The following is a 288,358-nucleotide window of genomic DNA, read 5'->3' as shown; positions in this document are numbered from 1 at the left end:
GTCCCCTCTGCGAATAAATAAAAAGTTCCTTATTTAAAAAGAGGGATACACAGACAGAGAGATGGTGCTTATATTACCCTGAGCCAGTTAGAAAAGTCTGCATCTCTGATCCATCGAATGGCCGATCCCAGAGAGAGCAGCTGTGAGAGAAGCAACAGACAGCTTTCAGAGACGGTGCTAGCCACAAAAAAAGGGTGTGTCTAGACTACAGGGTTTTGTCGATAAAAGTGGACTTTTGTCGACAAAACTATACCTGCGTCTACACTGCCACTGAGTTCTGTCGACAGAATGTTGACAGAACTCAGCAGTTTTGTCAACGGCTGTAAACCTCATTCTACGAGGAATGACACCTTTTGTTGACAGAGTTCTGTTATTGCATCTACACTGTCTTTTGCGTCTACACTCGGATGTAGTCTAGACACTCTTTGTTAACAGAAGCTTTGTTGACAGTATCTGTCAACAAAACTTCTGTCGACAAAAGCCTGTAGTCTAGATGTAGCCAAAGGGAGGATGGGCTTGGACTGCTGGAGATGAGGGGGAAGGGAGGCTTTTCCTTTCTGCTGAGGTGCCATGGAGGCAGGAGGCGAGCTGTGATGCTTCACAAACCTCAGCCAGGCATTCCTGGGAATTTTCCTCCCTCACGCTCCTCAGGCAGGGGTGGATGAGAGTGCCACAGGGCCCAGGGCAGTGCTGCGAGGCCCCGGGCAGCGAAATTTCGCAGGGCTCCTTCTTTGATACAGTGCATGCGCAGGGCCTCGGGAAGCGCGGGGCCCGGGGTAGCCACCCCACTCGCCCTGCCCTATATCTGCCGCTGTCCTCAGGGGAAGGATCAGAGGCACCTACAAACCGGATCACAGCACTCCAGGTGGGAAATGACATCAGTGTCAACGTCGGCCATAGCACACAGTATGAGCTATTTGAACTTAGGGAGGAAGGTCTGATTTGCTAGTAGGGAAGGAGAGGGATAAGCAAGAGGATCCGTTTCAGGTGGTAACTCTCAGCTCCTTGGTTCAGCTGGGAAAGTCCAAACCTGCTTCACCTGAAGACAAACGCACACAGGGCAGGACTGGGAAAAGAAAAGCCCCGAGGAGGAAAATGCAGCTTCTGTCTGATGGCTGCAGTCAGTTGCTGGAAGATCACGGGCACCACACATGGTACACAAGCCAGTTACCGAGCTGCAAAAATGTGCTGCAAAAATGTGCCAGGGAGTGGCTAACTATCATCAATATTTTTCTCTGGCCAGGCTGTGCTGGGGAAGTTCCTGCTGTGACCTGGCTGCTTGGTATGGCTGGTAGCTCCCTGAACAGGCTACAGCAGATTCTTGCTAGATTTGTCCTAGTGACTCAGCCAGTCCTTTATAGGACAGACTCAGAAAGGGAGGGAGAGAGGAATCAGGTGGAAGAAGGTGGAGGAATGGAAGACATTTCAGGTTCCCGGGTTTGGAGCTGCCCAGGCAGGGGCAGATGACGATTTTGCGGGGCCCCCCTTTCTGATGTAAGGGGACTGTTGGCATCTTACTAAGACTTCTCGGCGCGGGTTTTTGCCTGGCTAGCCCTGGTACCAAAAGAAGGGGGAAGTCAATGAGAAATCAGGTCCCTAAGACTGACAGTGCCCAGGAACAACAGAAAAAGGCCAAAGCTCCAGGTCAGGATGGGCAGGCTAATGAGAGAGTGAGACGTCTGGGAGTCCTGCCCTTGGATGAATTGGATTTATATGGGTCAGGCCGAATGGGGCTGAGCTAAGGAGAGAGCAGGGCCCTGAGCTGAGTTGGGGAGGATGCAGAAAGGCTGTTCACAGTAGTGATGGATGGCAGAACAAGGCGCAATGGTCTCAAGTTACAGTGGGGGAGGTCTAGGTTGGATATTAGGAAAAACTATTTCCCTAGGAGGGTGGTGAAGCACTGGAATGGATTACCTAGGAAGGTGGTGGAATCTCCATCCCTAGAGGTTTTTAAATCTCGGCTTGACAAAGCCCTGGCTGGATTGATTTAGTTGGGATTGGTCCTGCTTTGGGCAGGGGGCTGGACTTGATGACCTCCTGAGGTCTCTTCCAGCTCTATGATTCTATGAAGAGAGCCATGCCTGTCAGGCTATGTATAGACTGCAGGCTTCTATCAGAAGAAGCTTTTCTGGAAAAGATCTTCCAGAATTTTTTTTTCCGAAATAGAGCGTCTGCACAGCAAAAGGGCAAAGAAAAAGCGATGTACTTTTTCAAAAGAGAGCATCCACATTGATTGGACGCTATCTCACATTTAAGTTGTGATTCCTGTGGCCACCAGGGCACCTGTGCTTTTTCCTGGAGGCCTCTTCTTTCGAAAAAATTCCCTCTTTCACGTCCACACATGCCTTTTTCCAAAAAAGTTTTTTCGGAAGAAGGCTTCTTCCTCGTAGAAAGAGGTTTACTGCTGTTGGAAAAACCCTTCAATTCTTTCAACTTTCTGTCGAAAGAATGCAATAGCAGTGTGGACATAAATGTAGTTTTTCCTGAAAAACTCTGCAGTGTAGACATGCCCTCCAAGACACAGCCCAGCAGCAGATCCATGCTGGAATGACTGTTGCAGCCACAGATCCTGAGACACAGCGCAGAGAGCATTCCTCGTGGAATGAGGAGTAATGGTAGTTTGAATTAGGATCTTTAATTCGAACTACCTACACCATGCCGCGTGTAGCCACGGGCACGGAGTTCAGGCTAAGGGGGATTTTAAAATGGCGGTGCCCGGGAACATGCAAATGAATATTTAAATCCCGGGCTTCATTTGCAACTCCGCTTGCCCTCATTACCCTGATGGAACTAACAAGCTAGTGTAGACATACCCATAGTAATCCTGGTGGTGCTGCAGGCATCATGGCCGAGGGTCCCTGGAGCTGCACTTTGAGATGGAGTGTGATGTTGTGTAGAGGGATGAATGTGTCTTCAAGCTACCTTGATGCTCCTCTGACCTTGGGGCTTAGGCAGCCTTTGGCAGGACTCAGGACAGCCAAAGAGCTGCTTTGTGTTGCATCAACAAAAAAATTCTTACAGGAGTCACTTTGCCAACTGAATAGTAATAGAGATGTAGCTGTGTTAGTCTAGTCTAGCTGAAACAAAAACAGGACTATGTAGCACTTTAAAGACTAACAAGATGGTTTATTAGGTGATGAGCTTCTCGTGGGCCAGACCCACTTCCTCAGATCCAATTGTGGAAGAAAATAGGCAAGACTATATATACCAAAGGGATACAATCAAAAAAAGTGAACACATATAAAAAGGACAAATCAAATTTCAGAACAGAGGGAGGATGAGGGGGGGAGGAAATGTCTGTGAGCTAATGATATTAGAGGTGATAATTGGGGAAGCTATCTTTGTAATGGGTAAGATAATTAGAGTCTTTGTTAAGATCCCGGTGTAGTGTCAAATTTAAGCATGAGTGACAGTTCAGAGGTTTCTCTTTCAAGTCTGGTGTTAAAATGCCTTTGAAGCAATATGCAGGTAATCAAGTTGTTGAGACAATGCCCTTTCTGGTTGAAATGGCAAGAAACTGTTTTTTCTTTGTGATACTGTCTGACATCCATTTTGTGCATTGATTCTTTGGCGAAGCGTCTGAGACGTTTGTCCAATGTACGTAGCAGACGGACACTGTTGGCACATGATGACATAAATTATATTTCTGGATGAGCAGGAATATGTGTTCTTGATCTTATAACTGAATTGGTTAGGTCCAATAATGGTGTCAGCAGAGTAAATATGTAGACAAAGCTGGCAACGGGGTTTGTTGCAAGGAAAAGTTCCAGGGTTGGTATTAGTGTGGTATGTCCTGTGATTGTTGGTAAGAATCATCCTGAGGTTAGGTGGTTGTCTGTAGGAGACTATGGGTCTGTCTCCCAGAGCCTCTCGGAGTGCAGTATCCTGTTCTAGTATAGGTTGTAGTTTACTGATAATGTGTTGGACGGGTTTAAGTTGGGGGCTATAGGTGATGACAAGTGGTGTTCTATTGTTGGTTTTCTTGGGTCTGTCTTGAAGTAGATGGTTTCTGGGTATTCGTCTGGCTCTTTCAATTTGTTTTTTATTTCTCCAGGTGGGTAATTGAGGTTTGTAAATGCTTGGTAGAGATCCTGAAGTTTCTGGTCTCTGTCAGTGGGATTAGAGCAGATGCAGTTGTATCGAAGGGCTTGACTATAGACGATGGATTGTATGGTGTGTTCTGGATGGGAGCTGGAGGCATGAAGGTAACTGTATGAGTCAGTGGGTTTTCTGTAGAGAGTGGTGTCTAATTTACCATTGGTGATTTGTACTGTGGTATCCAGGAAATGGATCTCTCGTGTAGAATGGTCCAGGCTGAGCTTGATGGTGGAATATAGGTTGTTAAAATCTCTGTGGAATGTCTCCAGTGTTTCTTGGCCGTGGGTCCAGATCATAAAGATGTCATCGATGTAGCGTAAATAGAGAAGGGGTAAAAGGGGACGGGATCTGAGGAAACATTGTTCTAAGTCAGCCATAAAGATGTTAGTGTACTGTGGGGCCATGCAGGGACCCATGGCTGTGCCACTGATCTGGAAGTATAAGTTGTCCTCAAATTGGAAATAATTGTGGGTGAGAACAAAGTTACAAAGGTCTGCTGCCAGATTGGCAGTGGTGTCCTCTGGAATAGTGTTTCTAATTGCTTGTAATACATCTTCATGAGGGATGTTGGTGTATAGAGCTTCTACATCCATGGTAGCAAGGATGGTGTTATCAGGGAGGTTATCGATGTTTTGTAGTTTTCTCAGGAAGTCAGTAGTATCTCAGAGATAGCTGGGAGTGTTGGTTGCATAGGGTTTGAGAAGAAAGCCTACATAGCTGGATAATCCAGTAGTGAGCGTGCCGATACCTGAGATGATGGGACGTCCGGGGTGTCCCGGTTTATGGATTTTGGGAAGCAGATAGAACAATCCTGGTCAGGGTTCAGAAGGTGTTTCTGTGTGGATTTGGTCCCGAGTAGATGTAGGGAGGTCTTTAAGGAGACAGTGTAGTTTCAGAGATGCAATCAGAAGATGAATCAGAGATGCAATCACTTCTGTTATCATTATACTGCATAGCCACCAGCTCTGCTGGCTGAGTCAGTCTTCCAGCTGCTGCCTGGATGATCTTACTCTGAACAAGGCAAATAAGAATCTAGAGAAGGCTGCATTTTATACCGTAGGCCTGTAGGAACTTTGTAAAGCAATTAAAAAAGTGGTGCCTAGTTCATGGTATTACATCAGTTATACATGGCTGTGGTTTTGCTGGCCTCGTTGGAATCACAATGGGGTGTATTGTACTGGACTTTGAGAGATCAGTGAAGTAATTCCTCATTAAAATATTTGTTCCACCATTGTCCACCCACAAAGTTTCTAATCAAGCAACTGGCCCCTCACATTGTACCAAATGCGTAGGCATAGAAGAACATAGATTTGCCTGATGCTCTGGTCAGAGGGAAGCCACGTCCGGACCATGTCCCAACATATCAGAGTCAGTTTTCGAAAGCTCTCACCTCTTTTCCTCCTCATTACTCCCAATCTGTCATCTTGTTAAGAAGCATAGCAAGAAGTCTTGAGGGAAAGGGAGAGACCGTTTTTACTCATTGTTTTCCTTCTCCATGTTGTAATACACTAACGAGTAGAATTAGCAAGCACCTGAAAATATTAATCTATATAATTGCTGAAAGAAATGTAGATAGTTATAGGTTACCCACCTAGATGGTAAATAGATGCACCAAGTTCAGTGTGAAGGTGCAATTTAAAACCCTTAGAACTTATTGATTGACAACTATCAACCCAGAAAAATGCACCTTTCCTTCAAAAATAAGAGAAATACTAATGGGAAAGATGACTAAAACTGACAATTTAAATCCAAGCTTCCACCTGGTGATTTCAGTTATGGTTTGAATCATTGATGTAAATTGCCTTGATTTCAACTTTTTCTTCCTGGGTGTCAGCTTCTCACGTTTTCATGCCATATCATATGAATTGTTTTATCAGCCTAGGGCCCTACAATTTTCCAATTAATGTTCTGCCAGCATTGATCAATGCTTTCATATCATCACGGCAGCAATGACTCAGACGAAGGGTCACAAGTCTGAGCCTGACAAAGTCAGAATTGACCAATGTACATTGCCAAAAAGCCTCAGTAATATGTGAGCAGCCCCCCCCCCTCAGCTCCTCCTCCCTGTTTCCCATAGCGCTGCAAACCCATCAATAGCCCCCATGACCATAGACTCATAGACTTTAAGGTCAGAAGGGACCATTATGATCATCTAGTCTGACCCCTTGCACAATGCAGGCCACAGAATCTCACCCACCCCTCCTAGAATAATCCTCTCACCTATATCTCAGATATTGAAGCCTTCAAATAGTTTGAAGATCCCAAGATGCAGAGAATCCTCCAGCTGTGATCTGTACCCCATGCTACAGAGGAAGGCAAAAAACCTCCAGGGCCTCTGCTAATCTACCCTGGAGGAAAATTCCTTCCCAACCCCAAATATGGCGATCAGCTAAATCCTGAGCATGTGGGCAAGACTCACCAGCCAGACACCCAGAAAGTTCTCTATAGTAACTCCTATCATCCCTCCATTGACCTATTTCCCACTGATAATGAATGGTCAATTAGTTACCAAGATCACATTATCTCATCAAACCATCCTCTTCATAAACCCATCTAGCTTAATCTTGAAGCCAGATAGATCTTTTGCCCCCTCCAGTGCCTCCCCTCCCTCTCCACACCTCCAACACACTGCGATGAGTTGTTTCATGGCATGCAGGAGGCTCAGGGGGAGGAGTGAGGGCATGGCAGGCTCAGGGAAAGGGGCAGGGTGGAGGCAACAGATTGCCAATAGGGCAGCGGGGAGCCTAGGGCCCTTTAAATCACCACCAGAGCTGTGCAGCATACTCCAAGCAGCTCTGAGGGCTGGGGGAGGGACGCCATGGTCCAACCAGCTCTGAGGGCTGGGGGAAGGGCGCCATGGTCCAACCACCTCTGAGGGCTGGGGGAAGGGCGCCATGGTCCAACCAGCTCTGAGGGCTGGGGGAAGGGCGCCATGGTCCAACCAGCTCTGAGGGCTGGGGGAGGGGCGCCATGGTCCAACCAGCTCTGAGGGCTGGGGGAAGGGCGCCATGGTCCAACCAGCTCTGAGGGCTGGGGGAAGGGCGCCATGGTCCAACCAGCTCTGAGGGCTGGGGGAGGGGCGCCATGGTCCAACCAGCTCTGAGGGCTGGGGGAGGGGCGCCATGGTCCAACCAGCTCTGAGGGCTGGGGGAGGGGCGCCATGGTCCAACCAGCTCTGAGGGCTGGGGGAGGGGCGCCATGGTCCAACCAGTTCTGAGGGCTGGGGGAAGGGCGCCATGGTCCAACCAGCTCTGAGGGCTGGGGGAGGGGCGCCATGGTCCAAGTAGCTCTGAGGGCTGGGGGAGGGGCGCCATGGTCCAAGTAGCTCTGAGGGCTGGGGGAGGGGCGCCATGGTCCAAGTAGCTCTGAGGGCTGGGGGAGGGGCACCATGGTCCAAGTAGCTCTGAGGGCTGGGGGAGGGGCGCCATGGTCCAAGTAGCTCTGAGGGCTGGCTTCCCCCAGTCTCCCCTTCAGCCTGAGGCCCTGCCCCTTCTGGGGCTCAAGGATGTGCTTAGCTCCCCTGAGGGGCAGGGCTGGGGGTTGAGCTCTGAGTACCCCCCTGCAAACTGGAAAGCTGGTGCCCATAGCGTCAGCCCCAGAGTCAGCGCCTGTGCAAGGAGCCTCATAGTAACTTTGGAAGAGCCACACGCAGCTCTGGAGCCACAAGTTGGCCACCCCCGAGTCAGACGCTCATCTAGATCAGAGAAATGATCCCAGCCCTGGACACAAATCTCTGATGCCCCCACCCAAATCTGCTCTCCCCCACTGTGAGAGGTGCACACTAGGGAAAATAGCCCAGATAATTTCACCTGCATCAAACATCACCAGATCCGGTAGGTCACAAACTCCTATGTCACTGGCTAGATGCTGCAGAGTGAACAAAACATGATGAAAGGGAGGGAGGCCACCTCTCCACCAAATCAGCCTGGCTCAGCAATCCCCATGTCGCCCTGTCCTCCTCGCTCCCAGCCAGACTTCTCCAACTTTGTGATCCAGGACTTTCCTAGAATCCACAGGCTGGCAGTCCTAGCAGTGCAGCGCACTTCTTTCTTTTCCCTCAGCGGGGTAAGGCACATGCACTGTCAGTTCCAAACCTGCACATGCTAAGCACCCTACATTCTGTGGTGTCTCTACTCTACACATTCCAGCCTGGCTTCACAGGGCTCTAATGGGCCATTCCCAATGGCCAGAGGTACGTCTGTTTCACAGAGGATTGTGATAGTTCAGAATTTGGCTTCATTCTGATTTGGGTTGAAAAATCAAAAATTGCCAAGTTCTCTGGCGTGGAGCCTGGTGCCGGGGCAAGCGGCCTGGTGAGCCTCAGAGCCACACTCCTTGGATGCTCATCTTTTGAAACCTGTTTCTGTTCTGTGGCAACTGCATTGAAATCAAACTGTGACCCCAAAGCGTTTTAAGTTCAATGAACTGGCACATTCCCACAACAAATGTTTTGCTGGAATATTTCTGACCCGCTCCACAGTATAGGCTTAGAACATTAACACCTTCCGCTGGACTCTGTGGTTAGTGGGGAGAACATGTAGCAAGCCAAGCATTCAAATTCCTGTACACACATTAGCTAATAATTGAGTCTCACTAGATGGCACCAGGTACCAGCATGTGAAATCCTAGCTTGTAATTACATCCTGTGGCACTTAGAGGCTAACAACTATATATATATATATATCTATCTTTCCTGGGCAGATTAGCTTGCAATTAGGTTGGAAGGATTTGATTTGTGTTGGTAAATGTTGGCAAATGTCAATTTCACTGCACACACACAAACCAAGAGGAAAAATTCATCTATAATAATCAAAATTTACAAATGGGCAAAGTCAGAGAAATAGTACTTGAAACCTAAATTAGAGTTTGTTTTAAGGCTATTTACTTGGTATATTTTGACTTCTCGTGTAAACAATTTGAGTTTTAAGAGTTGTAAATGATTTAATTTTGGAAGCTCGTCTACTATCATTAAATAATTATGTCATGACCCCCTCTCTTTGTCTCAACTCCCTCATCATTTCCCAAAGAAGAAAAAAATAGCAAAAATGCTTAAAAATATACATGGATACTATCAGTCTAAACATAACAAATATCAGTCAAATTCTACCAACTCTACTTTTAGCTGCCGAGGCATGGTACAGCTGTGGGCTGCAGGCAGACAGCATTGCATTGACCAGAGCTGAGGCAAGGGGATCTAAGCATGGCTCTAGCCTGGCATATTCCTTTCTCTGTCCTCCCAGCCATTGTTACACTGGAATACCAGGGACAGGCTGGGGCTGAACCTGAGGCAGTGACATGGGCTGAAAACAGTGGGATCTGCTCCGAGAGTCTCAGAGTGAGAAATTCATCAATCTAAGGAAATTGCATTGTGCCACCCAAGACTTTCACAGCACCTGGATCCGACTGCGTGGGAAGCTGTCTATGGCAGGAAGCTTGTTCAGTAGCAGCAGCAGCAGGTCCAGCATTGGTTCCACTTTATAACTGACTCTGATGCTGGAAGAACTGGGGTTTGAGAACTCTGCGCCAATAAACCGCTCCTGGGTACCTCATAGCTGGTGCTAAAGGTGCCCAGAGATCTCAGCTCAGTGCTGCCTTAGTTCGTTTCTCCCCTTATTGCTCTCCAGCCACCGGATCACTTGTGGATTCAGAGCCCGTGCCTGCATGTAACCTATCGTGTGCACTAGGTGGCACTAAATGCTGGAATTTCGTGCGTCCTCACGGCACAGCGTTTGAACAGTGAGTGCCAATGAAAGCCAGGACATACCCAGCCATCAGCATAGACGGCCTCGGTACAGCAAAAAGTCCTTTACTGGTTGAAACCCTGGGAAGGGCGAGGCAGCTCTGGGCCAGCATTCACCCTCATCCTTAGTCCTCTATCTCCTCTGGCCTTCTGGCCTCCTTCCTGCCCCTGAGAGTTCCCGCCCCACATCACACATCCCGCCGGAGGCTCTGGGGATGGCTGGGTGCTTTGGAACTGCCTGTTCTGTGCCTGGTACCCCGCGTCAGCAGCCAGCGCTGTGCTCTGCCCTGCCCATGGCAAAGGCGGTGCCTGTCTTGCACTGCTTGCAGTCGAAAGCCCCTGTAACTCAGGCCAGTCCGAGGCTGTCGTGGCAACAGCAGCTGGACAGGGCCTGTTCCAGCAGCCAGGATCAACATTTCCTCTGTGGCTCTGACCATTTTTCCTTTTCCCAGGCTAAGTTCCTGCTTCAGTGTCAAGCCGAGGGGGTCCCCGGGAGCAGCACTGACACCGCCAGCGCAGGAAATCATTTCCCACAACTACGGCTGGTGAATGACAGGACGACCTGGGATCTGGTTCTTTCTGCTCTGGGTCTGGGGGAGGGGCAGCTTGTGGGTGACTGGGGAAGATGCCCAGGCCGTGGGGAGGGGGTATTAGGTACATAGAGACTCACACACAGCGAAGGCACGGCAAAGCCTTGCATTCTCATTCCTCAGAGCAACATGTCCCAAAGCCCACCGGGATGTAGAAATGGGGCTTTCTCCCCAGCTTTCACTGCCTGGGAAGGTGTGGATGGGGCAAGCACTATCTTGCGGGGGCTGGGTGTTTTCTCCTCATTCTGTCCCTGATGCTGTACAATAAGCTTTAACTAGACTGTCCTGCTCTGTTAAAAATAGACTTGTTCCTGCAGCCGTTATGGTTTTCCCTCACTACTTGGCCAACCTTGTGGTTTCCTCCGTTGCTCCACTAACAACGTATGGCTCTGGGCTCAGCAGGTGTTCTCTTGGTTTGAATGTTTGCGCAATTGCCGGCATTTGTCTGGTGCAGAGGCTCTGGCTGGGGTTCCTAGACAGTAAAATGCATAAGGTAGCCTGTTTCTTCCTGCCTAAACATTAACAGCATGTAGGGCTTGGAGGGTTGTGGGGCCAGGGCTTGGACTGTGCTTGTCACAAAACTTGTGTTGCTCAAGAGATTTGCATAGTCTGTTTAAGGAGCAATCAATCTTTGCAAGAAAGTCTTCAAAAGGGCACCAGATGCCCTCGTTGGGAAAGAAGGAAGGTGATTACCAAAGGGGCTCCCAGCTTTCAAATGCTGTTCTGCTCTTTCCTCTTAAGACAAGAGCTCACAAAGGAGCCAAGAGCCAGGCAAAGCAAAGGAGAGGAACATGTAGTGATGACTCTGGTACCTGTGGCTTTGTGTGAGTCCAATTAAACCAGGTGACTCAGCCCAACTCTTACTAGACAGAGGCTGAAAGACAGAAGAGACTCTGGAATGGGGTAGAAACTGCCCCAGAGGGACTGTCTGGACAAGAGCATGTTTCAGACTGCTGTTGAGTAATGTCAGAGCTCATTGCAGCATGGCAGGGTTGTTATTTTTTTCTTGACCAACAATGATGTGGACAGACTGGTGACCCCGATTGTGAAACGGACAAGGGAAGGGCCAAATGTTAGCTGGTCCCCAAGCACCTCCACCTCCCGCCCACTCCACCCATGGGAGTGTTTAAATCCCAGTGGGCTCAGCTCAGGGCATTCAGACTCAGCTCTACAGAACCACCATGAAGTCCCTGAATGTCCTTCTCTTTGTTGGGCTCCTCCTATGCTGGACAGAACTGTCGGCTGCGTCTGGGAAGAGGCGAGGTTAGTACAGAACAGTTCTACCCCGGGGCAGGAGGCAGTAGGCTCTGATCTTATTGGAGGGCCGAGAGCAGGGGCTTAACAGGGTTCTAGAATTCAATGTTTCCAGGAGCTGACCCGTGTCTGCCTGGACTCATTTCTCACCAGGTTTCGGTTTTTGGGTGAAGAAGGGGAGAAATTATTTTCTTTACATAAGAAGTTCTCCCAGATAGCGTCCTTATCTAACAAAACTAAGGTACCATGCTGAGAGACACTATGTAAAAACCTAATATAGATATGTACCGTGACAGTCATGCTCACCATTGTTTCTGAGCAGGTAATCAACAGGCTTGGCAGAATTCAATTTCTATTTTTGTATAATTTTGATCGACAACACTATTTATTTTAAGTATTCTTTTCAATTTTTACCTATTTACATTTTCACAGAAAATTACCTGGCAAGTAACCAATAATTATTTAGTGACAGTAGACACTGACACATATTAGGTAACATTACACAACGAATGCAAGACAAATTGTCAATTGCACATTTCAGAATAGAGAAAGAAAATGCAGTATCCTTAAATCAAGAGCTAAGCACCCTCCAGCTCTCTTTTATCTTACCTTGTCCATCAGTAAATTGGGATTATTCTTGACGAAAATATTTCAGTTGGTTTGAGTGCACAGTGAAATCAACATCAACACACATTTACTGATAAAATACAAATCCTCCAAGCCTGGTAATAAATACACATAAACACAAACTCTCTACATCCAGACCGAGATCCTAGAATTTGGGTATCTTTTGGGTTTCAATGGGAAACCCCATGTCAAACAAGTAAGTCCTGGATTTCATCCAGAGGCCACAGGGATTGTTGCTGTGCATCAGCTTTTTTGGGAAGGGGTTCTACTGCCATGAGTTACCCACTGAAAATTCTCTCTCCCACTGTTATCAGTCTCAGCTTTATTGATTAATTGAAGGATTAATTGAAGTTTACACATGAACATTTGGTGATGGAAGGAGAGAGAGAGTGAGCCTAGTCCACGGAGAGCCTTGTAGATTAAGACCAGGACCTCAGAGTAGGGTTGGTGCCTAGTGGATAGTTAATGCAGTCAACTTTAGCTGTAGAGTGAGGAGCACTTATATTCCTTTCTCATTTCTGCTCTATCACAAAGAATGTGGCTCACAGCACCACTGCCTGTTGAAGATTGGAAGCAGCATTATCCAGAGTTTGGTGGTGTCGCGCTGTGTCCTGACATGTAGCTGTTGTATGAGTGTTGAATTCTGACCCTCATGAGGCAGTGAATGGCATTGCCTCTAGCCTGCCGGGTGACATGCCGTGTGGATTTTAATCAACAATCCCCGCAGCCAAGACCCAGTTGCTCATACGATGGCTTTTTTCTGTTACAGTGAAGCCTGGGATCTGCCCACCAGATTACGTAAGATGCGTTCGGGCAGAACCTAATGAGTGCGGCATGGACTATCACTGCAGAGAAAGACAAAAGTGCTGCTATTCCCGTTGTGCCAGGCGGTGCATAAACCCAATACAAGGTAGGAGACACAGATCATGAAAACACTCATACAGCAGGAATCTCTCCCTGGTCCTGATGAACCAGGGGTTGTCTGCGGGATTTAGAGGCATCTTGGGCTGCCACCTTTGTGGAGTTAAACGGAGAGAAAAATGCCTGGGGAGCTCAGAGTAGGAATTCCATCAGGTGACAGCTGGTCACCCCATCCAGAGGCCCTGATGAGAGCCAAACACCGAGTAAGAGGGGTTCACTGTGTTGGGCACTTTATGACCAGGAATTGGAAACTGCTGGCTGCATCTGGAAAGAAACCAGGTTAGTACAGAGAGCGGCTGCCTCCCATCCTACCCTGGGGCAGAGGGCAGCAGGCCCTGATCCCACTGCAGGGCAGCAGCAGCGGACAATGTCGTATTTGGTATTTTGCAGGGCAACACTGTTTTATTTGCAGCCCTTGTGCCCAAAGGAGTGGGGCCAGATTTGAACCCTTTGATGGCTAGGCCCAACATTCTGGGTTCTCAGCTGCTTTTTAGATCAAAGAAAGGAGCAGCCCCATTTGTCTTTGCTGTGAGCCTTGAGCCTGCTCGGTCCACAGGGACAAACAGGAAAATAGCCTGTTCTGTGGCATTTAGTCAAAAGTGATTGTGAAATGGACAAGGGAAGGGCCAAATGTTAGCTGGTCCCCAAGCACCTCCACCTCCCGCCCACTCCACCTATGGGAGTGTTTAAATCCCAGTGGGCTCAGCTCAGGGCATTCAGACTCAGCTCTACAGAACCACCAGGAAGTCCCTGAATGTCCTTCTCTTTGTGGGGTCCTCCTATGCTGGACAGAACTGTCGGCTGCGTCTGGGAAGAGGCGAGGTTAGTACAGAACAGTTCTACCCTGGGGCAGGAGGCAGTAGGCTCTGATCTTATTGGAGGGCCGAGAGCAGGGGCTTAACAGGGTTCTAGAATTCAATGTTTCCAGGAGCTGACCCGTGTCTGCCTGGACTCATTTCTCACCAGGTTTCGGTTTTTGGGTGAAGAAAGGGAGAAATTATTTTCTTTACATAAGGGCTACGTCTACACTGGCCCCTTTTCCGGAAGGGGCATGTAAATTTCAGCAGTCGTCGTAGGGAAATCCGCGGGGGATTTAAATATCCCCCGCGGCATTTAAATAAAAATGTCCGCCGCTTTTTTCCGGCTTTTAAAAAAGCCGGAAAAGAGCGTCTAGACTGGCCCCGATCCTCCGGAAAAAGTGCCCTTTTCCGGAGGCTCTTATTCTTACTTTGAAGTAAGAATAAGACCCTCCGGAAAAGGGCACTTTTTCCGGAGGATCGGGGCCAGTCTAGACGCTCTTTTCCGGCTTTTTTAAAAGCCGGAAAAAAGCGGCGGACATTTTTATTTAAATGCCGCGGGGGATATTTAAATCCCCCGCGGATTTCCCTACGACGACTGCTGAAATTTACATGCCCCTTCCGGAAAAGGGGCCAGTGTAGACGTAGCCAAGAAGTTCTCCCAGATAGCGTCCTTATCTAACAAAACTAAGGTACCATGCTGAGAGACACTATGTAAAAACCTAATATAGATATGTACCGTGACAGTCATGCTCACCATTGTTTCTGAGCAGGTAATCAACAGGCTTGGCAGAATTCAATTTCTATTTTTGTATAATTTTGATCGACAACACTATTTATTTTAAGTATTCTTTTCAATTTTTACCTATTTACATTTTCACAGAAAATTACCTGGCAAGTAACCAATAATTATTTAGTGATAGTAGACACTGACACACATTAGGTAACATTATACAACGAATGCAAGACAAATTGTCAATTGCACATTTCAGAATGGAGAAAGAAAATGCAGTATCCTTAAATCAAGAGCTAAGCACCCTCCAGCTCTCTTTTATCTTACCTTGTCCATCAGTAAATTGGGATTATTCTTGACGAAAATATTTCAGTTGGTTTGAGTGCACAGTGAAATCAACATCAACACACATTTACTGATAAAATACAAATCCTCCAAGCCTGGTAATAAATACACATATGCCCAAACTCTCTACATCCAGACCGAGATCCTAGAATTTGGGTATCTTTTGGGTTTCAATGGGAAACCCCATGTCAAACAAGTAAGTCCTGGATTTCATCCAGAGGCCACAGGGATTGTTGCTGTGCATCAGCTTTTTTGGGAAGGGGTTCTACTGCCATGAGTTACCCACTGAAAATTCTCTCTCCCACTGTTATCAGTCTCAGCTTTATTGATTAATTGAAGGATTAATTGAAGTTTACACATGAACATTTGGTGATGGAAGGAGAGAGAGAGTGAGCCTAGTCCACGGAGAGCCTTGTAGATTAAGACCAGGACCTCAGAGTAGGGTTGGTGCCTAGTGGATAGTTAATGCAGTCAACTTTAGCTGTAGAGTGAGGAGCACTTATATTCCTTTCTCATTTCTGCTCCATCACAAAGAATGTGGCTCACAGCACCACTGCCTGTTGAAGATTGGAAGCAGCATTATCCAGAGTTTGGTGGTGTCGCGCTGTGTCCTGACATGTAGCTGTTGTATGAGTGTTGAATTCTGACCCTCATGAGGCAGTGAATGGCATTGCCTCTAGCCTGCCGGGTGACATGCCGTGTGGATTTTAATCAACAATCCCCGCAGCCAAGACCCAGTTGCTCATACGATGGCTTTTTTCTGTTACAGTGAAGCCTGGGATCTGCCCGCCAGATTACGTAAGATGCGTTCGGGCAGAACCTAATGAGTGCGGCATGGACTATCACTGCAGAGAAAGACAAAAGTGCTGCTATTCCCGTTGTGCCAGGCGGTGCGTAAACCCAATACAAGGTAGGAGACACAGATCATGAAAACACTCATACAGCAGGAATCTCTCCCTGGTCCTGATGAACCGGGGGTTGTCTGCGGGATTTAGAGGCATCTTGGGCTGCCACCTTTGTGGAGTTAAACGGAGAGAAAAATGCCTGGGGAGCTCAGAGTAGGAATTCCACCAGGTGACAGCTGGTCACCCCATCCAGAGGCCCTGGTGAGAGCCAAACACCGAGTAAGAGGGGTTCACTGTGTTGGGCACTTTATGACCAGGAATTGGAAACTGCTGGCTGCATCTGGAAAGAAACCAGGTTAGTACAGAGAGCGGCTGCCTCCCATCCTACCCTGGGGCAGAGGGCAGCAGGCCCTGATCCCACTGCAGGGCAGAGAGCAAGGGCTCAGCAGGGGTCCCTGCACTGTGTGACCCCCGCAGGGCAGCAGCAGCGGACAATGTCCTATTTGGTATTTTGCAGGGCAACACTGTTTTATTTGCAGCCTTTGTGCCCAAAGGAGTGTGGCCAGATTTTAACCCTTTGATGGCTGGGCCCAACATTCTGGGTTCTCAGCTGCTTTTTAGATCAAAGAAAGGAGCAGCCCCATTTGTCTTTGCTGTGAGCCTTGAGCCTGCTCGGTCCACAGGGACAAACAGGAAAACGGCCTGTTCTGTGGCATTTAGTCAAAAGCGATAGTGGTGGTGGATGGTGTCTTACTCGCTCCCCTGAGTAGCAAGAGGTCAGAATTCAATGTGTACATGGCCTGACCCATCCATGCCTGGGCTCATTTCTTCCTCAAATTTGGATTTCTGTTGGCTTGTGTGAGCACAGTAAAATCGATGTTTCCTGAAATTGACCAATATAATATTAATCCTCCAGCCCTGCCAATAAACACATAGGAATGCAAACAGAAGTTCTACATACACACTAAAATGCTAGGGTCTGGGGTGAGAGGTTACCTTTTGTTTTTCAATGGGATCAGGAAGCCACACGTCAAATAAATTAGTCCTGGGTTTTGTGATGAGACCGCAGGGCTTGTGGCTGTGCTTTAGCTCTGCTGCTTGCAGCTGGCTACTGAACAGTGTCTTATTCTGATTAGTCCCATCTTTAGTGCTGAAAATCATCCCTGATGATTGATAGCAGCTTGTGTGTTAACGTTTGGTCATGGAGGAGAAGACGATAACAGAGAGCCCAGTCCATGCAGAACTTTGAACACCAAGGCCAGGTCCTCGGAGTAGGTCTTGGAGGAGGAGATGGTAGAATCATAGAATACTAGGACTGGAAGGGACCTCGAGAGTTCATCGAGTCCAGTCCCCATACTGTCTAGACTATCCCTGATAGACATTTATCTAACCTACTCTTAAATATCTCCCGAGATGGGAAACTCCACAACCTCCCTGGGCAATTTATTCCACTGTTTGACTACCCTGACAGTTAGGAACTTTTCCTAATGTCCAACCTAAACCTCCTTTGCTGCAGTTTAAGCCCATTGCTTCTTGTTGTATTCTGGGGGCCAAGATGAACAAGTTTTCTCCCTGCTCCTTATGACACCCTTTTGGATACCTGAAAACAGCTATCATGTCCCCCTCCAATATTCTCTTTTCTAAACTAAACAAACCCAGTTCTTTCAGCCTTCCTTCATAGGTCATGTTCTCTAGACCTTTAATAATTCCTGTTGCCCTTCTCTGGACCCTCTCCAATTTCTCCAAATCCTTCTTGAAATGCGGTGCCCAGAACGGGACACAATACTCCAACTGAGGCCTAACTAGCGCAGAGTAGAGTGGAAGAATGACTTCTCGTGTCTTGCTCACACCACAGCTGTTAATGCATCCCAGAATCACGTTAGCTTTTTTTGCAACAGCATCACACTGCTGATTCATATTCAGCTTGTGATCCACTATTACCCCTAGATCCCTTTCTGCCGTACTCCTTCCTAGACAGTCGCTTCCCATTCTGTATGTGTGAATAGTAGAAGGAGCGCTCAGGTTTTAATGCTCATTTCTCATCCATCAGAAAGATTCTGGGTCACAATGGCAGATCACTGTTGCAGACTGGAAGCAGCAGGAAGAGTGCAGCAGCATAGCCCTGTGTGTCAACCAGTTGGTGCCATTCAATTGAAGAATTGTCACCCTCACAGGGCAGAGAGTGACGGGGCCTCTAGGCTGGCGGGTGACACACCGGGTGGAGTTCAACCACTAATCCCCCCACGCTACAGCAAGTTGTTCACACTGTGACATTTCTCTATAACAGTGAAACCTGGGATGTGCCCACCGGATGACACGGTATGCGTTCTACAAGGACAGGATGAGTGTAAGAGGGACTTTGAGTGCAGAGGAGAACAGAAGTGCTGTTATAACGCTTGTGCCATGCGCTGTATAGACGTAGTACCAGGTACGTACCACAGCTAATGCAGCGCATACAATCTCCTGCAGAAGGAAATCTCTCCCCACTGCCAATGAGCCAGGATTGTCTGCAGAATTCAGAGACATCTTAGGCAGAAACCGTTGGGAATTCAGAGGACAGAAAAATGCCTGGGGAGCTGAGAGGAGGAATTCCACCAGGTGACAGCTGGTCCCCCCATCCAGGGACCTTGGTGAGAGTTGGGGTTGGTCCTGCTTTGGGCAGAGGGCTAGGCTTGATGGCCTCCTGGGGTCTCTTCCGGCTTCTATGATTCTATGAGAGCCAGACACTGAGTGAGAAGGGCTGGCTGGGTTGGGCACTATTATGAGCAGGAGTTGGAAGCTCCTTCTGGAGAAGCAGAGAGAGGGTACAGCTGGTCCGACCCAGCTCCTGAGGTGACAGTTGCACTCCAGTAACAGAGACACAGCTGTGTCCTTATGAGGGTGAAAGTTCATGGGTTGCACAGAGTTAAATAACATCCCCAGGTACCTGGGGACTGGGGTTAAATGTGTGTGACAGGGGCTCACTCCAGCCCTGCCTGGACCCGTTTCCCCCATGACCTCATCTCCAGGCAGCAAGTCTCCAGTCACAGGAGAGCTCAGCACTCGGGGTCCTACAGGGCGTGGCTCCCTGTCGACCATGGACAGCTCTATGAGAACAACAAGGGAACATGACGCGACTGAGCCTGTGCAATGCCGAGAAGGGGCCTAGCGCGGAGGGAACATTGCTTGAAATGCTTCAGCAGCATGCGAACGTCAGGCTGGTGCAGAAAGGGCCACAGGATGGAGGCGGCTGTCCCAGGCTGCAGCTCCACAGTGTAAAACTCCCCTTGCAGCATGGCAGGGTTTGGAGGGGGAGAGCAGGAGAACCAAGAACAGTCGGGGCAGACCCGAGAACCTGACTGTGACATGGAGAAGGCCAGGGCAGAACGCTGACAGGCCCCCAAGCACCACCACCTCCCTCCCAGCTCCACCCCTGGGAGTGCTTAAATCCCAGCTAGCTCTGCCTGGGGCAGTGATACCCAACTCTCCAGCAGCACCGTGCAGGTAGTGGGAGTCCTTCTCCATATGGGCTCCTCATGCTTCGGACGGAGCTGCCAGCTGTATCTCAGCAGAAGTGAGATTAGTACAGAGACCGTCTGCCTCCCATCCTACCCTGAGGCAGAGGGCAGCAGGCCCTGATCCCACTGCAGGGCAGAGAGCAGGGGCTCAGCAGGGGTCCCTGCACTGTGTGACCCCTGCAGGGCAGCAGCTAAAGGTGTCCCATTTGGAAACTTCCCTTATTTGCCGCCTTTGTGCCCAAAGGTCAGGTCTGACCTGTGAATCAGGATTTAAGACAGATTTTAACCCTTTGAATGCTGCACCGAATGCTCTGGGTTCACAGTTGGGTTTTAGACCCTGGAAAGAAGCAGCCCCATCCCCATTTGTCTTTGCTGAGACTCCTGAGCCCTGCTCACTCCACAGGGACAGAGAGGAAAACCTCCTGTTCTGTTGCATTTAGTCTAAACTGATGGTGGTGGATGGTGTCTAATGAACTCCCTAGAGCAGCAAGAGGCTGGAATTCAATGTGTCCATGGCCTGACATATCCCTGCCTGGGCTCATTGCTTCCCTAAGTTCGGATTTCCAGTAAGGAAGGGGATTTTTTTTTTTGGTGGTGATAACAGTTTGTGAATTAACATTTGGTCATGGAGGAGGAGACAGTAACTGAGGGTGCCCAGTTCATACAGAGCTTTGAAGATCAAGGCCAGAACCTTGGAGTAGGTCTTGGAGGAGGAGGTGTAGGAGGAGCGCTCAGGTTTTGATGCTCATTTATCGTCCATTGCAAAGGACGGGGGTTACAATGGCCCATCACTGTTGCAGACTGGAAGCACCATAGCCCTGTGTGCCATTCAGTTTGAGAATTCTGACCCTGATAGGGCAGTGAGCGACAGGGCCTCCAGGGTGCCGGGTGACACACCGGGTGGAGTTCAACCACTAATCCCCCCACGCTATGGCAGGTTGTTTACACTGTGACATCTTTCTGTGACAGTGAAACCTGGAAGCTGCCCACCAAATGATGTAATATGCATTCAGTCAGAACCTGATCAGTGTGCTAGGGATTCTGACTGCATAGGAAAACAGAAGTGCTGTTTTTATGCTTGTTCCATGCAATGTAAGGATGCAATAGGAGGTATGTAACACAGGTAGTGCAGCGCACACTGTCTCCTGCAGAAGGACTCTCCCCACTCCTGATGAGCCAGAGGAGACTCATCTTCCCCATGCAGGATTCAGAGCCATCTTGAGCAGGCACCTTTTGGTGAGGTCAGCAGGCAGAAAAATGCCTGGGGAGCTCAGAATGGGAATTCCACCAGGTGACAGCTGGTCACCCCATCCAGAGGCCTTGGTGAGAGCCAGGCACTGAGTGAGAGGGGCTGGCTGGTTTGAGTGGGCAGATGAGCAGCAGTTGGAAGCTCTTCCCGGAGCAAAAGAGGGTACAGCTGGACAGACCCAGTCCCTGAGAATACAGTTTCAACCTCCTAAGGATGCAGCTGTGTCTCTGTCACTCATGGCTGCTGTAGAATTAAATAACTCCCCTAGGTACCTGGAGGCTGAGGTTAAAGGTGTGCGTGGGGGCTCACTCCAGTTATTCCTGGCTTTCTCCACTCCCCTCATCTCCAATTGGCAGGTCTTCAGTCACTGAACTGCTCAGCACTCAGAGGCCCTGTTCTGGGCTTCCAGTGGGTTCAGCATACCCCAGAATGGGATGGGGGAGGTGAGGATGAGGGGAGGGGGTAGTTCTGTGCCATTTTTTGTTCCTCCTGGATTCTACACAGAGGATTGGATCCAGCATGTGCAAGAGAGGCCTATAAGGAGCCGTGTCAGCAGCACAGGGCAGGCAGGAATGGCATTCAATTTGCCTGCCCTGTATCCAGCCATGCCTAGGCCAGCAGCTGCAAAGAAGGCTGCATAAAACCACTCTGGTATTTGGCCCTGTATCAGAGGAGCAATTACCCGCTATGTAGATCACTGGCCGTGTGCACCTGTGCACTCACACACCTGGCACAGACGAGCCGAGAACAAAAACCTGGGTGTTTTACCAGGGACTTGCCAAGTAAGGAGGAGTATTACTGAGCACAGGCCAGTGCTGCCCCAGGGAGGGAATCACAGCTCTGAGCACAGACACAGAGCACTGCATGAGAGAGGGGGCTGGAGGGCCCTGCCAGGGGGGCAACGGGAAACCTCCTTGCCTGTGAATTCTGAGGGAGTGGGATCCTGAGGACGCATGCAGCAGGCTCTGCGTGTGGGCCGGGCTCTTTCTGTAGGAGCTCAGCTCTCCAGTACATACGGAATGAGGCAGAGCTGTCCAGACCGCAGGGGCACAGAGCCCAGGCTGTCCTCAGCCACGTACATTGCACAGGCTGTCAGGATACGGGCAGCTGCTGGATGCACCAAGCATGGGCCAGGCCCTGCACAAGACACAGTCCTATAGTGCTGAGAGCTTAGGAGAGCCTGAGACCCCAGCCAGGCCTGGAGCTGGGCCCTGCTGGCTTGCTGCCAAGCTGGGCCCAGGGCAGCTGAGTTTGTACCGAGCTCAATTTTCTCATGATGTCTCTTATGTTTTCATATTTCCAGTGTAACTCCCTGCTGCATGGACAGGCCAAGGGCACCACGAGACCAGTGCTGACTCTAATACCTGAGTCTTGGGCTATCCAGATCCCTGCAGGCTGTATCCCGAGGTTCCCATCCAGCCTCCCACATGGTTACAAATAAACTCATTTATGCCTCAGTTTATGGCTTTACTTGTGGTTCTCTGTTGAACAATCTACTAATAATGAATGAGGGAAGGGCAAGAGCCAAGGGTTGGGGGCCGGGAGGTACATGAGGAAGTGAACATGGTTGATTATTTCAGCTGTGGAGCCAATTTTTGTAGCAATGAGGCCAAACGTTCTTGTTCCTGCCAAAGAAACATTTTCTGATCGTAACTCAAAGGGCATTTGTTAAGGGGTGTGAGACAGGAGTTTTGTTTGGATCTAAACGGTCCTGATCAAAATATCTTGTAGTACCAGTGATACACAGGGCCCTATCAAAAATCAAGGAGCCACCAAAAACAAAGCCTATTAACTAAGAGCAGTATCATTTGGGATCTATCTCCAGAAATTCACTTAAATTAAGACAGATGTGTACACACACTCTCTCTCTCTCTCTCTCAGCTGGTAGATACAAAGCAGTTCTAGGAGGCATCCGGCCATATCTATCCTTACAGAAGAAGCAGGTTTGCTTCCTGGTGTCCACAGAAAAGTAAAACCACTGAGCTGCTTGCCTGTGCTGTGAAAGGGGAGCGCTTCCCGGGACTTTCCCCACATTTCTGGCACTTTCCGAAGTTCCTGAGGTTAGACACCGAGCTGAGCATAGTCTGCAAAAGTCCAAGTCCTGTTGTGCTCAAGGGCCTCTCACATCTCCATGGAAAGAGCTGCAGAGCTCAGCAAAGCTCAGGGGAGCTGGAGCCCTGCAGAAGCCACAGTCACATATTGGCTTCCCTTCCGATTTCCTGTGTCAGCTGCAGCATCCTTCAACCCTCCCACTGTAAGAAAAGGCTGAAAATCCTCCTGAGATTGACCCCTCAGCCCGTCACAAACACACAGACACATTCACTGCCCTACACCGCAGCCCCTGCTGGGTCCAAGAAAGAACCAAACTCCCCTCCCCACGATTTAATGAAATGTGGGACATGGCCCCAAGGTTCACATGACCCTGAAGTCACACACACACGGTGAGGAGCAGAACCAACTTCTGCTGCCAGCCATTGGAGTTTTTACCCAGGACATCATAGCTGCTCCCCTAAAAGGGCAGGATTGAGGAGGGTAATCTAGAGCATGCTGACTTCGCCCCCGCTGCCTCCTGTCTGTCCATCCCCTCTGTGAGCAAAATAAAAAGTTCCTTATTTAAAAAGAGAAAGAGAGATGGACAGACAGACAGTGCTCATGTTACTCAGGAACAAGAACCCTAGTTAGAAACGCTGCATCTCTGAGCTGCCAGATGAACAGCCTGTCCCACAGAAAGCAGCTTTGAGAGAGGGAGCGGATGGCTTGTTGAGCTCTGTGGGGATTATTCAGAGACGGTGTTAGCCACAAAAGGAACCTGTGGAGAGCGAGAGACCCAATCAGAACTCCTGGGTACTATTTCAGCTCTAGGAAGGTGTGGGGTCTAGTGAGTTACAGCAGGGGCAGATACATCTCATTTCTCTGTAAGAACATCAGAATGGCCATACGAGGCCTATCCCAGTGTCCTATCTTCTCACAGTTGCCAATGCCAGGTGCTTCAGAGGGAATGAACACAACCAGCAATCACTGAGTAATTCATCCCACCACCCCTTCTCAGCTTTTGGCAAAAAGAGGTGAGGCATATGCAGAACATAGTGTCGGATCCCTGCCCACTGTGGCTCATCACCATTGAGGGACCTATTCTCCATGAATTTATCTAGTTCTTTTTTAAACCCTGTTATAGTCTTTGCCTTCACAGCATCCTCTGGCAAAGAGTTCCACAGGTTTCTTTTGTTTGTTTTAAATCTACTGCCTATTATTTTCATTGAGTGACTCCTCATTCTTGTGTTATTTGAAGGAGAAAATAACACTTCCTTATTCAAAATTTCCTTCCCATTTAGGATTTTATAGATCTCTCTCATGAGGTTTCTGTTATGACCAGCCTGCTTAGTATGGCTTGTAGCTTGCTAAACTGGTTGCAGAAGACTGCTGCAAGGTCAGATTTGTCCTAGTGACTCAGTCAGACTTTTATGAGACAGAAGGCAAAAAGGGAGAGACAGAGCAGAATCGGGATGAACATGGTGGAATTACAGATGTCAGGCCAGCAGCAGGGCTGACAACCACTGCAGGCCCAGGCCCAAAGTGTGAGGGGCCCCAGCTCCGCGGCCCTGGAAGGCACATCGCTTCCAGTGGAAGGGGCAGGGCTGAGGGCAGTCAGCCTTCAGCACCACCTGGAGCATGGCGCTGCCTCCCTCCACCGCTGCCACCAGCACTCAAAGCCATGTAGAGTGGCGGAGCATCGCTCCTGGGGCAATTCAAAGGGGCCCAGGTCTCCAGCTGCCAGCGGCTGGGAGCTCCTGGCAATATTGAAATGCCAGGTCTTTGTGCAATTGTTCCTTTTGCCCCCTCCCCGTTTCCCCCGTTGGTGAGCCTGTAGGCCTGGGTAGAAGCAATGGAAGACACCTTAGATTCACAGTTCCAGAGCTGCTCAGGATACAGCCTGGGAAATGGGGAGGCATTGGCCTCTTCTTCCTCAGCTAGTGTGGTGAGGACACTTTTCAGACACAGGAGAGAGAAGGCAGTTCAGACCCTGGGTCTCAGCCTAAGGATGAAATGTTGGATGATGTGCAGAGGTTGATGCTGCCCGGAGGGCTTCCCCGCTCCCATCCGAACAAACTGCCAAGTGCTCCTCTGAAAATAAATGCTCAGAAATTAGGGCATATTTGTCCCATGAAAAGTTCCCAGTGAAAACAATTCTGCAGTAGCCTAGATGCGGCCACCTCCTGTCATCTTGAGAGAAGTCTGCTCTGCTCTTCTAACAATTAGGTAACCTCCCCAGATGCCTTAGAAGGGCACTCACACTTCGCACATACCAGTTCTTTAATACCGCTCTGAAATTTGTTTCCTAGCATGTTTATAGGTCAGTGACACCCCGTTGCCTTTCACCTGGTTCATACAACAAGAGATTTCTGCCAAGGGCAGAGCTTAACCCAACAGCCCTGGCTACTCAGAAAAGCAGCAGTGCAAATTGAAGACTGTGAGAAATAAAATGTCACATTGACACAGACATCATGGCTGGGGGTCCCTGGGGCTGCAGCTTCCGACAAGTGAGCCCAGGGACAAATGTATTTTGAAGTCACCATGCTGCATGTCTGCCTGGGGGGGGTGGGGAGACAGACACATAGCCTCTGGCACAGAGCTTGGAAAAGCACACAGGTTGCTCTGTGTTGGGTCAACCAGAATTTGCTCTGCCAACCACAGATCAGCTGGAGTGCAGTGTTCTGGTCCCAGAGGCTGGCAGAGGAGATGGCCAGGTTTGGCTACACCTGCTGAATACCACCTATGGATCTCAGCTGCCCCATAAGACCATGCTGCTGCACTCTGCCTCAACAGCTCAAAGTAGCTGGAAGAAGGGAAGGCTTTGGTGCCCAGTCCTTGAGCTATAGGAGTTGGTTAAGCCAATGACTAATGCCCCACAATAAATCCATTCATTGTCATATAGCAGTGTCATCTTTGTTTGCCAATTAAGGCTCAGCTTGATTAAGATGGTCACAAAGGGAGCACATCAAGGAGGCACTAAGTAAGTTGTAATCAACAAACCACATAAGTGCTCAGACTCAGCTAGGGAATCATAGTGTTACCATTATAGTGCGTCCCCATCATGATTGAGTCAGTTTTCCAGCTGCTACAAGGCAACATACATTAAACTATGAACAAAGTGAATCAGAGTCTAAGAAGGCTGCCTTTTACACCCCCTCCTTGCCTGCAGGAACTTTGTAAAGTAATTAGAAGAATAGTGTCTGGTTCATGGCATTACACCAGTTTTACACTGCTAATGGTTTTGCTCCCCTCATTGGAATTAGACCAGGGTAACATAGCAGTTGTGTTGGATTTTGAGATATTAGTGAAGTAATTCATCATTAAAATACTTGTTCTACCCCTGTCCTCCTGCACTAGTTTCTGACCAAGCAGTGGGAGGCCCTCATATTGCACCAACAGGCAGGTGTAGAAGAACATAGCTTTTCTTGATGCCCTTGGTCAGAGGAAAGCCATGTCTGAACCATGTCTCATATAAAAGTCGGTTTCTGAAAGCTCTCATGACTTTTCCTTCTTATTCCTACCTATCTGTCATCTTGCTGAAAGGCAGATTCTACCCTTCCAGAAGAGCATGATGGGGAGTCTTTAGTGTAAAATGAATGAGCACCTGAATCTATATAATTGCTGAAATAACTTCAGATGGTTATAGGTTACTTTCCCAGGGATCAAATAGATGTACCAAATGTACAATTTACATGTCAATCAGTATGTGCTAATGGTTATATTAACCCAGGAAAATGCACCTTTCCTTAGAAAATAACAGCACACATGGAAAGTACAACACACAAATGGAAAAAGATTATTAACATTAATATTTTAAATCAAAGCTTCCACTTGGTGATTAAAATCATTATTTAAATCACTGATATAAATTGCCTTGATTTAAACCAATCCAGCCTGGGGTGGGAGGGCTGTCATGTTTTCACATACACGTTTTCTGAATCCTACAATTTTCCAATTAATAGTCTTCCAACATTTTTAATGCTTTCCTATTGCCATAGTTACAATGATTTCAGATGCTCAGACAGATCAGAGAAATAATCCCAGCCCTGGACACAAATCTCTGATGCCACTGTCCAAATCTGCTCTCTCCTACTGTGTGAAGTGCACTGTCATGACCATGAGGGTTAGCCAGCAGCCTGGGGACTAAGGGCTTGCCTATGTCCCTTACCTAACCAGATAGAGGACAGCCAATAGAAATGTAGATAGGAATTTCAACCGGGGACAAAGGAATTTTTGGTTTTTCCCTCCTTTGTCCCAGTTTGAAATTCCTATCTACATTTCTATTGGCTGCCCTCTATCTGGTTAGGTAAGGGACACTGTTAACCCCTTAGTCCCCAGGCTTCTGGCTAACCCTCATGGTCATGACATGCACACTAGGGAAAATAGCCTAGATAATTTCACCTGCATCAAACATCACCAGATCCGGTAGGTCACAAACTCCTATGTCACTGGCTAGATGCTGCAGAGTGAACAAAACATGATGAAAGGGAGGGAGGCCACCTCTCCACCAAATCAGCCTGGCTCAGCAATCCCCATGTCACCCTGTCCTCCTCGCTCCCAGCTAGACTTCTCCAACTTTGTGATCCAGGACTTTCCTAGAATCCACAGGCTGGCAGTCCTAGCAGTGCAGCGCACTTCTTTCTTTTCCCTCAGTGGGGTAAGGCACATGCACTGTCAGTTCCAAACCTGCACATGCTAAGCACCCTACATTCTGTGGTGTCTCTACTCTACACATTCCAGCCTGGCTTCACAGGGCTCTAATGGGCCATTCCCAATGGCCAGAGGTACGTCTGTTTCACAGAGGATTGTGATAGTTCAGAATTTGGCTTCATTCTGATTTGGGTTGAAAAATCAAAAATTGCCAAGTTCTCGGCGTGGAGCTTGGTGCCAGGGCAAGTATCCTGGTGAGCCTCAGAGCCACACTCCTTGGATGCTCATCTTTTGAAACCTGCTTTTGTTCCATTGCAACTACACTGAAATCAAACCGTCCCCACGAAGTGTTTCAGGTTCAGTAAATTGGCACATTCTAACTTCCTAACTGTCAGGGTGGTTAACCACGGGCATAAATTGCTTAGTGATGTTGTGGAATCTCCATCACTGCACATCTTTAAGACAAAGTTAGACAAGCACACACCCGGTCAGGGATGGTCTAGATGGTGCTTGGTCCTGCCATGAGTGCAGCGGACTGGACTTGATGACATCTCAAGGTTTCTGCCAGTTCTGTGATTCTATGATTTCCACAATAAATGTTTTGCTGAAGCTTTTCCAACCAGCTCCCCAGTATCAACTTCGGACCTTAAAACCTTCAATATGTCATGCAGTGGTCTCCAACCTTTTTACACCCAAGATCACTTTTTAAGTCTCAGAACAGGCGAAGATCTACCACCCCACCCCTTCCTTGAAGCCCCGCCCCTTCTTTGAAGCCCCATCCTCTCTATTCTCCTGTCTATCACTTGCTATCCCAAGCCCTTATACACTCTGTTAAACAGTTTATTTTTAAATTATGCAATATATAAAATTGAAATCACATGTTTATAGTTATGAAATAAATGGTCTGTTTTTAATTCATGCTATTTAAATGTCAAATGAAGCATTTACAATTATACATTTTGTTCTCTGCTATTTTGTAAATCTAAAATCAAGTATCAATAATTATATATTTTTTCTTCCAATAACAAAGTCTCAGTGTGACACCTGTGACTGAACAGTATCTGCCAGTGTCTTGAAGTCTGGGCTGTAGTCTGAGATTGCTAGTTGTACACAGTCCATCAGATGGGCATCTGTGATCCTGCGCTCAGCCTGGGAAGCTTGCTCCAGCATAGCTGGAGCTAGACGCAGCCTCCCTGGGCTGAGCACAGGGCAGCTGGGCTGGAGGGAAGAGAAGTGGCTGCCCGGCCAGCTGGCCATGGCGCTCAGCCAGGGTGCACCAAGCTCCACGTGGGAAGGCGCAGAGGAGAAGCCACCGATCAGCTGGAGCGCGGGGCAGCCTCTTTCAGCTGAAAGCCACAGTCAGCTGGCTGGGGTGTTTCAGCCCTCCCAACCTCCCAGCTCCCACTATTCCTCGCAGCTACTCACCTGTGTTGTTGCTCGGTGAGTAACTGCTGCTCAAATGAGGAAATCTAATGTAAATGTACTGCACAGGCGCGCAGTTCAGAGAGGGCTCAAGAGCTTCTCTTAGGGCCCCTGAGATCTACCGGTAGATCGCGATCTACTGGTTGGTGACAACGGATGTAGTGCATGGGTTCCCAAACTGGGGGGCATGAAGAAATTCCGGGGGGCGCGAGGCGACCCAGCCACACACACCCCAAGTTTTGCTGCTATTTTTTGGGAGGGGGAGGGCGTAAGGGTTTCTCAAAAATCAAAAAGGGGGGGATGATGCTGAAAAGTTTGGGAGTCACAAGACTGTAGTGCCATGGTTGCCAACAGGATACCTGCGGGGGCATTTATGTGTGCCTGCGCCGGCGTTTTAAAGCTACTCACATTCACCCCTGCTTAGAGCAGGGTCGGCAGCCTGGGGCCCGCGAGGGAGCCCAACGTGGCGCTTTGGAGGCTTGATGCCCGCCCCCACCACAGCAGGCAGCCCGCGCAGGCGCTTCAGTAGCCGGAGCGGGGCCCTTTGTGGTGCAGGAGCTGCGAGCCAGACAATGGCAGCTGCGGGAACCTACCAATCCCCAAGCACATGGCCAGGCAGGTCCTGTGGGAGAAACAGGAGAGCAGCGCGTCTTGCTGGTAAGTGTCCAGCCCCCCAGCTACTCCCACTCCAATATCTTCATCCACAGAACTCTCCTTCCAGACCCTGCACCCCAATCCTCTGCCCTGAGGGCCAATCCAAACCCCTGGCCTGATCCCCCCCCCAGGAAAATGTCTGGTATTTTCAGTTTCTCAGCTGAAAAGCCACTTGGGACATTCTTCCCCTGCCATGTGGAAGGATGTGTGAAATTTAAAGGTGCCATGATTTTTTTGATTTTTTTGCTCAACATTTGGACATCCACCCCCCTTTTTATTAATGCAGAATTTTGTTTAAAAATGAATTACACTATAATAAAAATAAAAATTATCCAATTAAATTAAGTTTCTATCAAATGTACCCAATTCACATTTAATATGAAAATAACCTTCAATTTCATATTTGATGCATTTTTTTCTATTTTTTCTCCAATGGGGGGGCCCACAAAATTGACATTCTTCCCCCTGCCATGGTGGGGATGGGGAGTGTGAGATTTAAAGGTGCCATGGGATTTTTTTTTAGGGGGAGGAGGGTGCTTTTTTTGCTCAACATTTGGACATCCCCCCTCCTTTTTATTAATGCAGAAGTTTTTTTAAAAAGGAATTACACTATAATTAAAATAAAAATTATCCAACTAAATTAAGTTTCTATCAGATTTACCCAATTCACATTTAATATGAAAATAGCCTTCAATTTCACATTTGACGCCTTTTTTTGTTGGCGCCCACCACACTCTTCTGAAAACATGAATGTGCTATTGGCCACAAAAAGGTTGGGGACCACTGCTGTAGTAGATATATGTTGCCAGCCAAGTACACAGTCTTGTACATGCTTTAGCTAAGAAATTCACACTAGATGGCACCACACTCCAGAATGTGTGACACTTGTTTGTAATTCAGCTTGTATTGCTAAATGCTGGCAAATGCCAACATTTCACTGTACACACACAAACCATTGGAAAAAAGTCTATCTATATATTTTAGAAATGTGCATCTGTCTGTCCATTGGTGAGTCTGTTTGTTCAAGAACTCCTCCTAAACCACGGGTGGGCAAGATGTGGTCCACATTGTTTCCAGCACTGAGATCAGTTCAGAGATGATATGGAACTAGAGTGTCTGGGAAACTTATTGGCTGCGTCTAGACTAGCATGATTTTCTGCAAATGCTTTTAACAGAAAAGTTTTTCCGTTAAAAGCATTTGCGGAAAAGAGTGTCTAGATTGGCACGAACGCTTTTGCGCAAAAGCACTTCTTTTGCGCAAGAAAGCCCCGATCACCATTTTCACCATCGGGGCTTTTTTGCGCAAAACAGTTTTTAGCTGTCTACACTGGCCCTCTTGCGCAAATACATTTACGCAAGAGGGCTTTTTCCCAAACGGGAGCAGCATAGTATTTGCGGAAGAACACTGACAATATTACATGAGATCGTCAGTGTTCTTGCGCAAATTCAAGCGGCCAGTGTAGACAGCTGGCAAGTTTTTCCGCAAAAGCAATTGCTTTTGCGGAAAAACTTGCCAGTCTAGAAGCAGCCATTGTGTATTCCTATAGCAGAATTTATCATAGCTAAACCATCCAAGACAGGTGGCTATCCTGCCTTTTTAAAAAAGCCCTCCAATGAAGGTGCTTTTGTGGTGTCCCGCCCCCGCCCCCCCCCCCCCCCCCCCCCCCGATAGTCTGTTCCATAGTTCTACTGTTCTTACAGTTAGGAAATTTTCCCTGAGTTTTAATTGAAATTTGTTTTTCACCACTGGATCCTTTCCAGGTTTTCTACATCCTTTCTATGGATTGGTGACCAAAGCTGGACATCATACTCAAGCTAAATGAAGCGGCACTATCACTTCCGGTGCCTTGCATGCTATGCTTCTGTTAATGCAAACCCAAACTGCAGTTTCTTTTTTTTTTCTTTTCAACAGCATCAGCTTGTTGACTCACACTGAGATTGTGATCCACCAAAACTCCCAGATCTTTCTCAGCAGTGCTGCTGCCAACTCGGTTGTCCCCCATTCTGTGTCTGTGTCTGTATTTTTCTTCCCTAAAATTGTAGCACCTTATATTGTCTTTGTTCAGTCTCATTTTGCTGTCCGTTGCTCAGTTTTCTAATTTATATGAAGTCATCTGAATTTTAACTTTATCCTCCAAAGTATTTGCAACTTTTTCTGGCTTTCATTGGGGGTGTTAATTCACATCAGATCCAGAACAGAGTCCTGTGGAACCCCACTTGACACCCCTGTCCAATCTGACATCTGACTCTTTCTGATTGTTTAACCACTTACGTACCCATTTAATGGCAGTTCCGCCACATCAGCCAACTTATCAGAACGCCTTCTGGGACTGTAATAGAGATGTAGCTGTGTTAGTCTGGTCTTGTTGAAACAAAAGACAGAACTATGTAGCACGTTAAAGACTAACAAGATGGTTTATTAGGTGATGAGCTTTCGTGGGCCAGACCCACTTCCTCAGATTAATTGTGGAAGAGAATTGGCATGACCATATTTACCAAAGGGGTACAATCAAAAAAAAGTGAACACATATAAAATTGACAAATCAGATTTTAGAACAGAGGTGAGGTGAAGGGGGGAGGTTAGTGTCTATGGGTATGTCTACACTACCCCGCTAGTTCGAACTAGCGGGGTAATGTATGCATACCGAACTTGCTAATGAAGCCCGGGATTTGAATTTCCCGGGCTTCATTAGCATAAAGCCGGCGCCGCCATTTTTAAAAGCCGGCTAGTGCAAACCCCGTGCCGCGCGGCTACACGCGGCACGGGCTAGATAGTTCGAACTAGCTAGCTATTCCAAACTATCTGTACACCTCGTTCGAACTAGCGGGGTAGTGTAGACATACCCTATGAGATTAGGGGTGACAATTGGGGAAGTTATCTTTGTAATAGGTATCTTTGTAATGGGTATTTGTAATAGCTATCTTTTGTTTCATCTGGGACTGTCTCTACCAATATTCCACCTGTCCCTTTGTCTCTCAGGGGGTTTCCCTGCAGACTCAGACTCTGCTCAGGAACACACTGAAGCCCTGTGATAGTGTCAGACTCTGGTCCCCTAAGTAACGTCAACCCAAGCCATACAGGAATATAGAAGTGGGGCTTTCGCCTCCTGCTCTCACTGCCTGAGACGGTGTGGATGGCAGGAAGCAGAATCTTTATCTGGGCCTATGTGTTGTGTCCTCATTCTGTCCTTGACACCACACAATGAGAGGTTTACCGGAGCTTCTAACTCAGTTATAAACACATTGGTTCCTGCAGATGCTCTTGTTCTTTCTCACTCCTTGGCCAACCTTGTGGCTTCCTTAATTGCTTCACTAGCAATGTGTGACAATGGGGTTTCTCCTTGCTTGACGTCTGCACAACTGCTGGTGTTTGCAGGCGGGGAGGATCTGGCAACCACTCCTGGACAGTAGACTGTATAAGGTAGCTTGTTTCTTTCTGCCAAAACATAAACAGCATTTGGAGCTTGGGGAGTTCTGGCGCCAGGGATTGGATTGTGCTTGTCACAAATCTTTTATTGCTCAAGAGATTTGTGTAGTCTTTTAAAGAGGAAAAAACCTGCCAGAAAGTCTTTGAAAGGGCACCAGATGCCCTTGTTGCGAAAGATGGAGGGTGAGTTACCAGTGGGCCTCTCAGCTTCCTGGTTCACTTCTGCCTTCTCTTCTCCAAAAGAGCCAAGAGCAGGGTCGGATTAATGTTTTCTGGGCCTTTGTGCCAAATATATTTGTGGGTCCCCATGTAGTTGTTACTGGCCCCTCCCGAGTGTGAGCCTGATGTGGTAGTGCTTTAGCCTACCTGGTACTGAATCTCAGCCATTTTTCATTTTGATAACCTACCTCTGCATGACGGTATGTATTGCCAGACACAGTTTCCTCAGCCCCGAATTTTCCTCATTGAGTCATATACCCAGGAGGGTTTACCAGTGTCCATAGTGAGCAGAAATTCCATAGTGATCAGGGGACACGCCCCACAGATTGATCTCTATAGCCATGTCTCCAGGAGCACCCTATTTCACCAGTCACTGTGTGGTCCTGGTCTCAGCTCAATAAAGTTCCACGGCCAGCAGCTACCTGAACAATTCTGACAAATCCCTCCTCCAGCACCCCTCCTGCCATTTAAACAAGCCATTTACAAACACCATTTCCCCAAAGCGAGTGCTTAGCCCTGGGACTCTGTAGTTGTACATCTCTCTCCCTCTGCTCCCATCTACAGCTAGTCTATTACCTGGTCACCTCCATCTCTCCCAATGCTTGTTTCCCTTCTACCTTGGACATGCTCCCCAGCCAGCTTGGACTGTTCTCCCTCTGTAAGTCTGACTTGCTTCCTCTTTTCTCACTCCCCTTGACATTCCTTTCCTATTGGTGACCCTCTTCCTTGAAGTTAACTCCAGTGTTTTTATCTGCTCCTACCTTAATGGTCCCAGTCACCCGCAGCTTCTCTGGCTACAGCCATGGAGCCAAGCTCCAGAGGCCAGCCTTAGACTCTGCAGTTTGGTGCTTCCCTCCTCTAGGCCATGGCTTAAAGTACCTGAGATGCCCATCACTTGCAGCAGGGGCCCCCAATTCCCACACACTCCCAGCTAACACATCGTTGTGCAAAAAGTGCAGCCTGAATGATTTTGGAAGCTGGGGAGCCGGGAGGTTCCCATTCCTGAGCATCAGGTCTGCATTAAATTCATACCATCCCCCTCCGCTGTGGGACTCGGACCCTCTGAAGACAGTGGAGTTACCCATTGTAACCAGTTATGCCCAAAGCCTATTGCAGTGAGAGTCTTTCATTGTCTTTAATTGCCTATGCACAGAGCAGTGAAAAACCCCTTTCTAGACTCTAGGGGCAGCTAAAAAATCATCTGCTTTTGCGGAAAAACTTGCCGGCTGTCTACACTGGCCGCTTGAATTTCCGCAAAAGCACTGACGATCTCATGTAAGATTGTCAGTGCTTTTGTGGAAATACTATGCTGCTCCCATTTGGGCAAAAGTCTTTTTCCGAAAAACTTCTGCGCAAAAGGGCCAGTGTAGACAGCAGAGATTTGTTTTCCACAAAAAAGCCCCGATCGCGAAAATGGCGATCGGGGCTTTTTTGCGGAAAAGCGCGTCTAGATTGGCCACGGACACTTTTCCGCAAAAAGTGCTTTTGCGGAAAAGTGTCCTGCCAATCTAGACGCACTTTTTCGAAAATGCTTTTAACAGAAAACTTTTCCATTAAAAGAATTTTCAGAAAATCATGCCAGTGTAGACGTAGCCTAGGAGCAAAGGGCATTCTATTCTGCACTGGTTTATTATTGTAACAGGAGGGTCTCATATTACCTAGTGAATCATCAACATTTCCTGCAGCACTTCAGTTCTTCTGAGAGGGCTCCCACCCAATTACTAAATGTAAAACTGCTAAGCTTACAAGGGTTGAAACTATCGTGTATCAAGGTTACGAAAGGAAGGCACTTCTGAATTCAGTAGGAATGTTGGATATGTGCAGAGCACAGGATTGGTTCCTCCATAGTTACAGAAGTGCAATAATGTGGAACAATTTTCAGTTTGTGTGGTTGCAGGATATCTGGAGCCATATTGTAAGACTGTCCCATGTAATGGGGAAAAGCTGCGGTGTCTTTGTTGTTCTTTTGTTCCACTCTTCGTTTCTCTGGGGAGTTTGCCAATGCAATATTACTGTCTTATTTTTAAAAGAAGAAAATAAAAAAATGGTAATGGCTGTTGAAAATAATAACTCCAGTCCTAGTTAGCACTGGGAACATGTCAATATTGCTCAATTTTAGCCTACTTTTTCTATAACAAATCGCGCTGGATCAGTAATTAATTTGGGAGAAATGATGTAACAGCTGCCCAAAGTGAACTTTAGGACTCCTGAATTTTGAGGCTGTTTGATTCTGGATGGCAGGTGCTAGATTTCCTTTCTGAGGGTATGTCTAGACTGCAGAGTTTTTCCCGGGATACCAGAGGTCTCCCAGAAAAACTACGCTGCATCCAGGGAATGCGTTTACTCTTCCACTTTATTTTGTGTGGAAGAGCAAACACGCTCTTTCGGGGAGCCCTGTATATCTCGTTCTACGAGGAATAAGGGCTCCTCCAAAAGAGGAGACTTTTCCACCATTTGGCCAAATGGTGGAAAAGCCTCTTCTGGAAAAGCAATCGGAAAAAGCTACGCAAATTGCGGAACTTTAAAAAATAAAAAAAAGGCTATAGTGTAGACCTAGCCTGAGTATTAGATATATTGGGAAAAGAAAAGCCAATTTCTGCTTCAATGGATTCCAGTGCTGCTCCCACAGTGCAGCGAGAGAGGAGGAAGTGAGTGGGACCACTTCTGAATTTGGGCCCGGTGCCACAGAACCATTGGCGCCATGGTAAACCCGCTACTACTGGCAGGCAGGCAAAGCAAAGGAGAAGAACATGGAGCTCATGTCTCTGATCCCTGCAGCTCAGTTTCAGTTCGATGAAAGCAGACAGCTAAGCCCAACACTTATCAGACAGCACACACAAAAATAAAGACAGTAAAGACTCTAGAAGGAAAACGCCCCAGACGGAGGGACTGTCTGAACCATAGGAGCAGAGGATGATCAGGACAGAGCTGTGGAGAGGGTGATATCATTTAGTTTCCCTCGTCAGAGCAGGTCACATCTTCCAGGATCAAGGAGAAAAAAAGGCCCCAGTGCTGGGCTTGTCAATCCCTGGGTCCCAGCACGTGGTAGCAGTGACTAGGATAGCAAAGGTGCATGCGGGAGTGCGGGAGGAGTGGCCCAAAGCCACCTGCTGTACTGAGTGAGCTGCCAGCTGCTCCCAAAAAAAGGACTGTCCATAAGCTGAGGCAGCCATTGCTCATCAGAGGTGCCCAATCAAAACATCAGCTGCATTAGAGAGGCATCTTTGTTCCCTGCTTGTGGATGGTCCATCTCAGAGGTTAATAATCAGAGTGTGTTGGTAAAGGAGAAAATTAAGCAAGTTCAAGTGCTAAGTTCAAACCTTCTAGACTGCGCGGGATTCCTGCTTCTAAATGATTTTCCCAGGGTCATGTCCTTTGGTAGGTGGAAATACCCTGCTCTAATGCTCTGGTATCCTCACTGGCAGCCTTGAAAGACCCTGCTTAGCCATTCCACCACTCCACATAAGTACTGCTCACACCAGTTCTTTAGCTCCACTCTGTTGCTCTCCTCTGACATGTTTCTAAGTTACCATGACACCCCGCCACCATTCACCTGTTTCAAACAATTCAGCCGAGCAGAGAGCTCAACCCAGTAGCACCCCTGAGAACACAGTGAGACATAATATAGCTCTCTGGGCTTGCCAGTTCACAGGAGTCAGAGCTGGCAGCTCCCATTCTTTGAGTGGTAGGATCTGGTTCGGCTAATTACTCACCTACCCCCGTGGAAACCATTTCATTCCTATCTATTGTTTATGGCATTTTAAGCCAAGGCCCATTGCACAGGCCTCTGGGTGCAAACACAAATCAGGAGCAAATTGCTCCAAACCAACAATGTCAGAAAATCTGCCGAGCACTTTTTGGGCCCGTGGCCCCATTCCAAAGGCCTCCGAAACACGACCCCCAACCCATCACATGCTGACGGAGAGCCTTCCACATGGCCTGCCTGGCTCTCCTGATGGGCCTGCACTGATCAACAGCAACCTCAGCCAGCGAGAATACGACAAGGGAAGCAAGTTCCAGCAACACTGGTACTCCCAGAGCTGCTCCAACCCCAGACTTTCCCCAGCTCCTGGGGCTGCTGCAAGGCTGGCCCTGCCGCTGCTTGGCATTGCCTCCTGAGCTGGGGGAGCTCACCATGGAGAGCTCCTGGCACAAAGGGGCACTAGGAAGACACAGACTGGCGGCTGGCTCTCTGCCAGCCATTAAATACTCAGCTTTAGTAACACCCCGGGGAAATACCAGGCTGATGGGTCGGCAACACCTGATGGGGAAACTGCTGTTTGCAATGCTATAGGATCATGCTACTGTCGGGCTGGGACAGAAAAGGCCAAAGGGTGGAGGCTGCTGTTCCATGAGGTCATTAGAACAGCTATACTGGGTCAGACGATGGTCCATCTAGTCCAGTATCCTGTCTGCCAACAGTGGCCAATGCCAGATGCCCTAGAGGGAGCAAACAGAACAAGCAATCATCAAGTCATCCCTCTCCTGTCATCTATTTCCAGCCTCTAGCAAACAGAGGCTAGGGACACCATTCCTACCCATTGTGGCTAATAGTCATTGATGAACCTAACCTCCATGAATTTATCTAGTTCTTTTTAGAACCCCGTTAAAATCCTAGCCTTCACAATATCCTCTGGCAAGGAGTTCCACAGGTTGACTGTGCGCTTCATGAAGAAAAACTTCCTTTTGTTTGTTTTAAACCTGCTACCGATTAATTTTATTTGGTGACCTCTAGTTCTTATGTTATAGGAACCAATAAATAAACTTTCTGTATTCCGTTTATCCATACTAGTCATGATTTTATAGATGTCTATTGTATCCCTCCTTAGTCTCCTTTTTTCTAAGCTGAAAAGACCCAGTTCATAATGTAAATGCTCTCCGTGCAACATGGCAGGTCTCTGGGGAGGAGGGACCTATTTTTTTCTTCCCCAAGAACATTTGGCTGAGACACGTGAACCTGCCTATGAAATGGAGAAGGGAAGGGCAGAATGTTGGCAGGCCCCCAAGCACCACCACCTCCCTCCCAGCCCCACACCAGGGAGCATTTAAATCCCAGCTGGCTCCGCTTGGGGCATTGAGACCCAGCTCTCCAGCAGCACCATGCAGTCGGTGGGCGTCCTTCTCTTTGTGAGGCTCCTCACATTCCAGACGGAGCTGCCAGCTGCATGTGGGCAGAAACCAGGTGAGTACAGAGAGCAGCTGCCTCCTGTCCTACCCTGGGGCAGAGGGCAGAGAGCAGGGACTCAGCAGGGGTCCTATACTGTGACACCTCTGCAGGGCAGCAGTGGACAATGTCCTATTTGGTATTTTGCAGGGCAACATTTTGCCTTATTTGCAGCCTTTGTGCCCAAAGGAGTGAGGCCTGATCTGCCAACACTGAGGCTATGTCTAGATTGGCATGATTTTCTGGAAATGCTTTTAACGGAAAAGTTTTCCATTAAAAGCATTTTTGGAACAGAGCATCTAGATTGGCACGGACGCTTTTCCACAAAAGCACTTTTTGCGGAAAAGCGTCCATGGCCAATCTAGACGCGCTTTTCCCCAAAAGAGCCCCGATCGCCATTTTCACGATCAGGGCTTTTTTGTGGAAAACAAATCTCAGCTGTCTACACTGGCCCTTTTGCACAAAAGTTTTGCGCAAAAGGGACTTTTGCCCAAACGGGAGCAGCATAGTATTTCCGCAAAAAGCACTGATTTCTTACAGTAGGAAGTCAGTGCTTTTGCGGAAATTCAAGCGGCCAGTGTAGACAACTGGCAAGTTTTTCCGGAAAAGCAGCAGATTTTCCGGAAAAACTGGCCAGTCTAGACACAGCTCCTGAGTTCACAGTTAATTTTTAGATCCAGGATAGAAGCAGCCCCATTGTCTTTGCTGTGACCCTGCAGGGACTGATAGGAAAACTTCTTGTTCTGTAGCATTTAGTGAAAACCACTGGTGGTGGATGGTGTCTTACAAACTCCCCCTGGTAGCAAGAGGCTGAAATTCAACATCATGTCTATGGCCTGATCCATCCCTGCCTGGGCTCATTTCTCTCCCAATCTCATTTTCCAATGAGGAAAGGCAGAAATTATTTTCTTAACTAAACAAGTTTGCCCCGAAATCTCCCCCCCCCCCCATCTGTCCCTGTATCTCACAGTGCTAAGGTACCACAGTGAGAGGCACTACATAAAAGACTAAGACAGCGACCCATTGTGATAATTATCCTGGGTGCTCCTCGCTCTCGTCCCTCAGCACATCATAAGAGGCTTTGCAAAAGCTGATTTTAATGTTTGTATCATTTGGATGGATGATGGATGTTTATTTTTAAGTGTTGTTTTCAATTAGTATCTAGTTGGATCTTCATAGTTGTGGAACATCAGAGGACAGGCGAGGCCAGCCAATAATTACTTAGTAGGAGCAGACATTGAGACTGAAAAAGATAAAGGTTTATAACCATTAAAACATGAGTTACTGGCATGACAGGCAAGCTGGATTAACTCTTCGGAGAGCCCGAGAGTACTAGAGTTTGTGGGGCCACCTAGGCTCCAATATGGGTCCAAAAATGAGGGGTTCAGAGTATGAGAGAGGGTTGTGGGTTGAAGCAGAGGGTGGGGGTGGGGGATATGGGCTCCCATGGGGGTGTGGACTCTGGGGTGAGGCTGGGGATGAGACATGTGGGATGCAGGAAGGAGCTCCATGCTGGGGCCAAGAAGTTTGGAGTGTCGGGGGAGGGGAGGACACAGGGCAGAGGGTGGGACTGGGGAGTGGGGTCTGGGAGAGAGTTAGGGTGCAAGACAGGGCTCAGGGCACCTGGCAGGAGTTAGGCTGTGGAAGGGGGCTCAGGACTGGAGCACGGGTTTGGGGCATGGGTCACTTACTTGGGGCAGCTCCCCTTTGTTGCCGCAGACCCCAGGGAGGGAGAAGAGGGGCAGCAGGTTCCGTGCACCACCCTGAGTCACCCACAGGCCCATTGGGAGCTGTAGGGGTGGAGTCTGCAGGCAAGGAAAATGCGTGGATGGAGCTTCTTGGCATGTTGAGCTCCAGCTGCATATGGGGAAGAGAGGGGTGATGGCAGCGTGCAGAGCTGCATAGGCTCTCTATCTCACCAGGCAGGGCCAGAAAGGAAAGTCTTTAGTAGCTGCAGCCCAGAGCCCAGGCTAAGGGGGCCCCACACAAAGATCTACTCGTTTGGAGGCCCAGAGATCTTCTTGTGGGGCCCCTTTAACTCTGGACGCCCCAAAACCCCTTTTTAAATCCAGTCCTGATCACACGTGTAATTATCCTTACATTAAACTCGAATTCACTCTCATTTTTCTTATTTTGCCCATCTGCGAATTTCAATGATTACTGATGAAAATATTTTGTTGGCTTGTGTGTGATCAGTGTGTACGCTCATGTTTCCCTCTCTTTTCTGCCCCATCTCAAAGGAGCAGAATCTGCTAGAATCTGGAAGCAGCAGCATCCCTTGCTTGGCAGTACAGCCCTGTGTCCCGTCTAATAGCCATTGTTGTGAACTGTGATCCTCATAGGGCAGATCCACATTGCCTCTAGCTTACCTGGTGGATTTTCATCAACAATCCCTTCAGCCGGTTGCAGGTTGTTCCTACTGAGGCTATTTTCTGTTACAGTGAAACTTGGGACCTGCCCTCCAGATTACAACAAATGTAGAGTGCCAGAAATGGACGAGTGTGACTTTGATTTTGATTGTGGGGACTACGAAAAGTGCTGTTTTTGCAACTGTGCCATGCGCTGCATGAAACCAGCAGAAGGTACGTGAGGACGCTCGGGGCCACACTTCAAGGCTACGTCTACACTGGCCCCTTCTCCGGAAGAGGCATGCTAATTTCTAACTTTGGAATAGGGAAATCCGCGGGGGATTTAAATATCCCCCGCGGGATTTAAATAAACATAGGCCGTCGCTTTTTTTCCGGCTTGGGGAAAAGCCGGAAAAGAGCGTCCAGACTGGCACGATCCTCCGGAATAAAGCCCTTTTCCGGAGGATCTCTTATTCCTACTTCAGGTAATAAGAGATCCTCCGGAAAAGGGCTTTATTCCGGAGGATCGCACCAGTCTGGACGCTCTTTTCCGGCTTTTCCCCAAGCCGGAAAAAAAGCGGCGGCCATGTTTATTTAAATCCCCCGCGGATTTCCCTATTCCAAAGTTAGAAATTAGCATGCCCCTTCCGGAGAAGGGGCCAGTCTAGACGTAGCCCAACTGTCCTTCGGGGGGCTGTGTGAAGGATTCAGAGGGATCTTGAGCATGAGACTTTGGAAGTTCAATGGACAGAAAATTCCCTGGAGAGCTCAGAGTAGCAATTCCACCAGGAGACAGATGGCCACCCCAGGCCAAGGCCTCGGGGAGAGGCAGACACTGTGTGAGAAGAGCTGGCTGGGTTGGGCGGGGTTATGAGCAGCAGATGGTACAGTTAGATAGGCCCAGCCTCTCTGATGAGAGTTTCAGTTTCATCAGGATGCAACTGTGTCTCTGTCACGGGAACATGAGTTGATGGTTGGCACAGAATGTAATAACTCTCCCAGGTACCTAGAGGCTGGGGTTAATCTGTGGCGGGGAGGGGGTCTCACACAAATCCTGCCTGGATCCATCTTTCTCCAGTCCCCACATCTCCGGGAATTAGGTCTCCACTCACAGGACCACTCAGCACTTAGGTCCCCTATTCTGGGCTTCATCTGCACTCAGCACAGACCAGAGGATGAAGGGGATGGAGGAAGGAAGGGGTCTGTGTCACCTTTGCTTTCACAATCCAGGAAGCACAGAGGATTGGAATCAATATAGGCAAGAGAGGCCTGTAAGGAGCCATCTGTCTGCAGCACAGGGTAGGCAGGAATGGCATTCAATTCACCTGTCCCACATCCAGGCACACCTAGGCCAGCAGCTGCAAAGAGGGCTGCATGAAACCACTTCACTGTCCTTGTGTCTGAAGAGCTACATAAGAACATAACACTGACCATACTGTGTTAGAACAAAGGTCCATCTAGCCCAGTATCCTGTCTGCCGACAGTGGCCAATGCCAGATGCCATAGAGGGAGTGAACAGAACAGGTAACCTTCTAGTGAGTCCTCTCCTGTCATCCCTTTCCAGCCTCTGACAAACAGAGGCTAGAGACACCATTCCTACCCATCGTGGCTAATAGCCATTGAGGGACCTAAACACCATGAATTTATCTAGCTCTTTTTTGAAACTTGTTAGAGTCCTGGTCTTCACAACCTCCTCTGGCAAGGAGTTCCACAGGTTGACTATGTGCTGCGTGAAGAAAAACTTCCTTTTGTTTGTTTTAAACCTGCTACCTATTAATTTCATTTGGTGATCCCTCGTTCTTATGTTATGGGAACAAGCAAATAACTTTTCTTCATTCACTTTTTCCACACCAGTTATGATTTTATAGACCTCTATCATATCCCCCCTTAGCCTCCTCTTTTCTAAGCTGAAAAGTCCCAGTGTTTTTAATCTCTCTTCATATTGCCCAATGGGCTTGTGGTCCCTATATGCCCACATATCCAAAATATTCAGTGAAGGCCAGAAAAAAGAGAATTTTTTTTTCCAGAGACTTGCCAAGAAATAAGGAGCGTTACTGAGCACACAACATTACTATGGCAAATATGGCAGGCTCTCATGTGCAGCCAGCCAGCAGGGCAGTGGGTATGTGATGGAGAGCTAGATAAGGTCAGGTAGGAGGCACCACATATTGGTGCTCAGGAAAACATGAAGGCTTTTTATATACCATTAATTTATTCTGTTGCAGAGGCTCCAGGGATTTGTCCAGACATCACTGAAATTTGTCCCATGATTGATCCTCCTAATGTCTGCAAAAAGGACAACACGTGTCCAGAAAACCAGAAGTGCTGTGACACCGGCTGTGGGAAAGATTGTGTTTGGCCTAAGAACAGTACCTATCTCTCCTGATATCTCCGGCACGGGTACATAGCTCTGTGGTGAGATCACACCCTTCTCCAGATGAGCCAGGGAGAGCCTTCCCCAGGGAGGGAATCACAGCTCTGAGCACAGACACAGAGCACTGCACTGACCAAAGCGCAGGCCCAGGTCAGAACATGCTGCTTTAGCTGTGAGGAACGCGGGTCCTTGGCTTCCCCGGCACGCCTCATGCTAGAACGCTCTGGGGACAAGCTGCTGCTAAACCTGGACCTGATTAGATTGCAAATCCAATCGCCTCTCAGTCCCCTTAGACGCCCCCATGTGCTCCGACGCGATATAGGGGCCAAGTGGGAGAAGACAGCAGAGCTGGGAGAGGAGAGACAAGGAGGAGGAGGCGGCATGAGAGGGGGCTGGAGGTCCCTGCCAAGAGGGCAACGGGGAACCTCTGTGCCTGTGAATTCTGAGGGAGTGGGATCTTGAGGACGCATGCAGCAGGCTCTGCGTGTGGGCTGGGCTCTTTCTGTAGGAGCTCAGCTCTCCAGCACATACGGAATGAAGCAGGGCTGGCCAGATCACAGGGGCACAGCGCCCAGGCTGTCCTCAGCCACGTACATTGCACAGGCTGTCAGGATACGGCTTCTTCAATGGGATGCACTGAGAATGGGCCTGGCCCTGCACAAGACACAGTCCTGTATTGCTGAGAGCTTAGGAGAGCCTGTGACCCCAGCCAGGCCTGGAGCTGGGCCCTGCTGGCTTGCTGCCAAGCCTGGCAGCTGAGTTTGTACAGAGCACGATTTTCTCATGATGGCTCAAATAACTTTTTATATTTCCAGTGTAACTCCCTGCTGCAAGGACAGGCCGAGGGCACCGCTAGACCCGTGCTGATCCCGATCCCTGTGTCCTGGGCTGTTCAGATCCCCGCAGGCTGTATTCCAAGGCTCCCATCCAGCCTCACACATGGTTACAAATAAACTCATTTATGCCTCAGCTTTGCCATTGTAGAGTCCTGAGTCTCATTGTCTCACCTGCAGGTCTCTGTTGAACAATCTACTAATAATGAATGAGGAAAGGGCACGAGTCAGGGCTGGGGGCCGGGAGGTACATGAGGAAACAAACATGGTTGATTATTTCAGCTCCAGAGCCAGTTTTTGTAGAAATGGGGCCAAATGTTCTTGTTATTGCCAGAGAAACATTTCCTGACACTATCTTTATGCAGATTTCATCAGGGTGTGAGGCAGGGAGCTTTGCCTGGGTTCTAAATGGTCCTGCACATAATATCTTGTAGTAGCAGTGATACATATAGGGCCCCATCCAAAATGGAGGCACCGCTTCACATAAAGCCTGTGAAACTAAGAGCAGTATCATTTGGATATATCCCCAGAAATGAATTCAAAATAAGACACACACAAGCTGGCACCTACGAATCAGTTCCAGGAGACATCCTGCCATCTCTATCCCAGGGAACTTTACAGAAGAAGCAGGTTTATTTCCTGGAGTGCACAGAAGGGTAAACCCTGTAGGCTGCTTGTAGGTGCTGTGAAGGGCGAGTATTCCTGGGACTTTCTCCACATTTTCACAACTTTCCGAGCTTCCTGAGGGTAGACACTGAGCTGAGCATAGTCTGCAAAGGTCCAAGTCCTGTTGTGCTCAGGGGCCTCTCACGTTTCCATGGTGAGAACTGCAGAGCTCAGCAAAGCTCAGGGGAGCTGGAGCCCTGCAGAAGCCACAGTCACATATTGGCTTCTCTTCCGATTTCCTTTGTCAGCAGCAGCATCCTTCAACCCCCGATAAGAAAGGGCTGAAAATCCTCCTGAAATTGACCCCTCAGCCCATCCCAGACAGACCTGTTGCACAGACACATTCACTGCCCAACAAGGCAGCCCCTGCTGGGTCCAAGACACTTAATGAAATGTGGGGCACAGCCCCAAAGCTCCGATGACACAAATAACTATGAAGTCTCACACACACACACACACACACACACACACACGGTCAGGAGCAGAACCAACATCTGCTGCCAGCCACTGGAGTTTTCACTCAGGACACCATAACTGCTCCCCTGAAAAGGCAGGATTAAGGCGGGAACTCCAGACCACGCTGACTTCACCCCATACGCTCTGCATCTGCACATCCCCTCTGCGAATAAATAAAAAGTTCCTTATTTAAAAAGAGAGAGACGGTGCTTATGTTACCCTGAGCCACTTAGAAAACGCTCCATCTCTGACCTATCAGATGGCCAGCCTGTCCCAGAGAGAGCAGCTGTGAGAGAAGGAGCAGATGGCATTCAGAGATGCTGCTAGCCACAAAGGGCGCATGGGCTTGGCCTGCTGGAGATGAGGGGGAAGGGAGGCTTTTCCTTTCTGCTGAGGTGCCATGGAGGCAGGAGGCGAGCTGTGATGCTTCACAAACCTCAGCCAGGCATTCCTGGGAATTTTCCTCCCTCACGCTCTTCAGGGGAAGAATCAGAGGCACCTACAAACCGGATCACAGTACCCCAGGCGTGAAATGACATCAGTGTCAACGTCGGCCATAGCACACAGTATGAGCTATTTGAACTTAGGGCGGAAGGTCTGATTTGCTAGTAGGGAAGGAGAGGGATAAGCAAGAGGATCCATTTCAGGTGGTGACTCTCAGCTCCTTGGTTCAGCTGGGAAAGTCCAAACCTGCTTCACCTGAAGACAAACGCACACAGGGCAGGACTGGGAAAAGAAAAGCCCCGAGGAGGAAAATGCAGCTTCTGTCTGATGGCTGCAGTCAGTTGCTGGAAGACCACGGGCACCGTACATGATATGTGAGCCAATTAATGCCGCCCATGCGCTGACCCCACTGCAAAAATGTGTGGGGTCAATGCACGGGAGTGGTTAACTATCATCAATATTTTCCTCTGGCCAGGCTGTGCTGGGGAAATTTCTGCTGTGACCTGGCTGCTTGGTATGGCTGGTAGCTCCCTGAACAGGCTACAGCAGATTCTTGCTAGATTTGTCCGAGTGACTCAGCCAGGTCTTTATAGGACAGATGCTGAAAGGGAGAGACAGAGAAGAATCAGGAGGAACAAGGTGGAGTTGCAGGTGTCAGGCCAGGGAGGGAGGAATGGAAAACTCATAGGTTTACAGCTCAGGAGTTGGTGTAGGCATTTGGCTTCTGCCCCACAGCTAGTGTGCTGGGGGCACCTTTCAGAGAAGGAAGGCAGTGCAGGCCCTGAGTCTCAGCCTGAGGGCAACATTTGATGTGTGGAGGCTGATGCTGCAGGCCCATATGCAGGAATTTCTGTGAGGGGTGCAAGCTGTGGGAGGGGCTGGTGGCTGCCACAGCCCAGTCCCAGGCTCCATGGCCCAGCCCTGCCCCCGGCCTCATTCCTGGGTGAGAAATGGGGGAATCAGCTTCAGCCTTCCCCAGCCAGCCAGAGCATGGGGGAGGGAGTCTGGGGCAGCCCGCCTTGCTGCTTCCCCCCGGCTGGCCAGAGAACAGGGGAGGGAGGCTGGGGCAATGTGCTACCTCTGCCTTCCCTAGATTGGCCGGAAGCGGACCCATGGTGGACCATGAAGGACCATGTGTAGGTAGGGGGTGTATTCACACCCTTTGCACTCCTGTCCCATACTGGCCTGTGCTGCCTGGAGCCCTCCCCCATCCCATCCCCTATGCCCTGGCATATACATTACCAAGTGCTCCCAGGGACATTATTTCAAATTTTGGTTTGCAGGGAGAGGAGACTGGAACCATGGTTCCAGGAGCTACTCAGGCACTTGAAAACTCTGGTAGACAGCTAAGCAGTTAGCTGACAGGAGCCCTGTATCTATTTCCTATATATAAAAAAAGTCAAATACATATTAGCCCCACTGCGCTCTAATAACAGCATGTTCTGACATCTCATGGCAAGTCACTTAAGGAACACTGCTACGTTTAGAATTTTCATATATAGGCCACGTTTCCACTTGCAGGAAGCTCGACGTTGTGGCGGTTGATCTTCTGCCATTCAATTTAGCAGGTCTAGAAAAGACCCACTAAATCAAATACTGAGGGTGCCCCCATTAGTGCCAGTACTCCTACTCCTCGGGAAGAGTAAGATGATGGGAGTCTTTCTTCTGTTGACCTCCAACTGTGAGAATGGCGCCAAAGCTCGACTTAAAGTACATCAGCTCCAGCTACGTTTTGTACGTAGCTGGAATTGCATACCTGAAGCTGACCTTCCCCTGAATCATGGACCTGGCCATATTCTTATTTTGTTACTAACTCTGCACAATAAGGCTATGTCTAGACTGCAGAGTTCTATCAGAAAAAGATATGCAAATTGCGGGGTTTAGTGGGTTACAGCAGGTGCAGGTACATCTGGCTTAACTTCAATGTAAGAACATTAGATTGGTCATACTGGGTCAGACCAAAGGTCCATCTAGCCCAGTGTCCTATCTTTTCACAGTCGCCAACATCAAGTGCTTCAGAGGAAATGAACACAACCAGCAATCATTGAGTGATTCATCCCACCACCCATTCTCAGCTTTTGGCAAACTGAGGTGAGGCACATGAAGAACATGATGTTGGATCCATGCCCACCCTGGCTAATAGCCACTGAAGGACCTATTCTCTATGAACTTACTTAGTTCTTTTTTGAACTTCCTTATAGTTTTGGCCTTCACAACATCCTCTGGCAAAGAGTTCCACAAGTTGACTTTGAAAAATACTTCCTTATGTTTGTTTTAAATCTACCACCTATTAATTTCATTGAGTGACTCCTCAATCTTGTATTATTTGAAGGAGTAAACAACACTTCCTTATTCAAGTTTTCCACACCATTCTTGATTTTATAGACCTGTGTCTTTCTCCCGCTTCATCCTCTCTTTTCCCAATTGAAAAGTCCCAGTCTTTGTAATCTTTCCTCATATGGATGTGTTCAGTACTTCTAGTAATTTCTGTTGTTATTCTCTATACCTTTTGCAAATCCAATATATCTTTTTATGAGATGGGTTGACCAAATCCGCATGCAATTTTCAATATTTGGGCATATCATGGATTTATATAGAGGCAATACGATATTTTCTGTCTTCTCTATCTCTGTCCTAACATATCCCAATATTCTGTTAGCATTTTTGATTGCCACTAGACATCGAGCAGATATTGCCAGACAACTATCCACAATAATTCCAAGATCTCTTTATTGATGAGCTCAGCTAATTTAGACCCCATTATTTTCAGGCCTATATGCGGGGGGAGGGGTGCGAAGGGTGCAAAAGCCCCCCCATGGTTCCCCAAGAAAGCATGCTCCAGCTGGCCAGAGGAAAGCAGGAGCAACCTCCTCCCTCCCCCATGCTCTGGCTGGGGCTGATTTTGCTGCTTACTTGAGGGAACATGGTGGGTGTATTCACAGCCTTGCGGTCCACATTTACAAAGAAACCACCTCCCCAGAAATTCCTGCATATGGGCCTGATTTTGTATGTATATTTGGGATTATATTTTGCCATGGGCATCAACATTGAATTTCATCTGCCATTGTGTTAACCAGTCACCCAGTATTGTGAAATCCCTTTGTAACTCTTTGCAGTCAGGCTTGCATTTAACTATCTTGAATACATTTTGTATCATCTGCAAATTTTGCCACTTCACTGTTTACCTTTTTTTCAAGCTCATGTATGCAGGAGTGGCCCGAGGCGGGCTGCGGCAGCTGGCACCCCAGGCGGAACGTGGCGTCCCGTTGAAAGCGGCGCCCTAGGCGACAGCCGAGTCGGCCTAGAGTCACGGGCTGCCTCTGCATTTGTCCCAATATGGATACCTGGGGACACCACTATTTCCTTTTCTCCATTCTCACCATTGATTCCCATCCTTTGTTTCCCATCTTTTAACGGGAGTGCCTGACAAAACTTTTGGAATCATCTAATGATCCTTAGATTACCTTACAAACAAGCCTTCATCACCCTGCCTTTGTTTATAAACAAACTCCCTGCCCCAAAGTGTGTGTTGCTCCCAGCTTAGGAATTAATCACATATCACACTCAGTCAGTGTTGCAGTTGAGAGCTCTGTCTGGGGCTAGAGTAAGTAGAGCCCTAAATCTAGGGGAGGTCTGGATCTCCCTGCCCCTTCTAAATGGCACCGCGGAGTGCTCCTTCAAATGAAATGACCAAAAAGCATGGCAACTTTGTCCCATGAAAGGTGCCCAATTGTTTATTTTTCACTAGCCCAGATGTGGCCACAGCCTCTTATCTTGGGATGAGTCTGCTGTGCTGTTCTAACAATGAGGCAGCCTCCCCACATGCCTTGGAAGGCCCTGCTCAGCCGTTCTGTCATGTACGCACACGCCGCTCGCACCAGTTCTTTAACTCTGCTCTAAAGCTTCTTTCCTGACATGTTTACGGGTCCCACAAACACCTTGTCGCTTTTCACCTGCTTCGATCCATTAGAGATTTCCGTCAAGGGCAGAGCTCAACCCAACAGCCCCTGCTATTCAGAAAAGCAGCCACACAAATTAAAGTCCGTGAGAAATAAAATGTCACTTTGTCCTTGGGGGTACTACGAGTGTCACCGCTGGGAGCCCTGGGGGCTGCATCATCCAATGGGGTATGTAGAGGGATGAATGTGTCTTTAAGACACCTTGCTGCTCCTCTGACCGTGGGGCTTTGGGCAGAATGCAGAAGAGGTAAAGAGCGGCTTCTGAAAGAAGATATGCAAATTAGGTGTGAATTTGCATATCTTCTTCCGATCCCTTTCTCGGAAGAGTTTAAAAAAAAAAGCAGTCTAGATGGGGGTTTTCACATGAAACCCCCTTTTTTGAAAGAACCCTTATTCCTCAGAAACTGAGGTTTACAGGGGTTTATTTTTTCAAAAAAGGGGGTTTTCACACGAAAAACCCCATCTAGACTGCTTTTTTTCTGAAAAAAAAACTCTTGAGATTGGAAGATGATATGCAAATTCCCCCCTAATTTGCATATCTTCTTTCTGAAGCCGCGGGTAGTCTAGATGTAGCCCAGGAGTCCCTCTGCCAACCAAAGATCAGCTGGAGTGCAGTGTTCGACTCCCGCCTTCTTCTGCTCCTCTTCACTGACTCTGTGGAAGTAATGCCACCCAACCTGGGACCTCTGGAGCTTAGTGCATGAGCCTACCACTTGATCTAAAGCCAGCTGGCTCTCAGCTAAGGCTGTAGTGCAAACTCATTCTCTCTCTCTGTATGTGGTTTACATGCCACTCCATGCGACAGTGAGCCACACCCAGCAGGTGGGTGGGTTACACAGAAGCTGGCAGAGTGGGTGGCTAGGAGCTGGAACGAGGGCCAAGAGTTTGGCTCTCCGTCCTCGAGCGATGGGACTTGCTCAAGCTAACGACAGAGACGTCCCACGGTAAATCCATTCATCATCACATGCCAATGTCATCTCTGTGTTCCAGCAAAGGCTCAGCTTGATTAGAATGGTCCAGGGACAGACATCAGGGGAGCATTGAGTAAAGAGTCATCAACCAACTACGTAAGTGCTCAGACTCAGAGACGCAATCACTTCTGTTGCCATTACGTTGCATCCCCATCAGCTGGGCTGGTTGAGTCAGTTTTCCAGCTGCTACCCTGACAACTTTGCTACATTCATTAAAATCGGAGTAAGGTGTGACCGGGGTTCCAAGGAACCAGCTGAAGTCACTCAGTTAGGGTGAACTCCAAAGAACAGGGCAGCCACTCCCCAAAGCTGGTGGTTATTCCAACACTGGGATTTACCAAGACAGCACAAAACAGCCTCTGTGATACCTTACTGGTCATTGTCACAGGGTGAGCACTCACCCCCACGGCACCTCCAGTTAGTCACTCTGGAAATTAGTTCTTCAGCCCTGGAGTGCCCTGTCCTGTCCATAGCACCCTTTGCTCCTAGTGCTGTCCTAAGTCAATGCACCTGCAATTTAGGGTCCTCCCTTCCCAGGGAATCCCCAATCCTCCTATACCTGCCCTGCCTCAGTGACTCACTGCCAGCCATCATCTAGCCCCTTCCCTCAGGGGCAAACTGCAGTCTGAAATGGCCACTCATCTCTGGCAGGGGGTGTGGACTTGCTGCCTTCTTCGTCTTTGGCTATCTCCCTGCAGACCCAATATACTCAGGCCCTGCAGCCTGGAAGCAAGGTCAGGGCAGAGCTCCCCCCGCTGTAACTGCCTTTCCCTAGCACTGCTCTGTCTCAGGAAGCCTTCAGCTTCCTTGGCAACCAGGTCTCCAGGTAGAGCAAGAGTGTGTGTTATCCCTCCAGGAGCCCTTATTTATACAGACCCAGTTTGGCCCTAATTGGCTGGTTCTACCTCAGCTGTGGGCTCCGCTCTCTCAGCCCTATCCCGGGCTGGGTTTTAACCCTTAAAGGGCCAGTGTGGGGCAGACACCCCGTCACAGTCATCCAGAAGCTGACCACACAGTTCTCTTCAAGCAGCTCAGCCTTAGGTTTCTACCCAAGTCAAATAAAGTTCTACCAGTCCCAAAGGATCAGACACATTGCCTCCCAGGTCAATGAATATTTCAGATTTTATCCCAAATACATGCTCGCAGCCAATTCTTATTAACTAAACTTTATTAAAAGATTGGTTAAAAGCTCAGTATACAAACAGACATGAGTACAGTTCTAAGAGCAGATTCATAGTAGAGCTGTTGAGCTTTGTAGTTGCAAAGAGCTCTTTTAGAATTTAGTCCATAGGTTATAGTCTAATGTCCAACATCATATTCTGGGTGTACCCTGCACAAAACCTTAAGCAGATGAGAGACAGCAGGATCAGGACTCCATGGTGTTCCTATGCCATTTCCTGACAGCCCCTTGACTATACAGTCCTGGGTGAACAATAAGCTTTTGATGTGATCTTCCGCTTCCCAAACATCATGGTAATTAACATAAGGCAATTTAACCATTAAACAATGAGCAGTCCTTACCGTTTTACTCATAAAAGCTCATGATATAATATATTTGTTAATCTCTAAGGCATCACAGGACTGCTAGTTGTTTTTAAAGCTACAGACTAACATGGCTACCCCTTAGACTTTTTATCTATAAAGTCTGTGATAAACTATTTAAAAGAGACATATGGAGGATTAAATAATTTCTCCCAAGATTTGCTTAAATGTTAATATTCCCTTTGATCTCTTAAATATCTATAGTAATAGAGACAGGCCCGTACGCAGGGGCGGTGTGAAGGGTGTAAAAGCCCCCCCTTGGTTCCCCAAGTAAGCATGCTCCAGCTGGCCAGGGGGAAGGCTGGGGTGATATCCCCACTTACTTGGGGAGACCATAGGGGGTGCATTCATGCCCTTGTGGTCCACATTTACAAAAAAACCCACCACACCCCCCGTAGAAATTCCTGTGTACAGGCCTGAGAGAGGATCTGTCTGTTTACATGGCTAACATCTAAAAAAATATATAAATAAACATGCACAATTAGGTTTGTATTTCAAAGTTCTGGCCTATCTAGCATTGAATGGCCTTAAACACCATTTATATAATTTTCTAACATGTCTCCACAAGCAGGCTCCGGATTAGGTAGCCTGCAGCATGCTGAACCCTCTCTCGCGATGTGTCATACTTGGCATAAGATTTGTCGCAATTGTATAAAAGTGGTAGCAACAATGGATTTTCTGGTCATATTCTAATCAGATCATATCACACAATGCAAAGTACACCCCATGCCTGTAAGGATTTAGTAGCGCAATTAAAAAAGTGGTCCTGATTCTTCATGACATCACAGCTGTTTTACACAGTTTTTTCTCACCTCGTTGGAATCACACCATGGTAACAGCAGACAATCAGGCCTAGTATGTTGTGTTGGACCTTGAGAGATCAGGGAAGTAATTCATCATTAAAACATTTGTTCTATCACCGTCCACCTGCACAGAATTCTGGCCAAGCACGAGGTCCCTTGCATTGCACCAACAGGCAGGTGTAGAAGAACATAGCTTTTATTGATGCCCTTGGTCAGAGGGAAGCCAGCATATCAAAGTCAGTTTCTGAAGACTCTCATGGCTTTTCCTTCTCATTTCTCCCTATCATCCTGATGGCAAGCAGGTTGCTCAGGAGGGCACAGCGGGAAGTCTTTAGGGTGAGGGAGAGAGAGTGTTAGCATGGTCCTTTCTCACAATCTTTATTTGTAGGTTAGCTAATTGGCAAAAGTCTGCAAAGCAGAACATCCATGGCTCTCTCTGACATTGATGCCTGTTTAGCAGCTGAGTTGGCATCTTCTGCACAGGAACACGGGGATGCCAGAACTGCCATGCCACAGGAGGGCCCTAGCCCATCCATCCAGTGTCCTTTCTCTGAGAAGCCGTAGGCAACATCTATATTGGATAATAATGGAATAATGTGACCACTTTGCCAATCTACCTCTGTACTTACCTGCCCCCATCACCATGGAATTTGAAGCTGCTACGGCATGGAGGTGGAGGTGTGATTTCACAACTCACACAGGCATACTGACACTAGCTCTCAGCAAGTTACTGCTGCATCAGTGGTGGTATAGCTGGCGTCGCACAGGCTGGGTGGGGTGAGCAGTGGCATAGACTTACTGTGCCAACCACGTACCCATGGGTTTGTACTCAGCATAGCTAGCTGGTTTCATCACTTTCCACTGCCTGTGCTAGCATCACTATGCTATTATTTTCACCTTACTAGTGCGATGAGCGCTAATGAGGATACATATATGCAGGCAGGGGGTCTCAGATGCCTTTAGCACCTGTTGGAGACAGACCTTTGATGTATTTGCCCTCGCAGCTCCCCACCGAAGCAGAGAGACTCGGGGCCAGATTTTCAGAGGTATTTTTGCAGGGACAGATAGCAGCCTACGGGTATGTTCAAAAGCACCTATGCACCCACTGCTGTCTTCTGAAGAAAATGCCAGCTCGGCAAAGGGGATCCTAAATATTTGGTTTCAATGGAGTTTGATGCCATGTGGCGTGAAGAATCCTGTTAATCTGCATCTTCAGCCAGCTACGTGCCTTTGAAAATGTGACCTCCTGCAACTTGCCCAAGGTCCGACAGAAAGGAGACAGACCAGGATCCAGGTCTTCCAAGTCTTGAGCCTATACTCTGGTCTAGGGGAAGCTTTTGTCAGATGTTACATCTAGGCACTTAATACAGCTCCTCTCAGGGCAATGCTGAACTCTAAAGTCTCAGAGGGAATGGCTGTCCCCCATCTGTATTTTGAATGGTTTGTGAATCAATGGTACAAGAGGAGAATGTGGCCTATGCTGGCCGGATAGACCGAGCCTGTCAGCACTTTTCTGGGTTACACTGATTGCTTTAAACTCCTTGGATACACATGCCTTTGGGAGCAGAGGGGAGCTGGGGTGTGGGCAGGTAGAGGCCATTGTCCTAAGCTGCTGATGAGTCATGTGAGGAACTCCCTATTTCTGCCAGGGGCAAAACCTCCCAGCAGAGGAGGTTCTTTCCTAAGAAGGGGTGAGGCAGACACGTGTGTCGGCTCATGAAATGGAAGGGGAGGAAGGTCAGGATGTTGAAAGGAACCCAGATGCCTCCTCTCCAACCCCGCCCACGTGAGAGCTTAAATCCCAGTCTGGCTCAGCTATGGGCATTCAGACCTGGCACCCAACAGCACCATGAAGTCAGCTGGTATCTTCCTCCTTGTAGGGACCCTCACCCTCTGGATGGCACAGCCGTCTTGGACTGGCATGACCTTACCTGTGCAACAGATCCTCCAAGGTAAGTGCTGTGAGCAGCTGCTGGCAGCTCTACCCATGGGAGGGCAGAGAGCGGGGGGCTCTTTGGGCTGTAGGGAGGGATCCCCACCCCAGACAGCACTAAGAGGGCTGGCTGCTCTCTTTACTGACCCTCAACCTTGACATTCTGGGATCACAGCTGCTCCTGAATCAGAGAAAGGAAATGTCCTTGTGCCCTGATATGAGCCCAAGGCCATCTCACTAGCAGGGTTTTATACTGTCCACGTACTGATCCTGAGAATGCAGAGACCTTGGAGTGGGGGTTGATGCAAATCCCCCAGTAGGTGCCAACGCTGCAGCTCCTCTTTGTGAATATTTAATCAGATCAGTTCAGTCTGAGCCTGCTTGGTCATGGGGGAGGTTTGTTGGGGACAGGTTCACAGCCAGGCACCCCAATGCATTTCCGAGTAGACAGGGCCAAATCCCCACTTGATGTAAAATGACTGTAGTTCTACCGAAGTCAACAGAGCGACACTGCTCTGGGCCTCTGGCCCTGCCTCTATTGAACAGCCCAGCAAATGGACAGGACTTGCTGGCTCTAAGTAGTTACAACTAGAGTAGCACAGGTTGTTATTATGGGAGCCAGCAGCAAAGCCCCCTCCAGGTTGGGCATTAAATGGATGATTAAACAGCATGGCTGGGAAGCAGGGGTCTGGGATGACAGTGTCCACAGGATTTACCTAGAGACTGGCCTGGCTCCTTTCCCTCCAGATGATGAGGCTTCAGCCACTCATCCCTCAGTCCCCTCGGCCAGGCCCCCCTTGCAGTGTTGTGCTTCTTCAGTCCGTGCTGACATGGCAGCATTTCACACCTGCCTTGCAGTGGCAGAGCTGCGAATGACACACAGAGGCTGGCAGAGGGGATTAGGTGCAGGAGAATTCTGTGGAGGCCTTTCAACCCACAGCAGAATTTGACAGTATCCAGCCTACTTCTACCGCAGTCTGCGCTCTGCCTGGTAGCAAGCACCTTGCGCTGTTGCTCAGCATACTGGGTGGTGTTTAGACCATGCACTTCTTTCTTGCAGTGGAACCTGGAACCTGCCCGGTTGTTGTTCTTAGGTGCAAGATGCACAATCCCCCCAACCGCTGCACATCAGACAGCCAGTGTGCTGGGACAGACAAGTGCTGTGACACCGGCTGTGGGCTGGACTGTATTCCAACTCAGGAAGGTACCTGCTATATTGTTTATAGCCCGGGTGGGGATGGTGGCTCTGCAGGGAGCTTTTGCCCTGTCTCTGCTGAGCCAAGGACAGTATTTCAGCCTTTAGCAAGAACCAAACTTTGTGCTGAATGCTTAGTTTTTCTCCTTGTAACACAGGGTTTGTTTGATAGTTACAGTGAAAGCTGGGACCTGTCCTTGGATCAAGAATAAGTGTCAGATGATAAATCCTCCTAATACATGTAAAAAAGACGACGACTGCCCCAGCATCATGAAGTGTTGCATGTCCAGCTGCGGGAAGCAGTGCATGAATCCCAACCCAAGTTCCTCATCGGGTCAGTATTTCTAATGCTTCTACCATGTTTTGCAGTAAGATCATCCCCTATTCCAGCCCATTGAGCATGGCGGGGGAGAAGGGCTTGTCCAAGCAGGCCTCTCAGGCATCCCTCACTTCAAGGTATGCTAGCCCTTGGTAGTCCTTCATTCCACACACGTGGCATTCCTGGACTTTCATTGTCCAAAGTGATGTGGATCTGAAATGAAGAATAGCACTGGGGTTATAAAGAGAATCACTGGCTCTAAAGGGATGAAGCGCATGGAACTGTAGCTTTCCTGAAGGGACCAGTTGTTGTGGACTTTGAGTGACCTCTGAAGTAATTAATCGTCAGAACATTTGTTCTACCACAGCCAGGAGGGGTCTGAGGTGGGCTGCGGCAGCTGGCGCCCCAGGTGGAACATGCGAATGGTGCCCCCATTGGAGTGACATCATCATCGGGTGCCCCGGGTGCCCCGTGACGTCATCATCGGGCACCCTGTTGAAGGCAGCGCCCTAGGCAACAGCCGAGTTGGCCTATAGTCACGGGCTGCACCTGACCACAACCCACCTTCATGGGATTCTAAATCAAGTCACTTGTCCCTCTTATTGCCCAAATTGGTAGGTGTAGAAGGACCTCTATTTTCTTGATGGCCATTTTCTTATCTGTCGGTCTGTTTCTTAAAAGTCTCACAACTCTTCCTTCTGTGTTTTCCTGTCTGTGCACTATCAAAAAAACCCAAAACCTAGCTGTAGGCACTCTGCTAATTAGCTGGGTGGCATATGAATTTTTCCTGAGTGGCTGAGCAGGTACATAGAAACATTGGAGGTGTTATGTCGTCCCGTGCTCGCAGTTTTTGTTTGTATGTTAGTCACTTGGGAACAGGCGAGAATTTATAAAATAGAAAATGTTTCAAGATTCCCTCTTGTTTCCTGTTCAAAGGATGTAGGAATTACCACGTCAAATAAAATCATGCGTCCATCTATCCAGTATCTTCTCTTTGAGTTCTAAGTGACTTGCTCAAGGTTAGCCAGGGAGAGTGAGATTGAATTTAAACCTAGGTCTCCCAAATCTGTATCCTAGCCACTGGTCCATCTTTTCTCATTAAAGGAAGCCAGTTTCTCACCACGTCTTGGGTAAGATTCTTGCAAGATATTTATCACAGTTTATCTTGGGGTGACGTTGAACTCAAAGGTCCCGGTGTAAATTGTTGTTCATCGGGGTGCTTCATTAGCAAAAAAAAAAACAAAAAGAAGCTGAATGCAGGTGAAACTGAACGAGTGAGCTTTATTCAACCTGAACTTCTCTGTCCATATGGCTGTGTTGATTACAGCCCAACTCCTCACATTCCCAGTTTCCCTGTGTCACCTCAAAGACTTTCTCCCCAGGGAACATGGGCTCTGACTTCAGTTCCCCTGATTATGATACATCTTCCCTATTTTACAAGCAATTTAATATAAACATTAAAAACAAAGAATTGACACCTTGACCACCTTCAGCCAGAGGTTACTAGTGTGTAGCCAAGTTAGTCTTGTCTTCACCATAGACTCAGGTGGCTATGTAATCCTTGAGATTGTTTGGACTCCTCATCTGAGAGTGACACATCTCTGTCTCCCTGTCACCTATCTCTAAGTCTAGAAAAATATCTCCCCATAAAGATTCCTCCCTCTATGTGGACTTGGCCTCTGGATGGTTCATTCTCTGATGAGCTCTGTATCCTTGTAGGCCCTCCTTGTGTACAGTCTCTGAGCTGTTTTCTTATCTGATTCCACTTGATGGCTAATCTGTAGGACTGTTGGGGAGCAGATGTGGTGGTCAGATTCCTATCTGCATGCAATTTACTTCCATTTTGCCAAGGCAAATTGAGGTTTGTTTTCAGTGAGTACAGTGGCCAGAATGCCATGTCTCACAAGGCGAGCCTTTCAGTTTGACAATCACCAACTTGCTTCATGTATCAGGCAGGGCATTGACTTCCCAGCAATTTGAGCCATAGTCCACCACTGTCAAGCGCTGCTTTTCTTTGAAGGTTAGTAAGTGTGTTCCCATCTCGTCCCTCAGGCTAGGGCTAGACTGTGTCTTATATCAGAAAAAGCTACGCAAATGCACTCCGCATTTTGTGTAGCTTTTTCTGATTCTTTTGTCAGAAGAGGCTTTTCCAACATTTGGCCCATCTAGACTGGGCCAAATGTCAGAAAAAACCCTCTTTCAGAAGCCCCCTTCTTCCTCATGAAAGAGCATGTTTGCGCTTCCACAAAAAAAAAGCAGACGTACAAACACATTCCCTGGACACAGCGGGGGTTTTTTGGGATACCTCTGGTATCCCGAACCCCCCCTCCTCCCCCCCGCGCAGTGTAGACATAGCCACAGGAAGCTCATGTGGTAAGAGAATCTCTTTCCCCCGCTGTTTATGGCAGCTGCCACGCCATTCTATCAAGGAGCAGAGTTGTATATTCATCCTGGCCAATAAACACTCTAAGGGTACATCTATACTGCACTGTTATTGTGGAATAACTAGTGTTATTCTGAAATAACAGTGCGAGCGTCTACACAGCAATTCCATTATTTCGAAATAATACGAAATAGCGGATGGCTTATTCCGACTTCCATAAACCTCATTCCATGAGGAATAACTTCTCTTTCAAAATAGCTAATTCAAAATAGCGGCAGTGTGGACGCTCCACTGCTGCTATTTCGAAATAGCTCCTCACCAGGGCCATTCTAAGTAATTTCTCCCCAGTGCCTCCTGGGGCTCTAAATCAAGGTAGCGCGTCCACATTAGAGAAGTCTGCCTCGGACTAATTTTGAGGCTTCCCTGTAGTGTGGACGTGCTATTTCAAAATGAGCTATTTCGGAATATATCTTTCAGAATAGCTTATTCCGAAATAAGTGTGCAGTATAGACATACCCTCAGACAGCTGTCTATGCCCAGGTATGAAGCACATCTTTTTTGAACGACATCCTTACATACCTGGGTAAGGACGACAGCTACCTGCCCACAAATCATGATTCTAGCCTGCACACTCAGCTCACCTTTTTATATTAACAGTATGGTTCTCCTCCTCCCAGTACTTGGCTTTTCTCCACTACAGTCGCTCTGCTGAGTCCTTTTCCATAGCCTCCTGGATTTCCATCAGCTTTGCTGTTGTAACTGAGAGAAGGTGCATCCTGTTAGTGGTTTCAGTGTCCTGACCCCCTCTCACATCTGACGCTGATCTCAGGGAGTCAGCTAGCTCCAGTAATCATCTCGGACAATACCTGATTTCTACCTGGTAGAGCAGATGGGGCAGCAACATGTGCTCACATCTCTCTGGAGCACTAAGAAGGGGACTTGTAGAATTGTCTCTAAAGGCACTAGTGGCCAGAGGGACACTGATAGAATCACTCCATTCCACATACCACAGCCAGGAACTCTTTTCTTCTTGGGTATACCTGAGTTTGCTCTCAACCAGGGATCTGCCAGTATAGAACTTTGTCTACACTAAGTCCCGCCATCGATATAATCTATGTGACTTCAGCATTGCAAATAGCGTAGTTGAAGTCAACGTATTTACCACAGCGTATGGTAAGGTTGGCAGGGGCTGCTCGCCCATTGATGCCAGCTACTCTTCTCATTCTGGGGGAAGTACGGGCGTTGATGGGAGAGTGCTCGGGGATTAATCTGTTGCGTCTAAGCAGAGGTGATAAATCAACGACCAGTGAATTGATTGCTGAGGCATTGATCTCTGGCAACATAGAGATAAGTCCAAAAAGTGATAGTAGCAGGGGTCTAAAGGATTTGGCTAGAGACCTGCATGGGTCCTACTTTCCCTCCATAATTCTCATCTCCAGATGACGAGGCTTCAGTCACTCACCCCTCAGCAACAGAGGACCCAATTCCCCCTGCCACATCCCTCTTGCAGTCTTGTTAATCTTTGTCCATGCTGACATTTTACACCTTGCCTTGCAGAGCAGGGAACAACATGAGGTGCCCGGCAGGGGAATGCCAGTAGAGGCTTTTCAACTACTAGCAGAATTTGTACATGGAGATATACCTATCTCATAGAGCTGGAAGGGAGCTGGAGAGGTCATCAAGTCCAGTCCCCTGTCCTCACAGCAAGACCACATACCATCCTTAACAGATTTGCCCCAGATCCCTAAAAGGCTCCCTCAAGGATTGAGCTCACAACGCTGGGTTTAGCAGGCCAATGCTCAAACCTCTGAGCTATCCCTCGCCCTTTCACAGAGCCCTGCCTGCTCCTACCACTGGCTGTGTGCTGCCTGATAGCCAGGGCCTCTCACTGGAGCTTAGCATGCTGCCCAGCATTGGTGACTGGTGCTTGGGGAGTGAGTACAAGAGGGGCAGGCACCCCATTTAGCATTTAAAATGTTGGTGGGGAAATGGAGGTGGTGCATCTCTGGAGTGCTACCACGAGTCACCTATGCTGCCCAATAGTACAGGGTGGTATTTATACTGGGCAATTCTTTCTTGCAGTGAAATCTGGGACCTGCCCAGTGGTTCCTGTCAGGTGCAAGATGCATAATCCTCCTAACCGTTGTGTATCAGACAGCCAGTGTGCTGGAACAGACAAGTGCTGTGAGACCATCTGTGGACGGAGCTGTGTTCCACCTCAGCAAGGTACCTGCCTCTTTGCTGATACTGGTGTGTGTTGATCCCCCAGGGAATGCTCCCTCTGGTCCTGCTGAGCCCAGGACAGCATTTCAGCCTTGAGTAGCTAGAGATCTGTGTGCTAGGGGCGCAGTCTGATGCAGTGAAACCTAGGACCTGCCCAGTGACCGAGAATACCTGTCTTGGGTAGATCCTCCTAATAAATGCAAGGCGAACCTGGAGTGCTCTGGCACACCAAAGTGATGCATGTCCGCCTGCGCAAAGGCTTGCCTTCCGCCCAGCCAAAGACCTGCACCAAGCCAGTATTTCTAACCCTCCGCCTCGCTCTGCAGTGAGCTCACACCCTGTCCCAGCCCATCGGGGGCAGGTAGGGCAGGCGTGTGCTGTGTGGCCAAGCAGGCCTCCCTCTCCCTACCTGACTCAAGTAGCCCCTCCCACTTTGGCAGGTGCCGCTCCTTTTAGTCCCAGTGGTACCTGCATGCCACACAGATTTGACATCCCTGCTCCTTGCTGTTGAAAGTTACTTGCAATGAGGAGTGATGGCACAGGGGCTACAGAATCACTGGCACCACAGGAATGAATCGCACAGAACTCTAGCTAGTCTGCAGGAATCCCTTGCGTGGGTCCCTCCTTTTAGGGCTCAGCAGGGTGAGAGGTAAGGCCCCAAGGGGACTGGAGCTGAGTCGTCAGCAGGCAGAGAACAATGTTCGGGGCTTGGCTAGTATCCGGGGATAGGGTTTGTTTACTCTGCCATCTTCCCTTGCAGCCAAATCTGGGACTTGCCCAGTGGTTACTGTCCGGTGTCTTATGATTAATCCTCCCAACCTTTGTGATCATGACCATCAATGTGAGGGGCCAAAGAAATGCTGTGAAACTGGCTGTGGGAGAAACTGCGTCATGCCTCAGAGAGGTACAGTCCTGGTCTCGGGATACGTGGGTCGCCTCTCTCCTGATGACAGGAGACCCTGGCTAACTGTCTCTGGGGAGCTCAGCCCGGCTCAGTCATTGTTCTGATCTCCAGGTGCTGGACCCAGAGTTCCAGAGCATTTGGGCAGAAGCAGCTCAGATAATGGAGAACTCTTGCAAACATGAGGCACCACCGCCTGCATCCCCTATCCCAGCATGCAGTGCAGGGGTAGCTTGCACAATGATCTGCCTGTGTTACACAGAAACCTGGCCTCTGTCCAACAGTCAGTATAAGGTGTCTCTCCTTGTATGCTGGTGTGAACTGGACAGGCAGCGTCCAGGAAATCAGACGAGTTCTGACGCCCACTGTGGGCTGGATGGTGACAACCCACAGAAAAATACCTGCCTCCACTGATGTTTACATCTTAAGTGTCCAGCCTCTGCAGTGAGATCTCTCCCTGGCTCCAGCTGGGCATAGGGGCTGCCCCCTGGGAAGGATAGTACAGCTCTAGGCTGCAGGCACAAATCACTGCTCGCTGCAGTCTAGAGGTGCCGTATGCTGCTTTACCAGAGAAGTACCTGGGTACTTGCCACCTTCCCCTACACTTGTTACACTGGTGCTGAGCCTGAAACATTCAAATTCATGCTGGCCCTAGTGGAGAGATCAGCATATGAAACCCTGAATGAGTAGCCAAACTGTGGCTGGAAACAGGTGAAACAAAATACAAGTTCAGCATCAGAAAACCAGTGCTGCCATGGGGTGGAAAGTATTGCAGCCACACGGGAAATGGCCACGATTTTGGAACAGGACACAGGAGTCCGAGTTCCCAGCCCCCTGTTCATTCCAAGAGCACAGCTTCCCCTCTGAGACAGCCCAGGATTTTCCCCTTATGGCTTCTGACTTCTTTGTTTCCTCCCTCTCCGCCCCCCCGCAGCGTAGCTTGCTTCGGAAGTAAATCAAGGCACCCCAGGAGCAGCAATGACACCAGACCCCTGTAGCTGAACCTCATGGAATTTCCCCAGGTCCAAAGCAGGAAATCACTTCACCTAACTCCAACTCTCCACCTAAACCGTTGGGGAAAAAAGTGGACTCTAGATATTTGAATCGACACAGAGAGCAGAGATGCATGTCACTTAAATGAGGTGATGAAAACAATGATGCCATCCACAGAACTTCACCCAAGAAGGGATTTTTTAGTGAAGTTTCTTACAGGTTAGCCTGCAGTCCAGCGTGAAGATGATATGCAGTTGAAGCAGAGGTACTGGAGCGAGGAAGGGAAGCAACACACCTCTTGGCTTGAAGTGGATTCCATTATATATAAGGTTTTCAATTTGGTTCAATGGCTCTCAGCACCCCTATTTACAAACTGTTCCAACACTCCCCCCCGTCATCCAGTGTGACAATCTACTTATCTGTATAAGGAGCATCTTCCATCTGCTCTGCATTTTTATCAACATTCGCCCAACTCTGTCTGTGAGAAGAGGTGGAGAGTCATTGGTCAAAGAACAAGGAATGGTACATATTGTAACCTCCCCACCTCCAAAATTACAATAAACCTGTTCCCCTTTTTTGACAAGAATGTTTTAGTATAAAAGTTCTTTACAATCTAATACCATCTGAAAGCTATCACTGTCTTCAGCACAATTCCAGCTCCAGGCCACTAACACCAGTGATGGAGACGGTGTTTTTAGGCTCTTTTCACATATTTTTTGTACTATCACTTGGTACGGCTCTGGGGAAATTCCTTTACAGGTTCAGATCCTGCCTAGACAGCATAAAAAAACCCAGGAGAGTTTTGTCCTGTGTTAACCCTGAGATTTTTTACCCATGATGCTTTCGTCAGTGTTCCTGAGCAGAAACAGCGTGCCCTTGGCGTGGATCTTATTGACTGGGGCCACCCCTCCCTGTGCTACTGCCCAAACTTGTTGCTCATGGGATTTAATTAGAACCACTTGGACACGTTCCAAATAAAGAGTTGTCTTTCAAGCCTTATCTTTGTTGTTTGTGATTCCAAAGCCTGCCCGGTCGCACCCACTCTGCTTTTCATCCCCAGCCTCTGCCAGCGCAGTCAGAGCCGGAGCCAACACCAACGCACAGCTCCAGGCTCTTTCCCCACAGTTTGGAATTAGGGAAGTACATCCCCAGTCCAGGTGGGGGTCTCAAAGCCACTTGGCTGTGGTGGGGGAGAGAGATGGGGAAGGGGGAATCCATAGCCTCTCTCACACTCCCCCTGTATGGGTATGTCTACACTACAGCGCTAATTCGAACGAACTTAGTTCGAATTAGTTAATTCGAACTAAGCTAATTCGAACTAACGCATCTAGAATTAAAAACTAGTTCGAATTAGCGTTTTGCTAATTCGAACTAGCGCGTCCACATTAAGTGGACCCTGAAGCGGGGTTAAGGATGGCCGGAGCGTGGAGATGCTGTCTCAGGCTAGCCGAGGGCTGTGCTTAAAGGGTCCCGACCCCCACCCCGGACAGAAAGTTCTCAGGGGTGCCCCGCTTGCAAAGCAGTCCTGGCTTGGAGTGCCGTGAGTGCCCACACTGGGCACATCACAGCACTCGGCCATCAGCCCGGCTGCACTTGCCGCAGGCTGCCATCTGGGGAGAGGGGGCAATTGGGGGGCTGCAGGAGAGCTTCCACCCCCAGAAGCCCGCAGAGCCAGCCCAGTCCTCCCCATTAGGGGCTCGTGCCCCATTCCTCCCTCACCTCCTTCCACTTACCCTTCCCTAGTCCCTCTTCTTGATGTACAAAATAAAGATAACGTGTCTTCCAAAATGGAATCTGTCTTTTTTGAACAAAACTGGGGGAGACTGGGAAAAGGAGGTGGGAGAGGGGAAGAGAGAGGGTGGGAGAGGGGAGGGCAACTAAAATGATCAGGGGTTGGGAACAGGTACCATATGAAGAGAGGCTAAAGAGACTGGGACTTTTCAGCTTAGAAAAGAGGAGACGGAGGGGGGACAGGATAGAGGTCTCTAAAAGCAGGAGTTGGGTGGAGACGGTGCATACAGAAAAGTTCTTCATTAGTTCCCATAAAGAAGGACTAGAGGACACCAAAGGAAAGGAATGGGTAGCAGGCTTCAAACTAGTAACAGAAAGTTGTTCTTCACAAAGCAAAGAGTCAACCTGTGGAACTCCTTGCTGCAGGAGGCTGTGAAGGATAGAACTAGAACAGAGTTTAAAGGGAAGTGAGATCAAGTCATGGAGGTTGGGTCCATGGAGTGGTATTAGCCAGGGGGTAGGAGTGGTGTCCCTGCCCAAGGTTTGTGGAAGGCTGGAGAGGGATGGCACGAGACGAATGGCTTGGTCACTATCTTCGGTCCATCCCCTCCAGGGTTCCTAGGGTTGGCCACTGTCGGCAGACAGGCTACTGGGCTAGATGGACCTTTGGTCTGACCCAGTACGGCCATTGTAAGCTCAGGGCTCAGGATCGGGGGTCTCAGTGGACCCCCTTGATTCTCTTGCACACCTGCTCCTGGGTGGCCAGGCTGTCAGTTCAGCGCTCAGATGGTTCCAGCCCAGGGAGCAGCTTGGGAAATTGGGCAAGCTACAGCAGCAGTGGCTGGAGAAGGGAAAAGGAATCATAGAATCATAGAACCACAGAGCTGGAAGAGACCTTAGAAGGTCATCAAGTCCAGCCCCCTGCCCAGGGCAGGACCAATCCCAACTAAATCAGCCCAGCCAGGGCTTTGTCAAGCTGAGACTTAAACACCTCTAGGGATGGAGACTCCACTACTCCCCTAGGGAACCCATCCCAGTGCTTCACCACCCTCCTAGTGAAATAGTTTTTCCTAATATCCAACCTGGACCTCTCCTACCAAAGGAAACATACCTTTGTACTAAGAAAGCTTTGTGGTGTCCCAAGATCCCTCATGGAAATGGGCAGGGGATAACTGGAGTGACTGAGTTTGAGAAAAGTGGCACTTGGAAATCTGTAGGATGTGGCGGGCAGAGTGGGGGGGGGCAGGCAAGGGGAAGGCGACTTGACTGACTGGGTTGTGGTCCAATGCCCATGCTGTCTTTAGATAACATCTCCCCTGGCCTCACCCACAAGCCTCACCCAGGCTCTGGAAAGCAGACAGACGTTGTATGTTTTGCTCTTTACAAGAGTGGCAATATGAATGCACCACATGAGCGGCATGAGGGCCAATAACAGTATATGCTAATGCCATACAGCATGCCAGGCCTGGCGCCATACACCCACAGCAGCTCTGGCTGGGTTCTGGGACTTCTCAAACATACACGACTGTTAGGGCCACTACAGGGCTTGCCTACGCAATTCCAATCAGCTACAAATGGGAGAGCCAGGGAGATGCCTCTTGGACACTTCCTGGGGATGGGAACGGTGGACAGGGCTAGAATACTCTCATCCCTGCCCCATGGAGATAGGAACAGGATCAGAAGGGACTTCCTGGGGAGATGCCAACATGGAGACTTGACTCTGCCAAGTTAGCTAGCTCAGGATTCAGTGTCCATCCACAAGCCAGGAAGTTTGTTCCCCTCCCCACTCTTGGGGTATCTGGGCCTTGGCGATACTCTGCCCTTTCTTGGGGTCCACTGATCCGGCAGGTGGAAATCTCCCTTTCGCCTGTGGCACAAGTTGGGACAAGGCCAAGGCAGCAGAAGGGCTGGGCTGGACCAAACTAAGTTGTGTTCATGGGAGCTGCGGCTGAACTAGAGGTCGGGTTTGTACAGAGCAGGATTTCCTGTGGGACCCACTGATCATTTTCCCTTTCTCCAGCCTAACTTCCCGCCTCCTGAGGGCGTCCCCAGGAGCAGCCGTGACACCAGCTGGATGTGCCTGGGACCCACAGACCAGCCCTAGGAAATCTGCCTGCACAAGCAGCGCCTGCACTCGGACCCATCTCGTCTTGAGCACCAGTCACACGCGTTGCCCCTCTCAGGGGGCTGCCCTGGAATTTCAAACCCTACCCACGTAGCACGGAGGGGACTGGGCTGAGCCTTTATCCTGCAAAGGATCTGAGGAGCATGCTTCACAGTCCTTTTGCAGTGGCCCTTTCCCTACGTTGCAGGGGAGGCTTTGGGCAGGGCTGGGGGCAAGGGAGGGAATCTCTCTCTTCTTGCCCTGACTGTATAATTTGGCATCCCTGGCAACTCGTGCACAGTAACAAATAAAGAAGTTTGTTCATGTGGCGGTTTGTCACCTGTGATTCTGGTCACCTCCATCTGCAGGCTCCCCCCCCCGCCCCCCCCGGCTCCCCCCTGCTTGTCCCGATGGTCGGCACATCTGGACCCGCGTCTTCCCCAGGGAGCTGTCCCGGTTGGTTCGGCACATTGATCTGTCTCTTTCTAAGAAAGCCTTTGGGGCCTTAACACAAGGGGAAGTGGCTCTGAGTGACAGCAGCATCTGCACATCTCGCCAACACAGGGCAAGGGAGCTGTCCCATCCAGGGTGGGTTGGGAGCCACTTCGCTGAGTCCCCATCCCAGGGCCCTGGAGAGATGCACTGAGGCTGGGTTTGGCAGATGTGCCACTGAGCTGCCATGGCTGCCCATCCTGCCCTGGGCCATAGCCCTGAGAGCCACTAGCCTCCGCACCCTACCCAGGCAAGGCCAGCCCTCTCGGGCCAACTCAGAACCGTCTGTTCAGAACGGAGCGAGCACCATCCCAAGTGCCAGCTGGAAACCCACCCAACGCTGCCTCCCTGACTGCAGGCCTACAAGGAGCCATGATGGGGAATTCTATGGACTGAGCCATCTAGTCTGCACCAGGGCTCAGGTCAGCATGGAGAGGGAAAGCTCCTAGGTGGCAGGTCTCCAGGGAAAGCAGGGGGAAGGAAACGGAGTTTGAGGGGCAACATGCTTTCTCTGGCCTAACAGAGTTCCTGGTTCAGAGATGAAGAATTTTTCTTGCCCTCCACTGGACTCTCTCCACTGCATCCACATCCTTTCTGTAGTAGGGAGCCCAAACCTAGATGCAGTACTCCAGCTGTGGCCTCACCAGTGCCAAATAGAGGGAAATAATCACTTCCCTCAATCTGCTAGCAATGCTCCTACTAATGCACCCTAATATGCCATTAGCTTTCTTGGCAACAAGGGCACACTGTTAACTCATATCCAGCTTATCATAGAACCACAGAGCGGGAAGAGACCTCAGGAGGTCATCAAGTCCAACCCCCTGCCCAAAGCAGGACCAATCCCAACTAAATCAACCTAGCCAGGGCTTTGTCAAGCCGAGACTTAAACACCTCTAGGGATGGAGATTCCACCCCCCCCCCCCCCGGGAACCCATCCCAGTGCTTTACCACCCTCCTAGTGAAATAGTTTTCCCCAGTATCCAACCTAGATCTTTCCCACTGTACTTGAGACCATTGCTCCTTGTTCTGCCATCCATCACTACTGAGAACAGCCTCTCTCCATCCTCTTTGGAACCTCCCTTCAGGAAGTTGAAGGCTGCTATCAAATCCCCCCTCACTCTCCTCTTCTGCAGACTAAACAAACTCAAATGCCTCAGTCTCTCCTCATAGGTCATGTGCTCCAGCCCCCGAATCATTTTGGTCACCCTCCGCTGTACCCTCTCCAATGCATCCACATCCTTTCTATAGTGGGGGCCCCAGAACGAGACACAATACTCCAGATGTAGCCTCACCAGAGCCGAATAAAGGGGAATAATCACTTCTCTTGATCTGCTGGCAATACTCCTCCTAATGCAACCTAATATGCCATTAGCCTTCTTGGCTACAAGGGCACGCTGTTGACTCATATCCAGCTTCTCATCCACTGTAATCCCCAGCTCCTTTTCTGCAGAGCTTCTCGTCTGCTGTACTCGCCACGTCCTTTTCTGCACATCTGCTGCTTAGCCAGTGGGTCCTCAGATTGCAGCAGTGCATGGCATTCTTCTGTTCTAAGTGCTGGATTCTTCACTTCTCCTTGTTGTACCTCATCAGGTTTCTTTTGGCCCAACCCTCCATTTTGTCTAGGTCACGCTGGATCTTCCCTACCCTCCAGCATATCTACCTGTCCCACTAGCTTAGTGTTATCTGTGAACTTGCTGAGGGTGCAGACCAACCAATTATCCAAATCATTAATGAGGATATTGACCAACATTGGCAGCAGGAGTGACCCCACTTGACACTGACAGCCAATTAGATATTGAGCCATTGATCCCAACAAACTAGCCAGCATTCTATCTACTTATTATCCATTTATCCAAGCCATTCTTCTTTAACCTGTCAACAGGAATACTAGGGGAGGCCATATCAAACCCTTTGCTAAAGTCAAGGTTTATCACATGCACCACTTTTCCCATATCCACAGAGCCAATTATCTCATCATAGAAGGCAATTAGGTTGGTCAGGCATGACTTGTCCTGGTGAATCCATGTTGACTGTTCCTGATCACCTTCCTCTCCTCCAAGTGCTTCAAAATGGATTCCTTGAGGATCCCCTCCATGATTTTTCCAGGGCCTGAGGTGAAGCTGATCGGTCTGTAGTTCCTTGGATTCTCCTTCTTCCAAAGATGGGCACTACATTTGCCTTTTTTCCAATCATCCGGGACTTTCCCAGATCACCAAGAATTTTCAGAAATAATGGCCAGTGGTTCTGCAATCACAGCAGCCAACTCCCTCAGCACCCTCAGATGAAGTAGATCCAGCCCCATGAACTTGTGCATGTCCAGCTTTTCTAAAGAGTCCTTAACCTGCTCTTTCACCGCTAGGGCTGCCCACCTCCTCCCCATACTGTGCTGCCCAGTGCAGCAGTCTGGGAGCTGACCTTGTCTGTGAAGACTAAGGCAAAAAAAAGACTTGAGTACAATTATTTCCACACCATCTGTTGCTGGGTTATTGCCACCATGCAGCCATTACACCTGCCATGACCTTCCTGTTGCTAACATACCAGTAGAATGTTTCTTGCTATCTTTCACATCCCTTGCTAGCTGCAGGTCTAATTGTGCTTTGGCCTTCCTGATCACATGCCTTCACACTCAAGCAATGGTTTTATACTCCTCTGTCTAAGTTTCAGTTCTTGTAAGCTTCATTTTTGGGCTTAAGCTCACTGAAGATTCCTCTGTGAAGCCAAGCAGGTCACCTGCCATATTTGCTATTCCATCTGCTCATGGGATGGTTTGTTCTTGTGCCTTCGATAAGGGTTCTTTAAAATACATGGGAATCTTTGGTTACACTGACATACAGCTGTGGCACTGTTCACAGCCAGACCCCACCAGACAGTCTTAGCCCTCTACAAGAGTGACTCGTTTGATATGCCTCAAATCCCTTCCCAAATGACGTAAGCTAAACGACAGAAAGCCTGTCTGCCCCAGAATAAGAGCGGCCACACTGATGGTTGGACCACTAGTTTAAATTCACATCCTCAATCATACCGAAATACTCAACTGCATAGCCAAGGCAAAAGCAGAGGAAAGCAGCCAAAAGGATCAGGAGGCTGCAGAGGAGGAGAGACGGAGAGTATGGCTAGGGGCCAGCTCAGCAAGAGCAGATCTAGGGGATGACATTCCCAAGGTGCAAGCCCCTGGGGAGAGGACACAGCTAGGGGTGACGTGGGAGGAGGAGGCAGCTAGTAGGACAAGATGAAGAAAGGGTAAACATTAGGAAAACTTCCGTGGCAGCAAGATGCATCTGGCTTCTTCTAGGATTTAATGCAGGGTGTTTTCTCTTCTCACACTGCGTACAGTGCGATTGTTCCCTTTCCCCAGGCTCACTGGGCTATGGAGTGTGGCACCCCCCCCTTGGGCCTCACTGATTTGGCAGGGGGAAATCTCCCACCCTGTATCCCAAGCTGGGCTGAGGCCATGGTAGTTGCTGAGCCAGGCTGGGGGGAGTTGGTCGGGCTCATGATTCTGTAAGGCACAGAACCAAAAGTCCGCCTGCTTACACTATTCTCTTCTGCGAGTCACCGAATTAAAGAATGCACCTGCTCGCACTGATCCCCCCCTTTTTGGTTGCGAGGAACTGGACTCAAAGTCCACCTGGCTCGCAGGGGTTTCTGGCACCTGCCCCAGCCCAGCAGAACACCACGTCCTGGCGCCTGGAGACAGCCTGGCGGAATGGGGAAATACGATGGCCTGGGGTTAGCCTCAAAGGTCAGTACTACGTCCACAAATAACAGAGAGAGACACCAAAGCTTGCCCATAGTTCTGTGTGCCGAGAAAGTGTGATGGCACCACACCAGCTTTTAGCGTCCGAACACAAAGGGTCCAGCGCATGGCTGCCTCACTAGAGACACCGGTGTGCCCTTTTGGAACTGTGACACATAAGACAGGCCTAATAGACAAAGACAGACACAGACAGACAAAAATGTTAGCTGCTCCACAAAATTGAATTCCTTAGCTCCCCTTACCCCAACAGCCGGCCGGCACTCCAAATCCCAAGCCCTCGCTGGGAGATTTCAGAACAGGTATCCCCTTACCTTCTATTGAGCGCTCTGAGAGGTTTGGAAGTGGAGTGCCAGTCCAATCTAGGTGGGACCTTCAAATTATTGAAGCAAAAAAATGCTCCTCTCTGTTTAGGCAGCTAACAAACAGCTTTATTAATTAATAAAGCACAGCATAAGACAAACGTGGTCCCAGCAAAGCCAGGCCCAGAAAGGCTGGCTAATACAATCAATCCTAGTATTTTATACCCTTAACCAAACAAGTCTGACATCAGGGCAAGAAATCAAAGAGAACTTCAAAGAGGAATTATTATCAGCAGAGAAAGAAACAGGTTTAGAGGGAGTTTGAGGGTATGTCTACACTACAGCACTAATTCGAACTAGCTTAATTCGAATTAGTTAATTCGAACTAAGCTAATTCGAATTAGTGCATCTAGACCTAAAAACTAGTTCGAATTAGCATTTTGCTAATTCAAACTAGCATGTCCACATTGAGTGGACCCTGCACCGAGGTTAAGGATGGTCGGAAGCAGTGCCGGCAGGGCATCAGAGGAGGACTTAGAGTGTGGAGATGCTGTCTCAGGCTAGCCGAGGGCTGTGCTTAAAGGGTCCCGACCCCCACCCCGGACAGACAGTTCTCAGGGGTTCCCCGCCTGCAAAGCAGTCCTGGCTTGGAGTGCCCTGAGTGCCCACACTCGGCACATCACAGCACTCGGCCATCAGCCCGGCTGCACTTGCCGCAGGCTGCCATCCGGAGGGGGGTCAATCGGGGGGCTGCAGGAGAGCTTCCACCCCGAGGAAACCGCAGAGCCACTCCAGTCCTCCCCATCAGGGGCTCGTACCCCATTCCTCCCTCACCTCCTTCCACTTACCCCTCCCTAGCCCCCTTCCTGATGTATGAAATAAAGGACACGTGTGTTCAAAAATAGAAACTCTCTTTATTGAACAAAATTGGGGGAGACTGGGAAAAGGAGATGGAAGAGGGGAAGAGAGAGGGTGGGAGAGGGGAGGGCAACTAAAATGATCAGGGGTTTGAAAGAGGTCCCATATGAAGAGAGGCTAAAGAGACTGGGACTTCTCAGCTTAGAAAAGAGGAGACTGAGGGGGGATAGGATAGAGGTCTATAAAAGCATGAGTGGTGTGGAGAGGGTGAATAAAGAAAAGTTCTTCATTAGTTCGCATAATAGAAGGACTAGAGGACACCAAATGAAATGAATGGGTAGCAGGCTTCAACTAATAAAAGAAAGTTCTTCTTCACAAAGCAAAGAGTCAACCTGTGGAACTCCTTGCTGCAGGAGGCTGTGAAGGCTAGAACTAGAACAGAGTTTAAAGAGAAGTTAGATAAATTCATGGAGGCTGGGTCCATGGAGTGGTATTAGCCAGGGGGTTGAAATGGTGTCCCTGGCCTCTGTTTGTGGAAGGCTGGAGATGGATGGCACGAGACAAATGGCTTGGTCATTGTTTCGGTCCATCCCCTCCAGGGTCCCTAGTGCTGGCCGCTGTCGGCAGACAGGCTACTGGACTAGATGGACCTTTGGTCTGACCCAGTACGGCCATTCTAAGCTCATGGCTCAGGGTCGGGGTCTCACTGGACCACCCTGATTTTCATGCAAACCTGCTCCTGGGTGGCCAGGCTGGCAGCTATCCTGCCCTAGACAGCCACTTTCCTGTGCCTAGTGCGGAGGTCGTGGATGAGATCCACGATGTCCGCACTAGACCAGGTGGGCGCCCGCCTCTTGCGGACCCGGGCAGGCTCCCAGGAGCCGCCAGCCTGGTCCCGGGAAGAGGCGGAGGGCTGGGTGGCAGTGGGTGGCTGGCTCGAGCCGTGCCAGGTGCAGGGTCTGTTGGCTGGGTGCTGGCAGGCTTGCACCTGGCACGGGCACCGTAGCCAGCCCGTACCCCTTTAAGGGCTCCGGGGCTGGGAGGAGGGCAGAAGAGTTTCCCTGGTGGTGCCCAGAGTGGCCACCAGGTCAAGCTGGGAAGGGTTAGCCTCCCACTAGTTCGAATTAAGTGGCTACACAGCCCTTAATTCGAACTGCTTAATTCGAACTAGGCGTTAGTCCTTGTAGACTGAGGTTTACCTAGTTCGAATTAAGCGCTCCGCTAGTTCGAATTAAGTTTGAACTAGCGGTTTGTATGTGTAGCGCCTATCAAAGTTAATTTGAACTAACGTCTGTTAGTTTGAATTAACTTTGTAGTGTAGACATACCCTGAGCTTCAGCTCAAAATAGTTTATTAACACATTCCAATGGCGCATCCTTCTGGCCTCTCCCCACCTCGGTGAAGGCCAGTTCACTCCCTCTAGTATACGTGCAGACACAAGAAACTGAAATGGCTTTTGTTATACAGAATGGCTTCTAGCTAAATATGAAATGGTTTCTACACTTTTCTCTCTCATTCTGTGTCACAGGGCTTGGCCAGTGCTCTGGCCATTGTAGAAACTAAAGACACTGGTTCAAGCAACAGCTTTGTGGGCCAGGTGATTTGTGACTATTTCTGTTTGCTGGTTCCTCTCTACTCCTCTTCCAGAACTTTGTTCCCTGCCACCTAGGGCATCAGGCAGATCTGGACAGCACACGGTCAGCTGGAAATGGAGTGACTGAAAAATCTCCAGTAGATCCTGGTTCTCCCTGCTGGCGCCTCTTGGGGAAGAATTCTTCAGCTAGACTATGTCTACACTTGCGGCTTCTTGCGCGAGTAATATGCAAATGAGGCTAAGCGTGGAATATCGCCGAGCCTCATTTGCATACCTAATGAGCCACCATTTTTTTCAGAAGAGGCTCTTGTGCAAGGAGTGTCTGCACTGCCCCTTGCACAAGAAAAACCCTCGTGTGCAATGCCGTTACACCTATTACTTGAGGAAGAACGGCATTGTGCAAGAGGGTTTTTCTTGCGCAAGAAGGGGCAGTGCAGACACTCCTTGTGCAAGAGCCTCTTCTGAAAAAAATGGTGGCTCATTAGGTATGCAAATGAGGCTCGGCGATATTCCACGCTTAGCCTCATTTGCATATTACTCGCGCAAGAAGCCGCAAGTGTAGACATAGCCCTATTGTTTTGCGCTCTTTGGCCAGGGTTTCAGAAGGGGTGGGAGAAGGGCAGCCCATGTGGGTGTAAGAGAAGGAGCCTAAAGCATGGGTCTGGTGTAAGGCCTGAGGCCTGAACTGAAGTAAACAACAGTTATATTGAAAGTAACAGGCAGCCCTGTCAAAAGCAGATGTTTGCCTGCAAGTCAGTGTCCAGGACATGAACTCGGCACTAGAGCTGCTAAAACACACGGAGCATGTAACTACATTCTGCAAGGACACTAGCACGTGATAAAACTGTTTGACAAAAAGCGATGAACAGTGATATTTTGTCTGAAAGCTCAGGAGTGAAGCACAAGAATGTGGCAAATAGGAATGCCTGGTCTGAAATAGGAGGAGGAAAGCGTAAGGGGAGGTAACAAACATGTCATTAACGTGTAAGATGAGACACAAGGTATCACAGGTGGTTTGTCCCAGTCTATAAGTGTTGGGGTACCTTGACCTGAGCCTGTCCTGCACACGCCATTCTACTGACTGCACTGAATCCATTGCCACAGGCACACATCCTTAGCCTAACCATAGACATCGGCTCCAGGGGATCTATTCCTGTGCTCCATTTATAATACACCTAGCTTGGGTGCTTTCGTACCTGATCTGATTCTGTGGTCCTTGGGGGCTCTCTTGGAATCTACTGTGCTAGCTATCTGCATGGAGCTGGTATACGATGCAGGGAGAGCGCATATGCACAGCTGAAAGGTTACCATCATTGGACAGAGCAAGATGCCGGTCAGGACACCACACTGGTGCCTGCTGAATGACGGTGGGTTTGAGATTTCCTGTGGGCCCTCTTCAACTGGCAGTGAACATCTCCCCCTGCCACCTCCCCAGGTGCGACCTTGCACAAGTTCATCAGGAGCATAACCCAGAAGACTGAGTAAGAGAGGCCTGAGTTAATGAGCTGAGTCCCCGTACCAGGGCCCCTGTGTGAGGCACAGAGGATGGTAGACATGCCACAGAGCTGCCTGCATTGACCAGCCCTCCCTGCCCCGACCAGCCCTCCCTGCCCCATGGCACTATGCCCTGCCAGCCTCAGATCCTTATGTAGGGGAGGGGCAGCAGGGCAGGTCAATGGTGCATGTATTTAATGTTGAGGCTGTGCTGAGCAGACAAGCTGAAGGCAGCAGCATCCCCATCAGAGGAGCGGAGCAGATGGCAGACAATCAAAAATAATAGGTTATAAGACACTCGCAATGCTTTGGGCTGACCCATGGTCACCGAATGCCTGGGGAATGCAAAGCTGTGACAGAGGGAACCCATGTGCTGTGTGGTAGGGAGGGGAAGGCCTTTAGACACAGAGAAGGAGCCAGGCCTGCGAACAGGAGAGCCTGGGCTCTTGGGGTTCATCCAGCAGAGGAGCTGCTTTTAGCCATGGGAACAACACCTTGCCCATAGAACCAGGAGGCAGCAGGGCACCCAGAACCAGAGAAGCCAAGGGGCAGGTCCCTCCTTAGTCATCTGCAGAATACACACCTGCCTAGAGCACCACTAAATTTGAGGCACCAGGTGCCCCAGCCAGCTGCATATGCCTAGGGCCATCGCCACCAGGAAGGACAGCAAGGTGCAGGTGCCAGCTGGCCCCATCACCAGGCCCTCCAGGACTCTGCCCAGCCACCATTTGCTCACTTCTCCAGAGCAGGAGCATGTCTGCAGCATGGGGGGAAACCAGGCAGGGCTGGAGACCAAAGCTGGGAGAGAAGGCACAGGGCTGGAAGTGGAACCCCTGGCAGCAGCTGGGACCTTAGGCACAGAGCCAGCAGCAGAGCTCCCCAGGCACAGGGCCAGGACCCCAGGCTTAGGGGCAGCAGCATCTGGGAAGCCATGTAAAATGTGGGGTTTTACAACACCCCCAGTTCCCACACCTCTGCCTCCCTGCCCTGCTTCTACCCACCTCCCCAAGCACACACACTGGGCTCCATAAACCTTACAGATGGCCCTGCCAAGGGAACTGATTGCCTTACACCTCTCTGGCAACTCTGGCTCCTTTCTAAATGAAATGCCAAAAAACTCCGTGATTCCCCAGGAAGCCCCCAGCACTTGGAGACATGAGCCCTCCTGTAACAGGGCAGGGCTCTCCCCAGCTAGCTAAGGACTCCTTGCCACACCCCCATCTCACTGCATTGCCCAGGCTCAGCTCAACCCCACAGAGACTCAGCTCCTCGTTTCCTACCCTTTTCATTCCCAGCTTCTTTCTACTTCCCCTTCCTTCCAGAGGACTCTAACAGCCCTAGATCTCCAGAGCTCCCTCCTCCCAGGAAGCCCAAGCACTAAAATCACTCCCACAGCCTAACCCACCAACCCAAAATCTGGCTGCCTCTGAGCCCAGGTGCCCCCTTTTAAAGCTCAGTTAGGGTCAGCTGACCAGGCACAGCTACAGCAGCCTTGCTCCCTTTTAAAGGGCCAGTGTCCCCCTATAACACCCTGGCAGATGCCTGCACTTGCTAACACTTGCCTGTCCCCGTGCCATTAGCCGCTGCTGTGATTGTTCTGCCAGACTCGTTCCTAAAGGAGCACCACCGGCAGCCCACATGACACCCTGTGAGCCGTGACCCAGCATGGGCAGGAGCCTTAACCACTGGAGAGGAGGGAATTACCAGGAGGGATCGCCTGCCCAAAACTGCAGTGGGGAGCTGCGTGTGGAGCGGCTGACCTAACCCATACTAGCCTGGCAGTGGGGGTCACCCTAAAACCTCCTGAGACAAAAGGGGGGCAGGGCGGGACTGGGGAGCAGGGTGGCCAGACTCGCTGGGCTTGCATGACCCTGCTGTACTCTGCAGTGCTTAGCACTCTCATTCACAAACCCAAAGCACCAAGGGGCACTGACGACCTGCAATAGCCCATGAGCTGGAGGCAGAGGGGTCAGACAAAAGATCCCCCCCCAAGTCAATAGTTTACTGGCTCCCATTTTGTCTGAAGCAAGGTTTCTTCTGGGGCTTCTCTCCTCCCCCTGCTCCTGCATGCGAGTTTGCCTCCACTGACCACATGGAAACTCCCTCTGCAGCTGGCTCTTGAGCAAGGGGAGAATTTTACACTTCCCAGCAATGGGTCAATCGCTTGTTTTTCTTGTGCAAAGAGTCCCAGGATGCACAAGAACCTGACTGTGACTGGTGCAAGACAAGGAAACAAATACTGCCATTGACCCAGGCACCTCATTCTCTGCTCCCCCACCCCCAAGTGAGTCCAGCCTGGCTCAGCTCGGGGTGTTCAGACCTGCCTCCTGAGAGAGCAGCATGAAACTTTATCTTCCCTTCCACTTTGTGGGGCTCCTGATCCTCTGGGCCAAGCTGCCACCAGCATCTGGTCAGATGTCTCCTCTTAGTGACAGAGCTTTGAGTGCCCCACCTCTGCACTGGACACTCTCCAGCCCTCTAGCAGTGAGCAGGAGAGCCTGGGGCCAGTGAGTGTGATGTGACATTGCACCTCTATATTGGTATGCAAATTTGCATTTGAATATGAATAGGCATAACTCAAATAGGCTTTATGCAAAACAAGGCATGTGACTAAGCTGGGACAAATGAGAGAAAAGCAACTGACTCGATCAGGGGGCAGGAGAGGGGGGTGAGGTGGAAAGTGCTAAATCCATAGAGCACGGCTCAGAGATAGAGCCACCCCCCCGGAGCTGTAAGCACGACACTCTGTCTGTGAACCCACTGCTGGGCACAGGCAGAGCATCACAGGGCAGAGGTGAGGGAGGAGAAATTGAAATTCCAGGGTGAACAGGAAGACAGTCCTTCTGGCTGTGATGAGGCTCCGAAGGGAAGGGGTGGGAGCACTGTGGCGTGGGATATTTAACACTAGACTGGATGTATCTCTAGTGAATGCAGAGTAAGGAACAATCCTGCCCTGACTGGGGGTTTGGGGTTAGAAGGGACCGGACAGGGATTTTCTGTCTCTAGGGTTCTGAACCTTTCCCTGTCGCAGGGAGCGGTGAGTACTGAGAGCGGCCAGCTTCTGCCCCAGCCAGCCACCCAGGGCCCAAGTCTCGGCCCATACACAGCACTGATGGGCACAGGCGGCTCAGCTGGTTGTAGGGCGAGTCCCAGTTCTTAGAATCCCAAGGAGGGAGCTGCAGTGACAGGAACCTTCAGTCACCGCCTTGACTTGTGATTCCCACGGGGTGGAGCATGGACCTGTCAATCAAATAGACGAGAGGCAGTGGGATCTGGGCGCTCGTCTACCAGCCTGAGAAAAGCAAATGCACCTAGACTGCATTTCCCTTCAATGGACAGCTTGTTTGTTTCACCTCCACAAGGTGCTGACAAGTCTGTGGGTAATGCAGAGGCCAGTCAGAGAGCTGAAGCACAAATCCCAAAGCTATGCCCCCCCCCCCATCTGCCTACTCACCCAGCTACTTGCAGTGTAACACACAGGCTACGTCTACACTGGCATGATTTTCCGGAAATGCTTTTAACGGAAAAGTTTTTAACGTTAAAAGCATTTTCGGAAAAGCGCATCTAGATTGGCAGGACACTTTTCCGCAAAAGCACTTTTTGCAGAAACGCGTCCATGGCCAATCTAGACGCACTTTTCCGCAAAAAAGCCCCGATCACCATTTTCGCTATCAGGGCTTTTTTGCGGAAAACAAATCTCTGCTGTCTACACTGGCCCTTTTGCGCAAAAGTTTTTCAGAAAAAGACTTTTGCCCGAACGGGAGCAGCCTAGTATTTCCACAAAAGCACTGACACTCTTACATGAGATCGTCAGTGCTTTTGCGGAAATTCAAGCAGCCAACGTAGACAGCTGGCAAGTTTTTCCGGAAAAGCGGCTGCTTTTCCCGAAAAAGTGGCCGGTATAGACACAGCCACACAGATAAGCACCAGACCTCTGAATTACAATTAGTTCAACTAGTATGTTGTGGGGCCCTTTGCACTGGGAGATGCAGATGTCACGAATATCATGCGTGCGACGAGCTTTGTTCACGCAGTGATCCTCGCTTGCAGGGAGACCTGGAACCTGTCCAGCCACCATCTTTAAGTGCCCGGTGGACCATTCCCCCAATCGTGGCTACTCTGACTGCCAGCCTCCAGGACTGAAGAAGTGCTGTGCGCCTCCCTGTGGGAGTTGTGTTTCCTCTGGGACCTGGTGAAGGTCCCAGCCTAATATAACCTGTTGATTTCCTTTCTCTGGGCTGTGCGCTCTAACCCTGCTGAGCTGCGGGGGGTGATGGGAAAGGGCTTTTCAACCCAGAGGCCTTAACATTAACCCAGACTTCCAGAGGCCTGAATATTTTTACTATGGAAGAGGCTGGTTCCTGGCACCTTCCCGTTCCCTCAGGCACCCCTTATGCGGGGTATTGTGCACAGGCTGGTGCCGAGCAGCAGGGCCGACAGCTTCCACGGGCCCCCCAGGCAAGGTAGGGGGAGGGACCCAGAAGTGGTGGGACCTCAGGAGCAGGAAGCGGGGCCAGAGCAGCCAGCCCTCAGTGTCACCCGGACCATGATGCTGCCCCTGCCCCCCAGCCTTCAGAGCCACACCGAGCGGTACTGTGACGGTAATTTAAAGGGCCCTGGGCTCTTGCTGCCATTGCTAATGCAGCGGTACTGGTGGTGGCCAGGAGCCCTGGGCCCCTATGAATTGCCAGGCCTTAGGGAAACTGCCCCCTTTGCCCCTCTCTCCCGCCATCAGCAGGCCTGGTGTTGGGCTTCAAACATCCTCATTCACACTGTCCCCAGCACAGGGTTCCTGGGTGCAGCCTGGGAAACAGGCAGAGGAGGCCCTCTTCAAGACATGGAACTGGGAAATCCACCGTATGCTGCATCTGCGATTGCCAGATGGTCTCCCAAAAAATACTGGACACCAGCGATATTTTCTGGTCAAGCAAAAAAAAAAAAGGAATGCGGGATAATAAGCCCCCCCCATTCTGGGGCGCCCAGAGCAGCGATTGCAACCCCGCCTCCCAGCTGGGACTCCCAGGCTGGGAGGCAGGTCCCCGATGGGAGCCTGTGATTGCGCAGAAGCCTGGCGGGGAGTCCCAGCCACTCCCCCCGCCTCCGCCAGGCTTCTGCGCAATCACAGGCTCCCAGCGCCGATCGTGGCCCCGCCTTCCAGCCGCTCCCCCCGCCCATGCCAGGCTTCCATCTGGTGCGCAGCCGGAAAAATCAGAGAATACTGGACATTGCACATGGCCGGTATTCTCTGATTTTTTTTACCAGATAAAGAGCGCAAATACCGGACTGTCAGGTAGAATAACAGACACCTGGCAACCCACATCTGTGGCCAGAGTAGGCAGGCAGGGTGTTCCTGGCTTGGTTTGCAGCCCAATGATCATTCAGTCTTTAGAGCCTTACTACAGTGTAGAACGGGGCTGAAAGGGAGGGTCCAATAACTTGGGGTATGTCTACACTACCCCCCTAGTTCGAACTAGGGGGGTAATGTATGCATACCGCAATTGCAAATGAAGCCCGGGATTTGAATTTCCCGGGCTTCATTTGCATAAAGCCGGCGCCGCCATTTTTAAAAGCCGGCTAGTGCGAACCCCGTGCCGCGCGGCTACACGCGGCACGGACTAGATAGTTCGGATTAGGCTTCTAATCCGAACTATCTGTACGCCTCGTGGAACGAGGTGTACAGATAGTTCGGATTAGGAAGCCTAATCCGAACTATCTAATCCGTGCCGCGTGTAGCCGCGCAGCACGGGGTTCGCACTAGCCGGCTTTTAAAAATGGCGGCGCCGGCTTTATGCAAATGAAGCCCGGGAAATTCAAATCCCGGGCTTCATTTGCAATTGTGGTATGACTACATTACCCTCCTATTTCGAATTAGGAGGGTAGTGTAGACATACCCTTACAGATTAAGTGCCATCCCCAGGGCAGGAAGTTCTAGCCCTCTCCCTCTTCTTGTGGTAGCTGGGTTTTGGGGATGCCCTTGGGTTTCACCCACTCCCTGTCTCAGCCTAGGACAGATCTGGCAGCCTCTGGGTTGGGGCATGTTCCTGGAAGTCGGGGCTGTCCCATGGCTGGGTTTTTACCACACTTATCACTTTCCCTTTTCCCAGAGTCACTTCCTGCATTCTAGATGGGCCGAGAGCGTCCCCAGGAGCAGCCCAGAGGTGGATTAAGGTTTGTCGGGGTCCAGGGTCAGAGTAATTGGGGGCCCTGCCCCACCCCATCTGCCTGATGCCTCACCCACAGCCACACCCTTTTCTGCCCCTCTCCCAGGACCAGCCCCTGTTTCATCCAGAGTCCCTCCGTTCTGGCCCCCCACTACAACCCTGCAAACTCTTTGGCTCCTTTCTCCCCGCACTGCGGCCCCACGACCGGAGAAGCTCTGTCCTGTGCCATGTCCCCAGGGCACAACAGGGAGTGAAAGCTTCTCTCGTCCCAGGCCTGCAATGGGGATTTGGATGTGGGGGCTTCCCCCAGCTGCCTGGGCTCTGAGCTTTGGTGAATGTTTTCCAGGGCTTCCCCAGCTGCCTGCAATCTGCCTCTGGAGCAGCCATGACACCAGCTCTAGGAAATCACCTGGTATGATTCTGATCAGATACCACAAGGATCTTGGCTTGCAAAAGGGCTGGGAAGGGAGGGTAAAACAGCTTGGGTATTAGGAAGGGCTCTGTGATGGGGTGGCACCTTACAGGAATGTCTCTGGCTGAAGGCGCTGTGCTCTACCCCCTTGTCTTTTGCTTTTCATTACACCCACACACCCATCCCGCATCAGGGGAAAAGCTCTGTACATCAGACCCCGCCTGGGCAGTACAGAGGGCGGGGAGAGGCCACATGCTTTAATGCTGCTGAGCAGCATGATTCACAGTCCCTCTCTTGTGACTCTCCCTGCCTGGGAATGGGATTAGGGGAAATCAAGGGGTGGGGCTGACAAGCTCTTCATTCACTCACCCTCCATGTGATGGGCTTGGCTAGCACCCCACACACTATAGCAAACAAAGGCACTTGTTCATGCAGCAGCTAAGTCCTTTGCTAGTCAGAAAATCGCTTCATGTCCCTGCTTCTCGGTTGCCCTTAGCTGCCGACAGCAGATTCGGATGCATCGCTCGGTTGCATTGGCCCCAGCAAAGCCTCTGCAATGATGACACCATGTCAGTGAGCAGGAGGCTCAGGAGGTCTTGGATCCGTCCACTGGAGGAGCTGCATTGAAACAGATGAAGGATGCCCAGGCGAGAGCTGGTTGTGGGGACCAGACTGGCAGCCAGAGGGCAGCACAGCTTTGTCCTGTGACTCTGACTCCTTCCAAGGCAGCAAAAGAAACAGGTTCTCTGAACTGTTGTTAGATCTGGGTGGGCAATAAAACCATGGTGGGTTCACCAGGGTTAGCCCCAGCGGGCTGCTGCCACTATATTTACCTGCACCTCCGCAGGTACTGGTGATCGCAGCTCCTGTGGGTTGCCATTCCCACGCAATAGGAGCAGTAAGAAATGGCATGGGCCTCGACACCACTTCCAGCAGCTCCCGTTGGCCAGGAATGGTGATCCACAACCAATGGGAGCTGTGGTCACCTGTACCTGCAGAAGCTCCGGAAATATAAAGATGGGGGCCTGCCAGGGACTAACTTGGTTGGACCAGCCCTGTGTTGGATGGAGCCTGGAATGATTTCCCCAGTGTCTAGCTGAGTGGTTGGTTAGTGATTGGTAATAAATCTAACCAGTCACAATAGCCCATTTTGATCCAGTGCTGGGAAGCACAGTTTGCCTGACAGAGAGGCTGTGTTTAGACTGGCCAGTTTTTCCAGAAAATCAGCTGCTTTTCCGGAAAAACTTGCCAGCTGTCTACACTGGCCGCTTGAATTTCTGAAAAAGCACTGACTTCCTACTGTAAGAAATCAGTGCTTCTTGCGGAAATACTATTCTGCTCCCGTTCAGGAAAAAGTCCTTTTGCACAAAGCTTTTGCACAAAAGGGCCAGTGTAGACAGCTCAGATTTGTTTTCCCCAAAAAAGCCCTGATCGCGAAAATGGCGATCGGGGCTTTTTTGCGGAAAAGCGCGTCTAAATCAGCACAGACGCTTTTCCGCAAAAAGTGCTTTTGCGGAAAAGCATCTGTGCCAATCTAGACGCTCTGTTCTGAAAATGCTTTTAACGGAAAACTTTTCTGTTAAAAGCATTTCTGGAAAATCATGCCAATCTAGACGCAGCCACAATGTATTTTGGGGTGAATGGAGCCCATGGAGAAGTATGGAGGAGACAATGGAAAGGCAAACTCATCAAAGGAAATACTTTTGCATACAACATACAAGCTTTGGAATTCACCGCCACAAAGTACCACTGAGGCCAAGAGCTTAGCAGGACTCAGAAAAAGACCGGGTAACAGTTAGCTAGGTGCTTGGAGCATTCACAGATACATCAAGATAAACTTTATGGAAGAGAGAAAATCTCTCATGCTCCTGGGCAAAAAACACTCTTCTAACTCCCTAAGGTTAGGAAGATATCTGACGAAGTGGGTCTTTGCCCACGAAAGCTTATGCTCCAACACTTCAGTTAGTCTATAAGGTGCCACAGGACTCCTCGCTGCTTTTGCAGATTCAGACTAACACGGCTACCCCTCTGATACTTCCCCTATGTGCAGGTTATTCCTTAGTTAACAGAAAAATTGGAAAGAGTTCAGTAAAGAACCACAAGAATTATTCAAAGTCTGGAAAAAATGCCTTTAGCAAGAGACTGAGGGAGCTCAAAGAGATCAAGAGTAATTTGATCACACTCTATAAAAACCTTCACAGAAAGAAAATACTGGGCCCAATGTTCTTTAATCCAGCAGAGAAAGGCAGATCAAGACCCTATGGACTGACGCTGAAGGCAGCCAAGTCAAATCAGAAATGAGGCATTTTTTTGTTTTACTTTGTTTTAAATCAGTTATGGTGATTAATCCCTGGAGCAAAATACGAAGGGAAAAGAGAGTTACTCACCCTGTGCAGTAACGGGGGTTCTTCAAGATGTGTGTGCCTGTGGATGCTCCACTCTGGGTGCTGGTGCGTCCTCACACTGGCGACCAGAGAATTTTCTAGCAGTGCCCCGCCGTGGCGTGCATGTGCCCTGGCACCTCCTCGTGCAGTTGGTGTCCGTTCTTCAAATTGTGGAGGCAGGTTTGGAGCCTTGCCCCTATAGCTGAGGACAACACCGCTTGTCCAACCACCATAGATGACGTGATGGCAGAGATAAGCGTGTAGTGTTTTGCAAACATGTGGTCAGATGACCAGGTGGCTGCCTTGCAAATGTCTTCCAGAGGAAAGCAGTCGTGGAAGCCACAGCCTGGGTTGAGTGGGCAGTGATACTGTCAGGTGGTTGTTTGTTGTGGATGTATGATGAGATCCAGTTGGGAATCCTCTGGGAGGAGACGGCTTAGCCTTTGGAACGTTCAGCGAAGAATAGGAATTTCTCCATGATTTTGTTCAATCTATGTAGAACACGAGTGCTCTGCAGATGTCGAGGGTATGCCATGAAGCTTGGGATGGATACATGTGTGGCTTCGGGAAGAACGCAGGTAAGTGTATGGGTTCATTAATACAAAAGGGAGAAGGGACCTTTGGGAGAATTTGGGCTGAGGCCGAAGAGTTACTCTGCTCTTAGTGAATATTTGATAAGGGGAGGGGGTCTGCCATTAACATGGCAAGCTCCCCCATTCTTCTGCTGGAGGTTATGATCACCAGAAAGGCGACCTTCATGGCTAGATGTAACCATGAGCAAGTTGCTAGAGGCTCAAAGGGCGGTTTAGTCAAACTCCTAAGGACGTGACTGGAGGCTGAAACAATGGGAAAGTATTTTGGAGACCAGTAAGGAAGTGTCTGGTGACTGGGTCTGAAAAGAAAGAGTTGTCATCTGTGGTCCAGTGAAAGGCAGCTATTTCTGCTGCATGTACCTTTACCATATTGAAAGATAGGCCAGATTCCCTTAGCTCCAACAGGTAGTCTAATATGATGGGGACAAGGGTAGTATCAGGAGGGATGGGATGACTGTGTTTGAGCCACTCAGAGAATCTGGTCCACTTGTACAGATAAGCTTTTCTGGTGGACTGCCTCCTGCTATTGATTAATATCTGTTTCACTCGTTCTGAACAGGTATTTTCAGCATTTTGGAGCCATGAAGGAGCCACGCATGGAAGTGGAGTTTATGTGATTTGGGGTTGAGAACTCTGCTGTGATGTTGAGTGAGAAGATTGCATTGCAGGGGAAAGATGTACGGATCCTCTGTCACCAGTCTGTGTAAGTAAGGGAACCATGTTTGTCTCAAACATGGCGACCGCTTTTGCACAAAAACTTGCCAGCTGTCTACACTGGCTGCTTGATTTTGTGCAAAAGCACTGACGTTCTACTGTCTGAAATCAGTGCTTCTTGCGCAAATGCTTTGACGTTCCCGTTCGGGCAAAAGCCCTTTTCTGGAAATGCTTTTGCGCAAAAGGGCCAGTGTAGACAGCTAAAAACTGTTTTGTGCAAAAAAGCTCCGATGGCGAAAATGGTGCTCTCCATCCCATAAAGGATGTGTCCATAGTAATTGTGAGTGTTGGGGTTGACTGATGAAATGGTACGCATGTCAACACGTTGTGTGGTCCGTCCACCATTCTGAACTGAGGACACATGGTGGGATAGTGACTGTCTTGGCAATGGGGTTCCTGGAAGGGGTGTAAAGTGTGGCTAACCAGGCCTGGAAACACCTCTTGTGTTGTCTGGACAGTTGGACCACATATGTGGTGACAGCCATGTGACCCAGAATCTTGAGGCATTCGCGGACTGTGTTAGTGGAGGTCATGCGTGCCACTGATATGAGATTGTGGAGGGCCTCAAATCTGTGTGTGGGTAGAGTTGTGGGTAGGCTGCAATAGTGTCGATGTGTGCTCCTATAAACTCTAGAGTTTGTGTGGGTTGGAGTGTAGATTTCTGGTAGTTTATGTGAAAGTCAAGTGTGAGTAGAAGATGGGTGGTAGCATTGACTGTTTTGTGTCTCCTGGAAGGATGTACCTTTTATAAGACAGTCATCCAGATATGGGAATATTATGACTCCCTGATGACGTAGGTACGCCATAACAACAGCTAGTCTTGGATAAAACTCTGGGGCTGCATCTAAACTGGCAAGTTTTTCTGCAAAAGCAGCTGCTTTTACGCAAAAACTTGCCAGCTGTCTACACTGGCTGCTTAATTTTGCACAAAAGCACTGACGTTCTACTGTCTGAAATCAGTGCTTCTTGCGCAAATGCTTTGACGTTCCCGTTCGGTCAAAAGCCCTTTTCCGGAAATGCTTTTGCGCAAAAGGGCCAGTGTAGACAGCTAAAAACTGTTTTGTGCAAAAAAGCCCCGATAGCGAAAATGGTGGAGTGAGCTCTTTTCTGCGGTGCCACTGATTTAGACAATGCTGTGCCAGAGGTGCCTGGCTTATCGCCTATGCTCACCCTTGATAAGCTCAGTGCCGAGGGTCGTGATCTTTCTGGGGAAACCCAGGTTTTTGCTTTAGGCTTGCCAGAAGAAGTAGAGGGACGACTTTTGTCCAGACCTTTTGGCTTGTCTGACGCTTTAGCCCTGGGGGACAAGTCGTCCCACGGAGGCTGAAGAGATTTCTCGTATAGATATGTTTTCAGCCTATTGGTTGCATCATGCTCTAGCCATGAGATTCATAAATTCTGCATCAGATGGCCTTCTCCCAGGCACTTCATACAGGAGGCGTGCCCATCAGAGACAAGCACAGCCTTACGGCAGGATTCGCACCGTTTAAAGCCTAGGGATCCAGGCGTGAAGGGATAAACCACTAAGAAAAGCCTTTTTTTTTTTTTTTTTGAAGGTAGAGGGTTGGGTAAGAATAAAAACTTGGAAAGGAGAATAAAACTGAGGAGAATTAACTATTTTTCTGTTGTTTCTAGAGAAAAAGGGGCGAGAGAATGGAGTTCCGTCCGCAGCTGAGGACAGTAGAGAAGGAACTAAGGGGGCTGCACTGCGTACGCACCTAACAGACACCAATGGCACGAGAAGACACCAGGGCTCATGTGCAGCACAGTGGGGCACCGCTAGAAAATTTTCTGGTAACCGGCGCGAGGACGCACCAGCACCCAGAGTGGAGCACCCACAGGGACATCACTCGAAGAAGAAGTGGTGGATTCTCTATCTCTTGAGGTCTTCAGATCAAGATGGGGGGCCCTTCTGGAAGAGATACTTTGGCCAACCAGAAATGATTGGACTCAGAACAAGAGTAATTGGATGAAATTTGCTAGCCTGGGTTAAAGCAGGAGGACGAACTGGATATTATAATGGTCCCATCTGACACTGGTCACAAAGGGCTCTTTCCCAAGTAATTAGAGCCAATGTTTCCAGGTCTGATCCAGTAGAGCAATTCCTATGATGGTTGAGGGCAGATGGGTCTGATTTGCATACAGCTGACAAGTGTACATAGATCACAGAATTCTCTTCTCTCTCAGGAGTAGCTATTAAACAGGCATTTCCATGCTGCTGCTTAATTTGATAGCATTGCAATTATGTTTTCTTAACAAGATTAAATGACTAATAGGTTTGATTAAGCACAGAACTCCGGGCCTGGGATGCATTTTTGCTGATAACGCATGTGTCACTAGACAATCCAAAATGAATGGTAACATGCTAACTCAAGCAGTTCATTTGCATCACAGGAGATAAGCTTATGTCAGTGCTGCAGACGTGGGGGGGGGCAACAGAATTTCTGGGCCTCTGGGCAAAGTGGAGGGATGCCAGCTCCACACTCCTGAAAAGAGCGGTGACTCAGTTAGATGGGGCGGGGCCAGGGGAAGCTGTCAGTAAATTTATGGACAGTCCATAAAAAATTAGCTGAAATTGGACATGTCTGTAAAGTCCGTAAAAAAATGTAGGTGTCTGTAAATTTCGTAAAAAAACAGCAATTATTCTATAGCAGCAGTTCTCAAACTTTTTGGGCTCCAGAGCCCTTTACATGAGTAAAAATTTGTGCAGAGCCCCAGCGGTCCACTGATTGCATGTGTTGTACCTGTCGATGTTTCCAGTTTGTCAGCCTCGCGGAGTCCCTGGAGATGTCTCGTGGAGCCCTGGGGCTCCGTGGAGCAGTTTGAGAAACACTGTTCTATAGCAATTAAATTTCTTCTGTGCTGCTTCCGCCATTTTATTGCAGAGCAGCGGAAAGTGGACGTTTTAATTGTTTATTTAGCTCAATGGTTGAGGTGACGTAACATGAATCATGTGATCCACAAAACTGAAAACTTCCAGGACCATGACTAACTAAATGAAAGTTAAATAGCATATTGATCTTGTGATGTATGAATTACAATGATTACTTTCCACTTTGGGCCACTTATGTCGTCTTAATATAGTATAAAAATTATGTCCGTAAAAAAATTTGTCTCTCCATACATTTTTCCCATTTTGTCCATAAATGAAATTTCTGTGGGTTGGCAACCCTGATACCTACAGCCTTTAGTTCTACACCTCCATAAATTCTCTTACCTTTCAAGTCTTAGGGAGGCACGCCCTAGTCTGTGCCCAACTATCCCCTACACTCGGTACCTTTTTAACAAGGGGATCAACCCTCCTCCTGCCTCATCCTGGATCTGATTTTCCCCCATGGCACATCATCAGCCTCCTAGTCTTCTTGGGAGTTGTGCTGTCTTGGTTCTTTAGCTGTCTCTCTCTTTCTGGAACAAGGAGGACCTGGTTTGTATATTCCCCAAGTCCCTCCCACTCCCAGAAGCCTCTGAGAGGATTGGTTAATTGGAGTCAGCTGCTCAGAGTGTTTTCTCCCCCTATGTGACAGTTCACTGTTAAAAAAGGGTAACAGTTGGCACACGGTAAAATATAAACAGGATTTTAAAGCATTTTAATTAGCTCATCAGTAAATATGAGAGGACTCCCATCGCCCCTGGTGTTTCACTATTGCAAAGTCAGGTACGCAGAGGCAGATGGAGAAGTGACACGTGTAGCTTAAGGTTGTAACCCAGACTCACGTTTGTGTTTAGAGTGCAATCTGCAGTTAAAAGATATGTGCTCAGGTCAAAGCCTAACCTGTGACACATCACCCAGGCCTTGGGGACAGGCTGCCAGGTTCTTTTGTTGCTGAGTGTACTATCGCAGGAGTGGGCTGGGCGTGTGATGTGAAATGGCTTTAAGAAATGAAAATGAAGGGATATATTTTTACGAGGATTAAACATCCTAAAGACAGAATCAGGGTTAATTTGAACTGAAGGAGACATTGGAGTTGGCATATTGGGCCACAAAAGCTTTGTTCCTCAGTCACTGCCTTGACAGCTGTACTTGCCGTGTATTGAAAAAACAGGGACATACAGAAAAGAACTAGACTCCAGCTAATTAAATAGACAAGGGGCGAGTAGTACCAGCTTGCAACAAGGTATCACCTTTAATGGCTTCCTTGGAATTTTTAGCCAACAGGAAAATAGCAGCTCAGTAGCTTCAGATACCAAGATCATGGGATAGATAGATAGATCTGTTTAGCCCACATGAATATATTTTTAGAACTCATTAACCCTTCACTCGCAGGATATAAAACACCAGAAAAGCACACAGCTAACAGGATTCATACAACAACGTGTGAGGCAGAGTCTTTCACATACAACAACGTGTTCTTCTTTTCCTGACTCCTGTGTGTGACTACGCAAGTGAATAGTGACTACGGGCCAGGTTCATCCATCCGCTCCATCAGCTCTGTGCCACTCCAGATGTGCAGGCTGAGTCAGCATTGGGAGTGTGCAACATCTGGATCAGCCTTGTCAAATGTGTAGGAAGCACTGGCTCAAATTCTGCTTCCTGCTTTGAGCTGGCTGATCAAACTCTTGGCGCTAGGGGAAAAGGAAAAGGCAGATGTTGTATAAAAGTAAACTGCTTTTTACTCTCACTTTGAGCCCTTGGTAACAGTAAGGAGCAGCTTTTGTTCTTCCTCCGCCTAGAGACTGGCAAAGTAACACCTGTTAGCTGGCTTCATACCTATGAAAGCCCTTCCATGCTGCAGGTGAACAGCTGGTGACTGCCTGGAATGTGTATTGTAAAGGCTGCACTAAATGCAGTATATTTTATGTGGGGCTTGTCCCTCGCAATGCACCAGAGATGTCTCCTCTAACTCAGCCTCTTCCCAGCCAGCATGAGTGGCTCCTTGTTGTTATGCATTCCTGGGGCCTTTCAAAACTAGCTATGCAAGCTGCTAGTGTGCAGATGAAGTGCTGTCGCTTCATCCAAGACCCATGCACACGCTGAGAATGGAAATTGAAAAAGCTTCAAATCCAGCTCTCGAGACGCATTACTCAGCAGCTGCCGCGAGTCATCCTCCTTCATATTTCATTATTTTAATGACCACATAAACCCCTTTGGAATAATAGCTTTGATAACACACGCATAATTGCCTTGGCAGAGCCGAGATCCTGAATTGTTTGAGCAGATAGGGAGACACAACGGCAGAAAGGCTGGATCCTCTTTTAGGTGCTCAGGAAATTTAGCACCAAACTCTAGCCGAGTAGCTGCTCTTGCTGCTTGTGGCTGCAGGGATCACAGGCCACTTTCCAAGCTGAGAAGCAGGCTTCTGGTTTCCAGTGAGCTGTGAGCTGTAATCAGCACCAGGCAGTGTTGGTGTTGTGTTAAAGTTCTGAGCTGTTTAACTAAAAGTTATCCAAGGGTTAAATACAAGCTGTGGGCACTAAAAAAGAACAAGGCATCTGAACATCAAACTCTCCTGCAAAATGCTGGTGCTGATAATCACCCCCTCCTGGGCATGCTCTCAAGTTGGAGCTGTTCACATCAGGGATGTGAAAGTGTAACAGGGTGGGACTCACCGCCAGGGCGCCTCCTGCTGGTCATTCAGGGAATCTGCTTCATTCAGTGATGGAGCGCCCTCTTCTGGCCGGTGTCTCACCTGTTGTTACCTTTTAATAATAGCTCCCCCACCTTGTGTCAGGAGCCACGTCCCTCCCAGACAGCAGCAATCCTCCCCTCTGGATACTGCCCTGCTGCAGTGCCCCCACACTCTGGGGTCCTCCCTCCCAGTGAACCCACAATCTCCTATGCCCACCTTACCTCAGTGACCCTCTGCCAGTCATCATCTAGCCCCCGCCTCAGGGGCAAACTGCTATCTGACATGGCCACTCGTCATTGGCAAGGAGTGTGGACCTGTTGCTTTCTGCTGTCCTGGCTGCCTCCCTGCAGTTCTAGTAGCCTCAGGCCTAGTGTCAGACCCTGCAGCCTGGGAGCATGCCCAGCTCTGCCCGCCTTTCCCCAGCCCTGCTCTGTATCAGGAAGCCTCCAGCATCTCTGGCAGCTAGGTCCTTCCTGCTCCACAGTTGGTGCAGGAGTGAGTCTGTCTCTGCCCCTCCAGGAGCCCTTATTTATACAGCCCCAGCTGGGCCCTAACTGGCTGGCTCTGCCTCAGCTCTGGCTCCACTGCTCCAACCCTCTTCCAAGGCTGGGCCAGGGCCAGAGCTAGTGCTGTGGGCAAGGGGCTACTCCAGCCCCATGGAGTGCACCGAGGACAGGGGCTGCTCCAGTCATCCAGAGCAGCTCCTGTCTGCAGTGGGCCCAGCAGCATCACAGGCAGGGTGGATGTGGGGATGCAGGGAAAGGCTACACTCTGAGGCCTAGCTTTCTGCTAGGACTGGGTGAAAACTTTCTGTCAAAAATATTTTTCAACAGAAAATTGGGTTTTCAACTAAGTAACAGTTGTCACAAAGAGTGACAACCATGATGCACTATGAGAGTAGATCATGGAAGATGTTGTCTGAGCTATAGAAGATAACAAGAGCATGAGGCACCGCAGCAGCATTTTAGAATGGAAATATTCTAGATTTTGATATTTTGATGAAGCTCAAAATTGTCAATGGAAAAAAATCCCATTTCTAACCAGCTCTACTCATTGATATCTAGCCACTGGAGCAGTTACAGACTGAGCCTTCTCAAACTTAATTCTAAGTTTCTCAGTTACCCTGGCCTCGGGAGTTGGTCACTGACTCAGGGCAGTGGTGACATCACATGCAGCACTGTTGATTTCAGTAGTGTGATACTGATTTACACCAGGGAAGGTATTCTGCATGGAGAAGTAGGTGTGTCATCTCCTAACACTGACTCCAGAGTTGTCATCACAGCCACTAAGGCTACGTCTAGACTACAAGCCTCTTTCGAAAGAGGCTTTTTTGAAAGATACTTTTGAAAGATACTTTCAAAAAAGACTCTTTTGAAAAAAGAGCGTCTAGACTCCAACCAGTACATTCGAAAAAGCAAGCCGCTTTTTTGAAAGAGAGCACCCAGGCAGTCTGGATGCTCTTTCAAAAAAGCACAGTTTGCATTACATAGCGCCTTTTTTCAAAAGAGCACTTTCAAAAAAAAAGGCGTTCTTCCTCGTAAAACGAGGTTTTCCGTGGTCAAAACAACTGTCGCATTCTTTCGATTTACTGTCAACAGAATGCAACAGCAGTCTAGATGCAGGGGAAGTTTTTTCGAAAAAACCCTGGAGTCTAGACACACCCTGAGAGTAGTGGTTTCTTTCATTGCTTGGATCTCAGCTTATGAGGCCCACAGCTATGAGGGAGCTGCTACTGTGTACAGGTGGGACTATCCATTCCACCATCAACACCAGGATGAGTCCTCATCTATAGAATTTCCGAAGCCTCTCCCCAGGACACATTAGTACACACTGGAGAGAGTGTACCTAGGACTTCAGCCCGGTATGAAGATGACGTGCAGCCCACCTGCCAATGGTTTGTCTGACGTGGTTATATGTAATGATAAACATTTCTGATGCTATTGATTGTTAGTTAGCTGGCAATGGAAGCAGCACTGGAATGTTTGCTGTAGTCTACATAGGAATAAAAGATATGCACAAATCATTACTTCGTTTTCTATATGTGCACGGTCAACAGGACAAATGTAAAAGCAGCATCTATTTTCTGCAGACAATACACTTTATGGTTTACTTCTAATGCATAGTACAAAGCCTGATAGATACCCATCTATGCGGAGGAGCAGTAATAGCGACAGTAGAAATAATAGATCTGTAGAGTACCTTTTATCCTGGACAGTCCCAGAGCATTTTACAGACTGTGCAGATATACAAGGATTACTCAGCCACCACTGAAATGCACCTATGTCTGGACTGGAACAGAGCAGCCAACTGCACCAGCATGATTCTAGGCAGGGAAATGAAGAATATCTTCTCTAACTGAAATGAGAGAGAAGTTCTGGTTGGCAAAGTGGGGCTGGAATTTAGCCAAGACAGCAGAAAGCATTTGAGGAGGTCACTGTGATCACTGGTCCTGTATTTGGTTCCCGCATGTAGGTTGTTTGGATGATGCTCTGTTGTGTTGTAGTTCTAAATGCAGCAGGATCCTATGAAGTGACAATACAATGAACAGCGACTTGCTGGAGGTGGTGTCAATTCATGTCTTCTTTGCTCTTGCAACCTACTGCTATTCATCTCCCATGCAAAGCTCTGCCAAGTCTCAGATGCACTGCATGATATGTTACCTAGCACAGAATAAGATCCAAGTCTCAAGTGTACAGCATAGAGTGGTGTTGCAGCAGAGAGCCAAGAAACATCTGAGTTATGTATTTCTAAGCTGAGATTCTTGGCTCTCTTCCTCGATTAGATCTACAAAGCTCTCCCCAGGATCTATGTCATCCAGCACAGAAGCCAGGACAACAGCACCCATCTGCTGTGGAAGACTTTGGCCTCTGTAAAGAAGAACAATAGGGCACCAACTGTTCATCACATTCCCATTGTGCTCTTCCACATCGAACGCCCAGCACCATGGCCAGGGAGAAGGGGGAGTTTTGTGCTCCCTCCTTACTCAGTTGCTTTTGTGGAGGTTGTCTCATTTTGCACCTTGCTTCCTCGACCCCAGACAGGATGGGGAAATAATCCTTCACATCCAAAATCTCACCCGTTGGGGTGTCTGTCGTGTGAGGAATCTTTTCCCCACTGGGTTTATGAGGACGTGGGGATGACTGAAAGCTCAGGACCTGGAGATCTCAGTGGCCATGGTCAGCTAAGTCAACCACCTGGTGACCTACTGCTACATCTGAGCAGCCACGTGGATTTCTTACTCAGGAGGCAGCTGGCTTACTTCTGAGAGTGTGGCTAAGCCAGGGAGTGGTAGCAGCTGAAGAAGGGAGAAATTGGAGCATGGCTGTACTAGCGCCTCAGAGCTTTTTCTTCTTCTCACCATTCCCTTACCTCCACAGCTGAGCAAAAGATTCTGTGAGAAGACTTTGATCCTGCTTGGCTGAAGGGGGAAGGCTACCCATCTCCACCCCTTGTCCCTATAATTACATCCTGGCTAGCAGGGTCTGGCCAGTGGCGTTCCACAAGGAGTAATGGTAGTTCGAATTAGAGAACCTAATTCTAACTACCTATTCCATGCCGCGTGTAGCCACGGGCACGGAGTCTGCACTAAGGGGGATTTAAAAATGGCAGCACCCAGCATGATGCAAATGAAGCCCGGGATATTTAAATCCCGGGCTTCATTTGCAACTTCGAATGCCTACATTAGCCACCTTAGTTCAAACTAGGGTGGCAGTGTAGACATACCCTTAGTCTGTGTCTACACAGCAGGCAGCTATTTCGAAATACAGTGAAGTCCAGGATATCCGATCTTCACTCATCCGACCTTCCGGTTTATCTGACATAGACATTCGACGTGCTCTTTACATGTCCATGTGTCACATACCGCTATGGCCGTGCCTTCATTTCCTACTTTGCACCAGTGATTTATGTTTCTGCTGTGATTTGTGTTTCATTTATGTTTCTACTGTGATTACGTTTCATTTTTCCAATTCCATTTTCCCTTCAGTGCAATACTGTATAATATAATTTTATTATTTGAGGAACATGGCATGTGGAAAGAGAAAAAAAGTGGTTCTTTTCATTGAACAAAAACTTGCAGCATTAACGACAATAGACAAAGGTGAGTCCATGCAAAAAATTGCATCTGAACTCGGTGTGGGGTTACAGTTGGTGACCGGAAGAGGAAAAGAAGTGAGTTAGAAAAGTGGTGCTCTGATCAACCTTCAATTGCAGGACTGAAGGACAGAAAAACAATGAAAAAATGTGAATATGAAAAAAGTGAGTGAAGCTTTGTTCTTATGATTCACACAGCAAAGGGAAAAGGGCATGGCTATCCCAGGCCAGATTCTGCAAGAGAAAGCCCTGAGTTTCCAAAAGGAATTTAATGAAGGGGAACTTGATTTCACGGCTAGTGTAGGCTGGCTTGATCGCTGGAAAAAACGATAGAAGTTAAGACAGCTCAGTATATGTGGTGAAAAATTATCAGCAAATCTGGAAGGGTTTCTGAAATGTAAAGCAAATTTTCACTGTCTCATTGAAAATGAAGGATTATCATATGAGCAGATTTATAACTGCAATGAGACAGGCTTAAACTATAAAATGCTGCCTTCAAAAACTTTAGTTTCCTGGGCTGAAGCTTCAGCTCCTGGGTATAAACGGAGTAAGGAAAGAGTGACGATTCTATCCTGTAGTAACGCTACTGGTAACCACAAACTAAGACTCACATTTATTGGGAAGTCAAAAAAAACCCACGAGCTTTCCAAAACATATCGCCTAGTGCTCTACCCGTTTCGTACAAGAATCAGAAGAATGCATGGATGGATTCAGCAATTTTCTGAGGCTGGTTTTTCAATGAATTTCTTCCTGAAGTTGAACAATTTTTGAATTCCATACACCTACCAAGGAAAGCAATCCTTGTCATTGATAATGCGCCATCTCATCCTCATGAAGATGAATGCTCCGTGGGAACATTAGAGTGATTTTTCTTCCTCCTAATAGCACCTTGTTGTGTCAGCCTATGGACCAGGGTGTGCTTGAAGCGTTAAAGAGAAAATATTGTCATAAGCTTTTAACTACGATCATTGAGGCGATAGACAATGGAAATGGTATGCTAGATAAGCTAAGGACAGTGAACATAAAAGATGTTATTTATTGGATCGCACAATCATGGGAAGAGATTGAACCGATAACTCTGGCAAGATCATGGAGAAAGTTACTTCTGAATGACGAAAACACACAAGAAATGATGCAAGAAAATTGTGATAACCTGCTACCTTTGCTACAACAAATTCCAGGCTACGAGAAGGTGAATGATGATGATATTCAGGAATGGATGGAGAAAGACGAGCAACAGGAACTGACTGACCGCAACATAATAGCTCTTGTGAATCGGGATGACAATGACAATGAAGATGATGAAGTTGAAGATACAAATGACAATGACAAAACGGAGAGAATTAGTCATAGCGAAGGGGTCAAGGCTCTTGAGGAGGCACTGGCTTACGTTGAACAACAAGGGGAGGCAACTGCTAGTGATGTTATGTTATTGAGATGCTGGTGTGACCTCGCCACAAGGAAGAGAAACAAAGCTGGGAAACAAACTTCAATCACTAATTTGTTTAAACAATAACTTTAGCGTTTTGCTCTACAGTATTCTGTTAGTTGTTCTGTAGAATAATATTACAGTATGTTAGTTGTTCTGGAGAATAATTAGTAATAAACCTGATTTCATACCAGTTTCTGTTTTATCTGACATTTTCATTAATCCGACCACCCCTTGGTCATGTTTACATCAGATAATCGGGACTCTCCTGTGGTGTCAAAATACTGTCAAGCTGGAGGACTTCTTACTCTGACTCCTGTAACCCTGACTGTATGAAGAATAAGGAAAGTTGGAGGAAGAGTGCTTTATTTCAGAATAAGTGCTGTGTAGACGCTCCCTATTTTGAAGGAAGATATGCAATTGACGTAGCTCAATTTGCATCGCTTATTTCGAGTTAAACCCTGTAGTGTAGACGCACCCTAACAGTGTGGATACAGAAATAGCACTTGAAAGTAGAATAAGCACAAGACAGAGGTGATGGAGGGAAAGGAACAATTGCCCCAGGGCCCAGAGATTTAAAAGGGCCCAGGGCTCTGGGCTGACACCTCCACTACTGCAACAGCTGCAGTGGCTGGAACCTGTGCCCATTAAATCACTAGGAGAGCCGCAGATGGCATGGTGCAGGCAGTGCTGAGGGCTAAGGCTAGGGAAGGCATGGCACAGTCTGGGTGGTGCTGAGAGCTAGCTGCCTCTATGCCTGCCCCTTCTACCCAAGGGTCCACGCTTTCCAGGGGCCCCAGAGACAAGTCCCCCCTTCCGTTACCCAGGACCAGCCCTGGCACAACATGAACCAACATGATCAATTGTCCCTGCCCTAACATGAGGGGAGGCCCTCAGCCAGCAGGGCCAATGGAGCTGGTCCATTTTGTCACTGGATGTAGGTGTTGGTTGGTTGGTTGGTTGTTTTTGTTTGGTTGGTTGGTTTTTTGCAAGGAGCATTGATAAGGGAACTCAAGCCAGGTATTTGTTGACTGTAACTCTGGCTAACTAGAAAGGGACACCGAGCCCTTTCTAAGCACTTTATCTATCTATCTATTTATCTACTAGCCAATTAGACCATCATAAGACGGGATTTTCAGGTCTCTCCTCCATGTCGGTCTTCTCTCCTGAACCTCCAGTCTCTGGCTCCGTCTCTCTCTCTCTCTCTCTCTCTCTCTCCTCCTCCTACTGCCTCCACCTCTCTCTCTTTCTCTCTCAGCTCTCCTCCATCTCCTGCCTCTCTCTCTGTTTCTATCTTTCTCTTCTCCTCCCACTCCTGCCTCTCACTCGGGGGAGCGTGGAGCCCAAACGGTCGCTTGCTCCGCTTCCTCTCCCGCGGCGGCCCAGCTGAGCGATGCAGAAGTCAGCTGAGCGCCACAGCGGGAGGCGAAGGAGCATGGGGTGGTGATGTTCACTGCCAGGGGGTGGGGCCTGGAGCTGCTGTCACGCAGCACATCACCACCCCTCCCCCCTTTGCCTCCTGCCGTGGCACTCGGCTGACTTCTGCGCCGCTCAGCCGGGCCGCCGTGGGGGAGCAAGTGGAGCAAGCAGCCATTTGGGCTCCCTCGTGGCGGCCCGGCTGAGCGGCGCAGAAGTCAGCCGAGCGCCATGGTGGGAGATGAAGGGAGGCGAGGCAGTGACGTACACAGCCAGGCTCTGCCCCCTGGCCATATACATCACCACCCTGCCCCCCCTCCCCTCCCGCCGTGGCGCTTGGCTGACTTCTGTGCCACTCAGCCGGGCCGCCGCGGGGGAGCAAGTGGCGCAAGTGGCTGCTTGTGCCGCTTGCTTCCCCGTGGCAGCCCAGCTGAGTGGCACAGAAGTCAGCCGAGCACCACAGCAGGAGGCAACAGCGCCACCCAGAGGGAACAGCCAGCATTTCAGCATTACAGACTCGCAGACAATGGGCTACTATATATATGATGACGGTTTGTGTGTCTATCTGCCAGCCTGCTTGTTCAAGAACTCCTCCTAAATGGTAAGAGCTAGGACCAATACAGTGCCAGAGGGCCCTCAGCCTCGGCACACACCAAACCCTCTGCCCTAAGCCCCCACCCCCTGCTCTCACTCCAGCACTCTCCATCCTGTGCCTGGAGACTCTCCAACCCTCCTAGGCCCTTTCCCTCAGTTCTGCACCACACCCGCTACCCTGAGCCTCCCACCTCTGCCTTAACTCCGGCACCCCTCATCCCCTGCCCTGAGCCCCCCCACACCTAACCCCCTGCCCTCACTCCTGCATCCCACTCCCTTCCCTGAGCCCCCCACACCAAACCCTGTGCCCTCAGCCCCCAACCCCTGCCTTCAGTCCAGCCCCGTCCACTGTTGCTCTGAGCCCCAACCCTCCTATCCCCCTTCCCTCACTTCTCACCAGCCCTCTGCCCTGACTTCTGCACCCTCACCCCTGCCCTGAGCCCTCACACACACCAACCTCTGCACCCTCACCGCTGCCCTCAGCTCCCCCACACTCTCAGCCCCCTGTTCTCAATCCTGCACTCCCAGCCCTATTCTGAGTCCTCACCCCCTGGTCTGACTTCAGCCCCTCCACTCCCAGAACCCCAGTCTGACATCTGCACCTCCACCCCTGCCCTGAGCCCCCTGTCCCCCGAACCCTGTCCCTCAGTGCACCACCCTCACTCCAGCACTTCCACCCCACCCTGAGCCCCCAACCCTCCCGGTCCCCTGCCCTCATTTCTGAATCTCCAGCCCCTTTTTTATCCTAGCAAAAGAGAGAAAAACTGAAAATACTGTCTACCTGCAAGCTCTATTCTTCTTTTATTAATGCAAACTTTTTCCCTACGTTTTTGAAAAATACAATAATGTAAATAAAGCACGTGCGTTTTCCTTTTACTCTACAAACGTAGTAAAGTTAAAATTGCAAAATCTTGCACAGAACCCTTGTGTCTAGACTGAATACAAATTAGTACATTCGACTTCAGTAACCCTCAAGAGGCCTGCACTAGTTTCACAAGTGATCTGGACTCTCAGCCTTACCTTCTTCATGTTCTTCTCCCCTGCTGCCGAATCCTTCACTTAGACTTTAGGGCTTAGGTGGAGGGGCAGAATGAATGTGCTTTGTAAAAGTACCAGGCTCTGTAAATAACAAGTAGTAGCAATGATGTTTTCTGCACAAGCACAGCAGGAGTCACACCACTGACAAGGGAGAAGACTTCTGGGGTCTAGCCCTGGCTTTGCCATGGAATGCTGTGTGTTCTTGAGCAAGTCAAGCATAGCTCTGTGCCTCAGTTTCCCCCTATAAAATGGGGAGAGAAGGCTACCACGTGAGTATGTGAAGTCTGGTGTGACAACCTCCTGAATGCACAAGCACTAGAACCTCACCTCTGCATGAAAACAGCCACACACAACACAAACCAATATGCACAAGTACCAGCAACTTGTAGGCACATATACCAAATACATATCTATCTGTGCAGGGGCTGTACCAGATCACTCTCCAACACACTTTCACACACAACACAAACCCTGAGATCCTGCACACCCACACAGATATGCGTAGATGACAGAAGCTATCTTCACTGGGATACTGGCAAATGCACACCTGACACATATGCAGGACAATGTAGCACTTTAAAGACTAACAAGATGGTTTATTAGATGATGAGCTTTCGTGGGCCAGACCCACTTCCTCAGATCAAATAGTGGAAGAAAGTAGTCACAACCATATATACCAAAGGATACAATTTAAAAAAATGAACAAATATGAAAAGGACAAATCACATTGCAGAACAGAAGGAGGATGCGGGGGGGTGGGAAGGGGGAGGAAGGAAGGTAAGTGTCTGTGAATTGCTGATATTAAAGGTAGGGAGAGTGGGATGTTTGTGAGTTAATGGTATTACAGGTGATAATTGGGGAAACTGTCTTGATAATGGGTGAGAAAGTTCAAAGACTTGTTAAGTCCCTGGTGGTAAGTGTCGAATTTTAACATGAATGACAGTTCATTCATGTTAAAATTCGACACTTACCACCAGGGACTTAACAAGTCTTTGAACTTTCTCACCCATTATCAAGACAGTTTCCCCAATTATCACCTGTAATACCATTAACTCACAAACATCCCACTCTCCCTACCTTTAATATCAGCAATTCACAGACACTTACCTTCCTTCCTCCCCCTTCCCACCCCCCCGCATCCTCCTTCTGTTCTGCAATGTGATTTGTCCTTTTCATATTTGTTCATTTTTTTAAATTGTATCCTTTGGTATATATGGTTGTGACTACTTTCTTCCACTATTTGATCTGAGGAAGTGGGTCTGGCCCACGAAAGCTCATCATCTAATAAACCATCTTGTTAGTCTTTAAAGTGCTACATTGTCCTGCATTTTGCTTCAACTACCCCAGACTAACACGGCTACATTTCTATCACCTGACACATACATTGCATACCGAAAACAAACTCTTTGGAAATGCAGCAGGGTTTTGCAGCAAGGAAGACATGGAAGAGCCCAGAGTCCTCCAGTTGTCGAAGTTTGTTTTCAATCTACAATGTGTAGTTTCCTTATATGGCCTCACACCACAACTGCCAGCACCATCACATTGGGGAAATCCTGTCTTGTCTGACCAGTTTGTGCCAATGTGTAACTGATCATTATACAGGTTAGTATCATGCCATGTGACAGCAAGAAAGAGAAAACTGTGAGGATATGTCAATATTCAGCTTTTTCACATTATTCTTATGAAAGAATTATCAGCAATTCCTTTGAAAGGTACATGCCTACTCTTCTTTATTTCCCTCCCATACTGTATGCTCCCAGTTCACACGGGATAAGCATCAATTCTTTATTTTTGGAGTTCATTGGTTGCAAACAGCATGTCCCAAAATGCTATTCCCAGCCACTGGCTGTCAGAAAAATTATATTAAATAAGGCTCTGTGAATTATTCACGACATTGGATCTAACATTAATCCGAAAGAAATGGGCAAAAGTTCACTGTACTACAGATGATAACATTATATTCCCTGAAAGACAAAGAGATGTGACTCATATTTACAGGGAAAGATCAGAGACATGATGTCAAGCCGAGAAATAGTGCAGAATAAATTTGTGGCATGTGCACCAAAGCATATGTGAATGTGCACTGCCAGTAGAAACAAAACTTAGCTGTGAATGCTCTTCTCATCAGCTGGGTGGGATCTGAACCTCTCCTGTGTCGCCGCACGAATGCACAGCTTACAGGTAACATTGGTCCCACTGTGATCAAATACAAAATGCAGATAGTGGTCTACCACCCAAATATCTTCCTTCCTTGGGAGTTCCTGTGACTTGCTCTTTTTAATAAAGAATGGGCAGCTGGCTCTGTAATAATGAATTATCGGTGTTTGTATTCTTTCCAGTCTTCAGAAGCTCACTGGATCAATGCAATACAGCTTGATATTAAAGCAAGTAATTACCAGCCTTATGGACTATGTCTAAAACAATTCTTCCCTGAAGTGTTTTTATTGGACTCATCTACAGTGTGTAACACATACAGACCTGTCCCACAATGCACCCAACTTACTGTAAAACCTGGGATGATTTCATAGGGAGTAAACACTTCTTCAGTTGTTCCAAAGTCCAGCTCAGAAATATGCAAGGAATCTACCCAGGATGGCAAACTTGTTACTTTTCTGTGACAGTGGTCTGGAAAGGTATTGACTAAACTTTATTTCTGAAAAGGCCCATTGCATCAAAAACAAAATGTTGTGAAGATGTATCAATATTTATGCAAGTTTCAACAGAATGGAGGCAGAAGGGGAAGAGCTACAAAGAGAGAACAAAAACCTGGCTGTTCTGATCCAAACAATGATGTTTTGACCCTATTTAATTTTGCAAAAATGTTTGGAAGTTCTTTTGAGTCCAGTGTGGAATGAAAAAAGAAAAGTCAAAAACATCAAAAGTTGTCATGAAGTAGAATTGTCTTTTTTCCAGCCAGTTCCATTCTCCATGCTTGAGTCCTGTAAAAAAACTAAGCCCGGGCCCTCACTGTAAAGCAAAGCCACTTTAGCTCCCTGTGATTTGTGGGTTCCCAGGGGAACCATCTAGATCACTCAGTTAGAGAGCACTGCAAGAAATGAGATGGCCAATCCCCAAAGCTGGTGGTTTTCCCAATATTTATAATCCCCAGCCAGCTCAAACAGCTTCTGGCCTTACTGACCTTATTGGAGGTCAATCAAAGTCCAAACCACGCAGTTCCCACAAAGTATCCAGCCTCAGGCCACTATCCAAACACCCCAGTCAAATAAAGTTCTACCGATCCAAAAGGATTGGACACATCACCCTCCAGGTCAATGAGTATTTCAGACCTATCCCAGATACACGCTTAAAGCCAATTCTTATTAGCTAAACTAAAATGTATTAAAAAAGAATAAGAGTATTGGTTAAAAGATCAATATACATACCAACCTGAGTTCAGTTCTTGAAGTTCAGTTATATAACAGATGTCTCAGAGGGGTAGCTGTGTTAGTCTGTATCTGTAAAAACAACAAGGAGTCCTATGGCACCTTAGAAACTAAGGGTATTTCTACCCTTACACCCTCTTTCAAGAGGGATGCAAATGCAGCTGAGTGAAATTGCAAATGAAGTGCGGATTTGAATTTCCCGTGCTTCATTTGCATAATCGCGGAACGCTGCTATTTTGAAATACCCTATTTCGAAATAACAAATGCTGTGTAAATGCGGTTATTTTGAAAGAAACTTCTTCTTTTGAAATAACCCTTACTCCTCAAAAAATGAGGTTTATTGGTTATTTCGAAAGAAGGGGTTTCTTTCAAAATAACCATGTCTGCACAGCGTTTGTTATTTTGAAATAGCGGCGGTCTGTGATTATGCAAATGAAGTGCAGGAAATTCAAATCTGCGCTTCATTTGCAATTTTGCTCAGCTGCATTTGCATCCCTCTCTCAAAAGAGGGTGCAAGTGTAGACATACCCTTAACAGATTTATTAGGGCATGAGCTATAAAGGGTAAAATCCACTTAATCAGAAATTGGAGTGCAGTTTACATAGGCATTGGTATATAGAAGGACAACAAAAGAAAGAGGGTGCTTGTATAAATGAGGCTAATCAAGTCTAATTCAAATTAAGGTGGGGAAGATCTAGGTTGGATATTAGAAAAAACTGTTTTACTATGAAGGTGGTGATACTCTGGAATTAGTTGCCTAGGGATGTGGTAGAATCTCCATCCCTAGAGGTTTTTAAGTCCCAGCTTGAGAAAGTCCTCGCTAGGATGATTTGCTTGGGGTTGGTTCTGCTTTGGGCAGGGGGCTCGACTCGATGAACTCCTGAGGTCTCTTCCCACTCTATAATTCTATGAAGTCAGGGTGGAAGTGGCTCATTCACAGCAGTTGATGTGGAAATGTGTATATCAAGAGAGGGGAAATTGTCTTTGTAATACCTTAACCAGCTAAGATTCTTATTCAGTGCTAAATTGATAGCATTGAATTTGCAAATGAATTCCAGTTCAGCTGTCTCCCTTTGTAATCAGGTTTTGAAATTTAGATGGTCATAGTTAAAAATCCATATCCAGGGTGGTTCCGGCCACTGACTGGGATCTCAATCGTTGTGGCTTAGGTTTCCTCAGTATGAAATTTCAAGTAGATTTGCGACCCTAAGTCAGTATTCATTAAAGCAGTGTTCTCCAGGGTTCTGTGGAGCACCAATTGGGAAACACTGCTTTAAAGGGGCCCCGGGATATCCTAGGATCTCATTTGTTATGGCTTGCAACTTCCCCCAGGAGCATCCAAGCAGACATGAGACAAAAATGGATCAGGACCCAAGGGCCTTTATACACTTCCAGCAGCCCCTTGGCCTGGAAGAACACAAAAGTCTTTTGCTATAACCACATCAGGTAATTGGAATAAGGTAAATTAATCCATTAAGCAGTTTATCACAAACTTTAAAGAGACATCTTGACAATGACATTATCTCAATCAAGATTAATCTAAATGTTAATATTCCCTTTTGATCTCTGACTCAACAATTCTAGTGACAGCCAGGAGATGTCTGTTTACAAACATGGTTGGCATCTATATAAGTAAACACGTAGAACTAGCATTACTTCTAATTCCTAACAATACAGGTTTGCATTTCAAAGCTCTAGCCTAATAAGCATTGAGTGGCCTTAATTACTGTTTACATACTTTTTCTCACATGCCTAGGGTGACCGGCTGTCCCGTTTTTAAGCCTCCTGCCGGTGTCTCTACCTTTTTTTTTTTTTAATGGGCCAATTGTCCCATATTTTCTCTCTCCTTCCAGTGCTGGTGGGTCCTGCTGCTGGCCAGATCCTTTCTTGCCAGCTGCCCACCCCTCCAGTGGTGAGAATGTGTGCAGGCGGACCAGTGGCTAACGATGGGGTTGGGAATCCAAGGCTGGTGGTTGGTACAGTTGCAGTGTGTGGGGCCAGCCACTCCCCCTGCTGGTGGCTGCTGTGGTGCCTCCTCTTGGCCAGCAGGCCCCCTTCACCCGCTGTCCGGTTTCCAGCCAGCACTGGCTTGCTGCAGTGGTTCGTGAATGTGGGCTGGGGGTGGCTGGTTACGTGTCACCTCTGCTGCCCACCCATCGACCCTTTACATGCTTCCCCTCTCCCTGCCCTCTCCCTGCTGTGCCCATTCATACTCCCCCCTCACAGCCCTGCTGCTCCTCCATATCCCGTGCCCTGCTCCCAGCACTGTGTGGACAGCCAACCCCTGGCCGGATCATACAGCTCACCAACACCCTGGCTGGCAGGCTCCTTCCTTCCCTCACTGCTGCTGGCTGGGCTGGCACTCAGGGAAAGCGCAACTCCCTACAGCCCAGGGCACTGCCTAGCAGAAACCAAGCCCTGCATGTGCCAAAGCCCCGCACAGCGCTGGCCTGGCAGGGAGGAAGCTATTTCCAGCCTGTTTGTGCACCAACTCTGCAGGCTCCACAGCAGGCCCCAGGCAAGGGCATAGTCCCCTCTTCACACATTGTCCCCACTCTAAGTTCTGCCCCCAGGACATGTGGGTCTGCTCTGTCCCCTAAGCACCCTCCCCTGCTGAACCACTTTGGCCTGGTTCCTTGAAGCCCCTGCAGCCGGGTTCCCTGGGCCCTGGTACTCTAGCCATCCTTAAGGCTTAACCCCTTCCTGCCTGCACTGTAGCCAGGGAACAGGAGGTGGCTGGGTTATGCTGGTGGCCAGCAGCAGCCTGGGGATGTTATCTGCCTTTCCACACTGTGTAGGCAGGAAGGGACAAGCTGCTTCCAGCCATGGGGGATTGGGGAAGGGGAGGGAGGGATGAGATCACCTTTCAAGTACACAGGCCAGGTCATCCCTACCCCCATCCCCACCTCCCTGCACCTCCTCCCTCCCATAAAGTGCTGAGAGGCTGCACTGGCCATGCTCTGGTGTGAAAACTGACAAATTTATGACCTAGGTGCCCCCACATGTTGCCTTGAGAAGACACAGTACCGGCTACCAGGAGAGGCAAGTCTGTCCCAGGAGCCCAGCCAGGCATGGAGGGTGGAGAGTACTGGGCAGGTCAGTCACCTCCCTCCCTGCGTGAGAGAGCTGAATGGGAATGTGTGTGTGTGTCACAGCTTCCCGTGCATACCCTGTGCAAAGATAAGAAAGTAAATAGAAAAGACTCCAGCAACACTGTATTTCTTTTTAACAGGGGCTCAGCCAACCTGATGTTAATTAGACCATTTGTACTGCAGAGTTCTGATTGATTGCCATTGAACTTGCCTCAATATGAGTAATTTTACCAGGTGTTCTGTATTCAGCATAAGAAAACAGGGTCACCTTACACATTCCTTTACAGATATGGGTCATTTGGCCTGGGATTGTTTAACCGTTTCTGGCCATGTGCCCTGCTTGGCACAAGTTTTGTGGCAGCTATGGAACAGTGGCCACCTTTTAATCAGATAATGTCACAGTCCCTGCCTGACAATTCCCTCTACATAAGGGCATTCAGGATTAGCACAGAAATAGTGTTGCAGACTCTATGCTCCACCTCCAACCAACCATGGGAGGCGTGGCCGGGGAAATGGAGAGGGATAAAGAACACCAGGACTCCACTGGTCCCTCTCTGCTGGGTCACCCCTGTGGGCACTGGGAGCAAGTGAAGGCAAACAAATGGTCCTGTCCATATGTGTCACATGCACAGCTGGGTCTAATTTCTGCTCCCGTCTTTATACCAGCTCTAGCAGACTGTACAGGACTCCTCTGCCACTCAAAACCCAAAGCCTCATAAAACACATCTCACAAGCAAGCAAGCCATTTGTACAGCCGGAGAAATTCTGTATTTGATGAAGCCCGCTCCAGATGTTGAAAGGAGCCCATCAATGAGCTCCATTCAGTGTAGAGAAACAAAAGCTGCTAAATAGCCTCCCTCCCATCTGTGTTAGTTTTGCAGCCTTCCGCGGTCCAGGGGAGTGAGTCAGAGAGACCTGAATGATCGGCGCATTCATCTTCTTGCCAGCTTGTTCATTGAGCAGGTTGGTCTGCAAATGGCAACTCAGTGACTCCACAGGCTAGTCCAGGGCCAACATGCTTTTCTCATTTGCCCACGAAGCCTGTTGCATCTTTTGCAAAGGCTTCCTGTTGGAAGCCCTCAAGCCATCTTGCGGACAGGAAGAGTGTCAGAGACCCAAAGACAGGCATTAGCCAAACCTATTTCAGACCTGTGCTTCTGCCTGTGGGAATCCTGCTCTAGTGCCATTGTCATCTCAGACACCAAGAGCTGGGTAGAAGGACAAATGTATTGTAGTCAAGCAACTGGGGATGGGGGGGTTGTGATCTAAAGTTTGGGTCACAGTGGGGATCCAGGACAGCTCTCGTTATAGGGAGGACTGGAAACAGAATATCGTGGTGATTGCTATTGATGTAGGCAGGTTCTAATTTTCAAGGAAACTAAAAGGAGTTAGGTGCACATCTTTGGTTGAACTGCAGTGTGAGCTGGGTGCCTAAGGCCTGCAGAAGTCTTTGAAAATCTCAGCCCTATGGCACTGTAAGAGCACAATGTGTGAAAGGCATCCAGCCAATAAGCCGGCCCTGCCCCACAGAGCCCCAACTTTGCAGGGCAAGACAAACACCATGGGAGTGGGGAGGGATGCCTCAGGACCGGCGGGCAATCAGGTGGTTTTGGGAAGAGAAGAGGGATGTTGATTTGTCAGTGTGATTGGGAAACTGTCCCGAGTGCAAGGGGTAGAATGAAAGCAGGTGCACCTGGCATGGGAAAAACAGGAGGGGAGAGAGAGAGAGAGCAAACGTGGCTGTAGCTGGGATAGTCTGGCTCTAACAGGCCTTGATGTTAATTTTCTGCTGGGCTTTTTCACATGGGAAACCACTGAACTGAAGGGAGATTTCAGGAGAGATTGGAACTGACATTTGGTTGGAATTTGGCAATAGTTAAAGAGCAGAGCTGGGTTTCAGCACACAGAGAAAACCTGGAACAATCACCATTGAAATTACAATCCCAGTGCAAAGTAGTCTGAGCTACCTTCCCTCCCCACCGCCGCTCAGCAGGGATGTGCAATGGGGCAGCCCGGGCTAGCCATCACACACTGTGGGGGTCACACTGTGAAGCTCAGGAGGCCACACTCTGTGGCCACCACAGCATTGCCATAGATGCACTGGGGGACTGGGCTTCCCCAGTTCTGCTCCTCTCCTGCTTCTTGTGTCTGACTCCCAGCACCATCTCCCTGTCTCCCCCTATTGGGTTGTGCTCCTCTCCCCCAGCTACCAAAACCTGCAGCTTTCCAACCCCCTCCAGGGATAAGTTCCCCAACACCCCTGCTTGACTCCCTTCGTAGCATCCGAGCCTCCTACATTTTCCAGGAGAAGCTCCCCTAAAGCCGTCTGAGAAAAGGGAAGTGGGGTGTCTAGCGTCTGCTTTGGTAAGATAGGGTTTAAAGAGCCAGTTCAATATTGATGTGTAATTGTCTCTTTATCTGGGCTTATGACCAGCATTCCCTGTAAGCCGAGCGCTTGGCGGCCACTCAGGAGACACTCAAATGCCGCCCCGCGGATTAGCACAAAGCCCACAGCATGTGTTTCTACAGGTGGTGCACATCTGCACATGCTTCGATGCACATAGCTACATTTATGGAAAAAATCAGAGGGAACACTGCTTGTGACCCCTTACAGCCCTGGCCCCTGCACACCCTTTTAAGCACTGCCTGATCCTTGCCCCAACTACCAAACCCTAGAGCATGTGTCCATGGCAAGAGGTCTCCCACAACTCCCTTACCCAAGACCCATCAAACAGCCCCCTAGAAACCAGTCACCTGGGTACAAGGCTGTGTTCTGTGTGAAGGCTGAGTGATGACCAGCCACAGGGAGAGGCATCTGAGGCCTGAGACAAAACCCCTGGGAAGAACTAGTCAGCCTTCCACAGAAACACAGCTGATGCTGTCTGCGAGTACCTGCAGCCTGCTGCCAGGCATTTGCAGGCTCTGTCTTGCTGCTCTCAGCAGGGGTCTCCCGGCTGTCGGAGGCTTTTCCAAATGGACTAAACTAGGCTTCAGCAAATTCCTTCTTTCCTGCTTTCTGAGGGGAGCTTTGCAGATAGGGAGGCAGAACTGACAAGCCACCGGGTTCAAAGGCAATCTCCAGCAGCAGGGGGCAGCTATCTTAGCCCTGTCACGGAGCAGGGACATCAGAGTCCCTGCTGCCTCTCTGGAAGAGCCCCCTTCTGCTGCTGTAACAATGCCATAAAGTCATGTCCCTGCTGGCACACGGGTTCTTTTATGGAGCTCTCACCAAACCTTGTTTGGGGTATGTAAACATGAAGTGAGAACTGATCTGTCAGCAGACAAACTAAGATTAGTAAGAGCATGGCCCTTGCCCAGGGCAGCCAGCAGCTGACAACTCACCCTGCAAACTCAACTAGCAGCACATGGGGAACATCACGACTAGCCTCCATTCACCTACCCCTCGCATACTGCTGCTGCTCTGCTGCTTCCTGATGTTGCTTTGCTTATGCAGCCTAGCCCAGTAGCCCCTGATCTTCTTCAGTCCTGGGATTCCTACAGAGAATACAGCTACCTGCTGGCGTTGGGCCCAGGGCTCTGCAGAGAGCTGGGAGGTGATGCTGAGTCCTCCTTGTCAAGCTGTCCTGCAGAGGCTCAGGAGCATGAGTCCCAACCTCATGGCTGACTGGTAAGACGCAGGGTACAAACTCCAAATGGGCGGTGAGTGCCACGCTAAGGCCTTGTCTACACTTACTGGGAGATTGGCGTTGTGGGGATCAATCTCCTGGGGGGTGGATTTAGCGAGTCTAGTAAAGACCCACTAAATCTACTGTTGATCACGCTCCCATCAACTCTGATACTCCACCGGGTCGAGAAGAGAAAGGAGAGTCGATGGGACAGTTTCTCCCTTTGACCCCCTACAGTGGGGATGCTGCAGTAATTCAAACTAAGATACATCGACCTCAGCTACACTATTCAAATAGTTGGAGTTGCATAGCTTAGGTTGACATTGCCCCGAGTGTAGACCTGGCCTTACATTTCACCTATCAAGTGTGAATGCCTCAGGCCCTATAACAGCCTTAACATGAAGTCACTAGCAATCCCTCTGGTACTTTGCTTTATCTTTCTACCCAGGTAAACTTACCTTTTGTGACAGGTGGTTCCTCATACCAAGAATCACAGTCATAGCCCAGTCCCAAAGGACGGATTACTTACCCCAGGTCAATGGCACTTAGATCTCACACCAGAGATAATGCTTGTAGCCAGTCCTATAATTCAGCGTACACAGATTAAATAGGGAAAGTAAATAAAAGAGTTATTTATCATGTTAAAGCACAAATGATACACAGACACACAAATGAGTTACAATTTTCCTTCTCTTGCTCTGCCCCCACACCACCCTTTCCCCCAAACCCTGCTCCAACCTTGCCCCATCTCTTTCCACCCCTGTTCCGCTCCACACCAGGCCTGCCAGTAATCCCCCACATTGCTCTGGGCCCTGTGGGCTAACATCAGTGTGGGGGACTGTCCCTTCCATAGGATGGTTGGGATGGCCACCAAGAGGACCCCAAGGCATGGGACCCGGGGCAGCTGCCCCAACTGCCCTATGGATGGGTCAGCTCCGCTTCTATAATAAGCAAGCTGTATATATCCTTTAGGGCTACTAACCCAGGTGAAGCACTGGGGTTCTTTTGATTATATCTAGAAAACACCTCCTAGAGTCCAAGCAGCATAGAGATACCATTCCTTCTGGGGAGGGGTTTTCACTTCCTTCCCTACATGTGCCCTGAGTTCCAAATTCAGCTAATGGGAGGAATCCACTTTCCTGACTTACCTCCATGGCAAGGGGGGTGGCAGTGGGGGGGGGGGGGGAGAAGGGGAGGAAGAGCAACAGAGTCTTTGACCTCTTTAATGTTCCACAATGGTCCGCCTGGTGTCAATGGGCCTTCCTTGTTGGCTAATATGCAGCACTTCTGTGGGAGATCAGCACGTCACACTGCTTAACATCTCTTTCCCGTCTGGTGAGTTTGTTACACAGTGACAGGGGCTTACAATACAAATGCTTAATTATTACCTTACAATATGGGAGACAGATGCTGTAAGGAGATTAATGCAGGCAGCAACTCACAAGCACCAATACAGTCTAAATACTACACCCATTATTATAATTCTAATACCTATTTTAACAATAGGTCAGGAAGGAATTTTCCCTCCAAGTCAGATTGGAAAAGATCCAAGGGGGCTGATCACCTGCAGGTGTAAACTAGTGTAGATGGAGGGTTCTCTGTAACTCGCAGTCTTTAAACTATCATGAGTGGATGCATCCAGAGGTTAGGGTCTGTTATAGGCACAAATGGCCTGCGATGTGCAGGAGGCCAGACTAGATGAGAATGCTGGTCCCTTCTAGCCTTAAAGTCCATGAGTCTATAACAAAACTGCCACAGAGGTGAGCCAGACTGGATACAGTTATGTATTTGCCAGTGTTCATTTGAGACATGGGGACTCTGGCATGAGCTGCCACCTGGTCTGCCAGTGTCATATTCCTTCCCTGCATCTTCTTCTTCACCAGCAGTTGTTCTGCTGCTCCTTTCACAAAGGAAACTTGGGGGTAGGGATCTTTGCTGGGCTAGCAGTACACTGGGCTCTCATCCTCTCTTCCCCCTCCCTGCTCTGCTTCCCCTTTGCTTTTTTCATTTTGTGGGCAGTGACAGTGGCAAGGAGAAGTGGCCACGGAGTCTGAATTCCCTTCTCCCCCAGATGCAGTGTCTCTAGCTCCAATGAGCTCAGAGGCAGAGAAAGCGATGGGTGGGAAAGCTAGTTCAACCTTTGCACTCAGGGTGCCTTTATCCTGCAGGTATTCATCCACAAGGGACATCTTTCACCAGCTCTGAATCCCCTGAAAATTTGCTGTAGGAGGCGCAAGTGAGGGTTGAAGACAAAATCTATCCAGGGGGAAAGAGTTGAGACTGTCTTCTTGGAGTTTGTGCTCTGGGAGGCTCCATTAATCTTCAGACTGTAACGGAATCTGTTTGCAGACATACAGTCAAGCTCCAAGTTAATTGGAGGCAACCCTGGAAGAGAAGATAGCAGCTTATTGAAAACATAAAACCACTGGGGCATTTCCCACTTGCCAAATATCAGGATCAGAGACAATTAACTAGCAATTAATAATCTTTGAAATATCAGACTGCATCATCACAGATAGGCATCCTTAGGCTATGAACAGAGTAACTGGGTGAGGAGAGGTGAGATTTTCATTGCTTGCACCTGGAGTCATACGAACATTGCCTGGGGATATTCCATAGGCCTACAGACAGAGCTGAGCAAATAGCTGATTTTGCAGCTGGGGGGGGAGGGGGTTCAATCTGCAGAAATGCTTGTGACTTAGAAACCCAATTTCATTGACATCAATGGAACTCAGAGCTCCTAAGTTCCTCCATCCCCTTTTGAAAATGGAAGTCAAGACTTCTAAAACACTCAAGAATTGCTTTTGACAATTTTACTCCTAGTCTCTTATTTTGATGCCTAAGTGGGAGCCATGAGCTTTCAAAGATACTGGCGGGCTCCCTTCCTTGCTCCCCACTGCAAGAAAGAACAAATGAGAGAGGTAGACTGAATGGAGAGTAGATGTAGACTTTGCAATCAACATATTTCTCAAACGAGATAAAACGCTTGTGGCAATAAAGGCAATGAAAGATACATGATTGTTATTACTGTAAGCAAGGAAGTGCAGTAAGTATCTAGGGATGTCATGCATTTGGAACTAGAAGAGGAAGAATACAAAATGGTTCAGACTTTGGAAAAGTTTATGGCCCTGTGATCCATATTACAGCTATTGTCAGTTGCCAGGACCAATCATGTCCCATGCCCATCGCATCTCAGTATTTTTACTACAAGAAGAGATATATCATTGCTGCTAGCAGACTCTCTGCCTCTCCTAGACAACCCGGACGAGAGAGCCTGAATGGATGTATTGATGGCCTCTCCTGTGGTTTCTGGTAATACTCTGATTTCTCTGCGTTAACCGATCTCCTTGCAACTGACCACTAAGCGCAATGCGATCCATCATCTTCATCATCATCGTCATCACACTGAAGGCACCTTACATGGCCCAAAGCACTGGGGCAGGCCAGAGAGGAGCCAGCAGGGTTGTGTGGTGAAGGCTCCAGCACTTATTAAGGTTTGTGGCTTTTTCCAGCTTATTTCCATTTCCTGGCTAGTGATGCTTGCGGGATTTCCATTTATTTATGGTAATCAATCCTTGCAGCGTTGATGTTTCAAGGTCACCTTGGAGGCTTCAATGCACTTAGTCCTAGCCAAGGTTTAAATTCCCAAAGACTATTTCCCAGAGCCCCCCTGGTGGGAGGTGCTGTGACTTGGGGCCTCAGCCAGTTTAAATATATGTACTGGAGCTCCACTCTAGACAGTGCTAGCTGAATTTAAACCCTAGTTCTGGCCCTATTGAGTTTTGCCACTGACGTCAGTGGAACCAGGGCTTGATCTCTGTCAGCTTGGAAGGATGGCTGGGTGAGGGGTAAGCTAGTGCACTAAGAGTCAGGCGACCTGGGCGCTGTCCCTGGCTCCACCACAGGTACTCTGTGTGACTGAGGACAAGCCCATTGTGTGGCTATTTGCCTCTTTCACGCATTTCTGCACTTACAGATGGGGCATTAAACTCAGGGCCTGAAGAAGGCAGCTCACTGTGCAAGGCCTGAAATATGCTGTCTTCGGCAAGCTGCAGTTTCACAGCCTGGCACATGGGATGCCTCCTGTCTACACCCCCAAGAGACAATGAAGCAAGTCTAGATGATGGCCCGGGGAGAAACAAGTCTGTCAGCAGGCAGCAGATGGTGGGAGAAGTGCAGATTTTTTTTTCCAGAGTGACTCCCCATCATTACAGAGTGCAAGCAGTCCCTTGTGGAAAAGGCTCCCAGCAACACAAGGAGGGCACACTGGTCTGTTGGTACACAGCCCAGCTGTTGCAAGCTGAGAACACTAACAAATGCCACCTCTGCTTCTGCCCTAATTTAGCTTTCTTCAACAGAAAGGGACTATTATTTACACCTCGATCAGTGTTTCCCAATTGGTGCTCCACGGAACCCTGGGGAACAAAACTAGGGGTTCCGCGAGGAGCCGGCAACCGAGGCTAGACTCAAGGGGAGGAAGGGGCAGGGAATCAGCTCTTGGCTCAGCAGTTTTGCAGGGCTTGGGAGAGGTGCAGGGAAACGGGGCTCAGCTGTGCTGTGGGGGAGGCATGCAGGGAACCAGAGCAGGGCTCAGCTGGGCTGAGGTGGATGGGGGAGGGCATACAGAACAGACGAGCGGCTCAGCTGGGCTGTGAGGGACTGCAGGGAACTGATGCTGAACTTCCTTGGATTGTGGGGGATGGTTTTGGGGGAGGTGCAGGGAACCAGCAGGGGTGGGCAGATCAGTTGGGTTGCAGGGGATAGAGGTGCAAAGAAACCTAGTGGGGAAGGGGTGGGAGAAACCAGAAGCCCTGAAATGACCTCCCCCGGTCCAAAAATTCCTCATCTGGGACCAGTCAGGTCCAGAGGGTGCCAGATCAGGGAGGTCCAATTCCTACCCAAGTTCCCACCTTGCACCCTCCCTCGTAGCCAGACACCCTTCCCCCAATCTGTTCCTGCTCCTGCACCCTCCCCCTGGCCAAACACCCTACATCTAGCCTGCTTCTGCACCCTACCTACCACCCAGACCTTGACCCCTTCCGCCTCCCACCTCCTTCCCAGATCCTGCACCCCATCCTTATCCTGCTCCTTGGCAGCCCTGCCATCCACCCTAGCACCGCCCTGGCCCCAGCACCTTGCCTCACACCCCAGGATTCAGCACCACCCTGGCCCTGGCCCCAGCACCCTGCCATTCACGCTAGCACCCAGCAGCACCCTGTTCCTTGTCCCAGCACCCTGCCAGTCACCCTAGTGCCCAGCAGGACCATGTCCCTGACCCCAACACCCTACCACCTGCCTGACCCAGCACCCTGCCACCTGAGCCAGCATCCTTCCACCCAGCAGCACCCTTGCCCCAGCCCCAGCCCCAGCCCCCACTAGCACTCTGTCCCCTACCCCCACCAGCACATTTGGGACCACATTAGTGAAGCTTGGGGGTTTTTGGAGGAGTGTGGTTTTTTTTTTTTTTTTTTTTTTTTGCATCTCACTTGTGTGGCCCCAAATGACTTTTCAGTGGGTCAGCGACCTTAGACTCAAAACAGGTTCCTCACCCCTCTCATATATAAAGACAATGCTAAAACCTTTTGACTGTGTCTACACTGGGCCACTTATTCCGGAAAAGCAGCCGCTTTTCCGAAATAAGCTGCGAGCTGTCTACACTGGCTGCTTGCTTTTCTGGAAAAGCAATGATGATCTACTGTAAAATTGTCAGTGTTTTTCCAGAAAAACTATGCTGCTCCCGTTCAGGCAAACGTCCTTTTCCGGAAAAACTGTTCTGGAAAAGGGCCAGTGTAGACAGCACAGTAGTCTTTTCCGCAAAAAAGCCCCGATCGCGAAAATGACAATCTGGGCTTTTTTCCGGAAAAGCATGTCTACATTGGCACGGACGCTTTTCCGGAAAAAGTGCTTTTCCGGAAAAGCATCCTGCCAATGTAGACACGTTTTTCCAGAAATACTTATAACGGAAAAAAAACTGTTCCGTTTTAAGCATTTCCAGAAAAGGGTGCCAGTGCAGACGTAGCCTTTGAGTTTGACATATTTTATTTAAAAATGAAGCCGGGCCAACAAGCTCCCAATTGGGGCCAAGCCCTCATCTGGCTGCAGCATCATAACACTCCTGCACCACCTGACCCCAAAGCTGAGCCTGTCATACACTGGAACCTCCTGTCCTGAGCCTCTTATATCCCCAAACTCCTGCATTCCCACATCCTCAGTCTTCTGCCACAACATTCCTCCACCATCCACACATCACAAATCTGTGTCCTGAGCCCATCATACTCACAACCTTCTTGCCCTGAGTCCTTCACATATCCAGCCCAAACTCCTGCACCCTCACATCCACAAGCCCTGGCTTGCTCAGCACCCCAACCTTCCACCTGAGCCCAACACACCCCAGCCTAGAGCCCCCTCCCCAAGCCAACAGCCCCTTCTCCTGCATCCAAATTCACTCCCAGAGCTTGTACTTCTCACCCCTTCCCACATCCAAATCCCTCATTCCCACCCCACACCTCACTCTCACTAGGGTGAGACAGGTATAAGGGCTTGGGATAGCAAGTGATGGAGAGGAGGGGAACAGAGCGGATGAGGCCTCACAGAAGGGAGGTGGGGGGTCTCAGGGAAGGAATGTGATTTTCATGAATTGGTGGGTCTCTCTCTCCTCCCGCCCCCCCCCCCACCCTTTTTTTTTCTTTTTTTGCTTGACAAGCCTAGGGGTTCCTTGAAATTCTGAAAAGCTGAAAAGGGTTCCTCGGCCAAATAAAATTGGGAAACATTGACCTAGATGTTAAAACCCAGTGTGCTAACTGCCAGTTTGGTGATTGCTCTCTGCCTCAAACTTTTCCTGCATTTTGAATTGGTTCCAGGGTCCTTCTTCACTTCCTGTCTCAAACTGCTGGGTTGTGGAGCTACATGCTGGGGCCTTTAGCCCCAGAAGTGGCTGCTTTTCCCTGGGGTGTAGTTGGTAGGTCAGTTTGTCACTTGGGAAGTGCTATCTGATCTTTCTGTGCAGAAAGGAGTCATACAGATGCACTAGATTCATTTTTATCCTCTCTCCTGTATTTATTTACTGCTACATTACCATCGGCTATGGAGAGGCAAGAGAGCCGACGTAAGCCAAGTGCATTGTGCAGTGACTCACTGCATTCCTGCGATGGCTGCTTGCTGCAGACTACCCCTGCTTCTGTGATGTGCTTCTAAACGGTAGAGAACACAGAGGAAAAAGACTTCTCAGTTCTGAGCAGGGGATTGACTATGCACAGGTGTACCCATTTAAACCCAGTGGGCATTGGTGGGAAGAGAGACACCTGTATGCTCAAAGAAGGGGACAGACTTACAAGGCAGAGATAATAAGGCATTTTCAGTTGACCTGCTTTTGTGCCTATTTCCATCCCCACATCAACCTGAGTTAGTTCAGAAGCCATGCTCAGCGCACATACCCGCACCGTGCTGCTATACACAGTGGCAGCTGGAGCATGCAAACCGAGAGGGCTCACAATAGAGAGGGGCCCCTCCATGACACGGTGGCCCCTTTTACCTGACTCTGTCAGCGTAAAGGGTCTGAATATGGAAGTATCTGAGTCCTGCTCACTGCAAGATCCCTGTGGGGTAGGGTGAAAGGGCCTTGTGGAAAGAAGAGCTCAGATCTTGGCTTGCTACCAAAGGAGAATGTTCTTTCCAACATCTGAATCTGTGCAGCAAGGGGAAATTTCACCCCAGCACAAAGCCTGTGCACCACCTAAATCCCAGTTAAACCCTCAAGTCCCAGTTAAACCCTCCTTCTGCACAGGAGTGACTCTCACCCCAAATGTACCTCTTCCTCATTGCTTTATGGCCAAAGGGTCCACTGGGGAGCTGGTATCAACAGAAAGTATCAAGAAATGCCCAGGATTCCAGTGGCCCTTCAAAACCTGAACCCACAGCCCTTCTTTAGCTAGAAAGATCAAATGAAGGCAAGATGTGTCCTTTGCGGCACTCCAGAGTCCCTGATTTCAGACAGCAAATTCCTTGGGCCAATGGTTTGCAATGAAATCCTGCCCCATGGATGTTGATGGCAAAAATCCTGTTGACGGCAAAAATCCTGTTGACTTCAACAGAGCCAGGATTTTCCTCCTGACATTTTCACTTCGCCACAAAGCCCTGTGGGCACTGATGACTCTCCATAAATAAATAGTGAGGGACCAGTCCTTCTCCACAAGAGTCACTGCCTCATCTGTCAGCGACAGAAAGAAAGTTAGGGGGTAGGTTTCATTCTGGGCATTCTGAAGTTCTGGTGTATGCTGGACTCTTGTCAATGCTGGTTATCTTTGCTGGACGGTGGATTTTAAGTAAATGCACCAGAGGCTACTGATGGGCAGTGTGTATTTTACAGCTAAATATGTGAGGGAAAGAGAGAGAGAGAGAGACTAAATATGGAGCATTCCCTCAAAGGGTCAGAAAGCAGGACCCTCAGGGCAAATTTCCTCTCCAATAAAATGGCTGTCTGAAAAATATTTGGAGGAAAAAGAAAATACAACTTGACTATCATGCAAACAGGAGATGCTGCAGAAACAGAATTTAAAATACATCCCTGACCCCACTCCTAGGACCGGGGAAATCACTAAATCTGCCACCATAATTAATTACACAGCCACCTATTTATTCTGGGATTCTCTGCTCAGATGAATTCACACACATTTCCTCCCCAGTTTCCAGGCTGCTGAGCCATCCCTAATTACCATAAAAAATAAATAACTTTTGCTTCATATCACAGCAGAGAGGAATTTCTCTTTGTCTTTTGGGGCCTCCCTTGAAGACATCCTTCCCCCTGCTGCCTCATTCCCATGTAAACAAGTGCACTGAAACACACAGCCACACTGACACAGGGAAACACACAGACACCACCACCCCTGCTTACACGAATGAGCTCATTCTGCTACACAGAACTATCACACTACTGATTAACCCAGCAGAGTGAAACATGCAAACCCCAAACAGGCTCCCACCAAATCTACAATCCAGGACCAGTGGGACATGAAGCACAATTCACACACAAAAAGGAGAGATGGCACAAAAAACGTGATCCAGGAGACTGACAGAGATCGACTTTCTGCATAAACTACTTAGACTGTAAGCCCTTTAGAGCAGGGACCATCTTTTCATTGCATGCCTGTTCAGGGCCTAGCAGCACGGGGCCTTGACTAGGACCCCTTGACACTATCCCAGAGCCACTACAGAGACATCAAAGAGCCACTACACAGAGACTAAAAATAATAATTGTGTCTGAAACATAAGGGAGGAGGAATCAGAGGTTCCCTCAAACTATCAGGAAAACACAAATACTTTTTTAATCAAAAAGCAATAAGAGAAAACTGTGTCTAACCTCGAAAAGGCAAGAGAGGGAAGCAACCGGCCACCAGACCTGGAACAAAGAGGACATGGATAAAATCCCTAACATAGGCCAGACTTGTAGAGATCACCTGAACAGATTCTCAGACCCATACCGCCACTTTGCATTCGTATGTAACCCCCAATCCTCACTTAGTGAAGCACTAAGATTTTTCCTCTCCCCCGCTCCTCCCACCGTGGTAACTAACCTCTGATATAGCCTGTGGCTGGTAACAGTTGCTGGGCCCTCCTAATTCACAGAGATTGCCCTGGGTGGTAAAGGCAGCCCAGTGACTTGAAGTGGGATAGTTGACATGGCTGGGGCTCATGAGAGCTGTACTGGCCATAGGAGGTTTTCACAAGCTTCAGTGTAGATGGCAGGTCAGTCTGAGCAGGGTTAAAATGGTGTTAAAATGCTGGGCTATGCTACATCTCTCCCTGCTGGTATCCCCTGGACCTGTGCCTACAGGGAACGATGTGTCCTAACTTTGCAAGAGCAGGCAAAAGTTTTATGTCCTCCTGTGGAATCCTTACTCCAAATATTTAGCTTTCACTGAATGGGGGTGAGGGTCCTGTCCTTTCCACTAGAAGCCTGTGTGTTTGGCCACATGTCATACCTTGGTGTGCTGCCAGTGCCCCCACAGGTTGCATGTTATGCAAGTTTATTATCCCTGCTACCCGCATTTCTTACCCTGTAGGACTTGATCCAAAACTGTCCGGCAGCCACGGGCATCGACTTCGCGGAGCTGTGGAGCAGCCTCCTAGTCACAGAATAATGGGGCTTGAAGAGATCTCAGGAGGCCATCGAGTCCCTGGATCCCTCTCCTCCTACGCGCTTGCCCCGGCTCCCCGTGGCCCAGCAGATGCCCTGGGAAGCTCGCCGGCTCTGAGGTACCCCTGGGGCTGCCACGTTCACTTACCAAGGGGCTGCTTGGACACGGCAGCGTCGGGAGCGTGTTCTCTCGGGTGCACGGTCCGAAACAAACCCGGCAGCCGTTGCCAGCGGGGGGGTTCTTCTGGCAGGGACCCCGTACGGGGCACTTTCCCTCGGGCACCCCCTGTCCTAATTACCCCCCCCCCCCCGGCGGCACAGCTGCAGGGTGTGGTGCAGCGGGCACCGGCTCCGAGCAGCCGTGGGGCTCTGGGCGGGTTGCTGCTGCGCTCCCAGGGGGAGGCGCGCGCCGGCCGGCAGGGGGGCAGCGCGGAGCGCCCAGACCCCTAGCGCGTGCTCTTGCGCTGGCCGCAGGGGCAGCGGCCAGACGGTGCCGAGCGCGGAGCTGCCCGCCAGCCAGTGGCTCCGCTTCGCAGGCAGGTGCCTCGCGCTCCCCCCAGCGCAGCGCGCGCCGGGGCGGCCCGGGAGCCGGGCGCTGGAAGAGCCGGAGCGCGGGTCCCGGCATGGAGGCGCCGGGCGCTGCCCAGGCTCCCCGGAGAGGGCGCAGGGGCTGAGGGGCTGGGCCGGGAGCGCACACGCACCGCTGCGGCTTGCTGGGCTGGCAGGTAAGGAGCGGCACGCGGTGCCCGGCCCTCGGCAGGCTCCAGTGGCATCCCAGCCCCGTGCCGAGGTCCCTGGCTGCCTCCGGCGGGCGGGACCCCCAACCTCCCCCGTGCCTGGATCCGCGCGCCTCCCTCTCCCCGGGTGGGACTCCCAGCCCCCCTCCCCGTGCCGGGGTCCGCGCCTCCCTCCCCGCGGGCGGGGAGCCCCTATCCCCCCCTCGTGCCAGCCATGGTCTGTGCTTCTCAACCCAGCCCCTTCCCTCGTGTCCGGGGCTCTGCTATCCACCCCGAAGCCCCCCTCCCCGGGTCTGCACTGCCCCCCGTATCCCCGGGTCCACATCTCCCTTTCCCGGGTGGGACCCTCAACCCCCCCGAGCCAGGGTCTGCAGCCCCCTTTTCCAAGCGGGACCCCCAGGCTCCCTTGCCCACCCCGATCCCCCCCAGCTCCCTGGTTTCCTTCCCCCAGCCTGGGTCCGAGCGCCTCGCTCCTCCCGCCACCTTGCCAGAGTCTGCACCACCACCCCATGCCCGGGTTTGCGCCTCTCTCCCCCAGGTGGAAGCCCTCCGACCAACCACTGTGCCTGGGTCTGCACCCCCTCTAGCCTGGGCAGGACCCCTAACCCCCGATGCCTGGTCGCAACTCCTCCTCCAACCTCCCCTCCATGCCAGGGTCCCCCCCCATGGGACCACCTCATCCCCCATGACTGGGTCCCTGCTTCCCCTCCCCGGGTGGTGAGACCCCCCCCATAACTTCCGTGCCTGGATTCCTGCCTCCCTGCCCTCAGGTGGTGAGACCCGCATGCCTGGGACCTTGCCTCCCCTCTCCTGGGTGGTGAGACCCTCCCCAGGCCCATGACCAGGTCTCACTGGCAGTCTCAAGCACTGCTGCTTCCCGTCTAGAGCAGGGGTTGAGCAGCAGGAGGGGGTGGCTCTGGGCAGGGGAATCCTGCAGTTAATGCTGGGATCCCCAGGCAGGGGGTGGCGCTTCCCCATTGCACTGAGGCAGATGTGCATTTGCAGCTACAGGCATCTGAATGGGACCCCAGGGAGAGAGGAAGCCTTTTTGAGCTGAGGAGGGAGCAGGGATGGGGATCCCCAGCCTTCCGCCCAGGGATTTTGCAGAAAACCTTGAGCTGCTCATCCCCATCTAGTACAGCAGGCTGAGCACCTCTGCCCTGGCCCTGGGGCACCTGACTGAGCATTGGCATCAGCTCCTGGGAGACTGCTTTCTGCAGCTGGGACCAGAGAACCTCCTAGGGCCTGATCCCAAAGCCCATTCACATCAATGGAAAGCTAAACCTATTAGAAGCAATGGGAATCTTTCCATAGGCTTCAGCGCAACAGGCCTCCAAGGAATAAAGAGGGTGCCCAGGAAGGCAAAAATTGCTGGAGGGACCCTGCCCTCTCCCTTCCAAGACTGTGCTCATTAAAGGCAAACTGCAGCTGTTGGGACTAGGATCCCCGGGGCTTGTTGGGCATCCTTTGACAAACAGAAATCAAACAGGGTGAGACACCGGAGGACTCTGCAAAGGCACTTTGCATGTAATAAAATGACTGCTGAGAATTCCATGAGTGCTGCTGGACCCAATGTGCATTTCCCCCAGACAGCACCTGCAGATTTGTCTTCCCATACTAAGAACAGCTTAGATATTGTGGCCATATGTGTTAATGCAATCAGCACTTCTCCCTCCCCACACCAAAGGATGCCTTCACAAGTGACTTCCATACCTGGTGGATCGTAATTCACTTACTATGTAATCCTTTCTAGGATTTGTCTGCAGCAGTTTGCCAAAAACACCTTCACAGAATTTGCAGGAGTGAGCTAAAATGAAAGGAAGTGTGCTTTAAAACTAAAAAATACAAACTTTGCTAATTACTTCTGTTGGGGAAATTTGCTTTTAATCTCAGTGTAAATGGGAAGTATCCATGTACAGTATTGGGCAGAACTTCTAAAGCTGTTAATCCAAAACCCTCTATGCATTTACTCAGGGCTGAGGTTCGCGTGTTAAGCCTCCCAGCAAGTGTATCATACATAGTTAATTCTTCCCATTTTTTTTCGGAGAAAAGAGGGTTGGGCCATTTTAGAATAAATACATATAAATTGTATTAGAAACCCTTTGGAAAAAGTGTGTTGTCAAAGAAAACTCCTTTAGCATGTTGCATGGGTGTTCTTCAGATTATATATCTACTGCCTCAGACACCTGCTTCAGAAAGTGAATGTCTTCACAATTTTTTTTTGTTCATTTAAATGCACAGTGCATTTTTAGGATGCATTTATAATAAATTTGTGTGATTCTTCTTAAAACACTTGGAATGCATTATGTAAATTTAGCAAGAAGAGATGAGCATTATCCCAATGTATTTTTCCCATTAAGGTACAGAGTTTTGAATGAATGCTTTAAACTAATGGAGACATTTTGCAAATTTACATATAGTTCTAGACAGTCTCATTGGTATTCACTGTCCATTGTGCTGTAAAAAAGCCCTCCCCAAATCCATGAGAAAACAAAAGCTTATTTCTCCTTGTTTCGGAAGAAGATATTACTACAAGAAGTTATCACATCTGAAAGTAATTCTAAGATGGAACACAGCATTCAAATGCTTTTGACATCCCTGACTGCAGAAGCAAACCTCTGAGGCTGCACAAGTGGCCTGTTCCCCCCGCAGCCTGATCCAAAGCCCACTGAAGTCAACTGAAGTTTCTATTGTTTTCAGTGGCCTCTGGTTCAGGCGCTCCCTGCTGCTGCTTCCTGGGAAGCATGCAGATGCTCAGGAGTGATGTTGAGATATGTCTCTTTCCCACAGACTAACTGTAGCTTGAATTTACCAGCATCCTTCTGGAAGGAACCTGGATTAGTCATCACTTTGCCACGGATGGACTGTGAGGTAGTTATTCATGGAGATTATAGGTCATGAAAATTCCAGTTCTTTCCTTAAAAGTAACATCCCCTCCACTACCTCCCTATGTTAGTATTTTTTTTAAAGTTGATTTTGAAAGGACTTGAGAGGAAAGACAGTGTTGCAATTAAGCTCTGAGGCTTATCACAGATAATAGCTTCCTCCAGACATAGTGAAATGCGAACATTTGTTTTATGCACTGATGAGCATGTTTCTTTAAGGAGCTATGGCTCAGAGAAGCAGTGGAGTTAAAGAATGCCTTTGCCAAGCTGTTTAGCACAAATCTAGTATTAGACTCTCTCCCAGACCCTCTATTTCATACCTGTCTATGGATTTTATTCCTATGAATGGGCATAACCTGGGAAAGGGAAACTTCTAAAGTCCTTTTCAGCTTTTTTTGTGCTTGTACCTCTCAGTGAACAGACATTCCATTACCCACCTGGACAAAAAGGATCCTTCTGTAGCAAAAGCTGCAGGCTCCCTGCTCAACTTCAGACGTAGGCTATGTCTATAGGTGCAGTAGTGCAGCCATATCAATGGAGCTGTGTCCCTACAATGCATCTGGCGAGGATTCTGTCTATGCCAGGGGTTTTTGAACTACAGGTCATGACCCAGTACCAGGTCACTGAATGTCAGGCACTGGATCTCGTTGCTGCAAGGTGATCAGTGGGGGTGCTAAGACAGGTTCCCTGCCTATCCTGGCACTGCAGACTGCGCTGTGCCTCAGAAGTGGCCAGCAGCAGGCCTGGCATCTACGTAAGGGGCGGGGGGCAGAAGCGCTCATGGGGCTCCATGCACTGCCCCTGCCCTGAGCACTAGCTTTGCACTTCCATTGGCTAGAGCCTGCTGCTGGCTGCTTCTGAGGCACAGCATGGTCTCTGGTGCCAGGAGGAACAGGAAGCCTGCCTCAGTTCCTCTGCTGCACCATTGACTGGCAGCTGCTCAAGGTGAGCTTGCCCCAGCCCTGACCCACTCCCCCAAAGTTGAAGCTCTCATCCTCAGCCCCACCCCAGAGCCCACACTTTAGTCAAATTATGTTGGGTCACAGGCATCAACAATTTTCTTCAACTGAATCGTGAGAAAAAAAGTTTGAAAATCGCTGCTCTACACCAGCCGGAGAGACCTCTTCTGGGAGCACAATAAACCATCTCCACGAATGGGAAAAGCTCTCCTGCTAACGCAGCATTATGCTCATGAGCGTTTATGTCAGTATAACATGTCACTCGGGGAAGAAGGGCATTGTTAGTCACACCCCTGTAGGACATGAATTGTACTGACGTAAGCTGAAGTGTAGACCAGTGGTTCTCAAGCAGAAGTATGCACTGGTCTTTCGGGGGGGGGGGGGGGGGTACATCAATTCATTTAGCTGCTTGCCTAGTTTTACAACAGACTACATGAAAAGCATTAGCAAAGTATTTACAAACTAAAATTTCATACTATTCACTGAAATGTAAGTGCAATAGTTATATTCCAATTGACTTAGGTTATAATTCTATGGTAAAAATAAGAAAGGAAGCAATTTTTCCAGTTGTGCTTTGACACTTTTGTATTTTTAGGTCTGATTTCATAAGCAAGTAGTTTAAGAGACGTTGAAACTTGGAGGCCCACAGGAGAAATGAGACTCCTAAAAGGGGTACTGTGGTCTGGAAAGGTTGAGACCCTCTAGTTTAGATATAGCCTTAGAACTGAGAAACATAAGCAATCCCTCCCTGACTGACAAAACATTCTCACTGGATTTCAGAGACCAATAGAAGCTATATCCAGCCTCTCTCGGCCTTGATGTTTTGCCCAGTGACCTATGAACCCATTAGAAATCTAAAAATGTCCAGTTCTCAATGTTATAAAAAGCCCATGCCCTGGGGATGCAGTTGTGTAATGTGGTGGTGAGCAGCGCTTAGCAATGTGGCTGAAGCTGTCAAGGGAAGAGCTTGCATATTAACTTCCAATCGCAAACTCTTTGCTCCTTCCCTGTTGAAGAACAGGCTCCACACTCAGAGGATTAATAATTAACGGATATTACTTGATCTCACTCAATCCATTTCACAGAGCGAAATCATAGGTTGGCAGCACTTGCAGGAACCTCAAAGCCTCAGCACCTCCACTCTGAAGCCAGCAAGTTTTGGGATATTACATTGAGATTTTTTTTGAAAAGTAGTTCAGAGCCGGAAAAATACCTCATCAGCAATATCTCCTCTCCCGTGGTCACTGTGAAGTGCTGTAAGGGAATCTCTGTCTGATCAGCGTTCCAATCATTGTGCTGCACAGTAGCATTCGCTATTGTTTTGATCACTGCTCTTCTTTCACAGGGTATATGGCCTTAGCCTCTGTGTGTGATGTGTTTTGTTTCTGTAACTTGTGTGCTAGATGAGAAATTCACCATGTGACTGCACTTCTGCCTCACAAAGGGACTTTTTTTTAACATCACACTGCTCAAAACCATCAAGGGAAAACCCTGAGAAACTGTTTGTCCATGGGGAAATTTTAATCTCTGAAACTGAACTCCAGTCTAATATCTCTTGGCCAAGAAGCCAGCACTCTGGCCTCCTTTCCTCCCTCTGCCCCTCTCCCCCCCGAAGGACAACTTTGGATAGCATTGTGCGCATCTTGCATTGCAAACTCCACATGTGAGCTTAATAGAATTCTAACATTAGCTTTTGTGTGCAAATTCTATTTGCCCTGGTGGGCTTTATGGATGCAGATTCTGACACCTGCGGAATCTTTTAAAGTGTATCCAGGTGCACAGTTTTGATAGTTCACAAGCCGAACCAAGGTAGACCCTCTTAAAGTGGGTCTATATTACTTTAATTTCTGCACTTTCATCATTTCTTGTGGCAAATGTAATTAACTAGTGGCAAATTTTCCAGCAAAAAATGTCATTGAAATAAGCACCTTCCTATGAAACATTCTGATTGTGATTAAACTCTATTTCCTGATGGACGATGACATTTTTTCCACCAGATCTAATGCGAAAGTAAAAAATTCTGAAGGCTCTGTGACTAGAAAATTGATGAAAATGGTGATGTTGCAAGAGCTGACAGCATAAACTTTAATCTATAAAATGGGAGAGAGGTTTTTTTTTAGTAATACAGGCAGTCCCTGGGTTACGTACAAGATAGGGACTGTAGGTTTGTTCTTAAGTTGAATTTGTATGTAAGTCGGAACTGGTACATATTGTAGGGGAAACTCTAGCCAAACATTTCTCCAGAGCTCAGTTTTATTCTCCCACACCTCACTTCCCTCAGTCCTTTATTCTCAAGCTGAGGTGTCTGCTGAGAAAAGCCGCTTCGCGTCTCCCTGGTCTGCTGGGGGGAGGGGCGCTAGCTTTGCGTCTCCCTGGTCTGCTGGGGGGAAGCAGCTAGTGCGGGGTTGCCTCACCCCGTCTGTAAGTAGGGATCCGATGTAAGTCAGATCCATGTAACCCGGGGATTGCCTGTACTGTTTTCTTTTGGGTAGAGAATAAACCCTATATGACATCAATAGTTAATTATCACTTTGAACAGGAGAAACCCCCTCCATCCTTTCAAGTAAAGGCCTGGGAGTCAAAGTAAAATCCCTTATGTCTCGGTAGCCCTCAACAAAAACGGAGTCTCACATTTCGAAGGTAAAAGAGAAAGAAGCAGACAGGGTGGGGGAACCTCTCCAGAAGAAAAAATCCCCCCATTTTAAGTCCTTTGCAGATCATCTTTAAAAACAAAGGGGAAATTAATCCATTGCCACCCAGTATGTATCTAGTTAATGACATTTAGCTGAACAGCACTTTTTAAAAAGACCACTGTATAAAGAGATGGTACCTCTTTACTTCTGCTGCACTGTATATTATCTGCAGGCTGAACCAGCAGCAGCTCCACTGATCATGGTCAACAAGACCTTAAACTATTGGGATGCTGATTTTGAGGACGATGTCATCAACATTAATGTCGGGGGTCTGCGACGGAGGCTCAGTTCCAGTGCTCTCTCTAAATTCCCCAACACCCGGCTGGGGCGTTTGCTGTTGTGCGACTCGGAGGAGTCCATCCTGCAGCTCTGTGATGACTATGATGTGAGTGCCAGGGAGTTCTACTTTGATAGAAACCCTGGCTTCTTCCTATATGTGCTGCACTTCTACCAGACCGGGAAGCTGCATGTCATGGAGGAGCTGTGTGTCTTCTCCTTCTGCCAGGAAATAGAGTACTGGGGCATCAACGAGTTCTTCCTGGACTCCTGCTGCAGCTACCGCTACCATGAGCGCAAGCTGGAGAGCCGGCACTACAACTGGGACGACGAGAGTGAGGTCAGCAGCGTGGACACATCCCCGGATGAGATCTTGGATTTCAACCATGACCTGCTCCGCTACAGCACCCTGCGCTGCGGCAACTTGCGCAAGCGCCTCTGGCTCACCATGGAGAACCCAGGCTACTCCATCCCCAGCAAACTCTTCAGCTTCGTGTCCATAAGCGTGGTGCTTGTTTCCATCGCCACCATGTGCATCCACAGCATGTCTGAGTACCAGGTGCTCGACGAGAACGACAACTTGCTAGATGACCCCATCCTGCACAACCTGGAGTATTTCTGCATCGCTTGGTTCACCTTTGAAGTGTCCTCCCGCCTGCTCCTTGCACCCAACCTGAGGAAGTTTTTCAAGCACCCGCTGAACCTGATTGACATTGTCTCAGTGCTGCCCTTTTACTTCACCCTCTTGGTGGAAGTGACTCTGGGCAGTGACTCAGAGCTGGGGAACCTGGGCAAGGTGGTGCAGGTGTTCCGGCTCATGAGGATATTCCGGGTGCTGAAACTGGCTCGGCATTCAACTGGACTGAGGTCGCTAGGGGCCACCTTGAAGGTAAATGCTGCTTTATATTCTTATCTATTGCTTTTCTGTTTAGGCATGAAATATTTGCTATTGCAGTAAAATGTAGCTGATAGAGGTATCTATTAGGGATGTAAAATCCCATTTAATTGGTTAACTGGTTAAATGTTAAGTTCCAATTAAATGGGGGAGGAGGTGGAGGGACTGGTGGAGCAGTCCCCCCTGCCATGGACAGGGGCTGCTCAGGCCAGGCTGGAGTGCTCCTGCCTGTGGTGGGCCCATGGAGGTGGGCGGCTGCTCCAACCCCTATCGGTTAATCATTACCAGTAAGCCTCACCTGTTAAGGGTGAGACTTACCACTTAACCGGTTAGCCATTAACATCCCCAGTATCTACAATACTTCCACCCATGTCCCCAGCTAGTGGAAGCTGGAAGATTCCATAGAACAGTGTCACAAACTTTGTGATATACCAAAAAAATCTGGTAGGCTAGGCACTGTGTGTTCCCTTAGGTGCCATAGGCACTTACATCCATGTACACAGCTCCCAAAGGTGCACCAGCATTCATTCTTGGCCCTGGCTTTGTGGTACTCCAGCATGCCAGTCTCTGCCAGTAGAGTACCAGTGTGGTCAGAAAGCACAGGTGTAGTAGACCCAGTGGTGTGAATAGTTCCTGGGTTCAGCTTTCCTATATATTCTATGGGCTGCACTGGGGCCACGCTAGCCAGAAGCCACTTCATGTTCTAATAATACGGCATGCACCACGGAGCTCAGCTGTGCATCCTACTCCCAGAACCCAGCTTCTTCAGCTTCGCTCTACTTCTGTCTCCAGCATGGCTGAGGAAAGGCCTTCCTAGGAGCATGCTGCCAGCTCACCTGAGGCCAACACTCAAGTATTGGTCTCCCTCCCTCTAGGGAGATGAGAAGATCTTGGGCCAGCTCAGCTCAGTCGCTCGCAGTGCTTGAGTGGCTGAGGTGGGCACCACTCGGTGTGGTATACAGAGAAGGCCAAAAGACTGAAGGAGGGCCAAAAGACCAAGGCCAAAAACATAGTTTTTTTTACAAAGAAATGGGCTTGAATTCTTGGCACTTGCCCTTCAACACAGTCTGCAGTCTCTCAGGCTGGCGCAGAGGTGCCTTGTGCAATTCTGAGGGCTGAACTGAAGTACACTGGTACCCTATCCTGAGCAGTCCAGCGGGACAAAGACCAGACTGGCCGATGCAGGACCAATTTGAGGGGACCTGGATTCAGACACAGCAGAAGAGACAGCCGTTAAGCAAGTCTGACAGGAAGAAGTGGAGCCTTCACAGTAGGGGCCCTCTACAGCAGGTATGCAGCTCTTTATTGTTGAGTGAACTGAGGGGGGCTGGGGAAGAGCTTTCAGGATCCATTACAAACCCTGCCATTGGTGGCCCTATAGGGACAACCAGCCTCATGAGGTGGAAATCGCCAGCCCTATCACTCGGTCTCCACTCTCCTCCTGGCCATATCAATCCGCCCCCTCCCCATTCTCCATTCACAATCACATAACAAGCAGCTGCTGAACCCAGCCCAGGCAGTTCAATCCTGCTGTAATTCCTCTAGGTCAGCTCTCTACTTGTCTGGAGCTCCCACACATGACTGCAATACAAACAATTAATCATCCCAATAGCAATCATGTATAGTGTAAATATTGGAGACTCTTATTGTAAAAGAAATTCCATATTGGGCCCTGTGGCCAAAACCTTTCCTTTGAATCCCTGCAGCCCATGTGCCAGACTGAGGCAGCTTTTCTCTACCCGCTGACACGTTTCATTGTCTTTCTCGTTAATGTTCCATGAAACAGTTCTAGTCCCTTTTTGCCAGCAGAGTGATGTACATCTAAACTACCATGTTCCAGAAGAGTTAGGGGAATAACTGTACTGCCCACTCCCCCTACCATCAGACAACAAATACATCTTTAGAAAGCTAATGGAGATAGCAATTAATCTCAGCCCTTATTTCCCCCAGTTCTTGGCAGCTATGTAAAAAAAAATCCACATAGCAAAAATTCAAAGAGTAAGGCTATGCATCTTTGTTTCCACTCCCACAGAGACTCACACATACAGCTGATCTTCCAATATCCTCATTCATGTGAATAGCTCACCAGTGCAAATTTATCAAACTTCCCTCTTGTTTTCTCTCATTCCCACTTGATGGGTCTCTCTGTAAAGAGTTGTTTCCAAAGGTCTGGTCTCCATAGTTAGTCACACAAAATGACTGCCCCATGCACCTACATTAACTTGTCAATACCATGTACCCTTATTTTCCTAAGCGTCTGTGAATGTCTATTGTTATGTACTTTGCCATCTCCAGCCAAGGAGACAGTCCCTTCCTTCAGGACAGTATTAGAATTCAAAATTGAATTGAAATTGCCCCTTAGCATATTTGTATGGCACGTGGCACAATAGGACGCACCCTGGTCCATGGGTGGGACTCATAGTCACTCCTGCAATACAAATAATAAATTCTGGAATTCATAGGGATAGTTGGGGTATCACTATGGCTTTTAACTCTTTTCATTTCTTATTTTTCAGTAGAGTGGCAGACACCCCAAAAGCGACCCATGGTCACAAAGGACTGCATTGAGAGTGGTGGAATGGCTGCCAAACCTGAAAAACTGGGAAGACTGATTCTTGAACATTCACAGAGACAAAAATAATGCAAGGGACCTAGAGTATGATTTCCATATGTGGTTCTGCAATGTATGGTCAAAGGCCTCCAACCCAGACCAGCACACTTGAAAAATAGTCTGATTTAAAATCACAAACATGTTATAAAGGCCTGAAACACACCATGTCTAATTCCCATGTTTTCAAGTGGTTTAAGGGAGGCTCTTTGCAAAGTAATATCTGTTTTTGTTACTTAAGTAGATTACAAAAAACACATTTCTTTCTGAAAACCTAGCTCAAAAGCGAGCATTTAGCTGAGGACTCTGGCAAAAGATGGCTATAAACAGAATGTAAAATGGTTACATTCTTGGTTGCAGAATTCCAATAAAGCTATACATGTGGGAAATTCTCCCTGAACTCTTTCTGTGTTGCAGCTAGGTGTGAAAGACAATGACAGAGCAGGGACTGACAGGCTACTTGTATGTTGTTATGCAGGGGGCAAAGCCTGAGGAACTGGGATTTTCCTGGGCATTGACTCAGCCTGAGCCACTAAATGATGTTTGCAAAGTCTCTCTTGGTCTACTTTTGATCCAATCACATCCATTTGGGAGAGATTGAAAGCTCACTGAAAACACCAGACCAGATTTGCATCAGATTTGAGTTTTTATTTACTGGATGCACAAATTGAAGTACTGTTAACATTCATTTCTTCCATGCTGCAAGAGAATGAAATCCTATTGACGTAAGAGGGAAGTAGGGAGTTGGTATCTTTAGCAAGTGGACTGATTAGCATTAGTGCCACAATGATATCTGCTGTTGTGTTTATTGTAAAGAAACGCTGGATGGTTGTCAAATCACCTGTGGCCTGATCAAAAGCCCATTAAAGTAATGAGCCTTGCCATCGCCTTCTGTAGTCTTTGGATCCAGATGTTAGTTTTGACAAAGCCTTGTCCCGGAGACAAGAGCCCACGTGAAAGAGGATCTGCTACAAGAGAGACCTAGCTACCCCTCCCCATTGTCTGCTCCAGGATATTGTACTTTATTCTGTCCCTCCAACCTCTCATTTGTATTGACTCTTTCTGAGCAATTGGCCCTGACACTCCATGCTGCTAAGCGGCTGCCTGTGTGAGACTGACTTGTAGGGGATGCTGCCAGTGAGGCAGCAGTGGCAGCAAATATCAGAGAACCTCTGTGCTCTAATTCATCCCGGCTGGGCTTGAAAGGCCAGTTTGTGATATTGGATGCAGTTATCATGTTCTTCGGATACAGGCAAGGTGCCTAATTCTCATTGAAAGTCAGCGGGGGAGCCTTATTCAGCTGCTTTTGTAAATCCATGTATGAATCTATCTTTAGAGCCTAAATATGCTGGGCAAGTCACTAGGGCTAGATTTACAAAAGTCAGACAGGATGTCTACAGCTAAGCCAGGAAATGCACCAAGTCTCAAGAGTCTCAGTCCAGTGATCTTTCCAGGAGAGCATCCTTCCTCCCCTTAATTCTCCCCTGTGCCAACGCAGGGACCATGATACCAGAGTCTTACACCACATGGGCACAGCAGACTATGCCAAGGAGCAACTTCCAGTCTTCACAATGCAGCCCTTTTTGTTTATTCATCTGTATCATCACCCTGACATCTCAAAATGTGAGCTGAGCTGCATCTGATTTTCCTTTATTGCATTACAGAAAAATATCCTGTGTGCTCCTTTGAAAAAGGCTGAGCATGACTCATACGAAGCCCACTTATTGGGAAACCTCTCTGGCTTTAGGGCTCCGATATCATCAGAGCCAGTTAGCTTAGCTACAGTAGTTGCATAGTAGGGAGTCTTCTAAAGCAGCTGGTATCGGGGTGATTATAGTAATTTCTTCCAAGCCGACGTAGTCTCTCGTGCAAACAGTCACTAGATGCAGCTGTGTTCCTATGGAGTTACCAATGCACAAAGCACTTTGAAAACAAAAGACTGTGCACAGGCAGCAGCCAATTTCCAAACATGACAATCTTAGATTCCACGAGCCCCTGTATTGTCGTCCTGGCCATGGTTTGTGATGCTGAAATGTCTGAGTTACAGAATCACTCGACTGCTCCTTTTCTTGCTCCCCAGTAACTCCCAGCAGCTAAACAGATACTCTTTAAAAATTATAAACAGACTTGCTCTCTTTATTGCTGCCAGGTGGGGCCTTTGGAGGTGCTGCTATGCTCCAGCTTGGAGCAAGTGTTTTATAGCCGGTGGGTAAGTCCCTGAAAATCAGAGGCTGCATTGCACACGTTGACCTAGCTTTCCCCAGTGGATGTCACTTTGACATCCACAGCCACAGGTGATGGAAGAGGAAGATTAGATTGTTCCTTCTAGAAATTATAGGCAGGAGCCGAGCAGTTACTGGCTGCAATGTAAGCAAAGCCTTGTTTGAATTCTGCTGTGAATCAGCCTCCTTATTCTTTCGTCTTGACCATGGAAGTCCTTTCCCCCAAGTCGCTTGTTCTTCTATTTTCTTTAGGAGCATCTGTATCTCTAAACACTGTTTAATGGCTAAACAGTACAGTCCAATAAAACAACGCCCAGCTGCTGGATGCCTGAACATCCGAATTTTGATTTCCTTCCTCCAGTAGGTGAAAAGCAAGTTGGTAGAAGCCACATCACAGCTAATAGGGGAAGTAACTGCTATGTCAGTTTTTCCCAGTGTCTAAGCTGCCGATGCTACCCAGACAGCACATAGGACTGGAAGGGAACTGCTGGCTCATTAAGTCCAGCCCCTGCTATCATAGGTAACCTTGTCATAGAATCATGTTAATAAATTGCTCAAACATGAGCAGGGAGCCCTTGAATCTGATGTGGCCAGTGCATGTTTCCAAGGTTGCTGGAAATAATTATTCTCTAGTGCCATGTGTGACACCGACAGGCAGACCTGAACCTGGGACCTCTGGAGCTTAGTGCCTCTACAGCTTGAGCTAAAAGCCAGCTGGCTGTCACTACGGCTGGGTCTACACTGGTGCGATCTTGCGCCAAAGCAGCCGCTCTTGCGCAAAAACTTGCTGCCTGTCTACACTGGCCGTGTGTTCTTGCGCAAGTAAACTGACGTTCTACTGTATAAAATCAGGGCTTCTTGCACAAGAACTATGATGCTCCCACTCAGGAATAAGCCCTCTTGCGCAACTGTTCTTGCGCAAGAGGCCAGTGTAGACAGGCAACATGAATTTCTTGCGCAAGAAAGCCGTATGGTTAAAATAGCCATCAGAGCTTTCTTGCACAAGAGAGCTTCTACACTGGCATGGATGCTCTTGTGCAAAAGCACTTCAACTACAGAATGCTGTCCCCATTCCTGTCCCCACACCCCGAACTCTGTCCCCAGCTACAGAACTGTCCCCACTCACCTGTCCCCAACTACAGAATGCTGTCCCCATTCGCGTCCCCACTCCCCGAACTCTGTCCCCATTCACGTCCCCACTCCCTAAATTCTGTCCCTACTCCCGTCCCCACTCCCTGAACTCTGTCCCCATTCGCGTCCCCACTCCCCGAATTCTGTCCCTACTCCCGTCCCCACTCACCGAACTCTGTCTCCACTGGCACTCTGTCCCCTGCTGCAGAATCCTGTCCTCTACCCTCCCACCACCCTGTTCGCCCTCCCCTACTCCCAGCCACAGTACTCTGTTCCCACAAAATGTGTAATTATAAATGCTTCATTTTAGATTTAAATAGCATGAATAAAAAACAGACCATTTATTTCATAACTATAAACACGTGATTTTAATTGTATGTATCGCATAATTTAAAAATAAACTGTTTATCAGAGTGTGTAAGTAAGGGCTGGGGATAGCAAGTGATGGACAGGAGGAGAATAGAGAGGGCGGGGCTTCAAGGAAGGGGAAGGGGAGGGGGAGGGCGGTAGATCTTCGCCTCTTCTGAGATTTAAAAAGTGATCTTGGGTTTAAAAAGGTTGGAGACCACTGCTGTAGAGGAAACTCTCTATCTTTGTAAATGGTGTAAATGCCACTACATAAGACAGAGAACCACACCCAATAAGCGTGTGGGCTACATAGCCCTTTGCGCATGGTGTAATTCCCAACACTTGATATTCAACTCTAGGGCAGAGGTGGGCAACGTGTGGTCTATCAGGGTTCTACGTGTGGCCCACAAGACATTTTGTTTAGCATTGCCCTCGTGTCAGGCTGCCAGATTCCACTGGTTTCCATCCACGTAATCTTTTTCCTACTGATATTACTAAAGTAGCTCGCGCGTAAAGCCAGGGGTCTCATGAAGTGAGGCTCATGTTGGTTGCACACAGCATTGATCACGAGTGCTGTGAACTCCCTCTGCATCCAGTCAAAGCTCTGCTACAGTTCAGATGACACACCCCACACATTCTAGGCACACAAGTGCAGTTACCAAAACTGAGATGGAAAAGAGTCACTCAGGTGGCCCACTCTCTAATCAGGGTTGCACATCACTGCTCTGGGGCCTCCTCTTTCTCCATACCCCTTTCAGATGCTGGCTATGGTTCTCTCGTGTGTACAGCACAGTAGGTAAGCATGGTGCTTTTTGTTCTATTCCCCTCATTTATATCCCTCTCAGAACTGTTCCCAAGCCATGGAAACACACCATGAGCAATGCACCTTGTGAGATCAGCTGCTGCCTGTTGGTAGTGTTCAGGCTCCTGCGAGTCTTCTGCAGCGGCCAATGATACCTGCCTACGAGGCAGTATTTTAGGTATGAGTGAGAAACGTAACACTATGTGGGTCTGAATGCTGCTCTTGGCAGACCCAATGCCTTAAGTTCAGCATGACACGACAGGGGAAGTCTCACACTTCCACACTCCCCAGTGGGTGTGTCTGCACTGTAACCTTACTGTTGACTTTATGAAAGGGTCCATTTGAATGAGCTGTTCTGTTATACGTATATGTGATACTGACTCACCAATGAGAGATACCATCGCCTCTAAAGATCTGGGGCAGGGAAGTGGCATGATTCCTCAGCACTGCATGGAAACCCTTACAGGAGCCCTGTCTCTTTCCCTAGGCAGCAGGCAGGTGCAGAGCGTATAGCTGTGGTCTCACTGGCAGCAGCTCATAAAGTCCTTGCCAGTCCTGTGTTAGTTCGGAATCTGGTATGCTTTCCTCTCAGTGCCACTTCTTTGGTTTGGAGGCAAGAGTAAGGCTGAGCCAGTGTTTCCCCTCCGTTGTCTTTGAATAAGGGGCTTTTGTGGGGTGGAGGCCTTGAAACACCTCTCCGGCACTCGACTTAGGATGATGAGTGGAAGAGAAGGGGAATTTTCTCTGTTTTAGCTAGCATCTAGTACTTTACTGGGGGGAGGGATAAACTTCACAGAGCTCTTGTGCAAGAGGGTTTATTCCTCGTGGGGAGAGGAATAACTGTTCCGGAAGAAGCCCTGTTTTCTGACGCTGTACTGTAAATTTACTTGTGCAAGAACACGTGTGCGGTGTAGACACCCGGCAAGAATCCCCCAATGTAAATGTCGCCTAAGAGTACATCTACACAGCAGCATTATTTTGAAACAACATATGGCACATCTACACAGCAAGCCCATTATTTCAAAATAAATTCAAAATAACGGCCTTCATATTCTGACTTCTGTAAACTTCATTATATGAGGAGTAAGGGAAGTCGGGGCAAGAGTGCTCTATTTCGAAATAAGCTATTTCAACTTAAGCTACACAATTAACGTTGCTCAAGTTGCGTAGCTTATTTTGAATTTAGCCCTGCTGTGTAGACATATCCTAAGTGATGTTGAAATGTCTGTGGGAAGTCAGACTAGTTAGAAGGGTTAGGGGGTGCTGCCCTATGGATAAACCAATGTCATATCAGTATCTTTCACTTACACAAAATGAACATAGGAAAGAAGTGTATTGAATAAGGCTGAGGAGGAGAGAGTGACTCTTCCATCTCTGAAGTTCTTGGAGTGTTGGGAACTGTGTTTCCATTGAGGGAACAGGCATGATACAAGGGGAGCAGGAAGAGAGGGAAAGTGAATGGTGATAAATCCCATTTTATTTAATTTTGTTCTGCTGAAAGTTGTTAATAGATGCCATTCAGCAGGCCACTGATCTAGAGGCAGTTGCAGACCTGGTTAAAGCCTAAGCACCGTTCATTCAGGCAAAATTGAAGGAGCAATTAAATACATCTTTATTGTGTGATAGCTGGAAACAATAGGAAGCTACTATCCAAAGCACTGGGACACATGGTGAAACTTGAGTAGGGCTAAGACCATGTCTACATTACAGGTGCTGAAGTAGTACAAGTACAGCACTGTAGCGCCATGATGTAGACACATTCCACAGTGACAAAAGGGGTTTCCCATTATTGCAGATTATCCACCCCTGCAAGCAAGTAGCTAGGTCAATGGAAAAATGATTCCATTAACTAGCTGTGTCTATGTGGGGGGCTAGATCATCATAGAAACAGGTCTCTGGTGTGAATTTTTCATACCTCTGAGCTTTGTAGCTACATCGAGTCACCCCTTGGCCTTCTCTTTCTTCAGCTAAATAGATGGAGCTCCTTGGCTGCATCTAGATTGGCATGATTTTCCAAAAATGATTTTAACGGAAAAGTTTTCCTTTAAAAGCATTTTTGGAACAGAGCGTCTAGATTGGCACGGACGCTTTTCCGCAAAAGCACTTTTTGCGGAAAAGCGTCCGTGCCAATCTAGATGCGATTTTCCGCAAAAAAGCCCCGATGGCCATTTTCATGATCGGGGCTTTTTTGAGGAAAACAAATCTGAGCTGTCTACACTGGCCCGTTTGCACAAAAGCTTTGCGCAAAAGGGACTTTTGCCTGAACGGGAGCAGAATAGTATTTCCGCAAGAAGCACTGATTTCTTACAGTAGGAAGTCAGTGCTTTTGCAGAAATTCAAGCGGCCAGTGTAGACAGCTGGCAAGTTTTTCCGGAAAAGCGGCTGATTTTCTGGAAAAACTGGCCAGTCTAGACACAGCCCTTGGGTTTATCATTATAAGGCAGGTTTTCTAATCCTTTAATCATTCTCTGGGCTTTTCTCTGAACCCTCTCCAATTTTTCCAACTTCCTGTTTTGAACTGTGGCCATCAGAACTGGACATAGTATTCACAGAGCCAAATACAGAGGTAAAATTACCCAAGTCATTCTGCTTATCTTTTTAAAATATGGGCACACTGTTAAGTTTTCCTCCAGTATTACTTCTCCAGTATTCCAAGATTTATTGAACATCAACATTAATGACTCACTGTGCTCCTCTGTCACCTTATTTATAACTGGGATGTAAGTGATCTGGGTCTGTTTATTGCAAAATGATTCAATTTAGGAGGCTGTTAAACAGCAGGTAGGGAATGGACAGAAAGGGTGTTATCATAGGATATGAGTACTGTACATCATTACCCCCCTCCACATATAGGGTACGTCTAGACTGCATGTCTCCATCGATGGAACCATGTAAAATAGTTTACTCGGCATAGTCAATGAAGCTGGGATTTAAATAATCCCCGCTTCATTAAAATAAAAATGGCCACCGTGCTGTGCCGACGATCAGCTGATCCAGCACAGCGCGGTAGTCTAGACGCAGCACGGTCGACAAGGGAAGCCTTTGTCGACCACTCCGGTAAGCCTAAGCACAGCGCGGTGGCCATTTTTATTTTAATAAAGCGGGGATTATTTAAAGCCCCGCTTCGTTGACTATGCCGAGTAAACTATTTTACATGGCTCCATCGACGGAGTCATGTTGTCTAGACCTACCCATAGAAATATTAGTGAACGCTTCTGCCTTTTCTGCATTATTAGTGATAATTCCACCATTTCCGTTTAATAATGCACCAATACCATTGTCAGGAGTCTTTCTGTTCCTAATATACTTGGAAAAAAACGTATTGTCGTTAATTTTGCTGGCCCGCTGAACTAGGAAAGTGCTTTATTTCTGTTCAGTGAAACGAGTTCCTAGTCAATCTAAGTGTAAGCAAATGCAGCCACTCTTACCCTGAAATGAGTGTCCACGTGGCCTTTGGTCCAGGTTCAGGGCTGTCCCTGGGGGCAAAGGGCCCTGTGCTCCCCTGCCCCAGCCCTGACCCCACCCTGCCTCTTCCCACCCTGCTCTGCCCTCTCCCACTCCCATTGCATTCTTTCCTCGAAATCCCTTCTTCCCGAGCTACACAAACTGGGGATTTTGGAGGGGAGGGGACTGTCATGGGGTCACAGCAGGGTTTGGGACCCCACACTCACCACAGCAGGAGCTGGAGTGACCCAGCAACCTGCTCTGCCCTGCTGCCCATCTCCCAGCCCACTGCATCCCACTTCACGGCAGTGGCAGGGAGTAGGGAATCTCGGCCCCAGATTGTTCCCGTCTGCTCCCCGAGTCCTGCACCGCTGGGGCAGGAGTCAGGTCACTTTGCTTGCTGCCACCATGGTGAGTGCAAGGGTGGGGGGCCCAATCCCTGCTGTTGCCCCACCCCAGGTACCCCAGGCCACTCTGAGCCCTGTAGGTCCCATCCACAGAACTGTTCAGGTGGCTGCCACAGGGCCCCCCAAAGCGCAGGGCCTGAGGTAGCCACCCCGAACCATTCTATGGACAGGGCGGCTCTATACAGGTTTAACTATCAGTTTAAATTCACATCTTAAGCCATACCAGTGTGGCTCACCTATGTAAACAAGCCCTTGAGAAAACATCCCCTCTCTAAAGATTTCCATCATTTTCCTGTCCTGCCTTGATGAGCCATGACTGAGGAAAGGATTCCAGATCAGAGCCAGGTAACTCTCCCCAGGGCTCGTAAGTGCCAACAGATGACATGCTTCTGTCAAAAGCAGCCTGCCCGTGTTTAAGCAAGGAGGTTGTTAAGGGGAAGAAGCTGTCACTCTGCCTGTCACCTCTCGGAATCATGCAGCAAATGTTGCCAAGTGCATAGAAATAAATCTCCACCAAAAGCATGTGCTTATTTGAGGGGTTCGAAGACGTCATTACGCTCAGAAGAACAGAGTGGGGCCATCAATTCCCTCAGTACAGCTCCCATTAGCTGTTTCTCCAACGTTGGGAAGGAATGGGTGTTTCTGAAGCAAACAGCCCTTCCATTGCTAAGAGCAGTCCCCCTCTCTCCAATTCCTTCCCAAGAATACAAGGCTTCCTCTCTTGCCATTACCACAAGAAAATAGTTTCAGTGGGGGAGAAACTTCCCATTAGAATCCCAGGCTGTATCTACACTGCACCGTTATTTCGAGATAACTAGCGTTATTCTGAAATAACAAAACAAGTGTCTACACAGCAATTCTGTTATTCCGAAATAACACGGCTTATTCTGAAATCTGTAAACCTCATTCTATGAGGAATAATGCCTATTCCAAAATAGCTATTTCGAAATAAGGCATGTGTAGATGCTCCACTGCTGCTATTTCAAAATAGCCCCCACTAGGGCCATTCTAAGTTATTCCTCCCCAGTGCCTCCTAGGGCTCTAAATCAAGATAGCATGTCTACATTAGGGAAGCCTGCCTTGGACTAATTTTGAGGCTTCCTTGCAGTGTAGACGTGCTATTTCGAAATAAGCTATTTCAGAATTACTATTCCGGAATAGCTTATTCCGAAATAAGCATGCAATGTAGACATACCCCCAGAGTCCTGCCAAGGTAGGAGAATGTGTCTTAGTGTAATTAGAATAATAGAATCCTAGGGCTGGAAGAGAGCTCAGGAGGGCATCGAGTCCTACCACATGCCCAAAGCAGGACCAGCCCCAACTAAATCATCCCAGCCAGGGCTTTGTTAAGCCGGGACTTAAAACCTCTAGGGATGAAGATTCCATCACCTCCCTAGGGAACCCATTCCAGTGCTTCACCATCCTCCTAGTGAAATAATTTTTTTCTAATATCCAACCTAGACCTTTCCCACTACAACTTGAGACCATTGCTCCTTGGTCTGCCATCTGTCACCACTGAGAACAGCCTCTCTCCATCCTCTTTAGAACCTCTCTTCAGGAAGTTGAAGGCTGCTATCAAATCCCCCCTCACTCTTCTCTTCTGCAGACTAAACACACCCAAATCCCTCAGTCTCTCCTCATAGGTCATGTGCTCCAGCCCCCCAATCACGCTGGACTCTCTCCAGTGTGTCCACATCCTTTCTGTAGTGGGGGGCCCAGAACAGGACGAGACCACATTAGCAGTGGGGGAGGGCTGGGAAAGCCCTCTATTTAGAAGCTCTGCTGTAAGGAATATTTTTCTTCTCCTCCATACACTGGAAACGTTGGTTTTTTTTGGCTCCCCAAAGGCCAAGGAGAAGAAGCTGAAAGTAAAGTAATGATTGGTTTAAAAAGGTTAGCATAGAGTATTGATTCAGATGGCTGCCTCCCATTAGTTCAGGTGTAAATTACAGCCGTACCCAGAGATTTTATTTTCTGTAACCCTTTCCCTACTGCATTGATCTCTGGATTCTTGTGCCTTGACTGGTTCCTCTTGTAGCAGCCTCCCCTCACTGCCCTCTATCTCCATGTTGCAAAGGATGAGATCTGTATCTCTGAGCTGTCTGCACCGCTCTGTTCTGATTTCCATACACTGCCACAGTCCTTCCCTCGCTGTGGCTTAGTCCCTGCCTATAAAGAGCGGGCTGCCGGATCCTTCCATTCAGCCCGTGTGACCATGCACTCCTCCCCTCTGATGAGACCTGCTATTCTTGCCCTGCCGTGTGACAGTGCAACATGTAGCGATGACATTGATGGACAGACATACTACACACATGGCCTGTTGGCATGATAGCAGCTCAAGGCAGTTGGTGCCTGTGCAAGGCAGCAGGTCTTGAGACTTGCACCTGGCAGGTGCCAAGCAGAAGAGTCATCCTGCTGGGCTCCTCTTTGCCCCAGTGTGGCAGCCGGGAGCAAACCCTCCACCAGCCTTGCACCTTGACCATCTCTTGGGATTCCCACAGCAGAGACAGAGACCCCAGTGGAACAGCTCCATGTCCAGGGGAGCAGTGGATATTCATCATCTCTAAAAATCCAGCCATGTACATTGAAGTGCCTACATCTGGATGTGGGAGCCTAACTTTAGGCCCCCGGGTTTGAAAACACTGGTCTGCATGATCTGTACTAAAGTGAAGCCTTCCGCTTTTATCCCTCCTGTGGCCTTCCTCCCAGGCCTATGCCTCACTTCTGAGCCACAGGGGCAGAGGGGTCTGGCAGCACTGGTAGCCAGGGTGCACTGGATGGCTGGACTGAGTGGGACGGGGGCAGGGCTGAGCTGCTGGTCATGGAAGCGAGTCTCTGGTGCTATTCTAATCTCTGCCTGCCTGCCTGCCGTCATCCCAGCAATTGCACCTGTGCCTCTTTCACCCTCCCAGATCTTTCCAAGCCCATCACAGCTGCCCCGTCGGTCTGCGGGTCCTGCTCAGGCTGTGAGTGGGAGTGTTTGACCCTTGGAACAGCAGCAGTGAACAGCTGTTTGTGGGGCTGCAGAGCACCAAAATCCCAAAGCCTTGTGCAATGTAGGGGGTAACATCAGACAAAATGCTCTCCCCCAATCCTCCTGGGCTGGGAGTGCTGAGAAGGCAGACTGCTCTGCTCCCAGGGGCAGGGAGCGCCTTGCATCGCCCCCCAGGAAGCTAATTTAGCAATGGTGACCCACTGTTTTCTGGCAGAAGAATGGGTCCATCCCTCATGGGGCCTGGTAGCATACAGGGGGTGCAGAGGATGGTTGGAGGCTCCCAGAGAAGCCTCCAACAAAATGGCAGTGACAGATGATGAGAGAAAAACCTCACTAACCTTGCCTAGCTCATGCCCTTTCCTTGAGCCATATATGGCTTCTCATTGTCCAGCACCTGGCTCCTGGGAGGTGCTTCCTATTATGAATGCAGGTTTACCCGCAGTGAAAGGGAAGAGAATGACAGCTATTGATTCGCCACCGGGAAATCAATTGTGTCCCTGACAAATGGTACAGACAGTTTGCATCTCAGCTGCATACAAACCAGAGTCTAGCCTAACACATCACTGGGTGCTTGGACCATTTGGACTCCAGCGGTAGCTCAGTGTAGAAATTCCATGAGTGCTAAGCTCTTGAGCAGAGGGCAAGTGAACACTCAGCTCAGCAGCTGGCTCAAGACTCCATTTGCAAACAGAATAGCCACAAAGCAACCTCCACCCAACAAGTGCAGGACTCCCTTTTCAGCTCAGCATCCCCTTTTCCTAAAGAAATACCCTTGTCCTGCATGGGGGGAGCCCAAAATCCACTGGAACAATTTAGGTGCCCACAGGCCACGCAGTAGGGAGGGAGGCGGCTAGTTCTAGTTCAGTGGAATGGATTCCTGCCTTCCCGTGTGACACCAAGGCAAAGAGGCAAAGCTCCAGGGAATGAACACGAGGCAGGAGAGCCAGGCGAAATATTAGGAAGCAAGAGGGAAGGATGCCAGAAGCAAACCTGGTTTGTATTAACACCCATTAGGTATTGTTTTCTGACCCTACAGACAGCATCTGGGCCTCTGCTGATTCTCCCTTTGCTTTGCCTTTCAGCATAGTTACAGAGAGGTGGGCATCCTATTGCTCTACCTGGCGGTGGGAGTCTCCGTGTTCTCCGGAGTGGCCTACACAGCAGAAAAGGAAGAGGACGTGGGTTTCGACACAATCCCTGCTTGCTGGTGGTGGGGGACAGTCAGCATGACAACTGTGGGCTACGGCGATGTGGTGCCGGTGACCGTGGCCGGCAAGCTGGCAGCTTCGGGATGCATTCTGGGCGGGATCCTGGTGGTGGCTCTGCCCATCACCATCATCTTCAACAAGTTCTCCCACTTCTACCGCAGGCAGAAGGCCCTGGAGGCTGCCGTGCGGAACAGCGACAGGAAGGAACCCAAGGACTATGAGAATGATCCCAGCCAGAACCATGACTTGGAGGCTCTGGGGGAAGCCTTCTGGGAAGGAGGCAGAGAGGAGTTCCATGATCTAACCAGAGACACCCTTCCTGCACACTGAGTGCACTGAGACAGGAGAGTACAGCTCCTCCCTGGCACCCTCTGTCCTGGCAACGTGTGGCAGCAAGGACCTGGCTTGTACGCTACTTATCCCTTCTCCCCTCACCGCCTCTCGCAGCGAAGTGAACAGAAGCAGAGAGTGCAGATGCTGCTCACACAGCGCATTGTCCTACCAGGACAATGAAGCTACCAGATCTAGAACAAGCATGACTCTGTGTTATCCAAACTCTCCAGAAATCCAGCTGGCCTCTCTTAGCACACATCACAATGTTGGATTTCATCCCCTGTGGAGCAAGGGCCATTCAGAGCCAAGGGCTCAAAGCAGTATGCCCATCAGGTGCCAGCTGTTTGCTGTCTTGAATGGGGCAGCACTCAGCAGCTATATCCATTTGGGCACTTCTTGAATCACCGTATTTACTGTGTTCATGGCAATGCTGTAAGTGCCCCCAAAATGACCTATAAGTGGGTGCCAGGAAATCTGGGATTAAACATAATGGACGAAGGCCTTGCCTACATTAAAAGGAAGATTGCAGCTGCCACAATCAATCTTCCAGAATTCAGAGGGTCCCCCTGCCAGTGTCCAATACTTCTTCTTTTGCAAGGAGAAAGAAAGGTGATGGGAGCGTTTGCTCCCGTCGGCCTCCTGCTGTGGGGAAACCCCCAAGCTCGGCTTAAGGAAAACCGACTAAAGCTACATATTCGACGTAGCTGGAGTTGCGTACCTCAAGCTGAGCTGCCAGGTCTAGTGTAGACTTGGCCTTAGAAAAGGAAACCAAAGGAAGAAACAGGGAGCCCTCAATGTATCCAACTGGCCTACAGGAATGGTTGCCAAGATCTTCAGTTAGCTAAGGGCAATCATCCTGCAACCTAATGTTCTGTCACTGTCCATCATAATGTTAACACATAGGGTACGTCTAGACCATAAGCCTCTTTCGAAAAAGACTGTCTAGACAGCCCCAAGTCTTTCGAAAAAGTGAGCCACTTTTTTGAAAGGAAGCACCCAGACAATCTGGACACTCTCTTTCAAAAAAGCCCTGTTTGCGGTCAAGAATGCCTTTTTTCAAAAGAGCTCTTTTGAAAAAAGACATTCTTCCTGGTAAAAGTAGGTTTACCGCTGTCGAAAAAAAGGCCGCATTCTTTCAATTTAATTTCGAAAGAACGTGACGGCAGTCTAGACACGGATGAAGTTTTTTTGAAAAAAGGCCACTTTTTTTCAAAAAATCTCTGTAATTTAGACATACCCATAATGTTTAGCCCCCAGTCCCTCTTCCCCTCCTGTGAAATTGAAATTGCAACAGGTTTCACAACTGGAAAGCAGCCAAAGGAATTCAAAACCCCATGATGTCTTCTCGGCTAGGGATGTAAAAAGTCATTTAAAAATGTAACTGTGTAACCGCTAAAGATCCTATATTTAACCGTTGAAGATCCTATATAAGCTTTATACTTCAGAGCCCACAATGAAGCCAGCTCCCTGAGAGCAGAGCCAGCAAGGGTTAACCATTTACATCCCTATTCTCTGCAGCAATGGAGTGTGATGAGTGAGCCCATCTCAGACTTGGTTGGTTGCCTTGTGGGTATCCTACCAGGGCTAAGACAATACTGAGTCCCATCCTCCTTATAGCTTCAGTCCTGGGAAGAGCCTAAGCTGCTCCTGGCCTTTCAGAGCCTCACTGGATAATTAGGAGGGAAAAAGTGCAATAAAGGTAACGGGGCCAGATACTATGGTGAGGGGTGACTGAGGAAGAGAGAGAGTTACACAGGATATCCTGTTTTTCTTCTGGTGAATCTGGCGTCACCCTCAGGTATCCTTGGAAGCACCCTCATCTCAGCATATGCATTTGCTTTCATTAGTGACAGGCCGTCACGACACTTGCTGTGTTAAGAGCGTCATCCCCCGAGGAGCAATGTTCTGGAGAGATGCAGAAGGCTGGGTTTGCCCTGGGCTCTCTGACACAGCGTGGGAAGTCCTAAGAGAGCGCTCAGGCTGGAGAGAACTCCTTGTTTGCCAGCATTCCCTACAAGTTTCCCGGCCTAGCACTGAGGCACATGGCATACCCTGTGCGAAACTGGCCTGGTGTGTGTTGGCCAGACAGCCAGCAAACCCACCACTCACACCACATCTGCCCCAAGAGATGTGTAGAGTGTGTGTTTGTTGGCGGAGGTTGCTAGTGCTCTGATAAGACAGCCCAGCAGACAGCAGCTTTGCAAGAGATTTGACAGATGTAGCAGGAAGAGTCTGTGTCATTGCTGGATGCGTGATGCCCTGAAGCAGAGTGATAAACCGTGGCCTATACCTAGACACATGCTCCAGTTCTGTGTGTTACAGTGATCCCAGCAGTGTTTTCTGTCTTCATCCTCGCAGTCCCCTTCCTCTGGTGAAATGCCATGTATTGGGCATTCATCTGTGCGCAGTGACTGTCTGCTGCAGGCTGGTGACACAGTGAAGCAAACCTCAGGTGCATTGATCTGCTGTTACCCTCCAAGGCTTTTCAAATGCCTCCCATGTCCTTTCAACACCCACCCCACTGAAACTCCCCTCTAGCATTGTCTTGCCCCACTCTCCAACCCACACCCACACATGGAGTGGCTAGTGTCCATCCCCAAATCTTTGCTAGGATACACTTTTTATTTCAGAGTCAGAATTTTAGCAGCAGCCAAGGCCTGGTTTTGCTCTTCTTATCCCTAACTTTTAGGAACTAATTTGACCAGCATGTGCTTGAATGGTCACTGTGCTCCTCAGATCCCTGTGTGCAAGCCCAGACCCTTGTCCTTTAGTGCTCCTGCATCCCCAGTTCCTTACAGCAGAGTTTCCCTTTGGCAGAGCAGAGCTGAGCTAGGACACAGTGCACAGATTGAAACAAGGAATCATCAGCTACTGTGTCTACTCTTTGATTTACCAACTCACTCGTGGAGCTGCTGCCCAAATAACTCGGGAGGTGAGGGTGGTAGTGGGGAATCCCTGGCAGGGTCAGCACTCCGTGAGGCTAAGCAGTGAATATGGATGAGGTTTAACAGTCCCTGACGCAGTCCTGGGGTTAAGGCTGAGACACGTTGGCAGAAGGAAGAGGGTACTTCATTGGGGTGGGGGAAGCTCAGATACTGCTGGTCTGTGTGTTTAGCAAAATGTCATGCTCTGTCTGCCTGCAACTTTCACCAGCACAACATTACTTGAGAAAACACTGACTTGATCATGCTATTCCAGCCCTGGACTCCTACACAGCTCTGCTGATGTCCCTCACTTCTTCTCTGTATCCCACTGCAATTTCATTCTCGGGCTCCAACATGCAGCTGAGCCCATCCTCTGAAATCCTGACTAGCCACACACATCCCATTTCAGCTCTGCAGTGTTCCTTTCCCAGTGGCCTCTGCTTCCCAGAGCTGGGATACCAGCAGCCAGGGCAATGAAGACATCAGTTCTCTAGACTTCCCTGAAAACTCATCACTGGTCTCTGCCCTAACAGCCAGTAGCAAAGAGGAATAAACACAGAAGGAAGCAATTAAAAACCACATACATTGACTTCAGGAGAATCACACAGGGAGGGATTTGGCCTGTTGACCCGTGTAAGAGACTTTTCATTTACTCCAACCAACTAAACGACAGAAGAAATTGTTGGTAAAACATCTTACACGGAATTTCAAAAAAGGATCAATAACTCGCCACCAGGAGATACAGTTTTGATGACATAGGTCAAGACACAGAAAATGAAATTTGCCATTAGAATAAATGGGGAACCAGCCAGTTGCAAACTGGCAAGGGAAGTTCCCTGAAAAAACCAAACAAGCCCACGATTAGCTCTCAGAAATAAATGGAAAATCAGAGTTGCATGAAGTCTGACCCCTTGTGAGTTCTCTGTGCTTTGGAAGCCTCCAGTACCAGGGTTAGTTGTTTTAAATGCAATTCCCCCAGCAGGATTTATGCACATGCTACCTTTGCAGGCAGTGAGTAGCTCCACTTCCTTGGGATAATTCACACTGCATACCAGTAAGTGTATGCAGGACTGTGGGGGGGGGGGGGGGGCCCTTAAGAGTGAGGTGTCTAGGACAGGGGCGGACAATAATTTTTTTACTGGGGGCCACTTCAGAAATTTCAAACGGGGCAGGGCCTCAGGCAGAAGGGACGGGGCCAGGACACTCCCTGCTTCCCCACCCACAGACCATGATTGGTCTGGCGGTGGGGGAGCGAGTGAAGTCTTCCCCGCCCCCCTGATGTTCCCCCTAGGTGCCCATGCTCCTGGCGGTGGGAGGAAACTTCGCACGCTCCCCCCACTCCCAGGCCAATCAGAGTCTGGGGGCAGAGGAACACGTGAAGTCTCTTCCCGCCCTGCCGGGAGTGTGTGGCACTCCTCGCAGAGTGGAAGAAACTTCATGCGTTTTCCCCCTGCCCCCAGGCCCTAATTGCCTGGGGGTGGGGGAGTGGCAGGGCCTCTGTTGTCCAGATCCACCCACTTTTGCCCACCCTGGCCTAGCAGAAAACCAGGGGCTGGGAACTTTGCAGCAGAAAGTGGCTGTAGTGTGGAAGTTAACCTGTGGGCTAAAGAGGAAAAGGAGAAAACCTGGAGGGAGAAGCCTAGAAGAGCCAAGTCCTGAGGGAAGGGTTTACCCAGAAAAAGAAAGCCTGGGGGAGGTGTCGTAGAAAGGAGCCCTAGGAAAGAGGAGCAAGGTGAAGGATTGTGCAAACATTGACTACAGGTTATAGGGCCCCTGGACTGAAATGCAGAGTAGCAGGTAGGACATTAGGAAGTGGAACATGACTGTGGGAGATGCCACCTTGACGGCTGGTCTGGAGGGACTTTGTAGCCCTAGAAGGGGAGGACTATATGACCTGCCTGGAGGGTTGAGTCACGAAGAGGGGGTAACCCTGCCCGACTCCAGTGACTGGAGCCCCTGGGGTGAGCAGCCGAGGAGGGGCATCAGACTGGACCAGAGCTAACCCCAAAAGGAGACTCAAGGAGGCATCCCTGCGGTGAGTCTACCTCCGTGTCACAGCCCTCGCTGGACTCTCGATAGATCTGCCTTGTTTCCTGTGTGGCTTTTGGGTTTCTAGGTTATGTGTCTTGGTAATGTCATCAGAGGAAAAAAATAAACCCATTTGTTTTTCTAAAAATAAAAGGACTCCCCTTCGAGCCACGTTCGAGCCCCCTGCGCTTGTCAGGGTGTCAGACGCCGAGCTGCCTTGTCTGCTCTCCAACAACTGCAGGCTGGGCTTCCTGCTGGGAGCCAGTGGGGAAACAGCCATTCAGACTGACAGGCCACCGGGAGGGATGGAGGGTCTGAAACAGCCCGACTGGCCCAGGGGGCACTGAAAATGCAGTGCTAATCTCTGTCCCTGTTTGGGGCCTGACACAGAGCCCTCTGCAGTGGAGGGCAGTCTCTCCAGTGGCTTCAGCAGGCCCCCTGAGTGACTGTAATCTAGTCAGTGGTGTTCCCCCTAACAAAGAGCCTCACACCCAGGATAGTGGAACTCAGCAGAAGTCAAGGCCCAAAGAGAAGGGTTGGAGACAGATCGGGGCTTTTCTGCAATCTTCTCTCTAATCTTTTCCAGCCGTGTGCAGAATAAATGTTTCTGTGTGCACCAAGGCATGTGCACCGCCAGTCGAAACACAAACCTAGCTGTGGGCGCTCTGCTCATCAGCTGGGCGGCATTTGAATCTCTCCCGAGCGACTGCACAAGCGCCCAGCTTACAGGGAACACGGCCTCTGGCCCCAGCTGCAGCAGAAGAGGTGAGGAGATCAGTTGGGAGAGGTGGGTCGCAGCTGCTTGGAAGCTGCCCCCTTGGAGACAGTAAAGTTCAGGCAAATGAAGCTGTTTTACCTCTGTTGAGGTTCTGAGCGTAGTGAAGTGCAGAAAATAACAGGGCCTCATCAGAAAGAGGCAAAGGAACGCCGACTGCCATGAAGCCACTAGGAGAGGCTGTGGCTGTTGCAGTGATAGGGATGCCATCACCTTCTGTGGGTGGCTGGAAAGCCCAGCAGTAGGCCAAACCCGCCTTGTGCTAAAGTGAGCAAGGTCTGGCTAGGCCTTCACTACGCTGGACTAGATCATGTGCCAGCTGGACAGAGCTGTGTACCATGTGCTTTGGAGGCCTCTGCCAGAGCTCGGCTTTAACCCAGCCCCACTGGCCATGCTTCTTGGAGACCCACAGTAAATCTTGCCAGAAATGTCCAAGGGGGGGACAGAGTCCCCACAGCTGTAATCTCCAGAAGCAGCAGGTACTCCTGTATTATCCCTCTCTTCTGCCCCCGTTCGACCCAGGACTCGAGCTGGCGTAGGGGCACATTGTACTACGTGTTTAGCTATTTGTCTTCAGCCTCAAGAGCAGAAAATACAAGTATGGAAGAGCCTCTCTCTCTCCTCACAACCAGTCACCTCTCCTCCCCCCACTTGAGAGCACCACCTGTCACACTCCAAGGCCTATTTGAAATCATGGGATGGTGGGCGGGCGAAGCCCACCCACCTTCTAAAAACCCCTCCCCAACCTTATGGGAGGGACACTGGACCCATGTTCAACTGATTGCTTGGGACAAATAATGACTAAAGGATCAAGAAGTGCGGACTAGAGGTTCAAAATAAGGGAGCCAGATGGGGAACACCGAGCAGAGAACCCCGGACAGCGCCCACTGCTCCTCAAAGCTGTCGATGGAGCCAGTGGACGCCGCCCAGAGGAACTCTGCCCGGATTCGTGACACAAGGGAGGAGCGGAAATAGGCCCCACAGTCGCAGAGAACCCCCTCGTCTAGCATCCTCCTCCTGCTATTAAAGATGGCAGCTTTCGCCAAGGCCAGGAGGAGGTTGACGAGGAGGTCTCGCGACTTTGTGGGGCCACGGATTGGGTGTGCGTAAATAAAAAGGTGAGGGGAAAAGTGCAGCCAGAACCTCAATAAGAGGTTCTGGAGGAGCCGGAATAGGGGCTGCAACCTGGCGCATTCGAGGTAGGCGTGCGCCAGGTTCTCCCTCACGCCGCAAAAGGGGCAGGTGTCTGGGATAGGGGTGAACCGCGCCAAGTACACGCCCGTGCTCCAAGGGGAGCCACTAACAAACAGCAGGACTGTTGGCTCTGGAAAGGCACCAACATTTCTTGTTCATGGCCAGAGTAAAGGTTCATTCTTCCTTTTGTAATTTAGGGGTCTGTGTAGCCCGGGGCAACAGGCTAACTTGGTTCTTTGAGATTTTCCCTGAGACCAGTGGTATGAATACCCTTAGGGGTACTTGAGAGAAGTCTGGGGGGTACATCAACACAACTAAAACTTGGAGAAAACTGAATTTTTGTTTTAAGTTTTACAGTGCTTTATTATTTTTGTACTTTTTACACCCAAAAATTTAATCGCCTGTCTGGCTACAATTAAGTTTAAACAAATGTGTTGCAATAGTAGAAAAAAAATTATGTATCTGAAAACTGTAGGTACTGGGGGTACTTACAGTTTTTTTTAAAAGGAGGTACATATATTTTTTTTAAAAGGGTAAAGATTGAGAAACACTGTTATTAGAGTTTCTCTATCCTGGGAAATGCTTCCCCCCTTTACATGAATGGGATTGGTTCCCTTATGCTCTGCAATGGTGTGACATCTGCGCTCCACCCAAGTGCCCACAGAGATAGGAGGAATTTGGGAAATCTCCAAACGATTTTAAGAAACAAAACCTGATTTAAGGCATTCCCCGAACTGCATTGCTGCAAAGCAAGAAGCTTTACCACACCCACCTGTGCTCAGCTGCTCCGTGAGTTGTCCTATTTCTGTCCAAAGGCAAACAAGTGTTGTGCAAAGCTTAGAAGGGAGGGTCCTAGGAAAGGAGACTGCTGTGCTACTGAACACCACAGGCTGCTTTTCCTAACAGCCGTCTACTTGCCTGTGCAAGATGTGTGCATGTCATTGCATTTCTGTGCACTGTTAAAACAGCTGCATGCAGAATGGATCCCTAGTGCAAAGTGCAGGTGATTGGAGCTGGCCATTTGTGTGTGCAAGGACCCGAGTTGCAGGAAATGCCTGTGGCCAGTCAGGCCTGCAATTGCTTAGGCTCTAGGCCTTGAAAATTTGCCTATAATGTGCAAATAGAAACATTTGGAGAGCATGCCCTCCACCAGAGCAAACTAATAAGCATCATGTCTGAGCCACTATTGGCCAGAGGATGGGGGGGGGGGGCGCACTGGGAAGGTCAAAGCTCTAAACATTTTCCTGTAGCCACAGCCAATTTATGTTTCCATGGCCTCAGCTGCAAACATTACATTGCATTAACCTTCAGTATGGACTTTGAGGACTGATTTAATCACCCTACAGCCACCCAAGATCAGGAAAAGCTTGTTAGAACTAAAGGGGAAAAGTGACAAGACTAGACCTCAGGCTGCATTAGAATTAATACATGTGTGTAAGGGGGGGGGAGGGGCTGGGTTGGTTTTTTTAAATGGAGATGTTCTGATTTTAATTTATCACCACCCGTGGCCCATCATGGGCAGGCCCTGGGCTCCCTGCCAAGACTCCTCCTAAAGCCTGTCTGAGCTCTCACCACATTTGTGAATGAACCGTTGCTGCAGGGGCTCCTCGGCTGTGCAAAATGATTCCTCTTTTATTAGGGTGTCTATAGGTCCCATTTTTAAAGGGACAGTCCAAATTTAAGCTCTCCTGACAGTGCCGTGATTTTTTCTAAAAAATGGGCAGATTGTCCCATACTTTCTGTTTCTCTCTCTTCTCCCCAGCCCATCAGTAGTGCTTCATGGATCCCTGCTTGCCAGCTGCCCACTCACCAGCACTGGTGGGAGGAGGGAAGGAGTAAAGATGCAGCACAGAGGGCCAACTGCTCCCCTCCTGATTTGTCAGCACAGCCCCTGCTGTGTGCTGGCTCTCAACCAGCCAGGCCCTGCCCCGTCCCATGCCCAGCAGGCACTTGCTGTGTGCAGTGAGCTGTAGTGGCTGATGAGTGGAGGCCAGTGGTCCATTATGTGTTGCCTCTGCTTCCTGCCCATTGGTCCTTTATCTGCCCCTCTCACTGTTATCTCTGTGCTTTGCCCCTTTGTCCTCACCCATATCCCTCCCAGTGGGGTGAATCCCACTCCCAGCCGTGTGTGAAGAACCAGTCCCTGGTGGAGCACTCAGCTCACTAATAACATGGCCAACAGGCTCTTTCCTTCCCCCAATACTCATGGCTGGGCTTAGGGATATTAAATATCGGTTAATTGAATAGTCAATTAACCTCATGAATTCCTATTGGTTTGTCAACTATTTCATAGTCCCCAGGGGTACGGCTGGCAGCCAGTGCACTCTGGCCTCACTCCCAAGGAGCCCCTGCCACTCCGCGCTGCTGCCTCTGTATCAGAGGCAGCAGCACAGGGTGCCAGGCGGGAGCTGGTCAACAAGGGGGGGCCAATTTAAAAACCAGCTCCTCTCATGGACCTGCTGCCTGTTGCCCTGTGCAGCTGCCTCTGACACAGAGGCAGCAGCACGGGGTGGCAGCCGTCCCTGTCTGGGGGAGCTCCCAGACCCAGCGCAAGCCAGAACTGAGCCGGGCTACCTGCCCTCCTGGCTCCTAATACACTTTAAATGCAGAGCAGCAGCTGGGGTAGGTCTTGGACCCGGCGTGAGCCAGGACTGAGCTGGGTTGCTGGCCAGCCTGCTAAAATATTTACTGGCAAGGGAGGTGTGTGTGCGAAATGTGTGTAGTCTATAGCATTAACCTATAAGCTTTTGCTTATTGGTTAATCAGTTAATGGACTACACTGTTCCATCCCTAATTGTGCTGGTGCACAAGGAAAACCCAAGACCCTCCACTCTGGGACACTGGCCAGAAGGTGCCAACCCCTGCATGTACCACAGCACTGGCACAGGAAGCCTCGCCATGCCATGCTAAGCTCTCAAATGGGGGAGGGGAAAATGGTGGTGGTGATTTCCAGCCTGTTCACACCCTGAACCTGCAGGCTCCACAACAGCCACCAGAGACCCCCCCCACCTGTACCCCCATCCTGCCCCTAGGGAGCATGGGACTGCACCCTCCCTTGTTAAGCTGCCTTTCTGGCTGTATTCGCTGAATCCCCTGCAGTCCGGTTCTGGTTCCCCAAGCCCTGGTGCACAAGGCAGCCTTAGGGCTTAATCCTTTTCTGTTGGTGCTGGAGACAGGAGGGGGCTCGGTTATGTCAGTAGCCAGCAGCAGCCTGGAGGTGTTAGTTGCGTTCAACACTGTGTGGGCAAGAAGGGACAAATCACAAGCTGTGGGGAAAAGTGGGGAGGAGCAAGGGAGAGCGGAGAAGAGACTGAGCTCCACAAAGATCATCCCTTCACCCCTGTGTGCTGGAAGCTGCTCCCATCACTTTCCTCCTGCACAGTGCCACAAGCCTGCTGCTGGCCACATTCTCCTGTGAACCCTGGCAGAAATATGGAGAGGGATCCTGCGTAGCACCCAGCAGAGCCAGCAGCCTCCTTGGGCCCCTTGGAAAGATGAGGGGGCCCCTCAGCTCCACAGTCCCAGAAGGGACAAGGCTGAAGGCAGAAGGGGTGAGGTTGAGGGCAGGCAGCCCTCAGCAGTGCCCAGAGCACGGCACCCCACCCCCAGCACTGCCTGGAGTGTGCAGCATGGTGCTCCAGCAGTGATTTAAAGGGGCCCAAGGGTTCCGGCCTTGGCAGGGGTGGCGGCCAGAGCCTTGGGCCCCTTTGAATTGCCAGGTTCTAGGGCAACTTCCCTCTTTGTCCCGCCATCAGCAGGCCTGGTGGCACCCCTTCTACACACCTTGCCTTGGAAGACACCTCGCCCGGCACCAGGAGAGGCAGGTCTGTCCTGGGGGGCCAGCCAGGCATGGAGGGTGGAGAGTACTGGGCAGGGAGGGTCGAGTCAGACAATCCCAGCCCTAAATGAGAGAGGTGCATGAAAGAGAGACAGAGACTCCTCAATTTAAAGTACAAATGTTCAAATTAACATCATACTTCTTATCGATTGCTGTTTACCATTGCACCTGAATATGAGTAATTTTACCATGGGCCCCGTATTCAGCATAGGGAAATATGGTTGCTTTCTCTCTTATGGTCCCTGAGCACCATAGTATCTGTGCACCTTGATGCTGGGGAGGGGGAGTTTCCCTGGAAACCAAGCAGAGCATTGTAGAGAGGGGACTCTTCATGGAGAGGCCAAGGTTTTAAAAGGCTGCTTTCCTGCTGCAGAAACAAAGGCTGTAAATATTGTGCTGTCTCTGAGTCTGGCTCAGTATGGGACAGGGGAAGCTGGGAAAGGTGGTTCTAAGCCACCTCTTTGTTCCCCTAATCCCAGGGCAGGCTGGACCAGCACTCTGCCAGAGACTGTGGGAGTCTCACATCCCTTCCTGTTCCTTACACGGGGAGAGAGGAGGGAGGTGGGAGCAGGTGCCACCGAGATAGCTTTATGCCATACCAGAATCCTAGAGAGGGGAATGAGGACATGGCCCATTGTGTCTGAGAGGAGCTGTCGTGAGCTCAAGTCTAGCATCACTTTGGTTGCGAGGGTGTTGAAGATTACCCACCAGTCAGAACTACAGCAAAGGCTGCAGAGCGAGTCATTCGGAGGGATCAGACATATACACAAAGGAGTTTCCTATTAGAATTGCTGTTAGAGCTCCTGGCTGAGTGTTAACCACAGATATTTTTATCTTAGCCCAGGCTTTGTAGCTGGTGTCCAACAAGGTAGCCAGTAGAGTGGCCGTTTTGCCAGTAGAGTGTGGCTAGTTTGCTTCGGAGCTGGTTGGACACCACGGCTCTATAATTTGAACCTGAATTGTCATTTGAATAGTGAAAGGCTGGTTATTAGAGGAAAATGGGGCTGCTCCTTCATTTAAAGGTCTCAGATGAGAACATAATATGGTCACAAATCCAGTGAGACCCAGGGTATTGTATTTGTGCAGCTGAATATCCTAGGTGTGTAGTTTCTGAAATGAGATGTCCCAATTGACCATCTGTGCATTTCGCTGGGGCAGAGCACACAGCACAGCTGCTAACTGATGCAAATGGCTCTCATGGGCATAGACACACTTGCACACGTGTGAAAATCGGGGCCTAACACCTGTGCCCAACAATGCCCAATTTTCATTCAGTTGTGGGCACGGCAGCTCTCAGCAACACAAGCTGCTGAGAGTCAAGAGGTAGGCAAGAAACAGCTGGTTAGTCCTGACCCTTTCAAACCCACTGCAGGAATGACCACATGGGGTACACGGGTGCCAAGAGAGACATTGAGGAGTGAAAGATAGCTAGACACTGATATTATTAATCTGTCTTCCTGTATCAATAATTCAACACTGATGCAATCCAAGACTCACTTATCCTTTCAGTGAGAAGCAATCACTGAGGAATTACCCTTCTGCTCTGGGAGTCTACCAGCTCCTGCTACCCAAGGAAGGGGTTTCCCTTCACTCCATAAATATTCCAGTAGCAAAATGTAATTTAAATGTGAAAACTATGTTTATTGAAGGAATTATGCAAATAACTAAAGCATGTAAAGTAATTTTGTATCTATGCATGGAATGTAAACTGTATATTTTATTAAAGATCTAAGTGACCCATCATGCAATCTGGTTCTCTTTCTGGGGCAACTCAGAGCTTTGATGTTATACAAAATTAAACTGGCTTGTCTTGGGTTGGGACCATTCGCTTGCCTGACCCTTCAATAGCCAGGGGCAAACTCCCTATTTCCAGAATGACTTGTGATGGACACAGCAAATCAGCATATTCCTGGCAATGCCTTGTTGTGCATTGTGTGGTCTGTCCTATTTTGCAGAGAGAGAGTCATAGAAGGAGGGTTCCTGTGACAAGCTGCTTTAAAAGCAGCATTAGGCACTCATGGATATTTACAGGGGAACATCAGTGGGCTGGAACAAAATGAAGTGTATGTCACCGGCCTCTAAATAGCTTCATCACCATTTTCTCCTAACAAACACGCAAGTGCAAATGCCTCATCTGTTCCCTAGCACAGATATACCAATGGAGCTAACATGCTGTGAGCTGTCCAACAGCAGCATAAGTAACGGCGCCTTTCCCTGGAAGGCTGGAGAAGGGACTGTACACATTACTGAGACACTTGGATTTTACTGCCTGGTGATTTTACTCACCATTAATTTACATTTAGTTCAATCCACGTGCTGCAGGGGGTGAAAACATGGATTGGTAGTTTCAAAGCCTTGTGATTGGGAGTGTGTGCCAGGCAAGTGGGTGTGAGGAATGCCCAGAAAGGACCCTCAACATTAATCCGTAATGATACATTTCCTAAGTATAAAGCAAGCCCCATTCGGACTCTGTCTCCCTCATCCCATGAAAGGCCTATGAAGTCAGACCAGGCTGATCAGAAACTGTTGGAACCAAAGTAGCAATTTTCAGGGGGGGTGTTTTCAGAGGCTGTGCACTTCCTGGGCCCCTGAACACCAAGTGGTGCTGACTACTCTCCCGCATCTTGTAAATGTGATGCCAAACTGGGTCCAGCCATTTCTCCTCATGACCTGACCTGCTTCAAAATCAGCCTTTAACTCAAGTCTGGTGGAACCTTCCAATGGAAAAACAGAGGGCTACAATTCAAAATGAAACAACATTTTTTTCTTAACTGTTTCAACTTCTTTAAAGGCATCTTTACAAAGGCTAGAGGGCATTATAGAAGCCAGTAACTCTTAACCTTTCCAGATTACATTGCCCCTTTCAGGAGCCTGATTTGGCTTGCGTACTCGACCTTTGATTTCTTTTAAACCACTTGCTTATAAAATCAGACATAAAAATACAAAAGTGTCAGAGCACACCACTGCTGGAAAATTTCTTCCTTCCTCATGTTGTCTGTATGAAATTTTAACTTGTAGTGACCCTGCTAGTGATTTTTATGTAACCTGTTGTAAAACTAGGCAAATGTCTAAATGAGGTGATGTACCTCCAGGAAGATCTCTGTGTGCTTTGTGTAGCCTCAGGGTTACGTGTACATTTGGATTAGAACCACTTGGTTGAGAACTTTTAATTTTGCCCCTACGTACTTGTGTTACTTATTTATATTGTCCTTTGTCTTAGTTCACACTTTTTATAGGACTCCTTTTTGATTTGTAGATCTCCTGGCTAAGTCTCTTGCCAGATTTCTTATCTTTTCTACACAGTGGAACAGTGCACTCTTATGCCCTTAATAATGTCTCTGAAAAACTGCCAACTGGCTTCAACTGTTTTTCCTCTTGCTTCCCATGGGACCTTACCTACCAGCTCCCTGCATTTACTAAAGTCTGCCTGCCTGAAATCCACTGTCTTTATTTTCCTCTTCTCTTTTCTACCATTCCTTAGAATCACGTACACTATCATTTCATGAGTGCTTTTACCCAAGCTTCCCTCTACTTTCAAATTCTCAACCAGTTCCTCCCTATTTGTTGAAATGAAATTTTGAATAGCTTCACCCCCAGTAGTTTTCTCCACCTTGTGAAATAAAAAAAATTGTCTCCAATGCATTCTTAGAACTTGTTGGATAATCTGTGCTCTGCTGTGTTATTTTTCCAACAGATGTCTGGGTAGTTGAAGTCCCCAATCACCACCAAGTCCTGAGCTTTGGATGATTTTATTAGTTGTTTAAAGGCACCTATTGCTGAGAAAAGGGTGAGGTATCTCCCCTTAGTTAGTTTAGATGGCTTCCAAGTTAGTGTGTTGGCTTTTGTGGCTCATCCTGTAAGGCATTGTACAGGGAGCCTGGCCTTAGCCTCTCAGTGGTGTTCCCCATTTGTCATGGAGACGGTAGCATGGCCCACCGGCTACGGATATTTCAAGGCTAAATACATCAGAGCCAGAGATGCTCAGACACTGCAGAGCTGGGAGCTGCATAAGGACCTCCAAAGAGACAAAAGAAAACAGCAGCTTGGACTCTTGACCTGAGAGAAAAGCTGCACAGAAGGCATTGTATCCACCACTTGAAAACAAGGGAGTGGTTGACTAAACGGTCTGGAAAATGGTAAATGTAGTGTTAATCCAGTGCTCAGGAGCTAAGAGTGAATGGGATTCTGGGGAGGGCCCAGATACTGCAGAACGGCCTGACATTCACCTTTACAAAGCAGGGGCTTTGCTCTGTTCCCCCAGTGGTTCACTATGTTCTGCAGTGTAATCTCTGCTCCTGTCATGAAGTAAAACTAAATAAAATGTCTGCTGGCAGCTACTACTTCGCTGATTAAAAATGGCCACCTGGTAGGCTCCTGGAATTAAAATACAGATTTGATAGGGGAATTGCAGTAAACACTGTTGCTATATCCAGAGGGACCATAGGAACCAGGTTACCCCAACTCTCTAATGATCAGGGGGACAGAAAAAACATCCAGATTCAGGGGCCTTCATCTTACTTCTGGGGCTTCTCTGCTCTCCACCACTCACTGATATTAAACCTCACTGATCTGGGAGTCATCGGGGGTAATGAAATGCTGAGTAACAAACTTATACTACAGAACAAGTAATTAATACACTGCCTTACTTGAAATGTGTCTCTTAGGGTCCCCAAACTTTAGCTAACTAGAGCTATTTCCGGCAACCCTTACTCAGACAAACGATTCTAATGGAGTCAATAGAATTGCGCATATGAGGAATAGGTGTAGCTTGTGGAAAAATCCCATGGTGAGCCATTCTTTTCGATTGACAAATCTGAGGAACAGGCCAGACTGAGGTGTCTTTAGAGGAAGTTTTGGAACAGATTAATAAACTGTAATAAGTCACTAAAACCAGATATTATTCACACAAGAATTTTGTAGTAACTCAAATATGAAATTGCAGAACTGTAGTCTATAACCTATAATTTAAATCAGCTTCTGCACTAAATGACTGGATGACAGCTGATGTGATGCCAATTTTTAAAAAGACAATTACAGCCCAGTAAGCCTGATTTTTGGCACTGGGCAAACTGGTTGAAAGTACAGTAAAGAACAGAATTGTCAGACACATAAACAAACATAATTTGTTGGGGAAGACTCAACATGGTTTTGTAAAGGGAGTTCATGCCCCACCAATCAACTAGAATTCATTGAGGGGGATCAACAAGCATGTGGACAATGGGGGCAGAGATCCAGTGGCTATAGTGCACTTAGATTTTCAAAAAGCCTTTGACAAGGTCCCTCCCCAAAGTCTCTCAAGCAAGGTAAGCTGTCATGGGATAAGAGGGAAGGTCCTCTCATGGATTGGTAGTTGGTTAAAAGAGGAAACAAAGGGTAGGAATAAATGGCCTATTTTCAGAATGGAGGGAGATAACTAGTGATGTCTCCCAGAGGTCTGTATTAGGAACCCTCTCCCCCTTAAACATATTCATCAATGATCTTGGAAAAGGGGTAAACAATGAAATGGCAACATTGCAAGCTGGGCCCAGTAGCCTCTCTACCAACATATAAAAGATGAAAGAAGCTACCTGCCAAGTTGTGTAATTCACAGGTGCCTCTCCCAGGTAAATTAATGCAGTCTGGAATAATGACCTAGTACTCAGTGCTTTGTACCCTCAGAGACCTGCACAAGCATCCAATAGTGAATCCTCGCAGGTCACTGTGCAGTAATTATTAGTGACCCCACTTTCTAACTGTGATGTAAGAGTCCATTAGAAATACCCTCCTTTTGTGTCTGTCTCCCGCTCATGCTCTACAACACACACTTGCCCTCTTATAAGATCTCTTCCCCAGCCAGCCTTTCTGTACGGATGACAGCTGCTACCTTTTGTAGCTCTGAAGTAGCCATCACGGTTTTCGGAGAACCAAAATACACCCTTTTCTCTCTCCTCGGAGACTCCCTGTGTTGGCATTGACTGTCTTTGTCCTTGAAATGTTCTGGGCAGACAGCTCAAATGACAAACTCAGAAGGGCTGGAGCGGTTCCCACTACTCTGACTGCTACAGGACTTTGAAACCACCTTTCTGGCCTCTAAAAACCTGTCCCCAGGGACAGAATTGAAATGTAGAGGGAAGCAGGCCTTATTTTTTAGCTAAAACTAACCAAATGATTAGCATCAATAGGATTTAATTTTCACTTACCTTATAGCTGGAAAAAATTATATATAAAAACCCTTGTCTAACTTCCAGCTCACTGTGCTCTATGAAATGACAATGCTACAAACCTACCTTTACTAGGGTTTCTAATGGAAAAACATGTGAACCCTAGTAATAGAGGAAAATCACTAACACCTGGGACAAATTCTGCAGCCCTCAACTGAACAAAACCACCATTGTCTTCATAGGGGAATTTTGCTCAATTAAGAACCACAGAATGAGACTGGAGGATTAAAGATGATTTTAGCTTTCTACACTTTGTGATGCTGCAAGGAGTTGTATTATTGAGTAATTGTATCAGGACTGGAAACCTATTGGGAAATCCTAATGGCTAGTTCCAGAGGGGTAGCTGTGTTAGTCTGTTTCAGCAAAAACCACAAGGAATCTGGTGGCACTTTAAAGACTAACATATTTATTAGGGTATCAGAGCATAAGCTTTTGTGAGATATAACTCACTTCCTTAGATGATGAAAAGAGAAAAAAGGGAAGGGTTACAGAGATGGGAATGTAAAATCGGTGCTAATTAAATCAGAGTGGCTATGGCTTACCTCCAATAGTGATGAGAATGTGAGAGTACCGGAAAGAGAAATTACATCTTGTAATGTGAGAACCACAAATCTGACACCCTAAAACATGGTTTCAATAGACACCTGAAATGGTGGTTTAAATAGTCCCCTAAAGTGGTCCTTACATTACAAGAGATAATTTCCCATTCTGATACTCTCACCATCTCATCAGTATTGAAGATGAGCCATATCCATTCTGATTTAATTAGCACTAATATCACATTCCCATTTCTGTATCCCTTCCCTTTTTTTTTTCTTTTTTGCTTCAGCATCTGAGGAAGTGAGGTGTGGCTCATAAAAACATATGCCCTAATACCCTAATAAATGTGTTTAAAGTGTCATCAAACTCCTTGTTTTTTCTAATGGCTGGCATACAAGATAAAACCTGTGCTGCTAGAGTTTTCCAGAGCTAGGAAGAAATCAGAGCATAAAGGCTGGACTATGTGAGTCAAAGGAATAAGCGATCATAGCCCACACTTGGGTTACCAACCATGCTTCAGGGCATGAAACCAAGTGCAAAAGGCAGTTGCAAAAAACAACTCTGGAGCTGAAAGCATAATTTGCATGAACAGTAGCAGACTCACTCACTTTCATGGGGCCTCTTAAGTGAACATTGACATGATGGTGTGGTCATCATGATTTGTCTAATCAAAACCCTAATCACTTTTCATAAGAGTGTATTTTCATGTGGTACAATAGGCAAATAAATTAATCACTTTATCAAGTTGTTGCTACAAAAGCTGCTTTCCTGGCTGAGAAAATAATGATTGATTAAATTGATTATTTTTGCCACAAGATGATGATTAAAAGCTAATCAGATGAAGTGTTTTCTTCTAGCTAAAGATTAAAATACTAAGATTATAAGGAGAGTTAATTTAATTACCTAATTTTATCACTGCATTACCACAAATGTTCAAAAACTACGAGTCAGGGCCCCCCTAAAAAAACGTCATGCCTTGAAAATCATGAGGTTAAAAACAAACAAATACCACACATTTGGGATTATTTGCTTTCTGGATTTTGAGCCTTTAAATCAGGGCTACTTAACTTTGGAAGCCCCAGAGGCCACAATGATACTCATAGTACATGCCGAGGGCCACAGCTTAAGTGTGGTTGCATATACATGCAAATCTATATGCAAATAGCTTCATTCACACTGATGGGCATAAATACAAAGATTAAGGCTAAACTATACAACATACAGGCCCCATTTAAGTCAGTTCTGCTGATATTAATAAAATGCAATATTTACCCGATTTCCACTCATATGACAGAACTTAATGAGCAACAACAGTCCAGGAATTTAACTACTAAAATTGCATATCAACAGAAGACCGTTATAGTGACTACTTTTTTGTTTTGGCTCCCACCTGCGGGCTGCGTGTTGAGCCCTGCATAAATCCAAACTGCACCACAGGCCACAAACAAAGGGGCTGCGGGACGCATGTGGCCCACGAGCTGCATGTTGAGTAGCCCTGCTTTAAATTATTGCAGTTGGGTTACAGCATCAGACTTTTCTCAACAGCAATGAAGGGCAGAAACTATTTTTTAATATGGAAGTTGAGTTTCTCTTAGTGATGTCTCTCTAAGTGCTGGGGTTCTAAAACATCAGATCTTTCCAGCCTCATGATAACATTATGAATTCGCAGCACTAACATAGAAAATTCTGCTAACAGATAATATTTTTGCAACTTGTTTTATGTATTTGAAAACATTTTGTGTGTAGTCTGTCAGATTTCTCTTGCTTTTGTGTTTTTTGCACAGCAAGACACGGGAGTATAAACAAAATAACTACAATAGATAGTAGGAAGGACACGGATGGATGCAGGACTTTTGCATGTATTTGCAATGTGCACATAAAGGGTTCAAGTAGAGATCATGCAGATAAACAGGTTTACACCAATGAGTGTGCATTCAGAGAACTCATCTACAGACTGCAATGAATAGAAGAGTCTATTTTATACAATTGTCCTGAGCTCTGGATTCCTTAATTTTGTAAAAGTTTATCTCCCCCACTGAACTAGCTCTTCGGTGACGGTGTGCTGTGGTATGCTGAAGTCCATGCCTGTAACATTGGAATATTTTTTTCATTTCCATTGCTGTGCAATGCATTTGATTGCATGAGAATATAAAAATTCCTTGGAGAAGCTGCAGTCTTTAGGAAGAATCTCCAAGAAGACATCTTTGGATGCAGCTGAAAAATGTTCAGTACTCCCACAGTTCATTTGCTGTTTGTGTATTGCCCCAGTATTTTTGTAGTCTTACACAATTTCATGGTATTAAACGAGCAGGTTGTCGGTATTTTTTCTCCAATAGCAGCTTTTTGGAGTCAACAGCAATCAGTCAAGAAACAACACTGTATTTTCAATTTTGCATTTCAATTTACATTTTCTCAAGTCTTTAAGTGAAGTCATGTTTTTTGAGTGGGTGTTTTTTTGCAAAATGGTGGGGCGGGGGGAAAGGGAGGCTACAGGGGCTGCCTCAGCTGGTCTGAGGAGTGAGGGTACAAGGCTCTGGGGGCTGGCCCAGGTCTCCAGCTGCAACCCCTCCTCTTCCCCCGTGGCCTAATCTGTCCAGGGCTGGATCATTGTTTCCATCCCTGGCCTCTCCTAGGGGGGGCTCTCCTCAGTGGGGGTCTGCCAGGTGGGGGCTAGGCTGTGCTTTCTGGCACTTGGGGTGGTCCAGGAGGGATGAAGCAGGGGGACCAGTGGCAGGGAGCCCTCATCCCTGTCTGGCATTGTTTGAGGAAAGGGGGGCCACTTACCCAGTCCAGTGGCAGCCGACTTGGATCACCATCCCCAGCTGGCCACTGTCCCGCTGGTGCAGTTGCCCTCAGTGGTCACTCTGCAATATCTCTCTCCTCTACACTTGCTTCCCCCAGTGGTAACTCTGAAGTATAGTGTCCCTCTTCTCTGCCCCCTCTCTTTCTATGTTCTGGATAACAATCCAATTCCAGGCACTTCCCGTTTCCTGGCACAACCAAACCCTGACCTTGCTTTGTTAGGGTAAGAGGAAACTGCATCCCAAATTTAGTGGCCCCAGTTCTTACGATGTAGGAGTTCTTGAACAAAAAGACTCACGGACAGATACACAAACTCTCTAAAAATATACAGCTAAACCGTTTTAATACAAATATTCATTCTTCTAGTGTTAAGAGAGTCCCCCTTTGTGCATGTATCTAGTTTTGTGTCCATGACATATTAATTAATGCTTATAATGCAATTAGTTAACTAATTTAGTTCTAAAACCACTCAAATGATTTTGACTGGATTTCATGTAAAACCTTTAACTTTCTCTTTTAGGTTTCTGGATAGACTGTCGGATTAAGCTACAAAGTAGGAAGAACGTTGAGCTAACGTGTGTAAAATTTTCAATATAGAGAAAAAGCACAATGACAACAGTACACATAAGGGTGTGGCTCCAGAGTGGGACACTGCATCCCAACACACATGCATGAGTCCATCAAGATGTTAGGCAGTAAGTCTTTGGCTTATTTGCAGCAGGATCATTCCATGGTTGGTAGCTATGTGGCTGTGGAGTTTGGCACACATAGAATCATAGAATCATAGGACTGGAAGGGACCTCGAGAGGTCATCGAGTCCAGCCCCCTGCCTTCAAGGCAGGACCAAGCTCCGTCTACACCATCCCTGACAGATGTCTATCTAACATGTTCTTAAATATCTCCAGAGAGGGAGATTCCACCACCTCCCTTGGCAACTTATTCCAATATTTGACCACCCTGACAGTTAGGAATTTTTTCCTAATGTCCAATCTAAACCTCCCTTGCTGCACTTTAAGCCCATTACTCCTTGTCCTGTCCTCAGAAACCAAGAGGAACAAATTTTCTCCTTCCTCCTTGTGACACCCTTTTAGATATTTGAAAACCGCTATCATGTCCCCCCTTAATATTCTTTTTTCCAAACTAAACAAGCCCAGTTCATGAAGCCTGGCTTCATAGGTCATGTTCTCTAGACCTTTAATCATTCTTGTCGCTCTTCTCTGTACCCTTTCCAATTTCTCCACATCTTTCTTGAAATGTGGCGCCCAGAACTGGACACAGTACTCCAGCTGAGGCCTAACTAGTGCAGAGTAGAGCGGCAGAATGACTTCACGAGTTTTGCTTACAACACACCTGTTGATACAACCTAGAATCATATTTGCTTTTTTTGCAACAGCATCACACTGTTGACTCATATTCAACTTGTGGTCCACTATGACCCCTAGATCCCTTTCCGCCGTGCTCCTTCCTAGACAGTCGCTTCCCATCTTGTATGTATGGAACTGATTGTTCCTTCCTAAGTGGAGCACTTTGCATTTCTCTTTATTAAACCTCATCCTGTTGAATGACACAGGTCATTCTTATAGGTCATCAGCTTTTTCAAAGGTTAGGATATCTCCCACTTTAACAATCCACTTACTAAAGGGAGGGAGGTTCACGATTATTCCCTTCTGCTGCACTGACCAACCAAGGAGCTCGCAAAGGATGCTGCAATAAAGGATGCTGTAGGGCAGTGGTCCCCAACCTTTTGGAGCTGCCAGGCGCCTGGGGGCGGGGCACTCACGTGCTGGGCACCCAGGGGCGGGGCCGCTCGCACACCCGGGGGTGGGGCCACACATGCGCCACGCATCCAGGGGCAGGGCCTTCAATTCGCTGTGCGTCCAGGGTCAGCGCCCCCCCCATAGCCGTGCGCCCGGAGCCAGCACTCCCCATTCGCTGCATGCCTGGGGCCGGCGCTCCCCATGAGCCGCACGCCCGGGCGCGGGGACACTCATTCACCACACGCCCAGGGCCGGCGCATGTGCCACGTACCCAGGGTGGGGCCGGCCCTGAGCACTTGGCGGGCACATGTAAATGCCTCGGCGGGCGCCATGATGCCTGCGGGCACCACGCTGGGGAACCACTGGTGTAGGGGCTTCTGTTGTCCATGCAGCCCTAGCATAGCATGTGTCTTACGGAAAGAGTGGTGGATGAAGTGGAATGGGCTGGGAGTGCTGGAGGGAGCCAAATTTTGTTCATACAAATACTGGCTGTCAGCTTGGCCTTTAACAGGGACTTAAATTAATCTGTGCTTAGAAGTAACAGAATTGCCATTTGGGGAGGTTGAGGATCTCTCTGCTGATCATGCTTTGTTTCTGTTTGCCCGCAGAGCGGGTTTTGTTCCCCTTCCGGCACAAACCTGGCTGGAGCCAAAAGCTAGGTAGAAGAGTTGTCAAACATTGTCTCTATAGCAGGACTCTAGCTTCCCTGCTGATAAACAAGAGCAAGAGAGATGACAAGAGAATGCAGGCCAGGGGAGGGATGGCTGGGAATAGGAGCAGGCTGTGGCTTTGTCCTCTGACACCAGCTGAAATGCTGAACTAGCCAGGACAGTATTTGAACTAGGAGAGCTGGAATCTCCCCCCTTCACAGGGCTCCTATGTAAGACTTCCCCGCTCACTATTAGAACATGGCCTCAGGAACTTATCTAGCGACTGAGGGAGATGAGGGTTTCCCTAAGTTAACAGTTCCGGGAGTTTACATTTTATCATGTGTGGCGCCTTCAAGTCTCAGTATACTGCTACATTGTGTTATTAATTTATATACATAGGAGGAAGACAAAGCGGGCTCTTCTGCCAGTATTATAACTCCCCACTTTGCGGGAGATTTCCCATTTACATGGGACAAAGTTCAGGGGGATAAGATCTAAGCACCAGCCCTGGCTCATGCAACTTCTTGCGCGACTCTGCCAGCGATCTATTTTGCCATCCTTAGCTATTTTTACTGTGTGTATCATACTCCTAGCATTAACCCTAGGCATGTGAATTTCAGTATTCGAGACAATGCACAGCAGTTCAAAGGTAGCAATGACACTGCTACCGCAGAAGTTGCGCAATTCCCATCTTCATTTTGGCCTTCCAAAATGTGCCAGGAAGAGGAGGTTACTCACTTCCTGTAACTGACGTTCTTTGAGATGAGGATCCCTGGGGGTGCTCCACATCAGGTGTAGAGTGTCCCAGCGCCTCTGCATGGAGTTTTGTTAGCAGTTCCTCAGCAGGGGCCGCGCACGTGCGGCACACAACACGCGCGAACTCCCTGACTAGCTATGTGCATGTGTGGCCCCCCGCCTCCCTTCAGTTCCTTCTCTATCTGGAATCTGGCAGAGGAGCGTGATTGACAAGATTTTATTTATTTATTTATTTATTTTTAATAGGTTTCCGAAATAGAATGGAGGAAGGGAGGGTAGTGGAACACCCCCAGGGACGCTCATCTCGAAGAACGTCAGTTATAGGCGGTGAGTAACCTCCTGTTCTTCTTCAAGAGACGTCCCTGGGGGTGCTCCACATCAGGTGACTACAAGCAGTCTATCTTATGGAGGTAGGGACTTTGGATCCGGTAAGTATGCTGTCTGCACGACAGCTTTTGTTCACTGAGTATGGCGTAAAGGACCCGAGGAAAGGGAGTAGTGGTTTGCGAATGTGTGATCCGTGGACCACGTTGCTGCTGCACAAATGTCCTCCAGTGGAACTTTTCTGAGGTATGCGACCGAGGTTGCTCGGCTGGAGCAGGTGCAGGTAAGTTATTAAGTGAGTAATACGGACACCTTGCTCCCAGGCTGGGCTGCTCACGTAGAAGGGAGAACAGTTCAAAGAGTGTGGTCCCCCGCAGAACGTGCTCTGCACGTAGATTGGAAAGGCAGTCGAGTGTGGTGACTGTAGGCATGTCCTGTAGGGATAATGCCAAGAGGCTGATGTGAGTAGCTCTGTCAGGAGGGAGGGAGGCTTTGGCTGTGACAGAGTTGAGGTGTGCCCCAATAAATTGGATGGTCTGCATGGGTGTAAGTGTTGATCTGGGATGGTTCACTAGAAGTCCTAGAGAATGAAGAAAGTCTAGCACCATGTGTGTTGATGGCACTCGTGTCTGGACCTTGCTTTGACTAGGCAGTCGTTCAGGTAGGGATATATGGTAACTCCTTGTCTCCTGAGGTGGGCAGTGACTTCTACTAGGATCTTGGAAAATACTCTCAGAGCTGTAGAGAGTCCAAAGAGTAGGACCATGTACTGAAAATGGTTTGGACCCATGTGTCTGAGGTAATTAGTGATGAAGGAAGAGGGTTGCACCAGGAGGCCAGCTGCATAGTGCTAGCTGTAGCCATCATTCTTGTGGCTGTATCTTCTGCATCAAGAGCCGCTTACAACGCTATATGCGGAAACTGATGCCCCTCAGAGACAATGGCTTTGAAATGTGCATTTTTTGCTTTTGGACAGATCATTAATAAATGTGTTCATTTTCATGTGATTATTACAATAGTATTTACTAAGCAGGGCTGAATAAATTGCTACCCTCAGCTGGAGTGTGGCTGCAGCATATACTTTTTTACCGAACGAGTCTAATCTTTTATTTCTTTGTCAGATGGGGTTAAGTAATTTTGGTGCTTATTTGTTAACTGTGCAGCGTCCACCATAAGGGAATTGGGGGGTGGGGAGAATGTGTGAAGAGAAATTCAGCTTGTGGGATGTTAGTGAGCTAGTGGGGAGTATCCTGTACTTCCTCCACAGGGATATTTAGATCTTGTGCAACTGTTTTAAGTAAGTTTTGGAAAGAGGAAATGTCCTCCAAAGTGTTAGCGGATGGAGGTAGCATTGCCTCCCCCATATCAGCTAATGATGTTGTGTGAGCCAAAGATCCTGTTGCTGACATAGGGGAATATTGGCTCTCATTATCACGCCTCCTAACGTGCCTGTGAGGAGATTCAGTAGATCATGAGTTATCTATAAGTTTAATTTTAAATGGTCTCTTTCTGTACTGTTGTGGAGGTTAGTTCCACATTTGCCACTGTGGGGGGTACGCCATGGACAGAGGTGTCCACAGATAGGGAGCCCAGGGAATCATTTGCGCTCTGATAAGGTCTGCTTGCAAGTGACTGTATCCCCAGTGACCCTTCTGAATCAGGGACCAGATGTAATGAAAAGCGACAAAATCCTCTCCCCTTTGACGGATCGGAGTAATCAGAAAGCAGTGACTAAATGTAACTGTCTTCACTAAAAGTGAAGAGATGAATCAATCTGCAAGACTGTATGTGATCAGGGAGTTTGTGATGCGGGGGGCTGCAGTAGCTGGGAAAAGCCCATTTATCCCAGAGCTAAGAGGGCGAGCTATTGCCCCAAGAGTTGAGAGAAAGCGGCAGTATTGACAGAGTGCTCTCTTTCATAGGTGCCATATTGAGAGGCTGAGGTACCGGTGGAGCTGCCAAAATAGTCAGCATTACCGGGGTTTCTGAGGCTGGCACAGAGTGGCCTGTTGCCTCTGTAAGGGCAGCGTTTGAAGCACTTTCTGGCTTATTACGCTGTTCACCTGAAGTACCTGGACAGTCAAACGTGCTCAGACGGTTCTTATCTGAGTGGTCTGACTTTTTTACTTCAGAATGCTTCTTGGTGGGTTGCTGAGGTAACGAGCTTGCCCTTCTCTAGGGGAGTGACGAAATGCATCAATGTGCAAGTCGTTATTCTCCCTGTAGGTGACCAGGAGAGTTTGTGATGCGGGGGGCTGTGCTACTGAGAGGAGCCCATATTACCTCAGAGCTGAGAGGGAGAGCTCTAGCCCCTAATTGCTGAAACGGAGGGGTCAGTATTCACAGAATGCTCTATTCCTTCTCTGGGCCCCATCTTGAGAGGCTGAGGTACCGGTACAGCAGTCATTGGGGTAAGCATTACTGGATTTGCTGAGGCTGGCACAGAATGGCACTTTGCTTCTGTCGGTGCAGCATTTGAAGCGCTTTCAGGCTTACTACGCTGTTCGCCTGAAGTACCTGGGCGGCCAAACGTGCTCAGATGGTTCTTGCCTGAGTGGTCTGACTTTTTTCTCTCAGACTGCCTCTTGGTGGGTTGCTGCATCAGGTAATGATCCTGTCCTTCTTTTAGAGGGCTTAGAGTTATCATTGTTAGGTATTAAGCTGTGCCCTGAGCCTGGGTCAGAGGCATGTCTTTTGTCATTATGGAGCTTTTTCAGTATAAGCTCCTCTCTGTGAGACCTGAGTCAACACAGTGGGGGCAATCTCAATCTCTGCACGAATGGAGAGCTCCCCAGACATTTGAGGCAGGAGTCATGCCCATCAGAGGCAGACATCGCGCCGCTATAGAGCGTGCAGCGTTTGAAGCCGGGAGAGCTCATACCGGCTTGTATGCTGAAGCGGCAGTTCAAACCCTGCACTGCTTTTTTTTTTTTTTTAAACTAGTACTAATCTAATATAAACACTAAGAAACAGTGAAAGACTTAACTAAAACTAAAAACTAACTACTTTAACCACTAAGTGTGCTGAGGAGAGAAGAACACTGCCACGCTCCGTCCACAGCCGGGGATGGTAGAAAGGAACTGAAGGCCACGCATGCGCGTAGCTAGTCAGGGAGTTTGCGTGCGTTGTGCGCCGTGCATGTGCGGCCCAGCTTAGGCACTGCTAGCAAAACTCTGTCCAGAGGCGCTGGGACACTCTACACCTGATGTGGAGCACTCCCAGGGACGTCTCTCGAAGGAGAACCTGTGTTCTGAATCGGTCTGCGCTATGTCCCATCTCCAGGCATCAGTCATTTTGCGGCAACCCCTACAGTGTCCCCCACTCCTTGTTAACTCTGGAATTGTGCTGCTAAGGTTTAACTGTTCTGACCTAATTTAATTTCTTCCAGCATGGCTAACCAAAGGTGACTCGTCCACATCCAGCATCAATTCCATTTCTTCTGCTTTGCTTTGCCATCCTTCCCTGGTTTAGATTTTCCCACTACAGCAGCAGTTTGAGGAAATAGTGTCGAACATGGAGTGCACTGTCAGGGAAGGATAGCACTGCTCATCTTTAACTTACTGCTAATTCAAATTTCAAGGTCTCAGGAATGATGAGTGGCTCCTATGTTTATAAAAGGCCCAACATTCAGATGACCCACAACAATTATTTCATTCAGTTGTACAGAGACAAAGGAACCATTAAAGGTTAACGTGTAGTTTATCAACTCTGTAAAGCTAGCATGTCCATCTTCCATCTCCAGACACAGTAAACCTGTAACCAACGAGGGCAGACCCCAACCTTCTGCAGGGGACTGAATACAAAGCAGGATAAACACTTCACTCACTAATGCCCTATAGCTCAGAACTGTGAAAGGACTCAAGCATTGGGATGCCATGTATAGCCAAGCTTAGGCTTTGTAGATCCCATTGAATGAAGATGCCTTTAAGCTGCATTCGTGCTTAAGTGCCTTGGCCCCGCTTCATATGATACCTCAGAATACCAACACACTCAGCAGGGAGCTGCCTAAATTGGCCAGTGGGAGATACTGATGAGGCATGTCCTGAACTCTGCCTCTCTCAAGGAGTAAAGCATCCAAGTAGGGGCTGGAGGAGGCACCAAGCTATAGCCATGAACCCTTCTGCAGACAGGCAGCTAAGTCATTTGAGGAAGTGGTGGTTGGTCCCCCATGCTGCTTCCTTGATAATTTTAGTCTAGTGGCTAGAGTGGTCACCCAGGATGTGGAAGCAGTGGGGAATGCCCATCTTCACCTGGTTTGAGGATCACACTGGAGTTACAGTGTGAGATAGTATCTCTTGGTATGCACACCTCCAGATCAGCTACTAGAAGTGGGCCTCATCCTCCCTGATTGGATCCACCTCGTCATCTCTAGCCTGATTCTGGCCTGCATATTTATACCTGCCTCTGGAAATTTCCACTACATGCATCTGACGAAGCAGGTCTTTGCCCACGAAAACTTATGCTCCAACACTTCGGTTAGTTGATAAAGTGCCACAGGACTCCTCGCCGCTTTTGCAGATTCAGACTAACACAGCTACCCCTCTGATACTTGAGTGTGAGATAGGTGCAGGCAGTAGTTTGCATGCCCGGGGAAGAAACTAAGGTGCCTATGGAACTTGTATAGCAACAATGCAGACAGTGGGGCTGTGTCTAGACTGGCAAGTTTTTCCTCAAAAGCAGTTGCTTTTGCGGAAAAACTTGCCAGCTGTCTACACTGGCCACTTGAATTTCTGCAAGAACACTGACGATCTCATGTAAGATTGTCAGTGTTCTTGCGGAAATACTATGCTGCTCCCGTTCGGGCAAATGCTTTTGCGCAAGAGGGCCAGTGTAGACAATGTGGTATTGTTTTGTGCAAAAAAGCCCCGATCGCGAAAATGGTGATCGGGGCTTTCTTGCACAAAACCGCATCTAGATTGGCACAGATGCTTTTCCACAAAAAGTGCTTTTGCGGAAAAGCGTCCGTGCCAATCTAGACGCTCTTTTCCGCAAATGCTTTTAACGGAAAAACTTTTCCGTCAAAAGCATTTGCAGAAAATCATGCCAGTCTAGACGTAGCCTGAGTGTTTAGATGCCACCTTAACCAGGGGTTTGTAGCATCTAAAAGCTGAGTCTCAAGTCCCTAGTGCACATGCCCATTTTCACAAAGTATCAGAGTGAAGTCCCAGGCACAGAACAGGAACAGCAAGCAGCTGTGGCAGTGAAGGTGCCGCTCAGAAGGAATGAGTTTTGTCTCCACATGCATTTGATCTCAGTAGAGCCGGCTGACAAAAGGTATAAAAGGGTCCAACCAATTTCTATGGAAAATGTCCAACAAAAGCTGGACTGAATTCCCATTTCCTAGGCCACTCAAGAGTCATCCACTAGTAAGCTTATGCCTCAGGTGTAAATTGTAACCAGTTCTCTAGTGGTGACAGGTTCTACATCTTGTTACCAATTTCCAAACCAATCTGTCCTTAAGAAAACTGCTTCAAAGGATTGAGGATGTTTCGACGTTCCTGGTACTTACAACTGTAGCAAGAAAATACTGTGCTATAAAGACTTTTTAAAATTCCATATAAGTAATCAAAACATTGTGACTTTCATTTAGGGCAGTTTATTTATCATTTTGAACAAATAAGGCAAGATGTTTGAGCAAGATCATTCAAACAAGATCTCCTGTATCAAACTCACAGGAAATGCAATAAAGTCACTATTTCATACATATACAAACTAATGTCAATACTAATATATACAAACAGCCGGATCTTACAAAATAGCATTTCAAGTCAGCACTGTATGCCAAGGTCACTAATTTGTTACAAAAAGTTAAAGCTACAAACTTCACATTATCAAGTCTCACATAACTCACATCAGCATCTTTGCAATCTGGAAAACCAAGATGGCAGTTTGTTCAGAACACTTTTCAGCAATGCATATGGACCCATAAAGCATGTGAATACAATTTCACAATTAAATAAACAAATTGCTTAAAAATGTTGCCTGAATAGCCTTTTTCCCCAGGATATAAGCCTCAGTTGTCACAGGCTGGAGAAATGTAAGGAGTGAGCACATGTAAGACTCCTGCAGAGAATCTGAAAAGGTTATCCTAGCTAAGATTACAAATTCTTGAAGGTGAAAAAATTCCTATATCTGTTCAAATTCCAAGAGAAGCAAATAACTCAACTTTTATGGGCACGCAAGGCAGATTTAAGAGAAAATTAAACTATTGGACCACTTCTTACTTTCACATATTTGGGTTTTTCAGCTGTGATTTTTTTTATAACGTTTACTGAAATTGTTGGCTATTTCACTTACATTATATTTGACTGCAAGTACCAATTACAGCAATCAAGTTATGTACCCAAAGTGAAAACTAAAACCAAGCACCCAACTTTGGTGTTTTAAATAAAACATGGGCTTCCCAATGTCTTCTTGGGGGTGGAAGAAGTTTTGTCTGCTAGTGGTAAATATGATACAAAGAAACCATTCCCCACAGAATGCTCTATTTGATAGCTAAGTTGCTACCAACTCACTCATATTGTACTTGTGCATCATGTGGAGGCAAAATGCACATGTACTAGAAGTAACTAAGCAATGAACCAGTGCATCATCTTTCTGGAAGCTTCATTTAAACAAGGGAATGTAATGAACATTAACCACAAAAAAATTTAATATATGAGCCTCTTTTGTAAATATTTTTGCACAAACACATTGCATGCATTTTTAATAAGTACTGCAGATGGGGTGTTTGTGTTCAGCCTAATGTGCTGTATTGTCAACACAGGCGCTTACTAGCCTGCATAGTTCATTTAAATCGCCAAATTCTTATTGCTAAGAGATTTAGCTATTTACTAACAAAAGCAGAGGTTTACATTATTTAGCTTGTGCTGTAAACATGATTTTTAACTTAATTTACCTGGTTTCTTTCAAGAAAGATCTTCATCCTAGAAACCTTTGAAATATCAGACACTACCAAAAATCATAACTTCCCAATAGCTGGTTAAGGTGGGTGTACATGGTGTGTGTTGTTCCGATGCGGTTCCAGAACATGTTGCCTGCTGCTTCCCTTTACTTCCAGAGTCTGCCTGACTAGGCTGTGAGCTCACTGAATCAGTTATAGTAACTCTGTGTATTTGAAGCTGAGATAAAACTGAGGATGTTAGAAGTTAAGATCCTCACGGGTATTAACTGGCATGACTCCTATGCCAACAGAGCTCACTATTTACAACAGCCATACAATCCTAAGAAACAAAGGGTCTAAAACTATAATGCTTCCAATGGCTATGACAGGAACCCTTTTGTTACTAGAAGCATTTGATTTCAGGAGACACTGATATTTAATTCTGTGTGTCGTACCAAAGTCTGTTTCAGAAGAATGACATGAAAACTGGTCCTTCTAGCAGAGGAAAGAAAATCACTGAAATACTTGCTCTTTCAAAAATTTCATCTTATGTTTAATAGCTAAATACAACTGAAAGTGTATCCTAAAATTGAATTCAATATTAGCTTTGCTCTTCTAATGCCTGTGCACAGCACATCCACTGTTCTGTCTCTGCGTCTATGACTGGCGATACCTGTATTATTTTTTCTATTTTGCTCTTCATCATGTCAGTGTAAGTTCATTAAATCATTTCAAGGTAATCTGACTCACTGATTGTATATTTACCATCTGGTGATTTTCCACAACTGGTTAATACCACGAAAAAACTAGACTTTTACATAGTTATCCCAGAGAGAAAGTGCACTATTTATCAGCATGTCCAGAAAAACTGGAACAGATTGATTTTAGCCATCTTTAATGCAGAACAGATTAAGCTGGAACGTCAGTTGCCTAACTCATCTGGCATCAAAGTTTTTTTTTTGGTGGGGGGTGGGGCTCTTTTGGGTAACTGATCTTTACCTTCAGCTTAGCTTTTCTGCTGCACTTGGCCTCTTAGGAAAAAAGCAAACCATTATGCAATTAATTTTTCATCTAAAGATGAAAGCTTAAAATTGGAAAGCCCTATATATTACCATAATTAGTGAAATATTTTTGCATCCTCTCTCTAGTGGAGCAAAAAATATCTAATTTCCCGAGAGAAGGTTCACAGCGAACTTTTTAGCACTCTAATTCTAGTAGGAACTAAATGAAGCCTATTTCTCAGGATGTGGATGAAGAGGCATCTGGCTTTGTTTTATAGTGGAATTCTGCTTGGTTTCTGGTTTAGTCAATGAGGCTTTTAAACTGCACAATAGCATTTCTGATGGAAGCAAAACATGCTTAATCTACCAGTATTAATTCATACAGTACACAAAAGACAAAACTACGGTCTCAAAAAACTCTTGCTTAAAGCACACAGTGTAAGGCATGGGGTTCATTACAGGCTTTTTTAAAGTAAGTTTTGTTCCTTTCCAAGGGCAGAAACAGTTTCTGCATGTTTTTGTTTACTCTCTTCAGTGACTTCTTCAAATTTGCTAACACTTTCCATGGTACCTTAACAAAAGTAAGAGTTAAAATGTCTGAAACTGAGTATGTACAAAAAGATATTCAGCAGTTAAAACAGCACAGTACATATTAAATTCAAAAGGATGAAAATGGACTACTGAAAGTTACATCAAGAAAATGAACCAACTTCCATTAGCCTTATTTGTGTCTGTTCCCCTGATTTAAAAACACGTTTAATCTAAAACCAGTAACATAACTCCTCTGAAATAATATACTTTCTATTTTAAATATATCTAACATTAAAACATACCATTATCCATCCATCAGGACGTCCCACTTAATGGCTTTCCTGAGTTCAGAAAGGTGCTATGGAAATATAAGTGAGCAGAAGTTTTGCTCCCTACTTTGCTAACACATTTCAATAGAAATCAATCTGCTTAGTAGTCATAAAAAAAAAATCAAGGTTCTGATTGTTTCAGAGGGAGGACATTTATTCTACCAGTGACACTCTCAAAAGTTCTGTTGCCGACGTTTCTTGGCTTCGATGGCATCAAGGATTGGCTGCCGTTTAGACTGATACTTCTGGCGGATTTCTTCAATTTCCTGTTCCATCATGGGATCAAGTGCTGAGAGTCTCCTCTGAAGTTCCTCTACGCCCCAGCTCTTTAACTAGCAGAAAGAAAACAGAGTGCATGCCAACTTCAGAATCTGGACAAGTCCTTGACAGAACAGATCACCACTTGTCATGGCTCCTTCCCCACTCTGGCATGATAAATGCAGGAGTGGGAGCCATCAAAAGTACCCCAAAACCTTATCTACCAGGCTTTGGTATAAAACTTTGGTATAAATCTCCGCTGCTACCACCCAATTATTAATAAAGCAACCAGGGAGAGACTACTTGGGAAATCTCACTCCTAAAGTACAAACCAAGACACAAAAATTAACCACTACCAGGTTAATAAAAAGAAAAGAGAAAGAACTTTTATTATCACCACAATATTCCTGTTGCAAGCATAATGACTAGATGGAACAGTACCAAAACAATATACTCATGGAGGAGAAATTTACTATGGGCCAGGAACTTAGTTACAAAGGAGAGCAAAACCCATTTTTAAATGCATAGACCAGATCCCATTTCCCAAACCATAAAACAATAAAACAGATTTACCTAAACTTTATCCTACTTACAGACTGTGAAGAGCATTCTCTTAGAGGGAGACATCCTGTCCCCTTCAATAGCTGTAGAGAAACTACTGCCCAGAGACAAAGGAGGGAAACCCAAAAATTCCTTTGTCCTAGTTTGAAATACCTACCTACATTCCTATTGGCCAACTCCACCTGAGTTAGATATAGTTAACCTCTTAGTCCCCAGGCTGCTGGCTAACCCTCATGATCATGACATTTCTGCAGGGAGTTCTGTTCTGACAAAGTTAAACAGTCATACAGCATCCCAATAGTAGGCAGAAAAATGGTCCTGAACTAACCAAGGAAAAAAGAATGAAGGGTTAAGTGAGAAACAAAAAGATGAGTAAGTTACATGCTTGTAAAATGCAGATATGGCAAATGTACCTAAATGTGGATTACTACAACCCCTCTGTAGTTACACAATCCAGAAGCAAACAAGCACCTTTTTATCTTCATAGCCAGGATCACTGCCAATCACTTCCTCTAGACACATTCCAAAATTAAGCTGCTTCTTGTTGATAGAAAGTGGGAATCAATATGCACATCACAACAGGTAGGCCACCTTGTCTGGGGAATGTCAAGTTAAAAATGAATTACACAATTCCCAGGAAAGCCAAGAGTTGATGCCTAGCTATTATAAAACCTTTGGAAAGGAACCTCTCATTACGTATATGTGGCAAGAATTCCTACCTCACTGTCTAGCTACAAGGAATTAAGAATCAGAGATAAGTGTAGGAAATGTACTTTCTAGCCATCTGGGATTAGCTTGCTGGGAGACTTAAAAAGCCAGGACTCCCAGGCTATGTCTACACTGCAGGGTTCTTTCAGAAGAAGCTTTTCCAGAAGAGCTCTTCCAAAAAAACTTCTTCCAAAAGAGCGCATCCACACACAAAAGTGCATCAAAAAAGCGATCTGCTTTTTTGAAAGAGCCTCTATTCAGTGTGGACGCTATCTCGCATTTAAATTGTGATTGCTATGGATGGAGTGGTCACCAGGGCACCTGTGTGTTTTCCTCTTTCCTCTTCTTCCGAAAGAACTCCCTCTTCCCCACCACATAAGTCTTTTTCCCCCAAAAGAGCTCTTTCACAAAAAAGGCTTCTTCCTCATAGAAAGAGGATTACCAATGCTGGAAAAACCCCTCTATTCTTTCAATTTTCTTTTGAAAGAATGCGATTGCAGTGTGGGTGTAATTGAAGTTTTTTCAGAAAAACAACCGTTTTTCAAAAAAAAAAAACAAAAAAAACAACAAAAAACCCCCCTCTGTAGTGTAGACATACCCCCAGAAGTTAAACTTATTGATACCCCACAATGTCCAACAGACATCTTTCATCCCAATTCCCAAATAGAAACAGTATATTCATCTTCATTGCGAATAAAGTCAGATTCCAAGGCCAGTATGAACTATTGTGGTATACAGACCATCAGAGAAGACTAACACAGTAGGGATGTAAGCAACTAGTCAACTATCCGATAAGCATAAGCTTAAAAGACAGTTTCCCCCAGCACCGTCTCCATGGGGGGCATGGGAAGCAGAGGCACAGATGTAGCTTGAGTCCCCGCTTGCCCTGTGCTCCCTGTGGTGCCCTCCCTCCCCTTGCCTCTATGAGACAGCAAGGTGAGGAGGACAGGAGCTGGTGCTGGGGGGAGCCAGCTTAAAAGCTGGTTTGCCCCCCAGCACCATCTCCAGGGTGCTGCCTGCCCCCCCCCCCCCCCCCGCTGCCTCTGTCAGAGGCAGCGGTGGGGAATAGGGGAGGCTGCTGTGAAACAACCCCATCCACAGTGGTCCCCAGGGGAGCTAGACCCCCTCATAGATAGGGGCTGCTGCCGCCAGGCAGCTCCTGTTTGTGGCAACCAGGACTGGCCATGGGCAGGGGCTGCTCCTACAGCAGCCCTTGTCCACAGCCAGCTTGGCTGCCGCAAACAGGCGGATGCTGGAGCAGCCTTTGTTCACGGCAGCCACAGAGGATGCTCTGGCACCAGCCCCTTGGTAACTGCAATTTAACATCTTTATAACACAGGTCATAGAGTTTCCCCACAATAATTCTTAGAACAGAGCTTTTAGAAGAGTATCCAGTCTTGATTTCAAAATTGCTCATGATGGAGACACCACCACAACCTTTGGTAAATTGTTCCTAGGGTTAGTTAACCTTGCTTTAAAAAAGGATGCCCTATTTCCAGCCTAAATTTGTCTGACATCCACTTCTATCCATTGGATTGTGTTTTGTCTCTGTCAGATTCTAGAGCCCATTATTAAATGTTTGTTCTCCACGTAGGTACTTACAGACTAATCAAATCACCTCTTTACTGTCACTTTAAGCTTAATAGCTCCTTGAGTGCCAAATACTGAAGTAAAATAACCTCTGTACTCCTACTCGAGGTTCCTTATGCACAGGACCTTTTGAAAACAGTGTCACATTGGGATATCATGTTGAAATGGATTGCCCCCATGTACATTTTTTTCCTTCCAAGTTCACAGGATGATGGACTATTCTAAGAAGCACTATGGTCTAACTCAGAAATAATCAATTATTTTTTGTCAAGATCCAAATTTCTTGGTCAATATATAATCAAGGTCTAGACTCGAGAGGGGGAAAAAAAAACACATCACCTCCCCCAAAACAATAATAAGTAAATAAAAAGATTTTGGGGTCAGTCCAAAAGCATCTGATAGTCTGTACTTGGCCACCAGTCGGCCTACTGTTCCCAGATGTATACATTTAGCAGTTTTAAAACACACTCTTTGCTTAGACCAAGGGTGGGCAATAATTTTTGAAGAGGGGAAAGGGGACATTTCACAAATTTCTGAAATGGCTGTGCTGGAAGGGGCGGGCCAGGACAGTTCCCACGCTCTTCCACCCACAGACCCTAGCTGGCCTACGGATGGGGGAGCATGTGAAGTCTGCCCCCTATCTCCCCGGTGCCTATTGTTCCATATGCCTCTGGTGGGGAGAGGAGACTTCGTGTGCTCCCCCATCCCTAGGTCTCAGTTGGCTGGGGGGAGGGGAAGTACCAGGTTGGACATGGGCTGAATCAATAGGCTTGGCGGGCTGGCTCTCTTGTCCACCACTCCTGGCTTAGGCCTTTACCAGAGATCTAGACATACTGGTCCTCTTCCTTATTTACCTAACTGTCCAGGTGAAATCCCTATGGGGAGCACAACATTTATTACTCCCCCAATTCGTGTCATCTGCAAACTGTATCAGTGATGATTTTACTAGTAGAATGAAAAGTGTGATCAGATATACATCTCTATATATCTGAACAATAGGTCTTGTTCCTCTAACGTAGTGTCTCATATCTGATAAGCCCTGAAAGATGTGAAAGGAAAAAGTATGTTTTTCTAAATTTAGAGGAACAAAGGGATATTTATCAGAGGGGTAGCCGTGTTAGTCTGAATCAGCAAAAGCGGCGAGGAGTTCTGTGGCACCTTATAGACTAACTGAAGTGTTGGAGCATAAGCTTTCATGGGCAAAGACCCACTTCGTCAGATGCATGTGGGTCTTTGCCCACGAAAGCTTATGCTCCAACACTTCAGTTAGTCTGTAAGGTGCCACAGGACTCCTCGCCGCTTTTAAAGGGATATTTGGTGTTGTAAAATGATAGGAATTGTGTAGCATAAGAATGGAAAACTAGGTATAACATTCGAATATTAGAAGAAATTTCATAAAGTAGGGAAACTTCCCATTCATTTTCAGCTAACACTGAAATACAATCTATGAAACAAACATAAAAACCCTCCGTCCAATTGAAGCACTGAAGAAATTTGTTGCATACTGTCGCCATCTACTGGATACTAGCAGAAGCAAGAGAGAAATTTAAATTTGCAATCTGAGTGCCCAGTTGACCAGTGCCCAAGAGAACAACTCTCTTCTTCCAAGAACCTGGAAACAGGGTATATAAATTGATGCCACCATATGGACTACAAAGTTTGCTGATGCTTCACAACCAGCCTCCCCTTCCTCCAGGGTTACAGGATGAAGCAGAGTTAACTGGACCCACAAGCAAGCCACAGAATTCAGTCATGCAATTAGACATTTGGACCAGCCCTAGGTCTCCCCTAATCCAAGATTACCTGGGACTAAGAAATGGTGAGAGTTCGCTTCAGAAAATAAAAAAGAAATAATAATTCAGGATAACTAAATAAAACTTGTCTTCTTGAGTCTACATTTAGTGAAGCCTCAAGTAATCATATTTTGGATTTTAAATACTCGTATGTTCTCCTTTTAAAGCCAAACTGGCCAAAAATGATGCAAAAATAACTTTAGGCAATTGCTTTTGTTACTTTAAGTTTGTCTCTTTCATACCAAAGTATTCCACTATCAGAAATCAGACTTTCAAACATACCTGAAAATTAGTATGTGCTTTTAATCCTTAAAGAGTACTGATCAATGTATTTGAGATGCTAAAGAACTGATAGCTGAATGCAATAAGAAATCCTGCCCTGTGTCTACACTGCCCTCTTGCGCAAGAGCTCCTGCGCAAGAGAGCTTACACCTGTTAAAAAAAGAGCGTAGCTCTTGCACAAGAAGCCCTATCTTACAATGCCGTACTGTAAATCTTGCTCGAGAGTGGGTGGGCAGTGTGGACGCTTTCCGGAAGAACGGCCATTCTTGCGCACCAGTGTAGACATAACGTTGGTGATTTGCATTGTTCCTTGGTTTAAAAATAAGTCCAGTGGTATATTCAAGACTGACAAATTTATCTGGGCATAAGTTTTTGTGAGCTGGAACCCACTTTGTCAGATGCATCTGTCCTTTGGTGTAGTTGCTGGGTCCTAACACTGGTCTGCATTAAATGCTTACAAGACTGTGTGTGTATTTCATGTTCAGTGCACACTATTCATTGTAGCTACTCTTGGTACATAAACTGCTGATTGTCCATTTACATGGATTTGTTAATTCATCCAAAGAGCTGAGAAGCTCAGGTAAAAGTAGACCTGAAAAGAACCTACAGCTAAAATTAGCAAGATAAAAAAAAAGTTAAGAGTCCAGATAATGTTAACCTTTTTTTAATTTTTTTTTTTTAAACTGAGCTAAATTCTATTCCATTATTGGCTAAACCTATCCGACTGGCAAGTCTAGTTCAGTATATCAGCCTTAAAATGTAACACGTGCTGTAGCAAATTCATAACATTGACTCCCATTCATGCTAACATATCCTTGATTCACATGTCAAACTCTTGCTACAACAGGATTGGGTGGCAGAGTCTATATTCTAGGCTGTTGGATTAGTTTAGCTAATTTGATTAGAGAGACACATGCACACATGAAAGATCCTCAGTGTCTGGTGTAGCAGCTTGCCAGAAAACACAAAGTTTTTTTCCACGCTTTTTAAAGATAACTGGTCATTTTCATTCTAAAGGAATAGAAATGGAATGATCTGTTATTTATTGGAATGTAAAGAGAATGATGTTTGAATTGAATGTGTTTCTTTGTCCACCTCCATCCCTCTTCTTCATTTCACTTGCTGTAAAAGGGAGGAGGGGTTTGGAGAAGGGGCTTGGGAATGAAAAGTCCCTTATTTAGTTTGTGGTTTTTGACAAAAGATGTCTCCTATAGCTTACCACCATTGGTCAAAACAACGAGGAGTCCTGTTTAGGGCATAAACTTTCACAGGTAAAACCCACTTCATCAGAATGAGAACTCCTTGTTTTTTTTGCAGATACGTCCTTTCTGAGACTTTTCAGCATAAGTCAGTCTCTCCTACTTGCATTAGGGATGTTAAATTTCGATTAATTGACTAATTGAATAGTTGATGCAATTTGCATCGACTATTTGATTAGTCAATAGGGTGCCTCCGCCTTTGAAGTGTAGCAACAGCCCTAAGGAAAACCTTAAGTATGCCTTTCTTATAGAGGCAGCAAAGTGGGGGAGGAGGGAAGTAACCAGTAGACTAGCCTGTCAACTACCTGATAAGCATTTGCTTATCGGCAGCGCTTTTTTTGGTTAAAAAAAGGTGCCATTACTCCAGGGGAAAAGGTGCTGGTATTCCAGAGGAAAAGTTGTTGAGCTCTGACTGGAGGTGCTGGTACTGCGTCTGGAGGTGCCGGTACTGTGTACCGCGCAGTACCATCACCAAAAAAAAAAAAAAAAAGCATTGCTTATCGGATAGTCAACTAGTCGTTCACATCCCTAACCTGCATGCACAATACACATGGCTTGCACAATTACTGAAATTACAAAAAATATTGGCCTATTCTATGCTAGTCTCCATACGTTTTTCACTGCATTCACAATGTGTTTGCCCTTTAGTTGCCTCGGGAGGTTTCCATGAGGCTAGATTCTGAGAAGATCTATACCAAGATCAAAAGCAGCTCAATATTTTGTCTGACATTGCAAATTGTTCATAAATTACAGAAACTTGATTTATTATTGAAATCTGTTAAACAAATGGTTTTGGTGATCTTTTCAGCCTGCATATTGCTCAGAAAATACTCACTGACTCCCACCTTCCCAAAACACTTAAAATGGTCACACACCCATACGCTTGTGTGCAATTACATCTACAAATATTTGTATAACTACTGCCAACATTCTTTCTGCAGAACTTTTTGTAAGAAGGCAGAGAAAGGGCAAATAAAATATGCAATAGAATTTGTAGTTTTAGGAGAACAAATAATGGATTTTTGAGAGGTTTAATGAACATTTGAATTAGAGCATTTATCTTTACTTCTGTTAAATGCAAATGGCACTCTGCTAAATGTTTGTTAATCATGCAGCTATAGTGGTTATTTTTAGCCATCATTTACCAACCAAATATCACACAGTTAATTATTTGTATTAGGAGTATTAGGGTATTGTTAGCAAATAATTATTTAATGACAATTGCTGTAATTTCAGAGGCACTGGTGTACTAAAATATTAAGAGAAATCCAGCTAATTATTTAAGAGCTTAGCAAATTGAGTACTCCTTTGCTAGACTTTTTTTTAGACTGTAAAGTGATCATTCCTAGAAGTCACAAGTTATCTGTTAGCAGATCCAGCATGACTCCATCTTTTGGAATTTCATTAGTGCTGTGTGCAAAATAGGACATTACTTCCCACCAGCAATTACTTTAAGATCATTACTATGTACATTATAACAATCCTAGCACAAGAAAGCTTTTTAGCGAAGATACAAAGTGATTTTGCCTATTTAGTACAGAAACTTAATTTGAGAGAAAAGGTGTTTTCTCCATAAGATATATTTTAAACATGTTAATACAACTTTATTAGACAGCAGTCTAAAGTGGATAGATGGCACCACTAATTATTCAATATTCTCCCCCTTAGGAGTCTGAGGAATTACATTGTCTGACTTGACTTCACTAAGAGGAAAACATTAATTCAACACTCAGTATGTAGATAAGAGGTCATAGCCATTTAAACCCTTGAAATGGTTGTCATTCCCCACAGCCTATCCCACATTAATAATACAAAGCTCAAATTACAAAGTGTACAAAGTACAAGAACCTGAAAAGATGTGAAAAAATGGAACAGCAAAGGTGTTGCATGTGAGTATCAAGAGATGCACTGAAGAAGTGGTAGGAAGGAAACAAACAAACAAACAAAATCGCACCTGCACAAGTCTAGGGCTACGAGTTCTTCACTTTAAAATAAACTTATATGGCGTTATCAGTAAAAGCCATGTATCTTCTCTGCGACCCTTTGTCACTGATAGGGAACCAAGAATAGTGAGTGGGCAGCATGGTGACCTTCCATCTCAGTGGGCCACACGACAATTGGTGAGCAACCTGCACACTGCAGAGCCCGTCTGCCCCTCTCTCCCACGCCGGAGCCCACACTTCCCACTCTTCCCCCTTCCTCCCAGCTCTTTTGAAGAACCATAAAACAGCTGGTTTGGGGCTATCTACTCTCTGGGAGGAAGGGCGAGGATTGGAAATCAGTCTATTTGAGGTTCTCTGAAAGAGCTGGGAGGGCGGGGAAAGGAGTAGGAAATGTGGTGCTCTAGTGTGTGAGGGGCACATGGGGGTGGAGGTAGACAGGGCATCTGTGGGCCACAGGAAGAGCTCTAGTGGGCCATGCATGCCCTATGAGCCGTAGGTTGTCAACCACTGCCCCATGTGGTTAGTGTAAACCTTTTTCATACATCCATAATCACAAGTAATTATAAAGGATTTCAAATCCACTACAGGTCTATCATCTGAAAGGTTGTTTTATTAAGACTGCCCTCTGCCATCCATGTGTATCACTACCAAAATAAATTCCTTCTTTGCCTAAAAAATTTCACGGCCCCCTTCTGTTTGGGTAACAGGGGCTCCAATGCAAGCCATATAGACCATTCTTTGGCACAGATGTTTGGGGGTAGAGATCATCCACTCCCCTGTTCTGAGGCAGAACAACACATACCTCTAGAGACCATCACTAATGTGTTCTTCAGAATCCTATTATAGTACTTCACTATCCTAATGAGGATTAGGGATGTAAAAATCACATCCCTAACAGAAAAAATTCCTAATTTCTAACCTAAATCTTCCTTGCTGCAGACTAAGCTGATTGCTTCTTACCCTGCTTTCAGTAGACAGGGAGAACATTTGATCACTGTCCTTTTTATAACAATCCTTAAAAATATGTGACAACTGTTACCAAGTTTTATCCCTAGTCTCCCCTGCCCAAGACTAAACATGTCCAGGTTTTTTTTAAACCTTTCTTCATAAGTCTAATTCTTTTATCATTTTATCATCCAGAACTGGACCCAGTGTTCCAGCTGAGACCTCACCAGTGAGGAGGACTGCAGAACAATTACCTTCCATACCTTACGTATGACACTCTTATAAATATACAGCAGAATTATGAAGCTTTTTTCCCCAATTTTGCCAGTGACACAGTTTTCCCCCCATTCTTCATGAAATTGTTATATGAATACAAATATGCACAACTCAAAGATATTCTGGACAAAATATCTCATGTAATTTATCAATTTCTCTCATGTAATCAATCAAGCACTGGTTGGTCTTAGGAATTCATGTGACCATCCCAACTTGTAGGGTCTGACCAGGTAATTTTCCATAGAAGGTGGAGGAGAGAAATCCCACCCAAAGTGGAATCTATAAAACAATGGGAAGCTAGCAGTCTTTGGCTGGCATGTCACTCCCAAGAGAATGAACCAGGAAAAAAGATCTTCCCTGGCTTGGAGGTTTGGCTGAAATAAGAACAGTTTTAGGGCAAGTTTGTAATGAGTGTTAGAACTAGCTATGCATTTTTAAAATCTGTAATTGACTTTGCTCTGTCTGTTTTCACTCACAACCACATAAATCCTACTGCTTGTACTTAAAAAAAGAAAGAAAGAAAAAAAGAAAAAAGAATCACTTATTTATTATCAAGCCCAGTGTAAATAATTGCTACCTGAGGGAGCAATCAGTGTGTACATCCTCCTTTTGTTGTTTAAGGGGGATTACCTGAATAATTTATTTGGGGTTCTGATCCCATTGGGGAGTGGGTTCCCTGGAAGGTAGGCACAAAACTGCATTTTCCTCAGACCTGAAGAGTTTCAGTGTCTATATATTGCTCCTCGGGGGAGGAGGGTATCTCAGCTCTGTGCCTTAGCTGGGGGAGACCAGGGGATCTGGCCTAGTAGGACAGGATAGTGAAAAGCCCCCGAGAGCAAAGAGGCGAATGCCAGTGGCTTCGTCAGCACTCCAGGAAACACCTCCAAGAGGTCTTCTGTGACTGCACCCTGTCATACTCACCAATTGCATATTTATATATTTGTCCTTCACATTTTTTACATCATTTGTAAAGAGTACAGGAATCATGCTTCTATTTTGCAAAACTCCCACACATATCCAAATAGCAGAATAAGGGGACTACATTGCCTTTCAGTATCCGTGCTTCTCTGTACTAGATAAGGGGAGGGGCACCTTAGAGATACTTCTTTTCTTCACTTGCTGAAGAAAAGACTTGAGACATTCACAACATCCTTTTAAGTCAAAACAAGAAGAGTTATGATAATTCTCTATCTGATGCCTTGTGATGCTATGTAAGGTTTACACCACCAATCTGTTTCTCTGAGTTACTGTCTTTTCATTTCAACCCTTGAAAAATAGGCAAAAGATTTACACTCACGTTGTTAGTCAAGTGAGGTGTCACTGCCATGTTTAATTTTATTGAATATAAATAAAAGAATCTAAATAAAAAATAAAATAAATAAGGAATCTATGCAGACACATTTGACATAGCCACAGGGTATATATCCAAGGGCACAGTACTGTGTAATTTATCCCGTCACAATTCTGTCAGCTCCTGAGACAGACTTATAACAGATACAGTATTTCTAGCCAGACTATGTCAGATTTAAATTTCATAAAAGATTTACCTTAGCAACACAAACTAAACGTGGAAAATTGCCTCGGTGCTCTAAACAAGTAATAACGGGGGCACTATACATGAATCACAATCCAAAGAAAGAGGCAAGCAAGCAAGGGATGTATTAATAACATAGTGACATCCTTTTATTATTCAGAGAACAGGTACAACAGTGATAGTGCAAGTTTTCCCTAGTAAGTGAGCTTACTCTTGGTTTTCTGGGAGCCAGAGGAGACTGCCATAAAGTCACAGAATAATAGAAGTAGAAGTAACCTCGAGAGTTATGAAGTCCAGTCCCCTGCCCTCACAGCAGGACCAAGCACCATCTAAATCATCCCTGAAAGATGTTTATCTAACCTGCTCTTAAATATCTCCAATGATGAAGATTCCAGAACCTCCCTAGAAAATTTATTCCAGTGCTTAACTACTGTAACAGATAGGAAGTTTTTTCCAATGTCCAACCTAAACCTCTCTTGCTGCAATTTAAACCCATTGCTTCTTGTCCTATCCTCAGAGGTTAAAGGAAAATATTTTTTCTCCCTCCAATTTATAACACCCTTTTAGGTATTTGAAAGCTGTTATCCCCCCTCACAATCTTCTCTTTTCCACACTAAACCAACTCAATTCTTGAGTCTTCCCTCATAGCCCATGTTTTCTAGACGTCTAATAGTTTTTGTTGCTCTTCTCTGGACCTCCTCTAATTTCTCCACATCTTCTCTGAAATGTGGTGCCCAGAACTGGACCGAATACTCCAGTTGAGGCCTAATCAGTGCGGAGTAGAGTGGAAGAATGACTTCTCGTGTCTTGTGCACAACACTCCTGTTAACGCATCTCAGAATGTTCCCCTTCAAACAATGCAATAGTCTGAACAACGCTGAAGAAACCCACGTTGAACACATCAGTTTTAACAATCATCCAGTGTCAAACAATCTGTGCCTGAGCAAACTTCTCGCCGTCCTGCCCCTCACTTGAGGCAAGAATGCCACTAACATTGTGTAGTAAGGCAGAGGGGGAGGGGCACCTCTAGAGCCCTGGTGGGCTACACAGTGTCAACTGAGTTCTGTTGACATTGGCCACTAGGAGTTGGTCTGAGACTAATTTTATTTTACATGCCCCTTGCTAACAGCCCTTTAGCAATGTTAAGTCACTACAGATCTGGACAAAATTTGAACTCGTGACAGATGTAAAAAGACTCGATATCTTGTAACTATTTATAAATAACTAAATAAAAGTTAGGAATAGAAAAAGAGGCAACTGCAATTTACAAGCAGCATTCTTACATTTCCCCGTACGTCAGTATTTCTACAGGCTAGTTCTCGGTCTCCAGTGTATGAAATTAGATCCTGACTCGAGCCACAAAATGGTCTCTGAGGGCAGACAAAGCCTCTGAATCCCAATTGTCCTTGCAACTCCTGTCATCTGTGACATGAAATTTCATCCTCCAGTTAGTGCAAAGCCTTTCTTAGCATCTCTGCCACTTCTAACGCTGTTTAGATTTTTTTTTTAAATATACTTTCTTTAAAGCCAGCCGGAAACTGGCCAATTGGAGTGGAGAGATTTTGCTAGGGGGTAGGAGCAGTGTGTGAAGCCTCTCCCTCCCCACAGTACCTGAAGCAGAAAGCAGCATGGGGCTGCTCTGTGCCTGAGGGTACCTGTGGGGTGATCCTCAGGTTGGATCTTACCTGCCACTTGGTTAGAATCTATCACTCAAGTACAAGATACAGAGAGCTGCAGTAAAAGAAATCTAGAGCTGCCAGGTGCCCATGTCATTTTCTTATTTTATATTACATAATACATGCCCCTTATTTTGGAATATCATGGCCACAGATAATAATGGTGATGCCATAAAGTCTATTCCTTATTTTATGTCAGCATAACTCAGCTTTTCCAAGGGAACCCCATTCTCAAAAAACAGAAGTGAAAGTGAGTTCAATGGGGCTTACTCCAAAATTAAGTGCACTCTAAGGCCACGTCGCCACTTGTCAGAGGATTGACTTTCTAGTGATAGATCCTCCGGGCTTTGATTTAGCAGGTCTAGTTGCGGATCTTGTATTGATTTTCTCCGCCAGTGTAGACCTGGTCTAAGCACAGTCAGTCTTAGCTTTTGGGGGAACTTAATTTAAATCATTGATTTAAATTGCCTTAATTTAACTCAATGCACCCTGCTTAAAACTAGTTTCAAGTAGTGAACCTGTGCTCAAAACACATCCCAAAGTTGCCATGGGAGGAACTTTGGTAGGTAAGAGTTAAGTAAATATCCTAAAGGGTGGCAGCCATGCAAAACCTCTTGCCAGAAACAGGGCATTATTAAAATCTTATGCCAGTATCAAGAGGTAAGGAAACTGGAAGTTCTTAAGTTCTAGCTGTGGCTACTGAGGTTAATTGCTAGTAAAATTCAGAGTCCTCTCCCCACTCCTCCACCCCCAGTAAGAAAATACCAACAAGACCTAATGTTGTTAGCAGAAAAAACCCTCAGGGTTTTAGTGGAATTTCAGTGAAAAAGCACTTACTGAGGGAGTTCTTTTTCCTTCCCCATTTACTCTCTCATCTTTCCATAAACACTTTTTATTGTTCTCAACTGGTTTCACATGCCCAATGCTCACCCACCATCTTTTGCCCACACACTCCGAATGGTTTTTAATAAGCCTGGTACTCAGTGTCAAACCTCCATTTCGGTTGTCTGTTGAAAACAGGTTTTTCCAAATAATTTCATTTGGAGGGGTGGGAATTCCCAAGATTAAAATACAAAAAGGATAAAGCTGAAGCTTCCTACACTATATGGGGAAAGAAGCTACTGGTGGCAGAGATACATTTTAGCCAGACACGTAAAGCTAATTAAAAAAAAAATCACATTCACTTACATTTCATACAAGTTTAAAATATTATTTTCCATTTATGCTCAGTTTCACACACCAAAATTTAACAGCCTTTGAATGCCTATCAACCATTTAAAATGCCTCAAGGAAATTCAGAACAGCTTAGATTTTTATGTCAGCAGTGTACTAAACTGATTATTTGCTTGTGGCTATTCGACAGGAGGAATGTAGATATGACTTGGAGGAAAAAGAAAAATTACTCAAGCTATTCTAACTCATTAAATGCCAAAATATGATATGCTACTAGAGATACACTATATTACAACATGTTTTAGGGCTGATATGGATTTTCAGATGAAGTATTGTTTCTTACATGTGTTCCATTAAAACCTAGCACAGTTACACAAAAATGGCATACGATTAATTACAGTAGGATGCTAAGATTTTTGAGACCTACTAGAGACCCTTCCTACTTCTCCACGTAGGCACCAATGATACTGCCAAGAATGGTCACTGCAGACTATGTGGCTTTAGGAAGAAGGATAAAGGAGCTTGAGGTACAAGTCATGTTCTCATCTAGTCTCCCTGTTGAAGGAATGGGCCCAGGTAGGGCCCAGAAAAGGCCCATTGAATTATGAAGGTAAATGTGTAGTTGCATGGATGGTGTCAGAAAGAGGGCTTTGGATTCTTCGACCTTTGGAGGTTGTTCCAAGAACATGGATTAATAGGAAGAGATGCTCTTCTCATCTCACAGGCAGGCTTGGTAACCCAGTGAAAAGGGCTTTAAATTAGGTTATCTGGGATATGGTGACCTAAGCCCTGCGGTAAGTGGGGAAGTGGAATAATAGGAGGAAACACAAGGAGGGGGCTGCAATTGGGGAAGTCTCCTGAATCATACTTAGAAAGTAGGACAATCAGCTAGTTATCTTAGGCGCTTGCACACAGACACAAGAAGCCTGGAAAAAAACCAGGAAGAACCAGAAGTCCTGGCACAGTTAAGGAACTATGATGTGATTGGAATAACAGACTTGGTAACTCATGTGACTGGAGCACTGTCATGGATAGGTTTAAACTGTTCAAGGAGGACAGAGAGAGGAGAAAAGGCAGAAGTGTTGCACAGTATGGAAGAGAGCAGTAGGATTGCTTAGCGCTCCAGTATGAAACTAGAGAAAAGTCTGTTGAGAGTTCAGGGTTAAGATTAGAGGCAAGAGCAACAGAAGTGAGGTCATGATGGGTGTCTGCTATAGATCATCAGACCAGGAGAATGAGATACAAGAGGCTTTCTTTGGACAACTAATTGAAGTTTCTAGATCACAGGTTCTGCGTCTTATGAGGGACTTCAATCACCCTGGCATCTGCTGGGAGAGCAATACAGCAGTACACAGGCAATCCAGGAAGTTTTTGGCGAGTATTGACAACTTCCTGGAGCAAATGCTGCAGAGGTTTCCAAAGAGGATGAAGCCAGGCTATTCTCATGGTGGCAAATGACAGACGAAGGAGCAATAGTCTCAAGTTGCAGTGGGGGAGGCCTAGGCTGGATATTAGGAAAAAATACTTTAAGCTGGTGACGATGCACTGGAATGGGTTGCCTAGGGAGATGGTGGAATCTTCATTCCTGGGAGGTTTTTAAAGTCAGGCTTGACAAAGCCCTGGGGCTGAAATGATTTTGTTGGGATTGGTCATGCTTTGAGCGGGGGAGTTGGACTGAATGACCTCCTGAGGATTCATCCAACCATATTTTTTATGATTCTATGATTTTGGCTGCTCAAGTTTTTGGGTGCCTGAGCTGAGACATAAAGGAGTTCCTAATTTTGAGAAATGCACTCTGAGTGTATTTGCTTAAAACAAAACAAAAAAACAACAACAAAACGCTTAAGGAAATGATAATAGGAATGACACCCTAAAATTGAAATGATCAAAAATCATCAGAGATTTTCCAAAAAAATCTGGCCTATGGTGTGTTACACTATAAAGAGGTTACTCAGATGTAGGGTGCAGACGGACAAGAAGCAGTTAAGGATGGTGTTATGGTTTACCATCTGGAGAGAGAGATACTGAACTAATAATTGAAGGGAAACAGATTGGACACAGACCTCTGAAACCCTAAGGAGGGAACAGTGATTGATTGTTTTGAAGACAGTGGACAGACTGAACAGGGTGAGGACTAAGAAGAGATACTTGTACAAAGCCAAGCCAACTGACATTAGCGGGCATCAGTGTCTGGGCAGAAATGTGACTGTATTATTGTCTGAGAAAAAAGAAATGGAAGTACTGTAGTAGGAGCATTCAGCACGCTGCAGGGGTTTGGATGTGAAGAGATGCGACAGTAGGTGGAGAGGCAGAAGCAGTCATAGGATGCAGGTTATAAATAGCACCCTTGTACATTATAGAGCACTCACAACATCCCTCGGTTCACATTATGTCTACGTGATAAACAGATAAAAACCCTAAACATGTAAATGGGCAGATATATTAACTTATTCAAAATTATTAAAATATAGGCCAAGTTTTATTAAACTATTTGACCTAAAATTTGAGGCTTCAGGAACTGGATATTTTGGAACAATTTACAATAAAGTAAGAGAGAGACTCTTATAAACCTTCTGCCAATAACAATACAGACCAAGATGTATGGGTTGCCATATTTAACTCCAGAAGGGGTTCCTATAAACGGTGTGTTAAGTGCTTAGAGATCTTTCAGGATGGAAGGCATTTCATTTAAGAGACTACATGCATATGTGTTTCAATGACCTGGGGTCTGAGATAGGGATGTTACATTTAGTTTAATCAACTAATTGGCTAGTCAATGGATTTTCCATAGATTAGTTGTTAAGTGGGGGAGCCACAGCAGGGTTAACCCCTGTCCCAGGAGCTAACCCCCCCCACTGTGGTTCTGCCTTTTAAATGTATTAAGAGCCTATTGGCTTTTAATATATTTAAAAGGCTGAAGTGCAGCAGGGGCACCCAACAAGTCAGGAATCAGCTGTCCCAGCTCATGCTGGGTCCTCCCCTCCCCACTGCAATTCTCATTTTTAAATGTACTAACCATAGCATACACTAAGATAGACAGTATGTTAAAGTCTCAAAAATCAAACAAGAGCTGTGACAGATATAAGAGCTTAGGCCGGGGTGGCCAACCTGTGGATGCAGAGGTACATGTGGATCTTCAGAAGTTAATATGTGGCTCCTTACATAGGTACCAAATCCAGGGCTGGAGCTACAAGTGCCAATTTTCCATTGGGCCGGAGGGTGCTCTGTCCTAGGCACTGTCCCCCTACAACCTTTCCCCCCTAGGATTCTGTCACTTCCTAAGAACATAAGAATGGCCGTACTGGGTCAGACCAAAGGTCCATCTAGCCCAGTAGCCTGTCTGCCAACAGTGGCCAGCACCAGGTGCCCCAGAGGGGGTGGACTGAAGACAATGATCAAGCAATTTGTCTCCTGCCATCCTTCTCCAGCCTCTGACAAACAGAGGCCAGGGACACCATTTCTGTCCCCTGGCTAACAGTCTTTTATGGACCTAACCTCCATGAAATTTTCTAGCTTCTCTTTAAACTCTGTTATAGTCCTAGCCTTCATAGCCTCCTCTGGCAAGGAGTTCCACAGGTTGACTACGCGCTGTGTGAAGAACTTTCTTTTATTAGTTTTAAACCTGCTACCCATTAACTTCATTTGGTGTCCTCTAGTTCTTCTATTATGGGAACTAATACATAACTTTTCTTTATTCACCCTCTCCACACCAGTCATGATTTTATATACCTCTATCGTATCCCCCCCTTAGCCTCCTCTTTTCTAAACTGAAAAGTCTCAGTCGCTTTAACCTCTCTTCATATGGGACCCATTCCAAATCCCTAATCATTTTAGTTGCCCTTTTCTGAACCCTTTCTACAGCCAATATATCTTTTTTGAGGTGAGGAGACCACATCTGTACACAGTATTCAAGATGTGGGCGTACCATAGTTTTATACAGGGGCAGTAAGATATTCTGTGTCTTATTTTCTATCCCTTTCTTAATAATTCCTCCCCTCTCCACTAAGCCTGTCACACTCATGCTTCCCCCTCCAGAGTCTCCCACTGAGAAAGAGCTGATCCCAGTGGGCAGGAGGAAAAGGAGAAGGCGGCACTGATCGGTGGGGCTGCCAGTGGGCAGGATGTGCTGAGAGTGGTGGTAGGGAGATGATCAGGACTGGTGACATAGAATTGTTGCTCTTTGGCAATGTGCATTGGTAAGTTCTGGCTCCTTCTCAGGTTTAGGTTGTCCACCCCTGGCTTAGGACATTCTTGGTACAAGCCTTTTGCAAACAAACAATGGTGAAGAATCATGCCAAATATTAGGAATGTAAAAACCCATTTAATTAGTTAAACATTATAATTTAACCTGTTAACTGATTAAACTGGAGGGGAGAGGGAGAAGAGCGCTCCAGCTGGGTTGAAGCATTCCCCCCCCCCCCCCCCACCCACAGCGGGCACCTCAGGGCTGGAGCAGCCCTTCATCTGTGACAGGCAGGGGGCCACTCCATTCATTGCTGGCTAACCATAACCAGTAAGCATCACCCAGTAAAGGTGATGCTTACCAGTTAACCATTTACATCCCTACCAAATATATGCACTTTAACAAGTTCTTAAGTATAGCAAATTACTGAACAATGAGATCAGCTTGTTTTCAGAACTCTTAATCAACTAGCAAAAAGTCTGCAATTCTTCTGGCAAAAATAAAGTAAATGCAGAGAGGCATTTCATATGCTGAGCAGTGTGACAAGAATTCAGATCTTGAAAATGGCAAGTTTTTGGCTTTGTTAAAAAACTCTCTAGCACTCTCTTCCTCCCTAGCACTTTCCCGTGAAATCCTGGCTCAACATCACCCACGTATAAAAAACAATAAGATACAAATTAAGGGCTCATTCTCATTTACATTAAGGCCCATGATAAGAGGCATTAAATATTTTATCATTCTAGAACAAGTTGCCCAATGCAAGTAATTGTTTTAGAAATTACAGAACTAGGACAACTAATAGATTTAATTATAAACATGGTGAAACATCTGCAGTCAATCATATTCATCTTCCTTTAAACACCACAGGGCTCCATTTTATGTCTATTATTTTTAAAAAGCTAAATTAAGCCATGAAAAGATATTCAGCACAAACCACAGTGCTCTGATAAAAACTAATTATTTTGATTTTTTAAGCCTTAGAATGTTAGTAAAGTTTTAGTGAAGGCAATAGATGAATGCAAACACTGTAGGATTTCTTGTAAGATTAAAATACAGATATTAATTTTTCAAAGGGATTTGAAAAATAAAAATCTCAACAGCACAAGCTTCTGCTTTTAATGTAACTTAATTATTTAGGTAGTGTTCTGGGTACACACAGTGTAGGCTGTAGCATGTAGTGTGATTCATAACAGCAGTTGTGCTGGAATTTCCAGGAGGGCTGACTGAACAGCAGGCGTAGATTTCTCCATACAGAGTTTTTGTATTGCTTTTTAATGGTTTAGAAACGGATTTCTCATCATGGAAATGTGAAGATTTTACACCAGTATAACTGTATCCACACCAGTTTAACTATACTGGTGTGAAAATTACACCTCTATCTTGAACAGTGAGATAAGTCCAAAAACCCTGAATAACCAAAACAGACCACCACCACAACCTTGTCACCCCAAAGCCTGAGCAAAGACCAAACCTTACTGGCTGTGAGTGAAAGAAAATACATAGTGCAGCATATTTAGAATCCTACTCCCAACTGAATCAAATGTTTAAGACAGACTGGTTATGTGACAGGAGACTCGGTACACTTAGGATTTGTACATTTATGTCAGCTTTACCCTGCTGTTCACAAATATGCGCTTTTTGCCACTGTAGCGAAATCATCTCATTGTCTCAGGATTACACAACAAACATCTCTTTTCCCGGGCCCACCTCCATCATGAACATCTGGATTGGGGAATCCTCTAAAATTTTCTACCTTTCCATTGTAAGCCAGTGGGCTTCATCATGGGCTCAAGAACCAAAGAACGCACTCCAGTCACAGGATTCGAGTACTATTTCTTAATTTTAAAGTTATTTAACACAAGCTCAACACACTCATGTCCCCTCTACTCCTAGGATTACTGCAGGGAGTCTATCTACTTCTAACAGGTAGACAGTCCACAGGTCATCTTCCTGGGAGTCTAGGTGAACATCTCCCTCCTTCCTGGTCTGATCCCTGTAAACTACAAAGGATTATCAGGTGGATGGCTTTCAAAATATAATTTGGACTCTTTCTCTTGCCGCTTGATCTCCTGCAGAAGTCTACCACCTCCTTGCATCTCTCCAGCTTAATGAGGACCAGGTGATCTTATCAAGTTATCACCTGATTCCCTCACAAGATCAGTTCTTAAGTTAGCTGCTTAACTCAAGCTAGGTCCCAGATAGGGGTGGTTAACCAGTAAACATTCCCCTTATTGGGTGCAGTTTGCTAGAGCACCCCCCATCCATGGCTCACCTGGGCCAAGCCTGTTGCAAGAAGGGGGCACTCCAGCACAGCTGTGGTGGTGGTGGGGAGGGTTGCTCAAGCCCCCACCCCATTTAATCAGTTAACTATAATGTTTAACTGGTTAACTAATTAAATGGGATTTTATATCCCTAGTCCCACCCCCATCTGCAACATGACTATGCTGCAAAGAAAACCCATGGCATCAAGTCTCAGAGCCCAGGCTCCAGCTCAACTGGAAATATCTACAGTTTTAGTGCCCCATCCCCAAGAGCTGGAGTCAATGAACTCTGAAACACAATGCCACAGGGCAGTGGTCACCAACCAGAAGATCAGGATCTACCAGTAGATCTTGGAGCCTCTGACAGGTGATCCTGACTGGTTTGGCCAGAAAGCTATCAAGTGCTAGCACTTCAGTTGCCCCTTCACCCACTGTCATGCTCCTCCTGCTGTCTGCCTTGGAGTTGCCCCCTGGGAGTTTTGTGCTTGCTGTGCAGGGTGTAGGAGGGAAATGAGGGAGGGCACTGATGTCAGGGTGTCCCTCCTCCCCTCCACTGCTGTACCCTATCTCCACACAGAGAGAAGGGGGTGGAGGGAGCTGAGCAATGCAAATCTGTCACTAACACAGTGTGTGTGTGTCTGTCATTCTCACAAACACACACCTTCCTTCACTCCCATCTCCTGACCCAACACATACATGAGGTGGGGGAGGAGGTTGTTGTTACTCCTTTTACTGCTTGCAAAGTGGCTTATGTTTGGTTTGTGACTGGTCTGTGCATTTCATAATGTTCATTTCTCTCTTACGCTTAAATGTAAATCTTTGAGTAGTGAGTTCTAAAATGCCTAACCTGCCATGGCTGGACTAACTATCCCTGTGGTAACTGCTGCTACTGGAAGTGGCTGGCATGTCCCTGCAGCCCCTGAGAAAGGCAGAGCAGGGGTTCTCCACATGCTGTCCTCGCCTGCAGACACCACTCCTGCAGCTCCCATTGATTAGTAATAGGGAACCGTGGCCAGTAGAAGCTGTGGGCTCAATGCTTGTAGAGGAGGAGCAGCACATGGAGCCATGCTGTACGTAACAGCTGCTTTCAGGAGTGGTGCAGGGCCAGGTTAGGAGTAAGCCTACCTTATCCCACTGCTCCACCACCTGGAAGCAGTCTCAGTTAAATGGTGCCCAGCCAGAGCCTGCTTCCTGAACCCGTCCCAACCCTCAACCTCCTCCTGAACTCATCCTCCTGCCCAGAGCCTGTACCCTGACATGAGTCCCCTGAACCCCAACTCCTTCCCAGAGCTTGCACCCGGAAACCTCTTCTGGACCCTAACCCCCCACCCTGGGTTAAAGCCAGAGCCCCCCACACACACATTCCAAACCCCTTGGCCCAAGATCAGAGCCTGTACCCCAACTCCTACCCCAGCCTGGTGAAAGTGAGCGAGGATGGGCAAGGGAAGGGGATGGAGTAAGCAGGATGAGGCCTCAGAGAAGGGGTGGAGCAGGGACATGGCCTCAGGTAAGAGGTGTGAAGGAAGCAGGACAAGGGTATTTCAGTATGAGGTAGATCTTACATTGCACTTAAATTGAAAAAAGTGATTTTGTGGTTAAAAAGGTTGGAGACCACTGCCACAGGGTTTTATTTGCTGTGTAGACATTCTGCAGAGCCAGCCAACTTGTGATATTCATTCTCCAGTGTCTGTGTCTTTTTGTTTTACGAAAACATTTGAAAGGTCTTGTTTTTTGTTTCACATTGTAATGGGAAGGGGAGGATCCCTTGAAACCTTGACAATTTTTTACAAAACTTAGTTCTTGTTTTCTAGCTGGCATTATTTTGCCACGTGGTTGCTTGCATCCAAACTAGGCTAACCAGGTGTTTAGAACTGAAAATCATTTACTTGGGATAACTGCAGTGAAGACACAGTAAGAGAACCAAAAAAGTGCCCCTGTGGCTTAATAACCAAGTAAAAGAAGCAGTGAGAGATAAAAAGGCATAGTTTAAAAAGTGGAAGTTAAATCCTATGAGAAAAATAGAAAGGAACATAAACTCTGTCAAATTAAGTGTAAAAATATAATAAGAAAAGCTAAAAAGGAGTTTGAAGAACAGCTAGCCAAAAAATATCAAAAAGTAATAAATAGCAAAATGTTTTTTAAATACATCAGAAGCAGGAAGTAAATAACCAGTGGGGTCCCTGGATGATTGAGATGCCAAAGGAGCACTCAAAGACAATAAGGTCATTGCAGAGAAACTAAATGAATTCTTTGCTTTGGTCTTCCCAGCTGAGGATGTTAGGGAGATTCCCAAACTTGAGCCATTCTTTTTAGGTGACAAATCCCAACTATACATACAATATGACGGGGACTAATTTAGCTATAACTAGTCAAGAGAGAGATCTTGGAGTAATTGTGAATAGTTCTCTGAAAACATCCACTCAACGTGCAGCGGCAGTCAAAAAAGCAAACAACATTAGGAATCATTTAAAAAGCGATAGGGAATAAGACAGAACATCTTATTGCCTCTGTATACATCCATGGTATGCCCAATCTTGAATTCTGGAGTACAGATGTGATCACTTCATCTCAAAAAAGATATACTGGCATTGGGAAAGGTTCAGAAAAGGGCAACAAAAATGATTAGGGATTTGGAACGGGCATCTCATAAAGAGAGATTAAAAAGATTGGAACTTTTCAGCTTAGGAAAAAGGAGACTAAGGGGGGATATGACAGAGGTCTATAAAATCATGACTTGTGTGGAAAAAGAGAATAAGGAAAAGTTATTTGTTTGTTCCATAACATAAGAATTAGGGATCTCCAAATGAAATTAATAGGTAGCAGGTTTAAAAACAAACAAAAGGAAGTTTTTCTTCACACAGCGCACCATCGGCCTGTTGAACTCCTTGCCAGAGGAGGTTGTGAAGTCCAGGACTTTCACAAGGTTCAAGAAAGAACTAGATAAATTTATCGAGATTAGGTCCTTCAATGGCAGTTAGCCAGCATGAGTAGGAATAGTGTCTCTAGCCTCTGTCAGAGGCGGTGTATGGGTGACGGGAGAGGGATTGCTTGAAGATTCCCTGTTCTGTTCACTCCCTCTGGGGCATCTGGCATTGGCTACTGTTGGCAGACAGGATACTGGGATAGATGGACCTTTGGTCTAACACAGTCTGGGCGTTCTTATGTTCTAAAATGCATCTTCCAGAAAGGCATCCAGTCTGGATCTGAAGACATCAAGAGATGGGGATCCTACCACCTTCCTTGGTAATTTGACCAGTTGGAGCAATCACCTTCCATTGTTAATAATAATAATTAAAAAAAAAAAAGAGCTATATACAGCTAATTTGATTTGTCTGGTTTTTCTTTCAGCCATTAATCTAGCAGAGAAAGGCATAACAAGAATCAAGAAGTCCTTTAGTACAAGATATTTGCCCCTTATGAAGGTACTTATACATCACAACCAAGTGACCTTGATGTTCCCTACATTTTCACCACTTAAGAGACTTGATATCTGCAAGGATTAGTATTATATGCCAGTTTATGTTCAGACATATTTTCTATACCAAGAACAGCAATAACTTCAGTACTCACCACATTTCCCGTCATCTGAAGAAATGGGTTGTGCCCACGAAAGCTCAAGATACCATCTACATCTAACACGGCTACATTTCTATCACTAATCTACATGTTTTGTTAATCTTTAAGGTGCTACTAGATTTTTCCTGTTACAGACTAACTCAGCTACCCCTCTGAAGCTTTTGAACACATTTCTATCGTCCCTCTATCTATTCACATCCATTCTCTCCTTCCAGGTAAGCAAGGCCCTTCTTGCCAGGATTATCTTCAGTCATTATGGGAATATCTCAGTCCCTCTTTGCTATTCACTTTAACAGAGAGGCCCTGTAAGCTGGGAGGATTGGATGAGGGGGAGGAATGAGAGGATCAAAAGTCAAAAGCATTTAGAGCTTTTTAAACAGGATTTCCCTCTCACCTTTTTGATAGCTTTACATTCTTTGCTTTTTCACCATTTGGAAGTTGCTCTAACTCCTCTGAAGGGAATGAGAAGCTAAAATTGTATATTTGTTGCTGTCAAACAGAAAATTCCCAATACAGGAAGCAATTACCGAACGATCATAGTGGCCAGTAGTAGACATCTGTACATTCACTGCATAGTTATTGAGAAGTCACTGTACAGTGATTATGCAAATCAGACTCCCTCCCATATCCAGATTGTAGAGGACTGCATAATTGAGGAAACACCATGCAACTCCACATCCATAACTCAAACAGCACTGACTAACTCATATTAGCTGCGAATTCCATTTCAACATTGCTTGAGGTAAAGCCTGAAAGGGTTGAGAAAGGAGAGGTTCTACTATCACTGCTTTCATACAACTTCTCCATAGTGTTACTACAGTACCACCCTAACATACAGGTGTTACATTAAAGGGGAATTTGCCTCCAAAATGCCACTTCCTATGAATTATCAAAAAAAAATTTTAAATACAGATTTGATCAGTACATTTTAATCAGAGATCCAAGACCATTTCCTTTTTTAATCTAAGTAGAAGAGCAAGCAACCTACTTCATATATTAAAACACACCACTTCACCTAAACCAGGGGTGGCCAACTCGTTACAAACAAAGAGCCAAAATAGTGGAGGATACAGCCGAGGGAAACGTCGTCGAGGAAAAAAAAGAAAAAAAAGACAAACATGCTGCTCCCTTTCAGAGCTGTAAGTGCGGGAGCCACAATTTTTTCTTTGAAGAGCCGCATGCAACTCACAAGCTGTGAGTTGGCCACCCCTGACCTAAACGAAGAAAGTGTCAAACTGTTTCAATAGTTTTGTTCTGTAGCACTGAACTTCAAGCATTTAAAAATATAAACTCCTCCCAGGACCTAGAAAGTAGCTGGCTGATCCTAGAAGCCACAAAGACATTTTTACTATTTCAGTAAGGGTGCATCTACACAGCACCCTACACTCGAAATAAGAGTACACAAATTGCAGTACACAAAATTGAAGATGGAATCAAAATAAGATACACAATTTTGGTGTATTTTATTTTGATTCCATTTCAAAATACCTTATTTTGAAATGTGGCACATCTACACAGGGCCAAATTTTGTAACAACGCACTATTTCAAGACATCCCTTAATCCTCGTTCCACAAGGGTTACAGGGATGCCAAAATAGCACACTTGTTATTTTGAAAAATATTTTGAAATAACAGGCGGCTTGTTAAGACGTGGAGTATCCACGAGATACCTTTGGTAACCCGAATAGCCGTGCAGTGTAGATGTACCCTAACTGAATTAGAAACCAAGCTTAAGTCAGCTTGTCTGGACCAACAGGAAAGCTCAGCCTCTCTTGCTTACCCAGAAAATATGTTTTCTGGAGACAGCAGTAAGAAAAAGTGCTTACACAGATTTTTCTTGCAATTTCAAATGTGTTCCCTCCACAAGTGTTTGTGTTTTGTCTGATTTCTATATATAGAATTCTCAAAGTATTTTTACACATTACAATAAATCACTAAATTAGGCCGTGAAGCTTCTGCTAGCAGTAAAATTAAATATGGAGTGTACAGTTTAATAAAATACCTGAAGTGAAAATTTACATGTCATGCCTTCTACACAGAACTGCTTGAGAAAAGTACTCAGCAAGATCATATTACAAAAAAAAGTGTTATAATTAAGTGGTATTGTAATGGTTTGCATTCTGCTGAGATTTACACACAGGTTCCATTAATACATCCTGCTGTGAAAATGCTACTGGAAGACAGGCAACATTGAAAAATGTGTTTAAAAGCGCAATGCGTAGCTGTTTAAAGGAAAAAGGAGGAACAGAAGTTCAAACAAGAACTATAAAAACTATGCCACTTGACCAGCTATTGTCCACTCCCAATAGAGTCTGCAATTCTCAAGCCCACTCTAACTGTACTGACAGACCTACAAGCAATCCTATTTAATGAAAAACATAAGGCCCCAGGGATAACTTCAATGAATTATGGTAATTTTTAAGCTACTGTACATTGTAATTTCCATAGCTTTTTTTAAAATATATATATATAAAGACTGACCACTAAGTTAAACAAAGCAGCTTACCGTCTATTTAAATGGGCCTGAGTAGGATCTGCTTGTGGTTCTTCCAAGCTTAACCATAAATGCCACTAACAGATTAGTAACAATCATTACAGTTTAGGTCTCTGCTTCCTATTTGCTCCCTAGACCTGAAATGATATAGAGGGAGGATTGTAGCCGCAGGACCATTTTGGAGTAACAGTGCAATTCTGGAGTACAACTGGAATTGCTAGTCTGACTGCCCTCAACCACTACAACACACTCAGGTAATAAAATATTTTAATCCAAATGCAAAAGGGAGGAAAGTTGCTTGGAAATTCGTTGAGGAAAAACTGTTTATGGGATATTTCAAAAGGAAAAGCGTAACCTTTCAGGAATAAGAGTGATGGTGCTCTTCACTGAAATGGGGGCCAAATCTTTGAGATCTCAACCAAAGAGACGATTTGTGCGTGGGCATGGTCCCCTAGAAACCTATGTCTAGTTAACTATTTTGTCATGCTAGATTTTCATAATTTTATTTTTGATTAATAGCAGTTGTCCATCTAACTGGGAGGCATTTACCTAAGTGTCTCCTGGCCAGCAGCCCTCACAAGGCAGGCTGGACTCCCCGCGTGTTGCAGCCCCAGATCACTTGAAAATGCAGGCTGCTCCCTCCATGTGGTTCTCAGCTCCAGGATAGGAAAGAGGCTTGTGCTGCCCCCCTCTCCCAGGCCAATCTCTCAGTTCCTATTGACTGGTTGTTTCCAGGCAATAGGAACTGAGAGATTGGCTGGGGTCAGTCTCTATTGGCCAGCTGATTTTAGCCAACAGGAGCTGAGGATTGGGCTGGGGGTAGGGTGATCACACAGTGCTTCCCCTTCCCTCCAGAGCAGAAAGCCATACAGAGCAGCCCTGCACTTAAAACAGCAGCTGCTGCATGCCTGAGGGTTTGGGCAGGGAAGTCCATGGGCCGGATCCTGTGGGTTGGTGGGCCAGATCCAGCCCATGAGACATATCTTGACTACCCCGATATACATAACACACTATGCCCTAGGGAGGTTGTGGAATCTCCATCATTAAAGACTTTTTAAAGTTAAACAAACACCGGTCAGGAACGGCCTAAAACTAGATGGTGCTTGATCCTGCCATAAGTACAAGAGGCTGGACCTGATGACCTCTATTGGTCCCATCTAGTTTTATGATTCTAAATTTCAACACAGACTTTAGTTTTCAGGGACTTTGAATATTCCCAACAGGTTATCTCAATAGGTTCTACATAGAATAGAAATAACTGTTTAGAGATTCAAGAGCATAATAAATCTGAGTCTTTTAAAATGGGCTTTTGACTGAGTTCAGTATGAAAGATGACAGGGCAATCCTTTTAATGAGGCCACTAGCTCTTTTATTCCATCACTGCTCATCAGAAGTATCCAACAATAGTATTAACTCCTCTGTAAACAATATTCTAGACAGCTCAGATCTAATGGAAAACTGTTAAAATAATGCAAGACCCAGATCTAAAACCAAGACTTGGGAGGTCCCCATCCACCACCTTCTTTTCATGGACATCTCCCAAACCTCGTGGACAATTTTTCCAAAGCCTGCCAAGATATTAGCCTTATCATAAGCCCAAAAAAGATTAACCTAATGCACCAAGGGGATCAAGATCAGCAAGCTCAATAACTATGAACCTGATGTAGTGAATGAGTTCACATACTTGGGGTACACTATTGCAGTCAATCTCTAACCTAAAACACGAATGTAACATATTGTTGTGGAGCTTTTCCAATGTCAAGACTGTACAAGGTATGGTCAATCAACAAATTGACAGAACACACAGATTGGTGTGTATCATGCATGGGTTATCAGTACACTTTGTACATGAGCAAGACATGGACCTTATGCTCTCATTAGGAAAAGAGGTTCAACAATCTTAGCGTGTGTTGCCCGAGTTGAATCTCTGACTCTGTCCCTCCAGGAGATTCCAAATACTGAGGCTACGTCTACACTGCACGCGTGTTTTTGTGCAAGTAAATTTACAGTAAAGCATCAGAAAAGAGGGCTTCTTGTGCAAGAGTTATTCCTTTCCACGTGAGGAATAAGCCCTCTTGTGCAAGAGCTCTTGCACAAGAACGCAGTGTGGGCGAGCAATATGGGTTTCTTATGCAAGAAACTCCTATGGCTAAAACGGCCATCAGAGCTTTCTTGCAGAAGCATATCTCTTGCACAAAAGCACCTGGCGTGTGGACATGCTCTTGCGCAAGACCTTTTGCGCAATAACTCCTGCGCAAAACAGTTCTTGCGCAAAAAGTCTGCAGTGTAGACGTAGCCTGAGGTGCTAAAGCAGGCCAGTATACTCAGCATGCAAATGCTCCTCAAACAGAGATGCCTCTGCTGACTTGGGCATGTATGCAGAATGAATGATGGGAGCATCCCAAAGGACATCATCTATGGAGAGCTGGCATCTGAAAAAAGTCCCAAAGAATGCCTAAGATAGTGTTTTAAGGACTTCAAAGAAATGCACATGGACAACCACACTCAGGACTGCAGCTTTTGGAAACAAAGGCTTAACAAAGGTCTCCAGAGCTATGAGAGGAAGCAGTCTAGTTTAGGAGAAGAGAAGGCGGCAGAGCCCCAAATGGACAAAACACCACATTTAAATGTGACAGATGCAGCAAAGACTGTCTCTTTTGAAAGCCTTTCAGCAGCGATGGTCATGGCTGCCATAAAACAAATCGAGAAAGTTCTTCATTTCTCAGGAGCAAATAACCATCCCTCAAGACTGAAGGATGCCTACTACACTACTACAGATAGCACAACATAAAACCTTAGCAAAGAAGCACTAAGACACACACAGGTAAGACTGAGTAATTACACACATTGTACACTGTTGAGAATGAGCACTGGTTAGACTTTTCTCTGCATGTGTCCAAACCAAACAAGAAAATAAAAACACATATCATGAGGAATCAAAACACAAAAAGGAAGAAGAGGGGTATGGATATGAGACTCAAGTACAGTTCTGACCAGCCTTTCAGAAAAATCCAGATATTCGTCTGAACTAAACCATATGCTATTTATAGACTTCAGCCAATAAATGTTTTATAAATATTTTAGACTATATTCCTTAGGGCAGCGACCGTCTCTTCCTTTGGTCTGTACAGCACCAACCATAGTTTTAGCACTTAATTTATTTTGATTTACAAAAGCACTTGTGCCAACTACTTCATAGAAAATTAAAAAATAGGGCCAAGTATTCCAAAACCAAAGATGCTTCCAGTCTATGTAATTCTAACTTATTGGTGACCACTCACAAAAGCCCAAGACAACAAATGAATCTTGCAGCAGTATGACCTTAGGGTCAGTAAGTCTGGGCTCTGAGTAAACAAATTCTGCACTAAAGGACTCCGCCCTGAAAATATCCTGGCCAAGCCCTCACAGTTGAGGACTGGGATGTAAAAGAGTAGTCAATTAGTCTACTACTCACTTCCCCCTGCTTCCTGCCTCTATATCAGAGGCAGAAAGGTAGGGGGAAGCAGAAGCCAGTGCTGGGGTGTGTGTGTGTGTGCTGGCTTAAAAGCCAGTTCCCCCCAACACCGTCTCTGTGGTGCAGGGGGAGAAGGGACAGGGGAGTTAGGAGTCTTACTGCATTTAAAAGGCAGTGCCACAGCAGGGTAGGTCTGGGACCTGGCCTGGGCTGGAACTCAGCAGTCCCAGCTCGTGCCAGGTCTGGGATCTATTCCCGCTGCGGCTCTGCAATTTAAATGTAGGAGGAGTTGGGCTGCCTTGTGCGCCTGGCTCCTACTACATTTAAACTGCAGAGCTGTAGCGGGCCCTCTTATCGAGTACTCGATACAAACTGTATTGAGTATACGATTAGTCAATTAGCTTCTTAACATCCTTTGTTGACCACCTGAGCTGATTAACTGCTACAATGTCACATATGAAAGAAGCAGCGCTAAGGTTACCTGGAGTCAATCCATTTAATCTTGTAAACAATATTATAGGATGGCGTTAGCTTCATAATGCTTCCATTTACGAGGGCTGATAAGCTACAATACAGCTACAGCCTAAAAAAACTTCATTGCAAACCGTAACAGGAGCTTATATATTTTACTTTCATTTTTTAATTCATCCAAAAGATAGCTTTTAAAATTGAGCTACATATCAAACAGAGACTGCTATATACAATACAGCAACAAAAATGTAACTTTGGCAGCAAGAATAAGTTATAACAGCAAGTGCTCTGCAATCAAATCACTGTCAGTTTGCGCCAAAGTGAAACAGCGTGAATGAATGATGACCCCTATTTTACAAGATATTTCCTCCCAATGGGGTGGGGGGAGAGCAAAAATGATTATCTTCCAGGAAGATATTAAAAAAAAAAAAGCCATTGAACTACTTGACATTTTCCATTTCGGATATTGCTACCATAAAGTTTTCAATCCAAAAATCTAATGTTACCCTATTTTGTGGGGAAACAGAATTCTCTCAGGTTTTTGGGCATGGAGGGGGAGAGGCGGGGTTTACTGTTTTTGTTTGCTGTTTTGTTTGGTTTTGTTTTTTAGTATAAAGCCTACATAGAAGCTGTAAAATAAGATCAACAATTTGGAGTAACCATGAATTTGTTTATGAGGTTTGCAATGTAGGTTCAAGATCACCTTTACAGTATAAATGGCCTTGAAACTTCGGTCACATTCAGCGAACAACCAAGAGACTGATTATAAGCAATAATGGAGTTAGAAATATTTTGAACAGGCAGCAGCACATGGTATCAACAAAAGTGCAGCCAGTATATGCAAACTATTGCAGGATCTACCTTTAATGCTATAGATTTCACATATTTTTAACAAACTGATGGATATGAGACAGATTCATAACTGCTCACCTGTACAGCACTTTGTCTGACCATTATTGTACATATGAAAGCATCAATTTGTAACCACATGCTCTGAGTGTCCCTAACACTCTGAGGGTATAGATCTACAGCACAATTAAAATCCTAAAGCTGGCCCTGACTCATGGGACTCAGGCTAAGGGGCTGTTTAACTGCAGTGTAGATGTCTTGACTCAGGACTCTAAGACCCAAGTGATGGCCCAAGAGCTCAGGCTATGAGTCTGATTATCTATACAACAATTAAACAGCTTCTTAGACATCTGCTGCTAGGGACTTGGGCTAACTGCATACAAACATACCTTGACTACCAGAAGTTGGGACTGTACAATAGGGAACGGACCACATGATATTTACCTAGCTCCGTTCGTTACCTCTGAACCGTCTGGCACTGGCCACTGTTGGAAGATATGATAATGGGCTAGATGGATCCATTGATCTTACCCAGTATGATAATTATTAGGTTCTTACACCAATGCTCATTTTTAACAGGAGAGTATTTTGGTTAATATGGGAGAAGATATTCAATTATTAATAAAAGCATCACCAATTAAGATGATTGTCGGAAAGACTGTGACAAACATGCCAGAAAGGTAGCAGCGGTATTTGCTTAAAGGAACTGCAATCAGTGAGCAGGCATTGCTAGATAAGGAGGGCTAGGTATGTGAATGGAAATGGTCACGACATTTCCACATTATGAACCATGACATGCAACATTTAAAACCAATGACTTGACAAAAAAAAAAAAAAAAACAAAAAAAAAACAAAAAAAAAACTGAAAGAGGTCTTGTTTTATAATCAAACTTTCACAGTGAAGATTGCATCTAGGTAGTACGTTTTACGGAAAGGTCTCTTTCCATAGCAGGAACTCATTAGAGGACTTTATTTTCAGTCTTGGGAATTACTGACAGTTCCTTTTAGTCTCTCTAGTCTTTTAAAAAAATGTTGTTTCTCAACTTAAATCCCCTCCTCTAAGAAAGAGTGTAGCACTAGTGTTTTCCTATCAAAAACAACTTTTACATTATGAATTCAACAAAGTATAATTTGTACGTCTATTTTTTCAATTTAGAAACAGGGCAGAAGTAGTGCATAATCTACCTAGTAATATCCATCACTGTTTCCATTAAGGATGTTAAAATGCATTTAATTAAGTAACCGTGTAACTGCTAAAAATTTCAGCAGTTACATTGTTACACATGGGGAGCATGCTCATAAGCCATCTCCCTGCTTGTACCGCATCTTGCCTTCTCCGTCCCCTCTCATCCTGCCGCCTCTGATACAGGGACAGCAGCACCAGAAGCAGGCAGCTCCCCAGGAGCCAGTGTGTACTAGGAGCCAGCTTTTAAGCTGGCTCCTCCCTGCATACTGGGAACCTGTGTGTAACTGTGAATGTTAACTGATGAACCCAGGCTTATCGGTTAACAGTGTACACGGTTACACTTCCACATCCCTAGGTTCCATACATGACTAGTTAAAACAATGAATATTTTGCCAAATAAATTCTCTTTAATGAGTAAAGTATGATTATTTTATAGATAGTGCCTAAACTCGGTTTTCTTTCCAGCCACTGCCAGTGGGAAAGGAGGAGTATACAATAGATGGAGAGGAGAAACTTTGTCAGATAAATCCCTCGATTTACTAAAAGCATTTGGTCTAGTCATGAAACATTCAGTGCAGTTGAAGAAAGCAGTATTTTAATGGAAGCTTCCTTCTGCCCTACTGAAAAACTGTATATTTTCAAGTGAATTCTTGATACAAACAACCTTAATTCATTGCATAATGCTCAGGGTCAGAAAAAGTACATTAAAAAAACCCAGAGTTAATATTACTTTGAGACATGCTTTTCACGATTATTCAATGTAATACTAAAAGTCAATAAAAAGACCTGTAAATGTGACAGATGGATTTTTCATTCTAGTAGGAATTTATTTACCCTACCACCCGATTGGATTTTGATACTTCAGCAATCAGTCCTGAATAACCATCCAAGCCATGGAATGGGAAAGAACCAACAAAATAAGACATTTTGGGGGCCGTATGTATTTTTCTGTCTCTGAATCCTTGACTTCTATTTTCCAAGCAATTTCATAAATACAAGGGAATTACAACTCAAAGGGTCATAACAGAGGCACAAAACTTTAAGTGGTAAACAAGCTCAAAAACATCTTACACAATGTTAGGGTATTTTCCTAGATTGGTATACAAGAATGGCCATACTGGGTTTGGGTTGTGACCTTGAGCAAAAGGGAGTTGTGACCTGGGGCAGGGGGTTGTGCAGGATCTGGGAGGGGATATGGGGGCAGAGGGTTTGGGTTATGTGGGGTAGGGGAGCAAAGGATTGGGGTGCTAGAGGCAGGCTCTGGCTCAGAGACTTACCTACTTGACTCCCAGCCAGCAGCCTTCTCAAGCAGACTCCCTGCCTTCCCTGTCTCCACACTGGCTGCAAGGGCCATATGATTTTTGAATAGCTACAAGCCTGAGAGGAAGGGAGGGGAGGGTGCTTCCCAAGCTGCCAATTGTCAGACAGCTCCCATTGGCTGGAAATTGGCCAATGGGATTATGCTGGGGACGGGAGCAGTACGCAAACTTTTTCCTTCCTTCTCTGGGCTCTCAGCTCTGCAGTGTGCAAGGGGCAGGCAGGGAATCTGCCTGAGGTTCCCCGCTGCATCTGCGGGCCAGATCTGGCGGCTTAATGGGACAGATTTGGCCTGTGGAGGGGTATTTTGCCTAAGCTTGGGTTAAATGGTAGCCTGGCCGAGCAGTTCCCTGTGCACAGGTAGGGGGCAGTCCAGCCTGGGCCAGAGCAGCCCCCACCAGCATGTCATGTTGCCTCTGCCTCCCCCTGGCCTGTCCCATTTAAGTAGTTAACTAATTAAATGGGATTATACAGCCCTACTTTACCATGCATTGTGTGAAGGACTACCTTATGTTTGTTTTAAACCTGTTGCCTATTCATTTCATTTGGGGACCCCTAGTTCTTGTGTTATGGGAAAGAATAAAAACCCTTCTTTATTTGCTTTCTCCACACCAGTCATGATTTTATAGACCTCTATCATATTCCCCCCCCCTTAGGCATCTCTTTTCCAAGCTGAAAAGTCCCAGTATTATTCATCTTTCCTCATATGACAGCCATTCCATATTCCCATATAGCCCTGAACAGCAGAAACTCTATAGAACAATATAATTGAAAAACCCCACCTGTAAAATCAGCTCTAAAAATGCATCCTTGGTGCGGTATTTCACTGTTTGAGATGGAGAGATCTCTTCTACGACCACGTCTACACTTCAGACCTACATCAGTGTAACTACAATGCTCAGAGATGTGAAAAATCCACACCCCAAGTGATGTTATACCAACCTAACCCCCATATAAACAGTGCCATATCAATGGGAGAGCTACTCCCATTAACAGAGTTACTGACTCGCAAAGAGATGGATTAACTATGTCTTTCTTCTACTGGCATAATAATGTCTTCACTAAAAGGCTAGAGTGGTGCTGCAGATTCACTGACTGCAGCACTGTACAGGCAGTCCCCAACTTATGCGGATCCGACTTACGTCGGATCAGCACTTACGAATGGGGCTTTTCTCGCCCCGGAGGTCACGGGCGGCGGATCGCCACCCGTGTCCTCCGGGGCGAGAAAAGCTTCTCCCGGTCTCCCTGGTCTGCTGGGGGGGGGGGGGGGGAGGGGGGACCCCCCCCCCCCAGCCCAGGGACACCCGAGCAAAGCCGCCCAGGCGGCAGGAGTCCCGCTGCCTGGGCGGCTTTGCTCCTGTCCCCCTGGTCTGCTGGGGGGGTCCAGCAAAGCCGCTGGACCCCCCCCCAGCAGACCAGGAACACCCGAGCAAAGCCGCCCAGGGAAACCGGGAGCAAAGCCGTGGAGCACGCCCGCAGCGGGACAGCCTGGGCGCGCCTGGGCTGTCCCGCTGTGGGCGTGCTCCAAGGTTTGGCTCCCCGTCTCCCTGGTCAGCAGACCAGGGAGACGGAGCAAAGCCGTGGAGGACGCGGGCGGTCCCGCCACCCGCGTCTCCCTGGTCTGCTGGGGGGAGTGGGGGGACAGCTAGTGCCCCCCCAGCAGACCAGGCTTTTCTTGCCTACGCCTGGGGCAGAGCAGCTGGGGTGCTGCTGGGTTGCTCCAGTAGCGCCGCTCCTCGGCGCTACTTTACCAACCCGGCAGCACCTCAGCTGCTCTGCCCCAGGCGTCCCCAAATCAGCTGCTGCTGAAACTGACCAGGGGCTGACTACAGGAAGCCTGAGGCAGAGTTGCTCTGCCCCGGGCTTCCTGGAATCAGCCGCTGATCAGTTTCAGCAGCAGCTGACTTGGGGACGCCTGGGGCTCTTAAGTTGAATCTGTATGTAAGTCAGAACTGGCGTCCAGATTCAGCCGCTGTTGAAACTGATCAGTTTCAGCAGCGGCTGATGCCAGTTCCGACTTACATACAGATTCAACTTAAGAACAAACCTACAGTCACTATCTTGTACGTAACCTGGGGACTGCCTGTATATGCAAATAAAGCCTAAATAATGAAGCACAGCCCTGCTTCGGCTCACCAGGTGTCAAAATGTACAAAAAACCCTACCTTCCCTTGTTCCTATATTTCCACACCTTGATTAGTTCAACTTCCACAAAGACAGGCAAAAGGCAGGAAAGCCATAAGTGTAAACAAAAAGTGGCTAATAAATGCCATCAAATATCAAAGTTCAGAAAGACAGAAAATGAACAGCGTACCAAGTACCAGTAGACACCAAAATGTACATAAGACAAATGATGCCAGCACTAAGGACTATAATACATCAAACACTCTGGTCGTTGTAAAAGAAAGCATGTTCAGAATGATCGATAAGCAATAAATCACTAGGTGTCTAACAGTTCCTCTTCTGTCATTTGCAGTGAAAGAAATGGATGGTTCCACTACACAACCAGCAGATCATTAACATTCTTCTGCAAGCCATGACATTGCCAGGGCCTCAGAAAGGAGTATGTAATACAGCTTGAAGTTGTAATTAATAAAAATACTCTTTACACTTACAATTTATCATTCCATTACTGCAGAAGAAACTGCACTGGACTGCGAGACACATACCACTATGTTAGGAGGCCAACAGTAGCTTTTGTGGAGAGACATGGACTAATAGGCTGCAGAACCTCACTCCACCTCTCACTCCATACACTAATAAGCCAATGTGGCTGGACCTTATGTTCATGACGTACCTAAGCTGAATAACTAGAGAATTCCAGTTTGCAGATGCTCTCAGTTTACATGCAGTAAGTTGATTTACTTGTTCTGAAAATAAACTTTTCCTCTCCATTCACACTATTAGCAGATGTCTCAGTAAAAGTTAAGAGCAGAGGTCAGTATATCATAGAATCAGAATTAACATGCCACTGTGGATTCTCTTCCATCTAGGCGTTTCATGAACAATTCTTCTGGAGGAAGCCACTACTAGTCTCTAAAATGCTTTTCCTTCTCTTCCCTGCTACTAAAATTATAATTTTCTTATGTTGGTTTTGATTTAAAGATCCCAGAAATTAGGGAAATACTAAATACAAAAGATCTAAGACTACCCTGCCACAATGGGACAGAACACAGCAAGAGGGAAAAAGGCATTGTTCTTGATAGAAGGAACCAGAAAAAAGTTTTACATTCTTATTTCAGTAAGAGAAAAGGCTCACTTTGGGTTACATTATACTGCAAAAGGGAATTAACTTGGATGATCACTGCTGAAAGCACTGGACTGGAACTAGCTTATAGGCATGTGTACAATTACAACCACTTCTATCAGGCATACATAAATAGAGATGATAGCTTCTAAAACTAACAGAAGATCATTAATATTGCCCTGTAGAAGTAGTCTTACCTAAATATGCATTTTTGAAAGTAATTTAAATAAGGAAACAGGGATGGCACCATTAATTGTTTTCTGATTTTATTTGTTAATTATAGTTCTGATGCCAACTGCATTACCAATGCATTGAAGTGAGCTTCTAAGAGTCACAACAGCTGTGGGTACATTTATTACATTAGTTAAGCAAATACATTTTGCTGTAATTCTTCCTTCAACTGTTTGCCAGATTTCCTTCCATCACTTTGTGCATTATATGAACAAATGAAAATCCAATACATGAATGTGTTTTTCTATGGCTCACTCATCTCTATTGTTTTTGTGAATCTTTCAGCTCAACCTGACAAAAGCAAAAAGGCAGCATGACCTAAAGAACTGGGTTCTGTATTGGGGTTCAGAGACATGGAAGCAAATTCCAGCTCTATCGCTGACCTACTATATGACTTGGGAAAAGTCTCTTCGCCTTCTCTTCTCCCATCCTTTATCTCATCCGTTTAGAATCTGAACCCTGAGGCAGGGGCTGTTGCTTATTTTGTGTTTGTACAGTACTACCACGGCAGGATCCCGATTTTCCCTAGAGCCCATAGATGCTAATAGAATACAGAATAGTCACCTAGCCAAAGCAGCCTAGAAAGAGGGTATGACCCTTTGTCAGCCATGTGGAAGTCAAGCTGCATCTTGGAATCTTTCCACCCCAATAACGATTAGTGTTGTCTCATGTTACGTCTAGAATTTCTGAAGAGCAGAGGAAATCATCCTAATTGCAACACATAAACCCCCTGAGAGACAAAGAAATGAAACAAGACAGCCTGAAGTGGAGAATCAAGAGAATCTATGCTGGGCTTGCAGAGTCCAACAATTAATGGGCAAGAAATAATTCTTATCACCTATTCTATTATGACTAACACATAACATTGACTTTATTAGCAGCTAATTGAAAAACTTCTCAGATGGGACGGGACAGAGAACATTTACTATAGAGAATGATATTTTCTGAAAGTCGTGTCTGTCTGATGCAGAACTCAGTACAGTGAGTTTGTGAGCAAATGCTGTGAACAGTAGCAGTGTCTCAGTTCTTGCACAAACATCTTCTCCACAGGAGACTCAAGGGAGGATTATCAAAAGTCAACTCTGCTGCCTCTCACCATGCACTATGCTCCATGGGAATCTATAGCAGTTTTCTGACTGACTTGATTTATGAAAGGAATGAACACACGCACACACACACAGTTCACAGGAAAATTTAGAGATTATCAAGGAAGACCATCATTAGTTCAATGGGTGGGGCATGGAAGACAAACATTGGCTTTCAGTAATTGCAGGGAAGGAAAAGGGCTTATTCACCAATCCCTAGGCATGAACCAAATCAGTCTGTTCCCAAAGAAAGTGGGTTATTTGAATGGGAGTGCCATGAATTTTGTTTCTGAATGGCTGTCTTCTTGCCCAGCCACAGAGCTAAAGTTTGCTAGTACAGGAATTCCTGATTGCTGATAGTTTAAGAAAACGTAGAGAAGTTTTAATGAGGGCTAATAGGCAATGAATAAAGCTCTTCTGGGATCCCTTGAATGAAAAAGCATACCATTTTCCTCAACTGGATTTCTGCCAGGTATTCACTGGCAGCACTAGAAGCAGCACAAATGGCTAAATACAGCTGGGCTATTAAGGGCAGTACTCCTATTAGACCTCCAAAAAGCACAGATATGGTGCAGGTGACCAAACCAAAAAACAGAAAAATGCTCATCTGAACCTTTAAGGCTACAGGAGTTGACCCTAGCACCAATAAACACATTCTGTAAGATTACCAATACCTACCTGCATAAATACTCAGAAAATGTGCTTAAATCCTAACTTTCTACAATAGAAATGGCATAGTTACAGTTGCCTGTGAGGAAACACAAAATGACATCTAAATGCTCTTGCAGTGGTGCCCAATACTAAATACTGGTGTGATCTGACTCACTTCCAACAAATTACCTAGAATTTGTGGCCGCCCTTTTGATTAGTGAGACAAAGGAGTAATATATTATATTAAGCAAAAACTCTGCATTACTATATAGGGACATCTCATTGTGGGAAAAAGATGCAGATTAACTAAAAAAGCAGAGGGAAGATATTCCAATCTTATTCTCACCACTTTCCTGTGGACTCTAGGACAGCTTTCAGTATTGTAATGACCCCAAGAAAGCAAGGATCATGAAATCATTATTCTGCTAACATAAAAAGACAGGTTTTCAATGATTTAGAAGCTTAGATTTTTTTTAAGTTCACGTAACTTTCATTCAAGAGTTTTAGAAGAGCTGAATGGTGAGTTTGCTGGATTGATTTTCAGAAAGTCTTGGAGCGCTGGGGAAGTTCCAGAAGACTGGAAGATAGCTAATGATATTCCAATTATTAAAAAAGGGTAAGCTGGATGATGCCAGGTAATTACAGGTCAATCATTCCGACACTGATATAAGACAAGTCAATGAAGCAGCTGATTCAGGACCTGAATAATAAAAAAACTAAAGATCGACAATGTAATAAACACAAAATCAAAATGGGTTAAAAAAATAGATCCTGTCAAACTAACATTATTTTTTAATGATTACAAGTCTGGACGATGAAGGTAATAATGTTCATATAATATACTTAGACTTCTGTAAGGCCTTTGACTTGCTACCATGTGAATTTGATTATAATTTTATAATGTTTAAATTTTTAAGACAGCACACATTAGAGAGATTAAAAATTGACTAATTGGTCTAAAAAAAAAGTAACTGTAGATAGAGAATTCTTATTGAGCGGATTTGTTTCTAGTAGGGTTCCTGAGGGATCGGCCTTTAGACCTATGCTATTTAACATTTTTATCAATGACTTGAAAGAAAAAAACTGTCAGTCATCACTGATAAAACTTTGCAAGTGACACAAAAATTGGAGGAGGAGAGGTAAACAATGAAGAGACAGTTCATCGATTCAGACTGATCTGGATTGCCCGATAAACTAGGAGCAAGCAAACAATATGCACTGTAATAGGATTAGGAACAAACCATGCAGGAAATTCTTACAGAATGCGAGACACTATCCTGGAAAGCAGAGATTCTGAAAAAGATTGAGGGAATGGGTAGGATGTAATGCTGGATTATCAGATGCACATGAGCTCCCTGTCTCATGCTGTGGTCAAAAGGGCTAATGCGATCCTGACACACACAAACAGGGGAATCTCAAGAAAGAAGAGAGGTCATTTTAACTCTATATTTGGCATGGGTACAACCACTGTTGGAATACTATGAGCAGTTCTGTGCCGACAATTCAAGACTGATGTTGACAAACTTGAGAGAGCAGAGAGATAATACAAAGGAATGATTAAAGGATTAAAAAACATGCCTTATAGGATCTCAATCTATTTATCTTAAAGAGAATGTAAAAAAAGTGACTTTATTACACTCTATAAATAGCTACATGATGAACAAATATTTAATAATGGGCTCTTCAGTCTAGCCACAATCCAATGGCTGGAAACTGAAGTTAGACAAATTCCAACTGGAAATAAGGCATACATTTTAAGAATGAGAGCAAATTGGTAAATTATGCTGTGATAATGATAAATTATGCAGGGTTGTGGTGATTCCCAATCACCAGCATTTTGGGGGGGGGGGGGATTTCTATGGCCTGTGTTATATAGGAGGTCATACAATGATCTCAATGGTCCCTCCTGGGCTTAGAATCTATGAAATAAAGCCCAGTAGCTCTGCAATATACTGTACACAAATAGTCATAGAAGATCCCATCAAAGTGTCCACTATCGAAGATTTAATCAGATAACTGCCATTCTAACTTCCTTTTAACTTCTTCAAAATTTCTCCAACTTCAGTCACAAAATGAGATGTAAACTTTGGTCTACTTAGATTGGTTTAAAGAGGGTTTTTTTAAAAGTAAAGAAAAGAAATGTTTTGGTTTTTAAAAGCAGGACAAATTTTATCTATCTATATAGATCTTGCAAGGATATTCACTGAAGTGTGTGTCATGGATAAACATTAGCACCAACAGGGAAAAAATACAGAGGCTTTATGACAGGGATGGAGAACCCACGGCCTAAGGGCCAGATCTGCCTAAATACCTTTCCATTTGCTTGCTCCAGAGGAACAGTTCTGACCAGGAAAAACAACAAAATGTTTTTCTACAAAGAAAAAGGGAAAAATATATTTTAAAATGAATGTTGTTGGCTTAGAAACCAGGAATCCTCAGTTTACAGAAGCTAGGAGGGAGAAAGCATATAGGACTTAAGGTGAGAAAATATTTAACTAGTCTGTGCCAATAAACCAAATAGTATTTCGGTTACATTTTGAGGCTCAGAGAAACCAATATTAATCTCCAAGTTTACTGATCTTGTCTCTTCTTGGAGCCACAGAAGTTAAGATAAAAATCATGCTCCCCAACTGTCTGCCGCCTCTGACAAAGCAGAATTAATTCAGTGCTGGGTTCTACCTAGATTCCATATGTTTGATATTAATAAAAATATACTCTTACTACAAGCAGTTTATGGTACTGAGGCATTCAATTGCTAAGCTGTTTAACAGATGAGTTTTGCCTAAAGCTGATCATTAGGTTACTCTATTCAACTTTGGAAAGAAACAGGAGATGAATCCAGCTTTATGTTCTTGATTGCATTACATAACATGCTACTGCTACTAACTCTCATTTAAGGGCTGCAGGAAATACCCTCGTGTCTATTAAACATTAATGGTTGTTGCTTTCAAGTACTCATCCCTACATAAAAGAAAATTAACTGAAGAGTCAGCTCAATTATAGAATTAAAATGCAAAACTGTGTGGCATATTCATGCATGGAGGGAAAGCAGAGCTAAGGAAGTGTATACTACTCAGAAGTGAGATTTTAAAAAATTGTTGAATGAGGGTAACCCAAGCGCATTTAAATAGTGTCCATTTATTGTTTCAAAATGTTTCCTTTTTGCGTTTTTCACCACACTGGTAATGTATGTAAACAACAACACTTCAGTAATAATGGAAGGCAGTAAACAAGGCATATAACTGAGTCAAACAGCTGTTCAATACAGATCTAAAAATATTTCTTCTTCTCTGGTAGCTACACTTTTCCAAGTTTCAGTTTGCCAGAAGCTGGGAATGACTGACAGGGGATGGATCATTAGATAATTACCAGTTCTTTTCAGTCCCTCTGAAGCACCTGGCATTGACCACTATTGGAAGACACGCTGCAAGGTTAGATGGACTTTGGGTCTGACCCGGTATGGCCCTTCTTATGTCACAGAGCTTTCCCCTTTACATTATGCCTCCTATACTGCACACTTTCCTCCTTACAGCAGTTCCCCGACTTACGACGATCCGTACTTACGCAAACACAACGTGCTGCAAGGTTAGTTATGTCTGCGGTCAGGCAGCGTGTTTACGTTTCATTCCCTCACAGAGTTTTCAGTGTTTGCTTGTGGCCATCATGTCAAGTAAAGAAAAAGGGCTAGTGATAGTGACAAGGGTGGTGAGAAAAGAGAGAAAAACTATTGATTTGGAACAGAAAATAGCGATAGAGACACAATACAAAGGGGGTCAAACAGTGTCCTTCATGTTGCGTAAGTTAGGGCTATCGAAATCCATTATCAGCACAATTATAAAGGACAGCGATCACATTCATGAAGCGGTGAAAGGGTCTGCTCCTATGAAATAAAAAATTCTAACAAAGCAAAGAGCAGGTCCCATCCTGGAAACGGAAAAACTCTTAGGCTATGTCTAGATTGGCAAGTTTTTCCGCAAAAGCAGGTGCTTTTGCAGAAAAACTTGCCAGCTGTCTACACTGGCCGCTTGAATTTCTGCAAGAACACCGAAGATCTCATGTAAGATTGTCAGTGTTCTTGCGGAAATACTATGCTGCTCCCGTTCGGGCAAAAGCTTTTGCGCAAGAGGGCCAGTGTAGACAATGCGGTATTGTTTTGCGCAAAAAAGCCCTGATCGCGAAAATGGCGGTCGGGGCTTTCTTGCACAAAACTGCGTCTAGATTGGCACGGACACTTTTCCGTTAAAAGCATTTGCGGAAAATCATGCCAGTCTAGACGTAGCCTTAGTGCTTTGGATGGAAGACCAAATTGAAAAATGCATACCATTAAGTCTCATGACAATACAAACTAAGGGGACTTAGTTTTGAAGACTTAAAGAAAAAGGAGGGGTATGACTATGACCAAACTTTCACTGCCAGTCACGGTTGGTTCAATCGTTTCAAGATGTGTGCAAACCTTCATAATGTGAAATTAAGTGGGGAGGCAGCCAGTGCTGATTCTAAAGCAGCAGAACCTTTCATAAAAGAACTGGATAAGCTGATAAAAGAGGGAAATTATTTTAATGTTGATGAGATAGGTCTCTTTTGGAAGAAAATGCCTGAATGTAACTACATACATAAGGAAGCAAAAACTATGCCTGGTTATAAGTCTTTCAAAGATCGTCTAACAGTCTTGTTAGGAGGCAATGTTTCTGGGTTTAAATTGAAACTCCTCTTGATTTATCGCTCTGAAAACCCTAGAGCCTTCAAGAATATCAGATAGGCTACTTTACCAGTCCATTATTGTGCTAATAAGAAAGCCTGGATGACGCTTGCACTTTTTGAAGATTGGTTCATGAACTGCTTCATCCCTGAAGTCAAGTCATATTTTCTGGAGAAAGGAATTCCTTTCCAAATTTTGCTCATTTTGGATAATGCTCCAAGTCACCCTCAATACCTAAACGACTTACATTCCAATGTGAAAGTGGTGTTTCTGCCTCCCAACACCACATCTATTCTCCAACCCAGGGACTAGGGGGCCATAGCTGCTTTCAAAGCATATTATCTTCGCAACACATTTGCAAAGGCAGTAGCTGCCACAGAATGCGCGAAAATGGCAAAACATTATGTGAATTTTGGAAGGACTACAACATTCTGCATTGCATAAGGAACATTGCTGCAGGGTAGGAAGAAGTCACTCCACAATGTCTGAATGGCATATGGAAGAAGATCCTAAAGATTTGTGAACTGTTTCAAAGGCTTTGAAAAAGAAAAGGCACTAGAAGACATTTCTAATAACATTGTACATCTGGCAAAAGAAGTGGATCTGGAAATGGATAATGAAGACATACACCAACTAGTTGAGGATGTTGGGGAGGAGCTGAGCAATGAAGATTTAATGCAGCTTGAGGCGGAGAGGATAGAAGAGGAAGAGAGACAAACAGCCCAAGTAGAAGAAGCAGACGCCCCAAAAAACTTTGTGATGAAAGAAATGGCTACAGCTTTCAACAAAATAAATGAAGGAATGCAAATGTTTGAAAAAACAGACCCTAATGTTGCGAGATTCTCAAAGGTGTATCGTTTACTTCAGGATGCCCTGGCTTGCTATAAGGAAATTTATAACAAGAAGAAAAAACAAACTGTCCAGTCCAAAATGGTTATTTTTTTTTTAAAGAAAGTCCCCAGCAGTGTTGCCTCCCATACTGAACCAATGCCTTCTACAAGCAAAGGAACGTCAAAAATAGAAGATGATGATGATGTTACTGTAGTTTTTTACTCCTCCGATTCCTCATCCAATTAATTCAATTCACATCACTGTATTTAAATTACTGCATTGTGTTTTGTATTTCATGTTCATGTTTGTTAAATAAAGTTTGCTGTTGCTGCAGTAGTGTTGTTTTTTTTGTGTGTTTCTATTTTTTGTTGTTGATTGCTGTGTTGTTGGTGCTTGGTTACACTTTGAGTGCTTCGTATGGGGTATTTCCAACTTACGAACAAATCGAGTTACGACCAGCTATTCGGAATGTTACCTGTTCATAAGTTGGGGAATGGCTGTATGTGCACACTCCCACTGAGCTAGATGTGCGCTAATCCACAAAATAACATCCCATGTTATTGGACTAAATCATTACCTTCAACATTTTCCTCTATATCTTTTCAAAAGGACTGTGTATCCCTTGCTATGCTAACATGTCTAACTTCCCATCCTTGGGCAATACAAATACCCATTCAGTGACAGCATGCACATATGGAGGCAGCATCCTTTAGGAGTGGGCAACCTAAGGCCCGGGGGCTGGATGAGGCACTCAGCTTGCCTGGATCCAGCCCCAGAGGCTCAATGCTCACCCCCCAGCACTGGGGAATCCACACTGGTGTTCCAGCCTCTTCTCTCCCCTCATCCCCCGCCGTGGGGTTGGAGCGGGCAAAAAAACAATTAGCCTGGGGCCCTCTAGGCTCTGGTGTGTGAAGGGAACGAGAGGAGTATCTCTCTCCTTCTCAGCGAGCATTTTTCTTGTTTTGCTTCCCACCTGTGTGTGGCTCCCCAACTGATTTTTCAGTGGGTCGGCGGTGCCAGACCCAAAAAAGGTTCCCCACCCCTGCTTTACAGTAAAAGAGGGAGAGTTAAATTAAGTTAGAGGGTGGATTACGCTTTTAAAAGGAGGTGGACCTAACCTTACCTATGACTAATTAGTCACCACCCAACTGAGACTTAAAACACACACACACACACACACACACACACACACACACACACACACACACACCCCCACCACAGACTAGCAGCACCTTAAATACTAACAAACCATGCAGACGGTATCATGAGCTTTCGTGGGCACAGCCCACTTCTTCAAATGACAGGAGTGCTAGAAGTTCAGATCCAAGGGACTTCTAACACTCCTGTCATTTGAAGAAGTGGGCTGTGCCCACGAAAGCTCATGATACCGTCTACATGTTTTGTTAGTCTTTAAGGTGCTATTATTCGATTGTTGTTTTTTAATTTTTTCCTGTTATAGACTAACTCGGCTACACCTTTGAAGCTTTCCTACTGAGATTGTGAGGCCATGATTCAGGTGACAGCTTGATGATCATCTGATCCTTATAAAAAACAATAGGGGTAACAGGTAATTCAGATTAGGTGGAGAGCTGCACGGGAGTAGGAAGGATCCAGCAGTAGTCCTCAGGTCAGGGGGAAAAGCCCAGTTTATATAAAACTCTCAGGCAGATGACTTGCAGAACAGTCTTCAAAAACCAGGCTAGGAATGAAAAGGGAACAGAGATGCTCACTCTGACTCTCAGGCAGATGACCATGTGTAAGCATGTAGAAAGTAGATAGTCTCCTGAAGACAACCCTGGGTCAAATGGGAAAGGACATGTTTGATATATTTTCTGTTGTTTTCAAGTCCTTGAAGAAAACCAGAATCCTGTAGCTGGATAGGTTGGTAAATTTGCCTGCAGCTTACCTATTATTTTGTGCATTGCATTCTTGAAGTGATTCTAAACATTAGCAGAAGTGCACAGGAGCAAAACAGAGCTTGTGTGTCATAAAAGGCTACAAGAAGAATGTATGGTGGGCAGTAGGGATGTGAACAGGTAATGGTTGGTTACCCAGCACCTGATCACAGCCTAATATTTAATTGGCTAACTGAATAAATAGGATTTTCCATCCCTAATGGACAGTGTTCTCCGTAAGCTGTGCACTTGTGTGGCTGTACAAAAGAGATTCAGATGCCACCCAGATGATTAGCAGAGCGCCTACAGCTAGATTTGTTGTTTCTACTGGTGGTGCACATTCACACGTGCCTTGGTGCACATAAAAAAAAAATCTTTTCCATACATAGATGGAAAAGATTAGAGGGATTATTAGTAGTGAATCCTGTAGTGTAGTCTTTATGCCGGTCCTATTTAGGCTAAAGTGGAGAGATCTGTGCTTCCATGGCTCTAGTGGCCCTATGAATAAGGGCAAGAGGCAGAGAAGAACTGCAGCTACTACACCAGCTTGGGCTGAAAGGCTTCCTCTAAAGCACTGTCTCATGAACAGACAGTGGACTTTGCTTCCAGCCTGGCTTAATGATGTGGAGTAAAATTCAATACTGAATTAATTCCATATTAAACAGAGCACAATAAAACAAAAGCAGCTAACACCAAAAGAACTTGCACTGAAATAGCACCGCAAGGGATTGTTGAAAAATAACACATTAATGTGGACTATCCATCTTGCAATATTGCTAACTCCAGAACTATTCAAAAATTGTAAGTCTGAATCCCCAAAAGTGAAATTGGCTTAAGAGTCATCATGAGATTTTAAATAAAAGATTGTTTTGCAATCTAGTTTTGAGACTAAGGTTTTCAGTTTCAAGTGTTTCTCCACTAAATATCTATGAAGGCTAGAAACATAGCTTTTGTTTGTGTTTTAAAAGAAGGTTGAGATTTGCAAACAACATGACTCCTAGAAGTAAAGCTTTAAGAAAACCTACACCAATTATCATGAGATTTAGCAACACTGATCTTCACACACTACACATTAAGGACTGTAACTACGTGGAACTTGGGTTATATTTTAGTGATTGTGCACTTTAAAACAAAAAGAGCAAAATTACAAAGATTTTACCTGTGTCCCAGGTGTTCTTACATGAAAAATACACTCAGAGGCTGTAAAAACTCAAACAACTAAAAAAAAAAAAGTGGCTATCAAAATGCTAACATTCAAAATGAGTTAACATTTAAGTTCTCCTTGACTTTGTTACGGAAGAACTTCAGATTTACAGACACCTTGGGTTTAGAGTTTATGCAGAACTTTAAAATGTCCATAATTTTGAACAAGAGGTTACAGATTTCAGCTGCTGAGGGAAGTTGGGGGGAGTGCCAGAGCCTCTGTCCCTTGGGAGCACCAGGGCTCAGAGCTTTAGATCTAGGGGGAGCACTGGGATGTATGAGGGGTTTTAGGCTTTAGCTACACAGGTATGTGGGGAGGAGAAGTAGGGCTGAAACCAGCGCTTCCCTCATAGTTAAGCCCCAAGCCCCTGCGCTCCTCCTTGCCCACCAGGACTGAAGCCAGGAACAGAGTCACGTGGCTGAAGCTCCAACTCCAGTGCTTGTGATCAGAAGCCTGACCTCCACTCCCTACCTGGGGCCCTGATCCACATCGTGCAGCTGCAACCCCAATCGCTGCCCGCTAAAGCCCTGAGGCACTGAAGTATTTGCTTTTGGGAGTGGGGAGTGTCTCCACAGCAACCAGCTTACTTCCAGTACCACAAGATGTCCAGTTGATTGGTATGGTGTTTGTATCTTTGAGGTTCTACTGTACTTTGTCCATATAAGAAAGCTGCTACAATAAGATTAACAGCCAATTTGTAAGCCAATATTACATTTCAAAGAATATACTTACAAATTCATAGTCTCCATCCTGCGGCACCTTCCAATCAGAGGAATTCTTTGTCTGGCCAGATGCATTCTTTCCAAAGCTACTGATCTGATTCTCCTTTTCTTTTTGTTCAAAATATTCCAGGAATGATGGTTTGGCTGGTTGCATTGTTTCATCCATCCCTGGAAATATTTAAAAAAAAAATGTGAACACAATGGTCACTTCTGTAAAAGACAAAAACTAGAGCATTAAATGTTAAACAAAACAATCTGTCCCAAGCAATTAGATTACTAACAACAATACTTGGTGCTGATAAATTACCATTTGGAAAGCACTAAACAAATAGCTAATCCGTGTACCACTAATGTGAGAAGTATTATTCCCCCTGCTTCTGTTTCCTTATCTGCAAGAGAGGTTAAGATCACAAAGCAAGTTGCATCCGAGCCATGATTAGAAGTCCCGAGGTTCTGATTGTTGGACCTGTACTGAGTCCACCAGACCACACTGCTAAGTGACTTACCAATATGCACTAGAAGCTGCAAAAAGACTTCAGCCTGCTGGAAGCCAGCTTATTTATTACAAACTAGGTTGTGTGCATTACAAAATAGGCCCAGAAAAGAATGAGGAGGAACGATTAATTTTGTAAGGTGCACGTGGGGTGGAGGAAAACGGATTTTATACCAACACTTGTTTTGATAGGCTATTTCCCTCAGTAAAATACAGGTTCTCTTACTAGGTCACACAAGTGCCTCATCGTTTTGTCATCCCACTTTTCACATCTCAGAACACCAAGCACATGCCCTACCCATCAAACTTTCCATTATGAGACCTGCTGGGTTCCATTACACATTCTTTAGAGGAATCATTCTCTAAATAAAAGAAGAGACAAGTGGACTTGAAGGGCATGATGCAGTAGAGGTCCAGTAGAAGTCCAGTTTTGCCAAGGAGAAGACCAGATGGACTGTTTCATTAGATTGGATTAGAAACGAATATAGTAGCATGCCCTGCCTTTCTTCAACCACAATTACATTTGGAATGTGGTCTGTGCAGGGTGGGGGCACTAGGGAAGCTGTGGCATCTCCCAGCTTGTAACAGTAAATAAACCTCAAATATATGGTTTCCTTCATCAGCACCCCAATATAAAAATTGTTCCAGCACCCTTGGATCTGCAGACGGTGAAGCATGAATTCACCCCACCAGTCCTCTCTAGTACAGTCACACCTGCTCATCTTACATCAATAGCAGAAGCGAGTGACCATACATTAAATTAAGAAACTGATGTTGTTGGAAGCACAAATGTGATCAGAGGTAAAGATGAGGTACACTCTAGGAGGATCTCAACCTTCCTCCGTTGGAGAATCATTAGGATGCCATGTGGGTTATGGTTTGGGGGAGAAAAGAAAAATTTGAACAGATTGTAGCCTCAAAGCCCCTCAGGAGAAAAAAAAAAGACAATACAAAAACTGTTGTAAGTAACAAAATGCTAGAAGTTTCCATGTGGATTCTGACAGCATAAAAGGATATGACTGTCAAATTTAAGACATACATGTTAGTGCAACTGGTTCAGTTTCAGATATCTAAAATGTACTCATATTTACATCCACCATGACAAGCTAGATTTAATGCAGGTAATACTTTCTACAGAGTCTCAGCATAAGAAAATATACTTGTACAGAATAGTGTTGCAGCAAGCTACATTTTAGGATCATGAAAGCTGAAGCTGTATTTACAAAGATTATTCACAGCTAAATGCAATATTGCTTTCATTTATGATAAATTGCTGCATATGGTTTTTTGAAACAAAATACAACGTCAACTAACTTATTCTGAATACCGTTTTCAAAAGGGAATGTTATTTCATTGTGATAAAAACAGTTTTCTTCATAATACAATAAATCTATCACGTCTAAGCACATTTTTAGCCATTACAGGAGTCAAGTTTTACATTACCATAAAATCCAGCAAACTCAAACTCAATTTTATACAACAGTTACTGTAGGTCAAGTGCTAGCACAAATGGCACCAAAATTAGCCAAACATAAGCCAGGTCTAGAGTCTGTAGTTAAGGTTACACCACCAAGTGCCATACAGATGAATAAAGTATAATTGCCAAATCTAATAAAAATTAGGGTTAAAAATATACAATAGTCTCAAGTTATTTTCCAGATGTCTGTAAGGCAAACTCTGGCAAAGAGTTTCCATTTAGGAAATATGAATGTCAAAAGTCTAAACAAGCTTGTCAAAGGTCTCCATTTTCCAAGAGACTTCATGCTATTAACTGGTGCTTTGCTTTTGACAAAATAATGGTTACTCTGGAAATGCTTGCATGTCTAGTCACAAAATATTATTCTTTCTAGTTAAACTGACATCTTGTATTGTAAGATCTTCATTTCCAAATTTTAGCTAATTAATAGATATAATGGTTTGAATCCCTGAATCATCATAAGATATTTTAAGGACATCTTGTGTGTTTACAGAAGTGTTAAATAGAGTAAAGTGAACTTCTATAAAGCAATAAGATATTTTAGCATGATCCTTGGTATCTGATACTGAAAGAGACAGAAGGATGGCTGTACAAAAAATTAAGCATCACTACATCAAATATCTTATAGCCGTTCCTGAGCCAGAAAACAGCTGACGGATGAAAAATGCTTCTACATCTGCATCATAACAGATGTTAAGACAAATTATTGTCTTCTACTGCTGGCAATAGCTTCCTTTAAAAAAAAGCCTCATTGTACAGAATCAAATCAACAAAGCCACCTTCAGACTTGCAGCATGAAGGTCAGTCGTGTTTGCAAAGTTAAGAAATAGTGTGCTATTGGGAATAATTACTCAAGTAGTATAGAAATCTAATTACGACTGCCGTGACAAAACATTTATTTGGTGAGTGAAGCTCTTCCACATATACCCACTCTGTGCAACCCCTCTATGCCACTGCAAGTACAGTAATTCCTCATTTAACACTATAGATGCGTTTCTGAAAATGTTTGTGCTAAGGAAAAACGTGCTATGCAAGGTCAATTTTCCCATTAAAAATAATGTAAAAGGTGGGGATGCGTTTCAGGTGGTCGTGGCAAAGTCAATTTTTTGTTGGTGCTGGATCGTCAACGTCAACATTAGATATCTAGCAACACAAGTCACCACGGTTTGTTAAAACACAAAGATAAACATGTGAGTGAGCAGAGGAGCGCTGTGACCATGTGTATTCATCCACTCATGTGTATTACCACTGTTTTCACCAACTTATATCGCTGTGCGAAGTAGTCCGCCACTTGATTATTTTTGGGTTATTTCGGGGACAGTCATGTTATTCAAAAATCGTTCCCTAAAAAAATCGTGCGATTGCAAAAATGTGTTAAGCAGGCATGGTTAAACAAGTAATTACTGTACAGATAGAAGATGAACGTTATAAAGGTTATAGTCCAGTGAGTCTCAAACATTTTTTATGAACCATTTGAAAATGTTTGAGGTTCTCGGCAGACAGTTTAACGATCTTTCCAAATATTGTTTGTACCATTAGATAAAAGTGCTATCTTAAAAAAACAAAACAAAAAAACAAAAACAAAAAAAACCCACACAAACACAAAAAAACCCCAACACCTTAACAACTCTTTTTTGTTCTTTAAATAAAAGCAGCCAACTCATATTTTAATATCAGCAGGGGTCTCTCCCCTGCCACACCAGACACAGAACTGAGGCCGGAAAGGAAGACCATCTCTTCCCAGCAGCCAGAGCTCTGAAAGCTGGTTTTAAAAAAATCGCCTTTTTCTCTGGCCACCACAGCCCTACATGTCCCAAATTCCCCCACTCCCCCCTTCTCACTCCACTCCTTCCACCTATTCCTCCCACCTCACACCACTACACCTATTCCTCCCAAAGCCACCACTTAATCTTACATGTAGGGTCCAGGGTTCAGGCACCTAATTAGTGGAGCCTAGGGATGTTAAATTTAGTTTAATCAACTAATTGACCAGTCGATGGAATTTCCATTAATTAGTGGTTTAGTCAATAAGCGGGGGAGCCACAGCAGAGTTAGCTCCTGGCCCCAGGAGCTAACTCTGCTTCAGCTTTGCCTTCTAAAAGTATTAAGAGCCAGGAGGCTCTGAATACATGTAAAAGGCTGAAGCACAGAGGTGAGTGGGGGGGGGGGGGGGGGGGGAAGAGACACGACACATGACCCAGCACGAGCCGGTAATCAGCTGTCCCAGCTCATGCCAGGTTACCCCCCACACTGCGCCTATGCTTTTTAAATGTAGTAAGGTTCCTACTAGCTCTCAATACATTCCAAAAGCAGAGGTGTAGTGTCTCGTCCCTGCCGCCTCCACTGCCCCCCGTGGAGACAATGCTGGGGAGAACCGTCTTTTAAGCCGGCTCCCCCAGCACCAGTTCCTGCTCCTTCCTACTTGCTGCCTCTGATAGAGGCAGTGGGGAAAAGAGGGGGGACTAGTCAAGGGACTAGCTGACCATCCAATAAGCTTATGCTTATCGGATAGTTGACTGGTTGCTTTCATCCCTAGTGGGGTCACTCCTGCAAGACTAATTAGGTAGGCAGCCCTTCATTCTCTCATGTGCAACTGCCCAGGTGTGCACCCCAAGGGAAACTATCCATGGACCACCTGAATGGAGCTCATGAACCACAGTTTGAGAACCTCTGTTACAGTCGATGAATACACAGGAACATTTTATGAGATGAGATGGAATTTTGCAGAACAAGAATGAACATATGTTGGACAATCCAGGATAGTAAACAAAAAGGGATTTAAGGGGCCTAATCTGAATAGCTCCACCTGAAGACAAGTTGAAGGGAAGGTGGGCTATACTATATGGGCATATCTAGTGAAGATCCAAGAGTTATATCAATAAGATCTCTCTTGACAGAAGATGTCTAAGGGGGAGACCAAAGACTGTGGACTCCAGAGAGACTAAATCGGCATGAAAGCCTGGTGAAAGATGATGAATTTTGGAAGAAGGTTACAAGCGTTGCCAACCAACCCCCAAAAAGAGAAATGGCCAGAAAGAAGAGGCAGCAGCATGAATGCACGCAGACAATACTGTATAGTCTGGGTATGTCTTTTAAAATCTACCTTATGATGAACAGTCAAATTAGTGCTTAAGTGTTCTTTTAAAAAAAAAAGTCCATTTAGCTGCTCCTTTACATAGAGTACCATCTGATTTTCATAAACTTATAAAAATTAACAGGGCTGTCAATTAACGCGCATTAATACTTACCGAGTAGATCAGCTGTATGATGCTGCCCCTCTGAAACACTGCTACGGCGTTTCAAAGGGGCAGCGTAACACGGATCCCGGGGTCAACTGGAGTCTTATTGTTTAACAGTGTGATGAATCATGCTATTAATTGCAATTAATTTTTTTAATTGCTTGACAGCCCTAAAAAATTAACCTTCAGTAAGTATGCTTAGATGTAGTTGCTGTACTAGAGATTAATTCAGGAAATAAAATTTTAAAAAGTCTCCCCCTCTTCTCAGAACAGTAAAACGTTATTCTTCACCTAATTCTTGTTCACAGTAACACCCATGGATAGATAGAATCAATCACATGACCAGTTAATTCAGTCATGAAATGGTCCTTGGGAAAATTCAGAGAAATTTGCAATTTGGTTTCAATCTAATATTTAGTAAACTAAATTTCTGTTTCCACACAAAAAGACTATATGTGAATACAAATAAAAGGCAAATAAGTACAAATAGCTTCTGGGGTTAGCTGTTGATAACGCTGCAATAGTTAAAAGAAAGCATGTACTATACCTCTCATCCACAGTATACCAGATACCAATAACCACAAAATCAGCTTTGTCCTTTGAGGAATACAATAACCTTCAATCTATCATAGCCACCATGTTTGTACAGGACATATTTTTAACCTTAAATATTGGGTTACTGGAATAATGTATTAAACTGATTAAGAAGTAGATTTGCTAATTGACAAGGAAATGATGAATAGAAAAAGGCCATCTAAAATGAAAAATCTAGCACAGCTCTGAGGATTTTTATAAATTTTAATTGTGACTATAATTTCAGAGTCAGGTTGCTCATTTAGCAAAACTGACAGAAATGCTCCTTGAGAAGGAAAGACAATACACCAAAACAATGTCATCTGGCATGCTAGATTTATTTTTGTAATCCTGATTTACATCAGTACCAGCTTTGCAGAAAGGTCGTCTGCTATTAATTCAATAGCAAGTTCACCTGTTTAAATTCCATTTAACATTTCGATAGAAACCCAAGAAGAAACTAAAAACTAAGCCTGGTTCTGTAAAGAAGTCAGTCAGTATTGGCGACTACTGTAGGAGGACACCAGACTAGATGGGTCTGTCAATTTATGCTAAGTAGATATTATTGCCTAGTATAACAGAGTGGTAGCAAAATATTAAGGTTCAACAGAAGTGAAAGTGCACAATAAAGTTGAAGAAAACATCTAATGGTTTTAATGTGAGCATTATGCATGTCAGACTGCAATAGCTTCTTTATGCAAACATGTATTTATGACCTTTAAAAAACAAAAACAAAACACAACTTCTTACGGAGCTGAATCAAGGTAGCTCCTCTGGAGTTGTTAATGTTCCATCATTTAAATACATAGCTATCAGTTAAGGGCCATATTAATTAGAAAATAGAGCACAATCACTTTGTTGGGGCTTCTCCAATCTATGAAATGGTTAGTATATTTATTTAACACCATAAGCACTCACAGCACTTTATTGTAAAGTGTGCCAAATGAAGAACAAAGATCAGAATCCCTACCCAAAAAGAGCTATGAAGAAAACACTCAGATGTACTAATACCATAATTTCTTTGAAAAATGGAAAAATATGAATGTTTAAAATCTATTTTGAAACAGATGTTGAGACAAAATAGCAATGAAATCAGTGTCATGGCTACTCAGGTGAAGAGAAAATGAATCTCAAACAGTGCTATACCAGATACCTGATATTAACATTAATTTCAGAATAATTGTTAAACATAGTCTTGTGTCCAATAAATCCCACTGCTTTGAATCTTCATTAGTAATGCCCAATTAACTCCAACATCAATTAGTAAGTGGACTTTATGGATGGAATTGTCTAAAGCCAAAAGACTTCAATGGGAGTAGAACTAAAGGCAACGTAGAATGCTTTTGAAAATTCCATCCTATTAGTCAAGTAAACTTACTGAGTAGTAAAACTGAATATAACATAAATGTTTCTCTTCTACTAAAATAAATACATGAAAAATAGAAACATATGCAATAGAAAAAATCATTGTTTTACTATTTTCCCATTTACAGTGATCACCCCCATCAGTTCTAGAGCTAAGATACTAGCTATGATGTATGTACATTCAAGACTGCATAACCACTTGCGTGTTCTTTAAAGAGCTATGCCTGAAGTACATAGATTTTCCTCATTCCAAATCAGAGCTGAGGTAACTGCTGGGAAACAAATGGAACACTTGCCTTACAAGTACATTTTTGTACTATAAATGGATTCAACACTGAAGATAGGGATGTCAATGTGTAGCTGAGTACTCGATTAACCGATAAGTTTGGGCTTATTGGTTAATCCTATTGAATATACCTTCTCCCTCCCCCCCCCCCACCCCGCTGCTTCTATCAATCAGAGGCAGCAAGGTGGAGGAGAGTGGGAGTAGGTGCTTTTAAGCCAGCTCACCACGAGCACCGGATCTGCAGAGCCACTTGCCCCCACAAGCACTGCAGAAGGTGAGAGGGACAGGTATGTAAGTGACTAGTGAAGTAGTTCAATACTGGATAAGGCTTATAGGGTAGTCGAGTTGACTACTCGCACTTCTCCCACCCCTTTCTGCATCTGTATCACTTTCTTTCTGCTTCAGCACAGAAGGTGAGGGCAGGGGTGGCTGCCACAAAACAGCCTCTGCCTGCAGCGGGTCCAGGCTCACTGCAGACAGGAGCTGCTGCTGAAGCAGCCTGTGTTCGCAGCCAGCCCAGGTCACCAGACGGGGGGAGGGAATGTGGTCCCAGCAGACAGGAGCTGCTGGACCCAGCATGAGCTGGGACCGAGTAAGCCCTGCTCAGCCACAGCTCGTACTGGAGCTGGGAGCTACCATCGCTGCAGCTCTACATTTGAAATGTAGTAACAGCCGGTTCGTGTCTTACTACATTTGAGCTGCAGAGAGGGTAGGTCCTGGATCCAGCGTGAGCCAGGACAGAGCACCTTCCCTTACTGATTAATCATGTAGTCAATACAAATTGCATCAACTACACGGTTAGCCAATTACCCACTTCTTAATAGCCTTACGGGAGCAGGTACATGCAGGAAGCCGGCTTTTAAGCCAGCTCCCTACACGTATTGGCTCACACAAGCTTCTTCCCCCATGTTGCTGCCTCACTATCAGAAGCGGGAATGTGGGGGGGGGGGGGGTAGGAGAGGGAGACAGGCAGGAGCCAATATGTGTGGGGAACGGCTTTTAAGCTGGCTCTCCTCACGTGCCAGCTCCGCGGAGCCACCTCCCCACCCTCTGCACTGCTGCTTTTATCACATTGCGTAGCTTATTTCGTAATTTGGTGTTGTCTACATAGTGCCAAATTTCAAATAAACTGCTATTCCAAAATGTCCCTTTATCTGCGTGGAACGAGGTTTACAGGGACATTGGAAAAGCGCGTCCGTTATTTCAAATGATATTTTGAAATAAAGGGCTTGTTCAAAAAAACGTGGAATCGCTATTTCTGGATACCAGAAGTATCACGAAATAGCGCTACAGTGTAGACATACACTAAGGTGACTGACTTTAGTTTGCTCACAGTCCTAGTAAAATGCAGCATCTAGAGAAGCTACTAGCAAACTACAACTAAATTCCAGAGAGCGCACTCATTTGTGATAATGGGATACAAAGTGGGAGGTGCATGTACACCAAAGACTTTGGAAAAACTTTGTGTGTTATCACAAAACAAATAGCGATAGCATCAAGGAATACAAAGGCCCTGGGCAGAAAAGCTTCTGATCAAACTTTGCAAAGATTTATCAAATGATTTTAGATTAAGCATAAATTAAAAAAAAAAAAAAAAAAAATCAGAAAAGCCATTGCCATCTTTCATAGTTTAACTCTGAGGTCTAAGCTAAACATTTAACAATAATTGTGCACAATGACTACATGCAATAAATGCTTATTATGAGAACTTCAAATGGAAATTATAGTTCTCTTTCATCAAGCTTTTCCACAGAGAGCCATAACGGATGTTTAAAAGCCACTCAGGATAATCTTTATTAGTTTCTGTACAAATTAACAGAACTGCATCATTTCATACAATATAGCAGAAAGAGGCAGATTTATTTAGCAACAGCAAGAAAGTATTCCTCCATTAATTAATTTCTTACCCTTTGGTAACATGCTGTAATTCACCCACATGAAGTGCAAGGCACACAGAATTTCATACCTTATTATATTTACTTGGATAAGTCTTCTCATGACTAGGAGGAACTTTGTGTCAGTCCCAAATGAAAACTAAAGCATGCCTGGCAGGTCCTACCACTACTGCAAAGCAACAGAGGACAATTACAAATATTTCAAAGCCTCTAAACTAAATTGTTTTTTAAACTATAAAATATCTTATATTCATTCAAGGAAAGAATATTTGTTCGCAGTGACAATCTTTCTATAAAATGAGAAAAGGTTCTCTGGATGGTCTATGATTCAAGGAAGCTAGTTAAACTGACAACCACTCTTTTTGACATCAAGTCAATTACAGGCAGTCTCCGGATTACATGGATCCGACTTACATCGGATCCTTACTTACAAATGGGGTGAGGCAACCCAGGACTAGCTGCTTCCCCCCAGCAGACCAAGGAGACACGAAGCCAGCGCCCCTCCCACCCAGCAGACCAGGGAGCGGCTTTTCTCAGCAGACACCTCAGCTTGAGAATAAAGAACTGAGGGAAGTGAGGTGTGGGAGAATAAAACTGAACTCTGGAGAAATGTTTGGCTAGAGTTTCCCCTACAATATGTACCAGTTCTGACTTACATACAAATTCAACTTAAGAACAAACCTACAGTCCCTATCTTGTACGTAACCCGGGGACTACCTGTATATATTTAAGAGAGTTTGTCTGTCTGTGTCTGCTCAAGAACTCTTCCTAAACAGTAAGAGCTGGGACCACCAAATTTGGTGTATAGCTTCCTTTTCTCATAACTTAAAGTAAGGTCAGGGTTTGGTTGTGCCAGGAAACTGGGATGTACCTGGAATGGGATTGCTTCTCATAAAGCCATACCAAAAAGAGAATCACCAGGGAAGTGAAGGGGGATGGCTGGGAGCATGCCCCCACCCATCTGGGACTGCCCCAGCTCTGAGCCTCCCACCCCCAGGGAGGGCAGGGGGAGGCTGAAGCCCCTCTCCCTCCCGCGATGCATAGGGGAACATTGCTGGCTGTTCCCCTTCCTGGGGAGCAAGGGAAAAGTACAGTTTGCTGCATTCCTCACTCTGGCTGAGGAGTGCTGGGGGCAGATGAACATGGACCTGCCCCAGCTGGGGGACAGACACCCCTTTCCGGGTTGTGTCTGATGGAGATGCAGCAGCCTTGGAGAAGCCCTTCTGACCTGGCCCCAATCTGCCTCAGTCAGAGGGGGCTGGGGTAATCCTCTCTCACAGGGGCAGCCTGAACCCCTCATCACCAGCCCCACCCGAGAGCAATGATTTAAATGAAGCATGTAACTTTTCCTTTTATTTTCCAAAAGACAAAAATTAATTGAGTAGAGGACTAGAGCAATGATGGGTCAATCTTATAGTTCACTTTTTGAGAACTAGGATATTATTATACCAGGCCTCAAGCAAATGAGGGGACAGAAGCTGCTTTCCTCCTCATCCATTCAGGTTTTTCTGACAAGGAATTCTTCTCTCTCAGCTTGTTTGCTTTAGTCATTGGACTTAATATGTGGAGACACTGGCACTGGATACAGAATCAGAAAAATAAAAGGAAACAGTGGCAAGTTCTCACTGGATAACTCATTCCTAGCCTGTACTATACACTCACCCAGAAGCAATTTTACTTGGATGTGCTGCAGTCTCCCACATCCTAGGTTCCCCACACAACAATCTAAGAATTTTGAATGTTACACAGGTGAATGAGAACACACATGTGTCAGCAACTCCGTTTTTTAATAGCTCTTGCTTGTTTGTGGTCATAAAACTTAAGCTACTTCTTAAGACAGAAGCTGATATGCATACACTGTCCTTCACGGGTCATTCTGGCCCTCACAAGAAATAAACTAATTATTCTTAGAAGAGATGGAGCTACTGTACTATAAAAGCACTCAAACTTCTTGCTACTTTAAACACGTCTGCTTCCCATTTCAGAGTGCTGGATGGAATTTATGTTCATGTAATTATCAGCTTTATTTATAATGAGTGAGGCCATGTACAAGATTCAGCATGCACAGAACTGAAAGAGGACAAGTGTGTATCTCAATCCCCCCCCCCCCACAAAAACAATCTCTTGGGTCATGCCTTCACATTCCCAATGTATTTGAGAAGACTTCATTACCCTACTGTTATAAAAACACGGTATTTTCTTGTCACCACCCACATGGCAGTATATGTACGCCCACTGCTAGGCTCTAGGGCTGGACCCACAGCTACATGACAATAATCCGGTTGCACAGATGGGAAGTGAACAACCGGCAATCATCTTCACCAGCAGTATTGGTGAGGTGAAGGTGAAATGGAATACAGAACGTAACTAGCACAGAGAAATATGCCCAGTACTTGAAGAAAGTTCTCATTTGAGGACATTTATATTCACTGTGTATCAACAGTAGCAGTGAAATGCTTCAGATGGGGAGGGAAGCGTTTAGTCAATCTAGATATTTATACAATGCTCATTATAGTATCTGAGGACATATTGCTAGGAGCACTTTATGTCCCAATTACTTTTAAATGTTACAATTCATTTTAGATATAAAGCCATACCACTGAAGAAGTCTCTGAATAATCCAATGCATGAGCTAGAGGCAGTGTTATAGAAAATAATCCACTGCAGAACAGCTAAGAAGAATGCCAATGACATGATTCTGCAATAACCGCATCATCCATTTAAAAAACAGGCAACTAAATAACTTCAGATATTGACTGCCATTAAGTCATCTTGAGCTGCCTTATAACTAAAAATCAATAATGCTTTATTCATCTACAACAATAACCCAGAGCAACACCGAGTGGATGCCTTTTAAGCCATGCACACTTAATTATGCTGTGTATTTTAAATGACATTCTACAGAAAAAGTCATTGTTTTACATGGGAAATTAGACTTCTGATTAATGAAAGGTCTATTGAAGGCAGGCACTTAAATATTTCACTTTAGCTAAGTTAAAATATTACTATGCTGTACATTTAACACAGGAATACCAAGAGTACATGTTCAGATGGCACCTCTAATCTGAAAAAATTGCAGAGCACACATTACTCAGACAAACACCCCACTTTCACTCGTTAATGAAATGCTGCCATCTCTTGGATTGCAGTTGCTTAACAGAACGCAGTCATTTGCCAGCATAGGACACAGGAAGAGATTTCAAATGTAATTGGAAATTCCACATGAATTCATGCAATTATTTGATTTGGAAACTACCAAGACACTGAGGCTAATGCACCTACACTGTGAGGAGTGGCATGGGATCTTTTAACAATCAATAACAAAGAAATATTTTACATCAAATTCAAATGACAGATGGTCTAGTGCTATTGGAGCTGTTAAAAAACACACTGCTGCATTTGTACACTAATGAGTTCCATTAAGTGATATAATAAAGAGCCTCGCTTATCTGTAACCAAAAGTCCCTTGGGAAACTGAAGTTCCATCATATGTTTAGTGTGGTGTTTACATGCCATAATGACATGCCCTTCTAACAAAACAGGGAAGATTTAAGTACTGTACAAGCCAGTTCTTACCTCACTTATGAGATCTGATTATAGCCCAAGAAGGCAATATAGTTACCTTATCTGCCATACGAGGCACATTTCTCCTCTTTAGACCAGGGATGGGGAAACTTTTTGGGTCAGGGGCTGCCGACCCACAGAAAAATCAGTTGGGGACTGCACACAAGTGAAAACCAAAAACCAAACCAAAAACCCCTCACTGACTTGGCCCCCAACTGAAAAGGAGAAAGACATTCTCCACATTCCCCTCCCACACCAGAGCCTAGGGGTGCCCAGCTTGGTAGATTGTGTGCTCCAGCCTTGCGGTGGGACAGTGGGGGGGGAAGGGGAGCTGGAGTGCCAGCACAGGCTCCGCAATGCTGGGGGAGAGGGGAGCCGTGAGCCTTAGAGGCAGGATCCAGGCAAGCCGGAGGCTGGATGGCCTGAGGTTCCCTACCCCGCTTTAGACCTAACAAGATCCAGGAAACAGTTTTCCATCATCTTTGAGCCCTACCCATTCTAGTGGCAAGTAATAAAAGCAAGAAGTGAATAGGACAAGATTTTCAACAGTGTCTACCAGCACTAGGGTTGCCAATTTTCTAACTGCACAAAACCTAGTCACACCCCTTTCACAAGCCTCACCCCTGCTCCTTTATTGGCTCACTCTTTCACACCCTCACTCACTTTCACTGGGTTGGGCCAAGATGTGGGATGCACGAGGGAGTGAAAGCTCTAACTGATGGTGCACGCTCTTGGGTGGAGCTAGGGATGAGAGTTTTGGGGTGCAGGAGGGGTCTCATGTTTGGGACCCAGGCTTCCCTCAGGTGGCTCCCAATCAGCAGCGTAGTGGGGCTAAAGCTCTGCACTGAACCATGAAAGAAGCCAGGAGCTCTGGTTCCTAAGCAGGAAAGTGTGCCAGGAGGCATCCACACACTGCTCTTGCCCACAGGCACCACTCACAGTTACGCCCCATGCGAGTGCAGAGCTGGTGCTCATGACGGGGGCAGCCTGTGGAGCCCCTAGCCCTTCTTCCCCCAGAAGCTGGACCTGCTGGCTGCTTCTGGGTGCAGGATGGAGCCAGAACTGATAGGGACTAGTGTGCCTTAGTCTTGCAGAACCACTGACCAGACTTTTAATGGCCTGGTCAGCAGTGATCAGGGAGCCTTTTCAACTATGGATGTTAAATATCAGTTAACTGCATAGTCAATTAACCTCATGAATTGTTATCGGTTACTAGACTATTCTATAGTCCCCGGGGGTGAGGCTGGCAACTAGTGCACTCCGGCCCCACTCCCAAGGAGCTCCCTTGCCACTCTGTGCTGCTGCTTCTGGATCAGAGGCAGCAGCACAGGGTGCCAGGGGGGAGCTGGTCTGTGAGGAAAGCCAATTTAGAAACCAGCTCCCTGTGCGCAGACCAGCTGCCTGTTACCCCGCATTGCGCCTCTAATATAGAGGCAGCAGCACGGGGTGGCAGCAGCCCCTGTCCCGGGGGTAGAGCACTGAGCTCCTGGACCTGGCGCGAGCTGGAACTGCGTCGGGCTGCCTGTCCGCCCAACTCCAAATACACTTTAAATGGAGACCCACAGCAGGGGTAGGTTCCAGACCTAGCATGAGCCAGGACTGAGCTGGGCTGCTGGCCAGCCTGCTAAAAAATGTACTAGCAGGAGGAGGGGGGAGGGCAAGAAATGCATGTTGTCTATAGCAGTGGTTCCCAATCTTTTTGATACTGGGGACCAGTAAACCCATTCACAAGCTTTTGGAGGACCGGTAACATTTATTTGTATATTTGCATATTCATTAAGCAAATGATGATTAGGCAAATAAATTGTTTCTGGTCCCCCCAAGCCCTCCAGTGCCAACAGGAGTGGGCCCAGTCGACTGCCCTGAGTGGTTTCCCAACCCCAACCCCGAGGTATCCACTTCGTTTGGGACCAGTAAGGTTAGAAGGTCCCCCTCGGGTCTGCTGAGTGACTCGGCTCGAATGGGCCCTGGAGGTTGGTTGAGTAACCCCGTGTCCTCTTCCCCAGACGCGCCTGCGTTCGTGGGCCACACCCTGCCCCGGGGCGTGTCACTGGTCCTACCTGTCTGGTGGGTTGTTCCACCCCCCGCATCCTGGACCCAATCCTGGCTGCTTTATTAGCCAGCGCTGGCTCCCCCAGCTGTGTCCAGCGCTGGGCGTTGTGTGTTGGTGCGCACGGCGCCCAGTTTTCTCCCTGGGTCCTAGCATCCACTGGATCTAGCCCCGCCATCTGGGAGCATACCCAGCAGAGTGGCGTCGGGTGCCCTCCCAAGAATCGTGCGTGAAAATTTTTCTGAGGACCGGTATTTTTTTTTCCTAAGGACTGGTACTGGGCCGCGGACCACACTTTGGGAAATGCTTATAGGTTAATGCTATAGACCAGCTTTTGCTTATCAGTTAATCGACCACACTATTACAGCCTTATTCTCAATCAGTGGTTCCATTCAAAAACTGGACACTTGGCAACCTAACCAGCACTACGAATATTTGAGAACTAGTGAATATATAGACTAGGTTATCTAGTGACTTGTTTCTTTTTTCTTGGGGGAAGGGGAGGAGGGTACGCAAATGTTTGAGTATTTGTTTTGAGTATCTCTTTGGAAAAGCAGAACCAAGCAATTGTAAAATATTTAAACAGACAAAATTACTACATGATGGATTTTGATACTTCTGTGCTCAACCCTATACAGGCAGTCCCTGAGTTACGCGGATCCGACATATGTCGGATCCGCAGTTACGAACGGGGCCCTTCCTCTCCCTGGTCTCCAGCAGACCAGGGAGAGGAAGCAAAGCGGCGGAACACGTGGCCAGCTGACAGCCCAGACACATCTGGGCTGTCAGCTGGCCGCGTGCTCCGCTCTGCTCCCCCTCCCCCTGGTCTGCAGACCAGGGGGAGGGGGAGCAGAGCAGAGCAGAGCAGAGCAGAGCAGAGCAAAGTGGCGGAGCACGCGTCTGGGCTGTCAGCTGGCCGCGTGTTCCGCCGCTTTGCTCTGCTCTGCTCCCCCTCCCCCGGTCTGCAGACCAGGGGGACGGGGAGCAAAGCAGAGCAAAGCCACGGAGCCCGAGGGCAGCAGGATAGCCACAGCGCGTCTGGGCTGTCCCGCTGCCCCCGTGCTCCGCGGCTTTGCTCCGGACGCCTGTGGTACAGCAGCTGGAGCGCTGCCGGTTGGTCCCGTAGCGCTGCTCTGGGCGCCACTGGACCAACCCAGCAGCACCCCAGCTGCTCTGCCCCAGGTGTCCCCAAGTCAGCAGCTGCTGAAAATGACCAGTGGCTGACTACAGGAAGCCTCTGCCCCGGGCTTCCTGGAATCAGCCGCTGATCAGTTTCAGTAGCAGCTGACTTGGGGATGCCTGGGGTTCTTAAGTTGAATCTGTATGTAAGTCAGAACTGGAGTCCAGATTCAGCCACTGTTGAAACTGATCAGTTTTAGCAGCGGCTGAATCTGGACGCCAGTTCCGACTTACATACAGATTCAACTTAAGAACAAACCTACAGTCCCTATCTTGTACGTAACCCGGGGACTGCCTGTACATACACAAGTACATTTTAAATCTAGTATACTTGAGTTATCAAAATCTAAATAAAATAAGTCAATTCATCTAAGAACAGAAGGTATAGCTATGTGAAAGTTTCTTCACACTTAGTACGAGTTGCCAGAGGAAACTGTTTCTCAGAACTTCTGTAGAAAATTTAATCAGAAACATGACATTTCAATGTCCACAAACGCTTTTTCACTTAGAAGCAGGGTTTTTGTTTTGCTTCTTTTAAAAGATACAAAAGGGGGGGAACTCATAAGCATCAAGGAGTTACAAAATTCTGCCTTGCCACTACTTGCTTCTATGTAAAAGAAATAGATCTTCATACTGTATTCACCTGAACATTCTTTCCCATGAACTGTAAGACCAGTAATCATTTACAAGATGGACCATTTTTAACATTAATCCAATTAATTAAAACTACCATTGTTTTTCTCATTTAAGATTCTGAAAAACCCTTCCCAAAAAAAAAAAAAAAAAAAAAAAAAAAAAAAAAAAAAAAAGTTCTGCTGCTGGTTTGAGTTTTTAAAAGCCCAATCAATTTAACCATTAACATAGAAATAAGTTGAAAATGAAGCATTCGAGGCAATTCACAGGAAAGGCATTTGCAAGCTGCTAAGAGAAACAGTTATACGAAAAAGGATATTATACTGGGGTCTGGATTATCCGACTTTCATTTATCTGACCTTCCGGTTTATCCGACATAGCCATTCGACGTGCTATTTACGCGTCCATGCATCACATACTGCCATGGCCGCAGCTTCGTTTGTTCCTTTGCGCCAGTGATTTATGTTTGTGCTGTGATTGGGTTTCATTTTTCAAAATGCATTTTCCCCTTAGTGCAATATAATTTTATTGTTTGAGGAACATGGCATGTGGAAAGAGAAAAAAAGTGGTTCTTTCCATTGAACAAAAACTTGAAGTATTGAAGAGAATAAACAAAGGCGAGTCCATGCTAAAAATTGCATCTGAACTCTGTGTGGGACAAGTTACAGTTGGTGACTGGAAGAGGAAAAGAAGTGAGTTAGAAAAGTGGTGCTCTGATCGATCCTCAATTGAAGGACTGAAAGACAGAAAAACAATGAAAAAATGTGAATATGAAAAAGTGAGTGAAGCTTTGTTCTTACGGTTCACACAGCAAAGGGAAAAGGGCATGGCTATCATAGGCCCGATTCTGCAAGAGAAAGCCCTGAGTTTCCAAAAGGAATTTAACGAAGGGGAACTTGATTTCACGGCTAGTGTAGGCTGCTTGATCGCTGGAAAAAACGATAGAGGTTAAGGCAGATCAGTATATGTGGCGAAAAATTATTGGCAAATCAGGAAGGGTTTCTGAAATTTAAAGCAAATTTTCATTGTCTCATTGAAAATGAAGGATCATCATGTAAGCAGATATATAACTGCGATGAGAGAGGCTTAAACTATAAAATGCTGCCTTCAAAAACTCTAGCTTTCCGGGCTGAAGCATCAGCTCCTGGGTATAAATGAAGTAAAGAAAGAGTGACGATTCTAGCCTGTAGTAACACTACTAGTAACCACAAACTAAGACTCACATTTATTGGAAAGGCAAAAAAAGCATGAGCTTTCAAAAATATATCACCTAGTGCTCTACCCGTTTCATACAAGAATCAGAGGAATGCATGGATGGATTCAACAATTTTCCGAGGCTGGTTTTTCAATGAATTTCTTCCTGAAGTTGAACAATTTTTGAATTCCATAAACCTACCAAGGAAATCAATCCTTGTCATTGATAATGCGCCATCTCATCCTCATGAGGATGAACTGCTCAGTGGGGACATTAGAGTGATTTTTCTTCCTCCTACACCTCGTTGTGTCAGCCTATGGACCAGGGTGTGCTTGAAGTGTTAAAGAAAAAATATCGTTGTAAGCTTTTAACTACGCTCATTGAGGTGACAGATGATGGAAATGGTATGCTAGATAAGCTAAGGACAGTAAACATAAAAGATGTTATTTATTGGATCGCACAATCATGGGAAGAGATTGAACCACAAACTCTGGCAAGATCATGGAGAAAGTTACTTCTGAAAGACGAAAACACACAAGAAATGGTGCAAGAAAATTGTGATAACCTGCTCCCTTTGTTACAACAAATTCCAGGCTGTGAGAAGGTGAATGATGATGACGATATACAGAAATGGATGGAGAAAGACGAGCAACAGGAACTGACTGACCATGACATAATAGCTCTTGTGAATCAGGATGACAATGGCAATGAAGATGATGAAGTTGAAGATACAAATGACAATGACAATACGGAGAGAATTAGTCATAGCGAAAAGGTCAAGGCTCTCGAGGCGGCACTGGCTTATGTTGAACAACAAGGGGAGGCAACTGCTAGTGATGTTATATTATTGAGACACTGGTGCGACCTCGCCGTAAAGAAGAGAAACAAAGCTGGGAAACAAACTTCAATCACTAATTTCTTTAAACAATAACTTTAGCGTTTTGCCATACTGCATACTAAATGTTCTGTACTCTATTATGTAAGTTATTCTGTTAGTTGTTCTGTAGAATAATAGTCTGTTATTACAGTATGTTAGTTATGTAGAATAATAAGTAATAAACCTGATTTCATACTAGTTTGCGTTATCCGACATTTTCATTAATCCGACCACCCCTCGGTCCCGTTGATGTTGGATAATCGAGACTTTACTGTAATATGGAAAACGCACTGGTTTACATTTAGGAATAATATCGTTCTATTGGAGGAGAAGGTTAAAAGGAAAGGAAAGGGAGTTTAAGCTAAATTTTAGCCTGATATGGTCATTTGCCAAAAGATTAAATCAATAACCAAATGGAATGAAGACTTTAGTTTAAAACAAACATACACCTCTTGCAGCAAGAGCAAAAATGCAGAATTAATCAAGCTGTTCTAGGTCTTCTTGAAATTATGGCATTAAATGTACATGTCCAAGAAAGTAGTATGCACAATCATGATATTTCCACAGCACTTGCACATGGAACCTCAAATTCATTCCTCAGAATGAGCCCGAGGAAGTCCTGCAACATTTCCAAATGTTAAGCAGCTCATCTTCCAATTCAAACAGCAACTGCCTGTTCTGGAGCTCCCTCTTCTGGCTAGAGACTAGACATATCCAACAACTGCAGTATCCACTGTAGGATGTCCAAGTTGGGTGCTTCATCTGTGAAAATAAAATTATCCTGGGCATCCTCCACAAAGAGCAATTGAAAGACAGAACTACTTGCTTTCAGTTGGTGAAGACCACAAACTTTTGAGGCAATGTAAGTGAAGGTGAGGGGCAAGTGAACTGAAATAGGTCAAAAATAAAGGGACTTAGCATGTTCAACTTTGTGAAATAATGAATGAATTACATCAAAGAACAATTCCCTCTCTCATCCAAGTTTAAAGAGAATTTTGATAACATTCTTCCTTTGGTGTGAAGTTAATGAATAGATAAGAGATAGAACAGGTCTGGAGAAATACTCGGAAGTGAACGAATGAGCATAGAATTTTTTCTTATACAGTAAAATCAAGAGTCAACAAAAAGGTTAGAAAATTAGATTTCTGTTCCCTTTAAAACTTGAGAAACCATATTACTCAGATTCTTTAAAAAGGAAAAATTAAATATATTTTCTGTTGGTGAATAACTGGTATTTTCACCTTAAATAGCCCTTGTCCCATCCTATTTGGGCAACCATTTAAATTATAGTAAACTACTTTACATAGTTGCCTGATTTTCCATTTCTCTTTTTGTCACAGACTATTATCCTGTTTCACTCATGCTCAGCAATAAAATATAAGACGGCTCTGATGATGCCATTTCCTTTCTTTCCATTAATTGTTATAAAAGCTGTTATTTATGGCTAATGAATATTTGCCAAAGTTTGAAATTTCAGCAGAAAAGCCAGAGTTTGCCAAGCTCTGTATCAATTTATAAGCATATTAATGTGTGCTCCCTCTTCAGTTAGAAAATAAACTGTCTTCACTGAAAGAAGATGGTGAGTAAAGAGCCACCAAGTGGAAGAGTTTGTTAAATTCCTGGGGAAAGTGCTTTTTTCCTAAGTGATATGTATAATACTTATCCCCAATTATTCTTAGGTGGTCTAATCTATGCTATGTGATGACCCACCTGAACACCAAAAGCATAGACACAGTCATGCTGATTCAACAGTGTTTTGCTTTTGTTTTTAAGTCACAAATCTTTGTACTGATCCTTTCCATTGGAGTTCAGGACAAACACAAATCACCAGTGCAACCCTTAGAACCAATGCTAACATGCAAAAAAATTAAAGAAATGATTTGCTTTGGAGAAAGGAACAAACCTTTTCTATTAAAACCCCCCAAAAAAACAAACCAAAAACAAACAAAACAAAACCACAACAACCCCATGCTGGTAGCTCAAACATGTGAGAAAATTAAACTGCAAGACAAGCATGGGGTCTGAAGATGTTCACCACTGTCAACTGAAGCATCTATCAAATATTTCCAGTACTGTCAAAACTCCAAGTCAGCAGAAATGGATTTCAATGAGAAAAAGTTTGGGGGGGGGGGGGGGGGAAGAGAAGAGTAGGAGATATTTTTTTCTAATTCAGCACTATCACTCTCCCCTGCTTCAAAGTGACCCTTTTCCAACATAATCTGTGAGTAGAGGAGCATCTACCTTCCTGCAGAGCCAAACTGTACCCGTCATTTTAAACTCTGCAGCCTTCAATGAGATGGAAATGCTAGGTCACTATCTGTGTGTACATGGCTGTACATCAAGCACTCGAGACATTTGTTGTCATACTCTTATTTCAGGCATCAGCTTCTAAAAAGGCTTGCCAGTTTCAGATATTAGAAAACAGCAAGGTCATCTTTAAGGCATCTTCTGGACTAATCCTGTAAAGCAGGGGTTCTCAGACTTGTGATACCACGACCCACCTCTCAGTTGCTCGTGACCCCCCTCTCCACTGCTACAACCAGCCGCTCAGTTGCTCACGACCCCCCTCTAATTTGTTTGCAATCCCCCTCTAAAGTTGCTTGCGACCCCCCCCGGGGGTCGGGACCCACAGTTTGAGAAACGCTGCTGTAAAGGATTTTTCATTTCCTTCAAACTCTGAAAAATACAAGCTAGCATGAGACCAGGTATCTTCTGGAATTCTGAGGAAAAGGAATGCAATTCTTTCCATGTATCCATCTTTTAAGACTTCAAAATTGCTTGAGTTAATCAAATATACTCTATATTTACTATATGAGTACATTAAGGATTTTTACTAGGGATGTGAAAGCGTAACCATGCAAATGGTTAACTGATGAGCCTGGGTTCATCAGTTAACATTCATGGTTACATGCAGACTCCCAGTATGCATGGAGAGCAGGCTTAAGAGCTGGGTCCCAGCATACACCAGCTCCTGTGGAGTCGCCTGCCACCCTGCTCTGCTGCCTCTGTATCAGAGGCAGCAGGGCAAAGAGGCAGGTGGGAGTCAATTGCCAGCACACCTGTAATTGCTGAAATTTTCAGCAGTAACAGAGTTAATTACACACATCTTAACATCCCTAATTTTTACCCATACTTTTTATTCTTGACAAACATCCAACACTGCCTCTCTGTTCATCACTGGATTCTCGACAGCCTAAGTGGTATGAGCTAGGAGTATCACCAACACTTGAACAACCTCCTGAATGCTTTAGTACTTAAGTAATGGAGTCATTTCCCTATTTTGGATGCATTTTATAGTCTCTGTATCCCATGTATATTTCTTTCATGGAAATACTTCACTTGTAAGACTTTTTGACTAATTAGTCAGATTCCATTATCTAGTTTATCTTTAAAGTCATAAGCAGGCTGGGACCACTTTATCAAGGACTGCCTTGCCACTCCCCAGAATGTTTATTATGCTTAGAAAGTGTTTTCCAGCTAGAGATGTTAAATTGCGTGTAATCCGGTAACTGTGTAGCCGACAAACAGTAAACAGCTCTGCACTGAAAATACTTAAGGAGCCAGCAGGCAGACAGGCAAGCATGCTAAATATAGTTTAATCAACTAGTCAGTTAGTTCAGTGTTTCCCAAACTATGGGCAGCGGCCCAGTACTGGGCCGTGGGAAAAAAATACCAGCCTCAGCGTGGCTGCCGGGAGGGGAGCAGAGCGAGGCAGGCTGGGAGGAGATGTGTGTTGGGAGTGGGGGGGAACTGGCCCCCGGGAAGCAGGGTTGGGGGCATCAAGGCTGTCCCACAAAGATGGGGGGAAGCAGGTGGCAATCCTACCCTTCCTTGCACCCTCCCTCCTAGCCATATTCCCTACCCCCAATCTGCTCTTGCTCCCGCCTCCTGGAGTGCCCATGCAGTGCCGGGTCCCCCAAGCCGTGGCCCAGGCTGGGCGGAGGATGCAGCCGGATGAAACACTGAAAATGTATTCATTTTTCATTCTTTTTTATGTGTTTTTATTTTGGGGCTGCAAAAAAACAGTACTGAAAAATAAACAGGTTCCAACCAAAATAAAAAGTTTGGGAAACCCTGATTTAGCCAGCTTTCTATCCATCTTACAGTCCATTTATCCAATCCACAGTAGGCTCTTAATATATTTAAAAGGCTGAAGTGCAGCAGGGGGGGGGGGGGGGCCAGCAGAAGCCAGGACAGAGCTGATTGCCAGCTCAGGGTCCCCCCTATTGAGCTTTTGATTTTAAAATGTATTAAGAGTAGGGATGTTAAATATCAGTGCATTGAATAGTCGATTAACCTCATGAATTCTTATTGATTATTCTATATTCCCCAGGGTTGGGGCTGGCAGACAGTGCATGCCATCCCCACTCCCAAGGAGCCCCCTGCCTCTTCATGCTGTTGCCTCTGATTCAGAGGCAGCAGCGCGGGGTGACAGGTGGGAGCTGGTCCGTGAGGGGAGCTTTTTTTTTTTTTTTTTAAACTAACACCAGACCCCCTCATGGACCAGCTGCCTGCCACTTCACGCTGCTGTCCAGGGTGGGAGCTGAGCCCCCAGATCCAGCACAAGCTGGAACTGAGCCAGGCTGACTGCCCACCTGGTTCCTAATACAATTTAAATGCAAAGCTGCAGCATGGGTAGGTCTGAGACCCAGGCCACTGATGGCCAGCTAGCTAAAAAAATTACTGTTGGCGGCGGGGAGAGGGGGAGGAGAGAAGAAATGCATGTAGTCTATAGTTAACCAGTTAATCGACTACACTATTACATCCCTAATTAAGAGCCTACAGGCTCTTATTACATTTAAAGGGCTGGTGCGCAGCCAGGGGGACCCAGCCAAGCTAGGAATCAGCTGGCTCAGCTCGCATGGATCCCCTCCGCTGTGCTCCTGATTTTTAAATGTATTAAGGGCCAGTAGGCTCTTCATCGGTTTAAAAAGCAGAGTCGCAGCATCTGGGACTGCGTGCAAGTCGGGAATCAGCAGATTCCTGGCTCATGCCTGGTTCCCTGCTACTCCACTGCGGAGAGGGTGCTGGGAGGAAACCTTCTTTTAAGCTGGCTCCCCCCAGCACCGGCACCAGCTCCTGCTCCCTGCCCTTGCTGCCTCTGTTAAAGGCAGCAAGTGGGGAGGGATAGGGGGCAGGAAGCGACCAGTCAACTTACATCCCTACTGGCTGGCTCTGTCCCAGCTCACACCGGATCCCGGCAGCTACCCCCCTTCAGCTCTGCATTAAAAGTATACTTTTTAGTGACTGATGAGGATAAATCTCCTCTTCTTAACTCCTGATTATATTCAAAGAGGTGCTCATTTGAACCAGGTTTCCTCAAAACCATCATGTTTTAAATACAATAATAGAATAAATTAATTATTAGTCTGGACCACCACACCAGTTTAAAAGGCAAGCGAAAAGGAACTTCCACTCCTCCTTGCATTACATCATTAAGATGTAGTCTTTCCTTTCCATACTTTCAGCTAAATCTCTCCATCCAGGTCCACATCTTATATCTCTACTACTATTGCATCCACTTCCTTTCCAACTTCTGCATCAATGCAATTTTGCTCCACTTATACTCATCAAAAAAGTCAATGCCAAAGTAGTTTTCCTGGTTTGTTGCTTCACCTGGATCACTCACACCTCTTAGCTCCTGCCCACTGGCTCTCCCTGCTGAAACACAAGCTACCCATCTTCACTTAAAGTCCTCATGGCCTAGTCCCATCCTACCTATCATGTTGTACACTAACAATGTAGAGACCCCCAACCCCAGCCTTTTCCACCAATGCCAACCTTCACTATTTTTTTTTTTTTAATAAAAACAAGCACTATACTTTTTAGAAGTAAATTCTCTTTAATAAAATGTTCACATTGACTGACTGGAACCATATCAAAGAGAACCTAGTAACTTCAGACACCATGTCTTCTGCATGCTGTCAGGCAGCATCGGCACGAATGGCAACCCCTTAGAAACAACAAGTAAGGCACGTAGGCCATAATTTAAAAACAAAACAATAACCTATTAACTGAATTCAAAGTTAGTAAACCCAATTTGGGGTTTAACTGGTAACTTATAATTATTTTGTAGGCATTGTCCTGGGAAGTTAGAGCAACACTAAGAGAATCTACAATACATAGCATAGTGAAAGCACATAAAACTAATATCTCCCACTGGCAGACCAGCTTACTGAAAGCTATTACTCACTTTAATTAAAACATCCTTACCTGCTATACGTGAGATTATTACAATAAGCATCTTAACTTTCCGTTACATTTACCTGTCTTCCTTCTGCTAACATTTCATCACAATATAGCCTCATTGTATTTTTTGACCACACACATTCATCTACTTTGTTTTCTCCTCTTCAACCTTTGCATTAGGGATGTAAAATCCCATTTAACTGGCCAATTGATTAAATAATATGTTTAACCAGTTAACCAACTAAAAAGGGATGAGCCAGGACAGCCGCTCCAGCACTAGAGAGGCCCCCCCCGCCAGCCACTGGGCTGGAACCCCATTCCATCCCTGTTGCAGGCAGGGGCTGCTTCACTCTGGCTAGAGTAGCCCCTGCCTACAGCCCCGTCACAGGCAGGGGCTGCATTGACCAGGACACCAGAGTACCCCACAGGCATGGTCTGTACTGGAGCAGCTCCATTAAGAGTGAAACTTACCAGTTAAACCTTCACAACCCCACATGTAAGTCACGGTACGAACGTGTAACTATACAATCACTAAAAATAAGGGGGTCTTACTCTTCATGGTCCCCTCTTCTTCCTCCTCTTCGGTGTTTATTACCATTGTACCCAACTGAGATTCCAGGGTTCCATCGTGCTCTATCATAGTATTGGCTCCATCGCTCATTGTACTGGCAGCTCTTATAGTACCAGTCTCATCTCCACTTGCTCGTACCATGGTACCTGAATCTGTATCGTCTTCCTCCTGTAGGAAGATGCAAGAAGTACATTTATTGAGCAGAATAATCTTATTTAAACAGTGGCTCCATTCAAGGGGAATTGGTATCAAATTTCCAATCGTTTTTTGGTATCAGAGTCTTTAATATTACTAATATTTTTATGTCAGCAAAATGTAACAAATTATGCCTTTTTTCCTCTCCTTCCTATCCCCATTATAGGGTTGCCAACTTGTCATGGAGTCCAGTCCAGGAAACTACCCCCAAATGGGCAATGCAATATCTTCTCCATTCCTTTTCTAGATTTGTTTGTTAGAAATATGCTGGGATGACAGCTTTGCAGACTGAAGTCTTCCACTTAACCACAGAACACAGCCAGCTGGCATCTCAGCCCTGACCCAGTAGCCCAGGTGTAGAGAACGTCAGGCCCAGGGGCCAGATGTGGCCCCTGGCTTGCCTGAATCCAGCCTCTGAGGCTCAGCATTGGGGAGTCCACACTGGCACTCCAGACACCCACCTGCAGGGTTGTAGCACACAAAAATCTACTAGGCTGGGCCTGCCAAGGCTCTGGTGTGAGAGGGGAATGTGGCCAGTGTTTTTCTCCTCCTTAGTAAGGGACTTCTCACTTTTGCGCAGCACCTGGCTGGTTTTTCTGTAGTCAGCAGCCCTCAACCCAAAAAAGGTTCCCCACACCTGCGGTAGGCTATCACTAGAAGTAATTAGGATAATTGAACTAAAACCCCATTTTCAAGTGATCTAGAAATCACTGAACAATTATTAGATGGCAGCAGTATTCAGTCTGTAGTGTGTATGAGCATACTAAAGATCAAAAGGGATAATGTCTTTAGGAGCTAGGATTTAAAATGTGTTGTCAATAGCAATAAATTCTGAATAATTAAAATGAAATGAATTTGTAAGACTTATAAGAAATTGTACATTAAAATCAAACCCTGTCTTTTACTTCCAAAATATTTGCATCCCTTTGTTGCTATACTAACATTTTGACAGACACTGCAATCCTATGCAGTGTTGTCTTTGGGAGGACATATTGTACAATGTTTATGAGTGGGTCATGTATCATCGTGGGCCAGCGACAGGACAGTACACTACACCAGAGGGGGAGAGGGTCGCAGAGCTTCATCAGGAACTAAAAATAGCAGCGAGTGATTAAGGGGAAATTACTCAGACTGTAAACAGCACTAAAGAGGGTCCACTTCTGGGAAGACTTGCACATATTAGTTCAAAGTGGGTATTACAGAGGCCAACACACAAAGAAAGGGCTTGTTATAAAAATAGTTCATTTAAACTGATTCTTGGCCCTCTCTCTGATTCAGCAAATTGAGATGACCTTCTAAAGCAGGGCTACTCAACACGTGGCCTGTGGGCCACACGTGGCCCGCAGCCCATCTGTTTGTGGCCCAAGGTGCAGTTTGGGTTTACGCAGGGCTCAACATGCAGCCCATGGATGGGAGCCAAAACAAAAAAGCAGTCAACATAATGGTCGTCTGTTAATACATGTTTTAGTAGTTATATTCCTGGAATCTCATTGCTCATTAAAAGTGCTGTCATATGGGTGGCAATCAGGTAAATATTGCATTTTTTTATTATCAGCAGAACTGACTTAAATGGGGCCTGTGTTTTGTATAGTCTTGCCTAATCTTTGTATTCATGCTGTCAATGTGACAGAAGCTATTTGCATATATGTGCAGCTATATATGCAACCACGCTTAAGTTGCAGCCCTCGGCATGTGCTGCGAGTATCATAGTGGCCCCTGGGGCATCCAAAGTTGAATAGCCCTGCTCTAAAGCAAAGGGGATCTCAACCATTGAGAAAAGTCTAGAAACATGTAAAACTCTGCTGGGACAGAAAGACTAATGGGTGACCTCTGGTAAGCTTTGAGCATGCATATAGAAACGTCTATGTTTTCCCTGTAATGCTTTTACCTTAAGAATAAAGGTGGATGCTTAGAAAGAGCTGTGTGGTAACTTGTAATTGCTAGCAATATGCTGTTCATATAGCTCAGTGGTCCCCAAACTTTTGAGGTTGTCAGGCGCCAGGGGGCGTGGCCGTTTGCCCGCCGGGCGCCGAGGGGGGGGGGGGGGGACACTTGCGCGCCCGGGGCCGGCGCTCCCCCCCCCCCCCCCGCCGAGTGCCGCGCGCCCGGGGCCGGCGCTCCCCCCCCCCCGCCACCCCGCCGAGTGCCGCGCGCCCAGCGCCCCCCCCGCCAAGCGCGCTCCCCCCGCAAGCGCCCGTGCGCCATGTGCCCAGGGCCAGGCCAGCCCCAAGCACCTGGCGGGCGCATTGAAATGCCCCGCGGGCGCCATGGCACCGTGTTGGGGACCACGGATATAGCTCTTCGAAAGAAAGCAATGTGCAGGCTCTGGCCTTATACCTAGCAAGCCAACCTGCCATATCAGAGCACTACAACCTTAAAGCCACTGGTCAGAAGGGAGCAGGACAAGGAAAAATTGCCTCAATCTATAACTCCTCCTAAACAATAAGAGCTAGGACCACCGAATTTGGTATGCAGCTTCCTCTTCTCCGAATTTAAAGCAAGATGAGGGTTTGGTTGTGCCAGGAAATAGGAAGTGCCTGGAATAGGATTGTTTTCTGTAACAAGGAAAGGGAGGTAGCTGATCAGAAGGACAGTGATACTACAGAATGACCACTAGGGGCAGCGAATGGGAAAGACTAAGATAGGGATGTTAAATATCGGTTAACTGAATAGTCGATTAACCTCATGAATTCTTATTGGTTACTCGACTGTTTTGTAGCCCTCTAGCCCCCTGCTGCTCCGCGCTGCTGCCTCTTGTACCAGCAAGAAGCTGGTTCACGAGGGAAGCCAGTTTAAAAAACCAGCTCCTCTCACAGACTGGCTGCCTGTTGCTCCATGCTGCTACCTCTGATACAGCTCCACCAAGCCTTACCAGGCCACCCAGGGCATGAGCCCGCTGGCCGGCCTGTGTGTGCCTGCCCCCTTTCTCCACCTCTCCATGCCGGGACCAGCCAGCATGGCCCCTCACCCCAGGGAGTGCCAATGAGACTGGCCAGCATAGCCTCCAGACCAACCTAGGAAGAACAGCCAGGGCCAGCCTGTGCAGCTCCTCATGGTCTGGCCCTCAGGAAGATGCTAGTGAGCAGGCTCCCTGCCCCAAGCTAGCCCTAGGGAAAAGCCAGAAACTTATTTGAAGTCTTCTACAAATTTATTACATATCTTTACTAGCCCAGCAAAAAGCTTTAATTGTGCTGTGATAGGCGGTATCTCTAACGATTCAGTAGAGTATAAGGCAGGTAGCTCAATGTCTCACCTGATTATAAAGGAGGTGGGGATGGGCTGATAAAGAGCAGCTCTAGGGTATGAGTTGAGAAGTCCTAAGCTAGAAAATCCAGGAACAATCAAAGTTGGGATCAATGTCTGGGCAGAAGACTATGTAGTGTTACTTTTCAATTTTGTGTTAAATCAGCCAGTGAGGTCCTAGACCAGAGTTTCTCAACCTTTTTTTATAAAGTATCCCTTTTAAAAAAAAATTAAAATTATAAGTACCCCAATACCTACAGTTTTTAGATGCACACAATTTTTTTCTACCATTGCAACACATTTGTTTAAACAACTTAATTGTAGCCAAGCAGGTGATGACATTTTTGGGTGTAAAAAGTACAAAAATAATAAGCTCTGTCAAACTTACAACAAAAATTCCATTTTCTCCAATTTTCAGTTGTGTTGATATACCCCCCAGACTTTTCTCGAGTAACCCTGAGGGTACTTGTACCACTGGCTGAGAAACACGGTCCTAGACTATAGGGGTCCTAAGTGTTACAGTAATATCAACAACAATCATAGAACTGGAAGGAAACTCAAGAGGTCATCAAATCCAGGCTCTTGCACTCATTGCAGGACCAAGCACCATCTAGACTATCACTGACAGGTGTTTCACTAACCTGCGCTTAAAAATCTCCAGCGTTGGATATTCCACAAGCTCCCTAAGCAATTCATTCCAGTGCTTAACCAAGATGACATTCAGGAACTTTTTCCTCATGTTCCAACCTAAACCTCACTTTTTACAATAATAAAAGGGAGTAATTTTTGACTCTACCAAATATGCAGACTATTTTAGAGAAGAAGCTTGGGAAAGGCACCTATTTTCTCACATGTCAGCACCAATATTTTAACGTTATTTTGTCCATTAAACACTCACTGAGTTTTCTTCATCATCTTGATCCAATTCACGCTGTTGTGCTTCCTGACGTTTCAGTTTAACATCCATTGCCTCATTAATCAAGTCCCGCAGGATTGATGCTCCTTTGGCACTTTTAACAAATGGATGCTTAACAAAAAGAAATATATATATATATATTTTAGAAGTAGCAAATGTAGACAAAGACAAAGCAGTAAAATACTGTTATCCAGAGCTATACCTATCCCTGCTGAATTAATTGGTGTACACAAAGAGAAAACTTTATTATAAACTTTTACTTCATGATTTGTCCTTTTAGTGACCGAAAATGATAAACCTGTACTGAGTCACACTAAAAAGGGCATTTCTACATGACTTTGCATTCATAAAGGTTTTCTGAACCATTATATCTAGAAATGAAGTAAATTCATAACACCTAAGATAACACCGTGTCTATCACTTTCCAATAATAGGCCAACAGCCTGCCTTAGTTATGGCCTTCCGTTTCTGACATTCTAATGACTAATTGAAAAGCCGGACTATCAATACCTTGACAATGCTTCAGAAACCAAGATGAACTTCTATCATGGAAAGAAATAGGTACTTTAGAGGAAAGAACATGGTACAAAGGGCAGATAATATCTATCAGCTCAAAGACAGCAAATGGAAGATTAGTTATTAAAACTCAAAGAGTGCTTTAGAAATTGAATAGCTCTGCTTGTATTACTTTAATAGTAGCAACTACAGGCAAATGGGGATAGCTAGGAAACTGAGGATTTTAACATTAACAACCAGATATGGCTCTTTCTTAAGCATAGGGTCAAGTTAAGGGGTAAACTGTATGTCTTAACAGTTAAGTGTTAGGATTTTTCTCCTGAAATCCTGAAACACTGAGTATGGGAACAGAAAGCAGGAGGAGATGGTTTAATTTCCAGAGAAGAAACAGAAAGTTTTAAAACCTTACATATTTGATCTTACACCGTACAAGTTGCAGAGGGCAAGCATAGAGGGAAACCAACATCCAAAATACTCATTTTCTGCACTGTGATTTGTCTAGTTAAGAATCCCTTCTGAGAGCACCCTGGGTAACAAATACCAGACCTGTAGAAGCTGTGTGGCAGTGGCTCTTTGGTCAGGACTTTTCACAAGACACTGTTTTACAAAGTCTGTAAAGTAGTCTGACCAGAGTTCCGGCTTCCGGAATGTTGGAGGAGGATTTGTAGGAATCATGAAAATTGCCTGATAATAAAAATAAAAAAAAATAAAAAAACATTATTATAGTATTCCTTGATTTTGGAAATCTTTAGGATAAAAACACAGAATAGACAAACATTTGATCAAAGCATAGACGCAGACATTTAAAAAGTTATTGATGTATCAAGACCTTCTGTGGCTTCAAGTGTTTATGCTATGTATATTCTCCTCTCAACAGAACAAGAGATTTATACACCACAGTGAAAAGGCATTCCTCGTATGACAAAGCCACTATTCTGTTGATAATGACATTCTAAAAGTCCTCTATTAAAAAGGAAGGAGAGAAACAGTTACATAACGCAGGATAGCCACTGCATGGTCATATTCCACCACTCAAGAGGTAGAATTCCCGAAAGAGCTTTGCCTCTGAAAAATCCCTTACCCAAGAAAAACATGGTGGAAATCTATGGAGTAGCAAAATGGTAGGAATTAGCAATGATCTTGGAGAACCTGGTTCCTTCAGAACATCTTCCTACAAGAACTGATCCTGAACAAACACACTGGTGTACTCCAGTTTGGAGTACAAATTAGAGTGGCAAGAACTGGAAACAATATGACAAAGTGGAAGCTGAAGAATGACCCCAAAGATGAATGTGGAGTCTAAACAAAAAAAACTGGAATGCTGATTGATAGCAATATGCTATCTTGCCTAGTTCCTTGGGAGCACAAGTCATAACATCAGATCTTGGCTGAGATTTTGAACCAATGAGCTATGATTACTACCATGGAAAACTGTCTTTGCTGGTGGCTGTGACAAAACGATTTACTTTGAATGCAACTCACAAGACTTCCCATTTCTGCTCATGTATATTCTGAACAAACCTGGGAATCACACATATCTTGACACAAGAGAATCAAATTGGCAAATTTTCCTTTAAAGATTTTTTTCCATTTTACTAAATATTAAAAAGCACAGGTTAAAAAAGAACTTGCTCATTCTTCCCTAGGTTAAATAGCTAGACAGATGAATAAGCATCTTATAAGACAGTAACTGCCAATGGAGGCTGCCTGCATTCTGCAAGAGTTATATTTGAAAAGGCCTCAGCTCTTACCCTCATTGGATGAATATCTGCATATGGTGGTTTTCCTTCTGCCATTTCTATTGCAGTGATTCCCAGTGACCAGATATCTGCTACACAGTTATACCCTATTTCTTGGATCACCTCTGGAGCCATCCAAAATGGGGTTCCTATAACAGTGTTCCGTTTTGCCATGGTATCCTAAAATGGAAGGAGAGAGGGGAAGGGAAGGGGGGCAGAAGAAACATGTGTCAGCTACTGCCAGTCCCCGACTTATGAACGCATCGACTTACCACCAACCACACTTGCAACCCAACCTCCCATTAACCCCATTACAGCCGGTCCCCGACTTACGAATGCACCATCCGCACTTATGAACAGCGCAGCTGTAGGTAAAAGCATGTATTTCCAACTTACGAACAAACTGAATTACAACCAGGTGTTTGGAACATAATCCGTTCATAAGTTGGGGACTGGCTGTATTTGTTAATAAATAACACTATCAGTGAAGGTTACACACAAAAGTTAGACTCAGTAAGACTGAAATATGGAATTTTGCACATCAGGATTGAGATGCATTGGCAGAAACGTGTGAGGAGGACACAGTAAAAAGAGTAGGTACTAATGTGCTACCACACAACCAACTATTTTGGTCTTTAGTTCTGTGAATAGGAAAGCCAGAGAGTGTCAGCCTGATTGTCCCTCTTCTGGGCCCCATGGCAATGCATGTGCATTACATTCATGTAACTGCTGAAGAATTGAATTTAGCATAATCCCTTCAGTAAGTTTTTTACTTGTAACTCTAGGCTGAATGAGAAATTTCTACACACGCAACTGAAGTAACAATTTTACTCACTGTAAGTTGGCCTGCTACCCCAAAATCTGCAAGTTTAGCATGTCCTTCTGTATTTAGTAATATATTTCCAGCTTTGATATCTCTGTGTATTTTCCTCATAAAATGTAGATATTCTAGTCCTTTGAGAGTTGATTGTACTATTGTAGCTATTTCCTCTTCTGTCAACTAAAGAAAAAAGCAGATAGATAGGCATAAGATGGCAAAGACAGACATTTTCTTGAACTACAAAACAAGATTCCCATGCCAACTAGCAGAAAATGTGATGCATTTTTCAGTTACCAAGACAATATTTTTTAAACACAGTACAACTGGTTTGCTTGGTCTCACTTCATATATATTGCGTATTTTGTGTGCATGCCCTTTCTTACAGGTAACTTGCTATAACACAACCAACATAAGAAGTATACAAGGACAACTATAAAAAAACTGAACTCCTGAAAATCAGGATTATATTTCAGGCACACAGACATTTTAATCAGAAAACTTACTCAAACTGCAATTACATTACAGTAATTCCTCATTTAACACTATAGATATGTTTCAGAAAATGATCGTGTTAAGTGAAAACTTGTTATGCGGGGTCAATTTTCCCATTGAAAATAATGGAAAAGGTGGGGGTTGCGTTTCAAGCAGCGGTGTCTGTTGGGACTGGGACATAAGGTTGTGGGAGAAAGGAGACTGGGTTACAAGCAGGGAGGGGAGGTGTTTGGCTCTGGGGAAGGGAAGGAAAGGAGAGAGGAGGGGGATTGGGTTGGGAGTATGTCCCTGTTGGGGAATGGCATGGTGAGCGGCGAACCCTCTGCCACTTTGCAGGGAGGCGGGGGAAGCCCCGCGCAGCCGCCAGCAACAGGCTGGCTGGGGAAGTCATGTTATTCCGGGGATGGTTATGTAATTAAAAAAACGTTCCCTAAAAAAAAATCGTGCTATCACAAAAACGTGTTAAGCGGGCATGTGTTAAATGAAGAATTACTGTATCTTGAAACATCCAGTTAGCTACATACTTAAACATCCTGGTTTTCAGGAGCGCTGAGCACTTGCAGCTCACAGGACAGTTATTGAGAGCTCTGGATGCTCTGAAAAAAGAAAAATCAGGCCAAAGAACTACACATAGACTACTATAAAGTTACTTAGTATATTATGCAATATTTATACTGGATATTTCAATCCTGACATTGCATAAATATGGATGACAAGGGAGAAAGGACATACTGTTTTATTTCGTAATCGAATTATATCAGATACAGATCCAGCTCCACAGTACTCCATAACTATCCACAGGTCCGTGTTCTTAAAATAGCTGCCATAATACTTGACAACATGGGGACTACAGAAAATTAGAGAAAGAGAGTAAGATACGATTGACTGACAGCAATTGCATAAATAGGAGCACAATACAAAGCACAACCGAAAAAAGATGCTAAGAATTCGGGGTCATACCTGAGATCCCAGGCTTAAGGCTGAATATATTACAAGGTTAAGAGTTTACAGGAAATGCTCATATCCTTCATTTCAGTATTTCCTCTTAAATACTGTAACAGCCATTACTCCCAGTTCTGCAATTTAGTTCTGTGACATGATGTATTTTACTAATATAATAAGAATTAGGTCTTCACAGTACAGTTAGTCAGTTTATCTTATCTATAGTTGCTGCCTGGCTGCCCAAAGAAGCAATAACCTACGCTCTATTAATGTATCAAATAGCAAGAATGACCCTTTGTCCTTTGGAAAGAAGCCAAAGGCTTTAAAAAAATGGGAGTCATAAATGGACCAAAAATAAACTCTTTGCTCAAGGAATGACCCTCTCTCATGTAAGAATTTAAATTGGAATATCTGAAGAGTTAGTCACCATGAAGGAGTCTCCCTGAATGTTTGTGCAAAGAACAGAGCTCTTCCAAGATTCACTATGCCTGCTGCTAACAAGCATTGAGCAGCTGAGCAAAAATGGAAGGTCCCATTTTAGGCCTTTGTCTCACTCTTTTAAAAACCAGGTATTTTAATCTGTCCACCCAGGAGAGATTGAAATGCTGCCCAGCTGATTAGCACAGTACCCTCAGCACCCAGACCCAGAAGTTTGTACTGGTGGTGCACATCCACACATGCCTCAGTACACATAAAATGCATTCCGCACACGGATAGAAAAAATTAGAGGGAACATTACATGTGGCCCCTATGCATAGAGGCAATTAGGGAGGGTTCACTTGCTGCCTCCAGCACCAGCTCATACCCCACCCCCCATCCTGCACCTCCTTCCATACTCAAACTCCCCCATGGAGCCCACACCCTAACTCCCTCCCAGAGCCTGCACCCCACCCCACCCCAAGTCCTGCCCAGTTTCATGCCTCCCAAACAACCTCATTCCCAGCTCCACCCCAGAGCCCACACTCCCAGCTAGAGGCCCAAACCCCTTCTAAACTCCAAGCCACTGTGTCAGCCCAGTGAAAGTGAGGTAGGGTGTAAGCAACGGCAAGAATGGTGTGGGAGTGAGCGTCAGCAGGGCCTCAGAGAAGAGGCAGGGCAGGAGTGTTCAGTTTTGTGTGATTAGAAAGTTGGAAATCCTAATTATAAATCATTGGGTCCATGTTTTAGTACTGCAAATCTCATTCATTTTAAGTTTTTTTTGCTTACTTACAGTATAAGAAAATTGTTCTTCAGACCAGAGGTTTAATACTAGAATAAGAAAGGACTTAGAAATAGTATGTAGCTTTTAAATATTTATCCATGGGAAACACTTTTATGGCAGGAGGCCAGATGCATATATGATCTCTTCAAAGGTTTTCTGCTCAGACAGTTTTTCCAAAGGGAAGGATTGAAATCAGTGAGATAACACAGGGCCTGACTTTCAAAATACAACCACTCCACTTGTGTAAGAGTAATTTTGGCTGTGCTCTGAAATATACTAACATTTCTAAGTGCTGGCTCTGAAAATGAGAATTCTGTCACTTTTTCAGATAGCACACTGCTCTGTGCACATGTGAAGTGAAACACGTAAGTGGAACTCAGGTGGAGGCATGTAATCGTGTATACATCACCTACTCTCTCTCCCCTTTCAGTTTTCTGAGTGGCACTTGCTGTAAACAAATGTATAATCTATTAAACTAGACTGGAGAGAGAATATTTAAAAAAAAAACACAATGTAAATCGTGTTCTTTGATAACTGTTGATTAGGCCACTTCAGACAGTACAATGGATGGTCTCACTTCTGAAAAGTGTTTAATACCACACCAGTGTTTCCTAGATTCAATTGCTAAGAAAAATATTGCATGTGATTTGCTTAAGGAGTTGCAGATGGGATTCATTACATTCATTTACCTGTCACATTGCTGCATTATGGATATTTCCTTTATGATCTCTTGCAGGTCAGACTCAACAGGAACCTGTTTAATTGCAACAACTTGACCTGTTTCTTTATGAATAGCTTTGAATACACTGCCATAGGATCTGTAACAATCAAAATGTGAAATACTGAATACAAGCAATACGACACGTTAAAAAATGGCACACTTTCTGGTTTATACTTAGAGGTGCATCATACTCTAGAAAAAAAAAGGAGCATTCTTTAATGACCTCTCTTGCCAAGAATATCTTAATGGGTGATTTTTGAACACCATGTACAATATGGACACCATAAAAAAGGCGTATTAGCAAAACTTCAGTTGATCCACAGGTTCCTGCTGCTATGGTAACAATGAAAAAGAAAAGTAAAGATACTCATCACCACATTCCCTATAAACTTAAAAGTATCTTTTTACCAAAACTTCTGCTAACTCATTTCTCTAAATTATTTTCAATATACAACAAAAACTTTGTTATCCAGCATGTTGGGAGAATGGGAAGTGCTAGTTAGTCAAATATTCTGGTTAATTAAGAATTCAGAGTATGGGAGGGGCTCTGGGCTAAGGCTGGAGTACGGGGTGTGGGATGTGCTCTGGACTACAGTGCAGGCTCCAGGGTGGAGCCAGAAATGAGGGTTCACGGTGCAAAGGGGGACCTGGGTGGGGGCAAGGAGTGAGGGCTGTAGCTGGGGGTGCAGCCTCTGGGGTGGAGCCATGGATGAAGGCTTTGGGATGCAGTAGGGGGCTCCAGGACAGGGCTAAGGGATTCAGAGTGCAGGGGGAGAGAGGTGTGCAGGGTGCTAAGGAGGGGTTTTGGAATGCTGAGCAGCGCATACCTCGGACAGCTCCCTGCAAGCTACAACCTGCCCCAGCTGCTCTTCTGGGAAAGTGCTGGCAGGCCCACTGCTTCCACTCACAGGTGCTGATCCTGCAGCTCCCAATGGGATCTGCGGAGCCAGCATTCGGGGCAGGATGGGATCAGCGCACAAAACACCCTGGCCAATCCTCTGCCTAGAAGCAGAAGGAACATGTCGCCGCTTCCAGTGACCCACGTGAAGCCAGGAAGAAGCCTGCTCAGCCCCCACCAGACTATACTGACAACCCAATGAAGTTCAGAGTGCAGTTCATAGAGCTTTTCAGTTGGCACAGGGTTGGATAACAGCTTTTACTGTACATTGAACTGAGGTATATTAAAACTAGAGATGTAAAAATGCAGTTTAAATGTAACTTAGTAACTGCTAGAAGTCATAGCAGTTACACATGCTTCAGGCTCTGCAGTAGAATGCCCAATCAAGCTTTATACTGCATAGCCTGTAATAATACTTCCTTCCTGGGAATAGGGCTGGCAAGGGATGCTGCCCACCTGGTCCCAGGGAGACTTTGCTGTGGGCTCTGCAGCCTGTTCTCAGGGAACAAGCATGTAATCTGAAGCAGGAGAGGGATGGCTGGGCCTGCCATGTACAGAGACTGCTCCAGGAGGCCCTACGGGGCTGGAGCAGCCCCCTACCTGGGGCAGGCAAGGAGCTGCTCCAGCCCCTACTGGTTAACTGGAACTGGTAAGCTCTACCTTTTAAGGGTGAGGCTTACTGGTTAACCAGTTAAGCTGTTGCTTATCTCCATTTAATTAATGAAAAATCATATTAGTGTCCAGATTCTCTCAGAGTGAGATATAACACTGCAATAGATTCAAGGAGGCAGGAAAATAGGATAATGTGTTAGGGGCACTGTTCCTAGAAAAATGAAATGCCGCAAGGATTCCCATAAGCCATGGTTTTGACTAGGGATGTAAGCGACTAGTCGACTATCCAATAAGCAAATGCTTATCAGATAATCGACTAGTGATTCAACTAGTCGCTTCCCACCACGTGCTGCCTCTGTCAGAGACAGGCAGCGAGATGGGGGAGGGCTGGATCCGATGCTGGGGGGAGCCGGTTTAAAAGCCGGTTCCCCTCAGCACTGTCTGCATGAGAAGGGGCAGGGGCACAGCAGGGAACTGGCGGCGCTTCTGCCTTTGAAATACAGCAAGAGCAGGACTCTTGCTACATTTCAGAAGCAGAAGTGCTGCAGGGAGCCTGGGGCGAGCTGGGGACTCATACAGTCTCCTGCTGGTCCCACACACCCTGCTTTTGAAATGTACAAGAGCTGGGCAGCTCTTGTACATTTCAAAAGGAAAACACTGCCCAGAGCACAGGGCCAGTGGGGGACTGTTTGAGTCCCCCACTGGCCGTGGTCCTCACGGTGCTTCTGCCTTTGCCATGTAGCAAGAACCAGCAGGGCTCTTGCTACATTTGAAAGGCAGAGGCGCCCTTATCAGCTAATCAAATAGACAATGCAAATTACCTCAACTATTCGATTAATCTAAATTCAACATCCTTATTTCTGACCCTAATATAGAAAAATCTTCAGGTCTTGGTGGAAATGTAGCCTAAAAAGTCTCTGCATTTCACATCTGAGTTTTCATTAGCATCTAGTAAACACTGTTTAAGCTATTTAGAGATGAACAAAATTGAAAGACAAAAGAAAATAAGAAGTGCTGGCCCATACACTGCAATATTGTGTTTTTCTATAAAAATCAAAGTATTTGGATAATTAAATCAATTATTGCTTCAAAGAAAAAGATCTGTATAAAAATTTATTTTGAGACAGAATGGCTTAGGACATGTCAATTTTAATTTCTTATAAAACTGTAAATGAATACAAAAAAATATAAAAAATTATCTTACCGGAGGCTTTCCATTTATCATCTTCAATTTTTCCACCAGCACTGTAGTGTCTACTACAGCTATTCCTAAACCTTGTCTTAAACACATTTGTCTGTATCTACTAATACCCCAAATATATTCCAGCTATCCTGATGAAGAAAAGCTTTTCCAGCAGACGTTTGTAGATTGTCAGAAGCTCAGAATTCAACACTGAGTTCAGTTATTGCAGTTTCAAAATTTCACACAGCACTTAACTGTTTAACTAGATGCCAGTTAGGAAAACAATGTACAGTCCATTCCTTTTGCTAACAATTCCTATGTGTAATTGTTTATGTGCACAAACGTAGTGTTAAGTTTCTTGGGTACATCTTCAAACAGACTACTAGTTTAGAGAAGCTGTCTGTCTCACCTGGATTTGTTCAACATATCTTTTATTTATATATATATATATATATATATATATATATATATATATATATATACATACACACATACACACACACACACACACACACACACACACACACACGCCCAATAGAAGATAAAAAAAAAAGAAGAGCCTGAACATCAAAATTCAAACAAACCTCAATTTCTATGTTTCTTCTAATTAGCATCTTAACTAATACTCTACTGAAATTCCAACAAGAGGTTCTAAGATGAAAAGGAGAAGGTTTTAAATTTCAGTTTTCAGCAATTTTTTTTTCTCTCCTACACTTTGTGGAGAAATATGCTTCCCGCTCTTGCTATTGTAGTGTTACTTATTTTTTGCTTGCCTCTGTCTTTGTTTACAGTTAATCTTGGTTTCTTATATCTCAATAAGGAAGTGATGTGTTCAAGCTTATAGCCTGTGCATTAAAAACCAGGAAAACAAAGGGGTTACTATGTGTAATGCTCAACAATTGAAATGGTCATTTTTATTTTCAATAGTTTAATTCTTCTGTTATTTATTTTGTGTTTTATATTTTAATATTTGAGGTAGCAACAACATTTAGACAATTTACAACAGATTATGTTTTCTGATTCCCAATATTTTCCACTGGGAATGGTGATTCTGTCTACTCTGATTCAAAAATAGATCACTGCTAATAAGTATACTTAAAGTGCAGCTCCAAAGCCAACAGTCTTGTTCACTGAAAAGAGATCAGATCTGCCCCGGGCTTCCTGGAATCAGCCGCTGATGTGTTTCAGCAGCGGCTGACTTGGGGACCCCTGGGGCAGAGCAGCTGGGGTCCTGCCAGGTTGGTCCCGCAGATCCGTCCTTTGGTGCTGCAGGACCAACCCGGCAGCACTTCAACTGCTCTGCTCCAGGCGTCCCCAAGAGCAGCTGGGGTGCTACCAGGTTGGTCCCGCAGCCCCGAGGGGCAGCGCTACGAGACCAACCCGGCAGCATCCCAGCTGCTCTGCTCCCAGCTTCCCCAATTCAGCTGCTGGTCAGTTTCAGCAGCAGCTGAATGGGGGAAGCCTGTCCGGCTGCCCCAGCACTTCCGGGTTCCTGATGGTGCCGGACCATCAGGAGTCCCGGAGCATTGGATGCCGGACTAATGGAGTTTTACTGTAGCTTATTTTTCATATCTATACTGTACAGCATAATTGTTAATAGTTACTATTAATAGTAGGTGCTACTTCTTTCCTCATTTCTTCTCTACTTAACCCTGATGAGCAAGGTGTTTCCTACTCAAACAGTGGGGTCACTGCTACACCCCAAAAGAGGTGCTTTTCATCAACTACTACTGGTACCTAAATGCTATTTTGACCCTAAATAGATCCACAAGGGTAGACTCTTGTTCTAATGAGGAAGTCTTTTAACTCAATTCCTAAACAAAACATTTTTCCTTAATTTAACAAATGAATTAATGAAAAAGTTCATATTAGGGTTCTATACTCTATAAAGAAACATTGCATTTAAGCAAGAAAAATGTACATTTTATTTCCTCACCATTTTTAATGTTCTCCAATTCAGAACTTGTGTTTACACTACTCAGATCTTAAACACAGGTGTATTCAAATGCCAAGAACTAGATTTATCAGCCCCCCCCTCCCAAATTTATCTTATATATAAAAAAAAAAAAAAAAGTCTTCACAAATAATCAGCCATTACATGCATACATTCTTGAACAGGTTATATTCTGTACTCACCCTTCTCCCAGCTTCTCCAGTACATCAAATACTTCTTCTGGTTGTTTGGTCAAACTATCTTCATCTAGTTTCTTTAGCTGCCTAAAAATATAGGGATGTAGGAATGAAGAAGTTTAAGATCCTGTAATTTGTTTATTTTTGAGAACAGAACTGTATGTAAAACTGACAATTTGACAAAAATATAATTTTATCTTAACAATATAAAATTTAGTCTGCTTGAGGAGTAAATTAAGAGGTTAGATGTTGCATGAAGATGATTGCATTTATCCCAATCAGAACATCTAGTTGTGCTATTTCTTACTATAAGTACTACGAAAGGTCTGAATCTTACGGGGACAGGTTTTATCAAGAACAGAGATCTACATTTCCTTTCAATGGCAGGAAACAGTCAAATGCCTGAGGTGTCAAAATATATCCGGGATCGTTTCTACACTACTTGAACACCAAGATTTATTAAACAAATCTCCAACAAGCTCAAAGTAGAATTTAGAAAAGAGTTTGTATCAAGAGCCCATACAGTCAAATATTTTATCCAAGTTATTTTCATGCCTTTTTGTCATTGCTCTTTGTGATGCACAAAAGGCATGTCAATGGGAAGGGTTTTTTCCTTGCTTATTTTTTAAAACTAGAAATTCAAATCATGTACATCTGGGAAGATTATGAATGACTGGAGAACTGGGAGGATTTAAAAAAAAAAAAAAAATCAATGGACCTGAACAGACTTAAAAAAAAAAAAATCACTTTCTTTTTTTGGTTAGATTGATAACGTTTCCTTGGTGGTGTATATTTTTTAAATTTATCACAAAGCATCACAAGCAGCAAGAAAACCATAAAGCTGATCTTTGCAGTTTACCTTATCATAAGCTACATACAACCACTAAGATGTTCCAATCAGTCCTTAAGCTCCAAAACTCAATCCTTTACATTGTACTAAGTGACATCTAATAGCCACAAGGAAATGTTTTTGATTCAAATGGAGGCAATACACATGACAGTTGTGGTCCCAAAAGACAAGCATGATCATACAATTTTGATTCCCACACTTCAGCCATGTTAAGGACAAAGCACATGTGTATGCTTATACTGTAACTTACACAAATATCGGATGGCGTCTATTAGCTGTGGTTATTAAACATCAGGAGAGCAAATATAGATTTTGTATTTGTGATACTAAACTGGCTCAACAGCCACTATCAAAAAATGAGCATTGATAAAGTTTTTGAAAACAAGGAATAGAAGCCACTCTGGGTTCATTTTCTGTTATGTTTATATACAAAAGCAACACAGCAGAAGCAGTATGCACATGGGTTACATACAATGGCTTCCTGAAATGAAGAAAATATTACAAGCAAGCAGACTCAGGAAATGGCGAAATACTGAAAGTAGTCACTAGCTTCTTCATAAAGATAAGCACGAAACCAACAAAATGTTACTTGTTTAAAAGAGGGGGGAAATTACTAGATTGGCACTATATAAGTCACCATTTCTAAGCAGTGTGAATTGTGGAAATCTAAAGGAAACATATTATACTAGAAGTGTCTGGTATGAGCCTCAGCCACTAAACATCAAGATAGAAATTGAGTAGGCTTCTACTGAACTTGTGTAGTGTTTAGATTTTTCTAAAATTCTATTTCCACTGACACCACCAGAATACTCAGACCCTGAATAAATTCAGAAATTCAACATTACTCAATTAATGATGAGTGATCCAAATCATTAAGGACATCTTGTATTTTCATAGTGTACATTTTTAGAGAGAAACTACAAAACCTCCATCACTGTATGGACATGAGCACTCCAATCTGGATCAAGCATAGTTAAATGGTTGCATTAACAGTTATATAATAAATGCACACATTTCTACTAGTAGAAATGCTACTCCACCATTTAAAAAAAACAACTGTTATTTATGTCAGAGAACAAAAGCAGCTGCCTCCTTGTTTCATCCTTCAAATATAGTTAGAAGCAGCTGCAAGCTACCGATAGTATTTTGACAAACTGAAACTTCATTCGATTGCTGAAATGCCCCTAAAATATCTGCTATCTCGGGTTGCTCAAGTACAGCCTGCAATGAAATGATAGGAAGGTAACAGCTTTATTCAAAGATTTAACTGAAATCCCAAGATATAACTGGTCTTCACACCCAACAGACATTACTGTACCTGACACAAATAAGATAAAGAACACTGAGGGACATATGGAACAGCATACAAGGTTCTGTTCATGGCTGTTAAGAATAAATATCTTGTCATGCTAATTAGCTTGCACTAAAACTAAACACTTTGGTCATTAAATAGGTCAGAAGAGCAAGGAATAAATATAATTTTACTTTTTGCCAAATACAACCATTTACCAACGTATAAATTATTAAGAGGAAGAGACATTAGGAATTAAATATCTAATTCATTATTGACTAATTATGCCCGATTTCTGGAAAAAAAAAAAAAACACCACAAAAAAAACTGCTACCAATTTAAAAAACAATCTGACAGCACACTTGACGTCTCTTAGTACAAAAGCTTCTTTCTGAGTGAAGAACATATGCCTCCATGTTTCAATAGAAAAGGTTTGGGTCATTTATTTTTCCATAGTTTGATAGGGTTTCTTTAAGGGGTGGAGGCCTACTTATGCTTAAGCTGTTTTCACAAACTTTTCTCTGCAAACCTGATCCCACTATTGAACTAATCTAGAGGCAAAACACAAAAACAAGTTAATGTTTTAATATTTCAGTTTTCCTCTTCCTGGGAATCTCTTTAAAGCAATGTGATACTCCTTGTCCATTCAAAGTGTTGCCAATGGTTGTGTTCTTATACAGCTAGTCTTCATCCCTCACTGAAAAATTCTAAGTGTATTTGGACCCAGCAAATCTGGCGTAAAAGATAATCCTGTGTTCTAACAGAAAGTTACCACAACAATCACCCACAACAGTCACCACACAGCCTGAGAGAAAGCTGTTTTTAAAAGGGCCTAGCTACACAGCAGTGTTATTTCGGAATAACTGACATTCTGAAATAATATAGTCTGTGTCTACACTACAAGCAGCTATTTGCACAATGTCAAAATAATGTCAAGCTGGGGGACTTCTTACTCTGACTTCTGTAACCTTCATTTTATGAGGAGGAAGGCAAGTCGAAGGAAGAGTGCTTTTTCACAGACTTCCTGCTGCGTAGACAGCGCCAAAAGCCGAAATAAGCATTTCAACTTCAGCTACGCAATTGACGTAGCTCAAGTTGCATAGCTTATTTCAGCTTTAGCCCTGCTGTGTAGATGTGCCCTAAGTGCTTATTCATTGGGAAGCCAAATTTCCCAAGTGTCAGATAAGATTTGGCAGTTATGAAAGGTATGAGAGAGTGAGTGAGTATATAACAAAATGCTCCAGGTACTCCCTTAAAGAGACTAGGGATGTTGGGGAGCATGTAATTCGGTAACCGTGTAGCTGACAAAAATTTTTGTTGGTTACACAATTAAGACTCGTGTCTCTGCATTTAAAGGATTTTGAGAGCTGGCATGCAGTCAGGCTGGCTTAGTCCTGGCTTGCATCAGGTCCCAGCAGCTACCCCCACTGCAGCTGTGCATTTAAAGTATCTCCCAAAATACTTGAACTGCTGAGCTGCAGCCGAGATAGCTGCTGGGACTCAGCGCAAGCCACGACTGAGCCAGCCTGACTGGGTGCCAGATCTCAAAATCCTTTAAATGCAGAGACACAGAGGTGGGGGGGAGAATTGTGTGTAGCTGATAGCATTAACCGATAAGCATCCACATATCGGTTATTCATGTTCTACAGCCCTAAAGAGATGAGAGTCTCTAAGGGTGCATCTATACTACACCCTTAGCTCGAAATAAGATACACAATTTGCACTACGCAAATTGTGTAACTTATTTCAATTCTTTTTTGAAATAACACACTATTTTGAAACATCCCTTATCCCTCATGCAACGAGGTTTACAGGGATGCCAAAATAGCACATCTGCTATATTTTGCAATAGCAAACATGTTCAAAAGATGCAGGGTAGCTATTTCGGGATACCTCTGGTATTCTGAATTAGCCTTGCAGTGTAGACATACCCTAAGTCATTAGCACTTGACAGACTTGATGTATAAAGGCCCAGAAATATTCTGTTTCAGGATGCACAGAAACAGACTGAAATGTACTTGGAACTAACCAACAGAACAGACATAGCCATATTTCACTGTGTAGCACACAATTTATCACCAAGGGGAAGTCCCCTGTCTTGTTTCCTTCAATTAAATAATTTAGCAACTCCAATCACCATACTCTCCTAATTTCAGGTTTTTTGCTTTTGCATGGAACATCAGACAGACAAACAGTATCCCAGCCAGTGAAGTCTTTCCTACTGTATTACAGTAAAGAGGTACAATAAGTTTATTCCAGTTTTTCTTTGTTTTATTATATACTGTAGTCAGCTTTTATTAATTGTTTCTCAATATCTTGTATATCAGAGATATTTTGATTTGTTATCTTATAACTACAGTAAAAATATTCTTAAAAGGTGTTATAGAACATTTCTTTGGGCCTCCCATTGTATTTTCAGTTGTCTAGACCATAAATGCCGCAAGACAAGCCTTCTGAATCTTCTTTCATCCTGAACATAGTCATAATTTTAACATTCATCTTTGATGGTCATAAAATAAGTGCCGTATATAGAAGAATAATTGCTGAAAGCATATGGCTTTTTTCCCCTAAGATTACAAATAATATATTATCAGATCTCCAGTCTGCTAGGGATGGTGTCCTTAACCTCTGTTTGCCAGAAGCTGGGAATGGACAATGGGATGCGTTACTTGATGATTACCTGTTCTGTTCATTCCCTCAGTAGAACTGGCATTGGCCCATCAGAAGTCAAGATACTGGGCTAGATGAACCTTTGGTCTCACCCAGTATATCCATTCTTACGTTTTGCTTACTATATTTACATTAAGTAGCTTGCAATTACTCTAGGTTGCATCTTTCCTGTGTAATATTTAACCTACTGAAAAGTCTTGAAGTATCTCACAGCTTCAACCTATTCTTAGATTTCTATGACTTATGGTTTCACTAAGGTTCCTAAAACAATGCTGTTACTAGCCTTAGCAAATTGATGGAATCCATGTTTACTGTTAAATGTATCTAATCGCTCTTTAAGAAAAGGATAATTTGGAGGGTATTTTATTAAAACACAATGGCACTGAAGATTGGAAATTGTGACGCCAACATTTTAGTAGACATCAGTAGTGCTGGTCTTTGGCCCAACAAAACTCAACCATAATTGTTCATTTTTAAACCACAAATAGCCTACTTGAAAAAAATAGGCACCTCTTCCCCCAGGTATGTAATGAACAAACTCCTACACCTTGCTCTGGATGCTGCAAGTTTTACCTTAGAAGAAAAGATTAGAATTTGCTACTCCAAAATTTGCATATGCTTATCAGCAGGGCTCACCAGCTGCGCTCTCTGTCGATCAGCGCATGCGCAGATCGCCCAAACCCGGCTCTTCCAGGTTGTAATCTACTCGCCATGGGCAAGTAGATTGCATTATTTGTCGAGCCCTGCTTATCAGGTAGTCAAATAGTGACTAGAGTAGTTGCTTCCTCCCATCTGTTGCCTCTATCAAAGAGAGTTAGCAAGGGGGGAAAGCAGGGGCACCGGTGCTGGGAGGAGCTGGCTCATGATTCCTGGCTCATGCCCAGTCTCTGATGCTGCACCTCTCCTTTTTAAATGTAGTAAGAGCCACCAGGTTCAGCTGATTCCTGGCTCATGCCCAGTCCCCTGGCTATACTTCTTCTGCCTTTTAAATTTATTAAGAACCGCCCCCTTTATTGACTAATCGTGTAGTCAATAGAAATTACACCAACTACTTGATTAGCTGACTGAACACAATTTAATATCCCTAATGTATGCAAAGTGTATTGCTCTGCCATGTATTTAATAACCTCAGCCCTTTATCATTTATCCAAGTAATTATTACATGTGGGCTTTCTACACATTACATTTATTTCCATTCAGTTGTTTTTTTAATCCCTTCTCGATGAATTTCTAACACTCCCACTGCAGTAGAGTCATGCACCAATACTAGTGAAGCTGTAGTGACACATGCTGAGTAGATTTTTAGCCTGTGGAGAAGAGTCCTGTGATGCTTGTTGCTATGTCACCCATCCCACGGGTCCCTGCTCTCCCTGAGAAAAGCTGGGATGAGTCACCTATGAATATTGCCTGATTTTTAGAGGATTTAACCTTTCAGTGGGAAGATTTTTGTATTTACATTGCCCACACCCACCCTCCCCTGACCACCAGATGGACCCACCCTCCCCTCCCCGTCTCCCAGATCGACCCACCTCTCTCATCTCCAGCCTGCCCTAGACCAATCCCCCTCACCCCCAGATCGACCCACCTCTCTCATCTCCAGCCTGCCCTAGACCAATCCCCCTCGCCCCCAGATCGACCCACCTCTCTGATCTCCAGCCTGCCCTAGACCAATCCCCCTCGCCCCCAGATCGACCCACCTCTCTGATCTCCAGCCTGCCCTAGACCAATCCCCCTCGCCCCCAGATCGATCCACCTCTCTCATCTCCAGCCTGCCCTAGACCAATCCCCCTCGCCCCCAGATCGATCCACCTCTCTCATCTCCAGCCTGCCCTAGACCAATCCCCCTCACCCCCAGATCGATCCACCTCTCTCATCTCCAGCCTGCCCTAGACCAATCCCCCTCACCCACAGATCGACCCACCTCTCTGATCTCCCCCAGCCTTCCGCAGACGGACCCACCACTCTGCCCAGCCCCGGGACTGACCCACTTTTCCCATCCCCCCCACCATCCGCCAGAGCTACCTCCCCCTCATCTCCAGGCTCTCCCAGACCGACCCACTCCCTCCTCATCCCCCAGACCGACCCACCTCCCTCATGCCCTCCAGCCTCTCCCTACCCAGGCCAGGTCCCGACACCCCAAGCCCCGGCCCCTCACCGGCGCGGGTTGCGCAGCTGCACGGTCTCCATGGCACCCTAGCGAAGCAGGGGAGGGCACGCACTCATTCCTCCATGACTCCAGCCGCTCACTCCCGGCGCTTTTCCAACGGCGCTTCCGCTTCACTTCCGCCTCCTCTCCATACGCCGGAAACAAGGGGCGGGCTCCCAGTCAAATGGGCTCATAGAAGCTGCTGCGCCGCCCGCCTCCCCGGGGCGTGGTCCTTCCACTGGCTCCGCCCCTCCTCACTCAGAAGGGGCGGGCAGTTCCCTCGCGCGTTGGCTCAACGTCACCTCCTAAGGCAGGGTGTGTGCTGAGGGGTGAAGCAGCGATTTCCCAGCAGCCTCACCGCTTCCACCTATTTTTGCATACATTTATATATTCCGAGCAAATAAATATCTCCCTGATTGCACTAAGCAGTGATTTTGAAGCCCACAACCCAGGCGCCAAAGCCCCTTGGTCTTTGCCCTAGAAACTACTCTCATCCTTTGGGACTCTGCTCTGGGAGTTGGAAGCAACCCAGCAGCTTCCTGGACCTCTGCTTTCCTGCTCAGTCAACCCTCTCCTGAGTGTGCTCCAAGCCTCCAACCTGTTATGGTTAATGTGGGGCAGAGGACAACAGCCTGCCCAAAGCAAATGGCCCTCAACCAGTTGGGAGGGGGCCATAAAACTCATGTAAAATTTGAGGACATCACATGAAAAAAAAAGGAAGACAGGAAATATGGTTAAAGGTTAAAAACCAGGACACTGGAAGAGCAGCCTGAGCAAAGAACTCTTAACAGCACCTACTTCTCCTTAAAGGTGTCTAAGGAGTCAGTGGGTGCAGCCCACAGGAACCTCTGCTTGCAGGTATGACTTAATGAGAGATCAGAAAATAGGTATTTCAGTTGCACAGCACCAACCAGCTTCCTCCTTATGGTTGTGATGGATGGCCAGCACCAGGACACAGTTGACACTGGCAACTCTGTGGATTCAGGAGATGGGTTGTGCATAAATGAGGCGAGGAGAGAAGTGGAGCTAGAATCTCAATAAGGGGTTCTAGAGAAGCTGTAAAAGGGGCTACAATATGATGTACCGTAGCTAAGTCTCTCTCTTGCTGCAGAGAGGACAGATGTCAGGGGAGTCATGAACTGCATTAGGGACATATTTGGGACCATGTCCCCATGGAGGAGCCACCAACTCTCCAACAAGCCATTAAAACAAAATGAATACAGGCTGTCCCACTGGGTTGAATGTGCTCCAAGCTGCCACTGGAGAAGATGATCAGTTATTCACTCAAGAACTTGGCATAGTTCATCAACACTAGCTCCAGAAGCTAAAGCTAATTGCAAGAGGAAGAGGAAGACTTACCGTGTCATCCCAGGAGAAATGGGAGCTCCCCCCTGTTATTAGCAGAAGAGGGAATCAGAAGAGAGATGTATTCTCTGTTCTCCTTTCCTTTTATCCAGGGGTTAGCAACTTTTGGCACACAGCATATTAGGGCCCTGAGACAATTTGTTTATGTTGAGCATCCTCATGCACAGACTTCTCTGCCCCTACTGGCCATAGTTCCTAAGTTTCCTGTACTCCTGGTAGTACTAAGTCTTATCTATATCATCACTGACAGGTGTTTGTGTAACCTGCTCTTTAAAATCTCCAGTGATGGAGATTCCATAACCTTGCTAGGCAATTCATTACAGTGCTTAACCACCCTGATAGGAAGGTTTTCCTAATGTCCAACTCAAAATGCCCTTGCTGTAATTTAAGCTCTTTGCTTTTAGTCCTATCCTCAAAGGTTAAAGAGAACAATTTTTATTCCTCTTTCTTGTAACAACCTTTATGTACTTGAAAACTTTTATCGTATCCTCGCTGAGTCTTCTTCTCTGGTCTAAATAAACCCATTTTAAAAAAAAATATTCCCTCATAGTCATGTTTTCTAGATCTTTAATCATTTTTATGACTCTCCTTTGAATCTGCTCCTAGTTTGTCCACATTTTTCCTGAAATATTGTGTCCAGAACTAGACACAATAGTCCAGCTGGGTTGGGGGTGTGTGTGTGTGTGTGTGTGAGAGAGAGAGAGAGAGAGAGAGCCTGGAGCTGGGGGTGAAAGGAGCTATGGCTGAGGTGATAGCCCGGAGCTGGGGGTTAGAGGAGTTGAGGGTGTGTGATAACCAGGAGCTGGGGGTTCAGGGTACATGGGATGAGGGGAGCTGTGTCTGAAGGGAGCTGGGGGTGAGGGTGATAGCCCAGAGCTGGGGGGATTAGGGGAGCTGGGGGGAGGTGATAGCCCAGAACTGGGGATTAGGAGAGCTGGGGGGGGGGGTTAGGGGAACTGGGGGGGTGATAGCCCAAAACTGGAGGTTAGGGGAGCTGGGGGGAGGTGATAGCCCAGAACTGTGGGTTAGGAGAGCTGGGGGGGAGGGTTAGGGGAACTGGGGGGGTGATAGCCCAGAACTGGGGGGTTAGGGGAGCTGGGGGGGGGAGGTGATAGCCCAGAACTGGGGGTTAGGGGAGCTGGGGGGGGGTGATACACCCCCCAGCCCCGGGCTATCCCTCTCCCACCACCGACCGCCCCCCTGCGCCAGGGGAGCGGAGCCTCCAGCCGGGGCAGTTCCGGAGAAGGGGCCGGGCTCCCGGGCGCAGGAGGCGGGGCCGCCCGGTGCCGGCCGGCAGGAAGCAGTAGAAGGCTCTAGAGCGGAGACTGCCGCTCTCCGAGCTCCATGGCCCGCGCGGGCCGGGTGTCCGAGCTGCGCCGCGCCGGGAACGAGCAGTTCCGCAGCGGCCAGTACTGCCAGGCGGCCGCGCTCTACAGCCAGGCGCTGGGGCTGCTGGAGGCGGCAGGTACGGGCGGGGGCGGGCCCCGGGGGGGGGGGGGCGCAGCTGCCGTGTCCAGTGGGGGGGGAGGGCGCGGATCTGCTTCCCCTTGGGGCCCGGGCTCTGAACCCGCCTTTCCCCTCAGCCTGGGCCCGGGCCCTGGTGTTCAAAACGGCCCCTCCCCCGCATTCTGGGCGGAAGCGCCTTTCCCTCCCCTAAAATCACTGCTCTTCCCTGGCCCGTGGACTTGGGGAGGGTGTTAAAGCCTCCCCCCTCCCCTCCGTTCCCCCGCTTTCCCGTGGGCGCAGAGCTGCGTGTGCTCGTTCCTTTGAGCGATGGCATATGGCCCCGGGCCTGTGCCTTACACCGCTGCTGGGGCCCCAGGAGGTAGGTAGAGGCACTGAACCAGGTGCTGGGGAAAGGGAGACCATCCCTGTAGTGGGACCTCCACAGCTGAGCCCGATCCAGTATTTACAGGCATGGCTATTCAAATACAAATCACTAGGACACTGCAAGGCTTCATAAACTCTCCCCCCTCCCCCGTTTGAAAATGGTTTCATATAGACAGCAAATGGATGTCCCTTTAATGGTCTAGGTGACAAAACGTCCACAAGGCTGCACCCCCACATCAGAGATGGGCAACCTAAGTTAGTGAGTGGGCCACACGAGTGGCCCTTCGTCATCTCACTGGGCCACATGATTGTTGTAACCAAGACAGTCTCCTGGGATAGGGTAGTTTTGGTAACTACGCTTGCATGCCTGGAATTTTCTGGTGTGCCGACTGAACCTTAGCGGCGCTTTGATTGGATGCAGAGGGAACGCATGGCTTTTACAGTCAGTGTTGTGTGCAGTCAGTATGCACCTCGCTTCACGTGCCCTTGCCTTAAGTGCGTGTCACTTTAGTAATACCTGAAAGGAAAAAACTATGTAGACAGAAATGGCTGCGTCTAGATTGGCATGATTTTCCGGAAATGCTTTTAACGGAAAAGTTTTCCGTTAAAAGCATTTTCAGAACAGAGCGTCTAGATTGGCACGGACGCTTTTCTGCAACAGCACTTTTTGCGGAAAAGCGTCCGTGCCAATCTAGACGCACTTTTCCGCAAAAAAGCCCCGATCACCATTTTCGCGATCGGTGCTTTTTTGCGGAAAACAAATCTGAGCTGTCCACACCGGCGCTTTTGCACAAAAGCTTTATGCAAAAGGGACTTTTGCCTGAATGGGAGCAGAATAGTATTTCCGCAAGAAGCACTGATTTCTTACAGTAGGAAGTCAGTGCTTTTGCGGAAATTCAAGCGGCCAGTGTAGACAGCTGGCAAGTTTTTCCAGAAAAGCGGCTGATTTTCCAGTAAAACTGGCCAGTGTAGACATAGCCAAATCAGCAGAATCTGTCAACCTTGCAGATGGGCAACAGTAAAAGTGTTTTGTAGGCCACACATAGAACCCCAATGGGTTAAGTGTTGCCCTCTGGCCAGAGGTTGCCCACCAGTGCCCTACACTGAACAGCTTTATAGACATATACAGCTTGACTTTGTTGCCATGCATGTGTAAAAGAGTGTAAAGGAAGACCGCTGCAGGTCTTTAGGCCGCAAACTTACCCTGCCATAAAGTTACTAGTGCTTTTTGAAACTCTTCTGCAAGCCATGACGTTTCACTAACTCTGACTACCACCATATGGTGTGTCTACCTATTGCACCATTGAAAAGGCCAAATTACTGAATTATGGACAGGTGAAAAAGAGACAGCCTGGCAGCTAGGTAGTTGTAAGCTCCAAGCCTAGAATCTGATCCTTACGTTGGACAGTTCACTTAGCCTGCCTCTCTCTCTTCATCTTTAGGACAGGGAAAATAGTGTTTTTCTGCCTCTCAGGAGGGCTGAGGATTAATTAGCTAATGCTTTGGAGATAAAAAATGTTGAGTACTATTGCTAGTACCGATAGTGATATCAGCAGTAAACCTCTCTGTTCTTTTTCCAACCGTGACTTGAATACCTGTAATCGCCATGGTGCATGGAGTCTTGCTTTCTGCAGCAAGTGGCTGCCTCAAATGAGGTAGCTTTAAGGTCTATTGAATACTGTTATGCACGTCACAATTTGATTTGTTTTGTTTTCTGTCTCTGCTCTTAGGGGAGAGGAATGCTGAAGAAGCAAGTGTCCTCTATTCAAACAGAGCTGCCTGCTACTTGAAAGATGGAAATTGTAGTCTCTGTGTTAAGGACTGTTCAGTGTAAGTGTAACCCACACACCTAGTGTGGTTCATTGTTGCACATGGTGACACTTAGACCACTTACAGCAAGAGATAAGAACAAGGGAGCTCCACAGCCTGAGCTGAGCGCCAGTTGGCTTTATAGCTCAAGCTGTAAAGGCTCCTACACTAATGGTCCCAGGTTCATACTGCCCAGTGGCAGTTAAATAAGCATCTTCTATCTAGAGATAGAGACAGGATTGAATATAGAATTTGCTATATATGTACCCTGTTATGCAGTGATGATATTCTGTCCTGATATAAGGAAATGAATCTTTTTTAGTTTCTCTTTTACTCCATTATGAATATTTTTCTCTGTTGGGGTCAAGTATAGGCAGATTCTGCTCTCAGTTATATTGGTATGAATCTGTATTCGCATAGGTGTAATTGAGAACTAGATTTGGCCCATACTTTTTGAAGAATTAGGTCAAGGATTTTGGTCACTCCCCACTCCAAATGCCTCTTTCCCAAACACTTGGAATGTGGTATGACAGAGACTTGTTCCTCAGTAAGAGGCAAATTTAAGACTACGGCTATGAGATCCTAGACACACCTGGAAAAGGCCTCATAGCTCATCTAGGTTATGCCTTCACTGTGTCCACAAAAAAAGTGTTGCTAACCTGAGTTAACTCTGGTTTAAAATAGCAATGATTACACAATAACTTGACATAACCCTAATCTGCCCTCCATCTCTTTTGGAAAACTGTAGCCAGATGCTCTTACCTTTAGGGAACAATTAAGTCTGTATAGCACCAACAGCATGTTACATATACACTCAGCTCTGAAGACAAAGCTTCTGTCTTAAACAGCTTACTACCCCAACTAGTGCAGTGGGATTCTGTGGTTGCCGTATCACTATTTCTTTATCCGTCTTGGAAATCGAAACTTTGAAGTGGAGGGGTAGCCATGTTGGTTCCAGGATATTGGAGAGACTAGGACCAACTTCTGCTAGTGACAACGATGAGCTTTCAAGCTACACAGAGCTCTTCTTAAAGTATTAGAAAGGTATTCTGAGTGTCACAGCTAAATACAAGGTGGTACAGATTAAGCATAAATAGCACATAATATGTATTAATTACACTTCTGCAGTGTACTAACTACACCTATGTGTAGCTCAAAAGCTTGTCTCTTTCACCACAGAATTTGGTCCAGTAAAAGATATTACAGCACCCAACTTGTTTCTCTAAGCTTAAAATATGACAGGTGAGCTGTTTCTCCTCCCCTTCCCCCCCCCCCCAATACATTATTCTGGTGTGGATTGGTTAAGAGCCTTCTGCCTATCCTAGTATGTTTCATAAGCAATCAAATGGATAGGAATAAATTTTAAAACAAGTTTTAATGCTAATGGAATTATTTTAAGTATGGAGAACCTACCTATTGCAGCAAGGAATGAACCATTAATTCTATTTGGAGCAGTGTTCTGGATAGCATAACCTTTCTTCTTTACTAAACAGGTTTTAGCCTTTTTTTATTAGACAGTCCCTCAAATTGGTGTTTGTGATTGTCATTGGGAGAGAAGATTAATATTTTCTTTCTTTAACCACTAGTTACGTTATCACAGGAATGAGAGATGAAAAAATTCACCAAAGTACCCACTTCTGCAGCATTTGTTCCCTACGTGGAGGAATCTGATATTAAATAATTGACTTTCTGACTACCTCTCTGATTAATTTAGCTCAGGTGGCCCAATGAGCTGTGTTGCTTTCTCCCCACTGATCTAGTGCATTGGACCTGGTCCCTTTTGGAATCAAACCCCTACTGAGGCGGGCAGCAGGCTATGAAGCTCTGGAGAGATACCAGTTGGCCTATGTGGACTACAAGACTATTTTACAAGTTGATTGCACTGTACCAGCTGCGCATGATGGTGTCAACAGGTAACTCCTAACTCCATATAGTTATGCAGATCAGAATTGAATGTACAGTAAGTACTCGTTTAACATGTGCCCACTTAACAAGTTTTCGCAATAGCACGATTTTTTGGGGAATGTTTTTCGAATAACACGTCCATCTTCGAAATAACACGAAAATAATCAAGTGGCAGACTACTTTGCGCGGCAGTATAAGTTGGTGAAAACGGTGGTAATATGCATGAGCGGATGAATACACGTGGTCACAGCGCTCCTCTGCTAACTCCACTTTGTGTTTTAACAGACCGCGGCAACTTGTGTTGCTAGGTATCTAATGTTGACGTTGACAACCAGCACTAACAAAAAATTGATTTTGCCACCACCACCTGAAATGCAACCCCCATCTTTTCCATTTTCTTTAATGGGAAAATTGACCCCGCATATCACATTTTTGCTTAGCACGAACATTTTCAGAAACACATCTAAGGTGTTAAATGAGGAATTACTGTACAGCAGATCTCATTCAGTTGCCTCTGCAAATCCAGCTCCACATTACAAGGAGCAGGTTGGGTGCATTGGAATGCTTTTTAAATACAGAGATCCAGTTGTTGTGTGATCTAACATCTCTTCTGTGGTGTGAGCTCTTTGGTAATATTTGCTGCCAGCTCTATAAATGCCTGTTCCCATCAAGTTGCTACTTCCTTCTATTATAGCTAAGAAATAACTCCATTTGGCCATGCAACTCTTCAAATTGCCACCTGAAGTCTCCTTGGCACCTTTCTGTTCCCAAGAGGGCTGAGAATAGTTTGTATAGACACAGTGGCTTCAAAGTAGGAATAAGAGATCCTCCGGAATAGGGCTTTATTCCGGAGGATCGGGCCAGTCTAGACGCTTTTTTTCCGGCTTTTCCCCAAGCCGGAAAAAAGCAGCGGACATGTTTATTTAAATCCGCGGGGGATATTTAAATCCCCCGCGGATTTCCCTATTCCCACTTTCAAAATTAGCATGCCCCTTCCGAAAAAGGGGCCAGTGTAGACGTAGCCAGTGTGTTCTACAAAACTAGTTTTGTGATGAGCAAACAGCATCTGAACCTCTGTGCCACTCCATGTTTTCTTATGTTTCAATGCACTGGTAAATTCTAGTGAATTCCTAGCTCCCTTCCTATATTTTCTCGATATCGACAATGCCAAAAGCAGGAAGAGACTTCTTTCACTGAAACCCTTTGTGTATGAAGAGCTTAGTTTTACTTTTCACAAAAGAGAAAGAGAAACTTTCCTTGGCACCTGAGCTGACAGAAATTGGAAAAGGGGACCTGGACAAGAAATATGGAGAATATGTAGAGACTGAAGGTTGTTTTAGATGCATTTTAAGTTTATTGCAAAAAAAAGTATATAACATTAGCTTATAAACTGCTGTTTGTGGTAACTGGATAGTCTTTTTTTTTTTTAAAGCCTCCTTTCTGAATGGCATTTCAGGCACAGATGTTCTGTTTATCTACTCATTGCCCCAGATAGCCAGATCTCCTCATGAAGAAGCATGGCCTTGTGGTTCAGATTCAGGACTGAGTCAGGAGGTCAAGATTCCAGTCCTGGCTCTGCTACCAATTCACTGTGTGAAGACATGGGTGTACAAGAGGCTTAAGTCACTAAATATTTGAACTACTCAAAGACAAACACTAAAACAACAGTTTTCCTACCGAAAAGGCACTTTTTCCTGGCTGCACGCAGTTAGCAGGGCTGCATGCACAGTGGTTGCAATAATTGCTCGGTTAGGTGGCCTGCTCTGTCAGCAGACTTGGAAGCTGCATAGACTATATCTCTATTTCCAGAATGACAAAAGTCCTGTTGGAGAAGGATGGCCTCGAGTGGCGCCAGAAGCTCCCACCAATCCCTTCAGTTCCTCTTTCTGCTCAGCGAAGATGGGACTTACCTTCTGCAGGAAGCCAGGAGGCTGCCAGAAAACACAAACCTAATGAAACTACATCTGTAGAAAAACATGGTGAGCCTTTCCCACATTTAGCTAGCACATGGAATTGTGGGACTAAGACAGGACAGGAAAGTACAAGGCATCTGCTAAACTTGGCTGGGTCCTTAAGGCATTGGCCTTGATCTCAGGAAATGTAGTCTCAGTTCCTGGCTCTGCCACAGACTCCCTGTGTGACTTTGGCCAATTCTCTGTCTCTACAATGGGGATAATATAATACATTCTTCCACCATTTGTCCATAATGGTAAGCTCTTTAAGGCAAAGCCTGTCTCGTACAGTGGGGTATTATTCTTGTATGGTATATGTAAACTTTAGTATAGGGTGGGGAGCCTCTGGCCCACAGGCTACATATGCTTCATCAGATTTAGCTGCTAGTGGGTTCCCAGGTGATGTGGTTCAACATTTCTGGACAATGGAAGCTGTGGGTCGCAGTAGCCTGGGATGCAGGTTCCCCGTCCCTGCTTTAGTATCTACTGTATATTTGAGAGAGTCCATCTCTTTGTTCAAGAACTCAAACAGTGAGAGCTAGGACCACCACATTCAGTATACAGCTTCCTCTTCTAACTTAAAGCAAGGTAAGGGTTTGGTTGTGTGGGAAAATGGAAAGCTCCTGGCATAGGATTGATTCTCATAAAACCATACTGAAAAGAGACAGAATCACCAAGCAGGTGAAAGGGACTGGCTGGGAGTGTGCCTTCCGCCCCCATCCTCATATGAGACTGCACCAGGCCTGAATCTCCTACTCTAAGGCACCCTTTAGGAAGGGCGGGGGGGAACCTGAAGCTCCCCTGCCCCTTCCCTCCCCCCCACCCCATTTGCTGGCAGCTCCCCTTTGTCAGGAAGTATGGGGGAAGTTCACAGTTCAGTTTTTTTGCATTCCTGGTTGGGGAGCGCAGGGGGCAGAAGAACCTGGACCTGCCCCAGATGGGGGACATACACCCCTCTTCTGGCTGTGCTTGCTGGAGCTGCCTCAGCCATGGAGAGGCGCTTCTCACCTGGCCCCAAGATGCTATGGTGAGAGAGGCCTGGGGTAGTCTTCTCTCCTTGGGGCAGCCTGCATGATGACCCCTTCATCCACGGCCCCACCCCAGAGCAATGATTTAAATTAAGCATGTACATTTTAATTTTATTTTCCAAAAAACAAAAATTAATGGAGTTAAGGACCCAAGCAACACTAGGTAAATCTTGTAGTAATACATATAATAAATACTAAAAAGCCAGTTACTCCATTCTGTATCCTGTTGCTGACCAGTCATCCCCTCAGGATTCTTAAACTCTGCTGAACAAGGAATGAAAGTTTTAATCGCTGAATTTTATCAGATGTGTGATTCTATAGCCAACTCCTCCTCCTGTGGCCTCTATTCCTTCAGGCACATCTAGCCATTTCATTCTCAGTGAAGCTGTGGTGCCCAGATATTTAGGTAGGTTTCTGTCCAAAGATAATCTTCCCACAGTGCAGGTCTTCGGGAGAATTCAGGCTTTTCTGTGGTTACTTAGGTTTTCATACTTAAAAAGCTCTAATTTTTATTAACTGTATTGATCAGTCATTAACACGTGACTGCTCAGCTCTTTTTTATATAGCACTATGTTCTCTTAAATACAACTTCCAGTGCCTACTGCTGCTATGATTGAAAGAGCAAAAACTCTGAAGCAAGAAGGAAATGAACTTGTGAAGACAGGGAACCATAAAAAAGCTATTGAAAAGTACAGCGAGAGTCTAAAACTCTGTAATCGGGAAAGTGCGATATACACCAACAGGTAAAGTACAAGCACCTGTTTACTTTATTTCCCTTTGGGGCACTCCTTAAATAACTGCAGTAACCTCTTTCCAAATTGGGACCCAATCCTGTTCTCTCATGCTCATACACAGCTCCCACTTACATGAATGGGAGCTTTGTGCATGCATAATGGGTAGAGTTTTTCCTTTAACATCGATCAGTGTTGGTCTCTCATCAGAATACATAGCTTTGTGTATAATGTGTATGGGAGATTAGGGGAAGTATTTTCTCTGCATAACCTATGTTTGCTCTGCAAGTAGGGATGCCTTTATTTTCCAAAGTGGCTTTCAGGAGCCTGTATGGAAATTCAAAGTTTAAATTGTTAAGTTTTGTTTTTCTTTTCTAATCTTTGGTTCTGCTAAGAATGTCCTGGTTTTGGTGATACAATGACTTATCTGAAACCTCTGTTACTTGTGGTGAATTTGAAGGCAGCTAGAGAGGATTTTCCAGGACAGTATAACCGTAGAAACTCTTAAAATGACAGCTGAGGAATGAAAACAATTGAGAAAAATATTAATTCTTGCAGATTTGTGGAGCTATTATTTTCTTCTCCTTTTTATCCAAAATAAATACTGAGCTGAGGAAATGAAAAGATTTTTAGTAGTTAGTAGAATTAACTAAATTTATAGAGAAGTTTTAAAAAATATATGATTAAAGGGCAGCTTGTGACTGGGAAGAGGTTGAGACGAGGTCTTCTTTGGGTACATGTATGCTGCACATATGATTTGCCTTGCCTTGGTTTAAAAAATCCTATCAGTCATTGCAGGGTTTGTACAGTGACTCTGTCCAAGAAAGAAACTTAGCTGAGATTGAATATAGTGCCCCAAAGCAGGGGTCATTGTAGCTGACTACTTGTTGCCTGAAACATTTAATCAACATTGTCTTATGCCAGAGCTCTTTGTTACCTGTCTCTGAAGCAGTACAAGGAAGCAATACAAGACTGCACAGATGCTCTGGGGTTAGATGCTAAAAATATTAAGGCATTTTACAGACGCGCTCAAGCATTTAAAGAACTAAAGGTAAGTGCAAAGGAGTTTCAGACCCCTTTCAGGACTGCAGTAGAGCAGCTGCATTCTCACAGGCATCACAGAATCTTGAAATCACAACTGTGGAACTTCCATAGACCATTTATAATGCACTTTTTGGGAAATAACTATAAATTTACTACCTAATTATCCTAAGGTCTGGCACATAATGAAGGAAGATTCCTAGTTCTTTCACTGTCTGACAGCTGTATAGATATGTGCAAATCTGTTTGGGAGAACAGAGAGACCTGAATCAGGGTGTTTGCCCTTTTAAAATGGTCCTGCAAGTCATGTTTTCTGGAAATAATGCTTGTTTTACTTTAATTAAGTCATTAGCAGCTACCTTCACCTTCCTGTGGATTTGTCATTTGCTAGCTTCAGGTCTCTTGCTGCATTGAGTTGCCTGAAATTCCTGGGACCAGCTAGATCCTGTGTGTGGGATTGAAAATGCCTATAGAATTTATTAACTTTTTTGGGGGGGCAAATAGCTGTAGTTTAAGATTTAGGCTAATAGTGGGGTTCTACAATATTTCATCAGTTAATGCACCTGGAGTTAAATGATCTGTAATCTAGGTATAATATTAGAATAATTGTGTGACTGGAGGAAGTTAATGCATGAGTGTCCCCTCCAGAGTGCATTTGCCATATAAACAAAGTGCCTTTCTAGTCCCCAGTTCACGTGCATTATAAAACAGCTATGCTGTTGTCAGTCTCTTCTGTAAGAAGCACATGTGAAGTAAAAGAGGCTATGGCAGGTAGTTACACAGCACGTGTACTGGTAAGAACCATTTACTATTGGGCTAGTTCTTCAGTGTGTGAAGGCCAACCTTAAAAAATGTTAGCATTTTCAGTGTTTTAAAAATGCGTTTTGCTTCTAGGATTACAAATCAAGCATGGCCGACATTACCAGCCTTCTGAAAATTGAACCAAAGAACACAGCTGCACAGAAGCTACTGCAAGAACTGAACAAGAACTTAAAATAAAAAGCAGAATTAAATCTGTCTGCTCTTTACTGCAGAAGACAGGCTTTCCTTTTAATACTCATGCAGGGGCCAACACCGTACGGCCAGCTCTGAAATCTACCATCCTGATTTGCTGAGTAGTAGCTAGTTCTCTACTGCTTAATTACATGTACATTACCAGTTTTCATAATAATGATACATGCTATCTCCCTGTAAGATCTTTAAAGGTTTTAAATAACCCTGTCTTTGAAAAGCATTCATCTTAATTTCCTTGATATAAGGGAATTGTTTGTAACTGTATTATTTAAATTAATCTGTTTGCAAAGATGGGTAAAGGGGATAGGACTCCTCCTCTTTTGGCTGAGGCATGTCTTCAAGAGCAGTAAATTGCATTTATGTATATGTATTGCAGTTGGAGAGAAGCAGATCTATTGTGTATAGTGGGGCTGCTTACTTAAGCAAGCCACTTACAAGGGCTGCTGCATGAGAAACTAAAGGCAGGGTTTCCCTAGTAAAGTTCAACTCCTTTAAATATGAGTGAGACCTCAACATGAATAAATGGCTCAGGTGTTTCCTCTTTTAGCTGGTGCCTACTGGCCTAAAGAAGCTTTTGTTTAGAATAACTGTTCAGAAGCTTGTGGCTTCTTCTATATCGCTCTTCTTCACCAAAATAGCTACCCACTCTTTAAAATTGCCTCGATACTGTATTTGTGGGCTGTCTTTAATGCACTGCAGAAGTTTGGGTCCCAAGTGCTTTGAACCCTCAGAGCTACTTTCTAAATAATGTTTTAGCTTTGGTTTATGTCTCAGTGACCAGCTGCTATTACTACTATTACAGGCAAGAGGCTGTATAATAGTTCTTCACAGGGGCCTCATGTGAGGTACCATCTTCCTCCATCAGAGACTTACAAGCATGTTATATTCTGATTCTTCCCAGCTGATGGTGGTAATGAAGTTATTTGTTAATACTGAGACTGAAATAGATACGATTTGTTTGGCAAAGCTACTGTATGAACAATGCAACTCCTATTAAAAAGCCAGCATATGTTACAGCTGTATGTTATTAGAATTGGGTATTTAACACTGGGCTTTGTGCATATGTTGCTACCATAATTGTTGCTGGTGGCAGGCAAGACTTTAATCTTTTGCCAGTATAAAGTACTATTTCCTGTGTCCTTATGGTCTAAGAGCACCCACTGTGTAATGGAACTACAGAGATATTTATATACTGATAAAAACACAGCTGTTTTCCAAACTTCTATCTAGGTGTATGCTTAGGTTGTTGGATTGTTGCATCCAGCAGAACAACAGTCTTGCAGCATAGCTCCAGTGAGAAACAGAAGTGCTGACAAATCCTAACTGGAGATGTTTTCAGGACACTTACTACCAGCAAGTGTTGACTACTCACACTGAAGTACATGGAGTCTGCTCTTCCCACCTATCATTCCTCCTGCAAGATGAGTGAATGTTGGTTTTATTTCCACTTCTAATCTCTAGTAGGGTTGGGAATGTTACTGGTTAGCCAGTGGGGGGCTGGAGCAGCCCTGTAGGGCCTGCTGCAGCTGGAAAAGGGGAGTGCTCTAGCCTGCTCCGTGCAGCCCCTGTCTGGTGTGGGAGGAGGACTACCCCACCCCATCTGCAGGAGAGCAACAGGTTAATTAAACAGGATTTTATATCCCTACTCAGGACAGCTCAATATTTTTGAATTCAGGAATTATACAATGCCCTCACGATGTTAATGTAGCAAATAGCTTTTTTCTCAGCAAAGAAAGTGTGTGTTCACTTCACAGCCACACAGCTGTACTGTAACACTTCACCTTTTATTGTAAAATCTGTTTACCTTTGCAGCTGCAGAAAAAACCCTCAAACCATGAATTGCATGCAGTGATGTCTACAGCAAGCCTAGACCTGTAGGTCCAAGATTCCATGGGCTCTTTATGACATAGCTATACTACGGCAGGCCCCCGATTTATGACCCCCCACACTTATGACCTTTTCTGTAAGTGCAGAAGGGGCTGAAATCCCGACTTGTGTCCTCAGCCCCGCATTTACGACGGCGTACAACGTAGAGACTCGAGTTACGACGCCCCCCCCCCCAACTTGACACTATCTCCAGGACAGATCATGTTACAAGTCAGAGGCAGCCAATATGAGCCATTCTGCTGCACACAGACAGGTATCTACTATTAGGTTTCATCTTTGTGTTGCCAGGTCCTGCCTGCAGTCTGCCTCTTCAGTCTTCCTCAAAAGAGAGAGCTGAGTGGAAGACAGCATCTTGTCCCTCTGCTAGCCCATGGAGCCAGGTAGCAGGGAATCAGTTAAGTAGTGTAGGAGGCTGGTTAGTGGTACTGCCTCAGAAATGCTAGGGGCTTGACTTAGTAATCTCCCAGTCTGGTGTGGTGAGAGACCAGGGGCTATCCTCTCTCCTGGGGCAACCTGCATACTAAACCCCTCAGGCCCGCCCCTCCCAGAGCAATGATTTAAAAGCAAGCGTGTACATTTTCATTTTATTATCCAAAACATAAAAATTCAATTAAGGACCAGAGCAACACCAGGCAAAGTGTCTAAATTATAAATCAACTAATATAAATAGCATAGTTACATTTCAGTATATAGAGCATCACAAACAAGTCATTGAAATCTGAATTTGTACTGACTTCAGCAGTGCTTTCTATGTAGCCTATTGTAAAACTAGGCAAATATCAAGCTGTGCTAATGTACCCCTGAGGAGACTTCTCAACCAGGAACATACATACCGCTGAGGATATGCACAATCACTACTGCCCTAAGCCATTAATACTTGGACAGTAATAGGCCCATGAATACCATCTAACATTGAAATACACTGTCTCCGTCCTAAAGTGGAAATGTTTAGATGGGAAGTATCAGGCAGTTGAAAGTGAAAAACCTCATCTTTCTGTTATAGAGCCTAAGTTGTAAATACAGATATGCTTAGAGTGAGCACAGGGCACTCAGGTAGTAGTTTCACAAAGTAACCACAGGAACCCATGTCTACACTCCTGGCCATTCTTGGGCAAGAATCTGCAGAGCATCCACACTGCCCACCCATTCTTGCGCAAGGAAATTTACAGTACAGTGTGGTGAGGGCTTCTTGCGCAAGCGCTACACTTATCGGCTACGTCTACACTGGCCCCTTCTCCGAAAGGGGCA

The 288,358-nt window shown here is 46.1% G+C and overlaps 6 protein-coding genes, 2 long non-coding RNA genes and 1 pseudogene across 12 annotated transcripts; 5 read left to right on the top strand and 4 right to left on the bottom strand.

Annotated features, from left to right (window-relative positions):
• Positions 1-11,540: 11,540 nt before the first annotated feature.
• Positions 11,541-22,153, top strand: LOC149523472 (uncharacterized). The gene is made up of 5 exons (XM_089769709.1): positions 11,541-11,691; positions 13,079-13,219; positions 15,875-16,015; positions 18,238-18,378; positions 22,000-22,153. The coding sequence occupies exons 1-5, from the start codon at positions 11,610-11,612 to the stop codon at positions 22,002-22,004; spliced, it is 510 nt and encodes a 169-aa protein (XP_089625835.1). The 5' UTR covers positions 11,541-11,609; the 3' UTR covers positions 22,005-22,153.
• A 15,970-nt stretch (positions 22,154-38,123) lies between these two features.
• Positions 38,124-43,954, top strand: LOC112545586 (porwaprin-b-like). The gene is made up of 4 exons (XM_025184026.3): positions 38,124-38,281; positions 40,705-40,845; positions 42,837-43,011; positions 43,801-43,954. Exons 1-3 carry the CDS (start codon positions 38,200-38,202, stop codon positions 42,995-42,997), a joined length of 384 nt encoding a protein of 127 aa, XP_025039811.3. The 5' UTR covers positions 38,124-38,199; the 3' UTR covers positions 42,998-43,011; positions 43,801-43,954.
• Positions 43,955-54,452: 10,498 nt separating this feature from the next.
• Positions 54,453-63,605, top strand: LOC102445965 (antileukoproteinase-like). Of its 3 annotated transcripts, none has more exons than XM_025183997.3 (6): positions 54,453-54,611; positions 55,653-55,796; positions 55,960-56,121; positions 60,572-60,715; positions 61,473-61,616; positions 62,553-63,605. In XM_025183997.3, exons 1-6 carry the CDS (start codon positions 54,509-54,511, stop codon positions 62,609-62,611), a joined length of 756 nt encoding a protein of 251 aa, XP_025039782.3. In that variant the 5' UTR covers positions 54,453-54,508; the 3' UTR covers positions 62,612-63,605. The 3 variants fall into 3 exon arrangements, with proteins under 3 accessions (XP_025039782.3, XP_075757392.2, XP_089625834.1); XM_075901277.2 differs by having other exon boundaries at positions 62,548-63,605; XM_089769708.1 differs by lacking the exon at positions 55,653-55,796 and having other exon boundaries at positions 54,454-54,611.
• An 18,357-nt stretch (positions 63,606-81,962) lies between these two features.
• Positions 81,963-102,358, bottom strand: LOC149523471 (uncharacterized; annotated as a pseudogene).
• LOC112547339 (uncharacterized) lies at positions 89,298-101,732 on the bottom strand. Its single transcript, XR_016347047.1, has 3 exons — positions 100,708-101,732; positions 99,318-99,882; positions 89,298-96,615 (listed from the first exon to the last, which is right to left on the bottom strand). It is a non-coding gene; the product is annotated as an uncharacterized LOC112547339 (long non-coding RNA).
• An 841-nt stretch (positions 102,359-103,199) lies between the features above and the next one.
• Positions 103,200-119,623, bottom strand: LOC112547338 (uncharacterized). The gene is made up of 3 exons (XR_003091064.3): positions 119,488-119,623; positions 118,792-118,830; positions 103,200-111,821 (listed from the first exon to the last, which is right to left on the bottom strand). It is a non-coding gene; the product is annotated as an uncharacterized LOC112547338 (long non-coding RNA).
• On the top strand, positions 119,549-147,330 carry KCNS1 (potassium voltage-gated channel modifier subfamily S member 1). 2 transcript variants are annotated; one of them, XM_006132259.5, is made up of 3 exons: positions 119,549-119,687; positions 127,015-128,007; positions 143,053-147,330. In XM_006132259.5, exons 2-3 carry the CDS (start codon positions 127,042-127,044, stop codon positions 143,506-143,508), a joined length of 1,422 nt encoding a protein of 473 aa, XP_006132321.3. In that variant the 5' UTR covers positions 119,549-119,687; positions 127,015-127,041; the 3' UTR covers positions 143,509-147,330. The 2 variants fall into 2 exon arrangements, with proteins under 2 accessions (XP_006132321.3, XP_075757388.2); XM_075901273.2 differs by lacking the exon at positions 119,549-119,687 and adding an exon at positions 120,156-120,293.
• Positions 147,331-172,879: 25,549 nt separating this feature from the next.
• Positions 172,880-272,727, bottom strand: STK4 (serine/threonine kinase 4). Of its 2 annotated transcripts, none has more exons than XM_006132258.5 (11): positions 272,558-272,723; positions 265,598-265,678; positions 260,737-260,865; positions 258,637-258,751; positions 257,428-257,592; positions 256,605-256,772; positions 255,400-255,537; positions 254,320-254,448; positions 249,965-250,151; positions 224,408-224,565; positions 172,880-176,375 (listed from the first exon to the last, which is right to left on the bottom strand). In XM_006132258.5, exons 1-11 carry the CDS (start codon positions 272,587-272,589, stop codon positions 176,217-176,219), a joined length of 1,461 nt encoding a protein of 486 aa, XP_006132320.1. In that variant the 5' UTR covers positions 272,590-272,723; the 3' UTR covers positions 172,880-176,216. The 2 variants fall into 2 exon arrangements, with proteins under 2 accessions (XP_006132320.1, XP_075757390.2); XM_075901275.2 differs by lacking the exon at positions 172,880-176,375 and adding an exon at positions 177,046-177,458 and having other exon boundaries at positions 272,558-272,727.
• Positions 272,728-275,174: 2,447 nt separating this feature from the next.
• Positions 275,175-286,237, top strand: TOMM34 (translocase of outer mitochondrial membrane 34). The gene is made up of 7 exons (XM_075901271.2): positions 275,175-275,378; positions 277,474-277,573; positions 279,313-279,465; positions 281,267-281,436; positions 283,033-283,180; positions 284,093-284,219; positions 285,104-286,237. Exons 1-7 carry the CDS (start codon positions 275,258-275,260, stop codon positions 285,206-285,208), a joined length of 924 nt encoding a protein of 307 aa, XP_075757386.1. The 5' UTR covers positions 275,175-275,257; the 3' UTR covers positions 285,209-286,237.
• The last annotated feature ends 2,121 nt before the right edge of the window (positions 286,238-288,358 follow it).

This window comes from Pelodiscus sinensis, chromosome 17 (genome assembly GCF_052426305.1).
Source record: "Pelodiscus sinensis isolate ZL-2025 chromosome 17, ASM5242630v1, whole genome shotgun sequence".
In the NCBI taxonomy this organism is placed as follows: Eukaryota; Metazoa; Chordata; order Testudines; family Trionychidae; genus Pelodiscus; species Pelodiscus sinensis.
The sequence above is the reverse complement of the archived record's forward strand: the minus strand, read 5'-3'. Positions and strand labels throughout refer to the sequence as shown.

Coding starts and splice junctions, on each gene's coding strand:
- LOC112545586 (XM_025184026.3), top strand. CDS start 38,200: ATGCAGTCGGTGGGCGTCCTTCTCTTTGTGAGGCTCCTCACATTCCAG. Junction 38,282..40,704: donor TGCATGTGGGCAGAAACCAG/GTGAGTACAGAG, acceptor TTTCTGTTACAG/TGAAACTTGGGACCTGCCCT. Junction 40,846..42,836: donor CTGCATGAAACCAGCAGAAG/GTACGTGAGGAC, acceptor ATTCTGTTGCAG/AGGCTCCAGGGATTTGTCCA.
- KCNS1 (XM_006132259.5), top strand. CDS start 127,042: ATGGTCAACAAGACCTTAAACTATTGGGATGCTGATTTTGAGGACGAT. Junction 128,008..143,052: donor CGCTAGGGGCCACCTTGAAG/GTAAATGCTGCT, acceptor TTTGCCTTTCAG/CATAGTTACAGAGAGGTGGG.
- LOC149523472 (XM_089769709.1), top strand. CDS start 11,610: ATGAAGTCCCTGAATGTCCTTCTCTTTGTTGGGCTCCTCCTATGCTGG. Junction 11,692..13,078: donor TGCGTCTGGGAAGAGGCGAG/GTTAGTACAGAA, acceptor TTTCTGTTACAG/TGAAGCCTGGGATCTGCCCA. Junction 16,016..18,237: donor GTGCGTAAACCCAATACAAG/GTAGGAGACACA, acceptor TCTCTATAACAG/TGAAACCTGGGATGTGCCCA.
- TOMM34 (XM_075901271.2), top strand. CDS start 275,258: ATGGCCCGCGCGGGCCGGGTGTCCGAGCTGCGCCGCGCCGGGAACGAG. Junction 279,466..281,266: donor GCGCATGATGGTGTCAACAG/GTAACTCCTAAC, acceptor CTCTATTTCCAG/AATGACAAAAGTCCTGTTGG. Junction 284,220..285,103: donor AAGCATTTAAAGAACTAAAG/GTAAGTGCAAAG, acceptor TTTTGCTTCTAG/GATTACAAATCAAGCATGGC.
- LOC102445965 (XM_025183997.3), top strand. CDS start 54,509: ATGAAGTCAGCTGGTATCTTCCTCCTTGTAGGGACCCTCACCCTCTGG. Junction 55,797..55,959: donor CTGTATTCCAACTCAGGAAG/GTACCTGCTATA, acceptor TTTGTTTGATAG/TTACAGTGAAAGCTGGGACC. Junction 61,617..62,552: donor CTGCGTCATGCCTCAGAGAG/GTACAGTCCTGG, acceptor CCCGCAGCGTAG/CTTGCTTCGGAAGTAAATCA.
- STK4 (XM_006132258.5), bottom strand. CDS start 272,589: ATGGAGACCGTGCAGCTGCGCAACCCGCGCCG. Junction 250,152..254,319: donor AAGATGATGAAGAAAACTCA/GTGAGTGTTTAA, acceptor ATCTTCCTACAG/GAGGAAGACGATACAGATTC. Junction 176,376..224,407: donor AGGATGGAGACTATGAATTT/GTAAGTATATTC, acceptor TCTTTCTGCTAG/TTAAAGAGCTGGGGCGTAGA.